We start from the raw sequence: 288,358 nt of genomic DNA, 5'->3' as shown, positions 1-288,358 counted from the left end.
CCTTGCTCATTGCTATCTCCTTCTTATGTGTTTTCCTTCAATTTCTACTCTGGAGAGGGGACACTACAGTCTTAGGAGAAAAAATATGCAAAACTGAGTCAGTAAAGGAGTTTGAATCATCAGTACTTTTACTGGGTTTTTGAGTTTTAGCTGGTTTTTTTTCCCCTCTGTTGTTAATTCCTCCTAGTTCTGGCTTTTCCTCTGCTTGTCAGCTAAATTGCCATCCAAGCAACCTCTTCTGGCTGTATTTCATCCTTGGGTTTTGCTAATGTCTGCGTGATGCTTCTACCCAAATTCTCCATCCACACTTAGTTCCCATCCTGTCTGCTTCCTGTTTTCTTTCCCCAGGACTTCTAATGCTTCTGTTTATCCCACTTGGGCTGTCTGTCCTTTTTCTGCCCAAACATTTTGCTTGTCTGTTTCTTGCAGGTTTCCAGCTCTCTTGAGATATGTACACCAACTGCTTCCCTGAGCTAAGCCAGGAGCCTTCATTTCCCCACAAATGTCCCCCACAAATCACTTTTTTTTCTGTTTGGAAAAACAACAAGTGAACGAAAAGATCAAACAACACACTGATGACAAAGCTTTCACTTTAGTCAGTCGAGATGAAAGGAGACTCAAAGCAACTTCTTGTAGAATCAGACAGGTAAATGGCAACAAAAGAAAGTCTGCTATTATTTTCTTTATAAAACTCATTGCAGGAAGGCACTTCAAGTATTTGTACTTTTGTGTATTGCTGTAAAGGTTTCCACATTATCTCTGTCAGATAGGAGAGATAACAACGTATCATGGCAGGGAGAGTTCAGAAAGGACTTTTTGACCTTGCAGACATGAAAGGCATGGAATGAAGGCATGTTCTGAAACATTTCTTGGACATACATGCTGAAAAGTTGACATGTGTGTTTAAAAAAAATGACCCAGAAATTGTCCCAGGGATGTCTCGGTTTGTTTTCTTTGAAGAAGGCTGTAAAACTGCTTTCATTTCATAATGTGTGGAGCGTGAAGTAGCTCTCTGAACTTCATAAACTCTATTAGAGAAGCCAAGTGGGCTAACATTTTATAGAAGGCACCTTCTCCACCTATTTGTTGGCCAGGAGTGAGCCTTCATCAGCGTTTTCTCACCAGTCACGGCTGGGGCAGAGGTGATGGCCAGGATGAGCAGGGAGAGGGCACTGAGTCCTCTGAACATCCAGACCTGGCAGGTGTGGAGGGCTGGTCCAGCTCCATCGTGGCAGTGGCAGACAAGAGCCCTCAGCCAAGACATCAAGTGGCAAGTGACAGCACAAGGGGACAACGTGCAATGGTGATATCTTTTTCTCCAGCAGAGTGGCTCATTCAGCCACGGCTGGCAGCTGGGGCTCGTTTGCTGCTTTACCTATTGAGGAGGCAGGGGGATCTGCGACTTGCTGAGGAAATATTAATTGCATGAAAAGATAATCAGGGAAAGGCAATTCACTTCATGAAATTACTGTTTTGAGAAGGTGGCGGCTCTAGTGCTGGGGCAAGTGGATAATGCAGGAAGCAGCAGGTGTTACAGTACATTGAGCAATTAAACACACGCTCCTGGCTGAGCTGCACTCATCAGCTGAGCAGCCTGGCAGTGGCTCGCCCCAAGCTCGGGATGTCATCTCCATGACAGATTCACTGCCACATAAACACAGCCTCCCACACTGGCCTGCATCCACGGATAATCTGAATTTCCAGCAGAGTCAGGGCTCTCCAGGGCAGCTCTGGGGACCTGCTGCTTGGAGATGGGCTTGGCACCAGCCTGGGCATCCCTCAGCTGCAGAGACACAGCCAGTATTTGGTGCTGAGTGGGGACACGTCCCCTCTCCTGCACAGGCAGGTGTCCCCTCTCCTGCACAGGCAGTCTGTGGCCATGGCTGTTTGCAGGCAAGCCCCAGGGCTGGGATGGGCACTGCCAGGTGCCCAGGTGGGATGTGTCAGCCCAGAAGGTTGGGGTGGTCTCCTGGTGGAGTGGGGCTCAGTGTCTGCAGGTGGGCTCCACCCTGGCAGGAGGGTTTTGGGCTGATGAGATGCTCTGGTGACCACGGGGAGAGGGTAGCTCACACTGACTGCAGTGCAGCCAGGGCTTCTGCCTGCTTTGGCATTTGAGCCTTATGCACAATCTCCAGAGAAAGAAACAAAGCAATTTCACCCACTGAGACCTCGCAGAGAGCAGCAGTGCTCTCCTGTGCAGTGACACTGGTCATGGCAGTAACAACCCTGCCCCAGAGGCCTTTGTACCAGGGACTCAGAAGTGACAAAGGGACAGAATTACAGGGAACTGAAGTGAATTCAGGGTGGCACAGCTGTTGGCTGGCTGCAAAATCCCAAATCCTATTGTATGGCTTCAGCCTTTGTGTCACATGTGATCCACTTGGGTTTCATTAGTAAAAATATTCTCCTTGTACATGGAAGACAGGCTGTGAAGCTGCAGAGGAGCTGATTCAGATGAGAATGTCCCAGCAGAACAATTGGTGCTATTTATAAAAAATGCACTCTTTGCAGCGTATAATTAGAAGCTTTGCCTTCCACACACAAATTTGAGATAATGGCTCTGAAAGAAAGTGAAGGAAATCCAAACAGAACAATTTCTGCCCTGAAACTCACTTGTTAAAAACTCCTTCAGCTTTTCCCCACACTCTCATCTGGATATCTCATCTCTCCACGTCCCAGCTAAATGATTAGTGGTCTGGGGATGTGGAAGCACGACAGAATGTTTTGCAGCCAGGAAGGTAGCTCAGGCAGGTAGAAGTAAAACCTGTGGGTTTGTTAAACCCTCCTACTCAAAGGCCACTTTTGAAAGCCCCACCTGTTGATGACAGAGCTGCCTGGAACAGAGGAAGCTGCCATGGCTACATTTCCAAGTTGGAACAAAATGTATTTTCAAAATTTATTGTGGAAAGGCAAAGCCCAACTGTTCCATTTTCTGACTTTAACACAGAAATAACTTAAATTGATAATTACATTTTAAAATTTAAAAATACTGTGTCTCCATAATGTTAACTCATGTCACACTATGGATTAAAAACATGACATTCATTCTTAAACTTTCAGAGGTTCGCTAGAAGTGCACATAATTAAAGAGTACTACTAGGTAAAACCTTTTAAAAAGGAAGTAAGGTAGTTCACAAAAATCAAAGCATAGTGAAATCAGGAAGTTGCTCAAGAAACCCTTCTCCATCCACGTTTTTCCTAAAAGATGTGCAGCTTTCCTGGGGCAGCACCTTCTGGTGCTGTGCTGTCAGCACTGCTTGTCCCTGCACAGCTCAGCAGCCAGCCCAGCCAGCACTGCCAGCCCTGCTGCAGGTGAAGAACCTCCTCAGCAGCTCTCTGGCACTTTGGGACATCTCTTGGCCCTGCACCAAGGGAGGAAGGGAAGCCAAGGACCTGCTCTCCCACCAGCACCGTGGCCTGGGCTGATGCTGGCAGGGTGGGGACAGCCACCCTGATGGGTAGAAGCGTTTTAATTAAATCCTGTCATATGGCAAAACTCTTGGAGTCCAAACACCAGCTACTTCTCCTTCTAGGCAGAGAGCAGCCCAGCAAAGTATGTGAGATCTCAAGTGCAGGTGTGGGGGCTGCTGAGTGCATTTGCTTGCCATATGAGCTCTTGTTTTACAAATTTTAAGTTGATGATAATTAAATTATTTTCATATATATATATATGTATATATAGTTGTTTAAAAGTGATATAAAAATTTGCTTTAAAAGTAGTAAAGGGAATACTCAGAGCCCCCCTGCAGAGCAGCTCTTTTTTACTCCTGTTTTGCAGAGAGATAAAATGAGGTGCTGTGATCAGCATAAGTATCTGGTTTGGAGATCAGACAAATAGCTAGACACAGAGCTAGAAATAGAAACCAGGAAACTTATTTTTCACTCTGTGCACAACAGTATCATCCATTCTCCTCCTATGGGAAAGGGAAACAATGAAATTATCATGGGAGTGCTGTGAGTCTTTGGAAGGTTGGAAGGAAAACATTTCCTTCCCCACACGTAGCTCCATGTTGGCTTCCCCTCTCTGCTGACCACAGTGAGCAGCAGCAGACCCTCAAGTCTTATGTCCTAAGGAAATGTCATTTGCATTTCTGACACTTACTGAGCCTTCCAAGCATCCCTTGGGTGGGAGATGGAAGATCTGGTTGCTCACTAGCTGGGGATGCTGTATTGAGCCAAGCAGTGCCACTCCCTGTCACAACAGCTTTCTCTGAAATCAGAGCACACACCACTATTTGGAGACATGTTCACTCCTGACCCCTCGGCTACAGCCTCACAGCAAATATGGTTACCACAAGATTCTTGAAAACTCTCCTAATTATTACCATCTTTTTCTTTTTTTTAACCAGTCTTACCTAGTTACTTGACAAATGGGTCAGAATGTATGATTTTCTGTGCTCTGCACTTTGTTGCTAGCAATTGTTCCTCAAAGTTCATTCCTTCCACCTCTGTTTGCTGAGCTCACAAGAACTTGTTTAGGATTGAGTGATAAATGTTTAAAAAAATGCTTCCAGCAGAGTGGACTGAAATTTGGCAGGCTGAATCCTGTTCAGGATAGATGCAGGCTGAAATGGCAGGGCAGTTTGGATATGGATCAGTTTTATCCAAGCAGAAGGCACTACCAGTGCAGCCTTCTCCTGCCTAGGACATAGCTAGAAACCTTGCTAGCAGGATGATGATGGCAAAGCAGCCTCTGTATCTGCAGGTGGGCTGCTCCTGCAGCCTGGGACCTTTTTCATCAGCATGCTCATTTGACCAGAAGGAAGAAGCTGTGGATAGGACTGGGGAGTCACCTATAACCTCCAGTATGACTTGTTTGATTTAGCATGGATAATTCCTTAGGCATCTGGTGATCAATGGGACCTGCTTGCAGCTGGGCCCCTTTAGTGCTGTTCACTTTCCAAAGAAATGCAGTAATGGAGTAGAACAAGCAATAATGAAACTCTGAAGGACCCCAAAGTAGAGCTTCTTTTTCTCTTCCTTTAATTGCAAAGCTAATGTTCCACATAAATATCTAGCAGCTGGTTATTTGTGTATGTCACTTTGAAAGCCTGGCTAAAGAACAAGAGAGAGTACAGCTGGGAGTCAAAAAAGCTTTCAGAGGAGATAAGGCACTTTGCCACCAGCATTTCATGGGAGGGGCATTCAGACAGCAACATGATTTTAAAAGATTAAGTGCAGAGAGTATTAAGTTCATACAGAATTTAAATATTTGTTAAATGTATGTACCAGAGGCGGCCACAAAGCACCAGGTTTAAGAGAGGACTCCTGAGATAAAAGGTAAATACAGGTGGTACATAATGCTCTCTGGTTCCATAAGGAGAAATCAGTCAGACATTGCTAAATGAAAAAAAAAAGGCATAAACCTCTGAAACGAGCTGAGCAGTAATTGCCTAATGTCAAAAAGATGAAGCACAGAGTTCTTTCCTCTATTCTCTTTATTATTTATAATTAACTTTTTGCTCAAACCTGCAGCAGTAGCTGCTCTGGGTACAGAGTCACCGTCTGGGAAGCTACCGGAGGCTGACATTTTAAAGGCAGAAGGGATCTGAGCTAGCCCCTGAAAAGCAGGGCCTCGGCCTCTGTAGACAGTTCCTCTGATTTCTCATGCAAATATATGGATAAATATCCAATTATCTGTATCTGACAGACAGGCATGTCTGTATGAATAGAAACATGCAGCTGTGTGCTCATCTCAGACTCGGTGCTTAAACACTGTCTCCTGCCTCGAGGAAGCTGGGATTCAAGAGGAGAGATGTGTTAACTCCCAGACATCAGCTGAAAAGCCACAAAGTTGACGTGATCCACGTCCAGCAGAAGTGGCTTTTGTGGACCCAGGCGAGCAGAAGACCAGCTGGTGGCCCAGCAGCACAGCACGCCGAGGGCACCTGGGACAGGGCAGGCTCCTGTGCTGGGCTGCTGGGAACCCTGCAGATGGAGGCTGGGTGGCTCAGCAGGGAAAATAACAAGGAAAAGTGGAAACAGTCACAAGGAAAGACATGAAAGTGAATACCTGCAAAAGAAGAATGCCTTGGTTAAACTCAGAGAGGTGGTTTTAGAAAGAGATCAGACACTGCAGATGAGAAACTCTGCAGAGACATCAGTCAGAGGAACTCAGCCTTAATGTGAGATCCTTTTTTTTATGCTCTTAAGAAGTAACACTAAATTTTGAATTGATCTAATTAAGTATGTTCCCATCATCTTACCTTAATCTAAGTGATATGAAGCATATGTCTGTTGGTACTTGCCAGCAAGCTGTATCTTTTGACATTTTTCTCACGGAAAATCTTGACTCATCTCTTTCTCTCACCTCTGATATTTGTCCATTACCTAAATTCCACTTAGCTTAACTGAAGCAAGGATGGCATAAGATGCCTGTTATAGTTACTCATTTCTGGTAAACCACTACTCATATTCATACTATGTCCTATTTCTAGTGATTATAAACAATTTCCTCTATAATACAGGACTGCTTGACTATTCATAGACCGACTGAAAGAGATAAAATTATCAAAGGGCCAACACTTGAGGGACAGGACATGATGAATTGCCAGTGCTAGGGCAAAGAAAAATCTGTGAGAAGATGGTTTGAAGAGGTGATAATAGATGGAGGGAGTTTGCCACCAGCCATTTCCAAACAGAGGTTTGGCTATCCAGACAGGAGCCCCTGGCACAGCTGTTCCTTGGTGCCACAGGACTTCCCTTCTCACTCCTCAGAAAGCTGGCTCTGAGGCTTGCTCTGCAGTGCAAATGCTGCTGCCCTTGTTCGTTGTGCAGGACTTCACTTTCAGAATGACTGTGTTCATCCCTTTCCTGTCAAATCCATGTTCTTTAAGTTATCCCCAGAATGGAGAAATCCTTAGGCATTTCCTAACCCCCCCTGGTGTCATAGACTCAGAAAGCTGAACGGACTTAGAGCAGCCCAAGCTAATTTACAAGATCCATTTACTGGCAGGATTTAATTTTAAAGGGTTTATTTTTTCCCCCCTTGTTTTTAAATGCTTGCCAAATGGTCCTGCAAACACATTGACATGGACGATCTCACCATGGACAGTCTCTAACTGTGCAATTAATGACTCTCAAATATTTGCACTGTGGGAATGTGGGAGTGCTATTGTTTTTCTTCCCAGGCAAGCATGATGTCCACATCACTCAACACCCCCTTCCAAGGTTTTTTGGAATAGCTATGAGAATATGCCCTGCACAAATAGCTGCATGACATTTTTATCTAGACCAGATTTACTTTATGTGCTTTCTTCAAATATTTGTGGGAAATAGATAAATGCATCAGGAATGTATGGTAGGGAATGAACTCTTTTTAGAGGAAGACAGTGATGCAGAGATGCTGCAGCTCTTTCTGTTTCAATCAGCCCCTCTCACCTCTGCAGCTCATCTCTGGGGTTTAAATGGGTCTTGGATAAGGCCCCAGCATTCAGGTACTTTTTTCAATGAAAAATGAGGTGGACACCACTCACACATCTCACAGAAGAGCTGTGTTCCTTCAGTCTTAGATTTTTCTGTGATTCTGTGTGCCCTGCCAAACATTTTCATTTTGCTTCCTCACCAGACCAAATGCAGGCCAGTCTGACAGTCATGACCAGGGCTAACAATGCTGGCACCTCTCACCTGGCCATGTTCTTCCCTATGAAGGTAAATGGAAAAGTGGAAATCTCCACAAGATCACCACGAGGAAATGGGCATAGCATTGCCCCACTCCCATTTCCAGTGACAGGGAAGGACATGCAGGTTGCTTGAGCAGAGATCTTTCATGCATGGTGAGAAGTTCAAGGGGAAAATGGATTTATTTGTTCAACATTTTAAGGTATAAAGTCAAAAAGCCTGAAAATCAGAACTCATTTTGTCTGGTGAGCATGAATGTACCCAAGAAGTAGCAATACCTGCATCTCTACCATGTTTTTGCCCAGGTTGGTATGAATTCCACTTTTCTGGAAAAAGAGGTGAAAGATAGACCTGCCTAAAGGCCTTTTAATCTCTGATCTTTATTTTGAATGACCTTCTGGGGTAGTTTTGACTCGAGGCATGTTATAAACTGGAAAGTCCTCCTCCTGATGGAGGTAATGAAAGAACAGTTTGTGCCAAACAATACCGAACTGACTCACTGAGCAACCCAGAGACTTCTCTGGGAAATCAGAAAGCTTGACTTTTTATTTTTTTATCATAGTTAGCTTTCCAAATGTCAGTGCCACTCAGTATGCCAGCAGTAGTTAGAAACTAAACTGGGATACTGATTTATACAGCAAAAGCTCAGTGTGAAAAACAAAAACCCTTCAAACTGCATTATGATTTTATCCAACCTCGGGAACAACCAGGAAGTTTTCACAGTCAGAGTTCATCTGAGACCTTTTTTTGATGCATCCAAAGTCCAACTTGAATTTGAGTTTTGCTTTCCAAAGGGCTGTGTTCAACAACGTGCCTGTTTGAGTAACCTCTGCAGACAGGATGTGAGAAGCTCACAGGTAAATGTTACAGAAAGCCCAAAGCCCTCTTTGCACAGCTATTCTTAGCAGAGACTTTATTGACCCAACAGCACTTGTATTGCTTAAGATGCCAGTTCTGGTAAAAAGTGCAAGGCTGACAACTGTGGGGACTTGAGGTTTGTTTACTCACTGGACCAAGAGAAAGGAAAAGAGCAGCAGAGAATAATTCCTTCCCAGCACTCCCTGCCAACTTCATTCTTTTTACCTAACTTTTGTGCCAATGCAGTTTTTCAGAGCTTCAACCAGCAGCTCTGGCTGCTGAGCACTGAAAAAATAAATAACCTCTTCCATTCTAGCAAGCAGGACCAGCATAGTAAAGCACTTTTCACTCCCATGACATTTCCAGTGAAATGACAGCTACATTCTGAGGATTTTCAGTGTCCTGCCTGTTGGAATTCAAAATGCAAGGAATTCTCAGAACATCGGGTCTGTAAGCCAAAGCTTAGTATTAAATACAGTTAAGTAGAGATAAGTTTAGCTTTAGAGTTTAAGATACAGAAAAAACAAAGGTAGTTACAGAGGTAACAAGAAGTTTTAGAGTGCAGCAATGTAAGTTTGTGTGTCGTGATATGATTGGCCAATAAAGTTCACACTGTAGTATGAGTCAATAAGATGAAATATCTTAATATTGGATTAGAAACATAAATATCTCTGTTGGCGGTGTTTTATTGGTAAATAAATCCTTAACAGACCTTGTAATCACAAGTCTTGTGACTTCTATCCATGCTTTCAACACCTTTAACAAGAACTCATGCTTTTTGTAGAGGATAAGAAAAATAAACCATGCTTTCTAAAGCAACTAGAAATGTCATCTCTCTGCCTCATTGGGAAAAAGAAAGAATCCCCATGGAATGTTGTATGGTGGGAGCAATGAGCCCACACCCGGCCAAGACCTGCAAACTCATTTTGTGCAGGGAACAGTGTGAATGCCTGGCATCACCTAATCACTCACCATCTGCTCAGGCTGCCATCAAAATCCTGGTTCAGGAGGACCCTGACCTAAAGCTGTGATACAGTACATATGCTTTAGGCAAAAGAAGAGGAACAGCAGAAGGAAAATGAAGACAAGGGGCTAGTCAGTAGAAACAGTGCATTAATGAGACATCTATTTGCTACAGGGGCAGCAGAACAAGACAAATCTCTGAAAATTGCCTTCCATGGTCAGAGCTGAAGCTGAAGAACCTGACAATATCTCGATTTGGGGGGAAACTCCATTTCCCCCAAAGGAGATGGCATCCCTATTTGGAGTCCATTAGTTCAACACCCAGAGACAAGTGCAGCCCTCCAGCACAGATCACTCTAATTGCATCCTATTTACAGTGTAATTGCCCTATAAACAGACACACACATACAGCATAAGATAATTTGGATCTGTAATTATGTGCAGTTAGCAACATTCATTGCTCCCTGCTCTACTTATCCCTAATGAATGGCCTGTGCAAACAGCAGGCTTGGTACTGGGACAAATTTAAGTGTGACATGGGCAAGGGTAGTGCCAGAGATCAGCAGCATTTGTCACAGAGAGAGGAAATGGAGGAGTATCAATGTCTAGAATGAGCAATGAGAAGATCCCCAAAGCCTGGGGGGTAGGGGTGAGAGGAACAGTGCATGACCAAAGGATTCAGAGGACTGCTCTTGACTCTGGCAGTGTAGTTTCAGGAAGATAATCCGAGTGTCGTTATGCATCAATTTCAGCACCTACAAGACAGGGCTGGTCTCTTCATTTCTTTGAAACTGAGGTGGGACACAGAAGAAAGTTGTTATGAAAGAGCTCAGATATTCTGTTATTTTAACAATCCACAAGGGATCCTCATATATTAGAGTAATGCTTTAAAATCTTAGTGGATGCAAAAACATCAGAGGTACATGACTTAGAGCTGTTAGCACCCAATGAGAGAGGCACTGGCTGAAGAGGCTCAGGAACATCTCCAAAGTCAGAAATTTTAGGACCAGACAAATCCAGATGTGTCTGAGGTGTTGGCAGCAGACCACAGGGAAACAGGGACATCTTCGTCACCTCAAGCTTGTGAAACAAAACAATTTAATGTTGGGAAACTATATTCTTTGTATCAAAGCCCTTCTGGGCCTGACAGATGGAGAAAATGGAGTTTTCTGTCCCTAGAAGCTACAGTTCTGGGAAACAGAGCTGGGCCCTGGGTGAATCAAAACTGTGAGGCTCTCCAGCAGATCTGTCATTTGCTAAACAGTGATGATAATGGTGAAAAAATATCCATGTTCTAAAAAAAATCTACTGCAAAGGGAAATCACCCAGCTGGGCTTCCACTCTCTGCATGAATTCAGGCTGTGGCATTATCTGAGAGGATGCCTTCTTGCTGGCAAATGTTAGCCAGTACCTGCTGGAAGAGAAAAAAAGCAAAACATTTTTTCTGGCCCAGCTCTCCTGTGGAGGTGTATCCTCCCAGGAGTGACTCAGCAGCTTAGCTTGGAATTGCTCTTTTGCTGCCCTCCTTTTTTTTTTTTTTTTTTTTTTTTTTTTTTAATCATTCCAAGGAATGCAGTCCCAAGGCTGATCCTCGTTGTGTTCGTTCTCTTCCCCTCCCAGAGGACCGTGTTCCCCTCTGGATTGCCCCATGCCATCAGGGGCTGCTTCCCGAGGGAACCAGGAGAGGGAATCACCCAGCCTGGGACTCCTGCACCAAGGGGGTGCCTTGTGCAGGAGGCACAAAAAACTCGTACGTGCCATTACTTTTTGGGGAATTAAATATCTGGGAATTGAACGTGAATCTCTGTTCTCTCTTGTAGCATCCTTTCCCACGTTCAGCAGCTAAGGCTTCTCCTCTTTTGTACTTGAGAGGAATGTCGAATTTGTCTTTACAAATGAGCTGTGGATCTGCTGGTGGATAAGGCTAGCACTGAGAGATAAAAGAAACAATGGGATGGATTCCACTGATTGATGAATGGAAAGAGATATTTGCCTTTACAAACAAACTGTAGGACTGCTGATAAATGAAATTGGATATCGAAAGATGAAAGAAGCAACGTGGGGAAAACTATGAATTCTATAAGAATTAAAAATTAAAAAGGAGGGTTATACATTAGAGGGGAATCTCAGGTATCAGGCGTTCCGGGAAGTCTGTGCCTCTCAAGTACCTCAGGCAATGGGGAAAGAGAGAGGGAAATGCGGCCGGGAAATCAGGATAAAAAGAAGGCTGTGTCCTCCAAAAATTTGAGAGATCCCAGGGGATTGTCCTATGGCCTCTCCCTTTATTCGAATAAAGCAAAAAGGACTCTTCTGTCTCCTTTTTGGACATAAACCTCTAGCGTTTGTGGAATAGTTTTCCTGACATACTCAGTAGCTTAGTGCCCATCCCACTGGAGATCCGAGAGAACTTGTTTAATGAAATCTCCTGTCTAATGGCAAAGTTCTCTGACACAGGGATTTGTTAGGCCCCAGGAAATTTAAGAAAAAGCAGAGGAATTTTTCCACCCACGCAGAGCAGACAGAGTGTGAGCCATGGCTGGGTGGGCAGCAGACTTGGCTTTGGTGGCTTTGGAAGGCAGTAATGCATTTCCCTGGTGAAAGGCAGTTCCAACCTACCCTGGGGCATCCATCCTCCCACCCTCTTTGAGGAAACACCAACAGAGGCTGCTTGTGGTTCATCTCCTTTCTGGCATGTGCTTGTCCTTTTGGACCCCCATTCCCATGAGATTGCCTGCATTTTTCTCTGCTGTACAGAGAAGGTTTCATTCAGCTACCACCCTCACCCTCCCATCACATTTTTGTTCCTCATGTTTGTGCTCTCCTAGAGCAGGAGAGCCCCATGGCCTCTGCTGCAGCCCTGGAGCAGCCCAGCCCCATGGAGCACAGCTGCTGCCAGCCCTCCCTGTGCCCCTGCACACGGAGGTGTGAGCCGAGCCTGCCGACCTGGAGAGCTCAGCAGAGCCTGCCTCTGGATAATCACAGCAGCCTGGGCACAGCCCTCAGGCTCAGCAAATGCCCTATTTAATGTGAATAAAATAATTGCAGGAATGGCACGCACTGTAGTTAGAAAGAAAAAAGACTGCCTGCACCTTCGGTGTGTGTTACCACTAAGGAGCACTGTTTTCTTTAGTTTCTTAATTTAAATTTTCTTTAAATTCTGCTTCCTGCCCTGGAGCATTTGAGAGCTTTTGAGAACTAGCAATGGGAGGAGAGAAGAGGGGAAAACTTGAAACAAATTCTGTGCTGGGCTCCAGGAGCACTCTGGGGCCAGATCCTTCTCCTCACCCCATCAGCACCCAAATTTCTGCTTGGACACAGAGAGAACATGAAGAGGGGGCAGGATCCTTTTGGCAGCATGAGGAAGAGAAGCAGCCCGTTCTCATCTTTGGCACTAGAGCAACAGAAGGGCCCTACCCTTAGAGCCAGAGAGAGAGACCTTAGATGACATTTTTAAGCTCCCTGTCAAAGACAGCAGTTGCAGTAAGCAAGACTCTTCTTTAAATTGCCAGTAGATACTGAACTGCCTTATGATGAACAGTTTTTGGCAGCCTGTGAACATGGAGGATGGATCATCTGGACACATCTGTGGGTTGCAGATGAGGCAAGTGTTTTGCTGAACTTCAGGAGACCTTAGGATCTTGGATGCTTGCACAGAGGGAGCAACAATTTCAGGGCCTTTTGCAAAACAACACCCACCATAACAAGCATTTTTTCTTGTTCTTTCCAGAGCTGCACAACTCTTCCAGTGTATTAAGAACAAGGCTACCCTGTAAGTCCTAAAAACATCCATCAGGAAGGATGATACAATAGAACATGGAATAAGTCTATGTGGGAGGAAAGGAGGGGCATGAAGAGATCATCTAGATAATTTTTAAATCCAGGCAGATCAGATGTGCTGAAGCAGCTCCTTATATCCAGGGAGATGCAGAGGCTGAGCAGGTGATTATTGAGGCCTCAGCTTGGCTGTGCTGAACATTCTGCCAAGGTGTGAGAAGGGACACAAATGAGTGAGTTGGGGTGGAGTTGCAAGGAGGCAACTTTAAAAATTGGTTCCATTTGTCAGCTTGCTGCTCGTTCAGCCTGGGCAATTCCTCCCTGTCTGGGTTGCTCCAAGCATGGACAAGGGGATTGCAACCATTAATGTCATTAATTTTGGAAGGGGCTTTGATAAAAATATTTGATTTTTAAAATTATTTCTTGATTTAAAAAAGATAATAAATTTCACAGTAACTCATAATAGCACCATCAGCAAATACATTAAGCCTCGTGTTCCTTGGAGAGGAGCAATGGCAAAGATCAGTGAGCCAGGTAAGTTGAAAGAAAGATGAAAGAAATTGACATAATGTAACATTGACCTCGAGGAAAGTGGAGGGAGAAATGTGCCATGGCAAGTGATAGTGCATGAGGAAGGAGGAGATAGAGTGTGCTGACTGAAGCAGCACAACAGGCCTTGGGAGAGCCATAGCAACAGAGACTGAGGTGACAAAGCAAGGAGTGCTTCCCAGGGAGAGGCTTCTCAAGGCAGAGAGATGACTGAACAGGGCTGAACCAAGACCAGCCAAAGAAAATCTCTCTGGTACTTACTGGCACTTGCTCCAGAAGACAGACCAGTGGAGGTCAAAGCACTCTCTTACCTCAGTTCAGAACATGTCTGGTTTCCTTGGAGCTGAGCAGAAATTAAGGCAGCATTGGCAATCAGTGCTTGGCTCCAGCCCTAATGCCCATGGAGTGCATATTGTGTGCAGTAAGATGTGGGGTCCTGCATGCCTGTGCCATTCTACTGGGCAGTTTCTTAGGCAAAGTAATCTTACTAGACTCTGGCAGAAAAGATACCAAAAGGATAATTAATTTTATCACGATTTTGAAACTGACTGTTGTTGGTTTTGAAACAGACACTGTTTTCTCCTCTATATTTATAGAGTCTGAGCTTTTAAACACAGAAGGCACAGGACAATTCAGCCTGACCACCTATTTTAGCAAGCTGGTCGGACTGTCTTACCAGAAATTTCAGTTTCATATGGATAACATCTGTTTAAGATCCACCACCTCTGATTGCTTTCTTTTTCCCAGTCCTCAGTTCGTTGCAAGAACCGTTCCAAAATTCAGGTGCAGATTGGAGCCTGTCCAAGCTGTCAGGTGACAGTAAACCTTTTCTAAATATGCTCAGGATTGCAGTAACAAAGTGCTTAGCAAACAATACTGTCAATCCGAGGTGTTTTTCTGCAAAGATTGCTCCAGCTTACCTGCTGGTGACAGCACAGGTGCCTTCCACTTTCTGCTCTGAAGCTTTCTACAGACATTCTGTTCCCACCTCCATGCCCCAAGAGGATAAGTCATTTTGGTCTTGCAGGAGGACTGTAAGAACTGTACCACTGAATTTTCTGAAAGGCTGATCCATGGTGGGGATAAGACCATCTATCCATTCATCCACCAGGAATTCAGAGAGACAGGGTGAAATTTTGTTCCCCTCTGAAAAGGGAGGCAAAAGTGCTCGCTGATTTCAGTGGCACTTGCAAGGTGCACAGCCCTTAGTTTCAGTCAATGGTAAATCTGCCTCTCCCACGAGGACTAATGGGATCAATATAACCAGTGTAGGTATTGAGGACCAAAATATGTGCTGTTGGTAAATTGTAAAGGATAGGGTGAGAGTGGGCTTTAATTGTATTTATTAGCAGACTTCACCACGTGTTGTGTGAAATAAGATATTACTAATGCTGTTAATCTGCAGTGACAGCAATCTTTTTTCACTCTGTGCGCTGACTGCTCACAATCACTAATCACTGGTGCTTGCTTTTCTTCAGTACTTTCCTTTAATGAGCAATTAGCCTGTACAATGTTGGAACCATGGTGGATATAATTTTCAGGTGGATACCTATGCCATACCGTTCAATTATTACAGAAGCTGCATTAACTGAGTTAAATTATTAAGAAATATTTCCTGGTGTATGAAGTAACAGCTGTTCTGGGATGAGGGGAATTCTCCTGGCTCATAAAAAGCATATGAAAATGCAGTATAGGTCCTCATTGGAGAAATATCTTTGGCTGTCTACTCTGCCTCTTAGATAGCTCTCGAGCATGAAGCATAATCTTAAGCCTACATGTGCAGAATGGGGTAAATAAAAAGCCTCAAAACTTGATTTCAGGGCTTGGAACCTGAGCTTTGGGAAGTGGTGGCACAGTAGTGGCCCAAGTGCTGGCTGCCCATGTGATGGCACCTCAATATAAAAGGAGTCAGGTTTGTGTCCTGATCTTGCTTTGTCCAAATTAAAGACATCTAGATAAATAACCACAGCCATTTTGCCTTTCACAGAGTCAAACTAGATAGGATGGACCTTTTCTTCCTCTTGCTGCCCCAGTGTTTTGCACATGCAACCAATAAATCTAGTGAATGAAACTGCTTGCAAGTATGGCAGTTACAGGCTCAGAACTAATTCTGCAGAAATGTTGTAGAATAATTTTGTGGAACGTTTTTCTTCTGCGTGCTTCTAGCTTCATGCTTATATGCATTTATTTGATCTCTTTTACTCTTAAAATATATCAGAAAGACTAGGAGACATTAATGATGAGATAGATGGCAGGTCTAAATTGCATTATCAACACTGCCTTGTCATCCACCATCTGGGTAAAATAACATGTAATAGAAATGGAAGTTTAAGTCAAAAAATCTGTTCAAAGGATTCGAGATTTGTCTCTCTGGTTATACAGACAAAGCTGTATGACAACGACTACACTGAACAGTTTATTTTCTCTCTTCAGAAACAGAGTTCAGTGGGATGCTCTGCAGGCAGCACGCCTGAATTTAGAATTCTGTGGAAATTCAGAGCAGGGAAAATGACCCTCAAAGGTCCCTTTCTGTTCCCAAATCAATTGCTCAGCTCAAATGCTGAGACAGGCTACTGGATGCAATGTGAATACATTGCATATATTGTGCCCAATTTCAGATCTCGAAGGTCTCAGAAGTTTCAGTTAGTGAGGAAGACACTGTCCTGTGCTAGAGGCACAGAGCATCATCTCCTCCTCTTGCTCTGCCCAAATGTTTGCAGACACAGTTCCAGAACCCCCCTGGTCCTGGTTTGTTCATCAGCTGCCTTTGCCTGTGACAGCCCTAAAATGAGGCACGAGGGCTGCCACTGCTAAACCCATTGCAGTGAGTGCTGATCTCTTGGGAATTTCCTCCCTCAGACCTTGTATCTGGCTATAAATAGAGAATAATGCAAAATGCAATTTGCAGGGCATTTTCTTGGCTGCTTAGCTGGATGCCTTCTGTCTGAACAGATGAAGACCACCCAGAGCATGGTATTTTAAGCAACTTTTGTTTACCCCTCCCTTGTGCTGGAGGCCTGAATTGTGCTAGACATGCTGAAGTGGTGGGCACTGAGTGTATCCTGCAGCTAAATTCTTCCATAAATTCTTGGGAGATGGGCTGGGCTGGTTATAGGTGTAACCAAGACAAGTGGGGGTGCTGCCAAGGGTTCAGGGCAAACCTTTCTTTGCTTAGTTTGTGATAGTGTCCATTTGCTGCTTTCCATTGTCTGCTGAGAGAGGAGGCTGATCTGAATGCAGGAAGGGTCGCAGGGAATTTTAAACAACCAGAAACCTGCTGGTGGAACTGGCTGTAGGCAAAGATGTTTCTGTGTCTGCCAGACACAGAGCCCCTCTGCCAGGGGGACACACGCAGTCCCTGCTCTGGATCAGCTCCATCTGGGACATCCTCTCCCGTACCCACCTGAGATATTTGCTTGCTGGTGGTATTTCAATGCCAGCCTCCTGGAATGTGATCCTCCTGAGCCCTACAGGAGGAAGCAGCAGGCTGGATCCTCAGCACAGGGCTTCCATACAGGACACAGGAACTGAAGTTTTGAGATGAATGCACAACTTTTGTTGTGGTCATTTCAGGAGTAGTCCAGCACTGGAGCAGATTGGCTTGTTGAAATAGTTGTGAAATCTCCATCCCTGGAAATACTCACAACTTGTCAGAACAAAGGGTAAGTAACCCCAAATGAGTTTGCCCTGCTTTGGATGAGATGATCCTCAGAAGCACATTTCCTCCCAAATTATCCTCTGGCACTCTGATGTCATGTCAGGGTGACATGGCTTTTGAAACAGCTATGAATGTTCCCAACACAGGCTGGGCAAAATGTTAGAACATAGGCATCTAAATTTACATTTCTAAACCTTAGTCTAATAAGTGACCAAAAGTTCCAAATCCACTGATGTTGATGGACTCTTTAAACAAAAAACCATTGCTATTTTTCACAGCTCACCTTAACCTTTCCTTTGTTTTGTTGTTTTGTGTTTTTCTTGTAACTTAATAGTGGAGAAATCTGATTTATTCACTAGAGCTGACCAGAAAGAAAGGATTTGTACAAAGGATCAAATGCAGAGCTGTTTAAAGATTCAAAACAAATTCAAAAACAAAACAAAAACAAACAAACAAACAAACAAAAAAACCCCCCAAAATCATAACACCACTTGATCCCCAAAACACACCACCAACAGCCAGTAATTGTAAATTCTACAGAAGCATTCAGACAGCCCAGTTTTTAAAGCATTTATCTTAGGTATGGGCAAGCCAGAGTTAAGATCTTTACTCTTTCTGGTTCATTATGTGGTCAATGTTTTTAATTATATTTGTTTTGGCTTAGGATAGAGTGAGTGCAGCCTGAGATCTGCTAGGGGATCAGGGTCTGAAGGACAGCTAGAGGAAAAAGCTGGCTTTGTTCTCTAGCTTTCATCCAAAATCATGCTGGCTTGAATTCTGTACCAGGCATAGTTGGAATGAAATGACAGATCTGAGCCCATAAAACTGAGAACTGAAGAGAACTCAGTTATGCTGGTAATTCATTAGTCTCCCCGAGACAGGAGCACAGGCTGACCAGCAGAATTCCATTAACTGTGTAAGAGGCGGAGTCAAATCAACACAAAAGTGCAAGCCTTCAGCGGAGATGAAAAAGCATTTTTCAGTATTTTCTGTAAAACATCCCACATTTTCCTCTGGGTGGGATTTTTTCGCCTGCAGGTTGCTCAGATGCTCAGTCCTGCTTCCCTGTCTGCTGGGGAGGTGCAGCAGAGGCTGGGCTGCCACTCTAATGTTAGACAGGTGACACACACACGGCTGGTCCTGCTGCAATCCATCAGTGGATTAAAGCACGGATTGGGTGACCTGCCTTACCAAGAGTGTCTCTTGGGAACCTGTTAGAGCTGCTGTAAATGGAGCAGAAAAAACACCACTCCTTCTTCAAGGCTTAAGGAACTCATTTCGGTACAGCCTGGAACAAAACTCTGTGAGAGCATCACTTGAGAGCTTGCACAAGTACCTGTCCTGTCACAGTGCTGAATGCCTCAAAAATGATGCAGTCGTGAATAGAAACATACCAACCATTAAGTGTTTAGTGAAACCAAAGGAGAAAATTGGCAGGGAAAGAAATGTTCTTTTTAAACTTCTGAAAGAGCACTACAGGCAAGAGGGAGTGAACAGCAATATCACAGCCTAATAATAATGCTGCTTGAGGACTCCTTTAAAGTAATAAATATGTTTTTAATAAGCATATTTCTCCATTTTGGCATCTCTGGGTTCACATACAGATGTAATTTCATACGCAGAGCGTGGCTGTGAGGATGAATCTGAAATGCCTGGGGACTCTCCAGGTGGGGAGATGTGGGTATGTAGAGGAATAGTCTCTGTTAGAAGGGATTTAATCTGAACTGTCTCTCAAAGATGAGAAAAAAACCAGAAGAGCTGGCAATCTCCCAGCCCCCTCCGTGTTGTCTGCCTCCCCCAAAGATGACTGCACAGCCAAGAGTGTGCAAGAGCCAGCCTGCTGAGCAGGGCAGAGCATCAGTGTCCCGGCTGTGCCTCCTGGGTCACCCACAGGGTATGGGGCTTTTCCTGTGCCAACCCCTGGGTGAGGGCCACCAGCCCCTGGGACAGCCACAGGGAATCTGCTGGCAATGCCACAGTGGCACAGCATGCCAGTCCATCTGCCAAGGGCCTCTGACACCTCTCTCGTGGATCTGTAATAAAATTCATCTTTTCTCTGCACTGTCGGGTGAGGGAGACAGTGGGGAGGGGTAGGCAGACTTCAGGTATGATTATCTTGTCTTCCCATGCTTTTTGCCTTTTAGTAAATAAACCTAATAAGATGCTGGGCAGCAATTCAATCTGTCATGCTTCACACATCAGAATAATTCAGCCAGAAATAGAAAGCGTTCAACCCCCATTAGAGGCAGTGCCCTAAAGAACAGGCTGATTTCTCTGGTTTTTGGCTTGTAATTTATTTCACATCAATTATGCACTGCCAACAAAAGTAGCTTCGTGCCAAGCTGTGATCTGCTCTTCTTTTAAAGACATCCTAACCATTTTACTTCTTTTCAGACTGCTTGTTGGCAGATCCTTATTCACAGCAAAATCTCAACTCTGCGAAGAAGTCACACGTGGCACTTGGTTCTCAGTGCTACAAGGTAATTCCCTCTGTGGCAGGAGGTTCTGAGCCAGCTCTCTCCAAAGTCTTTTCCTCTCATTAAGAGGAATGCAAATTTTGCCTGGCCTTGTTCTGCTTGTCTCTGAGCAGGAACAGCATGCTTGAAGGAAAATGTGACCATCCTGATGGCCACGAGATTGACCACACATACCCTGACTGTCATCCCTTGGCAGATCCAATCCCTGCAGCTCAGGCTCATCAAAAAGAGGTGGCAGAGAGAGGAGCAGGGGTGCTGGCACCGTGCTCCAAGCCACCCTGCAGGGAGCCAGGTGTCCTGTTCTCTGCCCATCTGCAGGCTCCATGGCTGGCTGGGAAGCTCCTCCGGGAGAGAGAGCCTCTCTGCATTGTAGGGCTGTGCTACCCCTCTGCCTCTCTCACTGCATTGTCATGGTAATGAGTCTGCTTCAAACGAGAGGTGATACTCCTTTTTTTTCCTTTTTTTTCTAATTGCTAAATTAATTATTTGGACCAAATTCCACATTGCTTTGCTTCTCATATCTCCACTAGCACAGGAAATGGAAACATTTTATACCTGAACTGCGCCTTGTGGAAAAGTTACAGTTCAGATCTGCCGTAGAAAAGCAGGTTAGCCACCACTCACATTCAAGCAGCATTTCTGAGCTGATGTTTCTGTAAAGCAGAGGTGAAGCACCCAAATGAACCAGCCCTGCTGCTCAGCTCACTGCCCAGTGTGATGCTCTCTTGCCTTCCCTAGCTCTCATTGCACAGTGTTATCCAAGTTTGCATGAATCAGACCTGGAATTCACAGCCTGTGCCAGGAATTGCTCATTCCATGCCATTCAAAGTTTTGCTGAATTGGGCATTCTTTTGAGTCTGTTTTTTCAATCATTTGCAAACACACAAGGGGAACTAAAAAGGTTTTTGTTTCTTTGGTCCCATGTCCCCATCATCTGTGCTGCTTTGAGAGCTTGTTGCAGGCACATGTGGAGATCTTTGTTCCAGGGAGCCATTGCTAGCTGCTATCTTGGGAATCAAGAGAGAGGCAGCCTTCTCCTCTGCCAGGGAGAAGCTTGAAGGTTTTGATAATCTTCCTGCAGGATGGTGGAGCCTGCAGGGAAAGGCATATCACCAGGAGTGCAGGTAAAAGCCATGCCTGCACAAAACATCCAGGACTCTGATCCTAAAGGGGATCAAAGTGGGAATGCTAATTAATTCAGCCATTGAGCTGGCTATCATTTCCATCATTAGCAAGGACAGGCAAGAGATCAGTCATTCTCAGTGGCTGGCTCTGCTCCAGGGATGGGCATTGCAAACTCAGTCCCTGGTGGCACTGCAGAAGTGCCAGAAGTCTGATTGCATTTGCCAAAGTGGATCCAGAGGGCCTGGCTTGCTGCATTCCAGTGTCTCTGCCCTCTGAAACAGGACAGCCAGGCTGGGGAGAGGGAGCCTTGCCTCTCCTGGTTGCCCTCTGGAGGGAACATGAAAGCTCCCAAGTGCCTGGCATTTCCCAAGGGAAAGCAGAGCCTGCAGCTCTGGAGGAGGTGGTGGCTGGGAGCAGGAGCCTGCATGCCAGGAGGCACTGAGGCTGCTCTGCTTTTGAAGGGTGTTATTTAATTACTGTGCTGCATAATGGCATTACCTGTGTGCTCCCTTTGCTAATACATTTTTGCTGGCTGTAGGAGACAAAGTGATTCTTAATCACGCTGCTGTGACAGTTCAGGTATCAATATCTCACTGTGTTGGTTATGAACTATGGCAGTATTGCCTTTACTTGTATTTTTATGCCATTTCACCTGCAGGAGGTTGTAAGTATTTCTCCTTTCTAACTTCCTAGCTAATACCGTTTCTGCAGAGCTTTTCTGTGGAAAGTTTTGCAAAAAAGTTCTGCCGAAAGGGATCTTTGCAAACAAGGCCAGCTCGTACAAACCATTATGAGCTCTTTTAACAGCCAGGGTGAGCTGTGACTGAGCCCTCTGTGTGGTGAAACCAGGCAGTGAGGTGCAGGACTGGGATGCAGAGCCAGAGAAGGTGGCTGTGAGTCACCCAGGGCTTCTCACAGCCATGTACAAGTGCCAGTGTGGAGGGCTGTACCTGCATGCACTCTAGCTCTCCAATCTCCCCATGACAGGGACATAAATACACATATATAAACACTCCTTTGCTTCCAAGCAATTATTTTCAGAAAAATCTCCAAATCTTCTAGGTTTACAGGAAACCAGCTAGATCAAAACAATTTCCTCTGGTCTATTAAAGCAGTTACTACACTTTGGCTGAGACACTATGAGGTTTGCTTGTTTTCTTTAGAGCCCTGTCCTAAAAGCCCTGCCAGGAGCTCAGTGTGCAAACAAGGTAAGAATGCTGAAGTGCTCTTCCCAGCAGGTTCAGTAATGTTTCCATGTCCACTTCTCACAGAGAAACTCTTGGCACTTCTAAATGTACTCACAGCCAGGGTTATGTTCTTCTTACCCTTTCTTTTTTTGTTCTGCTTGCTGGAAGAAAAAAAAAAAAAAAAGAGGAAACTTGAGTGTTCTGCAATAAAAGAAATTTTATGTTGTACAACACCTCCTGAAAGTTTTTATGATGGGATAGAGAAAAAACTTCTATTGAAAATGTCTTCTATTGAAAGGCACTCGTGCCTGACTCAATGACCGGGGCAAAAGCACCACCTAAACCATCAGAGTGTGTTTCCAAGAGTGGGAAGGCAGGGATTCCTGATGCAGATGGAAATCAGCCTCGCCTTGAAGCACAATGATGGCCTTATCTCATAATTATTTCCTAGTGAGTATCATTTCACATGCAAATCCCATCAGTGCAAAAAATTTAATCCTTTTAAAAATTCTGAATAAGTGACAGGGTCTATAATTTCCTGCTGTGGTGGCACTGCACAGAGTCATCAGGCAGTGTGGTGGTTTCAGCACCTGCTCACTGCAGGAAGCATTGCCAGGAGCTTTGGGCTCTGCTGCAGGTACAGCCAAAGCTGCCAGGCCACTGGGCTAGCTGCTCTCTGCAGGCATTTGCAATCCATGGGGCGTTTATAAAACAAGATTTTTGTCCAAACAAGCCCATTCAGGAGGCAAAATGCAGCTGTGTAAATATAGCCCAGGTGCTTGGGGAGCTGAAAAGAGTCCCTGATCTGTATCAGGGAAAGGCTGAGAGGTGCCAGCTGCTAGCCCATGCTAACCTTGGCTTAGCACAGGGCTAGCACAGAACCCTCTGCAGACATTCTGTACACCATCCTTGTCCAGGCTGGGCCTTCCCAGAGGAAAGCTATTTATATCCTTCACTAATTGTTGTCCCCATCCCTATCTGGGATGTTCTTGAAGAATTATTTGGGGTGTTTTGAGGAGACCTACTTTTTCTCATTCATTGCTTATATCATCACCTTCTTCCTTGTGTCACTGTGAAGCAGAAAAGGAGAAAAAATTTGAGCAGGAATATTACTGGTCTCCAGAAGCCTCTAGGTGAGAGGCCCAAGTTGACAGCAGCCTGTGGGCCAAAGCCCATGTTCCTGCTGGGGAAGTCCTGGTGGTCTGCTGAGGATATTGTGGAGACAGAAGCAAAGAAAGGCACTCTTCAATGAGCTGTTTGCAGCTTTCTGTCCACTATCAAGGAGATAAATTCAAAAGTTGTAAAAAACTTTAAATAAGTTTCATATTTAGACAACCCAGTGACCCAAACCTCTCTTCCACAAATCAGAATTTTAATGTGTTGAGCACCACCTGTCTCTAGATATTGATGTTCCTTTGGTTGATGACTCTTATGTGGGTTCACTGTCAAATATACATATGACTCTGTCATATACATGTGTTTAATATATACAGCTCACAACTGCACTCTGAGCTCACTGAGAAAGGTGAGAACAGGCAAATAGCTGAGGAGAGCTGCTTTCTCTGCCTGGAATGGGAGCTGCCCTGAGCTGGCAGCCTTCAACTTCAACCCATCAGCATCGAATTCTTCACCAGCTTGCTCTCCCATAATTAAAGCACAAATGGTGCTAGTTTTGATATTGAAAGCAAAAAAAAAAAAAATCTCATCTCTGTGTCTCAGGAGACTCCTCTAAATGAAGCAACCCGTCCTGCAAAGGCTTCCCCAGTGACAAACAGAGCGTGCCTAATGCTGAATTGGAACCAAAACATACAGATTGACAAGGAAGAGTATCTTGGAGTGGGGACAGGAATACAAAAAACACAGAAAGCAAAGCACAGAGACCAGGCAAGGAAGGAGCAGAGCCAAGAGGCAAGTTAATTTAAGAGACATGAGTGCTGTGTTCTTGCACAGCACCGTGACTGCTGGAGTTAATGCTGGATTATAAAGCAAGCTCTTGTGCTGGCTGCTGCTGAGAAAACCTTCACTTACAACAGGAGCTGGGAGAAGGGAACAGTTTGCTGGAGCCAGAACCCAAATCTCTGAGATATCTGTAGCCAGGGAAAAAGCTAAAAGGTTTTCCAAATGGCAGGAAATGGCAAAGTAGACCCACACACTGGGAAACCTTGGGTCTGCTGCCAGCCCTGGCCCTTGTAGATTTGTTGATTTATGCAAAGTTAAAGCATGACTGAACTCTACTCACTGCAGTGTTATTGCCTGGCTTTATGCTAAAGAGCAGCAGTTGAGAGGACAAAGTACAAAGCTGTGATTTTATGTAAAGACGGTCCATTCAAATTTAGCTCAGAATAAATAACAGCAACAAATGATTGTCTCAGAGCCCCATCTGTTAACCCAGGCAGAGACAGTTTGGTGGCCAGCAATCCAACTCTTAGTGGCCCTGCTTGCAAAGCAAGGACACATCCTGCCTTGTCAAACCAGACCAGGCATTTCTGTCTGGCTTTGTGAGAGAAGGCAGCACATATCCTCTGCTTTGAGGTGTTTCTTTCAAGGCAGGAGCTGAGCAGATTTAAGAACTGCAGAAAAAGTTCTCTTCCCCACTGGTGTTACACTAATGATACGAATAAATCTACTCCTTCTGAAGGCCAGTACTGGGCTGTCTTTTCTCTCACTGCCCTTATCTCTGCCTGTCCCTGCTGCCTGTATCTGAACAGGATCCACACCCCATGAACCTCAGCGTGTGGTCTAAGGACAGCCCTTCCTGGCTGTGAAGGGAGCAGAGAAAAAGCTGAGAATTAGAGATAAAATTGATTATTCTCCCATTTCCTGGCCATATTGGTATAAATTCTGTATTCTCCTCTATTCATCCCAAAAGAACTAACATGACTCAGAGGACCCACATTAAGGAGATTCACAACTGCACAGCAGGCACTGGTGGAAATTATATTATGCTGGGGTTAAAAATGTGAAGAAAACTTAAATTTGCCATTTTCTTCCTTGTTGCAGTTCTTCAGAAAGATAGATAATTTTACATAGACAAAAGAGAGGAAGAAAGCCTGGGAGAAGCAGCTGTTATCTTTGTACATATGTATGAAGCATGCATTCAAACCCCAGAGATATTCTACAGGAGCAGCCAGCCCAGAGAGTACCCTGAGGTCCTATGAGGCCGACCATGAATGCAAAATTGATCATCCTCAGTACTGGAGACTGGCTGCTTTACAATCTAGAGATGCTTTATGATGACCTTGCCACGGGATTTATGCCTCAGAAAATGGTCTTGCTGATTAGTGGGAGAGCAGCCTGCAGGGCCCTGGGGATCTCTGCTCTTGCATCAGAGCACTGAGCACTGGGAGAGGAGCATTAGCCCCCTTTCAGCCTATTGCTCCCAGCAGAAAGGAAATATGATAACTTGTCAGTCCCCCGAGTCACCCTTTGCAATAGCCAAACATTAAACTAAAAAAAAGAAAAAAAAAAAGAAATTACATTGCCCTTTCTGCAAGGCCTAATGAAGCAGTTACTATATTTAGACTCCTATGACTGTGGTCTCACTGCAAGGCACTTCTGCTCCTCAGTTTTGTAGCTAGTTACTCCAACTCAAAAAGCTTCAGAGGAAAACATTTTATTCCAGTAGCTTCCCAAAACTCAGTGCTATTCCTGTGCCAAGCTTTTCCTGCTTACTTGCCCCCTCCTAAAATGCTGGTTGTGCAGCGTGAAATATCTCCTAAACATATTCCATCAGGCTTTCTGCTGAATATATTCCCAGCCTTGGGATTTCCTGCAACCTCTGGTCCTGATAAATGAACTGCTTAATCCTCTGCTCTGCTCATGGTACTCTGCCTGTCACAGTTCTGCAATTTTCAGGTAAAAATAATGCCTGTCCCAGGTCCCAGCAAATCTTATCCCCTCATGGGCTGCAAATAACCCAAGAAACCTGTTTCTTCTGATCAAACAGATGGGTAGCATCAAATTTAGTATCTCTAAATGGATGGGAGCTTCTGTTCCCTACTTCTTAGAATTTATCAGTTTACTTTGGAAACAAACATATGTGAGGAGACAATGGATATCCCAATGCCTGATAGAGACAAAGTGACATCGGTCTGGGGCTGTTAGGTACAGAAAATTCCTAAAAAGAACTTGCCAGAGTTATCTGGCATAACTCTAAAATATGTGGTCAAGGTGTGGAGATGGTACACATTGATACACCTACTCCAATTTGAAGTTATAATTTAACTGAAATTATATAATTGAGACTAAATAACAGCAGCACTGTGTTTGCTCTAAGTTCTTACCAGCCAGCAAAACACAACTAAGAAGGTGGATAAATCTCTTCATGATTATCTTGTGTTGATCTTTGTGCTGGACAGACCCTGAAAATGTCAATTTATGGGATCTGAGTTGGATGTAAGATGATGTCTGATGCAAGCTGTGTGAGGCAGGAATCCAACACCTCAAACAACTCTGGAAAAGACATGCTCAGTAGATGATGAGGTATATGCACCTCTACACAGCTCTTAGTCATTTAGGCCTGATTGTTTTATTTAATGATGTGATTTGATTGTTTGCAGTTTATATAATTATAGCACTCATTGTATCTCCATTGTTCAAAGAGATTATTCATGTGAACGACACAATTTGTTCTTCTGTCACAGATCTTTAAAAAAAGCTAAATATAGGGTGGTTGGTGGATCCTAAGCAACTTCTCAGTGTTGCTTGCTGTAGTGGAAGAAGTCACAAGTGGGACACTCAGACTCACCATTGCAGTGCACTCAACACTGCAGAATAGGATGCATTAAACAGGAGCAGGCTGCACTGGTGTAGAGGGGAAGAAACTCAGGTAATGAATGACTGCATTGGCAACCTGCTTGTGAAAGAGCTGAGAAAGGGCAAAAATACATGCAGCTAGCTCTAGGTAGCACAATTTAGCTGCAAATGCCTGGTATGTAGCATCTCTGCCTAGTTGTATAATACTGTCAGTGGCAAATTGTGTCTCTAAACCATCTCAGAAGGGAGCATCTCTCCACAAGAGCAAGGTATTTATTCATATGGTTACATGTCCTAGCTATTGCCAGACTGGATAAGGACATCAGTTCATCAAAACCACTCTAGCCTGCTCTAATGCACCAATTTTATGTCCTACCACATTAAATTGTCAACTATGTTTCCCACATCTAATATCTTTGAAGACAATTGGTTTCACTTGCCATAAAATGTCATGTTAATTACAAACAGAATGAAATGTAATATGCATTTACTTCATCCACTTTGCACATCAGGCAGTGGGTTGCACTGGGCACAGCTCAGAAGTTTGCTTTAGAAAAGCATCTCTGATGCTGCAGAAGTGTGAAAATTAGAAAAGCTTGTTGGAACATGGTTGGACTTTGATCCTCAACGGGGCAGACAGCAGATCTTATCATCCTTATTTCACTTTTTCTGAGTCTAAAACTGACTCTGGGAAGTGAGAAGTTCTTGCCAGCTTTCTGACAGTCTGTGCTTCAAACTAAGCTGGCAGTACCAAAACAGCAGACTCCAGAATGGCAGTCAGTACACTTTGTCCTTCCTGCCTGCGAGGTCACCTTCAACTTTTTCCAGGGCTTCAGGGACTGACTCATTCATATTCATAGCCTCACCTGGGAAATTGAGCCCACAGGAACCCTGCAGCCACAATTCATGACCTGTAAACCTGGTGCATCACACATCCTGCTCTGACACACATTCATTCACTCCCAGATCACATCAAAAGATCAGAGTTTGGACATGTCCAACTTGCCACGCTAGAAACAAATTTGCCAACATTTCCCTTTCTGGGGGAACTTTCATTTAGAGAAAACCCTCACATTTTTGTCCCTGACTTCATACACATGATGGGAGGCAATGTGCTGTTGTTCCACAAATCTCCACCCCCCCAGGCTGGCACACAGGCAGTGTTGTCAGTCTGTGGTGAAAGATGAGGAAATGGATAATTTACTTGCCTGGCACCCTATGTCCACAGAAGAGACTTGTCACTTGTCTAGGTGAAATCTGAAGATCCAGAAGCACAAAATGTAAGGAGGAGAAGGACAGATCAAGCTGTCTGATTCAGGCTGTCTTTGAGAGTCACAGAGTACCCCTGGTTCCCAATTATCAAAATGACACCAAGCCATAATGCAGGAGAGCCCCTTGTTTTAGTAACAGGTGACATCTTGAAACTAAACTACTAACCAGGCTGGTGAAGACACGTTCTGTCATGGTGTAGTCACTGCATGTGACCTGCACAGAATGTGCACAAGGTCCTTGAATTCTCATGATAAGTTTTATCTGGTTTTGGTTCCTCCCCTGAGGCTCCAGAGCAATTCCTCAGTGGGCAGCATGTCACCTCTACAATTTTCTTGGGAATGTCCTACTGTGCATAGTTGCCTATTTGCTCCTGTGGTTATCAGGCCTCTTCCAGTAAGCCATAGAGTGTGTGGATCAAACAATCCACAGCAGGTGTTTAACAGTACAGGAGAAAAATACTCTGCAGTAATGCTGTGCTGATGTGTCAGACCCAGGCTGAGAGGGCAGGACGACAGAGACATCCTTAAGTGCACTCTGCTTTTCCTGTCTTTGTGTCCAAGGCTCCGTGTGCCTGCTGACTCACCTGGTCATTTTCTTCCTTCAGCTGCTTTTGCACTCTCACCTGCTGTAAGACACAGGCAGGAGACAGAGCTGCCCGGGAAGTCTCTGTTACACTGACAGAGCCTGCCACGTTTCCTCTCCTCCACCTTTTCCTGCCCGGGCTGCCCTTTTTGTGGAGCATGCCAGCCTGTGGCACATATGGCCCCTCACCAAAAAGAAGCACAGAAGTATTTTGAACTTAAACTGAGGTGACAGCATCAGTGCTTAGACCAGAAAGATGCAGGTGGGGGGGATGAGGAGGCCAAATTGTGCTTCCCAGAGACTTCTGTGCTGCCATGGTGAATCACAGCCTCGTCCCTTTCCATTGCTCTGGGCACAAACATTTATTCACTGTGCTGACTGCTGAACCGTGAGCATCAAAGGGATTTCATATTTCAGGTCTCAATCCATGTCCAGGATTGCTGCTGCTATTGCCATGGCATCATTTGGGTCTGATTAGACAAGCAATTTTTTGAAATGCTGCTGCCTACCTGCACAGGGTTTTCTACCAGTAATAGGGTCTATCAATGAGGAAACCAGTTAGGACAGTCCTAAGGTCAAAAGGATGATGAGCCAGCTCAGTTTACTGGTGGATATAACCAAGTCCTGTGCACAAATGTCCCCTGATAACTCATGGCCAAATCACCAGCCACTTGTCACAGTGTTCTTGGAGGAAGAGTTAGGTCAAAGAAATATATTTATCCCTTCAGTTCTTCAGGGCTTTGCTTAAATCAGAGGCAAGAGATGCTGCCTGTGCAATAGGCACATCTATTTCTCCCCAGCTGCAAGCCTACTTTACATATATCTAAATAAATAAGAGCTTAATCAGCTTCCCTCAGAGCTCCCTGCACTGCTGACTCCTTGGTTAGGCTGTCAGGCACCACTGGAGTAGTACAGCCATCCTCAGCATCCTGGAGCAGGCTCTGCTCTTTGGAGAGGTGCCGGCCAAACCTGGGAAAGCAGCACATGGGCTCCAGGCAGGCTCTCCTGGGCATGGAAAGATTGGCTCAGCTGGAAAAGATGGAAAGTGTCCAGCCCAGCCTGCAGGGGAATGCTCCCTGCTTGCTTTCCTTTCAGAGCAGCCCCCAGTGATCCCCTGGTGACCCCTGTTCACTTGGGGGTGAAGCTGAGAATATCCAGGATGGACTGAAATTGTGCTCTCTGGAGAAGCTGCTCCAAGGGGCAGCAACTGAGAAAACACAGCCATGGAGGCTCAGTATTTGGGAAAACCCCATCCCACAGGCTGTTTAGGCTGGCTCTGAGAGGCAGGCACTGCACAGGAGTGGAGCCTGGGTTTGGGAGGGATTGGCAGGCAATGCAAAGGGCCAGGGCTTGGGGCTGCACAGCTGCAGAGAGGGGCAGGGCTCCTTAGGGAAGTGGCAGCAGACCCCAAGGGTGCTAGACAGCTGTGCCCTTACCCCTTCTGTATTTCTCCTTCAAATATTTACATTTCTTCATTGCTGCAACCTATAGGCACAGGGCTGGTAAAGCAGATTACGACAGGATAAGGCTTTTGCTTACACATTATAGAATCACTTTCTGTTTCTAAGTGAAGTTGGGAGGCAATTTCCTCTACCTCATAATGGATTATTTCATAATGCTGAAGTTTAAACAAAATATTTTTCCCTAGAATAGGGAAGAAATTGGGATCTGCCAAGTACACAAGAAATACAAACCTACTGGAAAAAAACATATGTCATTTTTCTTCACATGGCTGAGATGTGGTATCAGCAATTGGAAGTGGCATCGTTCAGCATAAAGGCAAAGGCAGGAGAATGTGACAAGTCACATACAAGGAATTGTTAGCTAATGTAGCCTGTTTACACTGGAAAAATGTGTAGAGCACAACCTCCTTAAATTTGTGCGGTTTCGATTTCTAAAAAAAAACCAAAACCAAAACAGCCCACCCTGTGGGGCATGTTGTTTCCTTTCAGTCTGGTTTGCGGTTTGGGGTTTTCTTTCTCTGTTTTAAATATTTTCCATGTAGGTTGGCAGTGGAAAAACCCACTTTGCTCACCACCCTTCCTCACCTGCCACCCCCCTCACAAGGCAGCACAGCCCCCAGCTCTCCCAGCTTGTACCAGGCTGGTTTTGCAGCAGTGACTGCCAGCAAGGGAAGCAGGAAGCCTTTGGGTGCAGCATCCTTAGAGGTGCAGACCGTGTCATGCAGGTGCAGGTTTGCAGATCTCCAGCAGTGCCTTTGATGACATGCACGAAGTGGTTGGCACTTGACTCAGGCTGGAAAAGCTCAGCTCCAGCTCTGTGGTGACAAATAAACTGCTCTCAGTCAGGCAGAACGCTGTGGTGGTGGCTTCCAGTCTGTCCCTCAGTTTGCCCATTGCAAAGCAGGCTTGTGAGACAGATGTGTGTGGGTGATAAAGACCTGGAGGATGTCTGTAGCTGCCTCAAAGGGGCCCACACTGCAAACTTAGGAGAATGGCAGTGCATAAGCTCTCACTGACATAAATTAATTAACAGGACAGAGCAGACTCATCCCTTGTGTGATGCTCTGGGAGCTGTACAGAGACCATCAGCTTGCTTCTGTGGGATCAGCAGAGCACAGCTAGATGCCAGCCCCCAGAGGGTGTGTGTGTATGAACAAGGAAGGAAGTAGCTAAACATCATCCTTTAGCCCTTCAGTGAGGGATAAAGTACATGGGAGCAGTGACAGGGATGGCAAGGGCAGCCAAGGCTGGGCTGCTCCCCTGCAGAAGCTGCTGGGGATTGATTCCTTGGCCATTCCAAGTGACTCCGTGCTCCAGAGCAGGGTGAAGTGCCTGGAGGTGCCTGCCTGAGTCATGCTGCCTGTATCCCTGAGAAATGCCTTCCCAAGGCAGCCCCAAGACACCAGATGCCTGCAGTTTAGCAGCTTCTTGGAGCACAGCTCAAAAGCACCACAGGCTCCCTCCTCTTGGCAGGGACAAAGAAAGCAAAAATAAACCAGCTGGAAGAGACACGGGCAGTCCTGGTGACGGGAGCAAGTGCCCAGGTTTGTTTGGAACACCCACAGCAAACAGGAGGCAGGGCTGGAGCAGGAATGGCAGTGGGGAGCAAATAAAGGCTCTCTTGGGGACAAGGGGGTCCTTGTGCTCAGGGTGGCCCTGCCCATTTTTTGGGGGATCCCAAAGAGGCAGAGCATGGAGCAGCTCTTCCCAGGCAGGCTGCTGCTGCTGCCCACTCTCTAATGCCAGATAATGCAGAAAAATCTCCTGGGTTTATCATCAAAAACACCTGTTCATTGTCAACACAAACGGGAGCACTGAGAGAAGGGATGATAGGCAGGGGATTTGGAAAAGGCTTCAGTAGCCTTGTTATCTGATAATCTCAGTGATGACCACATCCCTCATTTTTCCTCAGCATGCTTCTTCATTCACACGGCCACGGCTCTCCCAGTGACATGGCTGTGAAGCTACTTGGAAGGGAGTGAGCAGAGAAACCTTCCCTGCCTCTTTTATCCCAAAAATGGGGAAAATTGGGCTTTGTGCTCTTTAACCTCATGTTAAAGAGGCTTAGTTGGGTGTCTGTTGTCGACTTTTTGCAGGATATACACATCTGGTACGCTTAGAAAGGCAGTGCTATGTTTGCAGGAAATACTCTTTTCCTCTCCCTCCACCCCTTTTTTAATGATCTCATTCCCAGAGCAAGAAATGGCAGGTGGCTTCACACCACATATGGCCAACTCATAATGTGCATATCCACAGAGCTAATATCCTGCCACCAGCAATGTGCTTTCTTTGGATCAGATCTGGAAGGTGATATAACCCTGGATGAATTGTTGGAGGGAGACACACAACAGTTTATCAGCCACTCTCCTCCTCTGGTGTCACAGTGGTTACCCTCAGCACCGGGTTCCTGTTTGTGTGGGCTTTGTGCTCAGTGTCACTGCGTGCTGAGATTCCTCCCATTTACTGTCAGCTGGCCAGCACCTGTCCTGTGTGAGAGCCCAGGTGAGGAGAGCTGTGCAGTGCTCCCCAAGGGGGAAAAAATGGTAAAAAAGCCCATATTAGAACTCACCCCTCCACAAGCTGGTGGTAGAAGCAATGGTTAACATTTCTCCAAGTTCCAGTAAAACAGGAGTGCAGTGTAAACACGTGATTGCTAATACAAGAATTGTTAAAATAAACGTATATGTGGGAGATGCTTTAAATAAAGAATATTTGTGGGAGAGAAGGAAAGGGGTAGACAGCTGTGTCATCCTCACAGCCCTCTCAGCACAGCAGTAGGGGAAGGTGACTCTCAGCAAAGCACAACATGCATGTTGCAATAGTCTCCACTGATGTAATACCCACCAGTGCACCCTGTGCCTGTTTGGAAGACACTGGCATGCACTGGAAGGGGTTTTTGTGGCATCAGGCCACTTCCTAAATCACAGGGAGACAACCAAGTGCATCTGGTGCCACCAGAAGTGCCTCACAGCATGGATGGAGCTCTGCTTCTTTCCCCTCTGCAGCACCAGGGTTTGGTGCTGCTCTCCCAAGGCATGGTGCTCTGGTTTGGGTGGTGGTTTGTTGGTACAGTGGAGTTTGTCCAGTCTGCATGGTGATTTCTGTTTGACATGAATAGTCTTGCTGGGAGATAAATTTCTTGCTAGCAGGGCTGTCTGTATCTCTGAAACTTATGAGCTTTCTCAGCACCTCCCAAGGCAGTTCCCAGGGAAGAAGCAGAGAAACAGAGCTAACTTAATTATCTATCAACTAGCAGTGAATAAACACATCTCACAATGAGCAAACAGCATCTCCAGGCCCTTCTGTCTCCTTTGCCTGCAAATTGTAGAGGAAAGTGAGCAGACAAATGGGTCATCACTCAGTTTCCTGGTCTGGGAAAGATCAAATCTATTCTTATTTGATGTTGTCATAACATTTCTATGTAGGTGAAGTAATATTTGTGGAGGCATTTTTGGATTTGCAGAAAATGTTTGGAAATTGCAGGGGTTTGTTTCAACGAAAAATTTTAAAATATTTGAGGGTGTGTCAGTGGATCAGAGGCCTCTTTTTTTTTTATTTACTTATGGAGAACAAAGAGGTAGGATGTGTGTATGGGCTAAGTGGAGAGCTACTGTAACTCAGCATGGGAAAGGGAATCTGACACACATCCATAAAGCCAAACAGATGGAAATGCAGTTTATATAAAACCTGTGTGCAGAAGGCAGGGAACAATCTGGGGAAGGGAGGGGAAGATCCAGAAGCAGCATAACCGATGATGTGTGTTTAGTGCCATGTCCCTTTCCAGTACTTTATGAGCCCTAAGGAAGGCTCACAAAGGCTCTCCCAAATGCCAGCTACAAATGCTGTCCTGCAGAGGAGATGTCTTGTTTTGCCTGAAATAACCCTATGCCATAAAAACTGCACATTTATACAGAACAAACAAAACAGGGAAATGCAACCCCAGCCAGCAGGAAATCCTCAGATGCATGAAGGGAAATAGGCTGTGCTAGTGAGATGATTCCTTCATTATGTCACCTAATCCAAGGCAAAATATAACCCCAAGGTTATTATATTACAGGGAAAGGCAAGTAACCTTCTTCTGACAAGCACTGTTGGTGAGTGTGAAGAGACACGGGATGGCACAAACAGAAATATGTGCTTGGTTTTCCTTTTGACTGTTTTCATAAACCATAGAGAAACTTTCATTCATTTCTCCTTTTGAAGGCCAGGCTGCATGGGGCTCTGGGCAGTCTGGTCTGTTGAAGGTCTCCCAGCCCATGGCAGGGGGCTGGAATTAGATGATCTTCAAGGTCCCCTCCCCACCCAGACCATTTCATGCTTCTATGATGATGATTCTATGATGCTTTTCCCTATGACAGTTTTGGGCAGGGTCCACCTTGCCTAGCATGGCTGTCAAGTACAATGGGTCACCAGTGGGTTGGAAAAGCCCTTGGGGGATTTCCCTCTCCTCCTTTGACCTGTTTTTGGCAGCAGGGGCTCTGCCTGCCCTCTGGGAGCATTGCTGTCAGCCGGGGCAGGCAGAGCCCTCCTTCCCTCTGCTCCACTCGCCTCACTCCTGCCCCTACCTACCTGGGGAGGGTGGCTGAAGCCCCAACACACACAGTCTGGACCTTCTCAAACCACTTGGTTATGACAGGGAAGGCAGAGGCCCCTTGCTCCTTCTGGCCGTGCAGGTGTGTGCTTTCTCTCCAAGCCATCCTGCTCTGGTGCTTCTGCTTCAGCTCTTGGTTCACAGGCAGGTTAGCCTTTCCTCCTGGTTTGTCTTCTCCAGCTAGTTTCCATTTCAGTGAGTCGTCACTCTCCTCTGTTTAGTCCCTTTTGCATGTGGAAAACCATTTTTCAGTGGATCTCACCATCTGTCAGGCATTGCTGCCATTGCCTGGATGGCTGTCCATCACTGACAGCACGTGGGGGAAGCATTTCCTGCACAGTAATCCAAGCACTGAAGAATAGATTTTCAGGCAAAAATGTCCAGGAGCACAAAGATCACAGAAAAGTATTGCAAGTTTATTCTCACACATTTTCTCTGCAGATTTTACTCATATCCAGCTGTTGTCCATCTTCTGGCACTGTCACAGGTAGAGTAGCCCAGTGTCATCCCTGAAACACGGTCAGCTTGTTATTCTCCTGACACCACACTTCCAGGGGGAGATAATATCTGGTTTTCCTCTTAATAACTGAGGATAAACACAGCTCCTTGAACAAATCTCAGGATGCTCCAGGCAACAATTCTCAAATCCTGGCACAGATATTCACGGGTCACAGGTACTCTCTTACAATTGCAAGTTAGGAAAACAGACCCAGAGAGAAAGATTTGCATCCTTCTCCAGCTGAGCTTCCAGATCAAGTGATGTGTGAACAGCTATTCCCAAATCAGGGAAGACACTGTGCTTGAGCTAAAGCAGATCCATCTGAGGGGACACTGGCAGGCTGCATGCATGATGTGCAAGAAAAGATTGAGGAAGTTGAGCTGCTGTAGCCTCAGGACATTTCTCACTGCTGACTGTAGCTAACTCATGCAGCAAGACAGAGCCAGCCTCCTCTCAGGGTAGGAAGAAGGTAAGAAACAAGGAAGACAAATTGCAAAAAGGGAAATTTTGGTTGCACATAAGGAAAAATATCCCTCCCTGTATCGTAGTACCATAGAATCATGCAATAGTTTGGGTAGGAAGGGACCTTTAAAGGTCATCTAGTCCAACCCCCCTGCAATGAGCAGGGACATCTTCAACTAGACCAGGCTGCTCAGAGCCCCATCCAACCTGGCCTTGAGTGTTTCCAAGGCACCTCTCTGGGCAGTCTGTGACAGCGTTTCACCACCCTCATTGTTAAAGATGTTTTCCTTGTATCTAACCTAGTCTCTTCTAGTTTAAAACCATTACCTCTTGTCCTATCAGTACACACCCTGCAAAAAGTCTGTCCCCATCTTTCTTAAGAGTCCCCTTTAGGTACTGAAAGGCTGCAATAAAATCTCCCTGGAGCCTTCTCTTCCCCAGGATGAGCAGCCCTAGCTCTCTCAGCCTGTCTTTACAGGAGAGGTGCTCCAGTCCTTGCTCTGTCCACCCTCCAACCATCCTACGTATTTCCTGTCTCAACAGCACTCCAGGTGGGGTCCCAGGAGGTTTCACGAGCTCTTTGGCAGCAACACCAGCCACAGAAACATGTATTAATAGACTGGCTCCATCTGCTTTTTCCAGTGTCACTGCCCACAGCTGGAAAGAGAGAGGAAAAAATAACCTGTGCTCCAGATTCCCTTACCAACCATCCCAAAGTGTCCTTTGGTTTTTGATTGCCCTGTAAAAGTGTTCACACACTGGAAAGGGTGCTCCAGGAGCCTGCAGTATTTCCACCCTGTGAGACACTCCCAGCTGAGCTGACACAGCCCTGATGTAACTGTGAATACAGCTGTGCTTCAGGTCAGCTCAGATGAGCTGTCAAGGTCCCCACCAACAAAAAGCCTCCTGTGACATCCACTAGGGCAAAGAAACACAATGGACAGCTGGACTGGAGTGACTATGAAGGCAAGAACTTCGTCTCCTAATCCTATTCTACCTACTCATTCAGGAATATATTATCAATATTATGGTCTCAGTTCACCAGTAAAATAATCTCAAAAGCAAACAAGTTTAAAAAGACCCCTTGGGATGCATTAACACCAGACATTAAGACACTCTGTTTGGATCTTCACATGCACACAGTGCCAGTGACAATGAAGAAACCTGAAAATGTCCTAAAGAGACAGCTCTAATTCTCTCCCTTCACTAGGCAGCAATGTGCTTTTTATAGAAAACCTTAAAATGAAATTGATCTGAAGGTATAAAATGTGGAGGAGACGAGAATTTGTCAAACGTGGTGCTGACCCATGGTGCTAGACATGTGCTGTGTGAAATTATCCTTTCTCAAATTCTTGTTGTGAATCAGTCACTAGGTAAGAGAAAAGTGAAATAGTTTCCTTTTGGATGAATCAGTTGCAGCACCTAACCCTCTAAGGGGACAGACAGGGGAGGAGAAAAGGATCTTGTCCAGGACCTTTCTGCAGGAAGCCAAAAGCTCAGTATTGCTTATGAAACAAATTCTTGACTTTCTGAGGAAACATTTCCCAGCCAAATGCTTTCCATTTTTTCAGCACAATTAAAGGAAAAGGAAGAGGCAGCCTTGGTTTGATCAAAATAGACAGCAGATGCTGGAGAAGAAGAATGGGAAAGGTTGTCAACTGGAGCAAAGAGGACAGAACAGCCTGTTGTGCATGGGCACAGCTGGAAAGGGCCATGGCTCCACAGCCTTTCTGTCTGAGTCTGGAGCTACTTCACCTCTTCATGTGGAAGAGGACAGGTTACAATAACTCTTGAAAAAGGAAAAAATAATTCCTAAGCCCTAGGGATGAAAGAGATCAAGTGAAGACAGTTTTTCCCTACAACAGAATTAACTGTTTCCAGGATCTCATTTCACAACTACACCATCCAACTTCTGTGTGACAGGGGAGGCATTTTATCTCTAGTTTAGTATATATTCTTGATACTAATTTTCTCTGCAGGTATTCAAGATATTCTGTGCAAGCATAGGAAACAGGAATAACTTCCTGTCTAACTGCAGAAAGTAGAAGAAGGGAGATTAAATAATTTGGTGGACATGATCTAGCTAGGCAGTACTGCATCTAGGCACAGAAGACAGGTGTATGGAGTGGTAGCAGAAATCCATGCACCCCAAAATAGGTGACCCTTCTTCAGGCTTCCTGAAGTGCAGCTCCTGTGACAGAGAATGTGCTCTTGTGCCCAGAAACACACCAGGTTACACAAGGTTGTTAAAAACTCCTGCACTAGCCACAACAAACTCCCCACTTCATTGGAAAAAACACCTTTGATCAGAAAGCATCTGCCCCAGGGTGGTGGGAGAAACCCAGCAGAAATGTATAAATGTTAAAATTTTTCTTTGTTGTTCTTTCTTAGCAGAAGTGGCATAACTCAGTGTAGGTCTACTTGTCTTATGCAACTAAGGTAACTGAAAATCCTTCCAACTTGCACTAACAGGCAGCAAATTCCTATTTCTGAGTTCTTATTCATTGTTCCCCTAGCCAGTAGGTCTCAAAGGGGCTGGCAGCCTCCAAGCAAGCATGTGGCAACCTGGGTTCAGTGTGACAAGGAACACATAAAATAAATATCCTCATGTTCTTAGTATAGCCCTGTTAATGAGTGACCCAACATAAACCTGCTTTGTGCTATTTGTTTAGATCCCCTCTATATAGCATGTACACACACACAGAGCTACTGCAGCTTCTTCTGCAAAGGGCCCCATCAGCTAAAAAGTGCTGCTACTGCCTGTGATGGTCCCCCAGACACTTTCTCACCAGAGCAAATGTTATAATCTTTTGCTCTGAGAGGAAATATACCTCAGCTTTTCCAAGAAAGTACAAACCAAAGCATCCCAGCACAAAGAAACCATTCTGGCAAAGGGCAGATGTGAGGAGTTCTCTTTATTCAATATCATTATATGAAATTATTTCTAAATGAAAGCCTTTCACTCTAAGTCGAAGAATAAACACAAATATTAGCTGAGTTGGTCTTGATGAGTTTCTTAGTACCTCGGGGTTTGTCATTATCGTGGCTGAAAACAGGGAGAGGGAGAGAAAGGGAAAATTTGCCATTTTTCCTCCTGTTGTTCAGAGAAATAAAAACTAAATAAATCAATGGATAGTTCCCCTGCAAGCAGTATGTATCAAAAGCAACAAAGACTGGCTATTAAAGAATGCCGTTTGTTACAACTTGAGCAGAAACGTCACATCAAAGAAAATACTTCAACAATTTCATACAGGAGTGAGGAGAGATTTTCTATTGAGCAAAGGAAAAAAGAGGCAAGGACATCAACATGTTCTTTTCTGACTTACCAGACTGACATAATTTTAATGGATATTAGTATAAACCACAGATACTCCCAGCATCTCCTCGCTCCTGCTCTGACATCTCATAAATTCCACATTTTCACACCAGCATCTGCCCAAGGCAGGTTTTATTTCCAGTTCTTCACTTCCAACAAAGCCAGTGAAAAATGTTTTTTGTAATGGTTTGAGTAGCAGGAGGCTAAAAAGCCTCCTGAAGTCTTCAACGACAGGCTGGCACCCCGATGGCTGTGCCAGCACAGCACCTCCCACTCACCATGATGGCAATGGGACACGGACACAGCTCCCAAAATTACCTGTGCCCCTGCCTTTCCTAACAGCTGCTGCCAGCACTTCATGGCACAGGTAACATCTCACTGCAGCCCTGTGCCACGCTGAGGTGAGCACTGGCAGGCAGACCCCTGCCAAGGCAGGGCTGATCTGTGCATTTTTAAAAACCAAGTTCCTCCAGTGCCGCTTCACTGCCTTACGTGGCTGCTGCTCAACACAGCCCTGCCCAAAACCCCTGCTGTGAGGAAGGCTGAGGGTGGGAGCACATCTCCTCCTGCTCCAGACCACGTCCCAGCACACCCTGAGGAGGAGAGGCAGGGCTGTGGTGGGCAGCTCTGCAGGCAGCTGGTGGGCACGGACACATTGCTGGTGTCTGCTGCTCTCTGCTCTCCCCCAGCAGAAACCTGCCTGTGCCACCTCAATGCCTGGTCTTCTCTCTGAAGCCACTGGAGGATGGAGAAGCCAGCTCCAGGAAAGCTCTGCTCTTCCTCCTGCACATCCCAGCAGTGCCCTTTGCCTCGCAGCAGCCACCACCCTCTGTCAGCCTTGGAAACACCGGGTGCATCCTTCCAGGAACGCCTCCAGGGGAAGATGACCTACCATATATTTTGAATTGCTGGCATTTTTTGAGGAAAAGAGATAAGGGTCTTATCTCTCTCTCTCTCTTTTTTTTTTTTTTTTTTTTTTTTTTTAGGAAATCAGAACACTTTTTTTGCTAGATCTCATGACCCCTACCTCTAATGACTGTACAGTTGGACTTCCAGCACTGTCCTGTGTCTCTGTGATTTGCATCAAATCTGTGGGGCTGCATTCATAAACATGTATTTCTGAGCCCTTGAAAAATTCAGCTAGAGATTAGAGGAGCACTTTCAGCCTTAATTAGGATAAGGCTGCTTTCTGCTGTGATGTAGAGTAATAGAAGAGCATGAAAATATAGAAGAGGATGAAAAGTGGTTAGAGGCATGGGAAACTTTCATAGGAAGAGAGTTTGAAAAGAGAGAACCTGTCTAGTTTGCAGGGGAAATGAGTAGGAAGGACATGCTACATAAAATATGAACAGGCTAGAAACACTAAATCCTTAATGCTTTCTTCTAGAAGAAAAATAAATGTTCAGTGAAGTTGATACTCAGTAAATGCAAAACCCAGAAAAAAATGTAATTTTCACACAGCACACAGTCAGCTTGTGAGACTCAGGATTTGATCCAGGAGCTCAGCAGAACCCAAGGAGGGAATGTGTGTTGTACAGAGGAGGATACTCCCAAGTGCTATGGCAAAGGTTGAATTTGCAGTTGGAAAACTACAAGAATTTGGGAGGGGCATAAATTGTCTTGTTCCAGGACATAAGATACTCATTAATAGAGAATAAAGGCAGAAGATTCACCTGGGGCCATGGATGTTACAATAGCTTGCAGCAGGCTGCATGTGCTGTCCCCTAAAGCATTGCTGAGAGCCAGAGGCAGCCAGAGCTGCACCAGCAGGAGCTGTGTTCTCTCAGGGCCATGGTCCCTGTGGACTCCATGCATTCATTTCTGGGAATGGTAGCACAGCTGTGGAGCATCACCCCATACACACAGCATGGATTTCAGCAGTTCCCACCATAAACCCATCCCACAAGGCAGGTGAGAGATGAGTGGGACATGCAAAACCAAGAGAGACTTCAATAACACAGGTGTGACCTCTGATCCAGCAGTATTAAAATGAAGCATGTTTTAGAATCTCTGAATTTATGCCATTGCCCAGTTTGACTTCCATAAGAAGGTCACAGACTTTTATTCATTTATGACTGTAGTGAGGGTAATAATTTCTGCTTAAGTAAAAGATAAGTTTCAGAAAAGCAACCAGACTTCTTCTGAATAATTGAATTAAAGCCCCTTTTCTCCTGTGTGTTCATGGTTAATTTTCCATGTTGCTCCTGTTTCATCTATATGTATTTCTGTGAGTCAGAATACTCTTTGCTGTAAGTGAACAAAACTCTCATTATCGTATCTCGGTGGCAGCAATAAATCTTTCACCTCAGTGAAAACATACACTGCAGTACAGACTCAGTCACAAGATGATGTTATTCTTGGTACTAATATAGGACTTTATCTATTAGAAGAACTGTGGCTAATATTAGCTAATGATAAGGTAATTAAGCCAAATTTAGATGCCAATATAATTTCACTTTTGTTTCTGAAAGGTTTTAAGCTTTATACAGGCTATGCTGCTCAATTAGCTGAACTCTCATTAAATACTGCAGTCTGCTACTCATCGTCTCAGACAGAAAAAAACAACATTATTAACCACTGATGATACAAATAATAGCTTTAGTGGTTGTCTGTCTTTGTCAGTGATGACAACCAGCAATTCCTTCTCCACATTAATTTTAATGATGACTTCTGATATGAAGCCCAGGCATAGTGAAGAAAGTTCTCACTTGCACAGAACCAGGGGAACCAGGATGGCCTTGTGGGCTCTTTTTCTTGTCTCTTAGAGGCTAGGTAGGAGTATTTTGTAAAGCCATTTGATGATCATATCTTGGCTTTTATCAGTTGTGCAAGAGGCTCCAGTGAGACAGTGGAAATTTGGCATTTTGGGGGCTGAACTTTCTGAGACAGTCCTCTCCCTCTACAAGAGCTGTCACACTTAATAAATACTGATAATCTAACATCAGACTTTCACAGGTCAGATGGCCCTGCTGTCCTCAAACACTGCTCTACCTTGCAGCATACTTGTCTGCACAGGGTTTGGTCGCTCACCCCACAAAAATCAACGTAAACTACTTTGTCTTTAGTCTTGTCAGCTTTATACCCCACTGGGACACCCACCGATTTTACACTTAGCAGCTGTGGTCATCGGGTTAACAGCCCCCAGAGCAGGGAGATGTCCCACTGAAGCTCTTGGGTGGTAGGTTCTTTCCAAAGCAGGTATTCCTCAATCACAGCCAGCTGTGAGGGCACCACGAGAGCAGCAGCACTGGGATGCACTGGGGGTCACTCTCACCTGGAACCTCCTGAATGAGACACACCTTGCTGTACAGTTTGATTCCTCCCACTTATGTGAGGTTCACGTCACCTCTGGGAAAAATGAAACAGGCTTTTTTATGGGAGAGTTTCCCTGTCCTTTCTCATTCTGGAATTCTCAGTCACTGGGAGGGCCGTCAGATTTCTCTGCACTCCAGCTCAGGAGAAAATAGCTCTGGGCCCTGAGCCACATTGGCTCAGTTTTGTAGCCACAGCTTTCAGAGCATCCACACCTGCCTCTGTGTTACCAGCTTGTCACTTCTGGACTGCACTTGCAAGTGCTGGTGACGTGGAGGAGGGGGAAGGCAGAGCAGGCGTTGTGAGAGTTGGAGGCAGCGAGCTGGAGGTGGCCATCAGCTGTGACAGGTTGCCTTGCCTGTTCTTGCCCAGAGCAATGATCTCCCCTGTCCATCTAGCTCAGCCACTCCACCTTTGGAGACAGGGAAATGGATATTTCTGCTGGTTTTGTCTGCCCTACCAAAGTGCATTTCACACATGAAAATGTGAGACAGGTTTCTGTCCAGCACTTATGGACAGTTGTCCAAAACATGTCCCTAGAGAGCCCTTACAATAAATATAACCTTATAATAAATAAAGCCATTCAAGGATTACTATCTTCTGAAAGTACTGCATCCAGGTAGCAGAAGCACTTTGGTAATGCCATTCCAGAACAGCACAATTAATTTCTTCTGGTGTTCAGGTCAGTTACAGGACACCCCAAACGGGTCCTCCTGTACCCTTACAGTGTCACTGCTCATGAGGAAATAATCCAAACTCTAAAACATAAAAACCTGCTATGTCACCCTGCACTGGTGAATAGCATGGAGCAGATCCAACACCCTGGCCATGTAACACCCATCAGGATTACAGAAGCCAGGTTTCATGCCCTACACTAATTATTTTTGCACAGTTGGACATGTCATCCCTAGGACAATATATTCCTTGTATCTAGTTGGTCTTTTATGTACACACAAGCTCAGTAAATTCCTTTCAAAAAATTTGGAATTCATTATTAATAACAAAAACAGTTATCATCTATGGAACAGGGTGCATGCTTGCATTCCTGCCCAAAATCCAGGAAGAGTATTATTAGTCTTATCTAAATAGAGCTCCTCTTTTTTCTCTGTACTCTTTCTGAAATGCAATCTGCCTCACAAAAAAGGCAGCAATTATCCCCATTTTTTGATTCTTTTTGATTCAGTTCTCTGGTGCTCATGTGCATTCCTATAACACATCTGATGTTGATGGAGGTCTTCGGGTGCAATCACATGGAATTCACTGCTCAGAAACCTGGCAGTGCCTCTGTTAATTTGTTATTCTACAGGTGTACACACTGCTCTACCCAGTGTAACCTAATGATAATGAGTTTGCCACATAGGTATGATTTAATACTGCGATAAACACCTTGATTATGGTGTGACAGAGGTCTAGATCTGCTTTTCAAAACTCTTTATTTCATAAATTGTCTATTTACTTTCTTGTCACTATGTGAAAAAAGGCTGTTTATTTTCCTGCCGTTTACTGAAGAATTATTGCTTTGATGACAAAAGAACTGAGCGTGGGAACCAGGGCACCATTTGCAAAACCAGAACTGAAGGAGTGATCTGACAACCACAAACCAGCATTTCTGTTGTTCATCCTGTCAGATAGAAATGGTACAAAAAGAAGGAACAACCACGGTTTTTGCAGAGGAAAGGCTCACCTTGGGAACTGCTAAAATCCATCCTCACCCCTGGAGCTGTCCAAAGCTTGTCTGGACCCAGGCAGTCCAAGTATCCTGGTCCAAACTGGCTCTGCTTCCAGTGGGGAATTGGATAGACACTCTTCACACATCCCTTCTGACCTAAATAATTATCTGATTCTATATTCTCTCAGTGATGAGAAAAATGCATGAATACCATATGATAACTAAACTTCAAAATTCATTGCCACTGGACATCATTCTGATCAAAAGCAGAAATTATTTTAAAGATAAAAGCCTCAATTGTGGGAATACCAGTAGCCATTAAATACCAATGGCAATTAAATGTAATAATTTGTGTTCAACCTCTAGCACTGGAAAGCCCTGAATTTTAAATTACATGAAGCTAAAAGCTGCTATCTCAGACAGCTTGGTCTTGTGAGCTTGGCCTTCTGCACACAGTTCCCCTGAATTCCTGCTGAAGTTGCTGGAAGGGTGGCAGCATTAAGTGGGCTTTTATCCTGACTAGTGTAGCTGCTTTTATGTAAAAAAGTGATGAAAGTGAATGGTGCACAAAGTGGTGCAGGGGTGGTAAACAAGGCAGCAGCAATACCAGTGTGAGGCAAGGCTTTTTGAAGCTAATCGTCTTCAATTAGCCTTTCACCTTTGAATAAAGACAGACTGTTACTGCCAAAAAATGCCTCTTGAATATTCATTTAAATTAACTTCTCTTGGCCTGGTTTTGTCCTGATGGGATTTGCTTTCTCTGAGCACTCACACAGGTTGGTTGCTCTGGCATGCAGGGCTGTGAACGGGACTGTCAGAGCTGTGTGCCCCGTTGTTTGTGAACGAGAAGCTTTCGATTTATTCACAAAACGTCCATGGCAGAAGCAACACGCTGGAGCAGTGTGGGCTTTTTTTGAGCAGCCTCAGTAAAACAACTTCATTTCCAGGGAGATGTTATTGGGCCAAGGGGATTTTAAAAGAGAAAGCCGGGAATACTGTTTGGCTACAAAACCAAATAAAATTTAAAAATACATGAAACTACACAGACAATGGAGAGAAGACTAAACAACACAAGTAAGTCTTACTCATTAGAAATCGTTTGCACATATTTTCCTCACTGGGTTGAACTGTACCTTTCTCATAATCCACCATGAATTTTGGAAAGCAAGAGGTTGTGTAGTGACCAAAACCTGCAATCTCACAGTTTCCCAGTTCATATATTCACTGGAACATCCCTGCAGAGAGCCCATGAGCTGGCCCGTGTGGGTCAGAAGTGCTGACTGACATGGAGAGATATGTCCCCAGAACTGAGATGTGCAAAGCAACCAGAGTAGCATTGGAACTCCTGTGTTTTAAATGGAGCCTTGATATTTTTGCTTCCTTACACCGTTCTGCCTCTGGTGTCAGGCTGCTTTGTTCCAAATAAACCAGAATTATAAAGACAAAGCTCAAAGAGCCTTGTGTGGTGGGTTGACCCCAGCCGGATGCCAGGTTCTCACCACAACTGCTCTATCAGCTGGGCAGGGAAGAGAAAATACAACAAAAGGCTTGTGAGATGTGATAAGGACAGGGAGAGATCACTCACCAGTTACCATCACAGGCAAAACTGGCTCAGCTGGGGAAAATTAATTTAATTTATTACCAGTGAAATCAGAGTGGGGTAATGAGAAATTAAAAATAAATCTTAAAACATCATTGCCCCACCCCTCCCTTCTTCCCGAGATTAACTTTATTCCTGATTGTCTCTCTCCCTTCCCCACAACCCCTTCCTTTCCTGCACCCCTCACCAGCAGCACAGGAGGACAGGGAATGGGGGCTGTGGTCAGTTCATCACACATTGTCTCTGCAGCTCCTTGCTCCTCAGAGCAGGACTCCTCACACTCTTCCCCTGCTCCAGTGTGGAGTCTCTCCCACGGGAGGCAATCCAGTTCTTCACTGACTGCTCCACCATGGGTCTCTTTCCATGGGGTGCAATCCTTCAGGAACAGTTCTGTCAACAAACATGCTTCAGCATGGACACCTCTCTTCATGGATGCACAGATCCTGCCAGGAGTTTGCTCCAGCACAGGATTCCCAGCCTGCTGTGGTCACATCTGCTGCTCTGGTGTGGATCCCTCCATGGGCTGCAGGTGGATCCCTCCATGGGCTGCAGGTGGATCTCCCCATGGGCTGCAGGTGGATCCCTCCATGGGCTGCAGGTGGATCTCTCCATGGGCTGCAGGTGGATCCCTCCATGGGCTGCAGGAGGATCTCCCCAGGGGCTTCAGGTGGATCTCTCCATGGGCTGCAGGTGGATCTCCCCATGGGCTGCAGGTGGATCCCTCCATGGGCTGCAGGTGGATCTCTCCATGGGCTGCAGGTGGATCCCTCCATGGGCTGCAGGTGGATCTCTCCATGGGCTGCAGGGGCACAGCTGCTTCACCATGGTCTGCACCAGGGGCTGCAGGGGAATCTCTGCCCCAGTGCCTGCAGCACCTCCTGCCCCTCCTTCTGCACTGACCTTGGTGTTTGCAGGGCTGCTCCTCTCGTAGTCTCGCTCCTCTCCCCAGCTGCAATTTCAATTGCACAAGTTTTTGTTTTCTTCTTAACTCTGTTATCCAGAGGCACCACCACCACTGCTGATAGTTCAGCCTTGGCCAGCTGGTGTTGTATCTTTTGGACACAGGGGAAGACAGCCTGAAGCCCTGCCACTACCCAGACCTTGCCACACGAGCCCAGCACACCTCGGCAGTGTACCAAGCCCTCCTAGCCCCTACCTACATGGCAATAGTTACACCTGACTGCCCTACAGAACGTCACATGCAGCATGTATCAGACTTCTTGACAGCTCCCCAGTCACTGGAAACCCACATAACTATTCAAGGCACATTTTGTTCCTCCACAAATTATCCACACATTTCCTTTCCTCCATAAATGCTGTGATAACAGCTGAAAAGTGAAAGCAAAATAAAGCTGTGTGATACATGTGAAATGCAAAATGGTTGCTCTGTGCTGGTACCATTTGTACAGTCCTTTTCCCCTGTCACCCACAAAAAGAGGGTCATCAGTAGAACAAGGCAAGAACTGTAAGGGAGGGTGATGCCTTGTCTTAGATGCACTGGTACAGTCCATCTGATACCTCTGGTACAGTTTACCCTGCCAGCAGATTATTTCAGCCATATTTGCACTGAGGTTCCAGGCTTGGAACATACAGATCACAAGTTCAGAGATAATAAAAAAAGGGAGCAACACAGAACTACAAGGGCTGCCACTAGGGTCTCCTGCATGGGAAACAACTCCTCTGTTTCCTGAACAAGATGTGAACAGAAACCAACATCAGCTCAGGGACAAGCAGAAAGCATCAGCTGGAGAAAGCTCTTAGTTCAGAGCCTGGTCCTGTCAGATGCCACTGTACAGTGAGGGAAGGGCTAGGAGCCTCATGAATCCATTAAAGAAAACAAAAAAAACAGTGAAGTCACTATTACTAAAGAGGATCAGCACTCTGCGTGTTTGGAAAGATCAGCAGTGTGGTTTCTGCTCAGAATAACCATCAAAAAGTGCTGCACGAGATGGAAAGAGGTAGAACCTCTCCTTTAGGATGAAAGAGCTCCTGGACATGAGGGGCAGCCCCAATTTTTTTCTGTTCTGAAAAGCCCTACAAGCTTGCTGCCTTCCTGGAACTGGTGGTCATGAAAGCTGGTGAGAGAGGGTCTCTTTTGGCACATCAGTGCACTTGCCTCTGATGTAGAGCAGCAAGGGAACAGTAATTGCCAGATGATTCATTGGAAGATAAATGCTTTGGTATTAGAGGCCTTGTGTGACTCCCCATCATTTATCACAGGCCTTTAAAGGCTCTGGAAGCTCAGGGAGAGGATGTGGTTTAGGCATGAAGGGGCTGGTCTGGAGATGAACAGAGCTGAAACTGTCTCTGTGTACACACAGATGTGTAAACACAGATGTGGACACACATGAATGCACACAGAGGCATGTAAATATATTTTTACATGAATTTCATTTCATACTAAACATCTGTGGAGAAGGATCAGGCTGAATCTCTATTTAAAGCAACAACATGGGACTGTAAGCTTACTTTTCTTATCTGCCTTAAATTTATGTAAAAGTCCTTGTCCCACTCCCTATCTGTAGGAGTGGATAATCTTCTTCTGTCCCCCTGAAGACTCCTCTTAATTGCAATGGCACCTGTCCTGAGAATGCTCCTTTTGTTTGAGCCAATTCTAAATCTCTCAGGGGTTAAAATTCATTCATATCAAACAGGAAAGAAATCTGTTCTTTGAGCAAGTGGTTCAGACTAGATAACATCAGATCTGGCTGTCAGATCGCTAACACATGACTGAGAATAATAACAATAATCATGAGAGAACACATTGCACTTCATCTTTGGTCCAACCAAAACAATCCCCAGGCTCTTTCTCGATGCCCTGTGGCCCCAGCCAGAGCTGAGGTGGTTAGATCAGGGTGAGGGTGATCACGGCCCCTGTGGTGGAGCACAGCAGGGCTGGGCTCATCAGCATGCCAACAGAGGCCAATCCCAAAATGGAAAGCACCACAGAAGGCTCATTTTAGTGCTCTAGAGATGAATAAGACCAAAAAATATATCATTATCTAGGCACATCTTGTAATTCTTACTCAAACATTTGGAGTAATTTGCTGCTACTTTCAACATCTCTGTCCCCCATGTGACAGTTTTTGACAAAGGGGAAACAGTAAATGATCTATTCTTGGAATATTTTCCATTGCTTATTCAGACCAGACTCTGATTGAAAGGATAAAAACCCCATACAATCAGGGGTATGAATAGAACTGTCTGGTGGGAATCAGTCCACTGTTTAGTAGCAGACTGGTTATGGTTTGTTGCCTCTCACCCCTAGAGCTTTGGGGACAGGAAAGGAACCTTCCAGGGAAGCAAGATGTGTTAAAGATCAGTCTCATTAAATACAGCCTGGGCACACATCTGTCACTGGCCACTTAGAAATGATGAAGAAAAAGCAAGGAAAGGCACAAAACCCCCCATCTTTTTCCTACCTGCCTGCTTGTCTGGTAATAGGATGTATCTGATGCAGCAACATCTCAAAACTGCCACGAAAGATCACTTGGGATTTCTTACATGATATAAACCTTGCTCTGAAGTTTCAGGAATTTTTGTTACCGTCAAGAGCAGCTCTGCACTGCCATTAATAGATAAGCTGAAAAAGGAAGGGCCATGGTCTTGCTTGCAGTCCTGTCTTTGCTCTCCTGTGAGCAGCTGTGGGGCTGAGCTGTTCCCCTGCCAGCTGAAGGGAAAGACTTCTGCATTTTCCAGGGACAAAATTCCCCAGCCAGTGGATGCAGATGTGGGCAATGTTTGACACAGAGGATTTGGTATACATTTTTTAAATGTCAAAGGTGTAGAGAGAGGAGATCCACTTTCAGAGGAAATTAGTGATTTTGGTGTTCATGGGAATTATAGAATCATGGGAATAATTTGGGTTGGTAGGGACCTTTAAAGGTCACCTAGTCCAACTTCTGTGCAATGAGCAGAGTCATAACTAAAACCATGTGGCTCAGAGACCCATCCAACCTGGCCTTGAATGTTTCCAGGGAGAGGTCACTCACCACCCCTATGACCAACTTGTTCCAGTGTTTCACGGCCCTAATTGTAAAAAACTTCATCCTTAAAGCTAATCTAAATTGATTATCTTTCAATTTAAAACCATTGCCCCTTGTCCTACCACAACAATATAACGTTTGTCCTCTTCTTTCTTGTAGTCCTCACATGGTACTGGAAAGCTTGGATAAGGTCTAACTGGAGCCCTCTCCTCTCCAGGCTGAACAATCCCAGCTCTCTCAACCTGTCCTCAGAGCAAAGTTGTTCCATCCCTCTGATCATCTTCATAGCCCTCCTCTGGATTCAGTGCAGCAGATCCAAGTTGTTCCTGTACTGAGGACCCTAGAGCTAGATGTAGCACTCCAGGTAGAAAACAAATGGTGACGTTTTTTATCCCCTCAAAACAAAATCAAACCCAAAGCACTAATATTCATGTATAAAACTAAAACATTTGTTGCCTACAAGTAACTATCTGACTAATTCCAATCATAGACACATCCTTATCAACACCATCCTTTTTTCTCTGATGAATTCAATTGCATTCTTCTATGTATGCAATAAATGTTAATAAAACCATGCCAGGGGGGATTGAGAGCAGTTTGCATCATGTATTGACACTTTCTAATTCGCAGAAGATGCTAAGAGATTATTGAAGCACTTTATCATTGTCTTGGGCTGGCACAGGGTGCTTTCAGCCATGCTGTGCCTTAGAGGTATCCCCTTGTTCCAAGGATCAGCTGGGATCTCTCCAATGGAGCAGTGAATGTGGCTCAGAGGGCTGCACCCCTCGCCTTCCCTCTGTTCCCCATGGCAATGCCAGCTGCTGCTCTGTGCTCTGCCTTTATTGCACCCAAGCTCCATGCACACTGAGGGGCCGTCCCAGCAGGTCAGCAGGGGACACACCATGGTCAGTCACCCATGCTCCCACCATCCAGGACACATCCCTGACTGAAAGCAAGGGTTTAATAGAATTGTCAAGCTGATTTACAAATAAGGCTGCTCCCTGGTGCAGATGATGGTGCTGATACAATCTTTGTGGCTTAGAGTTTACTTGCAGCATGGATGTTGGAACGTATTTATTTGACAAAGGGAGAGAAAACAATTACTTGGGTTACTGCTGGATTTGTTTGAGCTTATGCACCAAGTCAGGCCAAGGCAAAATTCCCATGTGGTGTTGCAGATAAATGATGGATGGATTGGTCTTCTCTGGGCAGAGTGCCAGGGCATGTCCTAGGGAGCCCCACTACTCTGTTTTAGAGGGTGTAGTAGTAAATAAAACGAGGATAAACTGACCTGTTGAGTATATATAAGGAGCCCATTTACTCTGTATTCCCTAAACTGGCGGCAGATAATCTCCTTTATCTTTGTTTACACTGAGCTGCACACAGGTTTATTGGGAGGAAAGCAGCTTTCCCTGCGGCTCAGAATGCAATTATTGCGAGATTGTCCCTGTGCCTCCAGTGGCTCCCAGTCAGCAACTGAGCCACAGGCACTGCCAGCAAGCAGAGTTGCCAGGAGCTTCTCAGGGCTGTGCTGGCCCTTTGCACTTCACACCATGACAGGCTGGTGAGACTTGTCCTGCTGTCCTGCTGTCCTGCTCCTGGGAAGTGTGGCAGTGGAGAGATGCATAATCAATCTCTCTAGCATCACTTCTTCAGTTTTGTTTTACTGTCTTCGGTAGGTGTGACTAATTCCCTCCTTCACTGCTGCTGTTGTGAAGTGTTTATACTCTCCCATGTCTCCCATCAAGTCTCTCTCCTCACCCTGAGCAATCATTCTACAGTGCATAATTCAGGTTTTGCATGTGTAGCTTTTTCTTCCCCTCATGTTTCTCTTTATTCCTTGCTGCCTGGGTAGTTTTCTCTTTGTCTCTCTTAGCACTTTTAAACTAATTTTTCACGCAGTTTTGTAAAGAGAGAGAAAAGGAAGAGCAGGATTGTGGAGCACCCTTGTCTCCAAGAGCCCCACCCTGTTCCTCACCCTCTTCCTTGGATAGCTCCAGAAGTCTCCATATCCCTGTGTAACACAACAGCACGGGCCCTACAGAGCATGCAGAGGACTGGCTAGTGTCCCTGCCTAGAACCCCTTGAATTGGAGTCAAGAATGTGTATTTTTAACCCTTTGCATTGTAGGGCAACCAGACAAAGTCAATCTGACTTTTGTCAGACACACCTGTTAGTTACTCTGGTTGCTTAACTTTCAAATTCCAACCACCAGAGGATTTGCATGAGCTCTTGGGTTTGGTGTGGGGCTTTTTATTTCTAATTTTTTTTTTCCTTTGGAATCAGGCCAACACAATTAAAGTGACTTCAAATAAGTATTTCAAGTTTCATTAGAGATTTCAAGTCTGGTTTAAGATAAGTTGTGATGATTGTGGAAAAGGACTGAAGATAGACAGACTCACAAAAAACCAGAGATGAACACACTATCAGGAAGCCATGACAGGTGAATAAATTGTGGAGTAATACAAATAATCAAAATAAGGGAGGATGGTAATCATAGCTGTCAGTGCTGACAGCAATTTTATACTAAAGAAGCACTGTTCAGTGGAGAGATAGGATCAGCCACAAACTAATAAAAGAACAGTATGAAGGAATTGTACTCTGAGCCAGGGGAAGCAGCTGATAGGCTCAATGTCTGCTCAGACTCCTCTGCAATAAAGCTCAGCAATGTTTCAAGGGTGGCAGTGATGGGCAAGAGATCCCCATGTGCTTCTTTAAATGGGCTGTCTGACATTGAGACCACAAAGCATAGAGGCAGTGAAATGATAGATAATATTCATCTTTGCTTTCTCCCCTCCTGGCACTGAGTGGGATTTGCTGTCCTGAACCCAGGAAAACCAGCGGGCAGCTCTTGGCTTTGGGGTGGGATGAAGACTCATTCAAATGGCTTTTTACATTCCTCAAGGCAGGGAAGGGACAAAACATTGCTGTGCTGAAGGATTCATGTTTGATAGCCACGGGATTTGGACGTGCCAGTTACTTGTCTACAAGCCATTAAATATGCTGTTTGCCTGCACAACCAACATAATCAGAATCGATGCTTCTGACCCACTCAGCTTTAAGGTTTATATCTGATAGCAGACTTTGGCTTTATACCATTAAGAACCAGAAAATTAATAGAAAATTATCCCATTTCTTGAACAAATTAGAGGACTGTCACCAGTGTCTGGATGAGAGAAAAATGCCTCGAATCATCTTTATCTAATCTAATTTGAATTTGTGTGCAGTTGTTAAAGAATAATCTATGCACCGTTAGCTGTAATCATTCAAAAGGGCAAAGGCATGGCAAGCATTTTATATGCAGGCCTACACAAATAACACCAATTAACTTGCCCTGATCAGTTCTCTAGAGAAAAAGGTATTATTGAGGAGTTCTCACAATAGTAACAAATTCCAAGAGAAAATTTTTCCCTGAAAAAAAAAAAAACATAACCAGAGATTGCCATAAGTAGAAAAGGGTAATGAAGAATCAGGAAAAAGAACCAGCCAAGTAGCAACAGTATTTAAAAGTTTTGATTGCAATTTTCAGTAGGAAGCCAAGAAAATGAGATTAATTTGCCAAGGATGCTCTCACTACTGTGAACTCAGGGCCTCCGGTCTGCCAGTTTCCAGACACTGGGACTTCCTTCCTGCAGGCATGAATAAAAGGAGGTGGATAGTCATTAACTGGTCTGAAGACAAGAGTGGGATCCAGCTTTAGTTCTCACTGGATTATTATCTCCTCTTAATTAAAATGCCCTATAACATTAGTTCTGCTTTAGAAGAAAGAGCCTTTGAAAGTTGTTAAATCTCAAGACTAGGTAGGAGAACTTTCATCCTCAGAAGTTTGAGGAAAGGGAAGGGTCATTTCTCCAAATTAGAGAAGCAAATCCAGGAGTATTTGCTGATTGGTTCCAGAAAGGAAATCTTTATCCTCGAGACACAGCCAATTAGAGAGGCTCATGACTAAATGCTCCACAAAGAGTATTTTGTGGGAGGAGAAAAAAAAGAAAAGCCAGTGTTAGATTTTGAAAAGGTGATGGATTTCTTGTCCTTTCCATACAGTAGGCACAAACAGCTGCAGGGCAAAGCCTTCAAGATGTCACATTGAGCCCACTGCTCTTTGGACCAACATGCAGGTTCCCCAGGTGTTCTTCTTGACCAGCCACATCCCCAGCACAGGGCCCACCAAAGCTTGCTCAACCCTAAGTCACAGTCCTGAGATTAAGTGGCTTGTTCTCAGTGACTTGAATGCTGGAACTGACTCATATTCCCTATTTTGTTTATATACTCATCATATTTGCTTCCCACTTATGCATCACTCTATGTCATAAAATTAGAAAATGAGACAGACTTGTTAGAGACCAAATATGATCTCTGGTTTGACTCAGCAGTGTTTATGTGCAGCTACTCAGACATAATGTGGTTTGGCACATTGATGATGACAGAAAGGACAGGTTATAATAATTTTCCAGTCTCTACCTCCCCCCCGAAAAAGCCCGACCCAGCGAAATTAATTGTCATCCTGTGACATCTTCATTAATAGTACAAATAGATACTAATGAACATGCCTTTTAGATCTGAGTTCAAATTTTAAGACTCCCTGCAAAAGATTGCTGTTTTCTCCCATCTGTAGGAGTGATGCCCGTGACAGGTACTACCTCTCCCTCCACAAACGCTCTTGCTCATTGCTTCACATATGGGAAAAGATCATCCCAATTTCACACTTCAGATGTCTGCAAAAGGCTGAGTCATCTTTATCTCTGGCTCTCTGGCTGGCTGTTTCCAGCTCTTGTGCAGGTGCTGATGGATGAAGGCACTGGCAGTGGGGTTTCCCACTGTGCATGGTGGGTGCCACGCCTGGGCAGAGGCTGCACCCACTGCCAGGTGTGGCTGCGTCTCCAAGGGGTGGCAGGTGAGCCCACAGGGACAGCAGCTGCCCTGAGTTCTTCCCTAGCATTTGTGTGGGGACCAAAACGGGATCTGGCAGCCAACAGAGCAGATTTGTGTAGCCAACAGAAACTGGCAATGAAGGCAGCGGCTCCAGGAAAACAAACACAAATATAAGAGGCACAGCAACAACGTGATTCTATGGCAAGGATGGGACATGAGCTATCAAACTGACTCAAGCAGTCAAGCACAGGCCAGCTGCACAGGGCATCCCTCAGCTTGGGAGGGAAGATGGGCAAAATACCCTTTCTTGGCCCTGGAATAATGATATGCTGTGAGGGCAGCAAATTGCCAGCATGGGCATGGTTCTGGTGAGGGCTTTTTGCCAAGATGGGAAATAGCAAGGACATTGTTTGAACCTCCTGCCTACCAGTATGCAATTGACAACGTGTTGCATGGCAAATTTTTGGCTAGGGTGATACTGAAACCCAAATCTACAGGGTCTGTATCCTCTGCCCTTATTCAAGTATTTGATCACATTCTCTCTATTCCTTTCCCTAACAAAAGCACTGGTTTCAGACTGGCCTGGTTAACAGAGTGGAAGCAGCCATGAGAAAGGTCCTGATGTTCCTTCTCCTCAGATACAGCGGGGCTGCATCCCCAGGACTGAACTCTCTGCAGGGATTGCAGCAGCAGCGTTGGGGCTGGCTGGTGGAGCCACATTCTTGGCCTGAAACAGTCTCTGCATGCTTCGTTCAGGGTGCAAAAGAGCCTCAGAATGGCTGAGCCAGGTGGCCTGGATTGTATCTCTGTGGAAACAAAAACAGATCATGTCCTTCCCTCTAAACACCCTGCCAAGGCAGAGACCATGCCGGACTACTCACCAGCAGTCTGGGAGATGTAGCCAAATTCAAGACAAACATTGACATCAGCTTTTGAATCCTAACCAGCCTGTGCAAAGATACCCTCACTTACACTTTGTTTTCCTTCCAAGCCCATGCTCTCCAGAGGCCTGGGAACAAGCTGCTTTCTCATACTGCGTGAGAGCGGAGTTAGGATGATCCAGAGTCCGGGAAGAAGGGAACAACACATCTTAATGGGGTCACACAGTCTTGTCTAACCTTTGATTTTTCTATGGGCCTTCTGTTCTGTGGTCTCTATCAGGATTTCTGGATGACCCAAAAAGCATAAGTGAGAGCAGTACAGCAATTTGTGGAAAGCACATCACCCCAGTCCAGCTCACAATGTTGTCCTTTTGTAGGGCAGTGTGGATCCCAAAACAAACTGGACCCACATTTCTACAGCATTCAGCTCCTCTTTCACTTTCTCTCCACCTCGGTATTGCACTTCTCTATCTTGTGACAAAACAGCCATCCCTATGGCTTCCAGCTGGATGTTACAAACACAGGATTAGGAGCATGGCCACTGCTCTGTGTAAATTCCCTTAGGGTTAAAACAGAGCAATGAGATGACGTGCAATGAGAATAATGACATCGTTCTGTCAAATGTTTCTTGGGAAGGGAGCCATGCCATCAGATTTGCAGGATTTTAAGCTTTTTAACAGAGAGCTTGGAAGCACTCATTGGCCTTGAGGGGCTGCAGCCAACAAGGTGTTCTGTACCATGGGGAGCTTATTACTATGAGCAAGACCAGGCAGCTCAGCATTACCCAGTAATCATCTTGGTGGATACAGCAAGGACAGTTGTCACCTGGCCTGGCACCATGGCCTGGACTCAGGTGAAAATGTTCAATAGCCTGTGACTAAATGAGCTGAAAATGTGGTTCTCCTGTCACTTTAAGAAAACTCACATAATTCTCCTGTCAGATAATCAATCTCATCTTCTTGTGCTGGAGAGCTACTGTGCCTCTCTCACCTGTCATGGTCAGAATAATCTGGACCTCTTAAAACAAAAATATGTCCTTCAGTGCAGGCTGAGGGGAAATTAAGAGGAGCCTTGCCTGAACACTTCTTTCCTCACCCTAGTTTTGTGGGGAAGTATTGATATAAGGGACTGGATGGATAGAAACGAGAGGTATTGATGCTCTAGATGTACTTCTTTTGGTGTTTCTAGAACACTCTTGCCTGCCTGTGATGTTAGTGTTATTTTGGGGACATGGACCCTGTTTGGCAGCCTGGTGGGCAATTGCTGTAAGGTGCTGCTTGTTATGGAGCTGGTGCAGCTGAATTTCCCCAGTCCTTGCTGGGCTGTTGGATCTGTAACCACAACAGCCAGGAGCAAATTCTGATTTTCATCTGATCCTTCATTTGCAAGTCCTTAGAAGGTTTAGGCCACAGATAGACATTAAGATTGTGTTTGATTCACTGTTTCACAAAGTGCTTAAACTGGTGGTAATCAGAAGGAGCAAGAAATCTCCTCTGGTGTGCTATAATGGTCTACTAGTGATAAGGGGCTCCTCTTTTGGGTTCTCTACATGCTTCCTTACCAATAAAACAATCTGTCACACACAAGGAAGTTGGTCCTGTGCAATGAAAACCCTAATCTGTCACAGGGTGTTTTGAGGCTTGTGATGCACTGGGAGGTTTCTTCTGGATCCCAGCTGGCCCGGGGTGATGACAGAGGCCCTCCTTCAGGGATCATAACCTTGCCTTGCACTGTCCCTGCCTGATGCCAGTCCTTGAGCCAGAGGTTATGATACTAAAGAAACAAATGACAAAACCTTTCTGCCCTTGGGATCAATAATAACAAGAGAGGTGGATGTGCCACAGCCTTTTCAAGGCAAGCATTATTCATACACCCCCTCAGACATGACTGGTGCATATAAATCATAGCAAAGACTATCTCAATGTGTCTCACTCCATTCTTGTAAGAAAAGGTGAAACTGGATTTTGTTTCTTTTTCAATTCTATTTAAAGATGGAAAATAATCTTCAATATAATGGAAAGGCTTTTTAATCCCTCATAGACAGTACAGAATAGAAGGCTCAGGGTCCCTGAAGTGAGTGGCAGATGAAAAATGTTATTCTTCCTTTCATAAATCAAAACTCAGAGCAGTTTTCTTGAATCCAGTCCTGTTATTGTGGTTTTCTCTGTTTCAAATATGAGCATTAATCCTCCTCATTTTACGCAGCTACATAATTGCATTCCCCAATCCAAGAGGACAAGTTTGCTTGTTTCAGTAATTCCTATGGTTTGCCATTCCACTTGCAGCTTGGAGACTGCACAGACAAATAGGAAGAGCTCTGAACCACTCACAGCTCAGGAGAAGCTCTTGGGACACAACCAGCTGGGAGGCAGGCCGGGGAGAAGGAGGGAGCAGCACAGCATCTCAGCCACTGGAGGACTGTGGATGCCTCCTTTGGACTTGCAATCCATTACCCTTACACTGGTTTGTGTAACTGCTCTCCAAGGAGAATAGAATGGAGAACAAAAGTGTTCGAGTCTGACACACAAGTTGGACTTATCTTATTAATTCAAGTAACATTTAAGTTCAAGTCCAAATGCGTTTGAGCCTTCATCTCATTTGGCTGCTTTCATTTCCTCTTTCTTGCATGTTTTCAAGTCATTGATTGTCTCATTCTGCAGCTAAAGCTGCTTAGTTGGTTGGCAGGGGGTGGCAGGAGATTGCTCTGCCTGAAATGCTCTTATTTTATTGGGGCTGAATTCCTTCCTGCCCTTACAGTCAGTAAATGTTAAACATTGCTTGCTCACAGTATTTACCTATTTTTAACCCTGACTCAATTTGTTTATTTCCATAATGTGTTCCTCTCTGTGCTTTACTTCTCAATATCCTCATTCATTTTTTTAAGCTGCAGAATATCCTCACTTATTTTCATTTGTAAGCACTTCTGTTGTTTCTATTTTTAGTTCACTTTTTAACTCTTTTTCTTTTCTCTTTGTCCAGTTCTTGGAGTTTTTGGCTTTTTTTTGAGATATGGGAGGTTGTCTAGCCCAGGAACTCACATCTCTCTGTATCCTTAGCTTGGAGCTGCTATCTACCTGTCACAAACATTCACCTTGCTTACATTTTCCCCTGCAGAAATACCAGGGTCCACCAACTCATCCAAAAAAACCCTTAAGCATCTCATATCCCACTGTATAGCAATGGCAGAGCTGAAAGTGTCAGGAGACAAATTATCTCCGTAGCTCAGCTTACCGCTTAGAAAAAGAAAAATCAAAAAGACGATTTTAAAGGCGGATCCTATGGGAAGCCAGCATGCCTAGCAATGGAAAGAAAGCCCTTCCCTCCCCACTGCTAGTAATGAATCTTCTTTCCCTCTCAGCTGGTCCCAGCCCTCCCCTTGGAAAGCTAATTACCAGCGCAGGGGAGCTGGCCATACAGCGGTACCTCTCAGACCCTAATGAGGCAGAGTGGCAGATGCTGAGGTTATTCAGAGGTTATGGGTGACCCTCCAGCCCAGGAGGGGAAGCTCTCCTGGAGGTGGGGTCACTACAGGCTCATACAGGGAGCCTGCTTGGGCATATCTTCAAGCCAACCAACAAAGCAGCAGACAGAAGGGTTAATGCTGCTCAATAAATGAATCGGCATCAAACAAGAGAGGCTTGAATCTTTCTTCTCCTGTAATATAATTTGTTGGCTGCTGGGAGCCTCCCCTCATTTAACTGGGGCTTTTCGCTCAGGCAAAACGGGGTGGGTGCTGCTTGCACAGCTGCAACATTGATTTCCAGTTTGGAATAGAAAAGGAGTTATTTTCTCCTCCTTTGTGTCATCCCAGAATGAAAAGGAGACAAATAAATAAAAATCCCCTCTGTGCAGAATATGACACTGAGAGACCCTTGTGCATGGCACAGCCCCCTCCTCCACCCACCCCTCGCCCTCTGGATACAATGCTCCCTCATTAACTGGACTTTTCATTCAGAGGCTGTTGCCCAACTTAATTTGGAATAATTTATTGGATCGGGTTCATATCAACTTAATAAGGCTTTAGTTGAGTGCAGAAAATTCATTTTTCACCAGCAGTAATTGCAAGTGATGTTAGAGGGTGACTCCCTCCAGCAGACACTGATGGGGCTGCAATGCCACAGGGTGAGGCTTTCATGGGCATCGCTGGAAGCTAGATGGGATAACACAAAGGTATCCCAAAGGCTTAATTCCAAACAACACAATGTTTGTCCCTCCACCATCCTGCTGACCTCTGTTGCCCACTTCTTAGAGGGTTTCTCCTCCAGCTCCTGCTTCTCGGCCCCATATTGACCCCCCCAAGCTTTGCACCTTGTCAGACCTTCCCCTGAGCCCATCCTGCCTCTCCAAACTCAGTCTTCCTTTCCCACTTCACTGCCGGCACAGCCCTTTCTCGTTCTGTTCCCAGCCCTCCCAAATGACCCGTTTCACACATACCAGCCTGGGGGGAGACACACTCTTGCTGCCCAGAGAAGAGTGGATAACAAGCTCTGCCATGAAAAAGAAATGCCCACCATTCACTACAATCCCCTGCCTGCCGCTCTCCTTGCTGCCCCCAGGAATTTGGAGAAGCGAGTGGAACTCTGCTACAAAGTCGTTTCGGACAATATAATTCCCTCTCTTACCCACTTGCAAATGATTTATGCCTAGCCAGAGAGGAGAAGAGGGGGAGAAGGGCCCGTCTCTACGGGCAGGAATCTGTCATTAAAAGGTTTTGGATGGACACAGGCACAGAGCAGGCTCACCTCTCCACTATGCACATCTGCCTGTTACTTCTTCCCAGTGTTCCCAGCACCGAATGAACTCAGCTTCCACTGCCAATTAAAATGCAGTGGGGAGTGGGAGGTCGAGGGAGAACACAGAGATTTCCTTTCATAACTGCCTGAAGCCCTCTGACCCTTTATTTGAAGAATTAGCATCATAATACCTGGCACTATCGCTGTGCTGTTAATTCTTCTCCCATTGTCCTCCTGAAAGATGCAAATGGCATCACCCATTACTAATTCTCAGCATCGGAGTTCTCTGTAGAAGAAGCTAGGTGAGAAGAAAGTAATTCTAAAATCATCCTAATGGGCTTCCGAGGAAGCCGGGCACAGCTGGTGAGCCTGCCGATGTGCTCACACGTTCCGAGCACAGCGGTGAGTGAATAAGTGGGCTTGCTACGCCTGCAGCAGAGCAACTCTACTCCTGCTAGAGCAATGGGCTTTACCTGGTGCTCAGAGAGAAGGGGTAAAGTCCTCCCCTATCCCAAAAATGAGTAGCAATAATGAAAGCCAGTGCAGGAACAACATCTCGCCTGGTTTTTATAGTCTTTTGTGCAGATGGAGAAGAGATTTTTCAAAAGCTCAAAGCAAACATTGACCTAAGGCTACTCTCTGAAGATAATGGCCACCGTGGAGAGCTTTTGCAAATCCTGCTCCCAGGCAGAGAAAAAGAGTTTAATTTGAATAAAAGGAGGGAGTGAGTGAAGTCAGAAAATTATAAAGCCATGAGCTGAACTATTTCTGGAAAAAATCCTAAAACAAATAATTGAAGAAATTTTTTGAAGCACCTAGATAATAAGGCTGAGAAAATTTTAAGTTAATAGGAATATGTCAAGAATAGGTTGTGTCAACACGATCCAATTTCTTTCCTGACAGGTTAATAGGGTTTGTGGATGAGGCAGGAGCAGTCAATGACATGTGTCTTCAGTAAGGTTTATGACATTGGGCTTATATGACACACTCAAACAATTTAGGGTAGCATGGCCCAAAGGCAGCTTCTGTAGACTGAGTAACTTAAGGGTAACTTAAAACTGCTGACATTTAATTGTCCAGTCCGAATGATTCATCAGCTGAGATTTTGCAGTGATCATTCCTGCAGCAGATGTTATTCAATGTTTTCATTAATGGCTCAGATGATGGAATGAGAACAGGCTTATTAAATTTGCAGGTGGCATTAATTTGGGAGGGACTGCAGGCACATTCGATAAGATTAGAGTTCAAAATGCTCTTGATAAGTTTAAGAAATAGTCTGAAAATAACAGGAGACACTTTAATAAAGACAAGTACAAAGTAGTATCCTTAGGAAGGAATAATCAGATTGCTAAATCCAAGATGGAGATGGTGGGATGGGTAATGGGTCTGCTGGAGGAAAAGGGCTCATAAAGCATCACGTGTGTAGAGTTTTGACCATAGTTACATCTTAGTGGGAAAAGACAAAATCATATTGGGATGTATGAATACACTTCTTAAGACAAAGAAAGTGAGTCTACTTCTCTGGAGCAAGGCATTAATGCTTAGAGGTGGCCCATGAGCCACATGGCTGTCCCTGCCACCACAGGGCTGGTCTGCAGAGGAGTGGAGGGGGAAATGCCTAGGGAAGCCATCCTCTCACTCAGAGCACTTTAACCAACGGCTAAATGCCTGAAAATACCCCGAAAGAAAACCTCCCCAGCAGCCTGAACTGTGTAAAATTCAGGCTGCCCTCCTCCATCCTTCTCACTTCCACACAGTGGTGCAGCCCCTGGGATGGAATCACTTGGTGATGGCGTAGCCCAAGTGGCTGAAGCACCAGCCCTGCAAACATAAATGTTTCCTTTGTGCTCTTTTGCCAGCAAACTGAACTGCCTGGAAGTGAGGCCATCATTTTTTTAACTTTATGGGGGTAGGATTCTGCCCAGCTCAGTCCTCTGAACCCCCTATACCCAGTGACCCACCAGGCTATGGCAGCAGTCCCACTGGCCACAAGGTAACCAGTTTTCAATAAATACTTGCAAACCACGTAGCTGTTGGCATCACTAGGCGAAATGGCACGTTTTTTCAACCAAGCCAAATTTCACAATTCTCCTACACTTGAGCAGGGATCTTTGCCAGCTGCTGATTACAGTATAAGTCCAATTAGAGGCTTGCCTGCTTTCCTCGGGGAGCCTGTGACCAGTGATATAATGACAAAGTCTCCCTAAAACAAGCTTGTTTGTTTACCTTCTCTGCTCAGTTCCATTTGCTAATAAACTGCCCACACACATATTTAGTCCCATGTAATCTTATGCCTCACTACAAGTGGAATGAAATTGGTTTTCTCTCTTGTATTATGTGAGAAAACCTGATGCAACCTACGTTTATTTCTAAAAGTCAAGGACCTATTGGAATTCAAGCTGTTTTATATTCGTTTTCCTGTCTCCCACTCTCTGTTCCCTCAGAAAAAAAACCAGTCTTCTTTTCCCCCAAAGCAAACACCCTGGAGCATAGGCAAGCCCAGTAACACCACCTGGGTTTTACCACAAGCCCTGGTTTCTCCAGGGGACAGTTTTAGGTGCAGCAGAGAAAATCCAGCTGTTCCCCACCGTGAGAAGAAAGTCCTTCCTCGCTCCCCTGCCATGTCCAAGGCTTTTTTTGGTGGTTTGTCCCAGGGGACAGCCCTACAGCCTGCTCTACCAGGGTGGCAGCAGTGAGGGTCTGTAGTGCTGGGATACCAGACCACAGAAAAGCAACACGTGTGAGCTTAGATCTCATCAAACTCCTCCCAGATTCCTTTTATAGGATTAAAGTAGGTAAGCTTTAGCTAATTCATTGTCATTCTCCGGGCTGTCTCCTTGGGGAGCCTGGCAGTCACTTGCACCAGCAGGCTTAGATCAGCCCTAATGAGCTCACGTCTGCAAAATAGGAGCCCACCGATTATGCTGGGCACATTGTGCAGAAGAATGTGAGACTTAGCAAATGTTCACAAATGCTCACAAAGCCAGTTCAAACACTCATTTTTTACCTTAAGATACACATTTCCTTAGATAGCTTAAAATGCCATGGTGACTGCTGTTTGTTAAAACACAGACAAAGGCTTTCTTTAGACAGCCTAGAGGCTTTTTGGCCAATTAAGCAAAGACCTTTTGTAACCAGAGGGGTCATTTCACTGGTACAAGTCCACCTCAAGGTGTATGTACAGGTATTATTAAAACCCACTAGAGGACAAGGGGAAAACAAAACTGCAAAATTGAATGTCGAGCTTTGGGAGGGGCACGTGTCCTTCTGTGCCCTCTGTATGCACTTGTACACTCCTTAAATCATCCTTCAGCGAGAGCAGGAATGTCTCTCAGGAGCTGCCCTGAGCAGCAGCCTCAATGTTAGTGCTGTTGCCGGGCTCCAGTCTCCAAAACTCTGCTCACTCTAGTGGATGAAGGGTTGGCACAGTTATCCCAAAGCCTGTCCTGTTTAGATGTGGGAATGTCTCAGGCTGAGATTGAGGCTTTTGCTGTGGGAATTTGTATTTTTTACGACTGCCTCGCTGCCCTGCATACCCTGGAACATCCTTTCTGTGGGGAGAGGATGCTCTGCTGCCGGAGATGGAGGTGTGTGGCCGTGGGTCAGACCACCCACCATACCTGGCTGAATGTCTGCTGACATGCTGCTACCCAAAAAGGGTGAAGGAAATCTCTGTTGATAAGTGAGAGCTACGCAGATGGGGAGTTTTGCCAAGTGAAGGTGTTTGTGCTGCTTGCAAGAGCTGTTTCTGCTGAATAAGGAAGTGCAAGGCTGCTTTGCTGTAATAAAGCACGCTGAGGAAATTATTTGTATAATCAGAAAGTACCTGCATGAATGAACAAAGTAGGTAAAGAAGCAGTCCAAAAATTACCTTAGACAGTAAAAGGGTTAAAAAGATAAGGGGGAGCCTTGCAGGAGGTTTTAGTTCCTCGACACCAAGCAAATGTGCTTCCACTAGTCTGTGCTGAAGTTACCAGAGCAAAGAACTTTGGGCTTCGGGAATAAAGTGTGAATATTGTGGACTTTTTTATTTCCCCAGAAAGACTTTCCTTAATAAAATTAGTGAGATTTGTCAGACGTGACTCTAGAAAATCTACTAAGCATTAACTGGCTTCTACTTTTTTAAAATGCTGTTTGGGAGTGCACAGCCTTTGTAGATTCACGCCCAAACACAACCTGGAATTCACACCTGTAATAAGCAAAGTTGAATTGAAATTATGAACATTTTTTTTCCCTATATGTCCTTCCCACAAAGGTAAAACTCTAAACTTCTCACTACACTCAAAGTAGCTCCCAGAATTTCCTATAAAGTAGGCTCTCACCTCTCTGATAGTTCTGGGGTTTTTTTTTAAATTTCATGCCATTTTTCTCCTTGGCTACCTGGCTCTATTCACCTCCCACAATATTTTACACTTCTTTGGAAAAACATAATTGTAATTTTATTAGGAAAATAAAGTTTGTATCTCATTCTGAAGGTGAGCACTGGAGAAGAGTCAGAGGCAGCTCTGATGACAAGGATAACTGGAGCAGTGTGTGAAGCTGGAGCCCTGCCCTGCCTGGACCCCTGCAGATCTGGCCACCCCGTGATTGTGTCCAAGCTCTGCCTGCCCTGGGGGCTGACCCAGATCTGAAAGGAAAAGCTGTTTGCTGCGGGCCTGCTGCCAGCTGATAACTTCTTTATTTAACTTCTCTGGCTCTTTGTGTGGGGAATAAAAATATGATGTTTAGAACTCAGGCCAAGTCTGCCCGAGGTCAAGGCTAGGACTGAGAGCTGGACCTCATCCTGAACAACAGACATTGTCAGAGACTTGGCCTCTTGTGGTGAATTACCTCCAGTGATAAAACTGACCCTTTCTGGCTATGGGTAGAAATTTCAGGAAGAGGGTGATGGAAACATGGTCACATCTAAACCTTTTTTCAAGCCTGCCTATTGTTGTTACTATTGATTTGCATTTAAAGCTTAATTTTGGTTATTAGAAAGCAAGGTGACTTGTCGCCCTTTGTGCTGCTTGTTTACTTCCTATAACACTTCAGGTTAAAACTTACTAGGCAGAAGCACTCGCTAGAGACAGCATCCTACTGCATCCTTGGCAGAGGGAAATTGCAGTTTTGGTCCAGAGCTAGCATGGGCAGTTTCACTTACTGTTAACAGCTGCTGCTTCAGAGGTGTCTGCACATCCCTGATGCAGGGACAAGCAGGGATGGGACAAAGTCTGTGTCACTTATAGATGAAAAATCTGGATTAATTCTTGTTCCTTCCTTCAAAGTTTCTTCTCCCCAGATCTCGCCATGACTCTGAATTGCACTTTCAAGGGGTGCATTTCCCTTCGGCCATGCTTCTGTGAAATGCTGCTATTTATCCTTGCTCCCTGAGAGGAGAACAGGCTCCAGGAGCAGCTGCATTGGGAACTGGCCTCACTTTTGGCATGAGGGGAGCTGTCAGAGCGCCCAGAGACGTGAAGAGGCCAGATGCAGGAAGCTTTCTATTTACCCTAATGGGACTGAAAACATGTTCAGTAAATTGGCAAAATATACTGAGAACAGAACTCAGAACACTGGAAAATGTGGGAGTTGGCAAAGGCATTCGTGGCATTAAAAGTATATATGCAAAGATGCCAAGCATTATATTTATCTAACTAGCAGGCAGAGAACATTCCCATCCCTAGATGGTCACCAAGGCCCTGCTCTCCAAGGGAAAGGTGTCCTCAGGGCCCCACCATGGGCTACCAAATGCTCTCAGCTACACACATCAAGTGCCCAACATCAGGCAGGATGCCCCATGGCCAGGGCAGAGGGCAGGCCAGCAGCCTGGTGACACAAAAACCCAAGTGGCCCTCCAGGCTGACAGTAAGAGAGGTAGAAGTGACCGAAGAAGAACCAAGTGCTCTGTCCCTTTGGTGTGAAGATCAGATCCTGCCTCTCATCCAATGCCAACCCCATCAACCAAGGGTTGAGGAATTTAATTTTGTCCCCGCTCTGTCACCAGGGCAAATCTACATAAATGTTTTGTCTCTTTTAAGCTTGTTCACCCTGTCTGAGCTCATACCACTCACCCTTATTTTGGTGACCACCATGTGCTGAACTAGAACGTTCTCTGCTGTAGTGCTGAACACTCCCAGTCAGCAGGGAAAGAGGGAGCTGGCAGGCATCAGCCAGCACTGCCTGACCTCAGCCTGATGCAAAGCAGGGGCGTGGGACCCTGCAGACCCTGACACCTGGCTGTGGGCAGCAGGGCACAGCTCTTCTTCACAAGGGACTGTTTGGATGCTGTGTCCCATCACGTACCTCACACACAGCAGACTCTCAGGGTGGTGCTGCACAAGGCTGGCCCTGGATCCTGCTGGCCCTGAGCAGCTCCCACTAACTCCCACTTTTCTTATAATGTGCTCTTCCCTTCTTTTGGCTCCTCCTGCAGCAGACTCCTTGTGAGCAGCATTCTGCAGGTGCCTGTGGCTCCTCACTGGCCAGCTCACATTGACTCAGTAGGGTACAGCAGGGTGCAGGGACAGGTCATTTCTTAGGAACTCATCATGTTTTCCCTAAGAGAGTCTTTCCTGCCAATACTACAGTCAGGTGCAGGTAGCCAGCTGCAGCCTACCCCTAACAAGGACCATGTTGCTTGCACTGTAGACACCAGGGAACACTGAAGAGTAATTTACTTTTTAATGTAAATCTTGGCTTCCAACAAGCAAAGGTGCTTCCTTTCCCACTGTGAAGTTACTGAAGAAGCCTTGGGTTTAGTTCACTGTTTATGATTTTTTTCTATGTTTTTGTCAAATAAACCATTACTATCAGGAGGAAATTTGCCACTGGTGTATGAACACATCCTGGTTTCTTCTGGGAGAGTGACTGGTTCCTTGTGAGTTTGGTGTCAGGGAGAACCTGGGAGAGAGGAGCTACACAGACCAGAGCAAATGGCCACAGGCCAGGGAGGTGCCACCAGCAGTGATGGCTGAGGAGGGGACACCCACCTTGGCAGAGATTGCTCTTCTGAGGGGCTGCTGCAGTGGCAGTGGTACAGTAGTGACTGAAAACTTTAGTGTCACCAGCAGGAAGCCCTGAATTTGAGCTTTCAAGATGAGGAGACAAGGTGGGCATGCTTTGGGTGAGGGTCTGCAAATCCTGCTTTGGCTGCACTGGTATCCAGGCTGGGGGCAACTAGAGGCAGACAGCAATGGTCTGCTGTGTGTGACCAGCCAAAAACTCAGCAGAGTGCAGGAGCTTGTTTGGCAGCAGCACTGCTGTGGCACAGATCACAATCAGTGATCACATGAATGCCTCTGAGAAGGGCACAGCTGTTGACCAGGGAAGCCAAACCTTCAGCAAACCACCAGCTCCAGCTCTAGTGAGGGTCCTGCTTTGAATATTCACCTTCATGGTCGTGCAGGGTGTTGTCCTGCGTGGCTGTGGCTCTGATAGTGCCACGTAGGCAAAGAGGTCTCTGGTGCTCTGCCCATTCTGCTGGAGCCTTCCAGCTGTTGGCAGCTGCCTGGCTTTGTCCAGGGGCTGAAACAGTTAACTACAGAAACAGCTGAAATGTTAAACTAGGTGGCCTATATATGCCAAGAAACATTCCCAGCTGCTCTTTGATGTTAAATTTAATCTGTAGTACGCTGTGCAATGGCTGTGCATCTCGTATAAATTAATTACAAAGACCTCGTCGTGCATGCAGAGAGCAGCGGGCAGCACCATCAACACCGTGCAGTCATTTCAGGTCGCAGGGGGAAATCCTGTAGTAGGCTCTACCAAGGGGCTTTGCCTCCTTCCTCTTTGGGAGGACACCCTGGGCATCACAGCTTCTCTGGCTGGTGAGCTGTGGTTAGAGCACACGGGTGTTTCCCTCCATCCTTGTCAACCCCAGTGGGAGGCACAGGGCCCCCTCCTCAGTCATCAGCACCCTGGGATTCACAGAGGAGACATGCACTCGGTCTGGATCCCGGGGATACACCTACTCTTTAACAAAGAGATGAAAAGAAAACTAGTGGATTTGGGAGCTGCTCCAGAAAGGGGCCATGTAGAATTACAGAGAGGCTGTAATGGGGTCACTCGTTGGAGAGCTGGCCATCAGGACCTGGGCTGGTGTCCTGCATGCGTTTTGGAAAAAGTATTCTGGGGAAATGAGAGACACTTCTTAAAATGCCTCTGCTTGGCAGTGGCACTTGGTTCCGTCTTCTCACAACCTTTTGTTCTCAGCCTTGTACCAACAAGCTCTGAAGTCTTTACTTTGCATCTTAAAAAGTAAATTGCTGCTTAGCTGTTGCTGGGATGTGGGGAACACACATTCCATCTGCACTATGTGTACATACCAGGGCCGTGCCAGCCCCCAGACCTGGCTCATGAGGGGCCCCAGCAACACCTTGCTTCCCTGCTTTACAAAAAGAGACAGGCAATGTCCTTCTCAGAAGGGGGAGGGCATCTTCTTCATCTTCTTTATTTCTCCCACCCTTCCAACCTAGAACTTTGGCAGTGGAAATCAATTAACACAAAGGAGAAGCGTCTCACATTCTGTCAGAGATTAAGCCAAGGAAATCTCAGCCTACAAGGTGAGAAAATGAAAACAGAAAAGCAACAAACAAACAGAAACAAGAAGTCAGAAGGAAAAAGCTCATGCAGCCTCGTATTTGTTGGTGGAAAACTGCTGCAGTGCCTACCCCAGCATCTGGTGTTGATTACCTACCCATCCTTCTCACAGCATTTTGTAATCATTAGCTAAATCAGCTTACTTTAATGTGGAAAAGGGACTGGGAGTACCCAGGACGAAGGGCACAGGCTGCTGCTGGTGCAGGGCGCTGGTGTGGAGAGCACTGGGGCTGTCCTGGGGTGCAGCTTGGGTATGTGTCTGCTGGCAGCCCAGCTGCCCCTTCCCTACCTCTGCAGTTTGAAAACACCACCACTGAGCTGGCACCTGAGCTTTCCCTCCCTGCTAGAACACTCAGCTGGGAGATGGCTGGGGGTGTCCAGGCAGGAAGAGAAGCTCCTTACTCCTGGCATGGTAGCACAGCCACTCTGCAGTGAGGGAATGCAATGGCTGCAACTGGCAGCACAGCTGGCCTTAGAAGAAAGGGCTCCAAACAAGGCTTAGTCACTAATTTTCCAGCTCAAATCAAAGAGGACAGGGCTGGGAGGGAGCTCTGTTCTTGTTTCTACATGTTTCTTCTATAGCTTCTATTGTTGCAACCCCTCAGAACCATTCACAGCCTTCCAGGTGGGGGCAAGAGCATTACCAGACCCCACTGTGGTGCCTAGATTTAGGGGAAATCCCACTTTGCCCCATTTTGCATTTTTTGCAACGCTGGTCTCCACGGCCCTCTTCCCATTTCCCACTGCTCCATCCCTCCTGTTTTTGGGCAGGAGATCCACTCTTTAGGGTGTAAGACAGGCTCCTCTCAGGTATCAGAGGACAGGCAGCTTGCCTGTGTCGTCTAACTCACCTTTGCCTCTACCTGCAAAACAAAGCACGGGCAGCTCTTCTCCTGTGGCCAGCTCTCCATCAGCTTTGTTTTCTCCAAGGAAATGCCACAGCAGGTGCCAAAGATGTCCCAGGGGCTGCAGTGGCCTCCCCTGAGTGCAGCTCACATCCCTCCCTGCTGCCATTCATTCCCTGCCAGGGAGAGAGGACAGCAGATGCCTTTTCCTGCCTTGCAGCAGCCACGATCCCAGTGATAAAGCCATGGTGGTTCTCAGCTCTGGGTGAGGAGCCAGCAGTGGCTGCAGGGCTCTGGACACGAGGGAAATGGCAGGGGCAGGAGCTGCAGCCCCCACAGCACAGCCCACTGCCCACACTGCTCACTATCACAAGGGAGCAGAGTCACAGCACAAGGTATAATCATGGACCATTTACAACTGGCAGTCATGTGGAAATGCAATCCCAGGTATAATCACTGCACTGCTGTCACTGGCACAGCACCTGGGATTGCCAGCAGGCAACTAAGCCTGCTGGGGTGATATCTGCTGACTCTTAACATTGCCACACTTTGACAGTCAGCTCTCAAAAACCAACTCTCTCCATTCAAGATTCACACTTCTCTCATATCCGCACATGGCTTGTTCATTTTTCTTGCAGCAAATCAGGCTGCTTTGCATTTGCTGAGCACCGAGGAGGGTTTGGGAGGTAAAATGCCCAGGGTGGGAGGCTTGAGACAAATGAAGAATGTTAATCCAGGAGATGACCCTGTGGTGTCTCATCTATTAACAGGTGATTTAAAATACACATGCTTTCTGTGAAAGCTGAATGTAAGACCTTTAGATACAGAAGCCATAAAGCTGCTACTCCTGGGGTTAAGGAAGATGCTTGCTGTCAAAAAAAAAAAAAAATGTCCATGAGGAAGAAAATACATGGAGAAACTTTGAGGTGCAACATCTTCAAATTATACATTGTCCAACACAACTGCTCCACATATTTGCTTCACCACCACAAGCCCAGCACTGCTGAGGAGAGCATGTCACCCTTTGCTTCCAGATGTGCCATGTCCTTTAAGCCATTAGCACAGGATACAGAAACCTCTGGTCACTAGAGATGGATGCTAAGCAAACTCCCATGCAAAATTAGGCATGTTTTTTCCCACAAGGCTGATCAAACATCACAACATGTTTCTGGAAGGGGAAAGGCACTTGACTGCCTGCTGGTTTTTGTGCCCAGAGGGAGGCTGTGCCCACCCTGTTGACTTGCTGTTGGTTTCAAGATGCTGCCTGTAGGACGTGCACAACAGGATGGTTTTGTCCCTGCCAGCCATGTGCCTTCTGGAAGGAAAGCAAGGTGACCTGTGGGTTGAGACACAAACAGTGTGTTGTCTGTAATCCTTCAGCATTCAGGAAGGTAACTTGTGCAAAGCAGCTTTAGGGTAGAAGCTAGTCCTGACTGCCCTTCTGGAAACTATGCTATGGCTATGAAACTCAAGAAGAGCTTGGACTACAGTCTAACCATCCTCCCTGATCTTATAGCTTATAAATCTACCACTCAGCACATTTTCTGTGGCATCTTTCAAAGGAAACTGTAGGAAGTACTTTGGAGTGTGAGAAAATGACAACTTAAAGGGTGAAAATTGAAGTCAGCAACTAGCTCAATATAGTGTAGGGACAACAAGACAATCTCAGATGCAGAATAAAAGGACTGAAAAGAGGACTCATGAATGCTCAGAGGACTCCATTTGCTGAGGTGAGCAGCTGGGGGTAAAAGCAGCTATAGGGTAACAGCAAAAGAGCATTGTAGAATTCTGAAAAATGAGAGTGGCAAGCCAAAGGGGTGTGGGAGGCCACTGAGGGGCACGAAAAAGAGGGAAAAAATATTGCTCTGTTCCAATGTGGCCTTCTTTTACAGGGGATAGAGTCTGTGCCCAGCCTGCTGAGATAGCAAAGCTTCTGCAGGAGCCTTGTGCAAGTACTGGAGCCCTTTCAGTGACACTGGGTACACACAAGACTCCCTCTGGCTCCTTCAGACAACACTCTGGGAGTAGCTTTTTCACTTTAATTTTTGTGTTCTAGTTTGTTTTGGGGTTTTGGTGGTTTTTTTTCCCCTTCTAAAAATGCTATTTCATGTCTTATTTTGCTTCAGATAAAATCTGCAGAGATTGTTTTTAAAGTTTGTATTCCAATGACAATTTTTCTGCTTAGTTGTGTATACACAAAATAATTTATTCAAATGCACCCCTTTGCGGGCCCCAAATCAAAATGCCCTGACCAGAAACAAGTTTTTGAGATTTCCATGAAAGAAGAGCAAAAACTTTGTGCCAATACAGAACCTACTTTCTCCTCTTTCTAGGTCTTGCTACTTTTCACAGATCAGAAAACACAATTTTCACAACAGCTTTTTTTCCCTTGAAAGCTTGTCCATCTGACTATGCAGCACCCTCAAAGAGCAGCCTGGGGACACAGACCCTGCACCAGATCTCTGAGCTACCTTTCCAAGACAAAAAGCCTGCCTTGCCCTTAAAGCAGCTTGTGTGCTGTTCCTGGTAAAGAAAGTCCCATCATCATCTTCATGCCCCAGCCCAACCTCAGGGGCAGAATCAGTTCCTCTCACGGGAAGTGGTCCTAGCCCAAATGGGACATGTATCTGCAGGACATGCAGAGCTGGGGTCACACCTGGCAGACAGCAGGGGACAGGTGGTCAGAGCAGCAAGAGGTCCCAGTAATGAAACAGAGACATCCACAGGGTATTGATTATTTTGGCTGTTTCAAAGTGGCAGGCAGCTGTGTGCTCTAAGCCAGCCTGCTGCCTCCCTTCCCCAGGCTCAGAGGGACACACTGTCCTCCCCAGGACCTTTCCACCCAACACCTTGCAACACAACTAAATAAAGTGGGTCTGCACCCATCAGATGCTGTGTAGGCAGAGGGCTTGCTTGAAGATGGCTCCAGCCTCCAGCCCCTTGGACAGGGACCACCTTCCCTTGCTGGGGCCCAGGAGGGGGTATCTGAGGAAGCAGCACACCCCACTGCCAGCTCTGACCCCTCACAGCAGCCTGCTCTCTTGCCTCAGAAACAGGACACACACATCGTACCCCTCATGGGTATTCCCAAACTTGGCTCTCAGAGAGAAGATGACAGAAGGGGCCAGGCCCCCAGGGAAGAGCAGGGGGAAGTGTCACCCACCGGCTTTATCTGCCCTCTCCAACGTTCCAGCTGACCTGGGAGAAAAAATAAGATTTAGCATTGGCTGAAGAAAAACCAAATCCTGCCCATCAGCTTTGCGGGGGCTTGCTCCACACACAGTCTAACAGAACCGAGTCTCTGTGCTTAGCCTACCTTGCATCCTCTTAGAATGTATTTTAATGTGTTCAGCACTGCATATAACAAATCCTACTGATGTAGCTGTCTTAGCACATTTCAGAGGCATCATGTTTAACAAACTGTCCTATTTGGAGACGCAGAAAGCAGGCTGGTGTTTCTCCAGCCCAGGACTATGAAAAACAGGGCTCTGCTGTGCCTTTGATCTACACAAAAGGCTTTCTCCCCCGCAGCGGGGGAGGCTGCTAGACCCTTCTCCTTTACACATGCTCCTCCACCAGATATTCACGAGCACGGCTTGGGAGGGACTCTGGACCAACCTCTCCCTTCCCATTGCTGCCTGGGGCCTCTGAGCCCCCATCTCTCTATGTCCCACTCTCAGTGAGTCACTGTCTCTGTCCGTGGGCTCTTATCAAGTGCAGGACATTACTTAGGGATAGTTGACGAATTTTTCCTTTACTTTTCCCCTTTCATTCAAACACCAGGCTCTGGCTGGATTGTGTGGGATCCAGGGGCAGGTGCATCCCTCTCCCTGCTCCCCTCTCCACTCTGGTTTGCAATGCTTCTTCCCCCGGGTCCAGCTTGGAGTTTGTTTTCCATCCTTCTCTCTCTCCCGCCCGATGAAGTGTCCCAGCCGAAGCCTCTGGGGCACAGCGAGCTGGTGACTCTGAGCCACTCGATTTCCTCGGTCCTGCAGAACAAGGCTGCACGCACGTCAGTGTCAGCCCCAGGCCACTGGTGACTGCTAGAGACGCTTCAGCGAGGGTTTGATTGCGCACTTACTAAAGCTGCTGCGAAGGAAACTAAAGCCTCTTTGGGCCCGTGTAATGGAGCAGCGTGGCGCAGGTGAAAGCCTCCCGCAGACCAGCTGCTGCCTTTTGTACATCCTCTCTCTCACAAGTGCCTCCTGCTGCCGAGAGCTGCTGATCCCCCTTGTGACCTGTGTCACACCCCAGCCTGCCTGCAAGGAGTCGGGAGAGATCTGCCTGCTCCCACCCATCTGCCTGCTGCTGGGGAGATGGGGGAAAAAATGTGCCTGAGAGCCTGAGGTTACTTATCAAATGTGGTCACACAGAGCAGTATTAATGCTGTGACGGTCTGCTCTGACCAAACAGCATCAAAGAGAGAGGGGAGAGGGGCAGAGCTGAAAGCACATCCTGTGGCCGTTGTCTTGCCATTGAAACACTCAGCAGGGAGGACAAAGGCTTGACCCAGGCGTCTGAATTAATAAAAGGTGGGTGGGTGGGTGATCTAGGCAGTCTCAAACAATGCAGTTGATGCAGGCCTCTGGGTCTTGTTTATGAATTCAAATCTTGGCTGAGGGTAATATTTTCAAAAGCACGTTTATACGTGCCAGAAATAACCCCATAGCTCCTTGTGACATCAGATGACACAATTGTTTGAATGACGAACATTGAAAAGAAATGTTTACCACTTCTGAAACTTTCACCCTGATGCAGCAGCCTGACCTATCCTCAGAAAACTGCTCATTACTTCTTTGAAACAACTTTGAGAGATCTCCTTGAATGCAAATTTCTCTTTAGAAAAAGCCAGCATGACATATTTTGACTTTCCTTGTTTGACAATATCATAGTTATTTCATGTCAATAATATAAAATGTGATTGTTTCGGCTGTGTCTTCCCATTTTGCTCTGTATGCTTTTGTATTTCATTATCATATTTCAATGCCACAAAGCCCAGATGGAGTATGTATAATATTTCATCTCTTGTACATGCTCTGGCACAATCACACTGAAAAATTTTGAACTTTATCACGGTAAAATATTTGACTAGCTCCAAGGCAGGATTGAATTTGTTTTAGAACTTGGATTAAAAAAATTAAAAAATAAAAAAAACCACCGGCATTTCCCCCCTCTGTTATGCAGCAAAACCAGCTACTGAAATGTCAGATATTCCCTCTGAAGAAATGTTCTGTTTCCCAAAGATTCATTACGTGGCCTCTGTGAAATGATACATCTCAGCCCAGTTCCCAGTGGATAAGCCTTCAGTTGCTCAAAGGACACCCTTGTGTTTGCAATGACCTCATCACATTGCATGTTTGAGGATGTGGTTCTCCATTAGGGTTTATCCATGGGGTTAGAGTTGAAAGGTTCCCACCCGATCCCTCTCTCTGTACTTCCCTCTCCCTTTTCGCCACGCAGGCATCGTCCTCTTCTATACCTTCAAACTGGACCCGTGAAACGAGCTGGATCAAATGAACACACCAGAAACCTCCCTTGGAAAAAGAAGTTGCATCAGAATAGGGGACAGAGCTGCCACCAGCTCCTGTGGCTCTGTGTCTAATAGCTGCTGATGTTTGCCCTTTACCACGCTGTCATTCTCTTTCGTTACAATCTTATCTGCTCTGAGACAACCGCGACATTAAAATGCCGGCACGCCCGGCTTGGTCTCCGAGCATCTTTCCAGAGGAACCCGGCGATGTGAGCCTCGCTCCAGGGCCAGCTGGCGGTGGCCCTGCAGCTCTCTGTGCAGCCAGGCTTTTCCCTGGCACCACTTCACCTGGAAAAACTATGCGTGTTCCCCCTGCGCGCACGTTTATTCCCTTGTGCCTTTTTCAGGGAATCGTAAAGCGGTCCTGGAAACCACGCGGCCGCGACCAGCACGATCGAGACGCCGTTTGTGTGGCAGAGAGGGACTGGGACAGCCTGGCTGCCGTCCCTCGGTAGCTCCAAGCCGTCGGACATGAAGCCATGAGACCCCCTCCTGCAGCTCCCCGACGGGCTGGGTGGGACCGGCGCCTTTTGTTTCTCCCGGGGGTTTATTTCCATGGATGCCCCCGCCCCTCCTTCCCTCGCAGGAACCCGGCCCCGGGACGCCGCTCTTTGTTCCCACGCCACGACGCGGTCACAGGTGGCCCACGCGTAACCCGCACAGGAGCCACACGGGGCACAGGTAAACCCGGCGCTCCTGGCGGCGGGGCCGGCCCGTCGGGGGGGTGGCGGTGGCGGTGCTGCCGGTGGCAGTGAAGGCGGTGGCGGGGAAGGCGGTGGCGGTGCTGTCGGTGGCGGTCCCGCCCGCCGTGGGCCGGCGCGGGCGGGGCGGGCGGGCGCGGTAAAGGCGGCGCCGTGCGGGGGCCGGGCTCAGTCTGGCTGCCTGCGGGCTGCGCGGCGCCGCGGGCGGCCCCCGACCGCTCTGCCCATGGGGCAGCCCAGCCGAGCCCTCGGGAGTGTCCCCCGCCGCCGGGACCTGCGCTAGGGTGAGTGCTGTGCGCGTCCCCCCGCGCCGCGGACTTTGCCCGCCGCCCCTCGGGGTGCCGGGGATCGCGGCCGTGCGCCCCGCGGGAGCCCGGTGCTGGCAGCCGGACACCCCGCTGTCCCCTCCAGTCAGCGCGGACTGGGGAGGGATGGATGGACCGACGGACGGATGGGCAGAGGCTTTAAGGAGAGGGATCAGCCCTTGTGCTGGCTGCGCATGGCTGCGACGGGACCGTCTCCGTCCTGGCCGTGCCCGGTCCGGTGGGATGGCTGGAGGAGGAGGTGGTGGAGCGTTGTGTCCCGGTGGGAGGGTGCCAGGTGACTCCGAGCGTTGGAGGGACAGCAGCCGTGCCGCCTTGCGAGGGGATGCGCAGGCGGTCCCTTGGCTTTGTGGCGAGGGCTTTCTCCTGGCTGTTACTCGACTTAAAGGTAGGGGTCCGATGTCGCTTCTTTCCTGGAAGTGCTCCGTCCTTTCCCGCGTGCTCGGGAAGCGTCACAGGAGAACCACTGTCCCCAGATGAGTACTTCAGGTGCCTGAAAGGGGAGGCTGAGTCCTGACCACTGCTCAGGCTGGGGGGTCAGCCGCGGTGGCTGAGCGTTGCGTCGGGTTGGGATGAGGGAAGCTAGCACAGCTGTGCTCCTCGTGGGATGCGATCCTGTGGGTGTGCTGGGGAACCCTGGCTGCAAGGAGGGCTTGGCCGTGGTGGACGAGGAGGTGCTGGGGGGGGAATAGAGGGAGAGGGGCAGGGGGAGGCAGTCGCGATGCGGGAGGGAGCCGGGAGAGACGCCTTGCCATCAGAGAGGGGAAGGTGAGGAAAGCCAGCTCTCAGCGGGCTCTGCATCCCCGCCAGAGCTTGCACATTCCTGCGTGCTGAGCGGTCTGCTGTGCTTCTTGCAGGGTCTGGCTGTCCCATCTGAGCAGGTGCATGCTCTGTCTAGAGCAGCAGCAGCAATTAGGCTTCTCTGTTGAGTTCAGCTCTGACTGAGCAAACCAGGCTGAGCACGAAGCAGCACTTTATTCAGTACCTGCTCCTTGCCCTGCCTCAGCGCTGCTTGGAGTTGGACTTGAGTGAGCCTTTTTCTTACCTGAGCAAGGAACCTGACAATCAGGGCTGCAAGTGATTAAATGGGTACCATTTAATCTCCTCTGTCTGCAAAGGTTGGGAGTTACAAATGCCAGCAGCAACCAAAGCTTTGTTGACATTAGGGTACTACTAGCACAGCTGAGCCATGAGAAACTACAGAGTATGCAAGAGCACTGGCTATTCTGGACTTGGCATAAATAACTTGTTCAGTAATTCTTTCTGCAGTAGAGCAGCCTGCTGAATAATGGCATTCAGGGCCTGTAGATGAGGAAAGTGATTTTTAAACAAATAAATAGTAGTTACAGTTCAAGCAGGGGAGTCTGCCCAGGGAAGAAGTTTTCTTAGAAAGGTTTTGGCAAAACCTCAAAATAAACAAGGTCTTAAGACTCAGCATGAAAGCACCTCAACTAGCCCTAGCCTTAGCCCTAGGCCTAGGTTGCATAAATACACACCTGATGCTTGCACAGCAGCATGAGGGACACCATGAACCTGTACTGTCCTGGTGCCCTCAGCAGTGAGGGGCTGGATACTGACAGCAGCTGGGAAAAGGGGCATTTGGGTGCTTTAGTATGTGTCTGTTCTTGTTCTTTGACTGCAGTGCAGAGCAAGGTGAAGGGAGCTCTTCCCTGTGTAGGTGGTTGTCCCAGCCAGGAGGCTGAGAAGGTGAGGTCTGCTCCATAGTCTCAGGAGAAGTTGGTCCTTTCTGCTTGTGGGCCTGTAGTGAGGTTTTATTGTAGAGATATGAACACAAGAGCATCTCCAGAGATGCGCAGCAAGGCTTGGGGTAGATGGCCATTGATCTCTTGGAGAATAAACCACAGACATGCCCTCCCCTGAGGTTTTCAGTCCATTTGGAGCTGCTTGAAGGCTGGGGTGTGATCCAAAGGGAAATGTTTTCTTATTGTTCTCATTGAGCATCGAGTGCTGAAGTGTGCAAAATGCCAGGAGCACATCTGCAGCTGGCGTTCACTTGTCCTGCAGCTCTCTGAAGGTCAACATGTTGAATAGTAGGGGCTGGGAGGGACGGTACCACATGCTGGTCACAAACCTCACTTTGAGCTGTTTGGATCATGAAAAGTTCTGTGCCATGTGTGTGCTTGGTCCTCACGCAGTAAAGCCCCCAAATTTCTAACGAAAACTGCTAAATGCCATTGGAGCACAAAGAGTATCCCCTCTGACGCAGGCAGGATTGGCTGCCTTCCCACCGGGCTGCCCAGGAGGCTGCATGTTGACCTGGGAGGGGCTGTGCATGAGGTGGGGGTGTCTGTCTTCTCAGTGCCACGTTTTTGGCTACAAGCTTTCCCTTGGCACAGGATAAAAGCACACGTGAACCAGAAAGATGTTGAGATTGTTTGTGTTTGACTTCTGGCCGGGTGCCAGAGGGAACGCTTGGTGACCTTGGCACTATTGGGACATTATTTATAGAACGTAGATCTTCTGGGTTTTGTATTTTTGATGTAGGAATGTGAAAATAAGTCTTGGGAGGAAAAGACCCAATGCTGGCCACAAAATACACTTGGATTTTTTCCAGAGCAGGAAAAACAACACTTAAGAGGTGACCAGGTGTTCCCTGTTCACATTGCTTTCTGCCTTCCCTTGGAAAATATGGGTTTGGTGCTGTCCTGGAGATTGCGGGCTAGCATGAGTTCACTCCATGTTCAAAAAGTTATTGTTCAAGATGCTAAAAGATGTTGAAAAAGAAATCCAGCTATAACCAAAGACACTGTCAGTAGTTTACAAGTGATAAATGACTCTCTGGCCTTCTTGGGCTTCTTCTGTTTGCAAAGCTTTGTGTCATCTTCAAGGCTTAATGCATCTCTGTGTGTTTCAGTGTTTCAGCCCATCTGTGGTGCTGATTAGCGTGGCTGACCCCGGATGACAGATGGAGAACAAGAGGCTTGGAGATGCACAGGGTTTTACTGGAAGGCCTACCATAGCTCTGCCTCTCAGGGCTCTGGTGAAACCCCAGTAGCAAACTTTCCTTCCGGGTTTCACAATGTGTGTAAGTCTCTTATCCTCATTCTGTGCAGTGGATATATGTTCCAATTACCTAAATCTGTAAATGTCTTTCTATCCCTCTGTATGCAAAGAACTTATTGAGCATATTTGTGCATTGGTTTTGATGGGGAAGCCCTTGCCTAGGCTGTACCTGACTCATTTATACCACACTTTGGTTGGACCCTTACGCAGCTCATCTTACAGGGCAAAAACCAAGGACCAGTGTCTGTAAGAAAGCTCTATTCCAGATTTATACTGATTGCTGCTGTCATTATGGGGAGGAGAGATCCATTACCAAAACGGAAATTATCAAAACCAGTGTAATTGTGTATAGTGCTAAATGTTGAGCAGCTTCTGATGATGTTGGTGGTTGGGAACTGTGTGCTCACTTTCTGAACCTAAGGGGCCGAAATCAGAAGCCTAAGCACAGGGACTGGTAGCTGGCTCCATTGATGTAGAGTTTCCTAGATATTTTTGTTGAGGATTTGGATTAACATACTTTAAGGCATAGAGGAGAGCATGGGGAGAAAAGCAGTTAGGAATAAATCCACGGTTCAGCAGTCTGGTCTCCAGAGGAGTGGTATTACAGGATAAGTTGGTGTAGTGGGAGATGTGCACAGAGGAGTGTCAGATAACACTGGCCACCTAATTATTTGTTTGAAGGGATTCTGTATTTTACAGGGAGATTAGTGTGCAGTCCCCTTTGCAGCTGCCTGCTGCTGCAAACCAGAGAGGAATCCCTCCTTTTCGTACTAAAATTAGGCGGCAGCACTTTGACTGCGTGGCCCACAGGGGCAGGTGCAGGCAGAGCAGCACACAAAGGCTTGCAACCCTCTTGTTTTTAGCTGTATCCTGCCTGGCTTGAGAAAGTAAACAGTTTGAGTCTGTGTCAGCAGCCCAAAAAGAGAAAACCCACAAGTCTTCAGGAAACTCCGTGGGTGACTCAGACAGTGTTTTTGTCTGAGTACCTGTTCATTCAGTAACCCATGATGGCAGCAGAAGCACTTTTTGTAGTGGTGCCACCTTATGAGTGAAATAAACATCTGGTGTCAGATGTTTATGGTCATATACAGACTTGAGAAGCTCTTCCAGCCAACAGATGTTGTTCCAGGAATTCCATTGCTGAGCCTTAAAATAACCCCAGCCCTTGTTGGGAGCTGCAGTTTCTTTCTGGGCTTCCAGTTAGGGCTGCTGTAGATGGAGATGGATGTGACAAAGAGCAGGCAGTTTCCCAAGGACGGCTGTGCTTCCTATCCTTCCTGACAGCCAAGAAGGTGCCTTCAGTTCAGCTTTCCTGGCTGTCTGGCCCTGCCTTGCACCCAGCCAGGCAATAGCCTCGCTCACTAGTGCCCTGTACTGTGTTGCTGCAAAGCTCTGAGAGATGTGTGGGCAATGCTGGAGCTCAGCCTGGTTGCAGACACTCTGCCATGTTGTATGGAGTCCTCAGGAAAGACTGTGTTGTGGAAATGGAAGGCTGTATTGCCAATCTTAACCAGAGCTCCAGGAAGCAAGCTATTTTCTGAAGAAACAAAGTATCTTAAACGTCCATGGTTCTAAGTCCCTCTTAGTCTTTCTGTTGGACGTTTAATTTTAGCTGCCTGGAATACCATTCATGGTAGATGTTTGGCATATTCCAAGTAGGTAAAAAATGAGCTGCCTCCTTGCAGAGGGAAGAGGGAAATTCAAAAACCACAGGTCTGAGTTCAGGGAAGCTGGGTGGCCTAGGAAGAAAAGTTTCTGGAGAAGCTGCTTAATAGCAATAAAGAGCACACAAATATTACTCTACAGAAAGCAGAAATCTACCAGCAGTCAAAGTTTGCGCTGAACAGGACCAAAGAATTTAGACCTTCTGTCTGTGTTTTCCCAGGTTGTTTTCATGATCAAGTGAGAGTAAAATTTAGCTGACTTTAATATCAGCATTGCTGGTGGAGTCTCTGTAAGTGCTGACCAGAGATCTGGTGTGCTTCTGAACAGCAGGTACCTATGGTGCATCCTTCCACACTCCTGCCCTACTGCTCTGCCCAGCGCAGCCGTTTTCTCCTTGGTGTGTATGAATGTGCTCTTGCCTTGTCTGCTGGCAAAAACCCATCAGGAATTCTTCCAATCCCTTCCATGAACTGTGACAACGTCCACTGTTTAAATCTCTGGACAAGTAGGATTGAGGGTTGATGGATGGAGGAATAATAAAGCAATTGAGATTATCCCCTCCAGCCAATTTATTCCCTGAATCACATCCCCATGCAAACTGAGTGCCTGTCATTAGTCAAAGAGCACTGGGGAGAAGAGGCCAAACTGAAATCCCCAGAGCCCTGGCTGCATGGAAATGACATTACAGTGAAAGGTAATGGGGAAGGTGTTGACTAAAACCCGACACTTTTGCCATGAGCTCTCTAAGCAGGAGGCTGTGCTGTATGTTTGCAGACAATGTACATTTACGCAGGCACAGTAGCACAGCACTGTGTGTGTATACACACACAGAGTCCTGATGGATGATCCTGATATTACTGGAACTTGTTGTACACAAGTGTCTGAGACTTAAAGCTGAAAACGAAGGGAAGGTCCTTAAACAACCCTTGATAGTAGAGATGGGACATCTGGCAATGCTGCGTTTTCCATGGTTACTTGAGACCTTGATTTGTCAGCGCTGCTGCTGCTATCATTTGGCTGCCTGAATCTCTCTGTTGCCTCCTTGTCCCTGGGTAGAGGAATCAAGAAAAAGTAGGGAGAAGAACTACTCAGTACTGCTTTTATCATTTTTTTTTCCCTAAGACTTCTCTTGCATGTGCCAGGCGAGATGGACAGAGAGCTCCTGCAGGACCTCTCAGTTCTCAGATACCCCTTGTCACCAAGGCTTTTGGTGCCACATACCAGTGTCCACCCCTTTGCCTCCTCTCTGCTATGAAAAGACAAATCTTGCTTTAGTTCCTCAGGCTGATGTGGGTCCTTTGAGGCTGTGACTATGGAACATGGCCTATGCCCTCCATACCGTTTCCTTGCATGTTGTCTGTTTTTTTCATAATCCTGAACTGTGGCTCCATACTGTGAGATGGACAGAACTGACACAGGGTTTGCCTAGGATCAGGTAGTGAAAAGTTCACTGCAAAGATCTTGATCTTGTCCATCCATATAAAAGCAATCAAAAGTCTAGTCTTGTTCATCATCTAGGCTCCTCCTGGGGTATATGGAAAGAGGTGAAACACTGCAGGGGATGATGCATCTTGTCCTAAAATGGACACCTCTGGGGGTTGGCTCACCCTGCCTGTTTCTGAGGGAGCCTAAAAGAGGGAGGTGAGGAGATGTACAGATTCAAATTGTAGTTGATGTTTCCCAACTCCACTCTCTCCACCCATGAAGTGCTTTGACTCTGGGCTGGGGGCAGACTGGCTATGTGTGCTCCTCACAGTACACATACACTGGTCTTTTGTGGAAGCTGGAGAAACCTGTCATGCATCAGAGACATTGTCTCTTTCAATCTCCTTTATATGAGTTCCTTTTTCAGACTAAAGCTTTCTAAAGGGTACTTGTGTGCTGAATAGCCATTGTTGATAATGCATGATATGAAATCCAAAAGGAAGGCTCTGATTAAATGCCACGCACTTCACAGTCGGGGAATTCAAAGAGCCTTGTTGATCTGTGCATAATTCGGGGCTTGACAGCTCATGCATAAACAAACATGTGCACATCCACATACATGGGTGTGTGCAGAGTTTTCCCCTGACTCAGCAGCACATAAAGGCAAAGTCAGATGGGTGAGCTCCAGAGGGGTGGGTGCTGTGCTCGTGGGGAAAGCCTGGGAGTTCTTCAAGACTCTGACTTGAGAACCACACTGGCAAATGCAGTCACTTGTTTTTATTGTGGTGGGCTTCCTTCTGCCTTCCTCCCCTGTGCAGCTCGCTGCTGAGCTGTGGCTGCTCTGATTTTCTGCATCTGGGTTGAGTCTGGCCACGAGAATCTTCAGAGAGTTTCTGGTGTCTGTGAAGGCAGTATCCATGTGAGGTTAACCCCAAGGTTTCCACAGTGCTTTCTCTCACCAGCAGTGAATGAAGACAGACAGAAAAAAAATCTATGTCCTACTAAGCTGGTTGTTAGTCAGGCCAGGAAGGGCATTTGTGCCTCTGACACGCTGTGTGTAATGACCCAAGTGCTGCACTGGAGTCCACAGAGCAGGCTGAGGTGTCATGACCTGGCACTGGTGGGATACAGTGGCTGGGCTTTGCTTATGGGATGTCTCACCTGCTGCACGTGAGCTATATGAACTTCTGTGGTAGATTTACTTTTCATGTACATTTGGGAAAACTAAGGTCTCAGAGGTTTAATGACCTAGTCTTGATTTTATGCAAGGAGCAGCAGTACTGCCAAACCTATAATCTCATAGTTTGGCTTTCAGGCTTCCTACTCTGCATGCTGTGCTGTAGTTCTGTTCCTGAAAACAGCTGGTTTCACTTTCAAGTGCCTCGTTGCAGGAGAGGGGAATACTTGTAGCTCCTCCTTATTCTGAGGGATGCTGTGGAACAGTGCTCCACAGTCATGTCCCTGTGTACCATGTGTTTCCCCTCTAGTGGGTTGCTAGAAGTTTCTTTTAAGGTGTTTCACCACCGACTTGTGAATTAGCAGAGCCTGTGCTAGCTCTGGCATCAGCTATTTAGAAGTTTTCCTCTTCTAAATCTGTCCTCTTAGCTCCTGTTTGCCCAACATGGGGAATTTTGCATCTGACATTTTTAGCAGTAACCTGTTGCTATAGAAACTGCTAAGGTGTCAGAAGGAGATTTTTGCCACGTTGGGATAGGCTACCAAGTAGTTGAAGTATGTGTTTTGTTGGGAGGCCTTCTCCATCATGTTTTTGCTAAGCAACTCCCTGAGCCTCTCTGCATGGCTTATTTCGTGTCTAAGGAGCCATGAGGGAGCAATGAACCCAGAGTTCTAATTGTATGTGACTGAACAGGAAGTATTGGCATAATGTTTAGGGAAGATGTGAGGTGGTGTTCCCAAGCTGCAGTGATGGGTCCAAGTGGTGTGTACCACTCCAAGGGCTGAGAGACCACAGGTGGTATCAGTCCTTAGGGCAGTAAATGGTTGAGCTAGAAGCAGGAGTTGACTCTAAATGACATCTCCCAGGAAGGAGGCTGGGACAAGCTGCTTCTCTTACCCCTGGGACCAAAATATAGGTGAATGCCAGCATACTTGGGTGATCTGGCAGTCTGAATTCTCTTGACTAATCAGTCAAGACATTGTGCAGTGGGACTCAAAGTAAGTCCACAGAAATCAACCCATGTCTCTTGTGTGTATGTGTATATACATATATATGCTCTATAACAGGGTTGTTAACAGCTCAGCTGTTGGCTGATAGTTGCTTGGGCCATTTCATATCAGGCCTGATTTACAGAACTCCTGTGTCATAGAAAGAACCTTTATTGCTTGTACAATGAGAGGTGTGAGTCCTGTGAGTGCCTGTGTGCCTGGGACTCGGGAAATATTCTGGCTAGACCAAAAGGCAATCTTCCTGCTTAATGCAAATTTATTCGTCTGCCCTTTTTCCTCCCTATTGTGTTTGCCTGGACTGCACATCTGGTCATATCATGACAGACTATGGAGATGAGAAACTCTTTGTTTTCAACATAAATGGAAGAAAATAATCTGATGCTGCTGGGGTGTCCTGCAGGAGTTGTTCTCAGGGGTTGCAAATTGTCCCGTGAACCTGGCTGAGAATCTGCTTTTGTGGTTCTGGAGTGGAACAGACTCATTTCATCTTCCATTTCATGGTTGTTGGCATGTTGACAGTGTATAAATCTCAGTGGTTGCATTGTGCTGAGTAAGTTTCAGGATTGCAGATAGAGAACTAATGTTGCTGGAGGTGTAGATTATTGTCTTTGGGGAGGGAATCCATCGAGAATGTCTCTGAAATCACTATTTCAGTGACAGTATACAGATGGATGTTGTGCCTGTACGTGGCTCAGGGGACTTAATGTCCCGGATTGTAGTTTCTTAACAATTTTCTTTTGAGTTCTGGAAAAGGACAGAGGTGCAGGGAATTGAGAATAAAGAGCATTGGCTTCCTGGAGTATTTATGAAAGTCTCCTGTCAGGTGTTTGGGGGCACAGTAGCAAGAAAATTTGGGGAAAGTATTTTTTCCCAAAAAAGGAAAAGTGCCAAGAAGCCTCATGTTACTGTGAAGGTTCAGTATGCAGCGTTGTTGTACATGCGCATGGATGGACTCCTCCCTGCTCCTCCCAGGGTCTTCCCATAGAGCTCCTTTGAGCCTCTCTTATACCTCAGGTGCAAGGCAGAGGACCTGAAATGCAGTTGCATCATATTTTCTGTAAAACTGACCTTTTGGTCAGTTTTAGTTTGGTTGAAGGGCTTTCTTAGTTTTTTAAGCTGCTCTTTTTCAGTAGCAAGGGTTGATTTACTTGGTTGGGTTTTTTTTGGGGGGGCGTGTTTTGTGTGTTTCTGTGTGTGTGCATATGGGTTTTATTTTTCCTTCTAATGTTTCCCTGTAGAAATCATCTGCAGGACAGATGGCCCATTAAGCTTCTGGGGCTGTCTCTCACAAACACCTGTCTAAGGCAGCTGGGAATCAAAGAGGAATTCTCCTCTTTTAATGCCCTTAAAGAAAAACAGCACCCGATCCTAATATGTTCTACTTCCCTCTCTCTGCCCTGTCTCCATCCTCCCAGCTTCCTGGGAAACTTAACTGCTTGGTTGTGGCCATCTGTTGAGACAGCGAGGGGCTGGGTGGGGAGGTGGCAGCCAGAGCCTTTGGGGACAGCAAGGGCAGCTTTGGGGTGATGGATTGCAGTGGCTGGCTGGGCTGAGCGCCTCGGTGGCAGAGAGCAGGATGATACAGGGGGTGCACTTTTATGTAAGTAGCACAGATGAGAGCTGCTGGAGCAGCTGTGGTACATTGGTTGTGCTTGTACCTTGCACCCTTTGTATTTGCAGCCAAAACACACCTCAGCAGCCAGGGATGGGCTTCTTGAGAAGGCAGGGTAGCGTGGCCAGGCTTGCACTTGGGGTGTGAGTGCAATGTGTGTGGCAGATGAAGGGTGAAGCCTGTTTGTCCCCTGAGCCCATACAGAGGGGCAGCGGTAGGGCCAGGTGTCCTGCTGGGCACCGTAGGGAGCCCTGTGTCCCATGCCTGTCACCACAGCTGTGCAGGGCATGCTGTGCACATGCAGCATGTCACAGGCTGCCCTGCCAGCTGCTGTGACAGGCAAACAAGCATTTCTCCCCTGAGCTGCTGCCCGCGCTCCCATGGAGGGGTCAGCGAGTTGCTGCAGGTGGTGGCTGGCAGGTCAGCAGGAGTGAGGTTGCTGTGTTTAATTATAGCTCCCATTTGAGAAACCGGTAGAGAAGCAGAGCTTTTTTATCGAGTTCTGGGGAAATGGAGCACTTTACAGGTTTTGATTGCTGTATAACACATCCTGTGACACAGACAAACTTTCCTGCGGTCGTTGCAAAAGGAAATTTGAAACCTACTGGCAATAAAATTCTGGAGATGGGCCGTACCTGCCAGATGCTATGGGATGCAGCCAATAATGGTTTTTCTTGGGGCAGGATGTTTGTACAGCCACGAGGAGCTTGGGGACAGGAGCTGCTGTACCCAGGGGCTGCAGAGGAGCAGTGGGGAGGAGGGTGCAGGGGCTGAGCCTGCTTGGGCTAAAGCAACCCTGAAGCAGAAGAAGAAGAGGAGAGGTTGCATGGAAAAGGCTGAGCAGGCTTTGGATGTCCTTTTTTTTTTCGTGGTGACTGAGTAAGCAACACAAGTTAACTCTTTCCTCCCCAGCAGGCTGCAGAGGACTCATTGTCTCCTGATGAAGGGTGATGCTGGCCCTATCTATTGTATTTGAGGTTGCCAGAGGTGCTGTAGGCACTGGGTGCCACTGCCTTGTGAGTGGAGCCTTTGTGGTCATGGGCAGCTCTGCACCTCTCACAAACAGCATTGGAGGGCATGCAATGGTGTCTGGCCATGAGATGTGCTCAGCCTGAAGGGTGAGCTCGAGATGTGCCTGAGGCTCTTGGTGCGTTGCAGATGATTTGGGACGCGATCTGGAGGCACCCAGTGAAGATGTTCTTTGACCTAAGGATCTTGCTTTGCGTTTTCATCATGTGTAGGGGCAGGAAATCTACTGCCTAGGTTTGTAGGTATTCCCTAGAAATGACAGAGTCTCCCTGTGCCTTTTAGAGTTGCTTAAGGGGCGGTGGCAGGACTGGGGATGAGCCTCTGTCAAGACATGCTTCCTGCTGGTATTGCAAAGAGCCTTCTGTGCTGAGAGGGCTGGTGTTTATGTGGAAACAGAGTCCTGTGTACCTGGCTTGTAACGGGTGAGAAATCTGAAGTCTCCCTGTTGCTTAGGGGTACAGACTGTGCCAGACGGAGCGGGAGCAGCCGCCGCATTCTGCTGCTGTGGTGGCTGAGTGCTAATTGGTTTTACTGCCTGATCATCAGGTTATTTTTGGCTTGATCAAGTTTCATTGCCAGCTGGCTGGTGGTAGAGGGGTCCTAACAGTCTAAATCTCCATGCTTGATAGAAATCTGGGCAGGGAGCTGGTTTGGTCACTGTGGGTTTGGGATGTGCAGTTGCAGAAATACAAGATGAAAATAGCTATGTTTTGGTAGTTACATGGGACGAGGGTAGTTCTGGCTCAGGGTATGCTGCACCATGGGCTTCCAGGGGAAACTCTTGATAGACCATTTAGATAGGATGCACAAAGTTTTGTGACTCTCAGGTGTGTTTTTGGGTTAGACACAGGGAATTTACCTCATCCCTCAGGATTTCGGAGCCCTGAAGTGTCTGAGGCTGTTTATGAACAGACTTTAAGCATATAAAAGTGAGCAGACTGAACCTTCATGTATGGTAGGAAAAAAGGAGTCTTGGGTCCCATGTGATTAGGCAACAGTGTAATGTTTGCAAGGACCAAGGTACTTGGTTGGTTGTGGATCCTGTCCTTAATCCACCTGTGTTTCCACTGCCTCCCATCTTTACTGTGTGCATGTGTTTGAGCCCAGGTTTTCTCAACAGCTCTGTGGCTGATGAGGTACAGGGTCCAGAGCAGCTGCTATAGACACAGTACTGTCCTCAGCAGCAAAGAGAAAGAACTGCAGCAGCCGGGAGGAGCATCATAAGAGCTGGACAAATCCATTACAGCTGCCAGGCCCTTGCAAGACAAACTGCAGTGGGCATCAGCCCATCTGTGAGGGCTAGGTATAGCACAGCTGTTATGGTGGATGCCCCTCTCAGGTGCACACTACCTTGTGCTGCTGCAGTGCTGGAGAACTCCCCTGGGCTCTGCCAGATTGCTCCCAGAGAACTCCAGAACTGGAAAGGGACACTGCCTCTGCTTCATCTGCTTCATACTTCACATCGGTTCTCAACCTGTGCTTTGTAAAAGATGCTTAGGCATGGCAAGTGCCCTGTTAGGCTGTTACAAAGGACACTCATCCACTGCACCTTCTTGGATAATTCTTAGGTGTAACAAATCAAAGCAAGCTGAAGATGTTGTCTTGGGCATGCTGACTTGGGAAATCTAAAACAGAAGAGCAAGAATCCTCTTACCGGTCTGAACATGACAGAGCTGAACAAACTTGCGTCCAACTTAAATGTATAAACATTTCATTGTCCCAGCTTGACTCCAGTTTCATACTCTCTTCCCCTGCTTGCAGATGGGAAGTGCCATCAAACCCTTGGAGTGAGAGGTTCTGTAGTGCCACCTCTTTAATTCAAGCACCACTGCTTTGTCAGGTAGAGCAGGCTGCGCTGTGGATGACAGTGCCATCCAGCTTAGCAGTAGGCAGCATCCCTGTCCCCAGGGCTCTGGGGAGCCATGTCCTCCAGGCAGGCAGCTTGCCCCCACGGGCAGTTATGCCCTGGCTGTCGGGAGCTGCAGGCCGTCTCAGCTGCAGGCAGTCGGCTCCAGGCGCTGCCGGAGCAGGGTCTGGTTCTGCGCCTCCCGTGGGCGCGCAGCTCCGGCTGCTGCAGCGCCGTGGCGTGTGCGGTGGAGGCTCCTCTCTCCCACGCTGCGGAGCTCTCCTCTCCAGACGCTGGCAGGGAAGCAGAGACGTTGGGGGAAGAGCTGTGGAGGTGGGAGAGATTGAGCTATCATTGGCGTGGCACCACTGGGGTTTCTTTGCACCACTAAGCAGTAGCTATCAAAATTGAATGCGGTATGCTGAACAGCTGAGCAAGGGAGCAGACACTGAAAAGAGCCTGTGAAGAAAAGGGATCTATAAGGAAAAAACCCTCTTTCAGCTGCACATAAGCACTGCCCGTCACAGAGAGCTGTGGCAGGGAGTAGGAATTGCCTGTTTATGGTGGTTGACCTGCACAGTCCCTGGGATGCTTGGAAAAAGGATTAAGGAGGAGAGAATCGCAGGAGAAAGAGGAGGTGGAGGTTTCCCTTTGCAAACTCACAGGCTAATAGAAACCATCCTCTAAATTGTCAGTGTGTCAGGATACGTTAATGTAAGTATAATGTTTTCAAATCCTCAGCATCTTCTATCTGAATGTCACTGAATTAGCGCTAATTGCATTCATTAGCTCGTTAGCCATTAATATTCAGCGTTCGTGAGGCTGGCTCTGTCTCTGGACGATGGGGATAATGAGATGTGCGACCGGCTGCGGGGCCATGCCATAGCTCTAGGAGCGTGGGTTTATGCATCAGATTGTTTTATTGGCATTTGTGTCTGGCCTGTGTTGTCCCGGCTCTTGGCCAGTGGCTTACCGCAAATTAGTGGAAACTCTTAATGGGAGAGCAGTGTTAATGATGATGTGGATAAATTTCCACCAACTCCTGCTCTGAAAGCAACTGCCCAGACAAATGATGAAGGCAAATTTTGATCTTTTGGCCTTAAGCCAGTTGCTAAACTGTCTCTGTAATCACAAAGCTATTCAGTGCAGTCTTCACTGGTGAGTCATGGAGTTCCACCTTTCTTTGCTTCTTGCTCTCAGGAGAAATTCTCTATTACTTTTTTCTCCCTCCTTCCTTTCTCTTTTTTCTCCCTCCTTCCTTTCTCTTTTTTCTCCCTCCTTCCTTTCTCTTTTTTCTCCCTCCTTCCTTTCTCTTTTTTCCCCCCCATCCCATCTTCCCTTCCTCTGGCATTTCTGACCATGAGGTCAGAGCAGGAGGTGTGGGCATCAGGCTTTGCCTAGTAAGAAACCAGGAAAGATCCAGAAGTGCCAGGATGGCATGGCCAGCCCACTCAGCACCCCGAGTCCTGTCAAGACCAGCAAGCCTCAGGTTTCTTATCCCTGAGGAGAGTCAGTAGGATGCTCCTGCTCAGGTCCTCTGCCAGGCTTTCCTCCTTACTTTAGAGATGTGGGATGGCCTCAGAGTGAGAGAGAGGAGCATTCACCTGACTGTTGCTTCACAATTGGAATGGATGGCTTTGGTCAGAAAATGCTGGGCCAGAAGTAGCACGGCAACAACATGTTTTGGCAGTTCTAGTGGGAAACCACTCAACATCCAACCTTGTGAGTCTGGGTCAGCCAGGAGCAGAATAAATTGCACAAAGTGCAGCTAGTTAAAGAGGTTGAGCTTTTTTTTTTAGACACATCACTCTGGCTTTAGGGTGGATTTTGTGTGCAGATTATCTAGATTTGAATACACACAATTTATTGTGACAGTTTAGGTTGGCAAACCCCAGACATGATAAATCTTTCAAACTTTTCTACTGTCAGCTACCATTTGAGCTTCCTGCCTTGTGCTGAAAGGCAGGCCTGAGTATACAGCTTCTACCTTCCTCCTGTGTGATTGTTTTCCACTGTCCCAGTTCTGAAATATTTCTAGACCCTGACTTTTGCATCTGGCTTTGTGCTGCCTTTCCAGGAACCTGGGTGGAATAAGAGCAAAAAACCCACAACCAAACAAGCCCTGCTACAATCCAAAAGAAGTACCTCCAAAGCACTGAGTAGCTCAGCTGGCTCACTGAAAAGCATTTTGCCTGGTCTGCTGAAAGGGTTTTATCAAACCCTTATCATGGGATTCACCTTTTGCACCATCCCAGCAAGACCTCTTAACTTTGCCTTAAAGAAAGAGTTACACTGGGCACTTGCAGACAGGACTGGCTGTTCTTGTCTGAACCACCACAGGGAAGGGTTTTCCTTTGAGAGGGAAGTCCCTGGAAGGCATTGGAACAACACTTGCACGCACAATGCCAAAATAATGGTATCTCATTTTATTACTCTCCAAAGACCTGTGAAATATTTCGACATCAGCATAAATTGTCTCCTCCTGGGGCAGCTCTGGGAAGACTTGGCTGGGGCATGAGGCTGCTAGTGCTTGGGCTGGATTAGCTGTGCTTGGTGCCTGGGGAGAATTTCTGTGGGTCTCTGGAAGGGTGAAGTGGCAAATGGAAAAAAGTGTTTGTGTTCAGCTGAGCCAAGATGAAATGAAGAAAAGGCTTTCTGAACTGAGGATTCAAACTGAGAGTTTCCAGGGTTTTATGACTGCAGGATGAGACAGAGTCATTTCATGGGACTTAATACCTGTACCTTTATATGCATGCCAGGGGAGAAGTTACCTTTTTCAATTCTCATTGCCTGTGTTTACTTATCCCAGATAGTATTTGTAGTTTCTAATTGCCATCATTTCCCAGAAAGCAAAGTGAGTGTCTTCAGGGAAAAATCATGCCTCTAGCTTCTTGTTGTTCGGCTGATAAGTTCTGGCACAGCCTGGGGGCTGCAGCATCTGAGGGGGGGGACACACAAATAAATAATTGATACTTGTGTGGGGTTTGACCTGAAATGGCAGCTGAAGAATGTGATGTATTGCATGGGAAAAGAAAAAAGGCCAAGCATTACTTAATGATTTTAATTCCCCTAGTCTGAGACGCACTTAATTCCCCTAATCTCAAAAACAGCAAAGAGGTATTGAGCGTTGCCTCATGCTGAGATAGACAAGATTATGGTTTGTAGGTCAAAAGCATTTATAACTAAATGTCCATGCTAAAGCCACTCTACTCTGAGTCTTTTCTTTCCCCCTCCATGGCAGATCCCGGAGAGGGCAGGATCATTCTGAGATGAGCCACCTGTAACTGGGGCCGGCCTGGTTGCCAGGGCTCCCTGCCCCGCGAGGATGAGGAGCCGTCTGCCGATCTAACAGAAAGGTTTGGTGGCGGTGGTTGTTGTATTTTTTTCCCAAACGTCGTGAAGTTTCATGTGAGAGCGGAGCCGCTTCCTGCACCCTCCTTGTGCCACCTCGCAGCCAAGGGCTCGGCGGGGCTGGGCCACCACCATGGCGGCGAAGCAGCCCCCGCCGCTGATGAAGAAGCACAGCCAGACCGACCTGGTGAGCAGGCTGAAGACACGCAAGATCCTGGGCGTCGGCGGGGAGGATGATGATGGCGAGGTCCATCGCTCCAAGGTGAGGGCAGCAGAGTGGGAAGTAATGATGGAAAAGGGGCCTTGTACTGGGCAAACCAGGGTTTTGCCCATCCATGTGGTTTGGGGTAGTCACAGCCAGGCATTGTGAAGAGGAGCGTGTTCACATGAACAGCTCTGGGAAGTGTGCACACGACAGTAGGACAGGTACTGTGACACCCTGAGGGCTCTGCAGGAGCCTGTGCTCCATCAGGATGTGACATGCAGGTGATGTGTGTGAGGAGTCAGTTCCCTTCTTCCATAGGTAAGAGGAAACAGGAGTTAGTGTTGACCCTTCCCCAGCAGCATGCTGCAGGTGGCTGATCCCAGTAAGGAAGCAGTAGGGGCTGCATCCCCTGATGGAAATCAAGGCAGGTGTTGGGACCAAAGAGTCACAGCTGAATCCTTTGTCCTCCTCCTTCCAACCATCTCGGAGATAAACTCCCACATGGGATTAGATACGTGGTTTTGGGCTAGTGAGTACTGCCTAAAGACTGTGGAAGGATCTGCTTACCTTGTGCCTTTCATTTGAATTTCAGATTAGCCAAGTACTGGGAAATGAAATCAAGTTTGCAGTCCGGGAACCACTGGGACTCAGGTAAGGTACCAGATCACCTTGGAGCTAGGTTATCTGAGGCCCCTTGGCCACAGCATCCTGGCCAGCTCTGGTTTCTGATACCAACTCTGTTGCTGTGCCAGCATCACTGCTCCCTGCAGGGGCTTCTTGCAGGCTATGGAACCAGACAGGCTCTGCATTCTTCCCCCATAAATGAGCCTGAGGCCCTCAAGTTCTTGTCTCATTGCATGTGCAGAGAACTTCAAGGGCTATGAGGGGCTGGAGGAGCTCCTGTTCTACTCTATGACAGGGTGGTGTGTCCTGTGGGGACCCTGCACTGCAGCATCCTCTTGGCAGGGTCACTTCCCCCCTTTGCTTGGGTGAGGGGGAGTCTGGCTCTGTCTCCCCAGCAAGGCTGGTCTGCATGTTGAGGCCGGAGCCAGCAGGATGTGGAAAGCTGAGTCCTTCCATGGGAGCTTTCTGGCTGTCTCGCTTGTGCATGGGGGAAGGATGAAGGCTGATGGCCAAGCAGGCAGCCAGAAATGCTCTGTGAAGTATGAGTGATGGGGTCACCTCTGAGCTCATGCTGGGTCCTCTGTCTTTCTCCCCTCTCATGCAGGGTCTGGCAGCTGGTTTCCGCCATCATGTTCTCCGGGGTTGCCGTCATGGTGAGTGAGGGATGTGGTCCTGGCAAGAACCAGCTCCTGACTGCCAAAGGGGAGCCCCAGCATGGCCCTTCGTTCCCTGGCATTTCTCTTCCTCCCCTGTCCCCAGCAGCTCCTGCCACTTTCTCCTGCGAGGCCTCTGTCCTCACTGTGTCTCAGGAATGGGCTTTGCCAAACAGGCAGTTCGTTCCTGTCACCAGAGTCTGTTTTCATTAGCAGGGCCCCTAAACCAAGGAGTAGCAGCCAGAAACCAGCCATGCAGCCGATAGCTGACATGGTGATGCTTCTCACCTCCTTAATGTCCCGTTTCCTGGCCAGCAGCTCCAATCCCACAAAGGCATGGGTGCTGGAGCCCTGCTGCCCAAGAGGACATGGCTTGGTGTCCCTGGCCAGTTCAGGTTGCTGAGTTTCTCTCTCGCCCCTGCCAGGCCCTCGCTTTCCCTGACCAGCTCTTTGATGCCATCTTTGAGGAGGAGTCGGTGAGCAGCAAGACTCCCATCCGGCTCTATGGAGGAGCCCTCCTCAGTGAGTGCCGTACCATGTTCTGGGGCACGCTGCTGCCCCGCACAGTAAGGGGACAGGTGGCTGAAACAGCAGCAGGGACAAAGTCCGACACCTGCAGCTGGAGGGCAGAACATCTGCGGTTAGCAAAGAAATTGCTAAGGGGTGTTTTGAAAAGCTTGGTTACTGCTACTCTTTCCTAGCGGGGATTCAGGCGCGCTGCAGGTAGGGTCAGAAGGGCTGTGCGTGCTCTGAATCTCTGGGGGCTCACCCCATGTACCCCAGCAAAGGCAGCCTGCAAAGGGGGCCCGGGGAGAGGCGCTGGGCCGCGGCGGGGGAGATGGGGCAGGCGGCGGCATCCCGGCAGGAGGGGGGCGAAGGACAAGGAGGTGCGGGGAGCTGGCAGAAGCGGTGTGGGAAGGGAAAGGGGCCCGAGCCGCGTCCTGCAGCGGCACCGCGCGGGGCGGGCGGGAAGCGCGGCCTCGGCGTGCCCTGGTGTCCCGGCCCCCTCGGGGGTGCCCTGGTGTCCCGGCCTTCGGTCAGCGCGCCCCTTTGTCCCCCGCAGGCATCGCGCTCATCATGTGGAACGCGCTGTACACGGCCGAGAAGGCCATCATCCGCTGGAGCCTGCTGGCCGAGGCCTGCTACTTCGCCGTGCAGTTCCTGGGTGAGTGCCCGCGGCCCGGCCGGGACGAGGGAGGAGGGTGCGTGCTGGGAAGCGAGGATCCATGGTAGGCATCTTCCCAGCCAGCTGCTTGCCTTTTCTCTCCCCCGTGGAATAGCCTCTGTCCTGAGCTGCTCCTTGAACATCACCCTCTGACAATTCATTAATTTTTCTCCCTGAACGTGTCCTGAGCTTCATAGCCAGCACAGGTCATTGTTGGAGCAGACTGCCTAGATGCAGGGTCTAATAAGAAAAGATTTTAGCAACCTGCACTAAAAAGGGTGATGTTCAGTGTTACCAAAACAGAGCATAACAGTTTAGCTTGTTTCTAGGGAGCTTATCTATATTTAACAATGAAGGGGGTTCTTATATGTGTGTGTGTGTCTTTGTAGCTCAGTGTGTAGCTGGTTTAGGTAGGAGCTGTGTGTTGGTGGCCAGAAAAGAGAGGTGTATGATAGAGGCGATGTGTGTGCACTGTGCATGTTTTGTAGATGTTCTTAAAGTTGAGAAAGTTTATCAGCCCTGAAGTGTTCAAGCCACAAAGCAGGCTCAGGAGGATGAGACTCCCAGACTCACTCTATAAGAGAGAGCTCTGGGGTCCATAGCAAGCTTCAGGGCTGTGAACAGAAGCTAGTGTGGAGCCTCTGCCATGATCACTGAGTGTGTGAACGAGCTGCTGCGCTCGCAAGGCTCAGCAGTTCCTGCCGAAGCTCTGCATTAGAGGGCAGCAGAAAACAGCGTTATGCTATGTGTCTCCTTTTGGTTTTGCATCACCAACCTCTGCCTTGTTTCCCTCCTTCTCCTCCAGTTACCACTGTCTCCCTGGTTGAGAGTAGCCGGATAGCCACAGGTGCTGTGCTCCTCCTGGTCAGCCGAGCCCTCTTCATCCTCATCAGCATTTATTATTATTACCAAGTTGGACGTCGTCCCAAGAAAGTCTAATTCCTGGGCTTTTTTTGTTATGGGAAAGGTGGGAGGGGGGAGTTTGTGTCGGTAATTTTGCGTTTTAATTATAATTTTTTAATTTTTTTTTTTTTAGTCCCTTTTGGTTCTAAAGTAGTTTCCTTCTTTACCGGCATGAATTAGTGTGTAACCCAGTGCCAGGTGAAATGGGGGGAGCAACATCAGCAGGACCCCCCAGCCCCTCTGCAGGAGGTGAGGAGCAGCAGGAGGAAGGCTCAGGGAAGTGTGTGGGCCTGGCAGGCTCAGGGAAAAAAGCCAGTTTTCTATGAGGAACTGGCTGATGGGATCACAGGCTCTGAACCCACTGGAACAAAGCACAAAATAAGGCCAGCATATTGAAACCAAATCCCTGAGGAGACAGGGCAGTAAGACAACCAACAAAGCACTTGGCTACTCTACTTGGTAAGCCTTTCACCTCTCCTGGTTTTCAGCCCAATCCCCTTTTACCAAGTACTGACTGTCTAGGTAGGCAGGAGCTGGATGGGGGCAAGTTCAGTGCTTTGCAAACAGCTCTTCTTTCCTCACTGCCAGAGGTGCATTTTTATGTAGTTCATAGTTTTGCACCAGATGCTGTGCAGAGCTTGGCAGGAGATACAGCAAAAGAAGAGGGAGAACCCTTGTTTGTTCCCTCTGCAGGGACAGCACTGGGAACGTGGAGCAACTTGAATTACAAGATGTGAGAAGTGAAGGAAGCTATTGGAAATAGCCCATTGAGCACAAAGACATACCCTTGTTTGGGGTGTTTCGTGAAGTTTCTAGGCTGGGGTCCTGTCCCCTTCACCCCAGAACACTTCCTACAGTTGAAGCTTTACTAATGTTAGTAGCAGTGGTGGGTGTGCAGTAGCTTTATCTGATGCTTTAGTTGAGCAGGGAGTGCTGTTGTGGTTAGCACTGGTAAGAGCAGAGGACTGTAACAGTAGGAGCCTCTGCACAGATGCTTGGGTCAGTGAGCAGCCTCTAGACGTGGGCTCTGGCTGTGGGAGATGGTGTTCCAACTCTGCTAATATCTGCATCACATCTCTTCTGATGTTGAGAAGAGAGCACCAAAGTTTGTAGCATTAAAATATTTAATCTTTAACTGGGATGAAGAACAGCAAGGAGCAGAGCATACGATGGCAAGGATAGACCAAATGTGCTTTAGTACTCACTAGCCAGTTTCTCCAACACCTCCTGGGCTTAACAGCATTGACTGCCCTGCATCCTAGTGCTTTCCATGTGGATTATCCCTGTCCACAGCTTGAGGCAGCATTTTTTATTCTCCATGGGACTAAAGCCAGAAGGTCTGTGTACAGGATATGGACTTGTTACTCATGCACTACTGTTGACTGGATCAAAGCATGCCCTGGAATATAGCTGACGTTCCAAAATCCCAGTAGAAAGATTCCTACACAAACAGAACTGCTTGTGTGAACAACAGTCCTCAAGCCACTGGTAAGACTGGGATCTACAGCTATTCCTATTTAATATCTTAGTAGAGTTAGAAGAAGGTAGTGGGTAGTTATTGTATGTTGTGTTAGTGCTTTTGGCATTTAGAAGCAGCTGCATAAGCTTGGGACACTGTGTGCATTGTACTTACTGGCCATGCAAAATGTGTGTCACATCAGAATATTGGAAATTGTTGAATCAGGAAACATCACAACTGTAACGTAGTTTTTTGCCTAATAAGTCAATCAAATGGAGAGGCAACATCCAACAGCAGGCTAAGTTTTGGAGCCTCATGACAACACACGCTTGTCAAGCTGCTTTCAGCATGTCCAAAAATGATGCTGAGCAACTAAAAATTTTAATTAAGAAGAGTGTTCCTGTTCAGATGGAAGAATTGGGGTCTAAGAGGGAAACCTTTCCCTGTGAGGCATGTAATGATCAGATATAGGCTGGAGAGGATCAGAAATTAGACCAAGTGGTGCAGCATGCAGGAGCTGGAGCATGGCATGCCGTGGCTGTTGCTCTCCCCTGTGCATCACCTGCATGGGCAGCTGCAATGGCCTCAGTGTGGCACTTTGGCTGTAGTTTTGGGTAGAGGTACGTGAAGTTTGATTCTTTGTGTTTTGGGGCGTCACATGAATGTATACACAGATTGATGGTTGATATTTGGGGGGGTGGGAAATTATGTTCCTAGGACAGACAAGTAAAACCTACCACAGCAAAAGCAGCCTTACAGAAGAAGGAAATGGAGGGTCTTCTTTATGCTGCCTCCCATCTGTGTTGGCCACAGGTCCCATGAACTTAGTTATGACTTGGGTCTGATTAGTGTACCTTAAAATGTCATCCCACAGGTGAGAGAAATGAGTTACTGCATTGTGTGATAGCAGTACTCACAAGACTTCTTGATGGTTAGATCAGATGGGAGGGTGCAGTAAGCAGTTACAGCTCTCCAGGGTAGCTCTAAATAAAGTGAGATCAGATTTCTCTGGTCCCCTGATTAGCAGCTGCCTCTGCAAAACTTAGCCACTTCCAGGTTTGCCAGTCAATGGTTTTTTCTGCTCCAACAGAGCAGAGCCTGTGGGAGTGGCCACTTAAAAGATTTACTGAAAGTGGAGAAATGAAGTTATTTTCTTTTGATGCTTCTTGCTGTATCTTGCTATAGGCAGACCATGTGGAAACTAGAGAGTTCTACACCTCCTCTACAACTAACCTGTGGTTCCTGGCATGTCCCTTCTCAGCAGTAAGGTGCTGCAGGAGGAACATTGCTGGGCCCACGGGAGGTGGTGAATGCGTAGCAGGTGAGGAGTAGGAGGGAGTTACTCAGGGTGGTTTGAGGATGGAGCCCGGGCAGAGCAGCTGCAGCACTGCCAGAAACCAACTCTGCACCTGGTTGTCTTCACTCTGTTGTGAGTGGGAAGAAAGGGAGGAGGATGCCAAACCTTTGTACAGAACTGTGTCCCCAAGAATGGAAGTGCTGACATCACAGCTGCAGGTGGCATTTGAGAACATAATTTAGGGTCAAAAGCCTGAGGTGTCACTTCATGCTTGGCTACTGATCTGCTGACAAAAGAACTCCATCTCCACAGGCCTCAGCTTCCTTATCTGTTACATTGTGAGAGAGGCCTTGGGCCGCTGTCACCTCCCAAGGGAGACTGCAGTGAACTTCCTGCATTTGCATAATGCTGTGCAGGACTGGGGCTCTGTTCCCCAGAGAATTGTGCTCCAAGCAGGCACGGGCCAGGACTTAGAGCTGACCCCCTTTCTCTGCCAGGGATGAACCCAAACCCTTGCATTTACAGAGCCCTCACTTTGGAGGGTGAAGAAAACTCATCATTCACATAACTCCCTACATCATCTTACTTGCATCTAACAAATATCTGGCAAACTGGAGCTGGTGACACAGGAGAGGCTCTGTCTGTCCTAAGCTGGCCTCTTTTCTGGTCAAGGGTTTTTACTTGGGAGGGTGTGGGTGGGGGGTGGTGGTGCAGGGGAGAATGGGACACTTCAATTTATACCTCATTTTAGCTGCTGTACCTGAGTTTATTTCTCCTCTGGTAAGAAAGTGACTGTACTTAACACCAAGCAAATAGTGAAAATTAAAGCTGTTTCACTTCACTGTCACAATATCTTTCTTTTATTTTTTGGGTTTTTTTTTAAGAAATGCACAAAAAAAAAACAAACGTGCAGAGAGTGCTTCAGGCTTGTGTTCTGATTTATATTACCAAAAAAAATTTCCTTTCAATATAAAAAAGCATTACAGTAGGGAATACAGGATAAATTAGCTCCACTATCTAATAAAAAGAACATTTACATTTTTTTTAAAATAGATTTCAAACATTATTTCACACGCAGCCCTTTTCCCAGGCATTTGTGACAGTCATTGGAGCATTAAATAGCAACCAGGAGGCAGGGATGCTGAGAGGGGCTGGGGGCTTGCCCAGGCTGGTCTCTACTACTTCCTCCAAGGTGCTTGGGCTGTGGTCACAGTGCTACAGTGAAGGAGATGGGAGCTCCTTCTGCTCTCCAGCCTGCCCAGAGGTCTCCAGCCAGCAGTGACTTCAGCTTGAGCCCCCGACCTCAAAATACTCACCAGAGCTGTTAAAAACAAATACAAAAGTACAATTGCTTCTCCTGCCTACAGTTCTGAAAACTACTGTACCACAGAGGGGGCAGCCACAAAACCAAGGGACAAAACCAACAAATTTACATGCTTTGCCATACAGTGGGAGTCTGCTTTCTGGGCTTGCTTGTTCATTAAATTCCCCCAAAGAAAATTCCTTCTGCCTGTTACCAACTACTACAGATCCTCTCAAACTTGCACATATCTTTACAGCTATCTCCAGTTTTTCTTTGGAATTGCTGCCTGGCCTTTTGAGCTGTGTTCCCAGTGGCACATGAGCCAGCCTGCAGAGAGGATTTGAAATCTTCACACAGCAAAGAGCAGTGGGGGATCAGGAAAGGTAGAAGAGGAGAAACAGCTGTGCACAGCCCAGAAAAACAGATGAAGAAGAGATCCTTTTGAAGATACAGGGACTACCATTAGGGAGAGAGGGAAAGCAAGAAAGCTAAGAACAAAGACAAAGCAATGAGTACAGAATTAGGAAAGCCAAAGAGAAACAAGCTAGCAGAGATCATACTTCAGGCATGTATATTTAGCACTTTGTGCTCTGGCTGCTTTGGTCCCGTTCCCCCAGCTCTAACAGGTTTTTTCCCCATGCCACTTGTGGCAGAAAAAGGCTTTAAGGCTTTTTTCTCCCTTCAGCCACCCACCATGAACAAATGAGGATATTTTACCAGCCAGGCTCTGACCTGAGAACTCTGCATAATAAACTGAGAGGAAAGGAAGAAACTGGAGACAGGAGGAATCACCTCCAGCCAAATTACCCACTCTGCTGACAGTTTTGTTCCTTCCCTGGGAATTGCTCTCCCAGAACAGTCACTGACACCAGCTCCTGAGGCAGAAGAAGAACAGATAAGCTCGCTTTCTGCTCAGCCCATTCCCTAAAAGACTGGTAGATGGAACAGATTTTTCTTATCTTAAATGCAGCACCTGCTGTCCAGTACAAATACTGCTGGGTTTTGGCTAACAAAACTGTTTTTCTTTATTAAACAACAGACCAGAGTTTAATACTAAAATGCCTCATTACAGGGAGGTCCGGAGGGAAATAGTTCAGAACAGCTTTCCACAAGGTTTAATGCAACATCTGATGCTTCTCAGCAGCCCTGGCCACATAATTTGTTGTTGGAATATGCTGACTGCAGCATGGAGGGGCTGCAGCTCTACCTGCCCAGCCCTCTCCTGCCAATGAATAAATTGTTGTTCTCAAATGAAGCTTGGAAAAGCTCCTAATGCCTCCTTCCTGTTCCCTAGTATCCTGATTCTCCAACCCAGATACTCAGCCATGGTCTCTGTCTATTGTGGCCCAGGCTTTCTGCTGTTTTACTTCCTTGCCTGTAGCCTGTGCAGTGCCACTGGCAGAGCTCAAGGGACACAGCCCCAGGGATCTAAGGGAACAGCCAGAGGATGAACGTGCTGCTGATGTAAAACCTGGACACGAAGTTTAATGCTCTGCTCCTTCCTTGCCAGAGATTACAGCTTTCAGAGGAGCTGGCTTGAGCCTATATAAAAGTGCTCCCATAATCTGAGCCTATAAAACCTGTAAAAAGACCTAATCTAAACAAGAAACTGCAGCCCCTTCTGTTGTTCCCCAGGTAAAATGAATTTAGGATCAGGGAATAAGTGACCAGATGAACAATTAAGGCAACAGCGATTGATGATTCCAGGTGAGAGAAACCAGGCACCTGTCCAAGTCAGTATCCATGACCATAGGAGCCACAGCTGGAGCAGTTTGGCTGCACACAGGGTGTTCTTGGATCCTGCCTGGGGTCTCAGTAGCTCCAGCTTAATCTCTGACCAAGGTCCAGTCCCAGGCATCTTTCTCAAGTTCACTTCCAAATGACTGAGCAGATGACATGTTAGTTAAATACCAAACTGCCTCAAGGGAGGAAACACTATCAACTAAAATAATTCTGACTTGATGATTACTTTCATCATGAGCCCATGGGAGAATCTCAGCGGAAATTCTCTGACCAGAAATGATTCCACCAGACTGGTCTAGGAAAACAGCATGGGAGTGGTTGACAAACTTCAGCCTCTTCAATCCAGCACCGTGTCTGGACCTCCCCTTAGGGCTGGAAAATCATGCAGGAACCACTGCAAATATTTATGCTAACAGAGCACCACAAACCGTTTTTTTGCAAGTATCAGAGGAAAGGCAAAGTTTGACAAGATTTAAACATTATATCCTCCCCTTCTCAGGAAGGCAGCAGTATCAATGATGCTTGACCAGAGCCATTATTTTTCCCAGGAGATGGGAACACAGCAGAGAACCATTTGGTCTCTTTCACAACAATGAACAATAAATCTTAGTAAAAACAGAAAGGTAGGCACCAAACTCTTGACCCTCAGCCAGCCTTAGCTGAGTCCCATTGCTAAGTTAGATCACGCTGCCCCTGCTTGGAGTTCCAGAGAAAAGCCAGCCTCACCGAAGTGCTTGACATCTCTGACAAGTTCCACGTGACAGGGGCAAAGCTTCCACTGAAGAATGAGTGTTTTCATCCTGTGGCTGGAAATTAAAGCCAGAATCACACAAACGTTGACTGCACCTGCTTAGACAAGCCACCACCGCTTGTTTCAAACCCACCTGGACAGTCAAGGCCAACCTGTTGCCTTATGCAGCCCCTGCCTGTCTGTTCTCGAGTCCTTTGCTGTCTAAAGCACAATGAAGTGGTGAATGGTAGGCTCAGGCTGGTGTGAGAGGCAGCTGTGCTCATTCTCCTGTGCCCCAGCAGCTCCATCCATCTCTAGTGCAATCGGCTGTGCTGGGCTCCTGCTCCACGGTTGCTGTGGGTGGCTCTGGGCAAGGGTCTGGTGTACAGTGTAGTGCACATCACCTCAAAGTTCCAGCCCCTGAAGTACAATCCTTTTGGTCGTTCATATATTACAACCCTCTTTTTTTTTTTTTTTTTAATTTTTATTTTTTCTCCCTGTCCCGTTTTGTTAAAAAAAATAAAGTTTTTTTGGATGTTTTCAGGTTTTGTTTCTTCAGATTTTCCTTCTTTCTTCTGAGCATGTGGGGAACATGATGGTTCATGGGCCACTTCTTTACTGGATCCCTCGAAAGAGACACATAGCAAAGATCATGGCAAACAGCTGGGAAGAGGAGGGAGGAAGAAGAGGGCAAAAACAAAACAGAGAACCATAAATGTCAGCTGCGTCTTTCAGAAGATCAGCAAAGCCCTCCCTGGCCCTGGGACCACCCCCATTGCTTCCTCCTGCCCAGTAGTCAGTGATGCAGAGAGGGAGATCCTTACCACCCACGGGAGGCTGTGGTAAAACTCTTTCCTCTGCCCCTCCCTTCCTCCCAAACTGTTAGTGGCCGCAGCAGCAGCCTGACCTCATTCCCAAACTGTCCTTGGTGACACAGGGACGCAGGATCCACAGTCCCTGCTCTGCACATCACTGCTACTGCCTGGCATGGGCACAGCACAGCCACTGTGGGAGGCTGCTGGGCCTCTCTGCCCAGATCTCTCTCCTTTGCACAAGATGGGGGGCTTTTGAAGTACTCAGCCCTTCCCCTGCAATGCCATAGAGACGTAATTTCTGGGCTAAAACCACGTCTGGAGCATGTCTGTTCCTCAGAGACATCACCAAAGAAGCGGTTACAAATGCAGGACGATGAAAATGCCCTGGAGCCCGTAGTTTCAGTCTCTAAACAGAAGGTTTTAAAGCACAGGCAGGGTTTGAGCACATTAAGCAAGTGACAGATTAATCATCTGGCCGAGGCACGGTGGCAGTGGGAGCGGTGACTGTGCAGGGCCCATGGAGAGCAATGGGTCCCCAAAGCCCCTGTGGCCAGCGTGGCACAGCTCTGTGCAGGTCCAGCACGAGGTGGCACTGCAGGCGTGTGGCATCGCTTATTGCCCTGCCCTTTGTGTTACGGGATCAAGGAGCCTCTTTCCAGGCAATTAAAAGCACAAGTTGATGGTCTGCTCACTTTGCCAGAGCACCTTTCCCTGGCCAGGGGGAGCACCTGCCTGTTTGCCCTGCTGCTGGCAGGTTACTGCCACTGCTTTTGTCCCACTCAGACCACAGTAAGTACCTCAATAGCCAGCACTCCGATGGCAAGAGCTCCTGCCAGGTACACGTATGTCTCAAAGGAGTTCAGGATCACGGTGTAGCAGCCCTAGGAAAGACAAAGCATGGTGAGGCACACCTGAGCAGCACATCGTGTTGTTCTCACAGCAGAGCCCTCGCTAGGACACGAGGTGCTCTCAGAGCCAGGCACCACAAGCACGGCTCCCTCTCAGCACCTCAGCCAGCCCCAGGCACAGGAGGCGGAGAGAGGTGCACGGGACAGTGCTGGGGAGGAAGAGCTATTGCTGCAGTGTGGTGGGAGGGGTTCACACCCCTCACTGACCATGAGGAACCGTGAGTTCCTGTGGGGCAGAGAGGAGCAGCACAGAGAGGAACTCCATCTGCAAAGATTAAGCACAGAGGGAAGGAAGGACATTCACTGCAGGTGACAGACATCCCACACTGGCTAGAGAAAAGGATTATTTATTTAAAGCCAAGGCAGGAGATTTTTGATTCATCTCTCACAGCCAGCATCTCTTTAGCAGCCCAGGACCTTTTCTCTGTGCTTTCCCCCAAAAGAGGCTGGCTGAACACCTACTGATCTCGCTATAGAAGAAGAATTAAGAACTCAGGGCCCTGCACAATTGCAATTATTCCACTTATGAAGCATAGCCACCATCACCCTTAATTAAATTTATTATTGCCAATACAATTAACAGCAGGTAGATCTTCCTGCAAAGGTTTCAGGATATTTCTGGAAATCACCAGCTTATCCTGGCCTCAGTTTTCCCAGCCTAAAATTTCAACCCACTGGGAAATTTCTGCAATCAGCTGACACACAAAGAGAAAAGTAGATTGGAGTTTGTCCAGTATGAAAAGTAGCTTCCTCTCCACTGAGAATATATTTCACACATATATTTTAATCCTATCCATACTGCTAGGATGTTTCGATTACCTGTTTTTTTTTCCTTCCACCCATAATGAAAGTGTTGGAACTGCAAAGACAGCACAATAGTTATGTACCTGTATCCATGCCAGACCCTGCCCACTGTGAGTGAGGCACAACTGGTGGAGAGTGAGGGAGGGCATGGAGAAGATTCACTCATGAGGCCACCCCAGGGGACCCAGACTGCTGGGGCAGTAACTGAGCTGTTAAAACCATGCTTTTGTCAGCATGAGACCTCTCAGCATCAGCTCTCTTCCAGCCACGTTTCAGCCAAATTTTCAGAAGAAAGCATCCAGCCCAGCAACAAATATTTGTGTGCTTGCCAGACTTCCAACCTTAACCCAGCCTCCAGCATGCTCTGCTCAGCTGGCTACAGACAGGAGTGAGCACAAGTGTGCTCAGCACTGTCCTAACAGCATGGTGGCCCAAGAGCTTGGCTTTGCTCCAGCAATGCCTCAATTCAGCTCTCAGTTGCTTGGGATTGCCTCTCCTATTTTACAGAAGTGCACCACTCTGTGCTTGATGACACTCACTGTAAACACAGCAACTTCCACCAACATTCTGGTGACATGGACTTGCAGGAAACCTTCCCTTTCCCTGGGAGTGGTAAGCTTCAGCATTACCACTCAGGGAAAACTTTAGCCCTCTTTCTCACAATGCATTTCTCTTTGCCTCCCTGCTGGCTGTCATCTCTCTCCTCCCCATCTATTCCCAGCAATCAGACCTGGCAGAAGCAGCATGGTGCTGTCTGCTATGATCTCTCACCCAGAGTGCCTTTGCCAACCACTTCCAGCTGCCAGTCAGGGAACAGTTCACATGCTGCTTCCAAAATCCTTTCCTCTCTTTCTCAATCTGCTCTGAAGTGCTGAAAAGGGCACCACTGCCTAGTCTGGAGGGAGAAGGAGGCTTGTACATAGGTCAGTACAGAGCTCATTTGATTTAACTAATGCTGAGGTAAACACAGTCAGGAACTTTGCTGGAAAGTTTCTTAAATATCATGTCTTGGTGACATTGGAAGGAAACTTGGCCCAGCATCAATGGGATGAACTGTCTTGTCATAGTCCAGTATTGCAAAAAATTTCCAAGTCGAGAGGCCTGGCAAAAGAATCATAGAATAGAACTACAGAATGGTTTGGGTTGGGCAGGACCTTAAAGACCACCTAGTTCCAGCCCCTCTGCTACAGTCAAACACCTGCCACTAGACCAGGATGCTCAAAGCCCCTTCCAACCTGGCTGTGAACATTTCCAATGATGAGGCATCCACAGCTTCTCTAGACAAGCTTTTTCAGCATCTCACCACCCTCAGTCAATCATTTCTTCTGTAATATCTAGGCTAAAACTACTCTCTTTCAGTTTAAGGCCATTCCTCCTTGTCCTATCATTACATGCCCTTGTAAAAAGACCCACTCCAGCTTTCTTGAAGGCTCCCTCCTGTAGGTACTGGAAGACAGCTGTAATAAATGCCCCTTTTCTACAGTAAAGAAGTAAAGAAGCAGAGAAATGCAGCTTTCCAGTACTTCTCTTCCTTAGAAAACAGACATGGTTTTCTGTGGCTGTTTAACCCTTGATATTTTGATTGTATATATTGATTAGGAGTCTTTGTGAATTAGATTGGAACCATTCCTGCAGCCAGTAAGAGTCAACTCCATTCCATCCTACCTGACCTGTGTTGGCTTGCTAATTAACTTCTCACAGGTGCTTCTAACCTTCATAAACACAACAGAACTTGATCTAAATTTCCATCTTACCTCTCAATCCCTTAGGAAAATCTTATTTCTGATGATACAGCACAACATGAACTTAGCAGTGTATGCAATGAAAGAAGATTTTCAAAATCACCCATATACCATCACTTCAAAAGCTGTCAGCAGGAGTGTAATTAGGATGTGAGGTACAGTCAGGACCTGGCAGATTCACTAGCTACCCATAACCACTGCAGCCATCTCTCTGCCCACTGTGAAGCTCCTTTTCCTAGCGTTTGGCCTCCCTTACCTGCCGGTTCTGAAACCTCTCATTGCCTGACAGACAAGCTTCCTTGTTGACAAACATCCCTTCCCGGCTCTGGAGCTCTCGCTGGCAACAAGCCTCTGGTGTCGCTGTCACCTTGTCCAAAGAGGAGTATGGAAGATGAGGAATAGCTTCAAAATCTTCTGGTCCGTTCACTCCACAGCAGGCAAACTGGGGAGGGGCACAGAGAAGAAAACAGAATTGACACCTTTCCCTGAAAACAGACATGAGAAATCTAACTTATTCTCATAGGGATGAAAGCTTTAGCCAGAACAGAGACAAAATAACCATTGTTTCCAAAGAAGTGGCCTGTGCTTGTACCTTGGAGCTTCTGTTTCATTGAAGTCCTTCTGAAGTCCCACTGTTTCTGTGTCATACTGTAGATTCTAAGGTACTACTGGGAATATTGCTGCAAACTACATGGGCCTTTCAGGCATATCCAGAATGACTTGCTTGAGACCACCCAGCAGTACAGTCCAGGCTCCCAATCACCCTTTCTCCCCATAGGTACTGGCCAGGATTGTTGCTACTCAAAGGCACTGCTAGGTGATTTGAGTAAGGTCCCTCTTTAGGATTCCAGTCAGATGCTTTTTAAGGATTCAAGTCATACTCTGACTCCGTCTCCTTTCAGTCAGCAAAAGGAAATGTCTTTATTAAAGTCCTGAATCAGCATGAAGGGCAGCAATCATCCTTTCCTTTTAAGATTAAAATTGACTTTTCATCTGCAGAAGCTGACGTCCTGCTTTTCACTCCTGAAGGGATACACCGTGGGGTGTACAGAGCACTAACACATGTACAAACACACAGACTGAACTTCTTGTGGTAGGTAATAACAACTGCAGTTCCAATGACTGAAGTCATTGTCAGCCTGTAACCTGCCCAATTAGGGGTGCAATAACAAAGTTAATTTTGATGGCTAGTATTTCTATAGTGAAAATATATCATTAGGCACACTCCTGCCTAAGCTGCTGTTAACAATAAAACATTAGTTAATGCCAGCTTTTGAGTGCTGTTGGCCAGGAATAATTCTGAAGCAGCCTGCAAGGTGGAAGGCCCAGAGCCTTTGCAGTGATACCCAGTTGCAGACACCTCCACTGCTTTCTGTGCCCAATATTTGAAAACTGAGGGTACTCCAGTGCCTCAGGCTTTGGCAAACGAGGTGACCCTGATGCAGCCACTGGGAGTGTCTCTCTCAGGACTGGTGGCAGCTCCATTTGAGAAAGACTGACTGCCAGCCAAAGTCTCACCTCCCTTCAACCACAAGCCGTGGTGCTAGGCTGGACACGACAGGATGGCTGAAGCAGGCTGACCCTGGCAGAGCAACGTGTTGGTGGCCACTGACCACGGGCAGAATGTGACTGGCATGGTCTGACTTACTGTGATCATCACAGAGTTCCAGGTGGCAGAGAAGACATCCGTGTCATTGTTCCTCTGGTAATGCTTCTTCAGCTCCTTGGTGAAAAACTCTCTGGTCAGCTGAAACACACAGACAGGTGGAAATGTAAAGGCTGTTGCCAACACCTTTCCCAATCATTTCCCAGAGCTCCCTTCTGTGAATGCTGGGGGTTCTTTGGTTTTTTTGGCTTTGTTCTTTTTTTTTTTGCAAACCTCAGAGGAGAAATGTGAAAAGCCATTGGCTGAGCCCTGTCAATGTAGAGGGTGAAGGGTACCTGTTGAATAAAACTGTCACTCATTAAAATCAGGGACTAAACTATCTAGTTAATAAATAAATCTCTATATCTACACTTCTAAAATAATGTTTACACTTACATGTTGGTTAGTTTTAGTTTTTGTTGTTTTGTTGGTTTTTTAAAAATTTTCAGCACTATTTGAAAGTATTTAATAAATTGAAATGGATCTAAACCAGATTTTAGAGAGACTGTAAAATCCACACCCAAAATCTCTATTTTTACTTGCTGATTCATGAGGTCTGAAAGCAAAGCATGGTTTTTCCCTCCACTTTTCAGTCAAACCAGTTAACTTCCTACTAACAACAGGGGAACTGCTCTGAATCTACTTCATGTGAGAAAGCAGAATGAAGCCTCAAGATGAAACTTTCTGGAAATGAAAAATAAGTAAAAAAATTTAATGAATAGGAACTAGCCAAGTCAGCTTATGAATCAGAAAAAAACCATCATTTTCTTGACAATGCTTTTGATTATCTAAGCTAACCTGCATACATAAAGAAAAAAATGCTCTTGATATTTGTGTTTAGATAATGTAAACTTTTTTTCTGAAGGTCAACAATATGAATTATTGGAATTTCATTTATCCCTGTTTATATTTACAGTAAAAACAGAATAAATACACAGACAATTTGTTTCAGAGTCTTCTCGAGTAGCTAGACACCTTGAAATTACGTTTACTTAGGATGACTCTCTGGAGGAATAGTAAATATACAATCCTAATAATTTTGTTAAACTGAACATCCCAGTTCAATCTTGCTGCCTGCCTTTCTGTCACTTCAGAACAAAAGCTTCAAGAAATCCTCTTTCATGTTCCCAATAGATCTGGACTTGTGTGGTCCCTTCTCCAAAATATCTTGTTCTTTGTGATCCACACAGGCAAAATCTTCTGCCACTGCAAAAGCCACAGTGAAGGGGGCTGGACTTGGCTGGCTAGAGCACTGATGTGATGTTGCAAACTTGTAGGATCAGGAATTAAGCAGCCTGAAAAATACCCTTTTAATTTCCCCCGTTGTTCATACAGCACTGCTGACGCAGTGACAGAGGCTGCTACAAGCTGGCTTCAGGTTCTTGATATGCAACGTGAAATATCTCACATACACATGCATATGTATGAGCTCTATGGGTGGGCACAAAAGCACAAGCACAAAACTGTTTGTTTCATTTGTTTCATCACAATTTAAGGACAAAAAAAAAAGCTGTAGTGACTTAAAAAGACCCTGGATACCACCTAATATTGGCTTCTCTTTACAAATACAAACAAAGGCCAAATGTAATTACTACATCAGCACTGGGCAAAACTTTGTCACAAATACTTGAACCATGCAGTTAGCTCAATCGCACTACCTTTAATTAGTTATGCTGTCAAATTCCTAAATTACTTTCTTGGGACAGATATTAACTCATTTTTTTGAATATTAAAAATCCCAGAGGACATGTCATTTTTCCTTTGGGAATTTGGTGCACTGAGGGAAGGTGAGGTTAGAAGATGCTGAAATATGTCCTCAGTGTTCTCCTTTGCTTCCCTTTCTCTGAGCACTTTATCCACACAGCACCCACCCCTGCAGACAGCAGCACATTGTTTTGATGCTTGTCTGTTCCTGAAGCACAGACTTTGAAATTGATATTACCACTGGTAATAATCCCAGCCGGCTGCCTTTGTTGGGGTCTAAAACAAAAGAGTAATTTAAATATAAAGTGAAACCTTTATTTTGACAGCAGCGATCCCAGAGGAAATTGTTCAGTTTGTGTGTGATTTTTATGACACTTGGCCTAAAACAAAGCCTAGTGCTGGAAGAGTACATTTGCCAGGAAAATAACTGATTCCATTTTGTTGGTCTTAAACTGCTTATCCTGAGCATCTCAAGTTCAGAAAAATGGGGCCAAAAAAACCCCCAAAAATTCTTCTTTTAAAAAATTGCTGACAAAGCAATTTCCATGCCCATGGCCCTCCTCTAGCTGAAACAAGTACCAGCCCTGATGAGGTTGGTGCACATTGGATTTTTATGGCTAGAACCATTCAGAAGGGAGCAAAAGACCTAGTGATAAAACTAGAGCTTCACACACACTTTAACAGCACAGATGTGGCAGGCACAGCCATGAACAATAAGGAGCTGCTCAGCTGTGTTTTGGGTGGGGCACCTCCAAAGCAGCACACGCATGCATACATTTACATGGCAGCCAATGAAGTGCGACTGTTTTGTCACACTGGTTCAAAAAATAGCTTTGCTGGGATTAGTGCAGCCAGATAAAAGGGGTTTAGAAAGAGGAGGGCATTTCTGCACATCACAGGCATGCTGGCACTGCCCAGGAAAGTCACAGCTTTCTCATGCAGTGCTGTGTTCGAGGATACTGAATGCTGTGCAAGAAGCTGCCTCCGTGGTGAAGGCACTGGGAGACAGGACACACTCCTACCCATCGACATCAGCCTGGGGCATTCTGATGTGTCTGGCACAGTGCAGGGCATGGAGATGCAGCCACCAGTGCTGCACTTCCCACTCCTGCAGTGCCTTCCATCTGAGACACCTCTGCCTGCTCAGCTGAGGTGAGGAAGGTTCGTGTTCTTTAGCTTTTGCCTTATGTCTGAGGAAATAGTGAGGAAATAGCTTATTGAGTGTTAGAACTGGGGCTAAAAATCCAAACATCCAGACTCCATCCAAAGCCCTGCCACTGGGCTCTTCTGTTCCTACCATCCTGCTTTCCTGCTTGCTAAGACAGCACACTAAGAATCAAATATCCCTCCAGGGTTTTTCCCATCCCGACCTCTGAAGCAATTCCTATTGCTCTTTCACAGTGTCTCTTAGTGTTCATGAAAGTAATTCTTTTATGGGGGATCTTCTAGATGATAAAGGGTTCTCCACTCCCAAAACTTCCTTTTCTAAGGAAGAGAAACTCTGGTTATCCTACAGCTAATTAACAGCAGCCTTCCTCTTCAGAGACTACTTTTAAATAGCTCTTTAGAAGTGCAGCTGGACTTGCAGGTCACCTTTGTGAACACCACCTTCACTTACCCCACCACCTTGCTCTGCTTCACTGACTCTTCCTCTCTTGTCAAATCTCAGCAGAAAACATCTCTTTTCTCCCTTGTTTTTGTCTCTTGATTTCTCTCACTCTCTTAGCTGTTAATAATTTAACCCCGCTGAGTGTTTGGGAGCTGGTTTGAATGTAAAACTATAAAAGAGAAACCTGCACTGAACATTATCTGTAAAGTGAACAGATAAAGTGTATCTTTTGTCTCATTTTACACACCCAGAGAGGCCACAGCCATAAGGACTGGTGCAGTGATCACCACAGAATCCTGCTTGGTAAGCTTCAGAGAAATTTAGATTGGCTAAGTGTGCATTTGCTCACCACATGCCCTGAAAGTAATTTATTTCTTAAGGAATAGAAAAGCACATCTGATCTCGACCTTACATTGCTACTGTGAAAAATTCTTCCCACCATGGGATCAATGATCCTCTGTCCATCCATGCCACTCACCCTAACCCAAAGGTGACAGCAAAATTGGCCACAAGTAGCTTCCAAGTCAGACAAGTTACCACCACAATATACAGCAACACCAAAACAAGGGCTATTTTTTCCAGAAGAAACCTGAGAAGAAAACAAACTACAACTACAAACTACTTGCAGATCAAGTTTGACTTCTGCATAGAGCTATCCCCAGCTATGCTAGGATCTGACGTCCTTCATTCCTTCCCATTTAAGCCCTTCCTGTCAATCATTCTGACAGAGTGGGAAGCTGGTGATACAAACAAGGAGACAAGCTCAAGAAAGATAGAAGTTTGTTCCCCTTCATGTTTTATCTCCCAAAACACTGCCAGATGCCACAGAAATCTAGAATAATCACTGTGACCTTATCTTGTGAGATAACATGACCTTACATGTCCCGTGGCTCCCAAGGGAGGGGAAGGTACAGATGCCTTGCCCAGAAACAAGTTGTAAATGAGGAGGACACACACATAAGTGCAGTCACCCTGCACCCAGGACTTGCAGCAAGCCTGGGCAGCTTCTGGTACCTTTTACCAATTTGCTACAGAGAAGGGGAGAGGTAGGAGACATCAGCTGACAGCTGCTTGCCCAGCCCTGCTCCCTGGGACCATGTTCTGTCTCTGTCACAAAGCACATACCTGGGTCTGCAGGGCAGTTTCTACCTGTGCAGTCTGCTCCTTGTGCTGAACCAAAGGAATTCTCTAAAAACTCCTAACAGCAGAGGTGGAATGATCAGAAGACCCCAGACCCCCCCATACTGCAATATGTTTATAGGTGTTTCCATAGGGGCATGGTCTCAAAGCCTAAACTGGAATGGGACACCCATTCTGTGTGCAGAGAGCCATCCTTTCCCCACTGCCTTCAGATCTGAGACAAGGACAAAATAATCATCCTTTCCCCACTGCCTTCAGATCTGAAGCAAAGACAAAAGACCACCAGCTCTTTTCTCTTGAAAAAAGTCCTGTCACTAACTCCCCCCAAGCCCATCTTACTATACAAATACCAAACTCTCTTGCTGTCAGCTTCCTAAGTTTTGATTCTTTTCCATCAAAAGCTTTTTAAAATGAATAAAATTAAAAGTATATATGTGGGCCTTCTTTGCTCATGCCACATTTCTCTCACATTCAGTACAGCAAACGTGCTGTATGTTCTCCTGCTACTGGAAGAGGCAAAATATGCAAAATAAATACTAACAGTCACTAGTGACCACCTCTACCAGCCAATGTTTTTTCACAGCCATCACTCAGAGATGGATGGACCTGCTTCAGTCAGGCTCTCCTTTGCACATGTGTGAACATGAACAAAATTGCACAGACCATTGCTGTTTAGAGAAAGAAATGAGACTGTGGTTACTACTACTGTAGTAAAATTTACCACTAGCACAGGGGAGGGATGAGGGTCATTTAATAATATTCATTGCAGAAGAATAGAGGAAGGCTACATCATATGAAGCTTTGGAGAGATGGGTGAAACTAAGCAGGACAGTAAGTAGGAGGAGATTTGCTTAGGGGAGGACAGGGGGGATATCTTACAAGCAGCATAGGTAGGAGTCTGGTGAGCAGCAGAACATGAAAGATCAAGAATGAATATGATTAGAAGATTCATAAGAGATTTTTTTGCACTGCAGAGCAAGCACTGACTCTGGAAAACAAGAGTTTCCAACTATTAATATTAAACACATGTTATATTGAAAAAGGAAAATAGTTGTTTTTAATCATAGTGTGACTTCATAATAAAACTTCTCTCTGATGGAATGTGCAGCTGGTTTGGCTGCAAGAGAGTCAGGAAGACTTTAAAGGACTCTAGAAATTTCAGGAATAAGTGTGTTCCCATAAACTCTCCACCCTGCACTAGCCAGGTTAGTTAGCATTCCCTGGTGTGCTGGCGGTTCTGCAGACAGGGTAGCAGTGAACAAGGTTTGCTGATATTTGAAACAGCCACTGTACAGACAAATCAGCCACCATCTAACACCCTGCTCCAGCTGTGTATAACCCCACTGGGGTCCAGAGATTGCCCACCATTGGATACTTACATTTTCTCTGAATATAAAAGCCAGGATTGCAGCTGAAAGCTCCGCCAGGAAGATTAACAAAATAAACATGAAGAACTGGAAGAGATAAGACAAAAATCACAAACATAGCATTAAATGTATGCAATAGGTAGTAGGAATACAGGGGTTTTCTAATCACCAAAGAGATGGAAAAAATAACTAAGGAAACTTTTTTCCCCTGGCTATTAAGAAACCACATGAGACAGTCACTTGAAGCACACACATTCCCTCTCTGACCTCATCACAGGACATGGGAGCTCATCACACTTTTGCCTGGTTCTAATGAGTAAAAGCACATAAGGTTACAGAACCCATAGTATCCCCTGATAAATCTGCACCAGGTCAAAACAGTAAAGCCAATTTTGATGGAAAAGTTAAAATTAATAGTTATAACAATTGTGGACATGCTCATACAGATTAAACTGTCCAGACACAAGTATAGGTATCACATGTAAATGCACACACACCCCTGATTGCAATACAAACAACACCATTTTACTGTAATATAATCACAGCTAATTTTGTGTGGAAGGAGGAAGTGGGATATGCCCTCAACTATTTATACCTATGGCCTAAAATGGACTGTTTTAATTTCAGGACAAAATTAGCCTTGGTTAATATTCCCTCCACACAATGGTGTTGCACTGAGTTAAGTACTAACCACACAGGACCTCTACAGAAAGTTGATAACAGACCATAATAATATAATTTGATTATGCAAGTACCATCCCTGTCTTGTATGGTATCCAAAGTGTGCATATTCACATCCTTAAGATAAGGGCATGCTGCAGACTTGACAGAAAGCACAGCCTGCACATTAAGTGATAGTAAAAGGGAAACAGGCCTCCAGGTTGAAGTAAAACTCTTAACACTTATGTCATAATAATTTTAGGAAAAGAGAAGGAAAGCAAAACAGAGAGGCACATGGCTGCTCAATCTAAGCTGGAGCTATATTTCATCCTGTTGCCTTTGCAACCTTCTGCCACTTCAGTCTCAAAGTTTGGTTTTCAGTCTTACCAAAGGCACTTTGTTTCAGTGAGGTTACCAAGCCCAAGTGACCCACTGTGCCTTCACCCCCTCCACCCCACAGAAGTAAATCAGATGCACTTTAGAGGTGTCATCCCTAGAGACTGACATCCTGCTGTGAGGGTGCTGTTCCTGGGACCTTGTCTACACTCTGGTACTCAGGAGGGTTCCCAGCCCAGGATGACTGATGCTTCCACTTCGGATTCTGACTGTTCTTGTGACCAGTTCTCAGTGACACTGATGCCTCATGCTAATTTGATGCTGCTTCGGTCATTATGAAACAGTAAAAAGAACAGACAGGGATGTGCCCTTTAACATCCTTAAAACAACAAATGTTGATGCTGAGGAATAGCTATAGAAACAGAGCAGGAAGTGGCTAGATTCACACTTTCTCCCAAAATGGTATTTATTTCCATTCTTGCAGACAAAATCATGGATTTGAGTAACCATAAGTTTGAACTAGGTGGACATTTTGTATGTTCTTATTGCCATGAAGAGAAATTACCATTTGAATCAGCCTGTCTAAAATTCAAACAGCCCAAGAATTTGCCCACAGACTTTGAGATTATTTTACAGAACTGAGTAAACCTTAAGACATTTGCTTAGATTTTGGCATTGTGTGAGAAAGGCAAAAGTGAACAGAGAACCCTGTAAGACCACATCATGTGGAGGGTAACAAACTTGGTACGTGTTACCAATGAAGATAAATGAAGCAACAAGTAAAAATAAACACGAGAGAAGTCTGGAAATTTCTTCTGTGTACGTGTGAGAAGTTTATAGAAGGTCTCTCTGAAACAGAAAACAGGCAGACAGGGCCAGAAGTGGTATTGTGATTCCCCAAGCAATGATTTATAAACAGTGTCTGGAAGGCTGTGCACTGTACACTTCGGTAATGGAGAGAGAATTCAAACTATCTGCTTAAGATGGGCAAAATGTTGTTTTGTTGTCAATTATCAGAGCTTTAAGTGATTTTTCCCGACTGGAAAAGCACATGCACCATCCTATCACACTTGTCTTCCTGCTTCTGCAGTGGAAACAAAAGAAAAGGAGCCTGGGCTCAAATGACAAAGCAAGAAAAGTCAGATGAGCAGGGATTTTGGTTTTTAACAGCTTGCTGTTGCTTGATTTTGCTGAACTAGTTAACTCTCTAATTTATTCTTACTGCTGGAGTTTTCTGTGTGGCTTCTTTTTTTTTCCTGCTCAGAGACTGTTTTAATTTCACCACAGGAGGGCAAAGAACAAGTGATGAGAATGAACGACGCTTTGCAAATTCACATCATCATCCATCAAGGGATCTCAGCATAGTCACTAAGGTCTAAGGTGGTGATCAAGTGATTAATCCCATCACCCTGCTAATTGCATTTCATTTACTGATTACTGGGGGGCACATGTTCACCCAAGCTCCAGCATAGGTCTGTGCAGAAGTGGAAGCAGTCATTCCCAGATTATCTGTGATAAGCTTCATTATCATTCCCAAACTGATTTACACTTACATTGTGCACTCTGCATTACAGATTTGTAAGTTACAGTAGAAAAAAACCCACAAGCAGCCATTAGGGTTGATGAGAAAAAGATGGATCATCAGTGTTTCAGAACTTGCTCCTATTCTGCATTTGAAGGAGAGTCAAAATCTGCTTAACGTGTTTTCATTCCAAAAATTAAATTGATTACTGCTATGTGAGAGCACAAAGGAGCCAGCTGATTAATGCATGGGACACAGTAACCTCACATTCAAATTCAAGTTTGGTACTTGACATTTGAACACAGATACTCCCCACATCCAAGGTGAACACCCTGAGAAATGGGATCTCTCATACAGGTCAAAAATCTTGCTCCAGGTGATGGTTACAGGAGGTGTCACAGAAGTGGTCTATCAGAAGTTTCCACAAATTAATGCTTCATATTTATTTTTCATAACTTATCCAATGTTCCAGTTTCAGAACTGCTATTCCAAAAAGAGCATCAGCTGTCTTTAACTCAAAGGACCTGCATTTTCATGCTGGGAAGTTTGAGGGGATACTTACATCCATTTTACAGGAGTGCAAAACAGGATGTCTGCATTTGAAATTAAGCCAAACGAAGCCAACGTGGGTTTTTCTTTTAACAAAGCTGAATTCAGTCCCTTGGTGCAATGTTGTATGTTCAACAGTACTTTGGATTCTGATTTTTACAGTGTTGTTTTGCAGTCAGAGGACCTTCAGGACAAGTTATTCAGTGTCTGATTTGCAGGCCACTGTTTGTTCCCTTTTTTTGTGAGCCAGGTCCAAATGCCAGGAAATCTAGAAACACTTCACAGCCTTGTACTTAATGCAACATTGATTCCATAGTGATTAGATTAGATTCCATAGTGATGGGCTTTTTTTTTTTTACCAAAAGATGAGCAGCTTAATGAAAAATAAAAGTCCTTGCAAACACTGAAACCAGAACCTGGAGAACATGAATCTGTCTTGTCCCTTCTGTCTTCTGTTTACATTTGGACTAAAAGCTTCAGGCATACATTATGCATCACTGTGAAATCTCACTCAAGCAGCTCTCTGGCTCATCAATTCTTTAACAACTTTGTAAGTGGACTTGATTTGATCTAGCAACTTCTCCCCAGGTACCACCCCCACAAAGACTTACACTCTCCGTTTGCAAGTGTTCCCAGCCTCTCTGGCATACAGCCATGAATCTTTTGCCTATTCGACGTCTAAAACTCACTCCTATCAGACTTCGGGTTTCACAGATGTTTTAAGATCAGCCGATTTTAACATCAGCTGGTGTGGCTCCAAAAAAGAAGTTAGAAACACAGGTCCTCATCCAAGTGCTTCACACTGCTGAACATGAGAAGGCTGGCTGTTTAGCTGAGTTGGTGTTGATACAAAAAGCCCTCAAAGATCTGGCTGATGAAAATGGAACAATGATTCCTTATCCAGTAATTACTTTTAGAGTTTCTCCTAGTCTAGGGCATTACTTCCAGCTCATATTTTTCTCACATTTCCTTCAAAATAAAATAATAATAAAGGTAAATAAATAAAACAGCAGGGCTCAGAACTATCTCAAGAAGTAAGAAAAGTAATAACCACAAAATTTAGTGTATTGGAGTATAATTAAAACACATGGAGAGATATTCAAACCTGTAAATGATGTTAAATCAGGAAAGAACATGGCCCAGAGCCCCCTTTCCCCAGCCAGGTCACCAGTCTGTATGCAGCAGACTGAAAATATTACTCTCCCACTCACTCACAACAACATTTCTCATCAAACTTCACGTTTAGTTTCTTAATCTGGCAAGGACAGGCTTTGAAGTTACTTCAGGCTCATTGGGCCTCATGCATTCTATTTTCTTAGATTCCTCTGGGCAGATCTCCACAGACTGCACAGGTGATACCTTTGTTTTTTTGGATTTACTTCTGAGATGAATCACTAGAAATCAAACCCAGAGCAGCTTCCCCAAAAGGATTCTCATTTGCAGGCTATGAACTCAAGGCATAGGGGAGCCCAGGGCCAGAGAGAATTTATCTCAGTAAAGTCACACTCATCTCTAGGAAAAGATGGGCTTGCATTCAAGAAAGAGGACTTTCCTGTCCTGTTTAGAGACAAGCCTTTTTTGAACCATGAAGCAGCTGTGCAAGATACAATCCTAACAAAATACAGTAAATTGAGATTAAAAAAAAAAAAGAAAAAAAAAAGCAAACCAAAACCCACAATAAACCCAGACCCACTGGGAGAAACAAAAGATCACATTTCACAAAAAAAAAAAAAAAAAAAAAAAAAAAAAAAAAAAAAAAAAAAAAAAAGAAAAAAGAGAGCGAGAAAAAGAAAAATATAATGGGCAATGCCTTCCAGTAGTAGATAATAGCTGGAAATCCTTCAGGATCAGAACTTGGGAGGAGTGGGGGGCAAGGGCAAAAGTGACTTATTTTAGCTCTTTGTAATTACTGATGACCACCATGGGCTGAAATTTAATCCTGTCATTCAGGGGAAAATTTGTCCAAATGTGGTTAATTTTAGGAGCAGAATAGGCTGTATCAGGGAGTGCCCAGCTGTTGAGAGCATCAATGACAGCAATGGCTGCTGTGATGCATTTCTGCTGGCATGGGGGGCCTCCCTTGCACAGGGGCTGTGCTCCAGTGTTCCCTCCTTTGTTGTGAACCCCCAAAGGGATGAATCTACAAGTGGAACAGTTGGTTTTGACTAAGAAAGGACTATTTTTGGTCACTTTATAAATGTAGAAAAAGACCAAACAACCGAATGGTGTCAATTAGAATGAAAGATTAAAAAGCTCAAAATACACTCCCAGGCTGGACTCAAACCTATATAGGTGAAAAAGCAAATTATCTGTATTTCTAGCAGTGTGTAAAAGTATCCTAAGCCTACTTATCATCAGAAGGAATAATGGCTACAACCACAAACACCCATTCCTGTGCTTATCCCAGCATCATCCATCCAGTCAGCCCTACGGGAAGCACCAAGAGGCCAAGAGAAATTGCAAGGGCACTTACAAACAGCAGGAGGCATTTGTTCTCACGGATGGCACCACAGCAGCCCAGGAAGCCCAGCAGGAAGAGCATTGCTCCCATGGCCAGCATGATGTAGGCTCCCGTGAAGAGCAGAGGGTTGGCAGCCACTATCTCCCGAAAACCTGTGGGATCCACAATGACCCAGATCCCGAGTCCCAGCAGGCATGCTCCTCCCAGCTGTCACAGCACAAGGACAGGGGAGAGAGGGAGACAGGTCAGCATAAAACAACTGCTGCAGAAAAACTGGATTCATTGCTATCTTTTCATCAAAGATGTTAATTTGAAGAATTTGTGTTTCTCCAAGGCACACTGTGCCTCCTGACGTGCTTCTCTTAGTATCTCTTCCTCAATAAATGAATCATTTGCAGCAAAAGCACCTTTCTTTCTTTCTTGACACATCATTCTACCAACTGTTTACTCCCTCTGTACAGCTGAAACACATCTTGATCTGCTGTAGAGGACAGCCCAGTAAAGGGGCTCACGTGAACCACACCTGCCATAGAGGTCTGGGTGGCTGGGCACTCCCACCCTTCCTTTCAAAAACACAAACAGCTAAGCATGGCTCCACATGTGGTAGGAAAAGGACTGCTTCTGAGTGAAAACCCCAGCAGGGCACCCAGGAGCAGAAAACAATTTCTCCTGCCGTTCAAGGATGAATCATGTGCACCATTAGTTCCAGCTTTCCCTGTGGTTTACTCCCTGTCAAGGACAGCAATAACTCAGACAACAGTGACTGCTGTGCTGCCTTGCTGAATGTCTGAGCATCTTTGGATGCTGCAAAATGCTCTGTGATTGCTAGTGCAAAGCAGAGAGGATATTCTGTATTGTGGCAACTTTACCACACTATAGCCTGTCCTGCTGGGCAACAGCAGGCTGCTGGAAACAGAAGGATCCAGAAAAGAAAGTGAATTCCAAATACTTACAAATATAAAGAAATTGAAAAGAAACATCAGGTATTTCATGCAGCTCAGACAGTCTCCCTCCATGGTCTTCAGGGTCCTTTGTCCAATTCCTCCTGCAAAACAGCAACACTTTCTTAGCAGGCTCATTTTTATTGGAATGAGGCAATCCTATCTCCAATCTGTTTGTATTTCCTCCAAGACCCTGTGGAGTTCATTATACAGAAGAGCTCTTTTCTTACCTGAACAGGGAACACAGGCTAGTAAGAGATAATGATTGCTGCTTGGTCCCTTTGCGTTCTTTAAGGTCTGGAGGCCAGCACAGAAGTGAAGGGGAAGGTTGCAGGAGAGGAAAGGTTTAGCTTCACTTGTAGAGTGAGATACTAGGGAAAAAATATCCCTCTGCACACGAAGAAATTTTTTTTTCCCACTCCTTAAAGCTTGTCAAGTCTAAGAATCACTCTATTTCTCGCTGAGAAAAGGTTATATAGGAACAGGAGCCAGAACAAGCTGTGCCCAGTTAGAAGACACACAAAAAGCATTTGGGACAGCTCTCTTCATACAGGCTTCCCCTACAGAATGAATGCCACACAAACATGGACAGCAGCTTCAGGGAAACTTGTAGACATTTGGGCTTGGAATGACAGCAATGCCCAATGGCAGGGCCCAAGGAGGATGTCCTCACATGGTTACTCAGCCTGGGGCACAACACCTGCTTGCCATGCAGTGTGAAATGCTCCTGTGCCAGTGAAATCCTGCTGCTCTACACCCCACCCTGCACATGTCTTCTGCATGAGCCCATGGATCAATGTGGGAAAGCTTTTGAGGAAGGAAAAAGTTAGACAACAAACTGCTTGGCCAGGGCTCCTATTGGAAGAGCAGCAATAAATCCTAACCAGGTGAGGCTATGCTGGAGGAAAGTTCCTGCTTCCTGTTTAATGAAGTGACTATGTGTCCAAATATGCTAGTATATCACCAAGTCCCCTAGAGGGGCAGACAAATAAATACATGAAATCGTAAAACTTCCACTGAAACGACGCAGTCGTGGCACTGTGCACAGATGGAGCTGTACATTTGCAAACACACAGGCACAGGTTTGCCTTCCCAAAGCCCACATGCTTCTTAATGCATCTCATTCCCTCTCTCCACTGCAAATGCCATTCCCTAACAGACGTGTATCTAATGTTATGTTAGCAAAGACCATTTAATTCACTTAAAAGAAAAAACTGAAATTACCCAAGATTTTCACCAGGCCAGAAACAAAACTGCCTTTCACTCCATTGTTTTTGTTAAACCACAAGATCTGTGAGTGCTGTAGAGCCTCATGAAGTGCTTTCCTCTGTGACCATAGGAACTGCCCTGCTTTAGCCAGAGAGCTGAGAAAACCCATGGCAGGCAGAGCTCCCAGCACGGGGCTGCCTGAGGTAAGAGCCAGATTTTTGTTACACAATGTGTGTTTGGTATACTGCTTTTGCTTGATTTAAAGTCAAATCAATTCCTTCTTTGTGACAAAACAGGCTGAGACACAACTGGTGTGACACAGAAGCTCCCGTGGACAATCACTGCTTTCCCTCTGCAGCTGCCTGTACCTGGGGCAGGACAGCAGCGTGCCTCTGCTGGCTGGGTGCTGCCCAAGGAACCCTCTTTGCCTGAGGAATCCTGAGAAGATCCAGCTTGCTTCTGGAGAAACACAAACCTGATTCTAAACCCGAGAACCGGGGCAATATGTTTTCTTTACAAAGTTTATTTTCTTATAACCCTGACACATAATTGTTGTGCCCAGAAAAATTCCAAGACAAGACAGTGGCTGCAGGAGATGGTGTAGGGCACAGAGCTCTGATGTGGGCCTGCAGGAAATGTTTAATCCATGTCTGCAAATTTGACAGAGAAAATGGATCTTTAAGTCCAGAAGGCTAAGGAGCTGGGCAGGGAATTCTTCAGTTTCATAGGAAAGGTGAGCATTCAGCTCCACTAACACGTGGCTTGGACACTAGAGAGGGATATGAAAATACAGACAAATCAATAGGGTACTGGGATTTCAAGACAGACACAGTTAGTGTCACCTAGATGTTCCCATGACCACACTAAAAATTCGTGCTCCAATGAAACAATGAATGGCTAAATCTTAGTATATTAGCCAAAGTCTTAAAGGTATCTCAGAAATTTCAAAGTCCTGCTGCCTTGAGCACTCACCTGTGTGATCCATATTATAGTAGACATCGTAAAAAAAAAAAAAAGTAACAAAACCCAAAACACTTTAGCCTTGTTGTGACACTATACATAATACACACACCCCACTACAGTTACCCACATGGAAAACGATGCCTGTGGTCCAAGAAGCAGCAGCTCCTAAGCCTAACACTGCCTTGCTGCTTTGTAGTGTTGATAAATCACATTTTTGCCTTACTTTCCTTTCCATGTCTGGGACTGCTTCCTCTGTAAGGTGAGCGAGCTGAATACAGGTCTACTTTTATTTTCAAAGACAAACATAGGCTATGATTCTAGGCATCTCTCCTGCCTGCCCATCCACTCAGTATGCTAAAATCTTTTCCAGGCATAAATAGGGAAGGGACATTGTAAATCCATAGAGCAATCAAATCCTGGAAACTTCAGTCTGGAAGAACCAGTCAGTCACAATAACCTGGGAGAACACAAACACATGCACACTGAGCTTTGACAAACAAGGGCTCCCTTCTTCTTTGCTTGGGCAAGAAATTGTCCTCAGCAGTGGTACTGGGCTCAAATTTGTATTTCTTAAACCCAGGACACTTCACACAGCAAAGCAATAACTGAGTGCAGCCGTACTCATCGTGCTGTGCTTCAGGTCATGACCACACCCACTGGGGCTTTCAGATTCCAAACTTCTTCCACTCAGGATGTGCAAATGGAACTCAGGGCCAATAATGTGAGGTCTGGGATGGTAAAGCCAAGAACAAACCATATCAGAGTTTCCACATCAGAAGAACTCAATGCAAGCTTCCAAAAAATGCCAACTCACTGAACTGATCTGAGAAACAGCAGCTCTGAGCAACTGCTGCACTGGTGGTGTGTACAATTTGGAGAGACCACACATATCAGCACAACACACACTTTACAGGTCCTGCTGGGTACCCAGATTTCCAAACAGCTCATGCAGGGCCACCGTTTGGATCCTGCTATTGCACTGATTCAAACAGGGCAAATCAACCAAAAGCAAGATCTGATCTCTTGTGAGGCACTGAAAACTATTTGGTGTCACAGCTTGGGCACTCTAGCATATAACACCATCTAGTTCATATTTGCAGTGGTGTAAGTGGACTTTGAAGAGTATGTAAGTAAAGCTGTTTACAAACAATGTGAGCAAAATGCAAACAATATGACTTACAAATAATGTAATTATGAATGCATTTGTGCCAACTACTGTCTTGCTAATTAGCTGGAGGTACCTGGAGTCCCTGATGACAGGCTTCATGGCTAAAATAACTGACATTAAAGGACAGCCCTGACCCACACAGATGGGCCTTCCTTCTACTTTTCTTTTTAAGCCATATGCACAAAGAGCAAATTATCTCAGTTACTCCTACTACACACTGATACAAATGTGATAAAAACTGAATGCATATGTCTTAATCTACCTTTTAAAAATACCTTCACTCCCCTCCTCCAGGCCCCAAATCTGTGAGAGATTAAGTTCTTCTCTGCAGGAGACATTTAATGCTAAGCAAACATTGACAGTCAGAACTGCAGAAGACAGAGGCTGACAGATGCTCTCCCTGGCTTGTCCCATCTCAGACCTGTGAGACATATGAAATGCATTTGTTTTTGTCTGAAGTGTAGCTATAAATGTTCAGCTTTTTCTTAGGCACATTATTCTACATTTCTCTCTCCCCTATATCCCCTATGAATTTTATCTTGCAAAGGGATGAGGAGGCTAAAAGTCTCCTGCAGTGTAGCCAGGAAACACAGCCCAGCTGCTGTAATCAGTTAGGAATAGAGTCTAGTTTTTTAAGGCAATGCATTTTTTTGTTCTCCAGCCACTTCCTTCTGTCATTTGCTTTGCATGCCTTGCAGCTGCCTTGACCTTCACATTTCTAAAGGCAGCTGCCCAACCACACCCCTCCAAAAGGCCTCCAATTTTCTCTTTGCTGCCACTAACATTTCCCTCAACCCCCATATCCCTTTAACACTTCATTGAAATCCATGGATTCACTTAGATTGCTTCTTCACATTTGCTTTGATGAAGGAATAATTGAAAAACTTAGGTTGGACAGGACCTCTGGATGTCACTAAGTACAAGCACCTACTGCCTCCAACCTGGGCCAATTCCAAATCTGATCCAACTTCAAAGTCAGAGCATGCTGCCTAGGGTCACATTAATAAAGTTTTGAATATCTCCAAGGACCAAGATTCCCCAGTCTCCCTGGACACCTCTTCCAGTGTTTGATGACTCTCCTTGGTAAAAAGACTTTTCAAAACAGCTGCCCAAGGTGTGTCTGTTACCTGGTGGCAAATGACAAGAGCATCTCATGGATGTGCCAGTCTGTCAGAACTGCCAGGAGCACCTTATCTTCACCAGTCTCAATCCTCACATCTTCTGTATTTTATCACTCCTACCCTCTACTGACAATAAATGTGTGAACCATTTTCCTTGCCCATCCCTAACAGGGCACTGCAGACAATTTGTGTTTCAGTGTAGAAATTCAAATAGATTGAATGATTGCTCATCACAGTCTACCCATCACAAATACTTGATAGAAAACACAGAATAACTGAGATTGGGAGAGATGGCTGCAGGTCCTCTTGCCCTCATGCAAATCACTTTTTCAGCCACTGCTCTTCTATCACATGATCCACATATATCTTCTTTCAACATATACATATCTCTGCTGCAAGATGCACAAAGAACTTGTCCACTGAACTGATGCTGAACTGTTGCTTCCTCTAAAACATAAGAGCCAGTTCTGCAGTACTTCCTACAAAATATTAGCCTGTGGCTTCAGCAGGGTGAGATGCAAACTCACACCTATTTTCATAGCCATACACAATGTACCAAGTAAAAGCAGAAGATGTGTTTGAAGTTCACCAGAACAGTGCCAGGTAGCCTTTAAAGGCATTGGAAAAGGTGGACTAGATTCTCTTTCAAGTAAGAGTATTGATTTCTAGAGGCTGTCCCAGATAAGATGTCACTGGAAACATGCCTGAAGCCCTAAGCTTCACCAGTGGCAAAGGATCACCACCACTTGGCATTGCTCCATTGTGTCCTCTCCCCAGAAATGCATCCTCTGGGCTGCAGACTCAGCTCAGCATGCCTTCCTTCCCAAGTACACCTTCCCATAAGAGGATTTGTGTTCCCACTACCTGCAAGCGGTATTAAAGTTTACACCAAAGTGTAAAGGGATTTCCTAAGAGAACACATCTAACAGGAAGGGCCTTCCAGAAAATCCTCTCAAGAGCATTATTTTTGCACAGTCTGCTCCTCTAGATACAACAGAGATTAGGGGCAGTTTCATAAGGAGTTCCATAAGGAAGGATGACTTTCTGCAGTACTTTTCTGGTGACACAGTGGCAGATGAGTTGTGTATTTCTTACCACCTCCAGCACACCATAGCTACCCTTAAGCTGCCCCAACAGAGACACACAGAAAATACCTGGTGTATAGAAAGAGCAAGCCATTAACAGCACTCACCTTTACTAATCTTGGGACTTGAAGCACAGTGTCTCTTCCAGTGTTTAATTGTCTGTGTGTCCCATGTATCTCCTTCTATCCAAGCTTATCCTGCAAGAGAAAAAATACGTAATTACTGCAGAAGTCAATAAAATGCAATCATGTTAAATACACAACTTATTAAAACATGCCATCCTGATGTACGTGCTCAGTCTAATTGCCACCTTAATTTAGTGTACATTAGCACTAATGAAGAGCTTTTAATACCTGGTGAGGGATTCAATGCCTCAGAATCGCTTTAACAATCTTTGGGGTGTTTTAAATGCCCACAGACCACACGTAAATCTATAGTCCCATTACACATGCACTTCATACCACAAGAGGACTAGATTAATACCAGCTGCACCTTCAATATTTTATGGAGGTTTAGACAAACTTTAATCTGCTGTGACTTTACAGCCCATTTACTGGGAAAATGGAAAAGGCAGGAAGGGAGATGGAATGAATCTTTGGGAAGCCCAGCCATTAGGAGTAGCAGCGTGAAATGCTGGGTGCTATCCCTCGTTCTTCCAGCCAGCTGTCACAACAAGCTGAGCAAACTATTTCCTCTCCCTCTGCCTGGTTGTCACTGCCTGGGAAGCAGCAACAGAGAGGGACGGCAAAGCCACAGCCCTGTCCATCCAGAAGCATTGGATAAATGCATGCAGGCAAAGGGATTTAGGTGCAGACTGCCACTGTCCTCAAGGTAACCATCACAATTTCTCAGTAAGTTTTAATTTCTGCCCACACAATGCTAATGACAGCCTTTGACTAGGCGAAGGTGAAGTGATACTACAGACTAATGTGCAAGGCACACATGTTTGACTCTTGCTTTCTCAGGGCACCCACTCCTAGATTGCTTTTTCTGGCACAGCCCCAACCCCATATTGCAGGGCCTGTGGAGAAGGGGCAGGCTTTAACCCTTCAAGGAGCACCCCATGCCATAAGAGTCCAATACTCACATATGCAGGGCTCAGCACTGCAGCTCGCTCACTCATCCTTCAGAAATGGTTTTGGCATACTCACAGCTTTGCTGGAGCTGCTGCTTCCCTGAGAGGCACCAGATAAGTCACCTGGGTCTCTCCCTGCCTTCTCACTGCCAGCATTTCATCATGATTTCTGGAGTAGGGGCAATTAACATCTGTTTCCCACAAACATTTGTAAACGTGCCTTTGAAAATTGCCTGCCATTAAGACTTCTGTGAGTAAAAGTCTATCATTTGTTGTTGGCAGGAAGTGTACAAGGAGTTTCAAGGTGGCTGAAACTATTACAATATAAAACATACAATGAATATTCATAGGCCTTGTGTTTTGCATTAATCCCTCACATTTAACGTCCTTCCTCTGTCACTGTAAACCTACATCTCTGGAAGAAGAACAGGGATGGTTTCCCCTTTGAAATCTGGAGGGTACAAACATCTCTTGCCAATTCACCTGTCTGTGCTGTGACATGCAGAAGAGCAGTGGCTGAACTGCCCTGCTTTACAATGCTGGACACAAGGGCTGCTCCAGATGAGCACAGCTTTCCCACCAGTGTCAGAGTTCAGAGTGCTGTGTGACTGCCTGGGAGACGGCTGCAGCAGTTCAGTGTGAAGAGAGTGCACATCTGGGACAAGGGAGCCCCTGTTTGGCACTCAGAGCCAGTGCCCACCTTTAGATCTGTTTCTGTAGTGTGGAGGGACACTTCATCCTGTGTTTTGCAAGTGTGATTGAGAGACAATTTCTCCAGTTGTCCTGTGCTGTGATGCCACTGTCTTGGGATGGATGCTGGCAAGAGAAGATGGTTCTAACTTTAAAGCAGAGATGACACTGTGCTATATAAACCTATCATTAAGAAAATAACCAGAATGATAGGATTCCTGCTCCTACTGTGTGTGCATATAATTACATTCCTACAAGCCCTCAGAGGTCTGCGTGGGAGAGGAATTTTATTTTTTTTATCCATCATAAGTCACAATATTTTAAAGAAATTACAGCACCCCAGAGAAGAAGAGTTTAAATGCTTCAGTAGGTACCAGCAGGTACTGTGTCAGAAGAGATGAAAGACTGCATTTAGTGCCAAACAGCAGCAGTGTTCCACCTGACTCTGTCGCCTTAAAGGGGAAGAAGTCCTTGCCAAACAGATTCTCTTTGGTTAATAGCTACGATTTTGTCATCAGGGAGAACTGCACAAAGTGCAAACCCACCATGCCTAATTGTGACTCCAGCAAGCTGCTGCCTTTAATTACAGTCTCTGGGGAAACACAGTGGGAGCTGGAGCCACAGCTGAGGCTAAGCCTCATCCTTGGGCTGGCCAGCTGTGGCTGGTGCATTGTCCACAGCCACCACATCAACTCTACGAGCATTGGCTTCTCGTCACATTCACACTGCAGCCCGTTGAGGGGCCGGCTTTGATGGAGGAAAAGCAGCTAAACCTGTGCCTCCTGCTGGTATCACACTGCAAGGAAGACAGCTGGAGCTCCAGAGCAAAGAGGGATGGGACAGAGAGGGGTTGAAGCAGACAAAGTGAAACAAGGACTGTCTTTGTGACAAGTCCAGCCTGTTGGCTAGAACAGGAAGGGCCACCAGATGAACCCCTTAAAACTGTTGTGTTTCAAAAGGGCTTCCAGCTACTGCCAGTCCCCTGCACTCATCACATTTGCAGGGTCAAGAGACACTTAAACCCATGCCAGCCCATATGCTCCAAGAAAGGAGAAGCTGAAGACAGAAGTCAGGTCCTGCTGGGTCTCCACGTCAAGCCAGTGCTTTCACCGTGAAGGGTGAGGAGAAACATCTCTATGGAAGCCGGATCAGAATAATTTCAGTGGCTTCAGAAAAAAAGGTGAAACACTTCTTGATTTAGAATTGGACCTTGGCACAAGCTGTCAGCCCCATGTGTTATCCTGTAAGTATTGCTCTTGCATAAATAACTAATTGTTCTGGAATTTCATAGCACTTGTGCAGCAGAATCGTTGCTATGACACAACTACATTAGTGCATGTAAATCCAATTAGATCCCAAAGCGCACTGTGTAGCTGTAATCGGCCCCTGTGGAGCAGCAATGAGGGGACCTGCACAAGGCCATGCAACTGGATACTAAATTACAGTCAATCTACCTCCTCTTTAGTTGCATTAAAATGCTAATGTCACTGTAACATGGGCCCATTTACCAGCGATGACTGCCTCGAAACACCGGAGTGAACGAGGCTGTTGCACTGCCTCAGAGCATTTAATTCCTCAGTACAGTTGAGTGAGCAAAGCCCTTAGGGGCATCTTATACCTTCAAACACTAGCCTGATTGGCTTCTATAACACTAAAAGCATATGAGGCTTGTGACAGTGTTTAAATGAATCAGAGCTGCCTCCAAAACCACCCTAAGTTTCCTACACAAGCAGAGCAACTGGGTCCCATCTCATCCTGATTGCTTTTAACAAGAACACATTTCTGCCACCAAAATGAGAGAGCACATCATTTTCACACAGGAGGAAAAAGAGGGCTGGACTGAACCCCCTAAATTTTCAAATAAATGACACCAGCTTTGTTACAAAACTACCAATACAACTCTTACCCTCTGTTTTATATTTGCAACTTTGCACAATGTATTCATAGAATACATGAGATCATATGGAGGTAAAATCTCCCACACGTGCACAGACATTCAGAATGGAAATTCAGAAGTCCCAGAGCAAAACCAATTCTAAATGCTGTAATGTTTTGAAAAGTGCTAGATTATGTGTCTGAAGTGCCAGCATGGCTCCAGGCCACAGACCACTCTGTTTCAGCTCGTGCAAATGTGCACACTGCACTGCTGGAAACATGAACTGCTCGCTCACTTTGGCCCCTTCCCAAGGAAAGTTCCATAGGTAATCACATCTGGCTCCTTCGTACAGCTTCTCACACACAGGCACCAGCTGTTCGCAGAAAAGAAGATCCTGCACACAGAACCTAAACATCTGATAGCCTGCAATTCTTTTTAAGTTCTGTTCCTTTAAAAAGCAGCCCTCAGATAGCTCACAGGTGTATTTTCCCTTGTATTAACTGCAGTACAATGGAACCATATGGTACCGACTGTCTGCCTTCCTAAACAGATGACCCAGAGATTATATGCTCTGATAATATAACATTAGTTTTGTTTATTAGATGGGAAAACCAGGGCTAAAAGGAGAATGGAGGTGCTAAGCCTCCTGACCCCCAACACAGCTCTCTGCTCACTAGTCCATACTGAGACCAGTCCCAAACCCATGAAAAAGCTGATCACTTCTGGCTGACAAGTAGCACTTTGTCAGGCATCTCCTGTCCCAGAAAACTGTTGTTTAGCAAGCCAAAAGGGAGGCAGCAGCTAACTTTGGCCTCCTATATCTGAAAGTATTTCCCTTCTGGACGGAATAAATGTCACCCTCCCGAGTGGATCACGGAGTTGCAGCAGAAGCCAAGTGACATTATCCACTGTCATGTCAGGCACTGTCTCGTGTTCAAACACTCCATACGCCTGCACGGCATTCCAGACGCTGAGGGGATTTAACACGAAGTCTAAATGCCTGCCACTTTTTCCCTGAGCCTGACACTTCTCACCTTTACAACAACTGGCTGCTCAGTGCTCTTTTCTGTTCTCTTTTCCTCTAGCCCTGCTTTGTTTGCAGCAAGTGCCTCAGCAGTTTGTGGCATTCGTGATGGTTTTGAGAGATGCAGGAATAAATCTCAGGAACACTGGTCAGTTGCTGTGGCAACCTTGTCCTCCTCAAACCATGATTTTCAATATTTTAAGAATTTTCCTGATACTTTGCAGGCTTCAGGGAAACAAAGCAGAGGAGAAAAATTATTTGAAAATAAGGATGCTACTCAAAAGGGATTACTATAAGCCACAGGGCTTCTTTTTCCTACCAAAAAGATGATGATGTTGATGTCCTTAGCAAGAAAAAGCAAAACATGACTGTCTGAGCAGAGGCAGAGGCAAGGGGCCATGGGCAAGGGGATTTGAAATCTCTGCTTGTATCATCTGTTCTAACACAGAATGGAGTTGCAGATCAATAGGTTAACTTCTTTGTGGTGTGTTTATTCTCGGTGTTTCCTCATAAGGCAGAGGTGTGGAAAAGCTAATCCACTATTTAGGATCATTTAATTGGGGAAGTAATAACTTCAATTCCTTTTTAAAAAGAAATCCCAAACAGAACTTTGAATACATTAACTGTTGTTTAAAAAAAACCAAACGAAACAACAACAACCAAAAAGACATAAACAAACAAACAACCCCCCCAAACCAAACCCAGACAGAACCCCCTCAAACCCCAGACAACTATCAAATTCTCTGCTCAAGGTAACAGCCTGCACAGATATAAAAACATAACAGTCACTTTAGTCAGTCTAGAAAAGCAAAAATTAGGAAAAGGAGCCTGTAAGAAAAGCAGATCTTAAATGAGGGATCTCAGTAATACTAAATAACCCAGAAAATAGTATTCCTGGAAATCTGAGAAGTGGCATTATTTTACTTATTTCTGGTCATCTGTTAAATGTTTTTAACGAGAAGAATAATAATATAGCCCAAAGTGTTATGGATTCTAAACACATGAGGATTTTATAGGAAATACATACATTTCACAAGCTATAGGTGTGATATGTGCAGGAAAAAATGAATGCAGCAAAAGACATGAGAAGTGGCCTAGGGAAGAGAGGCAGACCTGAAGTCTAAGTTACCCTGCTTATAGTCAAACTGATACACATCTCATAAATATTTCATGTGCAAATCTAAACTGAGTTTCACTGTAATCAGCACCTTTAACTTACTCTAACACATAAAATCACAGCTAATGTGGTTTGAAAGGTAAATGTGACTGATCTAAACCACACCTGTCCCAATTAAGGTATGAACACCCAACCATTCAACATCTTTTGCTACACATATTTTTGATTTCAGATTAAGAGAGAGAACCGTGGCCACAGCCCACAAGAGGGCTTCAGATGTTCTACGGGAAAATAAATGAGAGTTAATAAATCCCATAATCTTGGCACACGTGTTCCTAAATGTTCTCTCTTCCTCTGTAAGACATATAATCTAAGTGCTCCAGCAACCATCAGGTTCCAGGCAGACAAAAGACCCCAAGCACAATTCATACCTAGATGACAGGAGTAGAGGGACTGAGTGAGATATGAGCCAAGACTCCACGGCTGGCTCCCAGCTGCTTTTGCTTTCCCAATGGATAACAGATACTGCATCAATACACACAATGTCATGCTAGTGAGTTTGCCGTTCTCTTAACACCTCATTTTTCTCTCCATCTGAACTTATTTTGAAAGCACGCAGTTCACTGTCCCCTTCTCCTGTCTCTTTTGTCCTTACTCATGGCATGGGAAACATGAAAGATAGCATAGCTGGTTATTGTTAATGCATTTGAAAGTGCAGACCTTTAAAAGGAGGTTATTCTGGAACATGCCACGGTTTTCCTTGTTATTTGTACAGGCAGCTAATGATCATCCTAATAGCTTCTCTCTCTGAAGTCGTAATAAGCTTACAAATGAACCCATTCAGCACATATTAAAAAGCAAGGGATGCTCCTTTGATTACAGCCTTTATGGAAATCTCCGAATATTTGTTTTGTTGCTGCACAGCCGCAATTAGGACATGCTGCTGGGAGCCGGCTCAGCTGCCAGAGCAGTGGGGTTTGGAGACACCTCCAGTGCCATAGCAACACAGACACCTCTCCCAGCATCACACACAGGGAGCCTGGCAGCCCTTCAGCCCAGGCAGGCAGCTTCAGCTCTGGCAGAAATTAAGAAATAAATTTTAAAAAAAAAGCCTAATTAAACTTCCTCGGCTGCGTTTGGGAGGCGGCACGGACAGCCCTGTGTGCAGCTCTGGGGAAGGAGCCATCCTGCTGCCACCAGCACAGCGTGGGGCACACAGCCCCTGACACACGGCTGCACACCCCACTCTGGGTCTGGAGCTTGCACGCTGCAGGAAAACCGGGCAAGAAGGGGAACAGATGTTGGGGAGACCTGAGGAGGCAGGAGCTTCACGTTGCTGAGGTGCCAGTATGGGGAATCTCGCTTCCATCACCACCTATGACACTCCCCCCTCCACAAACTCATCCTTCCACATGTGGGAGGGGAACCAAACACCCTTATGGAAATCTTCTTAGCACTTAACTGCTCAGAGGTTGATGTAAATCCCACTTATATTGCTGACAGACTTAAACTTCTCCAAGGAGGGGCAGGGGAGGGGGAATTAAAGGATGTAAAAACCTGCAAAATTTGGATTCTAGTTTTCAATGAGATTTGATCAAGCATTCCACAACAGCTAAAAGTTAAAAGACCGTGCCCTTTTTCCCCTAAAGGAAACACTATGAACAGTATACCCTCTTTCCCAAAATATCCCTATTCCCTGAGCACAGTGCATCTGTAGAAGTCTTAAGTGGAGAGACTCGGGGAGTAATTTATTTTTGCAAACAAAATCACCAGCTTACGTGCTGATGACATGGATCCAGAGGCTTTCAGACAGCCTCAGTGGGGTGACTTTCACCCACAAAAAGTATAACATCTCCTCTCACAAAGCTGGGACTCTAAACAAACCACTTCTACTTTGCCTGAAAGCCAAGACCTTTGTATGGAACAGATATTTTCTAAATCTCCAGGAGACTGGCTAAGGTTAAAGTAGGTCAAACCATGTAATACAGATATCTTTGTGTTGATACTACCCACGGTGCCTATTAGGAAGGCCACAATTGTAAGAAACCTTTTCTCTTCAAGGATATTTAATACAGTGCCAGAGAGTCTCCCCAGGCAGTCTTTGTTTTAAGGTCTGTGAGCTTTGGGGGGAAAGGATTGTGTCTCTGATTGTGAAGTAGGTTTTTAGCTCTATTGTAATCTAAATAGCACATTAGAGCAGCACTGGAAACTTCACTGCCAGCATCCCTTGCAAGAGGCCTGGGTATAGCCTGGGGCAAAACCTGGAGCACCATCAATCATACATACACATAAAAACTAGCATGCACTCACGGGATCTCTCAAAACTGAAGCAGCAAATTTAACTATGGAAATACTCTGGTTGCTTTACTCAACCTTCACTTCTAGTTTACCCACTGGAAGTCAGGACTTAGAAACTAAAGACATGAAACCTTTTCTAATTCCAGGCAGAAGGGCTGGAATAATTACAAATGCATCAACGAATGATGAAGGCACAAGGTGATACCATGGCCTTATATCAGCACAAGAAACAATTTGTAGGTGAGCACCTTCCTCTTCCCACCCAAAAAAAGCACAAAGTCTGTCCTAACCTAGCAATTCTGATTTGTAAAGTCTAGGCAACTTTCTCTTAGGGAGGACAACAAAGCCAGATCTCTTATGAGGAACAGGACTCCATAGGATAACTTTCACATCAGTCAGGACTAGGCTGAATTCTGAATGCAAAAACAGATCAGTTTTCAGTGGCTGGAGCTCACTATACCCACACTTTGCTATGTCTCTTTTCTATGCCTATTTTCTTGATCAGCATGCAATTTGAAAGAAATGCTGCATTTCAGCTAAAACCCCCATATTTTAAAAGTACCAAAATGAGATTTACAGAGCAAAGAGCCAAAGCAGTCCAGATTAAGGCTGAGAAAACATAGGAAACAACAGGATGTTCAAGCAATCCTGAGCACAGAGAGGCAACCCTTTGGGGATAATCTCCCAGTTAGGCTGCAGAGTTGCTCTGCATTAAGGACAAGAAAAGCTGTCTCAAGAAACACAGCATTTAACAGCTTCTTCTCTCATCCCTGCTGTCAGCATGGGGAGAAGAATCTTTCTGAAGACATTGTGGAGTCTTGCCATGAAAATACACTTGACAATACATTTTACAATACATTTTATGACAAATTTCATTACAAGATTTGTTGTTACCATTCCTCATGTCTGATGCACAAACCACCTTGCATCAGAACATTAATACCATTTAAGCCTTAGATTGCTTTCCACATTAGTCTGAAAGCCCTTTATGAAGCTGTGTCTTTTATAAAGCTCGTGTGGCTTTGCTCCAGGATACTCAGCAAATGTCCTGGGCAGCTTCTGTGGTCTCCTGTCTAGTGCTCAAACCACTTTTATAGTTCCAGTTCTGCTAACATCTCTCACAGAAACTTAGACATTAGCAAGTTGTTTTAAGCTGGTGTTCATCATCCTCCCCCATCCCCTGTATTTAATATAATTAGCAGAAGAACTTCTCTGGCACCCATGGAGTTTCAGAGATTTAGTTCAGCACCCTGTGAGAGTGCCAGGCTGCCTGTACTGAAAACAGAAAAAAATGCACCCAGAAGACAGTATTCAAAATATTGTCGTTTTTAGATGAAAACAAGGATTTTGTGTGACTGCCAGCATTTTTAAAAACTGTTCACGTACAAAAACCCCAGGTGGGGTCCTTCATATGGACCAAAAAACGTCAGATGGTTCGTACTCCATGTTCCTCTCAACTCAAAACTGTAGAAATAACCATTTAGAGCTGATGTCTCCGAAAATGCTCTCCTGCAGCCCTCAAACAGACAACCCCTGTAGGTTTCCTCTACAGGTTCACACCAGGAAATTTCTCACTAGGAGAATCCCGAGCCAATGATCTTCTGATGAAGACACAGCAAGCTTTGTAATCTTAAAAGTGGGCACTGTCCACAACACAGCTGAGGTCCCACATCCAGCAGCAGCAGCAGCAGCAGGACCCCCAGATCCCCAGTGAGAGGCTGGCTCACAGGGGCTGTGCATTGGAGGGGAAGAGCATCCTGGTTCCAACCTACAGGGCCTCTGCCAACTCAATGCACTTTGAAACTCCACGTTCAGCAGCACAGCCCACACACCACCCTCCCTGCTGTTCCCCAGCAGAACCTGCAGAGACTTCAGGGCATTTGGGAGCAAGGATCAGTATCCTGGAGGCCCCAGGGGCTAATAAGGCATGGGGACATTTTTGGAAAATGTAGTTCCTTCAGAAGTACTTCAGGAACTAAAGTTTTCCAGTCAGCACAGTGTCAATCAGGAATTTGAAGCAGGTACTTCCAATAATCTCATAGTCATTAGCAGAAAAGCAGCAGTGCAAAACTTTCCCCGGTAAGGGATCACCTACTTGCATGGCTTGGAAAAACAGGTTTGTTCTTATGCCTTTTGGATGAAGCACATTAATCTGGACACAGGATACATTCATGTAAATCTTCCAGTATTTATATTTCTGTTTATTTGCATCAGCCTCCTCCAGCTTAGAGCCCATCCTTAACCCCCATCCTTTCAAGCTGTGCACCCAGGTGCTCTAGAGGTGAGTGCAGCATGACTCTGATGAGATGGAAGATGAATGCACAGAGAAATGAGAGAGGCAGGAGATGTGCTCAGGGATCTATCATTTCGATAGGCTGTGCTCCTTTTCTGAGCCTGCACACTCCCTATGGGCAAGGGGAAAGCAGGTGATGATGCTGGCCCACTGTGGAAAACCCTGTAGAATAGCTGTGGCTCCGTTTGTCCTTCACCAGTTTTGCTGTTTAAATGCTGTGACTCACTGGAGCTGAGCACACCTCATCAGCAGAGCCAAGTTCTCCCCTTGCAGCCCCTTGAACCCCAGAAAAGGGAGCACACAGAGATGTGCAGCCTTTCCCCAGAGTTTTGCAGTTGTTGAAACAAGCACGGCCTCACCTTGCCCTGACTGAACCATCTCCTCTCCTCCAAGTAGGGGCTTGTCTGTATTTCTCTTCCTCAACCATTCCACTGCTTCAAATTTTGAGAGGCTCTATTTTACCTCTTATTTCCTAAGTTTCCCTCTCTTCTGCAATGCATGGTGTTGACACTGTTAGCTGAGCCATATATCTCATATCATATTAATCTTTTTTGTCCTCTGATTTTTGCATAGGAGTTGTCATTTGGAAAATCTGATTTTGCTCAGAAGCCTCCAAACAAATCTGTGAGTCAAAACGAATGAGAGAACAAAAGTGAGTGCCAAGTAAGCTCCCATTTAAGCACTTTACATATCCTGTATGAAATACCAGCTCCTAAAATTCATTTTTTGGTGAGATGACATCTCACATAATATGCTATCTTTCCGTTATCCCAGGGTCACACTCCTCAGGTATCTCAGCTAACACTTATCTGCTGCTTTCCCCTGCTATCCTGGGAAGATTACAAATGAATTAGGTGACTCCAAAGTGTTTTAGAGTGAAAGCCAGGATATCCTTCTGATAAAAAAATCATAGTCAGAGGTGACCAGATAACTACAGTCTATCATACCAACCCAGGGAATTTATTTCTGTAAATCAATGAAATACTGCTAAGTCTATATCAAACACCCAGAATAATGATTTTCTCACTACTTAAACTTTGCCATTGGCTCAGTGAATCTGAAATTAGCCCTTTCAACTGGACCATTATTTGATTCAGGGATTTAAAAAAAATAAAAAATTCTAGGATGGGATATTCCTGTAATGTCAGATCTCATTCAGCCATTTAATAAAAAAAAAAATGATCACACTGGTGGGCATGGTATAAGCCATTAACCTACAAAATAAACTGATTTTAATTAAGGCACAGATGTGCGAGGTTTTGGCTGAAGACTTTAAATATCTGCTTCGAGAACCACGATACATTTATATGAGTCATAGGCAAGATAGGGAGGAATTTACTTTACACATTCATTTTTTTAAAGGACTGAAAATGGAGGATTTAGTTCGTGAAGGCAGCTTTAAGTTACCACCTGTGGTTATTACCCCAGCTTTGCTTGGAGACCTGCATTTTACAGCCTGGCTGTAGTGACTCATATAAACAAGGGAATTCGCCTGGGGCAGAGGGTGCTTAACCTCGATGGGTTTGACAATATCTCCAGTCAGACCCTGTTTCATTCTCCCAACCACACAAGCAGATCACGGCCTCATCAGGGAAGTAGCTTCTGCTCCAAGCAAGAACACATTTTTCTAGCTGAAATAAAATGATATGTCATGACTCTGTTCCCTTTACAGCATCTGTTTCTTTCCTACTGTACCTGAAGGCTTAGTGAGCAATTTAATAGAAACTCTATAATGTGGGTGCTTTTCTCCTTTTTAAAGATGATATATCTACCCTTTTTGCAAAAAGATCTAAATGGAGCTACACCAGAAAAAAATTTTTCTTTCCCCAAAGCTGGAGTAAGCCATATTGTGGTAGGGGATATTGCTACTTCAACTGTGCAGCTAAGAGTTCAATTAGCAACTCTGCATAACACAGGACAAGGTTTCTTAGCATCTGTCCACTTCATACAATACACAAGAGCTCCTAAATCAATAAGCTTACCCCAAATCCTGAAGAAAAATACCATCAGATTTTTACTAAAGCCTTTTTGCTCCACTGTTTTAAATACAGGCACTTTAGCCTTTACATGGCCACTAAAAAAGATCCATGTAGGTCTGACCTGTGAACACATTCGTTTACATATTAAAGAAAGAAAGTAGTATTAACTACAAAGGTGAACAGATTCTGTGACCATCACAAATGAAAGAGGTTCTTGTAACTACACAGTTGGAAAAACAGATAAAAACATTAAGAAAACACACCAAACAATAGCTAAAATCAAAGTTTACCAACTTTTCCCCAGCTCATCCTCCAGGTAAATGTGAGTGGAGATGGACATCCCACTCTGCCCCAGAAGTCAGGTGCCTTGTCCCACCCCCAGATGAGCCCCAGGTGTGAGTGGTGGGATCCTCAGCCAGCATTCACAATGGGCACTTTCTGCAAAAGGGCAAATGTGACACCTGGGCCAAACACAGATGTGCTTATGCTTGGAACTGCCTCAGGAAAAATGAGGAAGACACCAAGCTGGAAAGCTGGGGTAACACTGCTTTATGACTTTTCTCTTAGAACACCCTGCACCCATTAACACCTGTGACGTGTTTCTTTAGAACATGAAGCTCTACTGAAACCCAAGTGACCCAAGGTGAAGAGGGAACAAAGAAACTTCCAAAGCATGTTCAGGATGCCTTACACTGGCATCTCTCCAATGTACCTTTCACAGGGCACCATCCTGAAGGAAAGCAGCCACTGGTATTTTTATTGGTTAACTGAGAAATGTAGTGTCTATAGTTGAGAAGGAGAGAGGTATGTAGACACTTTTGTGTTTATTTTTAGTATTATGCAATACACCAGGGAAGAATGGGATTTTTTTTTTTCCCAAAGACACACCACAACTTATCCTTTCTCTTCTCAAAGCTTAATGTTATTTTCCAAACCAGTTGATAGCATATTCAGTCAATCTAGTGATAGGAACTTCTTCCTAGATAGCTCCAGCCAACAAGCACCTGGGAGCTACAGGTTGTAGGTAATAAGATTGCAACTATGCAATATTCAAAGGGGCACTGCAGTAGCAGCCCCAGAACTATGTAATAGATTTTCTGAAATAAAAAATGCACTTTTTGCCCAGTACATACCTGAGATCAGCACATTTGTCCATTGCAAAGGAAATGGACTGCAGAGCAGCACCCACTACCCTAACTAGCGTGACACACCCAAGGCTCAGGGCTCTCAGGGAGGGTTTCAGGTTTCCAAGGCCGTCCTGAAAAGACAAGTTTCCATGAAGACACTGACCTTCTGGGCAGAGGTTAGTGGCAGCCAAGTGCCATCATTCACAACAGCAGGGTAATATGACAACCTCTACATTTTGCAGCCTCAATTCTTCAGCAACATTAGTTTTCAAAATACCAAAGATACCGGGTGCAAGGGGAAGGTCTTTTTTGTGTTTACAGCTTCAAACAATAGCACAGTGATAGGAGCTTTACAGACCTTGGATATTACATGACCTACTCAAGCACTCAGGCCCTGAGCTCTTTGTCACAAGGTCTCTGTTCAGAACAAAGCTAAGTCCTTTCAGCCCCACTTAAGTGACTCTACTAGCGTTCATTAAAAGGACAGTAAAAAGGACAGCAAATGGTTTGCTAATAAAGGCTGATTCTGAAATGCACTATGAATAGAGGAGAGGTAGCATAATTACATTAGTAAAGGTAACTGAGGTCACTGCCACATTGTTGTTCACTCTTTAATTTAAGCAAAAATAGTGTAAGGTGGCCATAATTGGAGAGAGAGGGAAAAAAAAGACAGGAGAAACTGTTCTGCTTTTGGATGAGTCTGACTGCATGATTATAGGATGTTGGTTATGTCTAAGAGGGAGCTACTGAATATTTAACCTTAGAAATGGAAGCTTGGTTGTCTCTTGTCCTGTTAACATCCACACATATCTTCCATTAGCTCTAATTAGGGCTAACAGGGTGTTCACTAAGTATCTCCATAATTAATGTTAATAATAGTTACAGGCAAACCTTGATAGAAGATGGAATGCCAAGGTTCTTCTCCAGGGTTAAATACTCAGCAGCCTGTCTGTCTCTCATCCCCATTTCCTCCTGTAACGGCTCTTTCATCAATCCCACGGATCCCAGACAGCCTCACACACCCAGTCTCGCAATGACAGACACGTGCAGCCAAAAGTAACAGCACATGCTGTTATTTATATAAAATATAAACACAGACACACAATACCTGACACTTATTAGGCTGGTTCATGTCTGCATGCTCACTGCTGTACAGATATTCCAGCAATATAATAACAGTGCAGACTGACACATCCCCTTTTCCTTCAAGATGCTCAGGCTTCACAGGGAAGCAATATTATTTCCATCATATATTAAGATAAGTAATTTTTAATTAACAAACCAAAGAGCAAACAGATCATAGAAACGCCTCAATTACCCTTATTAATGCCATTATGCCACCTTTAGTTGATAGACTATACTATATTCCCAAATCAGACTTTATTAATAAACCATTACATTTGTAAATGAGAGCAGAACAATTATCAGCCATAATCAGAACATCTATAATAATGCACCTTCTATTGTGCTTCTGGGTCAAGCCCTGAGCAGTAGTTCATGGAAAAAGCGTTAGCAGACTGCTTCCAGCCAGGGGTCATTTGCTAGCACAAAGTCTCACTCTCTGCTCTCCTATCCCATCATAAGTGGAGAATATTCCTCAAACATGTGAAATTCAGTGGCTGAGTAGATTTATAAACTGCCTTTAGTTGGGAATGTATTTATAAAGCTTCAGGGAACCAGAGGAGTACTCTGCTGTTTCCCTCAGGAGCTGCCGATGCCATGTGTAGAAACCTTAGGACATTGAAGCCTTGGCTGGGGATGTCTCAAAGAGGCAAAAAGCATCAGAAGAGGAGTGATGGGACAGCCTGTGCAGACAGCCAGGAAGGGGGGAAGGACCAGGACAACATCCCACTGGAGCCAGACAAGGAGCTGTGCTTGTGGAAAATGTGACTCAGGCATCTGAGCCCTCCCTGTGCCCCAGTGCTGGCAGCCACTGGTTCTCCTGCACTTCGGGGCAGCTCCAGGAACAAAGCACGTGCAGACACGAGTCCCACAGAAAGGAACAGGGTGAGGAAAAAAAATCAATTTGTATATTTATCAACTCACCTATACTGTCCCCATGTTACATTAAAGAGGAGACAGCTCTCACACTCGTCTTAAATCAGAACTGGAGATGTTTTGGCTTTGCTATGTGAAAACAAACTTTTTCTTGCCTGCTTTGTTTTCTGCCCTAGGGAATTAGTGACTCAAGCAGGATGCTGAGGACTCAGGGGGATTTATTTTTCATCATGTTTAAGGAGGGTTTTCCTCTACTAGGCATGCAGGCTTATTAATGCAGCTTCACTCAGTACTAGACTTTAAAGAAATAATTTTGCCCCTCCATTTTTCTTCATAAGTTTGTGGCGGGAGCATGGGGAATTGACTGTCCAGGAAAGCAAGGGATATGAAGCACAGAAGGCACTATCTGAGGCATGCTGGCTCTCTGCAACAGGGTCAGAACCAGCTACCCTTCTGATGCACCCCCTTTGCCATTCCTTCCTCAGCCCTCCTAACAAGGGGAGGATGTCACACGGGGCAGGTCCCACTCTGGGCACCCTCACATTGCTCTTTTGGTGGCACTCAGTCCCTGAGTGGCACATCCCTCCTCTTCTGGTTCCACATTTCACCCAGTCTCCTCTGACAATGCATCCATGACTTGCATTGAAGCACTCACGTCACTGCTGGATGCTCAGACTAAGAAACTTTGTGAAAGAGGAAAGTGCCTGTAGGGTAAAAACATTCCCATTTTCTTGGCTGGGTCTGATTTACCAGAGGTACTTTGCTGTATCCACACAATTTTTCTCAGAAAAGGAACATAGAGTATTTTTTTCCAGAGCTATAGGACTAGCAAATATTTTAGCTATAGGCAATCTGAGCAAACTCAGAATGTTTCTTCCCAAATTATGAGTTGCTTTCAATCTATTTTGAATATTCATGATATGCTCTTTCTCACAATCACTCAAAACAGAGGAAATATATTTAACAGTAGCAGAACCAAGAATGGCCAGAGCTCTGTATTACCTGTTACAACACTGGTCCCTTTTCCAGCCTGCTCATACTCTTGGCATTTAGAAATGCACAGTGAAAAAGAAAATGTAGTCAGTAAAAGTAACACTTGTAAAATTGCATTTTAAAATCGGAATGTTGTAAAGCAGCAGCTACAAAATGAGCTGAAATCCTAAGCAATGACTTGTCTAGACATTTTTATAAGAGTTGCAACGAATGTTGAGTAAATGTTCAAGGAAATCTGAGTTGATTGAAACATCTGACTACTCTGTATTTTAACTGGATGGCTGGTGCTGCTTCAGCATCTTGCCAGCAGGATGAGAAGGATATTAAAATAGGGAGCAGGAGGGGATCAGCCAAGAACAGTGATGGGGTAGTTCATCTCCTCTACATTATTACTTCACTTAGTGAGAATGTTCTGTGATTGTGTTGGACATCCAGTTAATTTTATCCAGGTCTCCACAAAGCACAAACCCACGTTGGCAATACAGGTAGCACAAAGAGGTGAATCATGTCTGAATGAATTTGCTCTCACTGGATTTTTCTTCTTCTTTCTCAGCTCAAATAGAAACAATAGAATAAGGTTTGAACTGAATATTTTCTGTAAGCTTAGCCAGAAGCTGAAAACATGAGCTCTGAGATGTATTTTCTAACTTGAAGTATTTGTCTTTTTGCATTCTGATGCCAACTCGCTTTCACCTATCATTCTGCATGATGGAATGTCATGGAATTCCTGAGAGCATGTTGCACCTTCCAGATGAAGCCTAAGTCTGAGCTGAGAATGTCTTTCAGTTTGGGAAGAGACATTTACTGCTTGAATTGGTTTTAAAACTCAAACCCAGGTATTTTGTGATACTTTTGTGAATCTAGGATGGAACTTTTCATCAAAACGAGATAGACTGAACTAGCCAGGGGTGTGGCCAATGGGGCACTAATGTGGGACACAGAAGATTCAGGCTGACATTCCTGATCTTCCCAGTTCTCACCAGGGAACACAAGAAACCTACTAGCCAGGCTATTGGCCTAAAATTAGATGAAATAGAACACACCTTTTCTGCACAACCCTAACTTAAAGATATTGCAATGTACTACACAGATTAAAGTTCCTTGTCTTTTGAGTCTGTCATTGCCCTTGCTCAAAAGACCACTTGGAATTCCATTGTGTACAAGTTAGGAAGCATTTGGGGAGTTTAGGATGAACAATAGTAATACAGTGAGTAGTATATATAAGAACTAACTAGTTAGATCTTAGCACCTTCCAGAGATGCTCTGACCAGACATTGAGAGTTATTCTCCAACTCCAGTGCACTGACAAATCCATGCTATAAGAGGCAGAAAAAAAAATAAAATAAGAAAAACAGCAGCAGATCTACTGATATACCAGAGAAAGCAGAAAAATTCTCCAGGGGCATGGAGCCCAACTATCAGAACTCTACCAGGGTAACAGTGTAATTTTTTGCCCTACCAGATCTACCTGAGTCTGGCAAAGCCCCATGTCTGTCCCACTGCAATGGGGTGAGTGCTGGGGCTCTCCTCCCACTGCCCAGCCTCAGTTCCCTTTGCAGGGAAAGGGCACGAGGCTGCCAGCAGCCCTGGCTGGCTTATGAACCAAAAGCAACCACTGAAGTCATCTACATCCAGGAGCCACAAAAATCTATTTATTTTCTTCCTCTCTCTCTAAAATAAAATAAACCCCAATTATAATCATCCTAACCATAACACTTCAGTTTGCAAACACTCTCAAAGCTGCAGTGGGCAATAAATCAGACATGTCACTTCCAGCAATTCATCTCTGGAGTTGGTTGCTACATGGCTGTAATATATGAAGAGGCTTTTTCCCGGTGATCCTCAGAGCCAAGATTCTTTTTGTTGGCTCTTCTTTAAACAAACACTCCTGTAAATTGCAGTTGAATCTAAATTTATCATTCAATCCTAATTATTTTCCTCTAATCAGTGGTTTGAGGGTGACTTTGGTTCTGATAGGCTGATACATTGCCATACTCATTTAAAAAAATTAATTCAGTTAAACCAACTCTAAATGTATGCACATGATATCTCTGCTGCAAACTCATCATCATCACATAAGTCACACTGAAGGCAACCAAGATCTTTTGTTTTCAGGCAAATTGTCTCAAAAGAACAACAATAAAAATCAGTAAGGGACAAAAGAAACTTCTGCAATGTCATGAAAGACCAGCAAAACGTGCTGAGGCTCTGTCGAAACACAGCTGTAACATCCCATCCTTTCCACATCGCTCAGAAGGACACGAGAGAATTCTCAATAAAGCAACAGAACATGAAGGTTTATACAGCTTTGATGTCCCACAGCTGGAGGGAAAGACAGCAGTTTACTAATCCTGTACCATTTCCCTTTCATTAGTTTAAGTTTTCAATTTGCGATGGTGCTAAATTTAGAAGGAGGGGTTAATTGTTTAACCTTACAAAAATAATTATGCTTCTTTTGGCGCTGCCTTAAAAAAAAAAAAATCATATTTTTAGTTGCCCAAAGGATTTAAAGTTCAATGCAATGGTAAACTCTTTAGTGGAGAATGTACCTGTGGATTCATTAAACAAAAATCTGAGACTAGGCTACAAGTTCTTACAGATTTTGGACCTGCCTGCCTGTGTTGTGGGAAAAAACTTCCCAACATTTATTTAAAACAAAACTTGAAATCAGGTTTGTTTTTTTTAATTTCTATTTTGTTTTGGCTTTGGGTCTTTTTCTTTTTAATCTGGTGTACCAATACTGCACATGTTCAATTTAATTTCTATTCCAGTTACTACTGTCACTTGGCTGATAAAAGACTTGGTGTGGCATCTAAACCATAAGTCTGGTTTAGAACTTTCAAACAATTTTTCAATCAGAATTTCTTGCAGTTCTGTAACTATTTGTCCTCCTATATGTTGTGAGCTATGGGTCTTTTTTCCCCAGTAGAGGTAGTTGAGTAGTGATAATTCTTTACATTCTCAACAAAAGTGATGTTCAGCCCAGCCTTGTCATTCACAAAGATCTGTGTGCAGAGGTAAGAATTTCAATCTCCATTCTGGTCACTGTCTTTTCAAGTTCATTGATACTAATATGGTTCCCAAAAATGTTACTCCACTCTCCATTTTAGCAGGAGCCAGAGTGAACATTCATTCCTCTCATTTCAATTTTCTAGAAATTACACAAGCCTTCACCTATTTTCTCCACTAGTAAAAAAAAATTAATCAAGGAAGAGAAAGGGGTGTGGTTTCTGTTTTAAACAGGAAAATTTATATGGAGTAAAATGCTTAATCCAACAGGTTGTTGGGATATTAATACTAAAATTTGATTAGGAGATGAAATTTTATTGATACCCCTGGTTAGCATATACTTGGTTTACCTAAGTAAATAATCTGGTAAAACACCTAACAAATTTATTTATGAAGACAGGAGGAAGAGCGCAATAAACAATTTATATGACAAAACCCCTGTACCAAAGTATAGCAATTTAATGTCTAACTTCACCTTCAGCAGAGAGAAAAAGGTTTCTCATTTCTACTCACAATAGATACTAGACATCTGTGAATAGTTATTTACTGACAATCAGTGGCTTTGTGTGCATATTTTCATACATATATATGTATGTATATATGTCTATTTATACACACACACACACAGAGCCAAGACAAAGCAGATTCACCTTCAGCCCAGCTTTTCAACAGTCATCTCACAAGGAGTCTCAGCGAGCCCCATCTCTCATCCTCTGACACTCTTCATACATTGTAAATAGAAACACAAAGTGTGGACTGCGACACCAGAGCACTTGTGGTGTCACTCATTTGCATTCCTTTTGCAGAAATGCAAATACCTTCACAAACAAGATTTTCTAAAGCCCTAGGAAAAGTTGCTCCACATTTCTTGACCTTCTACTGTTTGTCTTGAAACCCTTCAGGTTTTCAGACTTCTAACAGTTTTGTTTCTAATATTAGCTCAAAGTTTGGTGCTGTCCCCGTTCAGCAATGAAGACGAGTCAATCTTCGACCTGACTTTGCTCAGGTGTTCATCCCCCTGCCACACACACTTCATTATACTAATTTGTTTTCACATATTAAAGTTGAATGTACATATTCTTAGATCAGGTAGTATTTCTGTCATGGAAATTGACTGTGCTTTGAGCAAGAGGACCCTGATCTGTTGAGATCTTTCATGCTCTCTCAGTCTAAAGGTTAATTACCACTACTGACACAGTTCCTAAGTGCTGTTTCAAGTAGCACCATACTCTACAGATGTATACAGCAAAACCCATAGCACTGCAATATGAAATAGCCCAAATTTAAACTAGCTGAGCTCAAAAATTATTCTTGACGACTCTCAGTCAAGTTTATAGACATTTACTCCTGTGCCGTACAACAGGGCATCCTCCTAACAATGAGCTTTCACGTGCTCAGCAAAGGAGAGAGGAGAAGGTTTTTGCCCTGCAGTCAGCATAGTCCCCTCTGAACACAAGATTAATGCATGGCTTGGCCAGTCACTATCACCAAGCAGTGATGTGTATGAACTGCAAAGAGCATTTTCATGTTTAAGATGAAATAATTTATTTTTAAATATTCAGCAGTCAGTGCCTCCTTCGTATTGTACTCACGGGGTCTCCAGTCACAGGCTGTGATTCCATGTTGCCAGGAAGGCTACTTGTCAGCAGCTGCAGTGTGAGCAGCAGCAGGAGGCTCAGAACAAGCATGTGAAATAAAGTGCACACGCCACAGACAGCACAATGGCTGGTTTGCTAAGTGGCACCAAGCGCTTCACCCTGCAGGAGCCCTCAGATGTCTGTGCTGAGCAGCTGGGGTGCACTTTTCTCCTATCAATAATAATGATAAATAATATTAACTGTAACAAAGTAAAAGGAAGCTCTGAGCTTACAAACTGCATCAGGTGGACTTTGTGCTCCTGCTCCAAGTGCACAGGGATTACTTCACCCACCTCTCCCCCCACAGCCTCTGCTTTGGCAGGGCTGGCTGGGGGGCTGAGATGCAGGACTACCCCGTATCCAGGCAACAGGCATCCCTGAGGCTCTGCAAACCTCTGCAATGCACAAGAGGAGAGGCTGGGACAGGTACCTCCCCAGACTTCACGGAGTGTGGGATAGAAGTTTTCCAGGTTCAAAGGATAAAGGCAGAGAGTAAAACAAGCTGCCAAACTACTTTCTGTCAATGAAAGCACATTCCAAGGTCTCCCTGGACTCCCTGGAGCTGCCTGCTTTCCCAGCACACTGCACACTGGAAAGGTGCAAAATTTACTGTGACCTTCTCTTTTCTTTCTCAGTGCCCTGTATGTTCTCACCTAGGCCTACCACAGGAATTTTCCACTAGCCACCTACAGGCAGTAGTCTCAATTCTTGGAGCTGTGTTTTGGCCAGGCAAATTGACCTACCAGCGTCGTGATTAGTGGACATGCACCCACATCACCAGGTTTCAGAGGTGGTTTGTGGGAGGAAAATATCAGTAGAGAACAGGTGATTCATCAATCCTTATATTCACAAGAAGTTCTTCATGGGTAAAAGGATAAACTTCTCTGGCCAGGGAGATAGGTGGGAGTGTGTACACTGACTCCAGTGGCGTTCAGATTTCACACACAGTGCCTTGGGCAGGTTAACTCATGATGCACTGCTCCACTCAGTTTCCAGCTTCAGCTGATGTTGACAAAGACTGGGACAGTCTGATGGAGATTTCATATTTGAGGAAAGACCAAAGAACACCTTGAGCTAAGTAAGTCATAGACACAAACCTGGTCCCCAAGCATCTTCAATTCTCAGGTAATCCACAGGCCACTGATATTCAAAACATGAACTGCAGAGGATGAAGTTATTTGACAAAGAACTGGAAACATGCTCATAGAGCTTCTGTAGTTTTCAGCTGCCTTCCAAACAATTCTTCAAGCTGCCATATGGACATTATGTAATTGCAAGATATACAGGGAAGAACAGTGATGAATAGAAAAAAAGTATGACAAATTGCTGCATGAAGATGCTCTGATCCAAAGCAGACTTAATTCAAAGAAACCTTGTGTCTAGGATAAAAAAGGGGTCACAATGGCCCTTTCCTGCCTTACTTGATGCTGTGTCAGCATTTTAGGTTCTTAGCCATAAACATAATTTGTGACACAACAACACTGCACAGCAAACACAACAGGTAGCCTAACCCTGCTCATCATCACAGTACTAATACACTATCCAGTCAGCATTTTTACTTTCATTCACTGTGACTAGAAACATTAAACAAACAGTACCCCCAGAGCTGTATGAAAAGATAAAATCAGGAGCACTCTTCAGAGCTTGGGAATTCTCAATCTCAAGCTGCAATCTCAGCTTTCTGCCCATACCTTCTCTTTTACTAACTTCTACAGCCTCGCTGTCTTGGCAAATAGCTTATTTTCCTTCTAGCACTGACAGCTCTTATTGTAGGAGACAGCACAGTATAAAGTTACTCATTAAGGGAGGTAAAGAACTACCTCCCTTCAACTCCAGTTGAACTCTGGGGAAAAATAAGTACAACCCTTCTTTCCTCCTTTGTGAGCAATGACATGGAACATCAGAAAATACTGGCCTAAGTGCATGTTGTACAGATGTCCTCAAGGAGATTAACTCAGGGCATGCAAGTCCCATCCTTTGCAGTACAGGGTGTGTCTTCCCAGCCAGATACACCGATTTTACAACAATTTCCTTAAGTAGGAAGGGTGATGTCAGACCTGAATATCAGGTGTCCTGGATTTCAATTTGAGTTCACCCACTGATAGAGGAAGGGCAAAGCTTTCTATCTTTTAAATCACACCAGCTTTTCCCCAAAAATTCTTACATAAAGACTGTCTTGAATCACATAAATCTTTTTTTACAGCTGTTCCCTTCCCAACATGTCCATTTTGCAACACTGCCTCAGCAAAAGCAAGAAGAGTTGCAGCAAAGAATCTGGAGGTATGGTAGGTGGAAGGACAGAAGGATAGATAAGGGGCAGGACAGTGATATGGCACCACTGTAAATCTGAAGCACAGGGGTTCTTTCTGAGATAAGGCGTGCTCCAGATCAGAGGTGACAGCAAAGATCCGAGGGGACAATTTAATGCTGCATTAGGAAACCACTGAGGTCTTCAGAGCACACTTCAGCAAAGCACTACCACCACTGTCTTCTTCAGAACCTACAACTTAAAATACTCATTTAATTGCTTTGGAGAAAATAGGCCAGATGCTTTCACCCATTGCAAAACCAACTCTTCTGCCTGGTGCTATTTTGTACAAATCGATCCCTCATTCAGAAATTAAAAACAAAATGAGCAGCACTGAAAGACATATCAGAGGAGCTCTGATTGAGAAGAAAGCCAGAGTGATGCTGATTGATTACTCCCAGAATGCCTTTCCCCAAAGCAATAATGAAGAACGTGCCTGGGACAGAAGCCCTGAGCTCTACATGAAACATTTGAACAGCTCACTGCACCCACAGAGCTCCCTGCCTGGGGACTGTATTTAAAACAGCTCTGCAAAGCACTGCAGCCAGGGTCTCTCCTGGAAAAAACAAACATTCCCTTCCATTCTCCTCCCCTTTAAATCAAGCTCCAACCCCGAATCTGGGAGCACCTCTACTCTGTGTATAATGGTGTCTGTCCAACATTCCTCAGTAACAGAGTCACTGGGGATGGGGAGGAGAGTGCTGCTCATCCTGGGCAAGCATTGTACAAGGGATACAGGGAACATAAACAATGCCCTTTGGAGGTTTCAAACAAATCCTGCTGCTGGTGCTGAAGGCAGTTATTTTAATCCTCAGCTGCAAGTCACTGGGGCACAATAAAGGAGAATTAGCAAAGAAAACATTTAATGATAACAATGAGCACTGATGCCTTATTCTTGGACCTGAAGCTGAGAGTATTCAGTAATTCAGAGGTGGATGAAGAAATAGGAACAGGAAAACCTAGAGCAGTCTCCCTGCCACTAAGAGTGGCAAAAGCAACTCATCAGCAGAAGGAAGAGTAATGCCCTATTTTCCTGCCAGGCAAGCTCCAAACTCTTTCAGAAATGGGGCACAAAAATAAATTTTATATTAACAAACAAAAATTACTCCGTATAATATAGCCATAAAGAACATAGCAAGATGATCAAAAGATTCTGTTGTTTGGATGACAAAAAGAAAAAAATAAAAAAACAAACCAGATGGGCAGAATTTTTTCAGTTTGAACTGGTAGAGATTTCTTCTAAAACAAAAAAATACAAAGGTATTTCTTCACATTAATTCCCCAAAGTTTTGTTTAATCTAAGATGAAGTTTTGTATTTTTTACATTTTCTAACTTAAAAACCACCAACTACCCCAAACAAAACACCACACAAAGCAACACAAAACCTCTTTTTATAAAACGTTTGGATCTAATTTTAATAGGAAAATGTAGGTTTCATTTTTAGATGCTAAAAAGATCAGCCTTGGCATTTCTAAACAAAAAAAAAAAGGCATTAAAAAATCTGGAAGTAAATATTTTCAAGTCTATAAATATAGATATATATATTTATGTAGCCATACTGTTGATTGAAACTACTGAATTTTAACCTGATTTTATGAAGATGTACAGTGTCTGTGAAGATTCTTGGATATAAAAGTTTAATTTTTGTCTTTCATAAAATTCGTTTACTACAGAGATGTGATTCACAGACTTGATATGCACAGCTAATTTTCTATTCACAGGAAAAGGACCATCAGAACAGTAGACTTTTCATCAATTACTACTGATCAATAGAAAAAAACTCATAGCAAAAGACCAAGACCCCAGGCAGCTCAGGCAGCAGCTTGGGATTAGTTTTGTACACCTAACACTCAGGACTGTTGAGTATCCCTGGGGGTTTATATTGCTAGTCCTAAACATCTGGATTTACATTCAGCTAGTTTGGAGTTTTCCAAAAGAATTCTGTCTAACTACATCTTGAAAAAACAAAATAAAACAAAACAAAACAACCAGAAACCATTTCATCACTGCTTTTTAGAAGCCATCATCACTTATCCCTGCTTCGTGAGATGACTTGTGGAATATACACAACTTTATCCACTGTGTGGTCATACTAATTCTCCAGGAGAATCAGAGCTTTGCTGTACTGATCTTCAGGTATTTTAAACAGCCATAAACTGTGCTCATGTGAGTAGTCTGTACTTAAAATCTTCACTTTGAACACTGGCTTTTGGCAGAAGGACCCAGAATAGCAGAACGCCAACTCCTGGTTCCAATCAGTTCAGAGAGACTTTGGCCTTCAGTGCTGCTACCAGATAACATACAGAACTGGGACATGGAAAGGGAAATGGAAAAGCAAAGGCAGCCCTGGCAAATAATTACACTTTCCAGTAATGTGATCCATACATGAATCCAACTCACAGGCCAATAATTTGTGATAAACTTATAGCTCCATTCTGAGAGCTGAGCACTTTAGCATGGGGGGAAGAAGGAACAAACTCTTTCCTTCTTGTTAACTGAATCCTTGTGGGAGAAATAAGTTAAAGTTGAGGATATTATTTTTAGCTTTCCTGGAATGTACTCTTGGATATACTTTGCAGCCAGAAATAAATGGTTATAAATGGTCCAGGTCAGTTCGAGGAGTCAGTGACAAATTCTGCCTCGCCAAACATGTCCTCTGTACTGCACTGGGTGTCCTCCTTTCTCTCTCTCAGCAAGGACTACCCAGACAGCAACAAGAATGCCCAAGCCTGATAACCCTGCTGCTGAACACGGGGAAACCAGTGGGCTGGATAGCCACAAACTCTAATATCCTGTCGTTAATAGTCACCAGGGGAAAAGTGCCAGAAACAGTTCAAGGTGGCAACTGCACAAAGCCAGTTCACAGGAAAAGCTTCCTCCTGCCCTGCTGGGCTCAGGGGCTGGCTCAGCCATGCTGCAAGGAGGGACTAAGCTTGTGAAACCTCCGAGATGCTTTAAAATGTCAAGACAGTGCTACAAGTCCGTCTGAAAAATCGCACCTCGTTAGCGATTGGGCATTTGAAAACAAACCTTTCACAGATGATTAAAAAAAGGACTTTTATGTTGCTTAAACATACTTCTGTGAAGCATGTTTATATTTGCACATGCTGCTGGGGGCGTTGGTCCACTCATACGTGTGCTGTACTCCAGGTTTTTGGGAAAGGAACAGCTGCAGACAGTCACATGCTCAGCTCAAGACCTCCATGTGCTGGGCACTGGAAACAAACTAAAGCTAAGACACAGGCAGAGCACTGCCACTATAACCCCCTCCATCTCATCCATGCCCGAATGTCCTCTCTCCCTCAGCTCTCCTGACGATTCCTTCTGAGGAGAGCAGCCCTGAATGTCCAACACAAGCATGTCCAAGGCTGCTCCCACTTTCTTATCTGCCAGCAATCCTCATCAAATGTAACGTCTGCCAAGGATGCAGCTCCCATCCATTAGAAGGTAACTGGAGCATGAGTCATCTTACAAAGGACAAACCAGGCATTAGATTATCATTATCTTTACTGTGCACAAGCCTGGCCAGCAGCTGACCTATGTGTAGGTTCCTCTCTCAAAAGAGCTTTCAAGATTTTGCACTAAATAGATGCATCAATGCAAGCAAGAAAGAAATCTCAGCTTTAAAACAGGTCAGGGCACTCGATAGTAATAATAACCCTTTTCATGCTCTGAAAGTTTATAAATCAACTAGTTTTCAATTTATTTTCTTTTCAATGTAAAATGCATGGAATTTTTTTGATATGCAGTTTTACAAGTGAGGAAAAAGAACCTCTTGATCACTTCTTTCATGTTTTCTTCCCTTCCCCGTTCCTGTTTAGTCACAGAAAGGAGGAACAATGGGGAAAAATATGAAGATAAACCCCCCAGAACTAAAACTTTTTCATCATCAGATTTGTCTGAAAAGGAATGCAAAGTTCCACAAAGCTAGTTTCTACACAAAATAAAATACATTTCCTACAAGAAAAGGCTTATCAGCTGTTTAAGCATCTTTATATAGATGAGGAAGGAGGGCAGAGAGGAATCAGGCTACTTCTCACTGTCAGTATGCAGTCTAGGCACAGAGCTAATAATTGAATGCAAAACTCCCCAAACCCACTTCACTACTTAGAGGGTAATACTATCGTTATTAGTGATTTTAGCAGCTATCACCTTTCACTGATCCCAGCTCTTACTCATAAGCCCAAGAATAAAACTTCAAATACATGCACATATACCCCTCTTATGTATCTGTTTCCTGAGAAATCTCTACAGTGAGAGAATGGTTGTAGCAGCTTTTAAACTAAGACCCAGCTTCATTCAGTAGTCTTCAAAATGCATGAATCAAAAGCCAATGTACTTTTGTAGTACAAAATAAGCAATGCAAAGCCTTCACTGCCATTCTCAGTGACACCCTATCTCAGCTACTCCACTCAGGACGTGGCACAGCAGTGAAAGGCAGCTCTGCTTTCCTGTCCTGTCACATTGGGTAAACCTGATTTTCCCTTGACAAAGCACTTTACCCGTGATAGAATTAGTCAAAAAAGCTTTAAATTACTCTGTAGCATTAGATCTAAGTGACAGGAACCGTTAGAGATATATTTCTAATGACAATTTCTTTCCTCCTCCACCATGATCCTTTCCATGTTACACAAGCACCCAACTTCAGAGGGAACCAGGCACAGCCCCAACCAGTCCCCACATGCACCACAGTTAGCATCAGAAGGATCAGCTCCAAGTCCCTGGGGCAATACCTCAGAAAAGGCCAATCCACTGCTGGCAGAATCAGCTCTAGCGACATTTGAGTCCTCTGGAGCCATTAGAGACAGAGGTGGCAAACACGTGCCACATTGTCAGCAGCCACTTACACACCTCCTGCAGCAGAAGAGCTGCAACCTCCCGCTGTCCCAGCTGAGATGGCAGGCACTGCTCCTCAGAGAAGGAGTTCAGGACTCAGTGCTGAGCTGGCACTTGCCCTTGACGCTCCCTTGTTAGCGCACACAGCGAACGTCGCCCGCCGCAGCTCCCAGGACAGCCACAGCGTGAGCAGGCTGTGACCAAAAAACACAGCCTGGGAGCCTGGCACGAGGGCTGCTGGGCCAGGAGCATCCCATTTATCTGTGCAGTGCTAACTCAGACATCCCGTGCCAGCCATGTCCCTGTCAAAAGTCATTTTCCGCCTCGCTGGGAATGTGAGAACCGAGCGCGCGGGGCATCGCATCGTTCCACACCACTCGCCGTGATCCCTCCCCTTGATACCACAGTGGACAGCATTTAGCAGCACCAAATTACTGTTCAGGAAGAAAAAGCTATGTGAGCCCATTCCCCTGCTATGCTGGTGCCAGCTCAAGCCCAGAGTAAAGCCCAGAAGGCTTCCCCAGTTTTATCTCTAGTAGAAGTACAATTTATCAGAGAGGAAGATTCTCTCGGAGACTAATTTTGTAGATATTTGAGAGCAGCACAGCTTCTCCAAACAATTTAATTCACAGTCCAAAGAAAAATTAAAGAAAATTAGAACTTTCTTAATACAATATCAGATTCTTTTGGTCAATGCAACCTCCACTTACAGGCTTACATAAAAAAACACCGAGCCTTTAAAAAGTCCTTACTCCAGTCTCACAAAATTGCAGTTTCTTTGAAAGCTGTCAAACTGTTCAGCATTTTAATAAGGAAAAAAGTGTATATTGTCAATGCACACACACATAATCATCATCATAATATCGAACTATTAATATTCTGCCCAAAAATGTGTTTACAGAAAGTACTTTCCCTTTTTCCACTTCTGTAATCGCACCTCAGCATAACACAGATTGAGTATTGTGACATGATTGTGGTAAATGGACCTCAAAATTTGTTGCTTTTTCTTTCTAAGAAGGAATTGAGTTTTTTCTACTTTAATTTTTAACAAGTTTGCGACATTATCAGTTGTTGAACAGATTTTTATGGGCACAATCAGCAGAGCATCACAAGGAACCAGAAGTGATGGCAAGCATAGAAATCACAACTAAAACCTGCATCCCAATTCAAGAGGCTACAAGAGGATACAAAAGGAAGAGTGCCCAAATCTTATGCTCACATACACGAGCATACACTCCTTCCTCTCCAAGAGTTATCCTTTTCCCAGCTCCCAGACCTATGCTTTTCCCTCTCCAGGCTCTGCCTCTGCTTTCTGGAGTCAGGGGATTCAGCCTTTTTTGTGCTCATGTTGCTCCAGCTGTTCCCTTGTAGAAGTTTCTAAGTGGATGTGCTTGAAGTCCAGACATATTTCAAAAACCTGGGCAGTTTCTGTTCATCAACAAGTGACAGTTGCACCAGGAAAAAATCCCAGACTTTGGGAATCTTTTTCCTGAGCTGGTGCATGTTTAGACTGACCCCTGCTACCCACAGAACTTCAGTCTCTGAAATACTGCTGCTCACAGCCTCACACACTTCATCCACCTGCTGGGATAACTGGGCTGTGGTCACCCCCAAGCCATGGGCTGGGTCTCCAACAGAGCAGAGGAAGCTGCTGGCCCAAACTGGTGCATGCCATGCACTCAGCACTTCAGCTGCAAACAAATATGAATAAAAAGTAGATTGTGAAAAGAAACAGACATAGAGATGTGTTCTCTGCCTCTGTTCCATGGCCTGAGCATTCTATCCAGCAAGAAAAAAGAGGTGAGAAAACAAACATCATTATTAATCATTATTACTGAATTCAAGACGCAGGAAAATGCAACATCCTCTCCTCCTGTCATAGTAGCTGGACCTCATCATTTGCTATTTTGCTGCTTTGCCTCATCATCTGAACTGAGATAAAAAAGACAAAGTCTTTTGCACAGCCCAAGATGCTATACCACGTTTACCATGGGCTACCACTCTCCTTTTGCCTAGAGCTTGCACCAAAACAGAACAACTTTCAGCAAAGGGGGAAGAAAAAGCAACTGTAAGAAATCAATTTCTAGAAAGAATGCAACATTATGCCATTTTCCTTATATGGCCACTGGTATCCCATGTGGAGGCACAAACAATAGCCAGCTTGGCAGGGGGTGGAGTAAGAAGGAGACTTGGGGGAAAAAAATTATATATATATATATTCCCTGCTGGCCCTCACCCTCCATTTCCTCCTGGATTTCTTTGTGACTGCACTGAAAGGGGTCAATAGCTCCCAGCTTGAGAAATGCATCTTTTGAAAGGACTATCACCAGCATCTGTGTTTAAAGCATGCCTTTTACTCCACGGCCCCCCAGCTAATGCAAAGCCTTTAAAAAGCGAGCAGCAAGATAAACTTTCAGGGTAAAGAAAAAGCAAAAGGGAGAGGAGAAACAGTGCCTATCTGCCTTGGGCTTACTGACACTTTCACTGGAATAAAGCTTCCTGGCAAAGCAGAGACAGGGAACATAAGCTGCAGATGATCCAGAGTGCTACGGATCATTACCCCTGGCTTTAGTCTCCACCTCCCCATCCTTTAAAGGCCATTACAAAACCACACGAAGCAGCCAAGCACCAAACTGGAGAAGAGTTTCAACTGATTAAAAACAATGAGAAAATTAGCACAGGTTCTCGTTGAGCATATCAGAGCTTTGCCATCTTCAGTGTTTAAGAATTTTGTATCTGACAAATACAGGCAACTGAGTAAAATTTAAGTAAGCTTAATTAACATATCTTGATAATGAAAGACTGGACCAGTTGCTAAGATTATATTTAGGCTTTCTGTTTGAAGAAACATTCCATAAAAGCTATGGCATGTTAGAGCCAGGATTTATTGAGAGGAGGGAGGAGCAGGATTGTAACTTCTTCCTTTAGTGCCAGAGGACAGAACCCATGTGCAAGGCTGGCACATGCCCAGTTTTTCAGGACCCCCAGGCTCCATTTCACATTGAAACCTCATTCAAACATCCAATGGCAATTATATTGCAGTTGCTTTCTGTATTAGGATGTTGCTTTTAATTCACTTTGGAAATGGATGAATCCATATGTCCACACAAGGAAGCTGTACAGCCCAGCTGCTCCAGGTGTAACCCGGTCATCTGCATTCCGGAATTCATTTGCTTTAGAAACTAACTGTTCTCCCTAATAAAACTTTTCCAAATTTGAGAAAAAAAAAAACCCAAACAAACAGATGAAATGCCACAGAAAGATGCTCGACTTTGTATTAACTAAATAAAATCAGCTATGATTTTCCAGCTCAAATTTATTTGATTTTATCTGATTATTTAACTGGAGTCTTTCGGTAAACATTAGAGGAAGCCCACACCATTTATAAAAGACAAGCCTGCAATTCACAGATGGAAAGGTGCTCCAGCAGCACCACACACAGCAAAAAAGTATTTCATCCTACCAAATTGTCTGGGAGAAAAGCCAAAGAGACCAGAGAATGCTCCAGAAACACAAAAGTAAATTGCCTCTTTGAGTCTCTAGCACTGGCAGCATATGACTTTGCATTTCACTTCAGTTCCCAATCATACTATCTTTCTCACAGGCATTCAAATACATTAGTCTGTGCCTTATCAGATCCTGAATTACGATTGCAGAAAAGCTCCTAAGTCTGAGAAATGCAGTTCAGAGCCGTTTATGGGGCTGTAATGAGTACTGACAGATAAGCCACACTCATGCAAACATGCTTGCAGCTGATGTCTGGTTTAACACAATACAGCCCTAAGCCTTCATAATACAGCATAGGACACAGAATCCTCCCATCACCTATTACTAATTGCATCTGCAGCGGTCAGGGGTTGAAAGAGAAATAAGCAGATTAATTCTATTAGTCTGTGCAATAGTATCCCAGGGGGACAAGGGAAAATCCCACCATTTAAATCAGGACTGGTAGACGCTGCTGGGAACCATGTTACATACTAGTAGGGGATTAAGAGTTTGGACTAAAGGGCCTCGTTTTTTCTAGATCTGGTTTCCATGAGTCATAGCAATTAGAACTGCAAGGCTTTTGTGTTTGGTTTTTTTCACTTATGGATGACCTGATACATCTTTCTGAGTTGAAAACAACATTATTAAATTAATTTCCTACTAAACCCCTTTTCCTCAACATACATTCTTTTTTTTTTTTCCTTTTTCTTAAAAGGTTCTCTCTTTAAATTAAGGTATTTCCAATAAAAAATTATTTTAGAACACAAGATCTAAGTATTGCTTTATCAATACCTTGTATGTAATATTTTTCTTTTTTCAGCATACTCCTCCCACACTTTTAAGCTATATTTATCTCAACCATATGGGCAGTCTTGATCCTCTAAAAGTACATTTTTGCTGAGAAACATTCCCCATGCTGCAAATACATTGTAAGGTTTCATCCCTATAGACATGTTAGGCAGTGGTGACAAAGCCCCTCTTGAGCCAAATGAATGGGAAAAATAATTTTCTCAATCCAATGCAGGTGAGCCTGAGAATCAGAAGCACTGCCTGCCTTACCTGTGTGCTGCTTTGAGGGAACAGACTTTCAGGGAAATACTTGTTCTCCTCAAGAAGTCAGGCTGTACTGAATATGCATCGGTCAGGATCCTTGCTTCAGGTCTCTAGCACTGTGATCGAGGCTGGTCAACCTGTCAGAAAACAGCAAGCAAAATATATAAGACACATACTGGATCTGAGAAGACTGAAACCTTGTTTTACTTCCTCCTGCTTGGGTGAAGACCAGCTCCTTCTGTACACCTGAAGGAAATGAGGGGAAGCATCTCTCAGTGACCCTGAAGATTCTGTCAAGGTCAGGTCTAAAGGCAAAATCTTCCTCCTTATTTTCCATTTCATTAGGCTGGCCAGAAAAGGGCTTTGATAGGAAGGCAGGAGGAGGACAGGACTATCTCCAGCAGAATAAGAAAGAAGCAATAGAGTTGGTCTGCATCTTCCCCTCTTGCTCCTCTGCACAGCAGAGAAGGGTCATGCCCAGGAAGAGGTTCTGTGAGTCCCCAGAAGACAAGTTCCAGAACAGAGGATGCAGTAGTGTGTGACAAAACACAGGTAATTAAGTGTTTAACACACACATACCCTTTCTGTGCTGTAGGCAACAAACATGCACACCTCTGTTCACCTACTGGATAAATGTTAAAGTGACACTTATTCCAAAGGGAGGGAGCCAGAAATGATTGAGGATGGAAAAGGCAAGGTGATGGAGCTAAGGGGCAGGTAAGGGTGGGAGCAAGACACCAACAGGTGCTCAAGGGATGAAAGCAATAAGGCAAGCAGAAGAAGGTAATGCAGAGCCTGCAGAAAGGCACAAAAGGCCAGTGGGAGAGGAGAAGGGATCATGCCAGATTGTGTCTGTTTTCTACAGAAATCAGCCAGACACAGGGCTCAGAGGTGGAGCCATCACTTTAACTGGGCAATCATTCCATAACAGCTCCTCTCTGGAGAACAGCAGCGAGTCTGGATCTCATTCCCCCTGACAGCTCCAGTTCAGATACGAAGATGGCGCCATGCAAATCCATTTCATGATATTAATTCTCTCCTCTCTAGTCTACTTTGCTGCTTTACTTTCTTTTGAAGCCCAAATCCTCTGCCCTGCCCAGCCACTCCAGATCTCAGGGCCAATACCAACTGTCCATATGAAACATCAGGTAGCATCTCTGCATCTCACAATGCTTTCCTTCAGGATCGAAATGAAAAGCTGGGAGAGAGGGTCTCGTCAGAGTAACATCCAACCCAGCAGCCCCATAAGACACTGAGACAGGGCTGCAGCAGGGCATGTCAAGCTCCCCTTCTGTGTCATGCTGTCTGAAGATGACAGCCATACTGAGCTGAACTGCCATTTGTCAATCCAGGGATTACAAAGCCACCTACGAGCCAGCTGGAAAGTGCCAATGTCACACCAGACCACATGAGAGGAAATTCCTCCCACGCACAGGGTATCAGCCCTCTGTCAGCAGCTCCCTGCTCCCCAGTGCAGAGGTGTTATTCCACACTTCCCCGGGATGAGAGAGAGAGGGATTAGTGGGAACACAGGGGCATTGGTGAGGAGTGCTCTGTGCCCTGGACGTTCATCTTACACGCAATAGAGGAGCAGCATGGTCTAGTGAGCAGAGCAAGGGCCCACCAAATGGTACTTGGGCAGATGTTCTCCATGCCTGTTGGACTCTTTCAGCACTTTCAGGTGTGGTTCATCCTCCCATGGGTGCTTGTTTACAAGACTCTTCTCTGCTCTGTACAACCTGGCATTTCAAATACACACATACCAGCCACATCCTGGTTTCTTTGAAGGGGAAGGGCAAATATTTGAGAGGTGCAAGTGCTTGTATGTAGAAAATGCACATCCATACACTTCTGCACAGGACAAAGTGCCTGCTGCCTAACAAAAACATATCCTATTGAAGACAGTCCTAGTCCTTTCAGATGTAAGGTATTGGATATTAACTCCCAGCCTTTCAAAATAGTGAGGGGAAAAAAAGTTTATTCCAGTTTGTAAAGTGATCTGAAACAACAAGAAGGAAAGTGTCACAGGCAGGCATACAGTCATCAAAAATTTGATTCAGTGGCATTTTTAGTAGCAATTTTCCCTTTCCATTATGGAAGAACAGTCCATGTCCATGTAGGCATACCCCATTCATCTCCTATTACTATTCCAGCTGATGCACCATTGTGATCAGAAGCAGGGCTCTAATATATTTAGGGTCACTAATAATATATTTTGTCTTCTGTGTGTGCTTGCTCAGGTGAGAGATTTCAATCATGTCTATTCAAGGAACATTAAGAAACACAAGATATATCAAGTCATATAAATCCTCCTCTCCAGTGGAGGATCATGCCTCTCCTCTTCCCCCTGCTTTGTTTATATGTAATCTAATTCAAAGTGTCTCAGGCAGCAGGAATATTCTCCTTTCTTTCAGCAGACTGCAGAAAAGTCTGATAGAGAGCTGTCTTAAAGACTTGTTGCATGCATAAGGAGTCTGTCTTGTTTGTTTTTTTAAAAAAATGTAATTCCTTAGTATCTCACCAGAGCAAAAGCAGGAGCATGTGAGAAATGTGAATAAAGAAAATAAAAAGCAGGCTTCTTCTGCAATGTTGATGCAGAGGGATGGAGATGGACAGCAGCACTAGAGGATCCAACACTCCTCTAGCCTGCAGGTGAATCTTCAATAGAGGAGCAGGCCCAGTGGACTATAAATCATCTGGGCTCAATACATTTTTAATATGAAAACAAAAATAAACAAAAGCTTACCGTGGAATTTCTCCTGGTTGTTGCCCTGGTCTTGCATTGTCTCTAATCAGTGCTGGCTGCTATCAGAGACAAGACCCTGGATTAGGCATGACCTGACCTGGACTAGCAGCTCATGGGTGCTGCTCCCACAGCCCTGCACTGAGCCCCACACCCTTGGGGCTGTAGACTCTGTGGCTCCTGAGCTTGATTTAAGGGGCACAACTGACCCTACTGGAATTTAGGTTCTAAAAAAATTTTATTTTAAATCCAACCCTCGTCATAGCTTTTTCCCTCCCTCAATGTTTCTATGCTTTGGGCCCCCAGTGGTGGTATATTTTGCAAATGACATTTTTTTCCTCCTTGTATACTTGTACAACCACACACACGGTTGTATAAAGCCACTTAATCAAGCATAAGCAACAAGAGTTTGCAGTACATACTGACATGAGGAAGAACACAAAGCATTCCTGTTTAACATTCTTTGCATCAGAAATAACACCAAAACAGATGTAAAGCAAGCCAATTCCTCATTACTTAACACAACACAAATCTTTGTGCATTAAATACAAGTGAAAGGGAGCTGTGAAGCTGGCATTAGCTTGACAGATGTTGAGATGAGCTGCACCAGAACTGAGTATCTCAGCCTGAAATAGTGCACGTTAAAAAGGCGTCTGCTTATTGTTTGATATGGGTATTTATTTACATAGGCAGCTTGCTGACATGCTGAAAGGTTGGGGAGGGTGGTGTAGGCTGGCATTTCAAACTCTCAGCAGGCATTCAGCAAGTGGTTTGTTATCCTTTGGTCGTGTCACTAGCTTCCATTTTATTGCTGAGTGGTAGCAAACGGGGAGAGCAGGGAAGGAACCAGGATCCCCCCTCCACTCTGCAGACTCAACTCCCTCCAGGAGCTTGCCCTCAGCACACAGGGCAGGGTTTCCAAGCTCAGACTCCACAAGCATGTTGCCCCTAGGGCTCACCCTCCAGTTTCTGGGGCCTCTGTGCCTTTGATACAGACACGAGAAGAGTCTCTGAAAAGCAAGTCAAGCACAGCTCCTTGTGCACAAAGAGATCTTTTTTAACAAGAAAGAAAATTAATTAAGTGGATAAAATCCCACAGGTTGGAACAGCAGCTGAGGAATTATCTTTCTATCAGGTTGGTAATGAGGACTAAAAAACCTCACACAAACATTAACAGCTTCATATGGGTTCATTGGCATTTCAGATCAGATGTGAGATTTGGCATTCCCAGGAGCACCAGATGAAACTCCAGTTACAGACCAGACTATGGGCAAAATGCATTTTGCCCTGCTGAAAACAGTCTTGTCACAATGTCTGAAAATTAAAGATACATATCTATCTACACAATAAATTTTTTCCCACAGAAATTACACCCAGGGAGAATGTAGGTCACAACATCCAATGCCTCAGGTTGATCTGACTCACCTCTGAAACCTGAGTTTAGATATATGTGTGTGAGAGTTCTCCAACATGCTGTGAGAAACAGCCAGCACACATCTGGATGCATGTCAAATGACATGATCAGACACTGGCCAAAACCACCACCTCTACCCTACTGAATTCATAGAATCAGAGAATATGCTGAGCTGGCAAGGACCCATCAAGATCATGGAGTTCAACTTTTGGCCCCATGCAGGACATCTCAAGAGTCAAATTGTGTGCCTGAGAGTGTTGTTGTTGCTTCTCAAACTCTGTCAGGTTTGTGCTATGACCACTTCCCTGGGGAGCCTGTTCCAGTGCCCAGCCACCCTCTGGGTGAAGAACCCTTTTCCTAATATCCAATCTAAACCTCCCCTGACTCAGCTGCACATCTGTCTCATGTCTTCCTCGAGTCTTGTCCCTGAGAGATCAGTGCCTGGCCCTTTACTTCCCCTTGTGAGGATGTTGGAGACCACAATGAGGTTTCCCCTCAGTCTTCTCCAGGCTGAACAGAGCAAGTGACCTCAGCCACTCCTCATACAGCTTCCCCTCCAGACCTTTCACCATCTTCATTGGCCTCCTTTGGACAATCTAGAATAGTTTCATGCCTTTCTTATATTGTGGCACCCAGAGCTGCCCCAGCACTGCAGGTGAGGCTGCCCAGCTCAGAGCAGAGCAGGACAATCCCTCCCTTGCCTGGCTGGCCATGCTGGGCCTGATGCACCCCAGGACACACTTGGCTCTCCTGGCTGCCAGGGCACTGCTGACTGTAATCCACTTTGTGTCAACCAGCACCCCTGTGTCCCTTTCCTGTGGCACTGCTCTCCAGGCTCTCATTATTTCCTAATCAATACACACAACCAGGGCTGCCCCACCCCGGGTCCAGAATCTGGCACTTGTCCTTGTTCAACTTCACCTGGCTGGTGAGTGCCCATCTCTGTAACCTGTCAGGTCTCTACAGGGCCTCTCTGTCCGAGGGAGAGTAGACAGCTCCTCTTGATTTAATGTTGTCAGCAAAATTACAGAGTGTTCCTTTGAGTCCCCAATCCAAGTCTTAATGAAGATGTCGAGGAGAATGAGGCCAGGGATGGAGCCCTGTGGAACCCCACCAGTGACCAAATGCCAGTCTGATGGCATCCCATTCCCTGCCAGTCTTTGTGCCTGACCTGTGAGCCCCAGTTGTTCCCCCAGTATAGGATGTGTTTATCCAGCTGTGTGCTGAAGGATAATGTGAGAGTACCAAAAGCTTTGCTAAAGTCCAAAAAGATTACATCTACTGGCTTTCCTAGGTCAGCTGGGTTGGTTACTGTGTCATAAAAGGTTTAGCAAGCACCACTTTCCCCTCATGAAGCCATGCTGGCTGTGACCAGTGACTGTGCTGTCCTCCAGGAGCTTCTCCACCAACACTGCTGGCTGCTTAACTGTTAACACTCACAGTTACTATTTAATGCCAACAAAATAATATAGATTTTTTTTTTCCATACCTTAAAATGGAAAAACTACCTGATCTGGGACCAATGACAAGAATGGCAATCATATTCATGGTAACCACTGCAATAGGGGGATCCTACCACAAAGAAGCCTACTGAGCACCATGCTGAACTGTGACAAACTACTCAAAGCTTCATTTCAGAAATACTTTAACTTCCCTGGCAACTAAGGCAAAGGAATTTTCCCCTCCTCCCAAGAAAGAAAGAAAGAAAAAAAGTGAACTACTGGTCATCTTTCCCAAACATACATTTGCACATATTCCTGCCCCTTTGTTACTGTTCATATCACAAGGGTCCATTGAGGTCCCAGAGAACCAAGCTTCTTACAGAGTGCAGCATAAAAGAGTTCCCTGCCCAAAGAGCCAGCTGACTAAACAAATAAAATACAGGGAAAAAAATAGTATTTTCCTTGTTACAGATGGGAAGCAGAAATCCAGAGATATTGGTAAAGATCAGGCAAGAAGCCAGTGAATGAACTGGGAAGAGAACATCTTCAGTCTCAAGCTTATTCTGCCAGTGTGGAGATCACTTTTCTTCCTTTCTTTTTCTTCTGTTTTTCCCTGAAATTTGTTCCTTTTAGAGCTTGTAAAGCTCATCCTTAAAAGCAAAGTTGACAGGCTTCTCATTTTCATGGGGAGGAGATTTAGGGATTCTGATGCAAATAAGCACAAGGAATTCTTAGCTGGCACCCAAATATTGCCCCAAAGAGTCCAAATGCTCCCCCCCACTTTAAATGAACAAGTGCTGGCTGGCACTGTCTTGTGAAGTTTTTTAATAAATCTAATCATGGGGCCTTCAACTCACCAACCACTCTAGTGCAGGTATTGCCAAGGTAGATATTTCATGTTACCCATGTGTTATCAGTCAATACACATGAAAACCCTACCAGGTGAAAAAATTATTTTGAAAATTGCATGGAAATGAAAGATATCTCCTTCAAATGTTTCACTAATTAGCCAGAATTACCAAAGGCAAAGGATAATGGAGTATTTCCCCCCTATGTCTGCCTCTTGTTAATTCAAATGCCCTCTGTGCCCTAAACCTATTGGAAGAAGAAGCCAACAGCACTTCTGAGCAATAGGATTAAATTACCTGCCCCAAGGAAGCAGGTTACCTATCAGAAGCATTTGCAATATTAATAGCTACTTCAAATAATTTTAAATCATCATTTAACAATCATCACTATTTCCTCAGTTTTTCTTGAGTTTGAAATATCTGTAGTGCATAAACAACAGTCAATCTAACTGTTTCTCAAGTTATTTTTTTCTTGTTTGACTCAGAAATGATGCTTTCTGTCAGCCTGAATTGTTAATTTAGGTTTGCTGTTGCTGCTCTCTCCTTTTTCCTTGAATAAAGGGCTGGCTGATCCCTGGGATACTGCAGCACAGCACTTGGGTTTTCACACTCAAGCTGTCACTCTAATAGCTCTGACAATCTGGCAGTTTTCTACTCTACATTTTAAAGGCTCTCATCTATCTCTTGTAGCTTTTTCCTCAGATTCACCTGAGAAGGCACGTTGACAATTTTGGGCAGGATGTTCCCAGGATTACAGGAGCATCTAAGGGGAGGAATAAAAAGCAGACATTCAAGGCAGCACACACTGTATGTGCAGAAGGTGTGTGTCTATTATAGCAATTCAAACATCTGCTGGTAATGAGGTTAGTTTGGAGAGGCTTTAATTCCTTCCTAGGGAATTTAGTGTGGTTTGCTTGCTCCATGAGAATGCCATGGGCTTCCTCATGCAGTGTTAGATCCAAACATACTTTCATGTATTACAGAGTTTTATGTATAATACATGTGTGTGTGTGGTTCTGGTCCTTCAAAAGATTTCCCAGTGTAAAAGCTAATACAGAATGGAGCACTTCATGGAGTTGTATAGCTCTTCAACTCTCCTCTGGAATGCATCATTAGTTCTGCATAACTGATATCTCTGTTTTATCTTCTTCAGATCCCCCTTCTTTAAACAAACTCCAGATTCCCCCACTCCCAAAAAATGTCTCTTAAGTCCTGATTGTTTTTCTTGAAACACACCATAATTTTAAAGGGCTTAGCAGAGTTTTTCAAGAGGCAAAAGCACACAAAACCCAATAATCAAGTGATAAAGGCCAAAGAAAAAGCCACAGTCAGTTATGCAAAAGGACACGCAATGTTGTTTCATTATCCCCTTGAAATGAAGAGTTAAATCTTACAAAATTCCATTCCAGTGCCTGCTACTCCACCTAAATCCTCCTGACCACAGCAACAAAGCCATTATATAGCACACATCTTGGCATTTTCATTATGTTCCAAACATCTAGCATATGGTTCAAAGGTTTTGGTCCTTCAAAGTAATGAAACTTGTGATGAGCACATGAAATCAAATTGCTAAGTGCAAAGAGAAAATTGATTTTCCAAAACATGGAGGAAACCACCCTCTCCCCTCAAATCCTTCTCTGAATTCCCCACTGAGTGGCTCAGGTCTCCTTGCCCACATGTTACATCATTTCTGCACCACCTCAGCCTTGTGCTGTTCTCAGCTGCTTCTTCCTGGAGTCTGAGGTAGCTCTGGCTGTGCACAGGTACAGGGAAGCCACAACACAGTTTTGATTTCTGCAAACATAACCTCTGAATAAAGGCTACCATGGAAGAGTACAGGGCAAATACACCACCTGTCTAAGTCAAATTAGAGCAACTTTAATGATTATCAGTGAGTAAACTTCCTTGGAACGTGCAAGCCAGCAAAGTCACACACCACACGTGGAAGAACAGTTTAACTGGCTTGGATGGAAATCATGCTGTCATTGAGCAATAAGGCTGTTCATGGCAGAAAACTGAGTAAAGGCAGAGCTGAGCACTACAGAAATAGCTACTAGATTTTCAAGTACCAAGAATCAGTCGCCAGAATGTAAATACTATTAACAACTTAAATCTCAAAGGCGTCCAAAGGGTTTGCTCTGTCTGCACAACAGAAAGGCACCTATTAATGACAGAAAGCCTGTAACTGGAAGGAATTAAGAGCATACAGAATCAGCCAAACAAAGAGCAGTGCAAGATAAAGAACTCTTAGTTAACACCAGGCAAAGACATCCATCCATCCTATTCTTCTCCCAGAAAACAAAAATTTAAAAATTGTCATAAGAGTTGTGTTTTTCTTTTTACCTTCTACTGTTTGTACATTAAAAAGACAAACCCAGAAAACCCTAACAAACAAACTCTCTGACCATCAATATTTCAGAAAAAACCCAAAGCTGACAGAATTTTTTCCCTGGAATTCAGTGTTAAAAATGGTCAAAACTTCAAAACATTTTAACGGTCCAAAAGAAACATGACTATCAGTAAATGCATTAGCCAATCCAGCCCATGTTAGAAACATAGGGATGAGGTAATGGTTTCTTTAGCTAAGGCTCAATTGTATGAGCACCTCACAGCCATTTTGTGTTGCATGGCATTCAGCAGAATTACAGCCCATCAGAATGGACTGACTAGGGAGAATGCAGGTATTCATTTCCTGCTGGTATTTTCTGGTGATGGTGCTTTTAAGGACTCATACCAGCTTCCATTATAGGGCATCTTCCCTATTTGCAAATGTTTTCAGCAGCAGCTTTCCCCCCAGTCCATCCCACTCTTTTTCTCTTCTGTCCTCTCATTCAGCTGTTTAAAGAGTTAGTAATCAAAAACAGTGAAGCATAATGGCATTTGCAAGTATGGAGCTGTTTGTGTAGTTTAGATCAAGGACAATTGTTGTTATTACATGGCACAATACTCTGGAGATTCTGCAACAACACTGGATGAATCCCAAAGGATCTCCCAGAACTGGAGAAATGGGATGCCACCCCTCTGAAAGCAGCAGAAATCAAGCTCCTTGGCTCACTGTCACAGTGTGTCAGCAAAGAAACATCTCTCCCTGGCTTTCCCAGTTATTAATACAGCTATTAAAATATGAGACAATGTTTTCTGCTGTAAAAACATTGTATTGTCAGAGAATACCCTTTTGGAGGACTCAGACAATTAGAGGGCAATTCTGAGCCTTGAATACAAGAGGAGGAGGGATGCCAAGGGAAACTATAATTCCATTGAAATTGAGGGCAGAACTCTGTGTTGCAGTAGGACCATAAGACCAGCTTGACAAAGTTTTAGAAGTGGTCAGTGGTTTGGGAATGCATCAGTACAAATGTGTCAGTCTGGGTGTTCAAGCCTCCTGAGGCAAGAAATACTTAGCTGTTTCTCAAAAACCTGGCCCTCTGGAAGTGTTTCAAATGAAACCAAAACAATCTGTTCCATTCTCGAGACTTTAGATGTCACTGACATAAATGGTGGGACTTCTGCCTTGCTCATTAGCCCACAATTTTAGAAGAGTTCCCAAAATGCTGTATGTGCTGATATGCCTGTCTTTCCAAGCCTGGTCATGTAACAGTCTGTGGAAGCCAAAATGGAACTTTTTACCAGCCTGAACAATAACGAGGGGTTCTGACTCTCAGGTTTCCTCCTGACAAGTGGGAGCCAAGGTTATTCCTTCCAACCAAGACTCTGCATTCTGATTTTCTATTACAGAGCTGCTTGCAAAAATATGTCTTGAAAATAACCATGGCCTTATCTTTTGCCTGACCTTCCCCCATGTTTTTTTCTATAATTTCAGCTTCAATTTTTTTTTCAGTTTTCAATAAAGGGCACATCTGCAATTCAGCGTTTTGCACTCTTTCCAGCCTAGAAACAATGAAACTGAGAGACAGGAAAAAAGAAAAGACCAACACTACTTTTAAAACAGTTTGGCAAAGACAGTGTGAACTAATATAAGCCTATTGGCCTTATAATTGGCAACAAGAGTTTTTACTAGTACTTAGCTTTTAACTGCAGCATTCCACAAGAATCTAGATGAGGCAACATCCCAACTAATTAGGTAGGCATTGCCATCAGGAAAACACGACATGCACAAAAACTCTCTGCTGCATTATTTGTCTTGGTCTCTTGGGCCACACAAACACACAAAAGGGCTTCCAGATGAGCTGTGGCATAGCCCTAAGACAGCTGCATTTCATTTTGGGTGGAGTTAGGTGTTTAAAGGCCCTCAGAAAGCAGATCTCAGCTGCAAGATGCCAAAGAGAGCTCCTGCAAGGGGAATTTTTTTTTTCCTTTGACTCACCTGGGGAAAGATGCTGCTTGTAATCGATGATTACTTAAGTCAGCTCTAATATCTGGCTACCAGCTGGCAAGATACAGCAGTCTGCACAGAGCTCAAGCTAGAACCGTGGAGGAGCTTTCTGTCAGAGAAATGCTTTTTGGCACATGGAAAGTGAGCCCAGCAACTGGGAGAAAGGACAAAGCCTTGGGAGGCTGTGGAACCTTGCTCTTTCACACCGATGGTGCAACCAAGATTTCGAGCCTTTGAAAGGTCTCTCAACACTTGCACAGCTCCAGCCCATCCTGGCACATTGTCAGGCAGCTCTTCCAAGGCACAAGCACATCAATCTCAAGACAGAAAGGAGAGATGCAGTGTGCATATCCCTCACCTAAGTACACCTCAGAGCGAGCTTGCCAGAGCTTTTACATGCTGCTAAAGCATTCAGAACACTCCATCCCCTCCTAGCTACAGCAGAAACCAGCTGCAATTAAATTAAAGGCAGGTGGGAAGGAAAACTAAGGTTCAGGCACCAGCTGCCATCCCAGGTAAAGGCAGTCAGAGCAATGCTATGGCACAAGTGTGTACAGATGAAGCTGCTTTTCCTCTGGGGCCTCACATCAGGAACAAGACAGGTGGAGGAAGCATTTGGATCACTTTGGGCTTTGCTTTCTCAGTGTCCCCTCTGAACAGCTGCCCCAGTGTCCTGCTGGAACCCAGGGAAGCTGAGCCAGCGATCTGCACTGACTGTCCTGTCTCCACAGCTCACTCTCAGTCCAGTGGACTCCAGGGGTTAACTGGAAACAAAGAAGGTCAAACAAAATAATCAGTGTCAGATCTGCCAAATGAGCTGCCAACCAGTAAGACAAGAAAACCCTCACTAAAAGCAATTACAAGATGCAGGAACTACTCTCAGGGCCCAGATAATGCTCCACAGGGCCCTTCTCCACATGCAGGTCTTTCCAGAGCACTGCAAGCAGGAATTCCAAGCCAGACAAGAAGCTTTTCAAGGCAGACATTAAACATTCAATTGTAATAAACACCCTCCTGAGCCCCAGGGACCAGTCAGAGGTGTAGGGAAACACAGCAAACAGAATCCAGAGAGGCCAGATGCCTTGCACTGTGTTTGTTTGAATATGTGAAGAAAAATAATAGGAGTGTTTTTGAAATGGTCCATGTACTAAGAATCAGCAATTATATTTTTTATTTTGGATACCTTAGTTCTTCAAGGGCAGTTTTCTCTTATCTCTGAAGAGCAAGAGAGCATGGTTCTCACTGTTATTTTAGAAACGTTTACAAGAATTTCAAACATGCTCTCTGCTTTCCAGTGCAATCCTTGGACTGAAATGTCCCCACACTTGCAATCATTTTATCTCTACAGAGCAAGGGGCAGTGGAGACAGTGAGGGGAAAAAGGGATCTGTGAGACCACAGACCAAAGACTGAGACTCATAAGAGCAGCTGGTTATTGCTCATTTAGTGGCTCTGGCTTGTTCAGTTAGTGTTGGATTTTGTCTATTGAATTATATTCATGGTACTGTGGCTTTAAACAGATCTGTGGAGTCCTAGCAACATATAACAGGAAAAGTTTTGCAAAATCAGATGGAAGGACACATATAAGGCACTCTACAACCATCACTGAGAGGGGAGGTCACTATATGCAGTTTCCACAGAAAATGCTTAAAACTCAACAATATGTATGTATAAATTTTTCATAAAATTACTAAATTTCACATATATCAAGAAAAAAATATTTAAATCATTAATATTTTGAGACCACAGAAATAAGACGGGCAAACACACTGAAACTAATAAAAATGCAGCTGAGTACATAGCTGAAGCTTTACAGCAAATTTGTTCATTTATGGTAATGTCCACTGTGCATTAGCATTTCCATAAATACTCTGTAAATAAGATTAAAAAGGATTGTTTCAGTTTCTGCTGATAATCAAGTGCTAAAGAATGGCTGCAGAATAAGAATTTTGTAATTCAATGCAAATATTCGTGCAAGAAGCTAGATCCTATGAATTACACGCATTTAGTCAGGGAGCAGAAATACTATTTTGTGACCTATATGTCAAAATACGAACTGAATCGTGCAGCTGGAAGCTGAACACTTGAATACGAGCCACTGAATACTAAAAAGGAATTGCTTGTAAACAATCAGCAAACCAAAAAGCAATCTATGAACAATTTCAAATAACTCATGCAGTTGAAAAGTCAGTAAGTTATTTGCAGACAATTTGTCAATAGAAGAACTCACATAAAAATGTATCTTAAATTTTCTACAAATTATCGTGTAGATATCAAAAGAGCATTTATGGTTCATCATGAAAGACATAAATAATTATACCAGGTGTTGAAAAGGCATTTTCTTTCTTGTAGTAGATTCTGTAACCAATCAGATGCATTAGAATAATACCTTTAGTTATAATTCTGCTGATCCCCAAGGCATAAGCCATTAGTGTGTGATGGAGGCATGATGATGAAACTTGATGGCTGAGTAATCTGATTCACTCTCGCCAAATTTGAGCAAAATCTGACGTCAATGAATCTGTACTTGGATGTACTAATGCCATTATTCAATCTCATTCCTGCAGGTGACCATACCAGATAACAATTTCATTCTCTGGATTTGGAAAAGAGCAGTGACCTGCGATTCAATACACAGCACAGCCCTCTTTAATCCTTTAAAAATTTAAAGCACCTGAGTTGCCACCATTGTGCAGTTGGGGGGGAAAAAAAAGACCACAAGCCCTTCTAGCAATGTATTTTCCAAGAGCTAAGAGCTGCAGGACAGGGATCTCAAGCTGTACATGACAGCTATATAAAGAAGATTGGTGACCTTCCTGCACTGCTAAATCAATTATTTGTTGAATTTACCACAATACTGCATGGAGAGGCAGCAAGCAGTCACCAACAAGCCTCAGTCCCCCAGGTTCATGGCAGCAGTTCTGGATGGAAAATTCATGAGCCTTCCAGTTCATGAGGAAAACAGCAGGTTATGGAATACATGGAAAACTGGCACTGTTCAACTTAATGAGATCTACTCCAGGAGCAAGAGGAAATACATTTTTAGAAGGGTCTTATTCTGAAGGAAAATTCCTGGAGCCACAGATCTTGTAAAAACACTAGGTTTCCTTAACCTCAGTAATAAAATGGCAGGAGCCAATGTTGCTGGAGAGATTTTGCAGCATTTAAAAATTATTTTATCATTCTGCTTCTCTCATCGATTTTGCATTTCATTTGATCTTCATTTGGTTATTACACCAGTTCCTCTACTGCTGCAACAATGGAGATCAGTACGTGACATCCTTTGTTTCACACAAAAACCTTTGCTTCCTTCCTCTTGACCTGAAATTAGGAGTACTGCAGTGATGGTCTGAGAGGAATGAATCACATTGACTAAATAACCCAGATTGCTAAATCACAGAAACCAGAGTAGCAGGAGGACGGAAGCAACCTCCCTCCCACACGATTTTGAGGGTTTTGTGATTCTACATTGTGTCACCTATCTTCATTCATCTGGGGTTTTACCACCTGCCCCTTCTAAAAAGTTTAGATCCCTACTTGTTACACTTGAGCAGTGCAACATATCTCCACAGCCTTCCATGAATTACACATCTGGGGAAACGTCAACAACCGTGGGACTTGTTATATTTTTCTGTTTGTTTTACAAGTGGTCTCAAACACTCGTACTGTTTCCTTCAAGTCAGGTACTAGACCAGATGAAGAACTTGCTCTCAGGTATCTCCCAAAAAGCAGGAGAGAAACCTAAGGAAATAGTTACTTTTTGCTAAGTACTGCTTTTCCCTGAAATTGTACCTTTCCTTGCCCACATGAGCTTTACTGGCAATAAATGTTGTAACAAGGACAGATTACAACTTGCATTAGCACATCAGTGGGGTACAACGAAGCCTTCAAACAAGACTATACAATATACAATATACATCTTCAAATACAAGATGTATTTGGAATTGAGAGTGAGACAAAGTAATTGAAAAGGACAGTAGAGTTGTCACAAGTATACTACATGTTTGGTTTGGAGTCCAGCACTTTGGAAGTGGCTCTGGCACGGTTGTCTAGTCAAGATTAATCACACTTCTGCCAGCACTCAGCCAGCTTCTGTGATGTCCCGTCCCTGGACATTCTCTCCTGTTTGGGTCAGCAGTTAGAGGAAATCCTAGGAAAACAAGCACCTCCTTTGGGGCTGTATTTAAACAAATAGACAGCTCCTCCTGAACAAATGCCACTGTCATAAAGACATCCAAATCATTTTTCAACATTTCACAATGTGTTTAAGGAGGAGAAGTGCTGTCACGCTGAAAAGCTCAGGCAGCAGGCCATTAGGAACCAGCCACGCTTCTTGGGGTGACTGACCTTAACTCTTTTCAGCACAGGTCTTGCCCTCCTACCTCTCAGGATAAAGCAGCAGTGTAGCTGTTTCACATCCCCCAGCTGCAGAGGCTGGGCAGAATTTGCCCAGGAGCCCTTGGAGCTCTCCTGGCCCAGGCAGAGCTATAGGAAAGGAAGATCCTAACCTCATCCTCCTGCTAAACTGAGGAACTTTGCTGTCATGAGAGCACCAAGCCGCTACACCACAGTTTTGGAGCCTCACAGAAAATGAGCCTTTTAAAAATGAATGAAACAACTTTCTTACTTCTAAAAAGGAACTGTAACACCCCCAGTAAAAGCAAGTAATTCTCAAAAACTCTACTCTGTCCTAGAGAAACAAACAATTTTATTATCTCTTCTCTCACTAATGTGCCCCTAACCTATCCCAGCTTCACAACTACATTTTCTCCAACAGATGGTCTAAGTGATTAACATAACTTTGCTAAACTTGGGGAAAGTGTTCTCAACATGTATTTATTTAGTTTCAAAGGCTGATGCTTCTATTTCAGATATGAGAAACCACATTCACATGTTTAAAAGACTGCCTCCCCCAACAGTATCAATAGACTTAATAAATGATCCAGCCTACTTACCCTATCAGCCTTACCCAAGAAACTGACACTGATAGCTGTGTTGCAGTACAGTTCTTCCCCTGAATCTGCTTACATGTCCCTGCTGGCCTGTGTTCATTGTTCAGTCAATAAAGGATGGAACACCAAAAGCAACAGCTTCCCCCTTGAAGCACACCAAGGCATTTTCTTGCTGTAGCATTCGTGTCTGCTGCCAGTACAGGTGGGATTGTGTCTTCCTCCTCTCAGGCCAAGTGCTCAGGGAGGAAGGGATCAGCAGGAGCTGAGCTTGCACTCACAAGAAGAGTGCCTTGCTTCCGTGTCCTTTGTACAGTATTTATAAAGTATCGATGGAAACTGAAGGTGGCAGCTGGTTCACATCCTCCAACACCACTACAGAACGGTTTTATCCAGAAGTTAGAGAGAGCCTCATAATTAATTGAGGCTGCACAAGGAATGCAGGCAGACTGACTAATTACCTCCAATACTCTGGCTAAGATGCTCACTGTTGGAGCACGTGTTAGGGGATCTCTAGTGCTCACAAGCAGTCAGGATCTCTGTTTTGTGTCTCCACTAAAGATGCATTTCTAAATAGCTAACACAGCTCCCTCAGCCAGAGCTTTCACTCTGGGTTGTGTTGCTACAGCCATCACTTTCCTTTGCCTTGCTCAGAGCTGCCATCCACTCCCAGCAAGTCTAAGGCTTTCCTGTTCTGTGCTGACCAGCAGGAGAAATCAACTGTGAATACTGAGGGCGGCATAAAATAATGTCACAATTGCCACTGCCAGCCCTCCGAGCTGGACATTTACTCGGAAACAATCAGAAAATCATTCTTGCACTGAGAACCTTGTAAGGTTCAGCAAAGCGAGCACAAGGCAAGTGGAGCAGGAATATAAAAAAAGCAAATCACATTTTTCAGTGGAAGGGGAAAAAAACAGCATAATTTAAAGCAAACTTTAATACAGCACTGGCCAAAATGCCTGATAAGGGTACTTATGCAATAAATCAGCTTCTGATTTCTGCTTAACCTTGTGACCTTTTAAATCTGTACGTGGAAAACTCTCTGGTTAGAAAAAAAAGTAAAAGCAGAGATCAAATTAAATAGTTCACCTGGCAAATATGCAAGAGGCTTAAAAACTAAAAAGCCTCATTTCCCCAGATTAATCTGCAGTGCAAACGTGAAGATGCTAATGATTTATTTCTCACCCCTTGGCACCAACTCCCTCTCGGTCTCTTTAAGACAGAAAAATGAATAATAATAATAATGATAATAATAACAAATTTATGTGTTCTTTTCATCAACAACTCTGAGCTCTCATTCCTGACTTGGGATCAAAAACAAGCTCCCCAGCCCCCCACCCCACAGGGTGATCAATGATTCTTTTTCACTTATAAAAGATCTAAAGAGGCACTTATTGCATTTATTATGTTACAGTCACCAGCAAAAATTCTTTTCAAAATGTAGTAATCCTGTCCATGTGACACTTAACTCCCTAGTAGGTCCATTTGCAGTCAGGTTAATAACCTTCATATTATGTAGGTAAAGGAAGATTAACTCTGAATATGTTGAAACCAAATTTATAGTATGATACCTCCTCCTTTTGTTCAGTTCTAGACCCTGCTGGCCTCTACCTAGGACTTGACAAATCTCATTTGACATTGCTGGCAAATGCTTCTTGATTGAGCATTTGGGATCAAAGAGGGTCTTCTCATTTCCTCCCACTACAGCTCTGCTGGTCTTGTCTCACTTTAATTTGTCTTCCTAGTCCAGCAGAAACAGCTAGCAAGCAAGCGGAAATAGTTCCTTTCCCACTAGAAATTCAGCTCTTGAAAATTTATTTCCAAGTTCTGTGTTTTATCCACACTGACTTTAGAGAAAATACCATATTTTCAGAACGTAATACCCTATTTCCAAACTTCAACAGGAGCTAGAACTCCTATAAGCTAATAAAATTCTCAATATATGATGGAAGAGGAAACTCTAAGTATTACTTTGCATTCTTAACAAAAGGTAAGCATTTTCTCTCTCCTGTTTCTCCATCCTGCAAGCACAGTTTATTCTGCCCAAGTCAGGAAACCCTCAGAGCAGTGGCCTCCCCTTTGAACCAAAGCAGCAAAAATTCTCGTCAGCAAGGTAAGGGAATAGAAGCAGCCACCTCACTCCCCCAAGCAAGGATAAGCCAAGCAACCCAGCTGGGCTGTCCAGAAAAACATTCCCAACACATCTTTGCTCCATCTTGCTCTCCTTGGGGCTGTTCTGTCGAGAGACTTTTGTGCTGATAACATGTGTGACATCCAGGTGCAGGCAAGAGCAGCAGGGCTCATTCAGCACAGCACAGAGACACCAGGAGGTGGGTAGGGAGGAAAAGAAACGAGGGATAAGAGAAGAAGGCAGCAGGTCCTGAAACTCTGAAGTGCTTTAACCTAATTTTACAAACAGTAGCTGTGAACCTTCTCAAAATCACAAGCATCTGAATGGGAAACCTGCTGCCAAAACCCACCTGCCACCACATGTAGAGCTGCTCACTCCTCCCCAAAGGAAACAGGAGCCTTGTATTCCAGGGAGTCAATCCTGTTTCCAAAATGAAACACCAATAATAAACAGCTGATAATGAACAAAACCCCAAATAACCACGAAACACAGAGCCACTCGGAGATATGGGGTCAGACTTCCAGCTCTCTACTTGCCAAGAACAAATCCTTGCTTTGAGTAGGGAATAAACTACAAAAGCAGTAGGGGTATCATTTTTATCGGGTGCTGTCAGGAATTTTGAGCTGGATTAGGCAGAATCCCTAATCCTTTTCCTCCATCCACTCCAGTCAGATCCTGCACTGCCAGAGATCCACTTTCAAGGATGTCTAAAATGAGATCTGAGAGGTGAAATTAGAACTTCCTTACCCATGTCACCTCCTTAGATGACAGGATGCAAATTCACTGGCACCCTGGAGATGGACCAGATGAGCACTGTTGTCTGACAACAGCAGGACTTGTGTGGGCTAGAAAAACAGAGGTCTAGGTAGACAGGAAAGAAGGCTTTGCAAGAAACCATCACTTTCTGATTTTCAGATGTTGGACAGACTCAAAATCCTGTCACACTCCACCCCCTTCAAAACAAAGCAAGCTGGAAGGAGGAGAGGTTATTTGTTTGTTTTAGTGATTGCCTTTTTTTTGCAATCACAAGCCTAACTGATATTTTCTAGCCAAGAGTTCTTCTCAGATTAAAAGAAACAAACACGCTAAAAACATTAAAACTCTAATCTTACACATTTTAGATTTTAACATTTTTACTTCATAGAAATTCCACAGAAAAGGGTGTATCCTCCTAGACCTCAAAATAATTGGAAAGACTCAGGCATTTAGGCAAAATGTGTATTACTGTCTCAAACTGAACTGAATAATCAGCAGAACTCCTAACCCCAGGCTGGCTGGAGGCCTGGCTTGCCCTAGCTTAGACACTAACTATAGTCACTCATTATTATTCAGCACTGGCTCAGCACAGACAATACACACACTTAGCATTGTAAAAAAGCAAAGGAAGGTACTCAGTGGATTTATTTTCTAAGGCCATCAGTCTCATCCTGACATTTGGTACACGTGGCAATCAGCAGATAGATAACTGTCAAAGCACTGCATCCTTTTTACCTTTCTTGTACTAAAGAGAACACAGCTACATTTGGTGACTCTTTCATGAAAACAAAGCTGGTCAAAACATTTTGAATTCAAACTTCGTCTCAAAATGAGAGAGGAAAAAATACACCCTGTGGTAATCTCTCCTGGTTTTCAAGTCACTCTACCTGAAAAGCAGCTTTGAAGAAGATAGAGTTCAAAGAATATTCGGAGCTAAGAGAGCACAGCTTATGAGGAGCCAGCAAAGCTCGGAGCATTCCGATTCTCACTTGGTAAGGAGAAGCTGGTTTTAAGCTGGAGTTGGAGGAAGCAGAGCTCCATCCATGTATGCAGCCACAGCAGCTGACTACATTGCTACAATTTTCTCCAATGCCTCCTTGGCTCTAACAATCAGATCTATCCTTTATGGATATAATTTTTGGATGCCCAGACCACAGCTACGAACATCCATCAGTATGGTGCTGTCAGAATGCAAACAACCTCCTGTTGCCCCTCAACACAAAGTCTCTTTTCACCAGCAATTTTTCCCATCCTGTGGGAATCATTCAGGTGTAGCTAACAGCTATGCTGAATCAACATGGCTGTAAACACCACATATTTAAATTCCTGAGTTTCTGAGGCAAAACATCTAATGACTTTATTTCATGGAGAGCAGAAAGGGATAGCAGAGTAACTAAAAAGAAAGTATCCTGCAATGCAAGGAGATTTCTATCCCCCTTTGGTCTTTGTTCGAATATGTAGTGTAAAGGAGAGCCCAGATCAAAAAAAAAAGAGAGAGATGTAGGTCTGGATGAAAAAAGGTAGGTAGGAAAGCCTAAGTCTGACGTAGGTCTGGAAAGCCTGAAGTTTTTACTCTCTCACAAGACACTGGATTTACTCCATGGGCAATTCCTTCTTTCTAGTTGCCTCTGAATTTGAGAGACTGCCCAGCCCCTCCTGTATCTTATGCCACTTCACCCTAGCCAGTTTAGGCAGAACTGAGTTGAGTTTGATGCCTGCTCTCTTAGCACAAGCACCATGGGTGCTTCCAGGCATTTAGAGAAGCTAGGGAGAGTGTTTTTTATCCCCATCACCATCTTCTGGAAGAGGAGTATGCCCTTTGGAGCCTGTGGGCAGCCACATCAATGTGACATCGCACCAGTGTGATATTGTCAATTTAAAAGTTAAAAAGAGACATAGCCCAGGCCTGGCAAGCTCCACAGGTGCAGTCAAAGGGGAGATAAGCAGTAGCCGAGCAGGTAGACACTGTATTCCCTATTTCTACCCTCCTTTAGGCAGCAAATAAGAGCCTTCTGGGCTTCTGCAGAGGAAATACCAGTGGGTGCTGCCTGAGCCCAGCCACCAGTGAGTCACCAGCCCAGGACAGAGCTGAAATTCAAATCGTGACTTCAGGTTTACCTTTGGGCACACACACTCTGGACAGCCAAGACAGAGGCGAGTCTCTGGATGCCAAGCCATGCAGGGAGGCAGGGGAGGGAAGGGCTGAGTGCTGCTGGCCAGGCTCCATCCCTGGGGCCTCCAGCCCCAGCTCTGACGCAGAGCTCCATTGTGAACGAGCGATCTCGGGGGAGCGCTCGCATCCGGGCAAACATCCCTTCTGAAAACCCAAACTGATTATTAAACCCTCGCCTTGCTGAGCAGCCTGCAGCACACACAGAGTTAGGGTCCCAGCTGGCAGCGTAGCAAATCGAGCACTTATTGATCATCACGCCCAATGCAAGGACAGCTACCCTCTAAAGCTGCCTTGAACACAGTGCGTGCAGAAGATGAGACTCCCCTCCATCTGAGGGGAACAACATCCTCCAAAACTCACTGAGCTGAGCCAAACACACCAGAAGCCAGGGTGGCAAATGACAGCATTATGCATCAGAACACGAATTATGTAAAATTATGCACACAAACACACAGGAGAGGAGGACGTCCAACTTCTTCTCCCAGTTGTGGCAGACATTAGCTCTTCAGCATTGCTTGCAAACTCCTTAAAATCCTCAAAGAATATCTTTCTGGTATTGCCTATTCCTATCTCCTCCCTGCCCTCCTTTTCATGAAAATTTCTCATAGCAAAAATAGCCAGCAATGAGAATTGGTGGCTACAGAATACAGGCTGGATTTCTGCTTGCTGACTTCAGTTTCACAGCCCTGTGGCTCCGTTTGCTTTGGTGGTGTCACTTCTGCTTTATGAGGGAGGGAAATCTCAGGTCCCCAGTGTGCAGCTCAGGCACAACACTGTAAGTGTTTTCCTGTAAAGTGGTTCAGTCATACTCTCAGAAAATAACTAGAGCCAAGAGCGGTTTTATAAGCTTGGAGGAAAGTGTCTCAAGCAAGATACAATGGTGTGGGTTGTGAAAGGCACAAAGCACCATCTATACCCTTCGCCCTAGGCTCGATGTTGCAATCTCTGACTGCTGACATCTGTTAACTTTAGCAGACTTTCTGTTTTTAAAACAGATAAAAATGAGTAAATGAGTAAACCGTCTTGACAAGAAACTCTACTTTCCATGCCCATTAAACCTTAAACACTTCCAAATCTTCTCCAGCAGCTGCAAGCATCTTCCCAATAGTTTCTGGGATGCCTGTTGGCAAGCTGCACAGCAAGCCACAGAAGTCTCCAAGGATTCCTGTCTCTCTCCTTGCAGGAGCAAAGACAGCGATTAGATTTGTCAAATGGGGATAAGGAGTTAACGGGGCCGATAAGGTTAGACATGCCAAGCGATTCAGCAAACAATTCTGGAAAGAACGATTAGATCTGGGCTAACTAAGTATGATAAATGCTGACTTTAACCCAATTACTTACAATGATTTTAGACGTCTGGGAAGAGCTGAGCACTACAGCGTTGTAATCAATGAATGTGCGTGAAACTGGGCAGGCTCCCTTCCTCACTCCACCTCCCAAAGATATAGAAATTCAAGTTGGACCGTTTTTGAGGAAAAAAAAAGGTCTTCGAATTTTTCTAAATCTAAAAACTCTGCCCTGGTCATAGACAGGCTTTAGCAGCAGGGAAATCAAGATCAGTCCCTAGTTCTATTTAATTATTTTTAATTGCAGAAAATAAGCTTGTCTCAAAGACTTCCACGGTCTGATGTTAGTAAGAAGCCAATAGAGACAAACACTTGGTCTCCACTTTGTCTGAAGAAAGCCTCTTCCTCCTACAAATGTCATCAACTGGAATAGTCAGAAAATATTTATCTTAGAGAAATGCTCTATTTCTTTTTCTCTAACCTACAATCCAAAGACCCTGAGGTCATTTTCTCCTCTCCCACTTTCTGTGGCTCTGCGCCATCCCCCTGTAAGAGTGAAAGTCACCCCAGACAGAGGCCAGCCTGAGGTCTGGGGTTCACTTCAGTCATACAGGCTTAATGCAAAGATCAAGGGGGTTTTGGAAACATGACCGTTTACATCAGGTATAAAAAACTCTAGATGGGAAAAATATCCTGGTCTCCTAGCTGCTCACCAATGCATGACATTTAATAATAGCAAAGACAACAACCATAGGTTAGGCCAAGAAGTTTCTCAGTCAAGTTGGCTTTGATGTACATGTCTTCAATAATAAACTCATTTGCTGTTGATGTTTTCATGCTGAGGCCTTATCCAGAAGGAATACTGCCTCTCTGTTTTTCCCAAAGCATCTTTCATTTATGTCATGAAACATATCAACCCAGTTTTTTTCATCTAATTTAATTTGTGGTCCTGGCTTGTCCTAGCACCAAAATATTTCTTCAGAGCGTTGTTAAAGAGCATAGATACATTCACATGAGTTTCAACAAACTATTGTGGACACGGAAATTTTGAGAAATTGCTTGGAGAGGTTTAAAAGAAATTAGTGCTCTATTATAATTAGGACTCATAGAACATAAATACAGCTTCCACACGTTTTTCCTTTTTCAAAAAAGTTCTGTACTCTAGGAAAAGCCTTGAAGCTACCACAAACTGGCAAACTGCAGACTCAAGGATTATTTAGTAGAAAAGAGTATGAAAATATTTTTATTGCATGGATTCAGAGCTACAGGGTTCTTAGATTATGCTGGATGTCTAAAACAGACCTGAATGTAAATAGGATGCACCAGTATGGCATGTGTTGAAATTAAACACAAAATATATGAAAGAAAAGTTGCTTGAAGACTGTGCACTCCCTCACTGCACCAGGATGACAATATCTTGTGTGTATTCTCTCTTTGCAATGCTTTCATGAGCCAGGCAAACTGAAGATAGCACAGAGAGCATCTGAACAGAGCTCAGAGGTCTCTGGCTGCCCAGAAATCCCTGCACTTCCACTCTGCTTGGTCTCCGTGTACCCAGGGTAGTGCCTGCCAGCAGCCCCACTAACGAGCCTCTTGGAGACAGTTCTTTATTAGTAGAAGCAGAACTCTGTGTTTCCAAGTCTAAATTACTTCCAGGCCAAGATAGTATGCAAAGAGTAGTAAGCAAAATTCCTCCAAGCAGCTGTGATAGACCCTAAAACACCTCTATTCTCCTTAGTGTGTGCAGGTACACAGATCTAATTCAGGACCAGCAGCAGAAGGCAAGAAGGGCTTAAGGACCTAAAGACCTGCATCTTTCCTAAAGAGTTTGCTTGAGGAATTTTGGCTGGCGAGCAGGTGAGGGAAGAAAAGCTTTGGATGAATAACATTAGTTGATTTAAAAGATTTTGTATTTCAATTATGGTCAGAAATCTATCTACTACAGAATCATAGAATATACTGAGTTGGAAGGGATACATCTGGATCATCAAAAGTCCAATTTCTGGGTACCTCTGGGGTGCTGGGCAAAACTGAGAGAAGAAATGAGCATGAAACAGAACGAGCTAGAAGAATTATCCAAGAATGCACTACTAAGATGCACAAGTAATGCATTATCTCCAGGAAGAGGGATGTGGTGTTAAAAATGGCATGGGAAAGAAACCAGGAGAAGTGATGAGTCAGCAAATAATCGGTGAAAACATGTAGCTTTAGCTGTGAGGCACTGGCCTGCTCAAAATCATACTTGGAGCAGAGCCTAATACTCTCCAGCTGCTCCCTTCCACCATAAACTCAGGGGCACTAATTTTGACCAAAAAGGCTGGGGCAGACCCAGGAGAGTTCTATGAAAGCCCTAGAAATATTCCCATGAGAAACAAGCTGAAGGAGGCGTGCAGCTACTCCTTCATTCCCCAGTTCACAGGGTGACATGGACACCACCAGCTCTGCTGTGAACCACTGCAGCACCACAATTATTCCTGTTCTCTAAACAAAACTCTGCTGGGCTTGGGTGATTAGATGCTTAGAGCCAAGAAGCAGGTGGAGTAATTTTGTTTGGCAGCGATTCAGACCTGGCAGTGCCTCAAGGGACAACAAACCCAAGAAATGTTCAAGGGTTTAACAAGGCTCAGTCCAAGGAAAATGATGAAGACCACAGAGTGGTGTGAGTTGAGGAGCCCCCGTTAGGCAGCAGGTGTGTGAGGGGCTCTCCTGGTAGGGCACAGGCAGGCACAGCAGGTCCTGAGAGGAGGGGTGAGGGACAGAGAAAGCTGTGCTGGCCAACTCTGCCCCGGCCACCAGGACCACAAACCCAGCCTGCCACATGTCCACTTGGTGCTGGCTGGCACTGAAGTCGTTTCTTTGTTAGTACAACCAAAAAGTCAGCTCTGGGCAGCTTAGCTCAAAACGTCAGATACAGCTGGTATCAACAGCAAAGTGCTGAATTTGTCTATGCAGTCAGGAAAAAAAGGACTAAAGAGAGAAGTCTGCAAAGAAACTAAGCTGCCTGTAACCCTGCTTATTGTCAATTAGAGCATTTGATGGCTCATTCAACAAAGGTCCAAGTATCATTCTGCCCTAGCCCTAAATTCTCACACAAGATATCACATTTCCTTGGCACACAACTTCAAACTTTGCTAACAACTGTTTCTGCTACATGGATTGTATCCATAGGAGAAAATTATTTTGGGTAGGAGGTACTCAAATCCAGAACAATGGTTGTGAGTCTGTTTGGCCTCCTTCATTCTGCACCTTGTTTTGTTGAACTCTTCAAGGACATTAAATAAGACATTGACAGGAAAATAGGGAGAACTACATTAACAAGAACTTCTCGTGAGCACCAGCCCCTGAAAAAAACAGACTGGGATACTGACACTTATAAGAAAGTAGAAATGAATGGTTTTGGTATATTGCTTTCTCAAAGCATTGGAATAACTTTGTTTTCATTCCACATGAAGATTTATAGTGGGCTGTAATTGCCTGCAAAGGAGCAGGGAGTACTCCATAAAGGATGGACATGGAAACTATGCAGACAAGACTGCTGTTGGGTTAACATTTACTTTAACTCTAATTTTCTGGTGACACACACAAGTGTTTGAAAATAATAAAGGTTGTCAAAATATTTTCCATAATAAACTCCCACGCACAGCACATGTACAAGACCAGCACAGTTTCCTACCCAGCTGGTGCACTAGCTGCTACCAAGATATTATCTGATTACTAAGATGCCATAGCAGCTTGTGTGGGAGCTTGCCTTCTCACAATGGACTGAAGCATTGCCCCTCCTTGTCCTTACATCTCTTAGCATGATGCATTCTCACAAGTGGAGGCATTGGGGAAGTGGAGGATTTCTCCTATAAAGGTAACTAGTGATCCCAAAGTTATCAACTACCCCAAAACCAAGGCAGGGGAAGGCAGTATAGGTCTGTAATAATGGCTGATGTATAATGCCTCTGGGTAGACTGTGGAAGACAAGTCACAACTCCCCTGCTTTACTCCACACTCACATGGTTACTCATGCAGGATGCAAGGGCATGGGGGATTTCCAATTTTGCTAAACACAGCAGCAAGACAGAAAAGAAATTAATTTAAGATGTACTCTCAACTTGAGAATGGCAGATTCATTCCCACTACCTCCTATATCTGGCTTGGGATACAAGCTCTGGAACAGGGATCCTGAGGCTCTTTATTTCAGACCTTCATTTTATGCCTTAGTAAAGCTCCTTTCCTCCTCCTTCCCCCCAGCCACCCCCCCACCACCTTTTATTAATTGGAGATATAAAAAGAGAAACAAACAAAAAAGTCCTCCAAAACCCATAACAGGGTGAGGTGCCCATGCTTTCTGCCATAATAACATTCTCTAATTAAAACACAAAGCAGCCAGGGCTACAGGATTAATGGACATGGTTTCCTCTTTTCAAGTCTTGCCTGCTGACAGATCGCCTCATTCCTTCCTTGCTCTTGAACCTCTCAGGAAAAAAAATAATCCAGTTTGCTTATCTTACAGTGTGGGGTTGCCATGGAAACCGCATCCCCCTGTGAGATGCTCTGTCATAACATTTCAGCACTGTATGGAAGGCTTAAAGACACAGCATCCTCTGCTCTGAGGGCTCCTGAGCTAGCCAGAGTCCTCGCAGATGAGCAGCTGTCAAACCTAGTGGAAGTCTAAAGTTGGGAGGGAGAGATAGAGAAGTAACAGTACAAATACTCAATTGCCTGGTTCTTTGCAAAAATCCTCTTCTTGCATTGGCAGTTAATATTGACCAAGATGTCCTTCAGATTGGTGTAAGACATATTTTGCCCTTTGGAGAACCTGTCCCCTGACAGCCCATTGAAAAAAAAAGACTGCTGGCACCAAAACATAACCCATCATTCTACCATGGGGTAGGACAAAGCACCTCTTTAGTCAGGGTTTTATGTCAGATTAGTCTTTGAGCCCTATTTTCTCAGTCCTTTTGTAAGAAAGGAGGCGAAAAGTAGCAAGCACAATAATTGCCCATAATGGGAACAGGCCTCCTATAGCCTGCTCCTTAATTACAGGGATGGCTTCCAGGCTGTAATCACTAGGGGTCCAGATGGAAGTTCTCCAAGCTCTTTGAGGGACAGAATGTGTCAGTTATTAATTAAACATATGAGGCAATTAGCCTCAAAACTTCGTAGTAAATCACTACAGCTGTGTTACTTTCACTTTTTCCTTTGGTGAGTGCAAGTCAAATGCACAGTGCATTTCCCAGGGGGGTCGCAAAGACTGCAGCCAAGAAGCATTCCCAAACAAGACCTTTTTTGTTGGGTGGAAAAAAGTATCTGCAGAAAGCTTGTTTTCAGAAGTCAGCTACTTCACAGTCACATCCCTCACGAGAGAGACGGTGGATTCTGTGTACAAAAGCTATTCACCACTCAAGCAGTCTGCTGTGGAAGGCAGCTGAACTCTCCCTGCCACCCCAAACAGCAGCCTGGAGTTGTTCTGGTACAGCAGCAGGAGGAAACCATTCCTGTGATTGACATGGCCCATATTCCAGCATCAGCTATCAACTGTAATTAATTGTTTTGGATCTCGTCAAGATTTGTGTCTTGGTAGACTCCAGCACATACAGGAGGACCCTGTAGCTGGTTGGTCAAAACAGCTTGAAAATGAGATGCTGTGTTGCAATTCTTTGTCTATCTCCAAGTTCAGAAACCAAGCCAAAACCACCACAGTTGTTAAAACCCAGTTAGTGATTTATTCCAGTATTTGTCTTCGCAGACAAAAACTCTCTCAGTCACATCAAGGCAGCCTGACGTCAGTGCATTGTTAGTTGGCTTTTTACTCCATGGTTCAGTGCCACAGTTGGAGATTCTATCAACTACAAAAACCTCAGTTAGTTTCCCTACACTTTTCTCACATGTAGCTGACAAAAGATGCAGTAAGTCATAATTGACAACAGCAAGAATTGGGTGGTGACCTCAGCCCTGTTTTACTCTCACAGAAAAAGAACCTCAACCCAATTTTACTCTAATATATAAAGAACTTTGACCCTTTCCTTAGACATTTGAGCACGCTTGGAGAAAACACTTTGGGAAAACTCATAGGAAAAAATGGGGAAGAACAACACTTGCAGGCTGTAATCACATGCTGCAGGCTCCCCCTGGTACTTGACAAAACACAGCAAGTGGAGTCAAGGAGGCTGCTTTGCAGTGAGCAGCCTGGATTCTCAAGAAGGATCAGTGACGATTGCTTGCCCAGTTCAGAGAACACAGCAGCCTGAAGGAGACTTGAGCCCACTGGAGGTTATGTAAGTTAGAGGAGGACACACACATCCTCTGGCCACGGAAGAGGATGGAGCAGAGCCAAGAGCACGCCAAGTAGATCTTTAGTACGCTTGAATTTAACAAGATGATGGATGGCTGATGTGCAGAATAGTAAGTACTTCGTGAGCAAGCTGTTCTCATTTATAAATTTATTTCCCACCTTTGCTCAACAGGCTAGATATGAACAAACTAAAGGGGCTTTCTCTTGCAAACCAGATGTGTTGAGCTTTTTATGGCAAAAACTGGATGCAGCTTCTCATGTCTACCTCATCCTTGTCCTGGCATTGTAACTCTTGTTTGATTGCCATGAAAGAAGAGAGACATTTTTGCGGATTTTCTGAAATTAATTCAAATTCAAAGTGAAATCTTAAATATTGCTCAAAGTAAAAGTTTTCAGAATGTTTGCACTGAACAGAAACTAAAGCAAAATATTAGCATAGTCTTTGATTTTAAAAGTCTGAGTAAAGTTAAGTTGAACGATTTTATAGTGGATTTGCAATGTCTCTGAAGCTTCACACTTAGAAAAGGGTAGATAATACTCAATAAATGTAACCACACACATATGGGACTTTTAATAGGGCACTCTCTCTACTGTACATTGGAACAAACTTCTCACTTCTCTGCATAGCCAGTGCCATTACCAATGTAAACTTGACAGCATTTGCTCAGCACTCCAAAGAAAACAATCATGAATAAAAGAGCTTGCATTCCCTAAATGCACCTTAATTTAATATATTTAAAGACTATTCCAGAAGGGAAAACAAAGCAAAACAAACAAAATAAAAAATAGCCGAACAACAAGAAAAAAAAACTACCAAACAACACAAAAACCAAACAAACAAATGAACAAAAAAATAGAAAAAGACAAGCAAAAAAACTCCCAAAACCAAACCAAACCAAGGAAAAAACCCAAAACCAAAAAAAAAAAAAAAATTTAAAAAAAAATAAAAAAAAATAAAAAAATAAAAACAAAACCCCAAAAACACCTCACCCCCAGGAACTAAGGCACTTGTCATCATCTCCTTATAAAAAGGGGGAAGAAGAATTTTTCAGCAGACACAGATGATTTTAAGCTGCATTTCTAAACTGGATGTAAGAAGTCCATCATTGTACAGCCCTGCCCAGAGTAGCCAGAATGTTACAGTAAAGGGATATTTTCATTTTCCCTAACAAAAAAGAATTTCACATGAAACTTAAAAAATGAAAGGGATTTAACCACACCAGTATGTTTAAACCTTGAAGGTCTTTGACATTGCTGAAAGCAGGGAATTTGTTCTGTATACAGAGGGTTACCCAAGAGTAACCTGATAAAAAACAAACCTCAAAATCAACCCAAACATCAAAAGAATAATCTCTAATTAAATATGCTGGGGATTTTTCCAGCCTATTACTAAGGTCTTGATGATCTTTTGTGAATTCCCAGGACTCAGGCAGGAATAATGACATTAAACATTCTCTGTGTTATTGGAAGAAAGGAAATAAGGGAGAACTGACACAAATTGCTTCAAATTCCTTTTAAGATCCTACACCTTGTACTTAAAAAAAGGTGGAACACAGTTCTGGTCAACTCAGAACATATTTTTGCTGCCAAACAAGCCCCAAAAATACTGTGGCCAAAGAGCATCTGTTTTCTGGAGGTCACTCCAAGGCAAGGTGTTACATCATTTTGTGATGCACAGGGAGACTGTTTTTGTCCTTCAGAGCTTTTTCCCTTTGGTAATGATTCTGGACCTCTCTGCCTAATTGCACTCACTTCATCTGTGAAGAGAGATTTATAATGGAACATAATTTTGAGGGATTAACTTTGATGCTGGTACATGGCCCATGCAGAAGTGACAGCAAACAATTTATATTAGCTGTTGCTCCTGCCAAAGAATAACAGAGAAGCTTATTACACAGGCAATCTAACTCCCAAATTAGTGCTGATTTTCACCCCATGGCACTTTACTGCTGTTGATGATGGGAAGCAGGAGCAAATATGAAGCAAAAAGCTGTCAGGTACCTAGCTGCCAATTTTTATTATTGAACGGGATGACCAAAGTCTTTGTTCAGGCACAAATCTCAATGGCAGTGAGAGCTGAATACAGAGCACAAAAATTACTGGAGGAATCAGGGTCCTTACTGTAAGGTTCTTGGAGAACTTCTAGTCCAGCATTTCTAATTCAGAAGTGTGGCAAAGCATCAGTCTTCTCCCTTCCTCCCTGCTACTGAAGAATTCTCCTACAAGTTGTGTCCAAGGCAAAGTTGAGTGCTTTTGGGACTCACAGCCACAATTTACTGGCACTCCTATCTCCGGGAAGCCAGAGCTTCACTTGAAACTTCTAGATATGTTGTTTAACCTATGGAAACCTCAGTACTACTTATGATGGCAGCAATCATGATCCCACCCTCAAAAAGATCCAGTAGGAAGGCAGGCCTCCATCTAGACTCTGCCACAATTCTCTTGGAACGGAGCTCAAATGGACAAAACATTCACTAGGAACAAATTGTGAACTGTGGGGCTTCAAATATTGCCAGCGCTGTGATTCACCACTGGTGTGATACTACCAACAGACCTAAACTGCTCCAAGCAATGGAAGAGAAATAAATCTGGAAAAACAAGATAAACTGGGCCCCTTTCTAGTATTCAACAGAATAAAGGAGGGTTCTTTAGCATCTGTCATCTGAGAAACACCCAAAGGCACAAGCCGGCCTTAAATATTCACAACATGATGTGCTTAATAGGAAGCAAGGCTGGAAACTGTGCCCTGGAAAGACCATGACACGTTGTAACCACAAAGTTTACATTTGGCTTCACTTCAAAAGGAATCCTGACTCCCCACATCACCTGAACCATTTTCTGCTCAGTGTTTTCCCATGTGCTGCTGCTGCCTCGCTGTAATTAGTTAAAAACTTATTTCCTCTCTCCTGACCTTTTAAGGGGAAAAGGCAACTTCAGTGGTGGAAGTGTCCTGTAGGACTCAAGTGGCCATCTACACAAAATAATTTCTGAAGTTCTCTTTCAAAGGCAGGCTAGTGCCTTCTGCATCTCTCACTGAAATCAGATGTAGTTCTTCTACCAAGTTTCAAGCTGGAGCCAATTCAGCTGGAGCTGAAATGTGTGTTTGTATGTAAAGTTTGTCCATAGTTTGCACAGATCCCCTTCAGGATTAATCCAACCAAATAAAGGTTGTTATCATAGATAATTGAAGATCCATTAAAAATGAGACAAATCTCCCTGCAACACATCTAAGAGGTTACAAGTAAAATATTTCTTATTATTCTTTTATTTTCTCCTCTTTGCTACTGTGCTTCCCATATGGATTTGTTTCTGGCTTCAACAATAAATCTCTCTATGTAATCTCTCTTAAAACGACTGCTTAGCAAGACTTGTTACCCCTGTTCACACTGTGCATGGCTATTCTTATAGCTGAGTAGAACTACTTTATGGTGAGTTCTCAACTACCTCAACATCTCCAAATGCTTACTGCAAGGCAGCATAGCACTTGGAGGCGTCGAGGGACAGATTTGTCCTCAGATCAACTCTGACAGAGGAACTCCTCAGTCACACCGTGTACTCCTGAGCATGGCAAGACCAGGCTGACAGTCTGGGCCTGACAGCTCGGTGACATCTCTTGTGCTCACTAGTTAATAAAGTCTAGAAAAGCTTTTTATGGTAGCTGACAGAAGCCGTAGTAGTAACTTAAGATTGGTTCGTGCTACACTTATTGTGCTAGTGTTTGGTTTAATGAAGTACTTCCATAAATTTTCAAGGTAGACCCTACTCACCAGAGACTGACCAGATTAAACAAGGACAGGTGCCTTAAAGGATTCAAAGACCAGCCTTGCAATTGTGCTAAAGAGTGACACACCACTCTGAAAACTGGTGGGTCAGCCCAAGGTCCAGCATGAAGGGGCTGTAGACACATATTTAGAGTTATGGCTTCAAGAAATCATTGCTATGGACTGAAAAAGCAGAACTGTGGGTGCCAGATGGGAGGGTAGCTTTAAACAGTGCAGATGGAGCCATGAGCTGAGGGAGGTGATGGAGCAGACACAGGGTTATACCCTGTGCTGTGGGTGCCACACAGGGCTAACAATGGAGAAAGGGAGCAGGCACAGGCTACAGTTCACCAGCCCCTCCAGAGAAATCTGCTCCCAGCCTCCAAAAGCGTGCTTTTCATAAATCAGCCAACAGCTCCTTAATGTGCAACTTCACCCTCAACACCACAACATGGGGAGTGATGTATCCAATCAGGGATGGCTCTGGGGTGCTATGCCAGCAGAAGTAGCAGAGTAAATTACAACACTCTCCTCAGGATCATTACAGAAAAAGAACAGCTGGAGACAAGGTCCTGGAATGTGAATGGCTCGAAAAGAAATCCAGATAACAAAGCACTGTTAGTGTATGTAGAGCTGTGGTGTCTGATAACACGAGAGCCCCATTAAAGGGCCAAGGGGTGCCAAAAATATGCTTCAAGTGAAAAAACAGAACATAATCTCACACACACACAAAAAAAAAGAACACCAGAAAAACAGAAACAACACATGTAATGGAACAGAGTAAAAAAAAGTAATTCCTTAGCATGAGGCCACAAACCATACAAAAGGGCTTTCAAGACCACAAGCTCTACTGCTGGACACTAATATCTGTGGCATGTGCATCAGGGCCAAATCAAACACACCACGGCTAGGGCCAAGTAAGGCAATATTGCAGCTTTGTGTGGAGATCCTGAGTTCTGGAGGCAGTAGGATGGCCACACCATCCTACATATCTAAAGCTCTGTTTACTGGTTCTCCCGATGTTGTATTACTTCCAGTTCCCGAAGCACTTTCTAAATGCTGTATCTGGCCTCTCTTCAGTGCAATATAGCAAAGGTAAAAACACTTTTTCCATCTCTTTCTATTTCTCTACCTCTCTTTCTGCAAGTCTGTTTCTCTCTTTGTACAAAGGAGAGCAACATCAGTTAAGTCATCCAGCAAATGGAAAGTAATTACAGTTTCTGCTGAAAGGGACACTGTAGCCATGAAACTACCACTACAATTAGTGATTTGAAGTCTAATGGAGCAGGAAGCAGCAAAGTATGCAATAAAACTTTTAGAGAATATCCACACTAAGCACACCAAGCACACATTAGGCTAGAAGCAGCTGTGGCCATACCAAATTCAAGGTCCCCAAAATGACATTTGCCTGTGCCTGAAAGAACCTGCTTCATTCAACATCCTTTAAGCCTGATGGAATCAGACGGTCTCAGTGGCTCTCACACACAAGCCGTGCAAGTTCAGCAGCTCTGAGCACTCTCTTCAGTGGCATGCCCTTGCCCTTTGAGCTTGCTTTGTGTACCACACTCGAAAGCTCTAGAGCTCCTCAGACAATCCAGGGATACAGGTCTGATCGAGCCAGGCATCATCTCTACAGCAGCAACACCACTAAGGGCAGGACCACATCTTGCTTTTGCTGCAGTGCTGGTGACTGGAGATGGCAATCCAGAGCAGAAATCAGGAACACTCACTAGCAACGCTGGCTCTGGCACTGACCTTACCCACACAGCTCTGCTTTGGCAGCCCCCACAGCAGCCCATGGTACATCTGTGTCTCAGTTTTCTCACCCGTATAACATGGGCAGCATTTCTGTATCTCGCTGCATTACCTGTGGTTTGCTCACTTTTACAGAGACCAAGCAGCACATTTCCTCAGGTAAGCACATCAAGAGACAAGTTCTAGTCCCAACTTGAAGGATATACGAAAAGTTAATCTTTGACTCTCCTTTATACCCACCAGCAAAATCCACCCACTCCTGCAATTTGCTTTGAAATAAAGCAAAAAGCACTAATTGTTCAGATTTATTTGCTGGCTGGAGCACCTAAGAGTATGCATTCTCTGCAGACATGAACTTGCTCTGTCCCAGGGCTTGAGAAAATACCAGTTTTGCTGGTGCATAGCATTATCTTTTGAAAAACTCACCACAGTATGCACTACATGCACTTGCCTGACTAAACTTAGACTTTAAATGAGAGCAAATATATTGCTGTGAAAAGCCCAAGACACGTCTGAGCAAGTTATTTCCACATGATTTTCCCGTGAACATCTAACAAAACTGAAGTTTACATTAAATATACACTGAGGATTTTCTCTTTCTTTTGAGGGCAATCAAGATCCAAGTTCCTCTGCCCCAGGAGGTACTGGCACAATCCACTCTGATTAGACTCAGAAGGGGGAGCAAACAGACAATTACTCTGATAACAATCTTATCTGAGGACATAAATGAGATTAGCAGCCTAACTGCAGTGATTCTTACCCAGATACACCATTAAATTCTGACTAACCCAGCATGGGACGGAGAAGGGATTTCCCTATGGAACCTGTTGGCAAGTAAAGTGAGGTGTAATTCTTCCCCTACTAGTCCTTTTCCAGCAAAGAGAATCATCTGTTAGGACCCAGTGGCCATAAACAGCACAGGTTCCAGGCTAGACATGTTCCTGCAGCTGAGCAGTTTCTTCCTTCTAGTATCCAACTGCTACATAGAATCTTGTAATCAGAAAACAGTAAAATTGGCAGGGACCTTTCCCTGCCGATAGGGAACAATTCCATCCTGCTGGCTCTCCTGTTTTTTAATTTTTTGCAAGTCTTCTCTCAAAATTCTCAGAAAGTACAAATTAGCTTCTCATGAACCTAATGACCAATGCTCTTGTGAAGTCCTCCATAAACAGTTTTGATTGTACTTCTGTAACTTGATCTCATTGTTTTTAGCTATTCCATTTAAAGCAGCCAAATTAACTCTGGTCCCCTGGGTGCTTATAGCCTTCACATCTCTGGAACAGTGAACAGTAATAGACAGGGCAACATGAGGGGATATTAACAGAACTTCTCCAAGATAAGGATCCCAAACAAGTCTGCACTTTAATCCACAAAGACAGATAATTAACACAGTAACAGGAGCAGCCTAGCTGCTCAGAAGGTTACTTGCACCATGCCTATACCAACAGGTTTACACAGGAGCCTTGTAAGTCAGTATTGCCTGCAGTGGACACTGCACACCAGTCCTGGGATGTCAGCTTTGCTGCTGATAAATCTGATAATGCTGATGCTGTGGGCTCTGCTCTGCCTGCAGCTGGGGGAATGAGCCTGTGGAGGGGATGGGGATGCCTTCAGCAACGGAGCTACAAATTTTGTATCTCTGATACTGTTTAATCAACTCTTTACACTGCACAATTGCAGGAAGAGGTCAAAGACAAAAAAAAAAAAAAGTCACGGATTCACCAGAAATGCCATACCCAAAAGGAATAACAATTTCAGCAGTCTGAGTAAATCAAGCTGATGGTGATTTGAAAACTGATAAAAGGCAGAGGGTTAAACTTTCTTCATGCAGTATATGACACCATCGTGCTTCAGTATTTGCAGTTTTCTTTACACATCTATTTAGACTAAGATGGATAACCTCATAAAAATACATAAGCAGCAGAAGAAATGGGCCAACTGCTTTACTTCTCCTTTGCTGATCTGAATTCACGGCATTTAGTTATAATCCCTCATATAGGAAGTGTATTTATACAGATAGGGATTTTGGGAATTCTGCAGGATTAGTCAATCTACAGCATTCTCAGGGCATGAATTTTAGCATCAGAATTACACTGCCTGGATATTTAATGCCTAGAGTAAATATTTGGGTTGATGAAGGTTAAACAGATTAGACAAGACGAAGCCAGAGTTCTCTGCTTATTTACACAGAAGCTTAAATATTGCTGCTCTTCATTTAAGAAGTCTAATTTAAAAGAAAACCCCACAAAAGCAACAAACAAAACATACTTACCCAACCTGAAGTGAGATAGCACCAAGATTTCTGTCATCTTCAGCCTGGGTAGGCATGTGACAAAGCCACACACTGAATCACAAATCTCACACTCCTTGGCCTCCTTATGGGAAACATGCAGGGGAAACAACAGCTCCAGCACAAGCTTGCTGCTCTGAGTTTCAGCTGCACCAGGGAGATGGGATAAACAACCCCCCTCTCGGCTCTCTCTTCAAAAACAAGAGGGAAATAATTGGTGTGAAAACCATTTACAGTTCAGTTACACTTTTGTGATGTGAAGAGGCAGTTATGCACAAGGCTGTCTGGGACCTGATCGTGTCCATAAGTCCTACTGTGGAGAGGATTTCCAAACATTCCCAGCAATGCCACACATCAGCTTTCATCAAAATCAGCAATAAATTCCCATCCATTACAGACAAAGCAGTGTTAAACTAAGTCCAATTCCTACGCCCACCTGCTGTATCCTCCAAGCTCACAGTGACATTTTTCTGTGTCATATCAAGTGCCTGATCCAAAGCCCCTCCACTACCAGTAAGTTTTGGATCGGCTGGTAAAGGATCAGTAGGTAAGCGCTAGACACAAAAAGCAAAATTTTGATTTCACTTTTTGATAGACACAGAATAAGACTGAAAGCAGAATGACAAGGCAGGTATGCCAGCAGGTACACAGCTAGCACAAGCTAGAAGTTTGAGGAGCAGCGGCCAAGCATTAGTTCACATTTCAGTCCATTTGTTCAGTTTCAATTTCTGAAACAATTTTATTAAAAGGAACAGACATTAAACTGTTTTCTATTAAGGCACCAAAGAAAAAAATCCCCACTTGTGTCTAAATTAAATGCCTCTACAGAACATTACTTTCACTTGCTGGATTTCCACCCTTCACTGCTGTTAACCACTCAGCCCTGACCCCACTGAGGTTGTGCTTTGTTTACAGTAGTCTCAAGAAAATTTGTGTACAAATTTCAGACACTTTGGAGGAAGAATTTCCACCAATCCGCGTTTACTCTGAACAGATGTAACATTCCTAAGAAGCTCTCAGCTGACTGCCTTTGAAGTCTGAAGAATAAGGGAGGGGTTGGGGGAGCATATTTAAAAAAAAAAAAAAAAAAAAAAAAAAAAAAAAAAAAAAAAAAAAAAAAGCTCGACCTTGAAAGCTGTATTTCTTCCCTTAAAAGAAGAAGTCTCCAGGGACTCTTGAGCAAAATAAAAAGCAAATTCTCCAGATCCTTATCTCATGTTATTTTTGAGAGCGTTTTCTTTTGTTCCTTTTCTCTTGTCATATTTTGGATTAAAGGACATTCACAGATGCAGCTCATGTGCAAGCAGATCATTCACCATTCAGGATCTGTGCCCCCTGTGCCAGGCCAGGGCAATTCCTCCCCTTCAGCTTTTCCTTTTCAGCAAAAGCACAGCCCAGCCTCAGACCCGAGCACGACAAGAAACATTTCATGACAGGCAGCTTGCTCAGATGAGTTCTGCAAAGGTAAAGCACTGACCCAAAGTGAATTGCCAGCCACAAAAGCACTCTCACAGCCAGTCACACCAGTGATGGGTCAGGGTCTGGACAGCATTTCCACAGCACTCAGACCTGCACACCACAGCCCTCGGAGCTGCACTGTGACCTCTCACACAGCCATGGCTGAAAATAGTATTTCATCAGACACAGCTTGCACTTACCCCAGAAATGTCAGTGGGGACTAAGTTAACTTTAACATGGCAAAAAGGGGCTGCTTTTCTTGTTTTATTTCTCTGTCTGCTGCCATGTCTTCGGCGTTCCTCCCCTCCTCTCTCAAACTCAGCTCCTCCTCTGTTAGCCTGCCCTATTAACCTTCTCCATATCCCACCCACCCAAATTTGCACATTATTAAGCATCCAGAGCCTTTTGTTCAGGTCCTTGAACAAAAGCATGGCTACTGCATTTCCCGGCAAGAGGTGTCTCATACCCGGCAATCACTTAGGGCAGCTCTAATAGACCCATTACTCCCAAACACAAAATCTGGGCGCGCCAGACAGGCGAATTCAAGGACACGTCCTTTCCCGAATTCCACAGAGCAAGATAAGCCTGTGAGCCTTGCGCTTACTTTATCTTAACTAAGAGGCTTCCCCCGGTTTTCTCACTCAGTAAGAAATTAATTATTCGCCACCGAGGCATGGAATAGGTTAAAGTTTCCTGTGTCTTGTCTCAGTTCCCTTTGCAGATTAGGGGAAAACAATGAAGTCTCCGCACTTTGTGATATTGCTAATGCTTCCTGTGGGGATAGCAGCGCCGGCTGCAAAGAGGATTATGATTACACTTTAAAAGGAGTGTGCACTGTACTGCCGCAAGAGGCACAGGCTTATCAGGAAAGAAACCGAGCTGCCCCCAAACTATGCACTTGGGACTCTGCCGGCCTTGGGCTCTGGCTCATGGCTCTGCCTCAGATCACACACCGGCTTATCAGCAGTGATAAAGCACAAGCTGGTCTTGGAGGGGCTGGGGGGGATAAATGAGCAAGGCTGTGCAAACAGCTTGCAAACATTCACCATCAGAACACACAGAAATGTTTACACATCATCCCGCCACATTCATCCGCAGCAAAACACCGGGCACAGCAGAGCGCAGGGGCCGTGCATTCCTGGCCACGGCTGGGCAATCTGAAACGAAACGTGGTGCAGCAGTAGCAGCCGTGGTGATGTTGGCTGGCCTTCTACAGGCAAGGCTGCAGATGCTTTGAAAAGCACAGCATCATCAGGGAGATGTGCTCTGAGCAGAATTAGCTTTGAGGTGCAGGTAAAGGGGGTCTGTCACAGAGTGGACTCGTTGAAGGAGCAATAAGAAATTGCTGCTGTGGAGTCACAAGACACATTTCTACCACTGGGCCCTCTAAGGTATCAGGAGCCAGACACAAGTTTATTCACACCCATTCATCTCTATCAGCACAATTGCTTTTTTATAATGCCAAGGCTTTGGCCAAAACAGCAATCAAAAATTCCTTGACTTCAAATAGTGCTTAACCTGCATGGCAGGATGCAACTACAGGTCAGCATGGCACTTTTTTGCCCCCCTTGCATGGTTCAGCCAGCATGAAAACCTGAATCCCCTTAGTAGATACATCCTGACATGTGTCAAGAGGGTTTTGTTGTTCCTGTTGGCTTGATTTCTTTGGTTTGGTTTGAGTTTTGTTTGTTTCTTTTTTTAAACACTCTGCCTGAGCTCGCTCTCCTCCAACTAATTTGTACAACTGATACAAGCTGAAGTTATCAGATATTCCCCCTCACCCCTATTTCTATTCAGAGGGGTTTAATAGCTCCCTATCTGCTTGCTAGAGGCTACAACAAGCAATAGCATTAATGCGTGTTCTCCTGAATTTTTACAGGCTTACAAATCCCTGAGCTTCACCCAGCATGGCACTGTCTCATTACACACTGCTGCTCTAAGCAGTCTTTGCCACCTCCCACCACACACCAGAAAAACCACAGACCAGGCCTTCCAGTCAGTCATAATACTGAACAAAACAACAGTTTTAAGATGCTCACAAGGCACTTCCATGAATTGTTGCATGCTTTAAACCAAGCTGTTTGACTTTTGCAGAGGGATAAGGTCTCTGACAGTCAGAGAATAAAAATAAACCTTCGACTTGCCTAGGTTCCCTCTCTAGCCATTGTTCCTTACCATTAATTTCTGTTGAAGAGTAAAGGGAATGGAGCTGAAAGACCAAAGACTTTCCTGGCCTATGGCTGCTATAAAACAGAACAGAAATTTTCTCATCAACATGACCTCAAACAGCTTGTTCTTTAAGGGACTTGAGAGCCCACATAGAGACCTGAAATCCAGTTGGTTTGAGATGTTAAAGGGAACTGAGAACAGTGGGGGCAGAGACATGCATTACTAAATTAAATAAAGTCACTGTCTTTCAAATTTTAAATCAGGTCATCGTGTGGGCCCCTGAGCCTTGGAAAGGACAACCTTCAGTGCACATCTCAATTTCACATGCTGACAGCCAGGTGGCTTAAGGTATACAAGGAAAATTCATACCTCAGAAAAAATGTCCTGCTTGATGGTAAATGTTTTAGAGATTACTAAAAAGATTAACGGGATTATTTGATAACAGGTTCTACACAAGGCAACAGGGAGAGGAAAGGCAACCTAAGCAAGGAGGACCAACACAGAAGGAAAGAGAAGCAATCCAAAAAAATCTATCTAGATGGAGTTTTAGGCTTGAGAAAAAAAAAAACAGATTGATAAGACTGCATTCAGGTCTAGTTAAAAGCACTTCACCACCACCTCTGCAGAAATGTCATACTTGTAAAGCAACGTGGATATTGAATTGTATCAGCAGCGTTCCACAAGCTTTCCACTCGAATCCAGTCAATGTCTCTGCTCCTTCCATCCTCAGTGGCTCAGAGCCCTTTTGACTGACAGCAGCATCCATGATCACTCTGTAGAGATCTTTGATGCTCCCAATAAAGGGGACCCATCCACAGGATGGACTATTGATTTAAAACAAAGGAAAAGCAGACACACTTTGCCAGGCTATCACTAGCAGTGATACAGATAGAAAAGCATTTTTCAAAGGACATCTCTCAGCAGCTGGGCAGAGCAAATCAAAACTGCAATCAAAGAGAAAGCTGGAAACAAGGAATCAGAAATAGCTATACAAACAAATTTTACACACCTCTGTCCTGTTTGGCAATGCAAGATGAAGCCTACATGAACTCCACCTAAAGATTTAACTGAAAACCAAGTTATTTAGATAACTAAATGTCCGACTTTCCAAAAAGACTAGGTACACAGAAAAAATGCAGCCACAATAAACAAGAGAAGCATCAACATTTCATGTTAAAACATGTTATTTTCCAACACGGGCCTTAATGTTAGATGCAGTGATTCATTTTAGGACCTGCACAGACTCAGCAATGCATTTCTCACCAGTCTTCTCTACCACAGCAAAAAGCAAACCAGGCTGGACTGAACTGACCACATCACACCCAGGAGCTCCACATTTCTATGGCCTCCTGAGCCTGCTTACCTGGATGACATTTAGCACTCTCAACACTTTAAACTGCTCTACTTGGATTTATCTCACTCTGCCTATGCAGAGACTTTAGTATATCAACTTTGAGAATGCAATTCATACATTTCTGAAATCAATCAGAATCCCTAAGCTTTTACAAAAGGAAATGAAAAATATTACTGTCAAATGTCCATCAGACCTAGAAGCCGAGGTGACTCTCATAGAGTAAAGAAATTAAAAGGCTGCATTTGAGATAGTATATGCTCTTCCCATCCCTATCTTGAAAGGCTACGATTAAACTGCTCTAAGAATCAAAATTGAATTTCTTTCAGGTCTTGCAAACAACATTGGCCTTGAGCTGAATGCTGCCAGCCTGCCTGCAGCCTTTGAGGAGATTAGGCTTTTACCAGCCAACTATGAGAATCTTAAATCCAGTATTAATCCTAATTCCCATTTAACCACATCTTCATTGTGCAGTGAAAGCAGGCTGTACATGAACTTGCACATTCATCCTTCCATGTGCAATGATCTGTGTCACCAACAACAAATGCTAAACTTCATGTATGTTTCAGAAACACATTCCAACCCTGGTTTACAGAAAATCACGGCCAAAGAGAGACTAGCGCTGGAAAGGGGGTTTGTCACACTGTGATGATTTCTGAGACATTATATGAATGGGAAATTTTCAGCACAAAAGCTTTTATCAGTCAATAACAGGAGATTTCAGCCCTGGCTTGGAAGAAAACAGGATGAACCACCAGGTCACAAGGACACGGAAGCACCTGTGACCCTGACTCCATAATGACGGCGCAGTGGTGCTGCCAGCATCACCCCACCAGTACCAAACCATCGAGATGACAGCCACTGGGACTGCAGAAAGCTCTGCAGAAAGCACTGCCCATCCTTACCACGGTCATGGTCACTGCCAGGAAGGCTTTTTGGGGACAAGAGACTCAGCATTTCCTCTGAGCAAGCCCCTGTTCTCCTCTCCTCTTAGAGGTTCTGAAGCTGGCATGGCCCACCTTGGCACCCTCACACTAGGAGGGGATCAGCTCAGACCAAGGTGAGACCTTCCCACTGCCCACCAGAACAAAGCATCACCTGCAGTTCTGTCTCCCGAGGCTAAGCTGACACACACTGGCTACAGAGGCTTTTGCTAAAGTTGTCTCTTCCTAGTCTAAAGGCCAAGGAGCCAAAGCGGATATTTCCACGTCCTTTCTATCATCACTTTACACCAATTCTCTTTCAAATCCCATTATGGCAGTCAAACTGGACACATCTCCAGGCTGCCAAGCTTGCTGGATCATCCCTGGCAAGGTAAGATCATTCAGTGCCTCTCAGTATTCCTAGACAAGGAATACTGATCTCAGAAACAAAGCAAGTGAAAGTGAGGACAGACTGCTGCTTGGTCTGCTATCAAATGGGACAATTTTGATTCATTTGTAAAGAAGTTCTCACAGATTTTTTGAAAAAAAATATATTTCCTGTGTTTAAAGCACAAGAATTCATTGCAGATGAAATGAATCTTTCAGGAAAAACATTCCCAAGAGAACAAAAATGTATTTGGCACCACTGCCTGTTATAAGCAAAAGGACCTCCCTACAGGCAAGGGAGCCAACATCTGCTGGAAATGGCAATTTTTTTTTATTTTTTTAGTAAGTCCAGTAATTGTTGAAAACCTCTATTTCCATCAACCTCAAAATCAGCCCCCTGAACTTTCCTAACTAAAAATGTGATGAGATTTAGGGATTTCATTCTCTAAATGGAGGCACAGCTGTATCTCCTGCTCCTTGCAACTGGCTACTACTTGTTGCTTGCTCCCTGGGACTCTCCAGTGGAGATCCCAGCAGAGTTGTGGTGCATGGCAGTAACAGGAGGCTGAGCATCAGCTGAGCTGTGGTGACTCTCCCTGTGCATTCTCATCCCCTGCAGATGATGTGAGGTAATTTAATTTAGCAGTGATAGAGCTTAGTTAGATTGCATTACCTTTCATTTGCCATGGGCTAAGACCACACACATGGACAACAACCACAGCTCATCCAACAAGTAATTTGAGTAAATGCCTGGCTTCTGGAATACTGCAGACTGGTTCATACAGACTTTTTGCCTTAAGTTCAAGCCAATATTTGAACTGAGAACTTTCTCTTTCCCAGAAGGTGTTTTACCCATCATGCTGCTACATGTCCTGGGGTAAGGTATCTTCAGTCTTGGGAATCTGGAAACACAAAGACTCTTGGTGGAGATAATTACTGCTACACTGAAGATTGAAATCTTTCAGAGCACAGCTCCAGTGTTTTAAACCTCAGTTTCTCCTCTGAGAGGAGAGCTCAGATATGTCCAGTATGAGCGGATAGAGAATTTTGCCTGTTTACTGTCAGGGCTGCTTCTCCTACAGCTTTTCTCACCTCAGAAACATAGACTAGTACATGCAGAGAATCCACAGCCAACTTCTGAAAGATGGCAACTTGCAAAATTTAGACTGTGGTTGCTTTTAACCAGCACTTCCACACCCCTTCTTTCCTCATGCAGTCAAAAGAAAGGAGAATTATAGCCTTAAAACGATGCAGGCATGCAAAAGAAAAAAGAAAAGGCAGAAATCATCTATCAAAGAGGGTGATGCATTCCCTTCCAATACTTTCCAATAAATACCCTTTACAGACCATGCCTGCATATCCCACTGCCCTTTTGGCTAGTCCTGCAACCTGCTTTACAAGCTTATCCAAAAGCCTGACTCTGCATGCACGGCACATTTCTTCAGATATAGTAAAGGATTTTGTTTTGCATTTGTGCTTAGCATTTAGTCTGTAGAGATTACCTGCATACTTAATCAGAGAAGTGACGTTGACATGTCACGTACTCACACTCCACTGTAAATCCTACTTTTCCCACTGCCAACACCTTCATCTTCTAACATGGAAGGAGGGATTGTGGTGGAAAAATGCAGCTCTAACTCCCTTCTCTTTGCACACACAAAAACTCAAATGGAAAATGCAAAGAAATTGCACAGTTTAAAATTCATGTCTGCAAAACAACTACAGACACGTTAAGAGCCACCTGTTTATTCATGCAACCTTAAATTTTCAAGATTAAGGAAAAAGCAGTTTTTGTGAAATAGGACTTAGAAAAAGGTAGAGATTTTTTTCCCAGTGATCACAACAATTCTAGGGAGAATCATTTCTCATAAAAAAAATATTGCTTGCAATTCCTAAAGGCACCCATTGAGAAATGCAAGAATTAGAGAGAAAAGAGTCCACTGAAAACAGCCTTTAAATATACATGAGATTGGCAAGTGAATTGTAACTGCCTATGATGGGAAAAAATTCAAGGGGATGGGGTAAATAGCTATTTCTTCTCACACACACACACTGACTTAAAGTAATAAATTTGCTGAAAGCCAAACAGGAAACCACGGTGAACACAATGCTTAATGAACTATGCACCAGCCATATTTTCATATTATTTAGAACATTCCACATTAAAACAGCTTTCCCTAAAGTTGACTTCCCCAAAGTCCTACCCAATCTGCCTTAGGATGCCCCAAGCTATACAACACCTCATGTCAAACAAGAAAGGAAAAGCCTATTCCACACTGTCTCACTGCTGTCCAGTCTCTCCACCTTGCTCCATCCAGTGTCTCCTTAGTCCCAACCCCAAAAAAATCCCTGCAGCAATCCTTTCCCTACTGCCTGCCCTTGCTCCTGCCCCCAGGTGATACATGCTGGCCCCAAACACTTCAGCTGCAAAATGGAAGAGATTGAGGCTTTGGAGATTCGAAATAAGCTGGCAGCTCATATTTAACAGTAAATATGCCCTAAAAATAATAAATAAACAACATTACAGGTTCACAGAAACCTGAAAGCCACGAGCTTAATGGCCTAGATAGCCCTGCAGCTCAGTGATTTGGGCTCTCCTGAGGGCTAAAATTGCCTGGCTAGTCCTGATTAAAAAGATAAGCACAGACAGACCCATTGCTCTAACATATTTCAGAGACAGCTAAAGGAATGACTGAGTCTCATGGGCCTAATAACACAGTATTTCAGTTATTTATATCATTGCCTAGCCAAGTATTTACCTGGTTCCAAAGCACAACATTAACAGAATCTCTGTAGAGTTGAGTGAGATATTCCTAACACGTCAAAAACTTGAGCCAAAAACCTAAATAAAGGCAACAGCAGTTCCTCACAGCTACGGATAGTATCCCCAGAGGAATATGCCTGGCTGCCTCCTGCACAGATTTAAGCAGCCCAGCCACTTTGGGCAGCAGCAGCAGAGCAGCCACAGCACTGCAGAGCCCCTGCCCAGGATCTCAGACAAGCCTTGCTGCCCAGCCCACAGCAGCACGGAGAAAACATTCCCAACCTGTGTGTCCCCCTGGAGCCCACGTCCTCCCTGGCTTAGGAGGGTGAGGCAAGGCAGCCAGGAGAATCAGAGTCTCCTTGGAGAAACACTGGTGTTCTGTGCTGCTGTAGGATTGCTCTGGCAGGGACAGACCCCTCATATTGTGTTTTATCTTTTTTTTTTTTTTTTTTTTTTTTTTTCCCTAGAGTTGGGATTAAAAGTTTGGGAGACAGTACTTTTTGTTTGGACTTAGATGTTTATTAATTCTTATTTATGTTATAGTGAGTTTTACAGCATTTTTAGCTAACAAGTCAAAAAATTGAGATATACTTTGTTTTCTACGAGGCCTTTTAAGGGCCAATTTGTGTAATTAGGAACAGACAAAAATTATTTTTACTTTTAACTTAATAACTGTGACTTGCAATATGGATTTTTTTTATTTAATTACAAAAAATTATCTAAACCTATAAAGAAGAAGGTGAAGAAGACAAAACCTTCACTTTAAAACTTTTATCTTGTTTTCTATATATTGTTATGTTTTAAAACTTTCAATTCCAGGTTTTTCACTATGTGATATTACACAGTTATGTAAACTACACTCTCGTTATTTTAGTTTTATCATTTAATTTTGGAAGCCGTCCCCACGGCCTTAAGTCAAAAGCAGTGTTTTCTTGGGGGTCAGTGCCTATTAGCACAGAAAGCCTAAAATTCCCCACCACAGAGGCACAAAGTGGGTGGGAGTAGGAGGGGCACCGATGTGAGCCCTTCAGCCCTGTGCCAGCCTTTCCTGCAGGGAGTACCTGGCCTACACCACACCTGCAGATGGCCCCAACTGCTCATACAGAACTGGTCTATCCAAATAATGGGTGCATCAGTCCTTATCACTGGGAGAAGTGGCTAACAGATTAAAAGCTGCTTAAAACTTAATTTCTGACCGAACTATCCTTTTACAGTTGAATAGCATCATTCTCACTTCCCCTCCATCAGCTCCGTGTGTTGAAAGGGTTAAAAAAGACAGCAGAACCATTAGCATTTTGATAGCTTTCCACACATGTATAGCAAAATGTCTTTAAAATTCATTGCGCTGAGATAATCCTTCAAGTCTAGCATTTCCTCCTCAGCTTGAGGCAACCAACTGGTTTTCCTCCCCTTAATACTTTAATAGAAAGCTCCAAGGAGTTGCCAGGGTAGAAGACTCAAATATGCTGGAGAAAAGCAGAGTCCTGAAGTTCAAGAGAAGCCATGTAAGGTGTCTGGGGCTTAATTAAGAAACAACTACAGGGGCATCTTATTAGATACTGCAAGCCCCTAGAGATCCTGGCTTCTGTACATCACAGCTCACAACACATGCACACGCTGTTTTCCTTCCAAAATGCTGAGCACACACGGCTCCCACTAATTTCGGCTGCCACAGAAGGTGTTCAGCGTCTCTGAAGAACAAACAAATTAAAAACCTTGACCCTGATTCCACTCAAGCTCAGGGACTTGAGCTCTCATCAAGATCAAGGCTGAATTTTTTAACATTATTACAATCTCGAGAACAAAGCGGTGATTTTGAACTGCACAACTGGCATTAATACTCAGCAGCTCCACACCTGTGCCTGGGAAGTGGGGGTTTTTTTTTGTTTTTTGTTTTTTTACAGCATGTGCTGTTTTAATAACTCCAAAGCAAATTGCTTTCTCAAGGAAGCACCCGGGAGTGCCTCAGGGCAGAGAAAGAGGCCATCTCACTTTGTGCCTTTGATTAGGTTTGTTGCAGTGAGAACAGGCAGATGCTGCAGGACCACATCACTCCTCAGACACCACTAAAGGGTAGGACTCGAGGAGTCACTAACTTGTTAAGGGCTATTAGATTTGATTACCTGCACTTCCCAAACACTATTTTTGGGGGGGAAAACAGAGTGAAAAAACCCGTCTGTTCAAAGGAAAATGCTTGTTATGAACCTCTGCACACTTCTAAGGAAATTTAACTGGCAAGAACTTGATGTTCCAACAAAAGAAAAAGCAGCAGTGAATGCACTGCAGTACTATGTGGAAAAGAAGGTTCAGATCGCAGGGCCACCACCTGTAGTGTCCCACACTCTAATGCATATCCCAAACCATGAAATATTGACTGTTTTGGCTGAGGTAAAAATTTCCCCAACCCCATTCCTTCCAAAACTTCAGAAGATCTTTATTTTCTATGAGAAAAAACTGATCAACCAAGCCTTGCCCCTGACCTCCCCCTGTAAAAAAACTCCAAACAGCTCACAAATAGAGCTTCATGCACAGAGAAAAAGTTGTCCTGTCCAAATTTAGTAAATGCACAAATAACACAGCCAAAATACGAAAAGGCCTTAGCACCATATCATCGAGTTACTTGGGACATTTGGCTCCCAGAGCACGGCAAAGCAAGTCATTTATTTAGCTGGAAAAATCTTCTTATGATACAGGAAATACTCCCTCTCCATTTTTAAAACCCGAGCTATCTTTCCAAGGATCCAAATTTGGATAGGTGCTGTTGTCTTATTTTTTAGTGTGTTTCCAGTTATATCCTCAGCAAGTAATTTAGATTTCACTTACATCAGTAAAATGACAATTCTCTGCCTCAAAAAGGTGCTACAAAGATACAATACATTTGCAGCCGTGAAGTTTTCAGATAATGTGGACCACACAGACACTCAATAATCAAGTGGTAGATAATTACCGTGACATGAAACAGAGAGGCTGCATCTGCCAGAAAAATTCTGATCAACTGACTCATTGTGGTGGGCCGGTCCAGGGATAGTTCAGATGCCTGCCCAATCTGCTCCTCCAGGCACAGTGCACTGTTTCATTATCCACCAGTCAATCCCTGATTTCTGTCTCTGGGTGTACACACAATAGAAAATGCTACCAGCACTGAGAATCTTCTTTCAAACGCATTTTCGGTTATTGGAAGGGTGAGAAAATTACCTTATCATCAGTTCCAACAACTGCATCTGTTTCACCACCTCCTTGCTATACAACAGTGTATCTAGACAAATCCCTGCTTTACTTAGGCAGAATTCATTACCAGGAATAAAGCTCAGGGACAGTAGAACGGAAAGGGGAAAGGAAGAAACAAATCTTGTCTATGAAGCTACAAAACAGCCAGACTCAGGCAGTCTTGCATTTAATCATATTCCTTTCACAAAAGTGAGTGTTTGGTCCTACTCCACACTGTTGACCTCCATAAAGAATCAAGGATTACAGCTGAAGATTGTTGCTTCTTGTTAAAGCACAGTCTACAGATGTAATCTTGTAGGATGGTAAGGGAAACACATCCACTAAGGGAAACACATCCACTAAGGGAAACACATCCACCACACGGCTTCTCTTGAGCTCCTTCAGCTTAGAATGACAAGTCCAAGACAGTGACATTGAAGTCCACAAGAATACAGCTCCAGCCACAAAAAGGATTGTGCAAGCCAGTCTCAGGGAACAGCTGGAGCATGCAGCCCTGCTCTGTGTTATGGCAAACCCTTTGCAACACCATCCTAGTGCAGCCTGACTTTATTTCAACAGGGAAAACAGAGTCCAGCTCAATCATACATCTAAGATCTCAGCTTAGCTGGAACTATTTTCAGAGTAACCTATTTTTTTTTTCAATTCACCATCCCAGATTCAGAAGACAGGAGTGATGTCTTACATCAATAGCTTGCTTTTCCCAATAATTTAGGTATACTTAAAAAATTGGCAGAATTTAGACATGAAATGGATGCAAAGCAGTTATGGCATCCTGTGATTAGAAGATGCAAACTGACTTTTTAGTGCAAAAGGTACAGTTCTTAAAAAGGCCTCATAACTCCCAAATCACAGCTATCATTGACAGCACAGCTGAAGGCTCTGAAGAAAGGTAGCAGCTTAGCTTTGTCTTCCTGGGGATCTATGGAACCTTAGCAATCAGCCTCCTAGAGGTTCCTTTAAAGGTTCCTTCCATGAGTATAACCATAAGCAAGAACTAGAAATCTGTCATTTCAGTCCTAGAGGTCTTAGACTTGATTAATTTAAGAGAAATATTTTCTTAGGTCAATTGTTTTGTGAAAACATACTAAGATGTTATTTCCATCTTATGTTTTAAGATAAGTATTGCCTGTTTATTATAAAAAAAAAAAAAGGCTTTTGGTGTTTTAGTTTGTTCTTTCAAACACTCTGTATCTGGGGTCTGCATCTCTGCATACAGACAGACACAGTGCTTGTCTCACACCCAGGACTGCTTTGACATTGTATGATTTGCAGACCAGACTGTTGTGGATCCAAATGCTATGCTGCATCCAAAAAAGCTGTTTGGTAATCCTGGTTCTGATTTCCACTTAGGTCAAGCCTTCCACTGCTGCTTCTGTGTGTAAATACACCTTATGCCTCCCAATTTAACTTGAAGGAAAAGGAGGAGTGTAACCAAAAGGGCAAGCTCAGACTCCTCATCTACCACAAGATGAGTACAAGTCTTCTTAAAACACATTAGTGGAGGCCATCTGAGGATGAATTTGGCTTCCCTGAAACAGGAAACTCCCATTATTTAACCTCAAATAGACAGCAAGGGCTTGGAATTTTTTGCCTGTAAGAGGAGTGTTTTGTCTTTGTTCGTGCAATGATGAAGCTTCAGCCTTTCCTCCCCCGCTCCTTTTCTAAAAACGGCAAGAACAAAATACAAAGTAAAGGCCGAGTGGCATTCCCATATAATCAGAACTGGAGTGTGCACCTCAGTTTTGCAATCCCACCTTTTGCAACAGAGGGATTCCCTGAAAGGACCCCTTGGCGGCCAAGCAGCACAGAGCACAGGGAGCTGAGCTGCACTGCAATGAGCAGTTCTGGGTCCTTGGTGGTGCAGAGCACAACCACAGAGAGCAAACAGCCTCTCTGAACACACCCAGCTCAGCTGAGGTCCCCTCTTGACTTTCTTGTTCTCTCATTACTCTCTAGGAGAATTAAGAAAGGATCAAGACGGGACTACTTTCTCCTCCTCTCTGTAAAACACAAGGAAAGAAGAAATTGGAAGAGGTCTATTACTGAAACCATGTGCTAGCCTTGCCTTTGCTGAGCTCGCTGCAATCAAACCAGCACAAGAATGTTTCATGCTGTTCCAAGCAGCTCCTCTCTTGCCCTGAGCATTATTTTTCCTATCCTGCCCAACAACAATATGCACAAACATATCAGCAGTGTTCAGCTATATTTTCCTTGGCTGCTTAAGGTGATTTCCTAATAATATTCCTCAGAGGAAGCAGTGGTTTAGGAATCATATATCCTTGCACAGCCTTGACCCTGACAAAATACACCAGCAGTGCTTCAGGGTCAGTCTTTCCCCTCCTGTCACTGACAAGTTGATTGCTTTTGCCAAGGTCTTCAGAGATTCTTTACTCCACTCCATAACAGCACATCCAGGGGAAACACAAACCTGCAGAACCAGTGAGGAAAGACAGTAAAACTACTGAAGAAGACACAAAGACACCTGAATGGGAGCTCAGTTTTTAGAGAGAACCACATTTTTTGATACTTGAAATATTTTTTTATTTCACATAGGGATGAAAATTTGGAATATCCCTTGGAATCCTTCATACATAAACACGTGCTCTAGAACAGCAGTTCTGTGGTTAGGACAGACATTTCTGGCATGTAGGAAACCTTCTTTCAGGATCCTGTTTTGGATTTGTGACAGCATAGGTGAAAAACCCAAACCACTTGGCTCCTATCTGTTTTGACTAAGAAATTCTATCCTATATGCAAGAAATTCACCCAAGGAGAACTGAGTAGAGACCAATCCTTTCCCACAAAGCAGTAATGGTTTCAATAAATCAGCATCTTCTGCAGGCAAATTGTTTCCTTGAAGACTCCTAGCCAGTCCTAGCCTCAAGCAGCAACCAGTGTGGTTTCTGCTGAAGACATAAGCCTGGAAACAACCCACCCAAAAATAAGTTCTGCTTAGGAACAGCTTGTCTCCCCTAAGTAGGGCCACTGCAACTCAGCATAGAAGAAACAAATAAAGTTTCATAAAACTTGCCCTGCCAACTCCGGATTCTGTATTTTTCTCCTATTCTGGTAGCTTGCATTGTTAAGCAGAGGAATGGAGGTATGATGGGAAAACCTCACACTCTCCATTCATGTTTATTTTATTCATTCCTTAGTCTGGGACAGTAAAAATGTTGCTGATATCCAAAAGAGCATGTGCATATGTGTGTGTGTGTGGCAAAAGCTTTGGAGCCTGGGCTGTGCATTATGTGGTCAATTTTACACACAGGGACAGACAGCATCTTTTTCGTCTGTAGCTCTAAGGAGAAGTAAACCTGTCTCTACAGGGAATTCAAAGCAAACACAGTAATAGCAAGTCGTAGTTTGTCTTGCTGATTTAAGACACTTCCTATGAAATGGCTTGAAAGAATCTCCAAAAGTACAGTCTTCTTAAACTATGTTCTCCAGAAAGAATGTTTTTTCTACTTCTAAGCACAGCGATTTTTATGTGCAGTACAGGATTACCCTATATAGGTCACTGACACTCCATGGAAACCTAGATAAATAGCTCTATTCCCACACTAAATTTTGTTGGCTTCTCTTCCTTTATTGCTAAGAATATTTCAACTGGAACAACATATTTGTGCCTTTGAGGTTCTCTGTTCCTGCTGCCACTTCCCCACCTGGAGCTATAATCCTACGCTTGTCACAAACCCAGCCACTGCTTCAGAACTTATTACAGCTACAATCTGCAGATTATAGCAACTTCTAATAGGGGATAAGCAGCAGGAAAAGGTGAGTTTAAGCTGCAAAGAACCTGCTGGTTCAAAGAGCCCTATTATTAATATTTATTATTTTTAAGCATTCATTGAGTGCTGTAGAAGATAAAAGAATGAATTGAAAGCAAGAACCAAGGAACCAAGTTTGTATAAGACAGACAACGTGAAATCTTAAAGAATAAGTACAGTGTCTGGGAAGGAAGGGAGCCAAAGAAAATGTAATAACAGCAATGGGGGAAAAAAGCCACACCTTTTATCAGCACAATGTTCCTAACATTAATAAGTATGAAGAGAATTAAAGATTTCTTCAGTGTCTAATCAGAACTGTTGTCCATAGGGGATCTTCTGAGCATTATTACAAGGCATTGGGAATGGAGCTTTGATCATAAAAAGCAAGTGTGTGGAGGAGGAGGAGGGCTGGAAAAACAGCAAAAGGAAATGCAACTGGTGTTAGGGAAAAATCCAGCCCTGGACAGGTGCTTTACAAAGCTCCAAATAAATCCATATAGATTTTGTGCAGAGGGGTAGAATGGGGCATAATTCTCACTCAAGTTCCTTCATTACAGGCAAATTTCTCCTCTTTCCCACAAACCCTTTGTGCCTGTTGCCAAAGGTGTCCCAGTGGATACTTCTCTTCCCTAACAGAGATAGAAGCTCATGGCTTACACCATTTTAAACCTTCACACTTTGAAATAACAACTCACAACACTTCACAGCTCCAATGCACTTCAGCAAGATTAGCTAACAAGAACGTTCATCATACACACATGCTGAGGGTACCGTCTTCATTTTCACAGCTGGTGAAACAGATGCTCAGAAAAGCAACACAACTTTCCCAGAGCTAAGGAGTGTCTACAGCAGGCTGATGTTAGAAATGCTGGCGTTCACCCACCTCAGTTCTGAGCAGTAAAATCAGTGATAACACTTGGGAGTGAGAGTCCAGCCCCCCTCCCAAAGCCCTCTGCTCCCCAAGGCTAGTGCCGAGCTTCAAAGCACTTCCCAAAGAGCATCAAGTTACAGCAATACTGAAAGAAATCCACTACAAACTGAAACTTGGAACTATCTGCAGCAGCATTAACAAAGAAAATTAATGTTTTTCAACCAACTCTGACTCTTCTCCTGCCAAACCTTCCCCACTGCAGTATCAAAATATGAACACACAAAACGCAAAGCCTGAAACCTTTGCTCCCTTCAGCACAGTGAGGAGATAGAATAAGACTTCCAAGAGACTAGAAGGATTAAGTAGATTTTTTTCTTTTGTTTTGTGTCTTCTCTGTTTTTTCTTTCTTAATCACATCAGAATGCTGTTCCAAAGTGATGTTTCCCTTAACATCTAAAAGGAGAAAATCAGTTCTTAATTAACAAAGCATCACTGTAAGCTGAAATCCTTATCAGTTTTGCAGGTTTTTTCAATCCTATGAACTCGCAGTGATCTGTCACAGCAGCAAGGTATTACATTGTCAATTCTCAGGCTGCCAAACCAAAGAGATCTTTTGGTGCTTCCAGCATTGTGCCTCGAGCACTTCCAGAATTATCTTTCAGATTTTCCAGTATCTTATTCTGAAAAGCAGCTTGGTGAAACTCTAGAAGATCCCTGTTACCTGCCATATTCCCATCAGAAGGAAAAGTTTTGTTGATCAACACAAAAAAAGCACCTCGTCCTATGCAGTTTTGAGAATTCCCTCTGACATTAACAGGAAAAAAGGGCAGTCAGCAATTCAAAAATACATAATATCCAAAGTTCACCCCCTCAATGACATTCTGAGACATTCAATCCTTTATTTGCCATTATTTCTCATACGTGTCCACATTGTAACCACCACATCATTTTCACCATTAAGCTCCATCAATTTTTATCATCAAGACTGACATTAAAACACATTCTGGTTTCAAATGACTACAGAAATAAGCACATCAACAACAGAGACAGTGATTTCCATTCCAATAATCCACTGAATTTCCATTCAGTGGAAATCCCATTGTCTCCTTTATGCTGGCAACAAGTTTTGAGGACTTCACCTGAAAGGTGCCCACAGGTCCCAAAGACTTCCATGGGAAGCAGGTTCCCAGCAGTCCAGCTCAGGCACAAGCTCCCTCCATACAAGAAGATCTCGTTTATTTTCACTCCCCAAGAAAACAAGATGTGCCATCAAGTGAGCCAAGAACAAACTCTATCACTGCTTTCCCAGCACAGTGTTCCAGTTCAGTGCCCTGTGAGGTCCATGTCTCAGGAACAGGCAAGCTGCCAGTCAGTTCATTTAGACCATTTCTCCTCAAGAAGTGTAGACACCATAATTTAGTGCAATATTTATTACTCTAGAACTCTCTCCTCATAGACTGTCTTACACTGAGCTTTCTGTAAGGAGTAAATATAGTAACTGTTTCCATAATAATGTTAAAAATACCCCAACAGATTAAATACAACAGATGAAACAGGGCCATAAATACGTATGTCTAGCAACATGACCAAAATCACCCTTCTTCAAACTGGGCATTGGGCCATGAAAAGAAAGCTGCTAGCATTACAATTTCAGTGCTAAGCCTTAGGAGCAGCACAGAGCTGCAGGAACAGTCAGTGCAGTAATCATGCACAATATACCTAACCTGAGCTGCAGCCAGGGCCTCTAAGCTCCTGAGCCCCTGCCAAGCTGTGCCACTGACCCACAGCCAACAAGTCACCATACAGTGTCACACCCCATTCCACTCATCTGTCTTGTGGGCTTTCCAGATATTTGAGGCAGCATAAGATAGATTTAAATCTGTTTACAACTCAAGTGAGAAGTCTGAGAAAATGTAAGAATTATATTTTATTATCTGTTATTATCTCTGCTGTATTACATGACTTTTCACATTAACAGCTTGGTTTAGTTCCACTTCCTTGGAATCAACAACCACTGTAAGGTTTTTTCCTGACAGTAACACCACAGCAACAGCAGTAAAGAGGGTACTGGTTATAGCACTTCCAGAAGACTAACCAGGGCAAACTCCAGATCACACTGGGCACCACTGATGACCCCACAAAGTCCTTCTTTAACATGGCCATGAACCAAGTAAATGAGGGCAAGAAAGGCAGGAATAAGAAATCGATTAACTAAATACAGTCAATCAGAAGCTGAGCTACTAAGCAAACTCAGACCTAAACCCTAATTCACATAATAATGCAGCCCTTTGATAATCAGGTAATATCAAGCACACGGATGAGATTCAGTTTCAGCACTGTTTATTTCATCAAAAGCATCTTCTCTTTCTGCCTGAAGTGAATGACTGGTCTAAAAAATCTGAACTCCATTTGAGTAGAAAAACTGACTCTTCTACACTGATTTTTAGTTCATTTCTCAAGAAACGGGAAACTTCCATTTTAGACCAGGTTTATTTAGTAAATACATAGCAAAGGGAAGATCCTGATAGCAATAAATAAATAAATAAATAAAGCCCAAAACACAAGAACCCCCAGAGACTTATCAGTCATTGGAGTCCTTGTTGGAAGGGCTACACAGTCAGGAAGATTCCTGTGCAAAGAAAAGATCCTTACTAAAAACCCGTGACAGTCAAAACTCCTCTTCCAACACCTCTGAGGACAATGACAAGATCCTGGTTATGGTTTTCTTTGAAATTAATTTGGTGGGGATAAGCTGACACCACATGACTACTCTCAATTGTCATGCAATATTTGCTGCCATCAGTCCTCTAGAAAAGAAGCATTCAGATTAGGCACTTGGTCATCCAGAGCTTCCCGTATCAAGATACCTGCAGAGGCAATTCAAATCCAAAAGGCCCCACACATATATAACACACCGGCATAGTGAGACTCTCTGCCTCTAGCTCCAATGAGAATCAATGAAGGACAGCCCATTGGTAAAGAAGAGAAAGTGGCAGAGGTGCAGAAGCAAATCCCATTGTAAGAGCAAAACATCTTTATCGTAGCTTGTGTCTTTAAATTTTATCTGTGCAAAAATAAATAATAACATGCTGACAAACTGGTTTAGCAGATGGTGTGGTTAACAGAAAAAGACCAACGCACTGCCTTCCTATAGCCACTTCTTTCAGGCTCAGAAAATTTACACTAAATTAGCCCATGAAGGATCTTTAGTAATGCAGAAATGATAAACAGCAAAGCAGCTGTTAAATGCTCCAAGACAAGAGGTTGGGTGGGGGACCTATGGGATGGATTAACTCATTCACCAGCTTGGAAGCTCAAGACTGAAAGAAAGTGAGAAGAAAGTAAGAAATGTATGTGTAGGGGAAGGAATGGGGACAAGAGGAATGCTGAACTATGCAGTCATGAGTTAAAGTAGGACCAAATACAACCTGGCTGCCATATCAGTTACCAGTGAGGCAGCAGTGACCACCAGAAAGCTAAGCTCTGGCCATCTGGAATATATCTTCATATGAAATACAATTAATGTCCAATCATCTTCCCAGTGCTGAGAAGTGGATAGTGGGAAGGGAAGGGACAACACAAAACATTAAAGTTTTAGAAGGAATCAGCAGCATGAGAAAGAATGGAGTTGTCTGTACTGATTTTTCTGTGCAACTATTTTCTTCCTTCATTTGCCACTTCCAATTAAAATTAATAATTATTTCCAGGGGAAAAAAAAAAAGAAGAAAAGAACACATAAGAAACAGCTTAAAAGGGAATAAGCACTGTCAGATCTGAAACCTCTCATTTCTATGCATCTTTAGGGAGAAACACACAGGCTTTACCCTCTCATGCAATTTCACTGCTTGGTTGTGAATCATTATTTTTAAGTGACAACTAAAGACACCCCCTTCCCAAAACAAGTTACTTTTCAACTCTCACTGTGGGGTTTTCTCCCCCCATAAAAACCAAGAAAAATGGATCTGTTTTACTAATGTCAGTTTAAATTAAACAAACAATCAAATCATATTGAAATTAGTCAAAAATTCTTGAGGAAGTGAAAGCAAGGATTGTCTTGCAACAGTATTCCCAGACAAGGATTGCTTCAGCAGCCTCACAGGGTTAGCAAGAAATACAGATATCCATCTGTTTTAATTATAACTCCCAAACAGACCTCGGACCTTCTACCACCTCATGCAATGACTCATCTCCAACACGTCAAAAACTATGCACTACCTCAGGAAACTCTCTAAATACAACTTGGGACCACCATCTGCTTTTTTAGATACCTTGGGCCCCTTAGGCCTCAATTTTGTAGCATCTGAACTTTTCTTTTCAAGTCCTTCCCCTCCTCTAAGACCTACAGGCCCATAAATCCAGTAGCTTCTGTCCCCAGAGCAGTTGTGCCTGTTTTCCTGCAGCCTGGTGAGAACAGACAGGACTCAAGATAATTAAATAAAAACACAGGAACTTCATTATTTATTTTAAAGGAAAATGTGTTTTCTAGGAAGAAAGTCCTTTAGTTGGGCAAATCTGTAAGCTGTTTATCAGCTTAAACTCATTATCTGTCCATATGGTCTTAGCACTGTGGTTTAAAAAAAATGGGCATGCACTAGCTGATGAAATGTCATCTGCCCTTATGCCAGAAACTACTATTTTTTTCACTGACGTCAAATTAGGATCCTTGCCACAAGTGAAGGGCTACCATAAGCATAGTCATAATATTTTAATTATGAAAAGATCTTACAGAAGGCAGCAAGGAAGGCAGGGGCAATGCAAGAAAACCCATTCACAAAAATACAAACTCACTTCATTCACATTTTGCTCTAATTCTTTCTGTTTGGGGAGGTGGGGTGGAAAGAGAGCAACTCAGCATTTGAAAAAAAAAAAAAAAAAAAAAAAAAAAAAAAAGCAAGGGAATGAGATGCTAAAGCCAATAAACACACATCAAAGCATGAGATGGCTCTGCTTCAACTGCCTACAGTATTCGACCTGGGATAGATTAAGGCAAGACAAAAGGTGCTATGAGGGGAAATACTGCCCCTACAGCAGGGCAGACCATCTCCCCATCTCCCTCACTTACTCAGCCCTAATAGCGAGACCCCAGCCAGCTCAGCTGCACTGTAAGAGGAAGGGGAACACGATAGGCCTAGCTTTGTAGAAACCCGAATTTGTCCCCCATCGTCTGCTGTTGTGATTTGAAGCCCTTCCCACTCCCCTGCTGAGCTGCTGCAGAGAAGCAGGAGCTGGGTTTATTGATTCTGTGAGTCACAATTAGCCGTGGGACACACGACCAAAGGTTTAGCACAGGACATTAAACCTGACTGAGCTGTCAACTCCGTTATTCCAAGGAGAAACAAATTGAAGTCACAGGAACAGATGTTTCTCATGTTTTATGAACTGCAATATTATTACTAGTTACAGACACAGTATCTGCCTTTTAAAACAGACCTGCAACGCTGTGCGTGTGAAATTATTTCAACTAACACACAGACAACTTGGCAAAGGACTTACAGATAGCATTTTCGTACTCACACAATGATTCCCGTTTCCCTTTTGCCCAGCCCCACCCTGAGAAGTATAATACATGTTAAAGCAGCCAAAAATGAGATCACGCCACGATAGAGTACTTTGTTGCCATCATCTGCAGCGAGGATGCAAACACTCTAACCCCTCTCCTCTTCTGTGAAAAACACACTCAGCCTCTTCTCGGTTTCCACTGTGGGGAAATTAAGTTGTTGGGATCGTTCTGAGTTTTAAGGGAGCCTGGAAACTGAAGACTGGTGTTCTTCCCAGGATGCCTTATCCTTACACCTCAGGGGCAGTAAAGGGATTTCCCCATAATTTACAAAGGAAATGTGAAACACCCTGCGAGCGCACACCACCCCCAAGCCCGCTCTGCTCCTCCGTACCGAGGAGCGAGCGGAGGGGCGGCACAGCACGGAGAAAGCCCTCTCGTGGAAAACACCCGCATCACCCACCCGAGCCCTGCCCTCGGAACCATCCCGGCCCCATCCCGACGAGCCTGGGCTGCCCAGGGCGCCGCTGGTCCCCGGCTCCCACCGCATTCCCGCGGGATGCGGGCGGACATCGTCCCTTTGCCAAGGAGCGACTCCGCGCTCACCTGCAAACCTCACACGGGTAAACTCACAACGCGAGCGACGTGTGGCACGGGTCCGCCTTGCAGAAAGGGTGGGAATTTTGTGTGGATTTTGCTGGCAGTCTGCAACATCTCAGAGAAGTTAAAGCTCTTCCTTTCTCCTCACCCCGCTACGCTTGAATTCGTGGCAACTGTATCACATGGTATTTTAGACTGAGCCAACAAAAGCTGTACCTCGGCCACAACAAATACAGAAACATTAACTGCCTTCCAAGGAGGGTCAAACATTCGAATCATTTTAACATACTATAAAAATACTTCTGTGAAAGCAGATGATAAAGAAGCGCATCTGTACATCATGCTACACAGTCGAATTTGAAAGATTCCCCCCAAATTACGAAAAAAGTAAAGAATGTACTCATTTCTCCAAATGACATCCCTATCGTTTGCTCTCGGTTTCTATACTTTCGTGACGGAACAACTACTGCTCCTTACAAAAACCACTGAGTATCAAAATAAGTATTTTACTGGTAGAATCCATCAAACGCTTGCATACATCCTGTTGAATTAAGACAACTCTTTAACAATTCCAACTTTTTACCCTCAAGCAAAAGTCCAAGGCAAGCCCATGGTCACAATGAGCATGTACCCTGCCAGGCACACAACCATCTCCAGCACGCTTCTGCCCAACCAGCTTTGGTAGCCACTGGCTATTCAGTGAATTATGTGCCTAGAGTCTATTAACTGCGTCCGAATTTGCTCTTATTATAGAAATACAGGCAGTAATCAGGCCGATCTTACTAACTGCTGAGAGAAGTGCTAGAGAAAAAAAAAAACCAACTGATTATCATACTTTACAGAAAACCACCCAAGTACAACACACATGAAAACGCTATTTACTCACTCACTATAACCTTTAAATACAAAAGTTACGATAAAACTTGAAGTGCCCAGTTCAGCTTACAAAACCCCCGTGTGGTACCTCGCTAACATGTTGCTGCAGCTATAAATCTCTATTAAAGAGCGGGCACTGACCCAGGGTAGCGGGATGGAAGATCAGCAAAGTGTGAAAGAGAAAATCCTTCCCAGCCCGGGCTGAAGCAAAAAACACGGGTAACTGTCCCACCTTCCTCATCCGAATTTTAGGGGTGGTGGCACACCCCAACACGCGACAGACGCAGCGCAGGGCACAGCCTCCGGGCTCCGCGGCTCCTCCGCTCGTCCTTACGGTAACAGGGATCCCGGAGGGAGGGAGGGGTGTCGGGCGGAGGCAACAGAATACACAAATACCGAGGACAGGCTCAGAGGCTCGCTCCCGGTGCCCGACCCCGGAGGGGTGTTACCAGCGGGGCGAGTTCAGCTGGCTCGGGCAAGCCGGGGCGCCCTCCCCCAGCTCCCGTGCCGGCGGTACTGGCGGGCGGGCTGGCTTCTCAGCCCCCAAAACTTGCACGCCCAGCACCCCGGGGAGTCACGGCTCTCCCGCACATCCTCCCCTCCCCGGAGGGAAGAGCGCAGCACCGGGCTAGGCGAGCCGCACCCCCGAGCGTCCCGGGGCAGCGGCAGGGCGGTGGGTGCCGAGCCCCGGCTGCCGAAAGGCTGCGCTCCCAGCCGGGCAGCGAGAGGGGAACCCCGCCCGTTACCTGGCGGCTCCTGCGGCAGCTCCCGCGGCGGCGGCTCCCGGGCACGGACCGGGCACGGACCGGGCGGACCGAGCGGCGGCGGCTCCCGGGCACGGACCGAGCGGAGGCGGCGGCTCCCGGACACGGACCGGGCACGGACGGAGCGGCGGCGGCTCCCGGCAGCGCTGGGCTCCCACTGCCGTGCTCGCCCCCGTGCCCGGCAGCCGCGGAGCGCCGGAGCCGCCAGCGCAGCCGGCTCCACCTCCCGGCCGTGCCCCCTCCTCCGCCCCCGCCCGGCCCGGCCCGGCTCGGCCCGGCCCCGGCCCCTCCGCCCGCTCTCCGCCTCGCCGCCCGTGCCTCTCGCCTGCCTTCGCCGCACAACTTCGCGGGTGCCCTCGGCTGGAGCCGCCAAGGGCAGCCCGGGGTGACTCGTCCCTCTCGTACCGTGCCTCGGCCGGGCGGGGTGCGGGGATCGCAGCCCGGCAAGGGCGGCACAGGGATAGCTGAACCTGGGACCTGAGAGCAGCCCTGAGCCCGCCGAGATCGCAGCAGGCACCCGGAGTAGGAGAGCTGCCTGCTCCCCGTCTGCACGGTGCCCCCGGTAACATCCCACGGGTTCTGATGCACCGGGGGGATCCTTGGGACACCAAAGGAGGAGAGCAGGGAGGTGGGAGAGAGGTCTGTCTCAGTGAGAGCTGCTGAAATGCCTTCGAAGATCTGCCGGAGAAACTTCAAAGGATGACACTGCGGGACTGGGAAGCCTTTCCAAAATGCATACCAAACCGAAAGAAGAGCCCATGTTTTCCACATGGGAAAAGCCTAAGGAAATAAGGCTTGTGCCGTTGTGCTGTGTGTGCATACCAATAACTTCTGAGCCAGTTAAAAATTTGACAGCTATAAATTCCATAAAAATAGATAACTGTGTAGAAGAGGTCATCTTTTTTACTGCTCTTGCACATAGAGCAACTGTATTTCAAGTTCAACAGCATCTGACAAGGGAATCCACAAGGGGGTTCATTTCAATTATCCCCTAGGAAAACTACTCTTCACTGTTCCTAATACTAACAAAGTCCTTACTGGGTCGGAGTGAAAGAAACTGAGACAGTAAAAAGAGTGCAGAAGTAAGGCTGTTACTCTCAGTATCAAGCAAAAGCTCAGGATTAGTAGATTGGACTTAATGTCCTTATATAACAACAGAGAGAACAATCCTGCAAGGGCCAGATCATGCAAGTGATATGCAGATGTGTCCTGGTGCTGATAAGAAGTCCTCCTTATTTCATGATGAGGTTTGTAAGATGAGGGATGAAGATTTGGACCCTCAAAGCTTAGTAGAAGAACAAGAGACAACAGGAACGTCTAACAGTGCAACGCAAAGGAAAAATAGATGTGCCAGCATCTCTGCATAATCTCTGCTAATGTGTCATGTATCTGGTAATGAACACTTACAAGGCTCCCCAGGTGCAGATATTTGTTGGCATTGGCTTTCTTTTATTTCCTAATATGAAATAAAAATAGGGAGATACACACAGAATTTAACAGTTATGGTCCCAAATCTATTTCTGTGTAATAGCAAAACTAGATTACACAACCAGACTGCATTTGAAGCATATGTTTTGTTATACTCTATTGCTTAAGACAGGCAATCATTTCAGGGTCTGATATTTTCTTGTAATATTTGGGCCCATGTTTTTCCATTTCTGTTTTGCTATTCATTTATTTGTGTCACACAGCATGATCCTAGCTCTGCTTGGTCTTTGTGGCAGAGTAGGGGATTTCCATTTCTTTATTAAGCACAGTTTGACACGAGGTAATAGCCTTGTTCCTTATTTGATTCCTTTGCAAAGGACTCAGAGTGCTATTTTCCAGGAGGCTGGCTTGTCATACCCCTTAAGCAGCAGATCATAGCTCTTTCAGGCAAAGATTACATTTTTGCTCTGCAGACCTGCCAAACTGAGTCCATTGGTGCTCCCCCTGCACTGTCCATAGCAATCTCACACACGTACCCCTGCCCCTGCACTGTCCAGGACTGCTGCAGGACCCCACATGCCCAGCAATTTTGTCTTACAAGTAAGTGAATCATGAAAGTGTGTGTGAATCTGCCTGGCTGCCCAACACTTACCCTTGTTTTAGGGCCTAATGCACAGGTCTCAGGTGGAGGGTTTCCAGTAAACTGACTGGGCTTAGTCCTGATGGAAACAACACCATTTTAAACAGCCTCAGATTCTACAGACTAGATCCTCTCCTCATCAGGGACACTCTTGGCATTTTTTCCAGCAGCCGCCACCCCCTTCCCCTCCAGTGACATCATTATTCTGATATTTTGGGGAAAAAAAAGTGCAGGGTGATGTATCTAAAGACTTGTATGTGTTTTCTGTTTTCCATCCTGATTCTATGAAACTGTTTTGTAAATGAACAAAAGTCAACTATATGTGACCCCAGCTTTCAAATCTTCCACATGCTAGCATAGACACAATAGTTCTCTTACATGCTCAACTGTGCAATTTAAGGGGCCAGTATGGAAAATTAGCTTCCCGAGTTCATAGTGCTTTCACCATCATGAAGGAATTGCTTTGTGAATCCCAGCCAGCACTGAATTGAGTTTTGCATTTAAAGCTGGGGTTTACAATCTTTGCTATGTGTAAAGAATATAGTATATCCTCTGTGAACTTAAAGCATAACAACCTCAAATAAAGCCAATTTTATGACAAATCAACATGTGAGAGGGCCGTTTTACTTGTTTTCTGATAAATAGGTTATTGAATTGAAATCAGAACAAGAAAAGAGTTCCATGGTTTAGCCCAGAACACTAAAGGCACTTTCTCCCATTCCAGAAGTGCCTGGAGCTGCAGCTCTCTCACTGTCTGAAGGACCTGTCCCTTGAATATTACATCATATGTATCACACTCCAAATCTCCTCTCTGTTACACTTCTGATAGGCTCGAGTTTTCAGAAGCAGAAACTGCAATACTGGGAAACCATGAACAAATCGTGGCAGATTTTGAGATAAATTTCACTCCACAGAACTCACCCATTACTTACAAATGCTTTCTTCTCTGTGCTTCACATCTTAGTTCTCACCTTCACAGTTTCCCTGTTCCTTCCTTCCCTGGCCTCCCTAGGTTTCCTCCCGTTTCCTTTGCCTTCAGACTGCTCTCTTTCTTCTCCTATTATTCTCTCTCAGTATTTCTACTAATGCCTTCCTCAATTTGCCGTGAAGGCAGATAAGGCAGGAATACAACCCTGATCCAGCTTGGCTGTGATTCCTAGAGCTGGACTGACACACAGCCCAGCTCATTGCCTAGACAGATGGGCAGAAGGAAACTCTCTGGCATCTGCATGCTGGAACCTGAATACCAGTCTATTTCCAGATAACCATAGCACATTCCAGGAGCAATCTGTGCTCAGTAGAAATCACACGGTGTTATTAACTCTGCCATGAAACTGAATGGCACTTCTGAGAGCACAAAACAAACAAGGTCTCGGCCACAAAGAGCTTAGGATGACAAACTGACTGTCTGAACCTGATCACCTGCTCCCAGATAAGGACAGCAAAGTAAGAGATCTTGTTTTTCTGAAATGTCAAGCACTTCCAGTGCTGACTGAAGTTACACTGATCAGTATGTTCTCTCATCTGCTATCAGACTGCTTTTCCAGGGCCCCTCCATCAGGCTTGGGAAAACAGCATGAGGGGGCAGTTGATGTACTGGTAGTGAGAGGTTTGTTCAAATTTCATTATTAAAATCATAATTAAAACCTTGCCAGTGTATTTTTCAACCCAGTTTTGCTTTCCCAGGCTCAGCTGGGAAAACTGAAGCTAAATTGTTTATGAGTTGGTTTCTTTGTAAATATCAGCATTTCCCAATCATTTTCATCCAAGCAAGAGCTAACATTTTGGAGAAAAAAAATATCACAGGCCCTCCCTTTGCCATGTTGTTTTTGTTTTTGTTTTTGTTTCTTAAATCAAGAACTAAGCTGCATTTTGAATATTCATTTACAGATTTATTTCCCCCAGCTTTGTTTTCATATTCACTAGATCACATGGTAACATACATGCCTGTTTTTCTGAAGTGAAAAAACATGTTTTGTCATTATTTCACACATCACCTCCTCATGTCTTTCTGACCCACAGACCACAAGATTGGAAGCAGGCTTCCAGGGCAAGAGACATATTTTTCTTAAGATTATCCAACCCGTGAACAACATTTTATACTCACTGAGATACTCAAATAGGTAGACATAATTTTCTTAAAAGCTTTCATGCTCACCTCCCTCTTTCCTTGTCTTTGAAGTTGTAAGATTACACAAAGGAACTGGCAGCAGTGCCTAAACCCAAAACTGTAGCAGCCATGACTGAGCAAACCCTTGGACTCTGCCCAGAAAAATCTAAATTAAGAGAATTCTTTGTAATAATTTTAATATGTAGCATTGAAGGGATACTTTAAAGGCAAAATGAACATGTTTAATATGACAGCTACTTCCACAGCTTACAGCAGGTAAAGCTGTGTATTACTGGAAAAAAAGAAACAAACCAGAAAATGTCCTGTCTCCATTTATTTTTTTTTTCCCAGAAGTTTTCTAAAATGGAGATTAAACCAAAGCATCAAGATTTCCTACTACGTATATTTTGAGAAAATTCTCGGCATTCGTATTTCCTCTGAAATGGGTGGCTGAGATTTTCCTGTACTCCTTGAAACCTTTATGGAAACTAACTCTGTTTCTCACAGTCCTTTTAGTAATTTTCACTAAGGAAGAAAAAGCAAAATGGAGATCCCCATTGTACCAGGAACCTTGCAGTTCCTTGCATGTTTAAATATGACAAGTGAGACAAACACAGAGGAACAGTTATCCCCATTTACAAACAGGAAATTGAAGCAGGAAGAATGAATGCTGGAGCAGTACTAGAGGTCTGTGTCAGCTCCAGGACATGAGCTAGGAGAGCCTGGATCACAGACAAATGTCTTACTCATCCAAATATCTATCCTCAAATGTTTTGACTCTTCTTGGCATTTGCATCTCTCTTATAACACAAAAGGAAGAGGTTCAAATGCATTTTTAAAACTCCAGATGAAAATCATGAAGCTATTTTTATCCTCATAAGATTTTATGAAGCACCTTTCTACTTTAAAAAAGAAAAAAAAAGCAAAGGAAAACTAACAAACATAGCTTCAGGGTTTATAGTTCCTTGAGATGTTCCAATTAAATAACACCTTATTGGACAGCTGAAGGTCTTAACAATTTCTCTGTCAAAAATGTGGTATGTAGTTCACAGGTATCTACAGAAAACAGCAGTTACAGCCAGGGGGGAGATGGAAGTGTTGAAAACTTCACTCCTGACAACGGTTAGATGGTCACCCTGCAATTTGTTTCAACACAGCCAGTTGTGTTGCCATAACATGTTAAACATCTGCTAAAAACATATGGAATCCTCCTGGGGGATGTAAGTCGATGCCATTCATCAAACCATTTCACTGCTTCCCTTCTCCCCAAATGACTCCCTCCAGAGAGCCAGCTGAAGAAAAGCATTCCAGTGTCTATATGTAGAAAGGGATCCCCAGCCAGAAAAGTGGTGATAGCTCCCCTTGGAACTGGGAGAATGTCCTATCCGAGTATATTGTGCTGAAAGCACATGTAACATGGCTAAGGAGGGAAATAAAGACAGCACATCATCAGAACTCCAATCAGGCATCCCCCTCCTTAGGTGAAGGGAGGTAGCTTGGGGTTCTGCAGTAAAACTAATCCCCATTCTGCAGAATTCAGCTTAAATGGGCACTACCAGGTTAGCTGGGAGACTGCTGAAATAATGAAGGGCACGGAAGGACCTCATGTTTTTCCCACTATCACACAAAATAGAATGTTATTACATGCAGAAAATTGAACTGCCTGATGCCTAAACACTGGGATGAACATTCATGGCTGTGTAAAATGATTTCAGGAAGGCTGTAAAATGCAACAAGAGCGTCAGTGACTTTAAGTGGTGACAGCCAATTTTCACGGTGTGAAGGTTGCTGGACATCACACATGATCCCAGAACTTTTCATTATCAAATTCAGTGCTTTAAGTGGGATGTAGCTTTCCAGATCTGATCTCTAGTGACAAATGGAGATTACATATCCTAACAAGTCCACAGAGCAATGATTGGATGGTGATGCTGCTATAACCTCATTGGGATAGCTGTTGAAAACTACACAGCTTTCTTTTGTTTCCTGAGGCTTCTGTTGTTTTTCTCAGATATGCTACTTTCTATAATAAAAGATAGTACTTCTCTGCAGACCTCTTTTCACTTGTCATTCACACCCCTTCCAAGCATGCACACAGTGAGGGTAGGAACAAAACTGCACAAGTTTTGCTTCTTTTTTCCTCGATCTCAAGAGTCCTTTTGTGCATTTGTGCTAAGGCAGCCCTGCTCTTCTGTCAACAAAAGGGAGCTGGTAAGTGAACAGAGCAGCCATGCAGGGCATGGGAGCTGTGAAATTCCTGAATGCTGTACAGTGGGATTGAGGCTGACTTGATACCAGGGAAAGATTAGTTATTTTTAAAAACGTAGTCATAAAATTAATGGTCCTTGTGAACCCTTCACCAGGCACTAATTAATCAGCCTTCCGTTTTTACAAGTGAGAGCAAATGAGTGCCAGGAATATGCAATGATTCCGCCAAGTGGGCAGTAGGATTAGATTTATTAGAATTTAGATCTCCTAACCTGTGATCAAAAGATGATTGCACCTCTGTCGGTTACTTCAAGTGTGAGTTTTCTTTATCTGAAGATGAAAATCCTTTCATTGGCTAGACACTCATTAGTCAGAACAACTGCTATACAAATAATGTTATTTTGCAGCTTAAAAATATAGATTTTTGTAGACCACCATGGAACAATTTATACCACCACAGGTTGGAACTGTGTGAGTCACTTATCTGACTGATTCCTGCTATGAATGTTTTAAACAACATTGTGAGTTATTAGCTGCTGTTTCCTATCAGGAAGAGATAAACTGTGGATTTGTTAAATGTTGGAGCCAATTTCACCCCTGGTTTTACTGGACTAATTTCAATGAAACAATGCCAAGGACACTTTCTCTTAGCTAAGTAGCCCTTAGCCACCTACTGCATTTAACTTATTGTACATACATCACAAAAGCTTACAAAGCAAGAAGAAAGAAGCATCTTCTTGATCCCTGTGTTCTGAGCTACCCTCAGTGAATCCAGATTCTGTTTGAAAGACCTCCAAGACTAGTCCTGTAGACTTTCAGTCCACTGAAAGGTTGAATCCACTGCAACCTGAGAATTGTGGAAAGCCTGGCAAAGGCTCTAGAGCTTCCTTCGCTTCCTTCTTGTTGCAACAAGCCTCTCTTGCAACCTTTCATGCCATGTTTTGGCACTTGCTGATCCTCCTGGCTCTGATACCAAATTGCAGATGTGGCTGCAGCTCCAGCTTTCATCTCCACTTCTCTAGGCCCATTTTCTCTCACTATCTCCAGCCTTGTTGTGATCTCTGAAGCACTTTAATTCTTTACTTTCCCCTGTGCATCCCCGTGATAATCAGTCCCTTCCTCCCTCCCATCAGGTCTCTATGTTGTCTTCCAGGCAATCTCCTTTTGGTTCTACAGATAAAGACACAAAGCAGAGAGAGAGAGAGTAGAGGAATGGGGGCCACAAAAAGTCAGAAGAGGTTTTTCGTCTTTAAACTGACAAATGGGGGCAAATCCTTCTGTTGCAAGCAAAAATAATGACATGTTAGAAAGGATGAGAATGGAAACTCTGCCTTTCTTGGAAACAGCCACTGAAATGAAGCAATAGTTTTGGGAAGCACAGGGTATTGGTAGAGCAGCTGGTCTCCTTCCAACTGGGATTTGCTGTGTTCCAGGACTATAATCAAGCAAATAGAGAATTTGCCAACTAAGGCTTTATTCAATGTGCCAGGAAGCAGCCATCCCTTCACCTGAGCTAGAAATGTCTTCACTAATGTGCAGCATGTGCACAAGTCACTAAAGAGCCTTCACCCCTCATCAGCCAGACAAGTGCAGTTGTGTGTGCAGCAGAGGCAAGGGGATGGCAAGCTATTAAGAATGAAGCCTAATGGCCCTTTGAGAGCCCTGGGAGGGGGAAAATAAAATAAAATTAAAAAAACCTTTCACCTGAATTTTAATCATACCCAAGGGAAGACATGAGATTTAATACAAAACATTACACAGCTGCTTTGCTACACGAGATTAACTTCATGTAACAGGATGAATAAAAATATTCCCACTCCAACTTTCTGAAACATTCTGCCCTGAGGCAGTGAGAGAAATGGCACAGAATGCAGAATGAGGCAGGGGGATGAGCTGGAGATGCTTTTAAGCTCTGTGCAAGTCACCCATCCAAAGCTGGGCTCTGACACAAATCTCCTTCAGCATCTCAAATTAATAATTCATCCTTAGCTGGACGATCATTACAAGATCTCTTTCTGTAGACAGACAGTCAGAGAGAACAAATGTAAGAGTTAATGCTGGCTGGCAATACTGAGAACCTCTGAGAGCAACAGGCTATGACAACACTGCTTAAGTTCTCCTAGGGCTGTGCTGAGTGCCTGGGCATCTGCTAAAGACTGTAAATGTGCACGGATGAGGGCTGACCCACTTCTGCAATTGAAAGCTGGAAAGTCTCCCAGATGCACACATGACGTTTTGGCAACACAGAGAGAGAGAAGTTCAAGGAAACTAGGAAAAGAGTTCGGAAGAAGAGCGTGAACAAAAATACACTAATAGAAAAACATCAAGTTCTAAACGCTTTGTTATCAGTCATCCAAGATCAGTTTCTGTCAAGTGTCAGTAGAGATTTTTGTGGTAGAAATGAGGCAACTTTCCTCAGCCACCAATAGAAGCTGTAGGTTCACATCACAGCCTGTCAAAGTCAACAGGGACTTGGTCACAAATTGATTTACAAGAACATCAGCTGGAGAGATAACCTTTTTACTTTCCAAGCTGTAGAGTAAATGCAAATACTTGTCCCTTGACAAGTAACTTTTCCTGGCAACCCCATCAACCATTTATGAAGCAAAAGTGGTATTTGCTTAGTGCTCAGCATAACAGGCAGTGTGCATTTCACAAAATACACCTCCTTCCATAATTGACAACTTAGAAAATTAACCATTTGTTATTCTTGCTAAAAATTATCAGAAGCATCCAACTGATCATTGTGCACATTTTGTACTTGTCCTTTGGGGACAGCATTCCCATTAGATCCTGGAAATCAAGGAGCTTCTAGCACTGACTAGGCCTTGGAAAAGAAATCCAGATCTCAACAACTGCTATGAGTCAGACGTGATTTTCTTCTTTCATGCCAGATGAGAATTCACCACTTGAGCATGATGCCCGTCACAGAAATACAAAATCCCAGAGTTGCCTGGGACAGCAATGTGCTCAGGGACACTGTGGTGCCTGCTTAGTCTCAGTGGGAGCTCAGCAAAGGCAGGCTGGTGTGGCTGTGGCTGCCCAGACAGAAGTCAGGGTTATTCAGAGCAGAGGCAGCAGTCACCTACCTGATCTCTCTCAGGTGTCTGGCAGTAGTGGTTGTAGCAATCCCAATTCCCTTGACTTGCCTCTTCAGCCTGCAATTATGGTTGCATTCCTTCCTGCTACTCTTCTCTTGCCTGTGGAAAGAGCAGACTCGCAGCAGTCCCTCATCTTGGAAGCTGAAAAATTCGACTTTCTGTATGCTGTGGAGAAACGTGGAGTCACCCCCAGGCACTGGTGATGCTCTGCAGCTGGAGGTGTTCCGAGTGAGATGTAAATCAAGATACTTGGTCATTAAGCAACAAGTGACAAGTCTTGGAGGGGAAAAAAAGGTGTTATCTTTAGTAACCAGGCCAAATGCTAGCTCCAGCTAAGATAACAGACATTCTACTGACTTCCTGCAATTTTCCTTCAGTGAAATATTATCCCTTTTACTTCCTGCCAGAGTGTCATTTAACACTGTTTTGCCCGCCTACTGTGATTTGCTCAAAGAAAGCCGCATTTCAGTGAAGACTAAAGTAACCCCACTACATTAGAGGTGTGCCCAAACTGTGTTATTCTGAATGAGATTTATATATGTATTCAAGAAGCTACATGGATTCAGTAGTTCAGTTTAATTTTGGTCAGTGAATATAGCAATAATCCTTTATTACAGGAAAAAAAGGCAACTAACCAGTTACATACATGGATGACATGAGCATTCTTGTTTGTATCTGGAGAGTACATGTCACTAAAATAATTTTCTCAGAACAACAGCAAGACCCTCTTCCTGTAGCACTCTGATCTCACATTCCAGCACCCACTAATCCTTTCACCTGGAAACAGCTGCTGCTCCTAAGGACAGCTCTGAAGTGCCCTCCAAAAAGGAGGTACCAGCCTGATTCCCCTGCCTTGCTTGGACTTGATGACCTTACAAGTATTTTCCATCTTAAACAGTTCTCTGATTCTGTGATAGATACTGGGCTATTACATACAGCTACGTTTGCTGCACATATTGTGTTCAACACCAGGTGGGTTGGGGCTTTGAGCAACCTGGTCTAGTGGGTGGCATCCCTGCCCCTGGCAGTGGGGTTGGAACGAGATGATCTTTAATGTCCCTTCCAACCCAAACCATTCTATGATTCTATAACACTGCAGTTTTGCCTTGCAGACACTGTTAGGTGATACAAATGCTTTGTGATAACATATTACTTAGGATAAAACCATAGCGAAGCAATTTATTGCTACCTGTATATTTGCACTGGAATAGGTCAGTGTACCTGAGGAAGATGTAACAGCTCCCAAAGTAGGCAGGAGGAAGTGCTGGTTTTCTGTTCACAATGGGTTTCCTCATCAATCAGGCATGTTCATTAAAGCTCGCTTCCTTTAGCAGGATGACCATAAAGGGCAGCTGTGGAGGAGGAAAAAGAGTACAGACTTATGCCATTTTCCAGGATTTGTCCTGAAGATTAATTTTATCCACCACTTTAATGAGGCTGAGTCCTCACGAAGTGACCAACATCTTCATGTTCTAGTGTGACAGCACAATAACAAGACATCCTCTCAACATGTGTGAGGCCATGCCTTTCATAGGAGCATTAGGGGCTGAGCACAAATCACAGGCCGAGTAGGAAAGGCACAGCTATTCACTGCAATTCAGGTAGTGTCAGAGCCTCAGGATCCATAAGGTCAGATCTGCTATAGCTAATAGGCAATTTCTCCATCAAGTGTCACGCTGTTCACATGTTCCTGCTTTGCCCTTTCCTCCTGGGGTGTTGATGGTGCTGCTGATGAAGGTGGGACTACAGCCAGCTGTTCTCTGACACGAGGTGTGCCAGGCAGTGGGATACTGCCCTCAGCTCCAGAAGCTGTCAAAACCATCATGGATTTATATTCTGTGGAAGTAATTAGGGACTCCCCGTTGCTTCTCCACTCGCCTCCCATTTGTAGGGCAATCACATCAGACAAGAGCCGTGCTCAGTGAACACTGCCAGCCTCCCCTGAAGCCAGTGGGGACTATTAAGAGAGGTTACTGGGGCAGATGGAATATTCCCCACTAGAATGCACACGCAGAGCTATAGATTTTGCCTTTGAACATAGCCTGTGGCAATTTCCAGCAGATAAATGAAAGATGCTATTCTCATTTGTTTGGGTTTTTAAAATAATGATTTGCATCACTTGTTGCTTTTAGTCATACTAATCCCATCTCCAGTCTGTGGTAGAGACACAAATTATTTTTTCCTTCCCTGTTTGCCTGATTTTTTCCATTCACTTCCTCACTCTCTTCACAACTAGCACAGAGGCATACAGAGCCTTTGTGCTGAGGGAGTCTGGAAGGGGAGCTGCTGCTGCTCACCAGACTCCTTTTGTTAAGGTTTGCAAGGGGAAGGGACTGGCCCTGCAATGCTTAAGGAGATTTCTTCAGCCACCTTTGGTCCTTCCTCGTGACCAAAACTGGACTAGTGGTTCAGAGGCACAACCTGAGCTCATTTTATCCTCCTGCATCAGGAAAAGGCTTTTATAATGCAGTGAGTTTCTGATGCCTTGGGCTTCCCACTGTTACGTGAGGCTCACTGGGGGATAAGACACAAGAGTTTTGCCAGGATGAAAAGCCAATCTCTTGCAGTTTCCTGTCTAATAGCAGATCCCTCCAGCAGAATCCTTGCCCTCCCCCTCGGGTGAACTGCCATTGACCCAGCGAATTCAATTAGTATGGTTCTTCCTTTATCAAACAAACCCCACATGGCCCAAACCAAACATGGTGCATTTGAAAACAAATGGATTGAAACGGCCCTAATCTAGTCAGACACTGTCCTCTGCTTATGTTCCCTCCAGTTCAGCCTACCCACAAACACAATCAGGGCATCATCAGGATCCCATCTGGTCTGCAAGGGGAGTGGAGAGCCTGACACCCTGCAGAACACAGAGTATCTCTGATTTGGGCCTGTGTCAAACAGACCATTACAGTGCTTTTTGGCCCAGTTTTGTCACTGTCTCCAGTGCTGAGCCCGAAAGGAAAGGGGAAGAATGCCTTGGTTGAAGAAAGGAAGAAACGTGGTGTAGCCTTGACTCATTCCATTTTTGCCATGCACAGTGGTGATGCAGTGTACTGTCATATGCAGTCTGGACAAACCCCACTACCTAAAGCACTAATGTAAGTCACCAGAGAAGAAAGCACAGCACCTTGACTGGAAGGCTCTGCATCACTTCAGCCACTCTATGTGAGAAGATTTTTCCTTTATACTGCAGGGAAGTTGTTAGTGCTCCCATTTCTGAGGCCTGCTGATCAGCTATATCTGTCTTAGGATGCATGCCAGCAAAAAGAAATCCCACATCAAAGTGGGATCCCCCACCTGACTTGTCCAGAAGAAGAACCCAGCTATGACATGAGGAGTAGGGAGCTTTCTTTGCTGGCAGATTGGCACAGGCACAGATGCTGCCCCTATTGCTGCCATCACGAACAGCACAGAATTGTTTGGAACCCTCCTCTAACACAGTGCACCAAGCATTGAGTCAAGGTTGTCAGAAATTCCTGGGCATCCCCAACACCTATTCAGACACATCTCCCATGCCCTACCTTCTCTTAGTCAGAAAAGACCAGGCATGATCCCTGCCAGCTCACAGGACATGGACACAGAAGGAAGCTGGGGCTGTCCCTACCCAGCAGTACCCTGCAGAGATGTCCTTTTTCTTTGGAACACAGACAGAGAACAGCTTAAGTCAGGCAGCACATCTGAGGCAGACTTCCTTGGGTGGCTCCCAGGGAAAGCCTGGTAGAAGAGGATCAGAGACAGTGCAAGTGTGAGAGGGCTCAAACAGCACTGCCATCAGATCTGGAGGAATGGTGACTTGCCTGAAGACAGCTCTTGTGTACCACACTGAGGACATGTTCCAGAGATGTGCTGTAGGACACCAAATCAGGGCTGTGCAACTGGGTAACCACCAGGGCTGCAAAGACACTAAGAAAAAAAAATCAATATTTCTTAGCACAGCCCATCCCAAAAGACTTCCTCCATGGGGTCATTCAAAGAGCAGGACACCTGAGCCATCTCCTGTGGCAGTGCCCACTGAGGGCATCTCCTGAGCCACTGGGCAGTCCTCATTCAGCCTTATCCCTCTTGGAGGCAATCTAACATCAGGAAGGAGGCAAGCCAGGGGCAGGTATTAATTCCAGGAAGAGTCAAAGGCAGTGAACATATTCCCTTCATACAGCCTTTATACATCTGTTTTCAGTGTATAACACATGCCTTAGGTGAGTTTAACAAAACCGTGAAAAGAGAAATCCTGTGAAGCTAGACCAGAAATCTTAGCAGAATGTATTTGAAGAAACTGCTGAAAAACATAAATTAGAAGTTATCACGTTTTCTATTCCAGGCTGCCTGAAAGGCATGACATACATATCCATGTGTGGGAGATGTGAATTGTCCCACTGGAACCAGTAGCCAGCTCTCCAAACTTTTGAGATGAGCTGTTCTTTTGAACCACTTCCTCTGCCCCAAAAGCCCTTGACAGGTTTTCTATATTCTCTAAAATACATGTTCACATTTTTTTCTTTTTTTTTTTTTTTTTGTCAGGCTTCCCAAAGATGAAAAAGGGCAAAAACCAAAGAGGAATTCCTGTTGCACTACCCAATCCCATTATAAGTAAGGAACAACTGGAAATTATTGCAAAGCTAGATTCTTCCCCAGGGGCACTGATGGGCAGAATTCCACCCACTGCTGCTTCTTTTTCCCTGCAAACACAACATTCCCTACAGAGCACTCACACAACAGTGCAGCTGCCTCACTGAAAACAAACTAAAATGCAGCTGAGGAGATGTCTCTGAAAGGCCTTTCAGAAAACTGAAGAAATCAGTACTATCAGTAGTACAAGTGCAACAGAATTCACTGGAAAAACATATTGATCGGGCTCTTCTGATTCTGAAATTTGGAAAACTCACAAGAATGCTTGAAGTTGCTCATTTGCATTTTGTTTCCCAGAATGCAGTTCCAACTCATGTATTTCCCACAGGCACCAACATCAAAGCTGCAGAAACAAGCTATCTTTGCATGAAAGTGTTCTTTTTAATTAAACATTATAAACTAAGGCCAGAAATTCCTTCTTCTTTCACAGCTGGAGAAAGCATAAAGGAGAAGTGAGGCTAGAGAAACAGAATCCATCAGTCACTGTACAGAGAGGGATTGCTTGGCCATGGATGCTTACAATTGCCTTCTAACTGCTTGGCTCATTTATGCAACATATGGCAAGGTATGGAGAGAGCACCTATAGCCCAAAGGTCACTGTGCCACCTGCAGACCCCAGACAACATGCAGCCTTGCACAAATACACATGGAAGTAATTAGGCAGGCAAGGGAGCTGTGGAACCCCCTCAAGGCTGCTGCATTAATCCTTCCAGCTGAGTTGGAGAAGAAGTCTGAATTCCCAGGGGTCTGATTGCTGCAGCTTGTAGCTCAGGGTGGAAAAAAAGTAATTTACTGTTTCCTTGCCACAAACATGCTATTACATTTTTGGGGTTTGGATGGAGAGAAGAGCATAAGGGAACTCCAAAGGGGCCAGGTTTGCTTCCCTCATTGCCTGCACAGTCACAGCTTAGCAGGCTGCTTTCTTAATGTTGCTCTTCCATAGGCAATTTCAGTTTAGAAATTACATTTGGATTTTATGAATTTTCAGTTGAAGGTGACAAGTTTTTTGGGACTAGAGTGGTAGATCCCAGTGAGTGGATATGGGGATGCAGAATGACAGGAAGCTTGGATTCAGTCTCGTCTTAATAATGTGTATCCTCTGGAAGTTTTAAGTTGTGGATTTTGCCACCCTTCCCTGCATTACACTGATAAAAACAATGTCTTCTTACTCCAGAGATCTTATCTGACAGCTGAAGCACCAGCCAAGAGATAAGAGCAACAAGGATACAGCATGACAGGGAAATTGTGGTGATTACAGGAAAGCGATGGGTTTGGAGGGGTGGATTGAAAACAGGCTAAAAGGAAGTGGGATTGAAGAAGGATAAGAGGATATCTGTACCCACCAGGGATCCAGGGTTCAGATGTCAGTAAATCTTCAGTCTTCTGCCTCAGTTGATCCAAACACCTGTATCCATCCTACACGTTTACTAACAGGCAATTTGGGAAATGTTTGCCAGCCATCATTCCCTTCATGCTACTGGCATATTCCTCGTCTCCACCTACTTCCCTGGATTTATCATCACTTGCACACAGCTTCCTGTGCTTTTTCTCTCAAAGGTTCACTGCTCAGGCCACTTCTCACACAAAATTATAACTCCACATAATGAAAATATCACCTAGCAACCAGTGAGGGTGGCTCTGGTATGGTTAGCGGATGGAGAAAAAAACCCCACAAAAACCTCATGACCAAGACTTCACTTCAGTCCCAGGACCAGCTTCTCAGTTCTGGAGTTGTCCTTTTCCATGCAGTTCTATGGGACAAGACTAAGAGGCAAAGTATCAGACAAAAAATAAAAAGGGAGAAACCAATACACACTGATCATAACCATAATCCCCTTTGTGCTGCCTGGGGAGAGTAGAGTCTGGACTGAAAGACTGAAGTTGAGCCCGAGCAAGAGCAGACCAAGGTGTTGTTTTAATATTTGGTATTTTTTGTTTCCCATTACCCAAATTAATAATGAAATTTAATTTTTAATTGTCAATAAATTAATTTCCAAAAATTATAGAATCATACGACCATTTAAGTGGGACTGAACCTTAAAGAAGATCATCTGCTCCCAGCCTCCACTCTATTGGGCAGGGACACTGGAGGGTGCAGTCCCTGCAGACTGCTGGCAAGTGGCACATCATGCTTATGTCACTTCATCAAGTCGTTCACTAACACTTAGTGAGTGATAAACAAGCCACTGCATTCATCCCTGTGCCTCTTTTACTCAGTGAGCATACATCGTAAGTGCAGCCATCTACTATGTTTCTATTTCATCATTCCCCTGGAGGTTTTCTATCTAATTTTAAACTAACTGTTTACATTTTCTGGATTGTCTCAAATAAACAGACACCACTATATAGAAGCTAAGGATACAGGAAGAGGCAGGGGCGGGGAGCACTGCTAAGCACTCTCTCTTCTTATCTATTCCTGGAACATAAATATTGGGCCTGCAGTTCCTAGTACAATTGTCTCTGTCCTTGTGGAATTGTAAGGGTAAATTCTCAAGCATCACACAGAGCTGTCTCTGCTTTTTGAAAAAGCCAGTTGAACACATGGGGAGCAGTTCTGAGTGAATAGCAGGAATGATTCTATGCTACCTTTCTGCTGCTGCTTGGCCAAGGATTTCCAGGCACTTTTCGTGATGCAGCCACTCTTCTCCAGGGTCAAGATTATTTCCTTTTCATGGTGCTTATCAGAGAGGAAAAGGTTTGGTGCCTGCTGTTCCTGCTGAATCTTCCAACTCTGCATTTTCTACCCACCCCTCAATGGAGATAAAAAACCAAACTCCATTTGACAAAATGTTCTGCCTCCTGGTGAGAGAAAAGAAAGCAAAATATGCTGGGACAGCATCAAAGTCAGAACTATGGGAGCTGCTAGGAGACAATCAAGGTACAAGGGTAAAGTTACCCAGCAAATCCCCTTACAGAATAAGAACTGAGAAACCGATCCTAAGTTTTAATCTTGGACCACAATCTTCAGCTGCTTTTGGCTTTTTTTGTTTTGTACGTTTGAAAATGAAGAGAAAACCCTAAAACTGCTCTGGAAAAGTTTTGCTTTGCACAAAGTTGGCAGAGTCACATGTTGCACAAAGTAAAAAAAAAGTAATTGTGTGGGGACAATGGACCTAAACCTTTCTCTTGCTGATTCAAGCATCAGAGCACAGCACACTCAGTTCCATAACCCAGACTAAGCCTTTTGCTGAATGTCCCCAGACTGCCATTTCAGGGAATGTTTGCAGAAGGTTAATGCCATGTCAGCATCCCCATGTGGGAAATAGCAAATATTTAGGCACTGGGAATACAGAAATTCATGCATCCAGAGGCTGCCTTAACAGATTTCCATTTTCACTGAACGCAGTGCTTTCCAAAACCAAATGTAATTCACTACTGGAAAGCTAAAGAACTGCAGTTCAGGGCTGCTTAATTTCTGTGTGAGCTGCATGGATGTATCTTAGTTCTGTCTTAACACAAAGGTCTGACATTTGATGAACCAGTTTTCCCCAGAAAGATTTTCCATTCTACCTGGAAAGATTCCATCTCCCTGGTGAAAAGCAGAATTCTCTAACTAAGGGTCAAGCACACAAGTCTATGTAAGAGAATGGTGTTTTTCCTGTATTATCAGTCCAATATAACAAATATTCGATAATCATGGAATAGCAGAGTGGATGCACAGCTCTCAAAGAAAGGCACCTCATATTTGAGTCTCTGACTGCCATAGTTAAGACAGGTATATCTGACCATCTTGTCTAGGGATTTCAAGCACCTTAGCAGTGTGATTTAAAGCCAAATCCTCATTCTTGGTGGGACATTTTTCACAGGCAGTTCGGTTTTTGTGGTGTCATCAGGAAATAAAAAACAAGGTGGTGCCTGTTTTCTCACACACTTTCTCTGCTCCACTCAAAGGAGACAAATGCAGTTCTGAATCACTTCCCATTGGGGCGAAGAAAGAACTATAAGTGGTTAATCATACCCAGCCAGGCTGGTGCCTCAGTGACAGCAGAATGGCTGAGATGGGGTCTGAACAAGCCACTCCACCTGCTCTTCAGTCACTTCTCAGCCCTTTGTGTTACAATCATTATCAAAGTAGCCGGAGTCATTACTGCAACGCTGATTTGTACTCCAGGGTCTGGGCATATGCCTGGCTCTTGCCCACTCTGGGGTGCTGCAGAACAAGATAAGCTGTCTGGTCTTTATCAAGATGCCTGGTCCCACTTCTAAGTAAAGAGTAAAGATTTTCACTGTTAAAAAGCCTACCTTACAACAAATGTACTTTCAGCCTGGGCACAAAAATCTGCATAGGATTCCTTCTGGAGGAAGCCTCCATTAGAGCAAAATAGATACGGGGTCATTGTCCAGTGATTCATCACCAAGGATTATGTACAACACAGAGAGAAAAACATGGAAAATACATTTTGGCCCCATGACCAAAATTTTGTATGACCTCAGTTCCTGTTTGGGTCGAGAAAAAGCTGAAATGCCTAGTTGTCATTTAAGGTGTACTTTTTAACCCAGGTTTTAGCTAAGGCTGCTTTTCCTGTCTCTGATAAATTGGTGTCTTAGCCCTTCCTTCTATGCCAGGGAAAGGAAGGTGTGGTATTAGTACAATTTGCAAACCTCTTATTTAGGGCTTGGAGAAACAATTAGTAAATTAGTCACTGCAGCTTAATGAGTGTCTATCAGCTGAACTGAAGTAAGTGTGCACACTCTGCTCACAGTGAGTGCCTTTATTTAATACACAGATATAATAGCTAACCTGCTGAGTCTTTTTATGGTTGATAGAAATAAAGACCTGCCCTTAAACTCCTTTCTTCTGGTGACCAAAGTTATCTGTGCCATATTTTCCCCCTTCTGAATAAATCTCTTTCAAAAAGCAAACATTCATGAAGAGGAATTCAGCCAAGCAAAGCAGCAGCCCGTGGCTCTGGAAACGTCCAACCATCGAGCACAGCACCACGGTGGCTGCTACCATCTGCTGTACCAGAGAGCTGAGGTGTGCAGCTCTATCCTCTCCCAGGCTGTAGGTGCCCCTGGGCTGGCTTCCACACCTGCAGGGCTCTGAGCAGCACTGTGCCTTGCATCTCTGTGCAAGTGACGGGGCTGCTGTGCTCCCCAAAAGTCCTGGATATTGGATGTTTGCCAGCAGAAGGGTGCAAGGAGGCATGGTATGATGGGGGGGTTGTCAGAGATGAGATCCCAGACTATTTAGGCCAACTCATCTGGGTTTTGCAGCTTCTTGAACATGTTCACCAAGAACAAGAACCCTAACTCAGTATAGCACAACAGTTTTAGGAGGAACAAAAGGCACAAAGTTTAGGAGAGTAAGTAGCAGGAGGTAGCACTGCAGAATTTCTCAGCCCTTCTCACGTCTGCCTAGATTCTACACTCTCAAAGAGCTCAAACCTTAAGTAGGATAATTATTTGAAAATATTGCAGCAAAAGATGAATCACTCAACTTTATTAAACTTTAATGACTCTTTTGATTGCTCTGAGATGACAGGACTAATTCCACTATATTTACAAGACTACTTTAAAATCATATCAATAATTTCAACATTAGAACTGCTGATTTTCTCCTTGTTCAACACTTGGCCAGCAATCCAGAGCCTTTGTGTTTGCAGCCTTATGGAAAATGAGATGGCATAATGCCACAGTCCAGGGAAGCATCATCACCCAGATGAGAATGATTTATTAAAGAAATGAAAGTCAGCACTGCTAGTTAGTAGACCAGCAGCTGGAGAGGGAGCCCTTTACAGCCCTCTCCCATGTAAAACAGTCTGGGAACACTGTGGAGTTTGGTGTATGGGCATTTTCTTTGCACAAAGGAGAAAATCCCACTCATTTTAATTTTGCCAGATGGCTTTACACGTTCTGCTACTGGACCAGTAGCAGCAATTTCATCATATTGAAGGGATTTACAGATGGGATAAGAGGAGATGATTATCACTGAGTCTCTACAGTAAGGCTTGCCCCAGTTCTCTGTTGTGAAGAACTGAGATTGCCCGTGTTGTATGTCACACTCCTTCCTCTGGCAACAGTGGAAGCTCTTGTCATGGAGTATTACATTACACAAGATCAAACCTCATGGGCTACTTCGAGTGGTTACTGACTCTTTTTTGTTCCATTTCAAACCTTGAGTTACTGAGGTCAAATACAGTGACCCTAGCCTTCATTTGGCATCAAAGAAAGGGATACAGCCTTTATACACTGTGGGAACTGCAGCTTCAAAGGACACAGCATCAATACATACAGGAAAGTGCCTCCAGCACTTACTCATTACTAGCAGGGGAAGGCAGGATTTTCCTAGAGGTTCCCTGTGGGCCCAGGCACAGAGCACACCCCCCAGCAGAACAGTTGCTCTGGCTGAGGTCTGCAGATGCTCTATGGGAAGGGCTCTTTTGTAAACCTTTCAGACAGCCAATTCCTTTAGGACGTGAGGGATTCCTAGGAGGCACATGAGAGGACACACATGAGATTTCTGATATCCCAGATCTTTACAGGTGCACTCTAAACACTCTAAAATAATCTTAAGTATCACCATAGAGGAATTCCTGAGATATCTGCTACCCACCCACTACACTGAGTCGAGGGCAGCACTCAGACATAGTTGTCTTCCTTTGAAAATCTTTCACATTGGCTACAGCTGAAGGCACATGGCAAAAAAAAAAAAAAAAAAAAAAAAATCGTCTTACCAGATGATTCTAACTTTGTAGGTCTGGCTTTAGTTTTCACATTGCATGGACTTCACCTTTCACACTATACCAAACCACAGGTACAAGCCTGGTCACCAGAGAACAGGTGTACTTCATATAACATGTTTGTCCTTATAAACATGTTCCTGCCTCCATTCTCAAACGGAGACAGCTGGGTCAGCCCTTGGATTTCTGATCTTTTCAAAGCTAAAGAGAAGCTGCTGCAGGAGACCTCAATGTGGCACTAATTTACATAGTTGCTAGGGCTATGAGCATATTGTAGGGTTTTTCCTCTAGTTCACTCTGGGGAAAATACACTATTTTAGAGAATTTTCTTAATATTCTCTCCTTCCTTCCTCTCTCATTCTGCAGTTGTTTTGTGCCATTTCTGTTCTTTGTTAAATTATCAGTATATTTCTCTAAAAGTTGCTGAGATGGCCTAGCTTTAAACATAGCTATGTTAATGCAAAGAGAAACTCCTGTGACTGTGGGACCTCTCCTGGAAGCTGCATGCCTGAATTAATGCAGCTTCCTATTTAATTTAATACAGAAAGTGCCTCAATAAAATATAAAGCAAAGATTAAAAAAAAAAATAAATCCAAACCCTGCAGAAAAGCTTTCCTATCCTAACAGCACCAAAGTAAATGTCTTTTGCATCTCATTCAACTGTGTTCAAAGTTCTTCAGCAACAGCTTGAAGATTGCAGTCCTCTTACCAAACTCAGATGCTCATTTCAAGTACAGCTGTGCACCTCTGCATCCCCTGAGTCACTTCCTGGGAAGGGTTAAAACTCCTTTTGCTCTGGCATGAAAGGATCAGTCTGACAGCAGCAGATATAAAAGGTACTCACAGACTCCTCAGGAGCTGTGATCTGGAGACACCCTGTTACTTGCTTAGAACATCCCTGTGTTGTATCACTGACATTTTTTTTTTGCATGTAGAATAATCACTGGTAGAATATACCAGAATAGTAGAATATACCACAGTTCTGAGAAGGGCAAAGAGCAGAAAAAAAGAAATAAAGGGATAGCAGGGTAGTTTATCACAGATACCTAGCTTTGAGAGGGCAAAAGAGGGCCCAAACTCATTATTTTACAATATATCCCACTAAACAGTATCCATCACTATCTAAAAGCAGCTCTTTCCAGCTCCACTGTACTGCCAAAAATTCCTGGTGAATGTTCTTTTTTAACTCTCCAAGCCTTTGTCCAGGGCTCCTTCAAACAATGGCAGTTCACAAGGATGTGGAACAAACAACCACAATTCCTTTCTGAATGCTTGCTATGGTGGGAACAAATAGGGAGGGCTTAAAGGAAACACTGGTTGCAAATAGCACAGGTGAGGGAAGAACAGGCACGGAAAGGCTTTTGCAATTACATGCCAACATTCTTTGCAGAAAGGAGGGAATCTTCTCAGCTGTGACTGTGGCTAAAAAAGGGAGGGTCTTTTAGGTCTGAGTATGAGGCAAAGTGAGGATTTCCATGCCTATGTACAGGACACCAAAGGCTGTGGGGGAAAGGGAGGATAAAATCAGTATCTTCTTCCAAAGAAGTGTTCTCTAAAAATTCTCTGCTTGGAGTAAAGTAAACACTGAGGTGGGTAAATCCTAAGCAAAAAGAAAAGAAACTTGCAGCCTACAGAAATTCCTCTGACAATGCCTTGGGATCACATAAACAAGGTTATTAATAGAATCCTGCCTCTCCAGCAGCCCTCAAAGGCTGCTTCCTCCCATTCTTCTATCTGCACCAATTCAAGGCAGAAAAGCCCTGGCTTGAGAAAACCTCACTTGCTCTCTTGTTGTTTTTATCTTTCCCTCCACTGCATTTCCTGCCAAGACTGCAGGTCAGAAAAGCCGGAAATCTCTTTGTACCTCTGTGATTGCCATGGTGTGAGCCAGGAATGTGCCTCACATGGAGCACAACTGCCCCTGCACCCTGGTGCAAGGCTGTGTGGGGAGGAGAGGGCTGGACAAGTGGAGAGTGAAGACAAGAGTGGCTGGGCATTCATGGCTGCTGGCCACCACAAGTCCAGGCTAACACAAGTGAGGGTGGCACAGACTGCTTTTCCAATTACTTCAGGAAAGCCAACATTCCTGCTTCACAGCCACAGGGCACATGGAGGACTTGACCTTGCCTTTCCTGAGCTTTCCAGTCAATGTCCCAGCAGACACCCCCAAAACATTGGTTTTTTATTCGGGCTCCACAAATCCCAGACATCTCTTCAGTGATTTTGCTAGCAAAAGGCAGAATTTTATGCACCCCTGGGGTTTTCTGAGGAACTGACAACCTCTGAGAAAATGAAGCATTTTATACTTTTCAACTATTTTTTCTGTTCTGTTGTTACAGAGGTTGCAGCCATACTTTCTCTAAAAGTTAATTTTCTCAGCTTCTAGAGTTACAAGAGGGCTGGGGAATAAAGAGAAAAAAAAATTGTAGAAACTCTAGGATTAACACACATCACCAGCAAATGTACCTACCACAGAGAACACAGAGGCAGTCAGACTCACACTTGCACACGCAGCAAAGAAGAGACCATTATTAATACTGCAAAACCACAAAAGGTCAGGTCAAATTTATCTACACCTACAGACAAAATATTCAATAAGACTCGCTCTTCCTGGGTGCTGATTTAGTCAGAAGGTTTTAACAAACAGAGAACAAGCTGAAATACTGCACTCATTTGACCTGATAGCTTCTCCAAATTCAAACCAAGCAAGGTGTCAAAATAAATGATTCCCCTGGGATTAGACTTCAGATAAAACACAGAGAAGTAGGCATATGCTCCCTGCCACTCTCCCTTTCCATACACAATCTCGACTATTTGGGGTCTCAAGCTCTGGGTGATGCACAGGTTGTTTTAAACTCACAGGAAAACTCATAGCACAAATAAAGACTCTTTCAGTACACATACAGAAGCAAGAGCTGCTGTTTCCTTGCAGTTAGTACCTCAGCAGAATAAATTTAAGGACTCTGTTCTCAAATCTGTATCACTTTCAATAATGAAACAGATTTTGCATAGATTCTACATGGTCCTCAAGGACTCAATCTTCCTTTTTTCAGCCTCAGCAAGCCCTTCTGAGTTGAGACAATCAGTATGGGCCTTTAGCTTTCTTTTGGAGGCCCTGACATATTTCAAATGAAGGCAGGGGAATAGAGAGATCCTTTCTCAGTCTAAAGTTTTGTGTCCTTTGTTACATTCCAAAATCCATCTGCGTTGTTCAGTGGCAATGTAGTGCACAAGAATGCAGGGTGAGCAGGGTGTCTGCTGTGGCTGTGTGTGAAATAACACAGCCCTACTATCTGCAGGACAGAAGAAGTGACATTACTTCTGTTGCTAAAGAATATTCAGCTGGAGGAGCTGGTGCCGTTTGGCTGTCTGTCACGACCAGCAGGATCTCAGTGCACCACGGGCATGGTGACACCCAGGACATGCCTTTTGTCATGTCCTTGGAGCTGAAAAGATGAGAGCACAGCGTGCTGAGGCATCAAAGCTGTGAATTAGCTTGGGTTCAGGAGGAACACAGCCACAGCACTCAGGGCTACTGGTAAGTGAAGAAACAGGGAAAGCATCACAGTGCTCTGCTGCAGAGACCTGTGGGTTCAGAACTCAGGACTGGCTCTTTGCCTCTTTCCCCACAGATGCTACAGACATGCTGAAAGCTGAGCAATGTGTAAGCACAGAAGGAAATGTTACAAATTGAGAAATAGGAAGCCAGAAGCAGTACATTTATGATCAGAAAATATTTTGACCATCATATTATTAGCTGTTGGGATTGACTTCCAGAATTATCACAGAAGTCAACAGATTGAGAGTACTCAGAAGACTACAGGATGCTTGCATGGATAGTGGGACATGCAATGTTATTGTAAACTGCATAAAATGGATAAAGAAGTTATAATTCTATAACCAACCTATAACTGCTTAGAGGAAAATGGAAACTGTCCTGCCCTAGTCATGATTGGTGACCCTACATTTTTTGCATTCTTCTTTGAATGAGTACTTTTGGGTACTCTCTGAGACAGGCTTATTTTCACATATGTATATCTTATTTTCATATCTCAATCTGAGTGGTTATTGCATGGTCCTCTGTAATCTCTGGTTTCTGTCTGCGTGGAATGGCAAAAAGACAGGAAGGTTTGATTTTAGGGAAAGCAGGGAGGAGACCCTGCAAGGGACTGAACTTTTAAAGGAGGAATATTCCTGGAATTTTGTTTTTCCTGGTTTTTTTTCAACTCTTGTGCTGCCAACAGAAGCTGGGAGAGAACAGGGAGCAAGTATATTTGAACAGGGAATAGTAGACCAGTTGTGATGCCAATCTGCAGCTGGGCTTAATCCTGTCAAACTGCAATCAAGAAGATACATGCTAAACAAACAGGCCAGAACCTCTCTCCTGCTAAGCATTCAAAACTCAAAGGACTGCTCTCTAGGCACCACTAATGATAAAACCATGGGAGAGCTCGGGGTGTGCAAGAGCAGCTCACAGATTTGCAATGACTGTTCTCTACAGACAGCGTTACTTACGGCAACCAATACCAAGAACAGTCATGCTGATGGCACACTTCCAGCAAAATGTTATCAACACTCTACTTCTGTACACAGCTAATTATACCATGCTTAAATGCCACAGGGAGATGGCTGCTCTATCAGGAAATGCACAGAAACATATGCTGCCATATGGAGGAGATAGTCTTCACTGGGACCAATCTCTGTGTGTATAAGGCCCTATTATATTATTGTTTATAAAGCAAGGCCCCTAGAAGGTAAGCAGGAAAAGGGAACAGCAAAAAAAAAAAGTAGTAAAACGTTTCTGTTCAGCTTTTGGTACAAGAACAGCAGCAAGTAGGAAGGAAGGTTATCCCTTCTCTCTAAAAGGAATAATAAAGCTTTATGAACATGTTGCCGAGTCCTGTTCCCTAAACAGGAACTTTGCTTTGTTGCTAAAAAGCATTGAGATGATATATCCTATGCAGGAAATTTAACCTAACTCAGAATGTATTCACCTCTCAAAGACCACTTAAAATGCATCAAGGCAAAAATTTAAATGCAATTGTACCAAACTAAATGCCTTGATTCCTAGTAGTGTGTTTGTAACTACCCAATAAATCTTAATTAGAAACAATCAACCTCATTCTCACCAGAACCCATTTTGATTTTTGTCCTCGAGGAGCAATACCAAATGTTCAGTAAGGCTGATTTTATTTGCAGATCAAGTGTCTCTGTCCATCTTCTATTCTTCTCCAGACAAGAAAAAACAAAGGGAATCTTTTGTTACTCGCCTACACACTCTTACTAACCTCATACTTGGATGGTTGGTGTGACCATCAGTTGTCAGCAGTCATTTACATCAGGTGCAAAGTGACTCTAAGATGAGACTAAGTAAGAATGGTAGCAGCTTGCATCAATGTAAAAACCACAAGGTGTTAAATCATGAAGCTGTCCCACTCTTCATCTCTGCTTGCAGTCCCTGAGAAGAGTTTGTCTTTTACCTTTGAGCCTCTTAAATTACATCTTTGATGCTGCTGGGTCTTGATGCTTTTAACACTAAAGTCTCTCGGTTCTCTGCACCAGTGAGGAATCAATATGTCACTGTTAACTGGTGCAGCACAAAATCTGAGTAGTAGAATAAAGGCAGTTTCATTACACAAATGCAATTTAGTTTGAGGCCCTTCTCATAAGCCCATGTCTATGAACATTGCATCCACTTCACATGCAATGTTCCATCAATCAGGATGAAATGGATTAAGAAATCTCTCTAAGTTGAAATCTGTAAAGCAGTAGTTACCAACAAGAAACACTGAAATCATCCAGTGATAGAAGTGCTGAGTGGGATGTCAACAGGAGCTACGTGCTCAGTCTTTCCTGTTTCCTATTCAAATGCTTGTCCTGGGCCTATCACTAAAAAGTGTGTGATCTAGTTCCACTGGAGGGTGTAAAGACAGCAAACAATGACAGAGGCAGCTGAGAGAATCAGTCGGGAGTCACTACGGAAATGTGATTCACATGGAGAGTGTGTGGTAAACTATTTCAGTGCTGAGTAAATGAGATGAGGCAAGACTCTTTCAAAGAAAACCCCGAAAATCTTAGTGCCCTGACAAGTCTTCCTGAAGAACCTTTAAAGGAAAGGGACTGTTTTTCTAAAAACACTCAGTCAGGACTGGATGCTTCTGTGGAGTTTCCACTGACTCTCTATAAAAACCAAGTTATTCTGCACCCTATCTCAGTCCTGTCTCTGCTAATGGGAACAGTAATCCCTACCTAACAGGGGTCTTGTAAGATTTAATATCTGCAGAAAAAAATCAAACTGGTAAAATGCAACCAGACACTGAAATGCTACTCTGTTTTGCTCTTGATGGAAGGGATTTAAAGCATTTCAATTATTGGTCTCCAGCACAACCCACCTTTTGTTCATGGATGGATGCACTAATGAGCAAAGCTGGACATGAGCTTTCAGATAGAACAGTTTTCTGCCAGTTTAACAGAATCAAACTATTTCATAGGAATGCACTTGTTTAATTGAATTTTCTGGCAGAAATCTGCCTGTTTCCTCACAGGTTCTCATGTCTACCTGATCAGTGGGCAGAATTGAGAGCCTGGCAAACCTAGCTCCAGCTGGGATACTAAAGATTTTCCTGGCAGGAAGCCTGGAAGCCAAGGAACCCTGATTGAGCTAGAGCAACCAGAACTGCTAGGATCCCAGCTGTGTAGCAGCAGGCCTGATAGGAAACTCATGGCAACTTTGAGCCACTTGGACAAGTCCACTTCATAAAACAAAACAACAAAACAACAAAAAAAAAAACAAACAAAAAAGCCCAGCCGAAACGAAAAAAACTCAAAGAAAGGCATTTGGAGGGCATTTTTCAAGTTGAGCCACTGGAAATTACAGCTTTTAATCAAATGGAAGACAAACAGTTTTGCTGTTTGACATTTTCCCAGGGTGGGATTCTGGGCTGCAGGCAGACCCACAGTCAAGCCTCTGTCTTTCCTTGTTGGTTCATGTTTACACCTTAATGGAAGAAAGAAGACCAATTCAGCAGGAGGAATGAAAATGCCTCAGAACATGTTTGTGCTGATATCAGCCCATCTGGGCTTTTTTCCAGCACAGGTGGTAAGGGAGGGCCACATTGATCTTCTTAGAGATTTTTCACTGCTCAGTCCACTGGTGTTGATACATTATGTGAAGAGCCAAAGCAGAAGGTCAAAAGCCACCAATAACCTTAAAAAAAAAGCCCAAAGTGATAAGCAGCCAACTGGCCAGCTAAGCAGAATACAACATCAGACAGCCAATATGATAGAGACAGAGCCACACTCCCTAGTGATCTCCTGGGGGAGTCAGGAGACCAGCAGAGAGGGTTTTTGCAGATGCAGATGTATGTCTTGATAGACCTGGTGTGCTCTGTGCTTAATCGAGGCTCCTATGTCCCTACTTCCATTCCTTCTTCTTTTCCATGCCTTCTAGTGGAGTTTGCATCAGGCTCTCAGCTGCTGGAGCCATCGAATGCACATGTTTCCTTCTCTCTGCAAGTTTCTAGAGCTGTTAATCCAGCTGCTCCCACAAGTATTCAAGCTGTGTAAAGGACAGATGAAGAAGAGACAGTGGGAGGAGAGGAAGAAGTTCATAAAGAGCGGCTATCAAGCACTACAAATGAAAAATGCAAATCAATAAATAACTGAAAAGGCCATGCTTCCTGGTGTGTGTCTGATCTCAGTTCTTAAGCTCTGAAGCCTGTACTTTCATTCTATTTATAAAGAAAAAGTAATTTTAAAAGCATCAACACTTTTTCTAAGTTTCTTCTTTTAGAGGACAAATTGTCTGCTGACAATTTCAATCTGTGACCCCTTAGAAATGCACATCTTCCTGCCAAGATACCCAAAGCTCTGCGTAGACTTGGAAGATTCAGTGCCAAAAGAACCTCCCTCCTTTTCCTACAAATGCACAGTTAGAATTAAAATATTACTAAAAACATTGGCAGTAGCTCTGACTACACATGTGGAGTGGAGTGGAGACAGATGAATGCAGAATCAGAACATCATATTGATTCTCCACTTCTGACTTCAAGTTTTGTTGTAAAAACAATTGCTAATGACTTGCTAGTACAGATAATTACAAAGAGGTCAAAAGGGTGAGAATTTTGCAAAGAATGTTCTTGTCTTTAGAAGATTAAAACTTAATATTTTCTACAGTCTGTCGAGAAGAGGGTAAATAACCCAGAACATCCTCACAAAGGCAAGCAAAGCTTTTTTTGGAAAGTTTTCATTTTTCCACAGATTCTTGCTTTAATTTCCAAATTGAAGCAGCTCTTGTTGCTAATATACTTTCATACACTTCAATAAAGTACATCCATTTGAGGAGCTCCTGCCAGCGCTGTCTTGAAGAAGAGGACACTAGAATGAATAATAACAGAAAATGCAGGGGAATGGGCACACTTACGGAGTTCTGGAGAGGGGGGAAGACACAGTGAAGGCAAATTTTGCCTCTAGTGGTTTTTTTTAACTCTCTCCCTTTAACACTCTCCGATTCTTTAGCAAGTGCTGCCTGTGTGTGTGTTTTTGAACTTCCCGCAAAGGGAAGCTTGGGCTTTGTTTCAGAGAGGGGAGCTGCCAAAGAGAGCAGCGCTGTCCAGGCATGGATGACATCAGGCCCTGGGGAGAAAGAATGACAGCAAGAGGAACAGGAAGCTGAAGATCCAGAAGCAGATGGTGCCTTCCTTCTTCCACCTCTTCTTTTTCCCCTCCTCCCACTTGGACACTTGGATAGTGTGGGACTGTAGTTTAGTCCGGATAGCTAAGGTAAGTACCCTTTCACCCTTAACTTACTGTCATAGCAAAAAAAACATTGCTCTCTCCACCCTTTTCTTGCTGAAAGAACAGTGGTAGTCTATGTTTGAGACAGCAAAAGCTTCTGGAAGATGCAGACTAGGAAATAAATGCAGAAATGTAGGAGTGAGGAGAGAAACTCAGGTGTGCAGTAACAGGAGAGTGCGCTCAGAGCAGCCTGACATGCTGCTGTGCATCAGGCATACCTCAAAGCAGCTGTTAGCTCTTTTCACCCCTTCTTTTCGGTATTCTTTTCAGTATTTTCATAAAAATTACAATGCAAAGCAAGAAAATCTAAAGAGCGCCTACAAAATTCTTAGAATACCATGACAGAACAGAGATGTGCTACCTTCCAAAGAGAGTTCAAAAGCTGCCACAGACTTAGAGGCAGTGTCTGAGGAATAGCTTGGTCAAACTCAGTCTCAAATCTCACCTTCAATAGAGCCTAGCTCAAGCCAGACCCACACTTTTTGCTGAGCAAAAAGCATAATGTCGTGTTAATAATGAATAGCCCTGTGTCTCCTGTACTTAACACTGGAGCTCTGAGCAGATCCACAGCACTTTATAAATTATCTATTGCAGCTGATTCAAGGCCCGCTGGGAGTGTTCTTGCAGCAAGCATCTTGCTCAGCTGTAATGGAATCATACCATTAATGCAATTTCAATTAGACATACATTATAGAGCAGAGGTGTCTAAGCAAACAGTCTGCAGGAAGCCTCCCCCAGGGACTCGTATCCTAGGGAAAAGGTGTGTAAGTGGGACACTTTCCAAGGGATCCTACAATTGCACTGTAAAGGCACTAAAGAAATAAGAAAGCCACCCAGATAAAGCAGATGGAGGAATGTGTCTGTAAGGAAAAAAGGATTCTCTTCACTTGCTGGTAGCTAATTCCAAACTTCCAACTTTTCAGTTATAAGGTGAAGGACTCTCCCACGCTTTATCGAGTAATCCCCAAGAACCAGAACCTGGCAACATTCTTACCAGCCTCTGAGTCTGTACTCATGTGCCCTGATAGGATATCCTCATCTCCTTTGGAAATCATGTAATTGTCATTCATGGAAGAAATATTCAGTGGTTCTTTGGTCTGGCTGAGACTTTGAGCCAGCTGGGTTCCTGGAAAAGGAGGAGATGCTCACCATCCACATACCTGCTCTTGGATTAAGAGCTCAGACTCCCAGAGAGCTGGCACCAGTAGTAGGTGGCTGCACCTCTTGCCAGCTCTCTAGCCAAACAAGCAATGCTGGTATCCCTGCAGCACAGGAGATCTAAATCTCATTTAAGTCTGCATCAGGATGAGCTCTTCCAGGCTCCTGCTCAGGTCACCATTCTACACCCAGCCTGACCTGCAAGGACCCTGTGCCTGAAGGTGTTGATGACTCAAGAGAAAATGAGAGCACGGTCTCTATCAGTTTTTGCTCTCCCTGAAAGACTGCCAATGAGGCATCTAATTAGTGTCACTTTTTTTCTGAGAGGCAGCTGAATGAAGGATTTGCTAATTTATTTCATGCAGGGCCCACCAAGAAATATAAGACACTAATAACCACCAGTCACTGCTAAGCTGAACTGGATTTAAAATGGTAAGTTACAGATAAAAATTTCCCAATCTTCTCTGCTATCCTGCCTCCTGCTGATCACTAACATGAACAAATCCTTATATTAATGGCAAAAATATGAACTAGACTGCATTCACATAATTATAATGCTGGCCTGAAAGGAGCAGTGTCATCAATTATGGCAAGATCTCTTTCAATAATTCAGTAAAACCCTCTCTGCTGCCATTTTTTGTGGGCCCAGATTCACCAGCCGGTGTCTTTCATCTCTGGTGTCTGTGGCCACCAACACCTTGGGAACTTCCAGTTGCAAATAAACAATTGGTGCTTGAACTCAAAGGCAGGCTCCTAATCATAAGGTCATTAACAACTCATACTCTCATAAGCTGTTTCAGATTCTCGTGAGGGGCATTCAGCAGTAGTGTGTTGCAGCTCCACATGATCATGGCTGGCACCACTGATAAACCCTCCTTCTTCTGTTTTATGAGCACAAATACTTACCCCAGATTCTCGAAAAACGGAGTGAGAGGGATGACATGACAGACGTTCTCCCCTTAATGTTTGTTGAGGAACAAACCAGAAAGCCAAAGAAAAGGAAATTTTAATTTGCAGCCTGCTATCTAATTTCCCTACATAGCAAGTGTCAGTCAGGTGGTTTGTTTTCTCAGTTACATTTCACTGACCATTTAAAAGTAACAATCCAATGACAGGCCACAAGAAAACCACTGTCACATCATTCACTGCTCTCATAAAGGACATTTGATGCTGCCACCTGTTGAGCCTTTTTCTGACCAGTAAGTAACCAGAGTAGTCTTCCCTCACATAATCCCTTAGTCATGGAGAAAGCAGGCTACTCTGAGCTTATCTGATGTGGCTGCAGGCAGATTCTTCACAGCACTCATCATGTGGAGGCTGGCTCCCAAAAGAAGAACAGCCAGGACAGATGGGGTGGCTGCTGCTCAGGGCATCAGGGATAATAAAATGCTGCCACAGTATCTGCCCCATGACAGCAGTGGTCATGGCCTTGAAAGGGGGCAGAGCATTAGGTCATACAAAACACCTTTCAGACCTCACACCACTCCAGAACTGACATTGCACGTTGAAGAGCTGAAGGGTATCACCTGATGGATGGTGCTGTCCATTATACTTCTAGAAGATGAAATAAATTTCTGACAGCTGTCAGAAACTACAAAGCACACAACAAGGCACCTTCTTCCTCCACTTTTGGTGACATCTTAGATATATAAAAGGTGTCTTCCAAAACTTATTTCACCCTCCTCATGATTTTCTTTGAATGGTGAAAATCACTACCTCTTAGCATACAAAAGAGGAGTCTAAGCAAAAGGCCCAATGCCTTAATATGGGCTGTTGACTGCTCTTTGTCTTTTCTAAGTGTAGATCAGATGCACATTATTTCCACTTGGGACATACACAGGGAAAGAAATTTCTTTTAACTTGCATATCCTATCCAGCAAGTAACCCTGCAGATCCTTCCCTTAGTACTGCTACTCTAAGAGAAATCCAGAGACCTTACACTTGAGTAGGATCATCTCCCACTAATGCCTTCCCCCCAGAATGTGCTGCCCCCTTGACAGTGCATCCTGCTGGCCCTTAAAGGATAATTCAGGTGCAAGGCCCCAGTTTTAATTAAAGCTTCCCCTTTTAACCCTACCAAAGGAATAAAATAATTGGAAAAAAGTAGGCAAGCTGTGCTCCCTTGAGGCTTGAAAAGCAGCTCAGGAGGAAAGGACACAGCCCAGGTGAGATGGAAAATTTCACTGGTTCTCAACCTCTCTGCCCTTAACCTCAAATATTTTGCAGACTGTTAATTTAACCTGCAACCCTCCCCCAGCTAACCTCCAGGCTCAAGAAGGGCTGGGGTTATCACCTCACTTCCCAAAGTGCTCACAGAGGGAAACAGCTGGAGTTGTCCAGCTGTTCCCCCAAATAAAGGAAATTATAGAAAAGGAAGTCCTGTGAGTGTGAGGATATTTTGAAAGTGCTGAGGACAACTGCAGAGAAGGCTCCTCTGAAGGAAGTGTTTTTAAAGGAATATTTATTGTAATGGAGCAAAATAGGTTGGGAGCAATGAGATTGCCTGTGGTATCCACCACAGGATTGCTGAGGGAGGCTTGGAGGAAGCAGCAGGGAACTGAACCAAGGCAAGATGGCAGTGGCTGCACAAGTTGTGGCCATAGTTTAAAGACTGTGAGCCTTGCAGGCAACCACACATGAAACCTTCAGATGACCAAGACATCAGATTAACATCCAAACAGCAAACCAGTTATGTTTCTTGGCCCAGAATACTGTAAATCACATGTACACATTGAGCCACTGTCTGCTGTAAGTCCATCCAGGAGCTGGGGCACCCTGCACTCCCATTTAAAACCTTGCAATCATTGCAGATGAATGAAAGGAAAGGGTGGTTTCAATCTGATGCCCAGCTGAATGAGAGACTGGTTCTGTTCTGCAGCTCAGCTTAGGTCCTTACAACTTTCACTGCTCCAGTTGAGAGCCCCCAGCACGCTGTGTCTCAGCTCAGCCAGTGCACACACACTGACTCTGTCCCTGGACTGGGCTTCCTGCTACCCCAGTCCTGTCTCATCTTCTTTGAGATTCAGTCCTGAGCTCTTTTGTTTCTGTTCCACTCCAAAGTCACAGTGGACTAAAAGTTACTGACTGCAGTGAAACTCTGAATAAGTCTGTGGGGGAAGATATTTTGAGAGGATCAGATAAACAAACTCTCCTGCCATGAACTTGTCAAAGCCTAATCCCAGAGCTGTAGAGGTGAAATGCTATTTCACACTTCCACTGCCTCCTGTCTGCTAAATTTGGTTTGGAAACAGGAGGCTTAAAGCTTCAGTTCCTGATGGAACTGAATTCAGATTCTAGTGAATTCAGACTCTGCTTCAGTCCATATGCAGAGTCTCTAAAACAGAGAACGACACAGTCTCCTTTGCTTTGAACAATGTATAAGGCAGCTTATAACCAAACTACTGTATTTCTCCTGGACTGACAGATTAAAATTGCATCTGAAAGGCTTGAAATGCTTTCAGGAATGCTTTGGAAATTCAGAGAAAAATAATATTTATCTCTGTTCAAAGTGTTTAATTCTCCCTGATTGTATTTAACCTGCATTTCTTTTTGAAGCAAACTTATAATACTGGAACCCCACACAAAAAAATTCCCAAATCATTATTCAGAGCAATTGCATATACACTGAATTCCACTGTAAGTGCATTTCTTCCAAAAAAGGAAGCAATAAAATAGTTAGCCTTTCCTCCTAAGATAATTGAAGTCTTAGTCCTACTGGATGGAATAGGCAGGTAAGAGTCCCTTAAACAAAAAATGTGGATGGATCTCCCAATTCTATAAAAAAACTTTAACGCTTAAAAAACTACCAAGAAAACGTACCGAAAAATCTCCCGAATTCTGAGTGACCCAGAGCAGTTGATTCAACTTTCAACACCTGACAGGAGTCACACAAAATCCAGTGCAGCATGTAGTGGTGAAGGCTGTGTTGTGTGTGAGAAACCTGCCTTGCATCTGCTGGCAGATTGTATTTATTTTGTATAGCAAAGTATGCTGTACAGATCTATATCTTATAATGGTGATCTCTAAATTCACTGAAAAATTCACTATCCTTGAAAATTCCAGCACCCACAACAGACAAATGACTTAGTGAGGAACAACTGAAATGTTTCCTTCATGAATCAAAGCTCAGCCACAGAATCATCTAAGTATAAAGCTTTTTTTGCTCTTCTTAAGTAGGAATATGTTGTAGCATCTTTCCAAGCATGCCTACCACCTGCAAACAGTAACTATGAGTGAATGAAATTGATTCTCACCATGCCAGCAATCTTCCATCCCTGTTAGAGCCCCTGTTTGCCTGCAGCCTGCCTGGCTGGTGCTGCTCAGAGGCACTGGGCACATACTCTCCTGAACAGCCACCTCCTCCCGAGGGCCCCTCCTGGCCAAATCAGTGTTTAGTCAGGGTGTCTAGTCTTGGCATAGTGCCAGACTGTCCCTTAAAGGCCACTGAGTCTGCCTTCACTTCCAAGAAGACATACAAAAAATTTTGGTGAATAACAAAACGATCCCACTTTTGCATCAAGTGGTTCCTGGACAAGGATTGGGATACCATGAGGCTTAGCTCACTCATCTCACCACAAACTAATGATGTACAAGTAGTTCTTTCCTACTAAAGCTTGGACCTGCAAGCAAATGTCTCATCTCCGAAATTCTCCTTTACCAAGCAAATGTTCATGGGGAGATGTCATGTCATGTGTGAGACACACACAAGGCTTTCCTGCTGGAATTTGGGGTTTCTGCAGAATCACAGGCTGAGTCCATGACAAACCATCACCACATCCTCCCCACAAGCTGTGGTTAGTTATGAGTTTCATTCCTCACCTTGCTGCAAATGTCAAAACTTCTAGTCTACCTTTACTGACTTGCTAACAAATTGCAGGTGTTTTTCTATGTATCCAGGAATATTAAAAACCATAAAATTGCACCCTTCATCCCCTCCCACCTTCACCCCAGCACACTAATAAAGACTCAGAAATTTTCCCAGATAAAAATTTTTATCAGGTATTGTCTTTTTATTCTACTGTTGGTGACCCTGAAAAATATGAATCTGAGACAATACAGTCTATACAATATTAATGGCTTCAAATGTATTCTCTAAGTTTCATGAAGCCATGAAGCCCTGTTTCTCTACAGCAGAACAACTTTTGATGATATGCCAAGTAGTGACTGGAGCTGGTTGGAATTTTTCATTCAAAGTTGTTTTTAGCCTGGTTTACTAAGGAAACAAGGATTAAGAAACACACTTCTCCTTTTGTCCATTTACCATCCCAGCAAAACTTTGATTCTGCTGGCCAGTTTAAGCCAAACTGAACAGGAGCTTTTGTCCCCATACTATGCAGCTTATAGAAGTTCAGAAAAAAAAAAATCAGTGGCTGGATACAGGAGAGAAACCCTGCCAAGTGCATCCTTCCTGTGCTGAAGTAATACTGCAGTGTGAGCCTGGGACTTGGGAGATACCAGAGACTTCGTGGGAGAGAACATTGTTATAAATGCTCCCACCACGAGAACACCTTTGAGAGCTACTTACCTGTTATCACACATCAGAGAACCTTGTCAATTTTGAGAGAATTGCAGAAAGCCAGGCATCACTAGCCCAGTGTGGCTATTAGTTTTTTTATTAGATTGTTTTGCAGAGCTGTAATGTTAACTAAAACCAGATTTTCACTGAACAACGTATTTTTAGCAATATTTTTTTGGTATGACTGGTGTTCTTGGATTATTAGAGAAGCATGTAGGCATCTTTATTTGAAAAAAACCCAGAGAAATAATACAATCAGATCTGAGACTGGGACCTAGACATCCTGGCTTCTGTCCCTCCAGTACCCTGTACTGTCCTTTCTGCATTTTGGACACCCACCTGCATTCCTTCACAGCTGAAGTTCTTTACAGCTGATTGTTTTTGACACACACAGTCATTTTCACAGAACTTAAAAGGACATGTGGGTGCTATTGCACTGCGGATCATAGCTCTGCTGAAAATGTTCAGAACATGAAATCAGTCCAGTTGGAAACCACCACCATGAACAGGCTGAAAACGCTGACAGTTTGTTTCAGCTTCCAGCTGGCTTTGACACCTACAGGTACAATCTAGTCCCAGTGATGCACCCACTTGTGACCCCACCATTAGTGGTACCCTGGCACACAACTATTTCATGGATACAAGCACTGATGTGCCAAGTCCCAGATGGACTCCAGACCCACAGCATCAATTTGCTCAGGGCTTGCTGCCATTTTTGTGAATAGCTTCTCTGTTAATCTTTGTACAAAGAACACTGCATCACTCTAGCCCTAGAGTGTGAGGACTTCCATAGCTGTTCCAAAGGAAATATCAGGATATTCCTGCCACCCCAAGGTGAAGTTCATGATATAAAGTAGTCAATATATAGGCTACTGCTGGAGCAGTATCTGCCTCATGATTAATTTCTAATGTACAGCTACTATAAATTGAACTTTTCTGCCTTACACTCCTAGATTTTTGTTCCCTCTTCTTCCTGGCCTGTGCAGAGACAGGCCAGTTTATGAATAGCTGCACTGTAACCATTGCACAAGAAGGCTGGAGGGAGACAATGCCTCCTCTTTAGGAGCAACCCCTCTGTGTTACAGAGGCTTGCAACATACACAGAGACTGGACCACTTCTTCAGGTGTCTCTGTGAAAGGGAAAAGCTCCCACTGGATCTGCTTTTCCCTCCTTGTTGCCATCTTTACTCTGGGCAACTTTTTCTTTCCTGCAAGTTGCTGAATCTCTCCCAGAAAGAAACTTATCTACGTAACAGAAATAAAACTGCTTCATCATATAATGTTGCCCTTTCATCCATCAAAGTAAAGACTAAACATGAGAAGGATGGGGAGTTTGTCTAGGCAAACCCAGCCAGGATCTGCTAGGCTGTAACCATCTCCCTTTCAAGCTTTTGTGTTCTTAACATCTGTCAATATCAAGCTGCTCTACCTCTCTGACCTATATCCAGTACCCTTTCTAATCTGAACTCTGCTTAGCAAAAGAGTATTCAAAATACCTGGAGAGGCACATGGCTGGGAGCCACATGTGAGAAGAGCATCATCAGATTCCATCCTAAGAGAGGACTATCCTCCCACCTCCAGCAAGTGCAGCATCTCCAGCAAAAAGGCAGGAAAAAAAAATCTGCAGGCCCACAGAGCCAGCTGTCAATTTACTTTGCCAGTGACCCACACCACTGGGGTTAAAGGCAAGGAATACTCACCCATGGAAAGAAGGGGAAAGAAAACCTACTTGAGCTACCTGAAAGTGGTTTTACATGAGAAGGCTTGAAAGACCTTGTCAATATTATGCAAAAGATGGGGCCGAGTGACAAGTGAGATCCTCTGAAAGGTTCCCCGATTAGCAGAAAAGCCATATCTCAGGAAGAAATGGGGAGACAGGGAGATCAGAGCTGCTCGGGATGAGCTCATGCCAGTTCTGCTGGCAGTCTCAATTCCTCCCACCTGGAAATTGTAGCCTGACTTAATGGATTATTTGTTCAGATTGTCGTGTTCCTTTCAGCTGGATGGAGGATCTAGTTCTCATGCACTTTAGCGTCATCGTTGTGCAGCTTGCAGTAAGAAAGAGAGATGGTCAGGGCTTTTCGAAAAGATGGAAGAGGGAGACTCCTGCCCTTCAATCAGTGCAGTTAACAACACCCAAACACTGCCTGTAGCTCCGTGCAGCCTCTGTAGCACAGAGCACTCCGAGCTTCGGAATGATACGTGAGAGTAAATACTGCAGTAATTCACATGCCTCCCTTCCCCCACACCCTGACCTTAATGGAAACCACATGAGGAACACAGGACACGGGGAGGATCGCTGGGAAAGGCAAAGTTATGCAAACAATTAGCCACTGAGCTGATGGCATGAAAGTCTGGCAGCTACTTCGCACCTCTCTCCTGCCAGGGAGCCCCTCTGGCCCCAGCTTTCCTAAGCACAAATTCGTCCTGAGCACCTTCTGTCACTGCTCTGAGGTGGCAAGTCAGTGAGGACACACAAGACCAGGAAGAGAGGCAGAAGGGGCAATTTGGCTCTTCTAATCTCAAACCTTCCTCTGCTGGAGGGAATCTGCTACCTGCACATCCCCAGTGGAATACTGTTATTACTATTACTAGACTCTCAAGCAGACATTCATTTTCTTCTGACCTAAAAAAAAAAACCCAAAACCAAAAACAACAACAAAAAAGACCAGAAGAAAAGAATTTCTTCAAACTTTCCAAAACAATTAAGCTTCAAACAGACACCAAGCCTGAAGCGTTTCAGTCAAAAAGCTGATGTTAAAAAAGCTCTGCACATACATCAAAATGGGGCTTAGAAAGTCCTGAAGGAAGCGTGTAACTACCTTTACAAAGGTATCACACTCAAAAGGGAATTAACATCCGTAAGAAAAGATAATTCACAGGGTGAAGCTGACCTACAATGATGAATATGATTCTTTAGAGACTGTGTATGAAATGACCAAAGCAGTGATTGCCTCTCACAGAATTAAGTAGGTTAGCACAGTCCACTAAAGAAAGGCAGCCACCATCCTAAACAGTCTCTAATATACTCTCTTCTTATATCATTTCCCATTCATATAGTTTTCAAGGGAAGGTGATGCAAGGAATTGCTGTGGCTGAGTCACAGGAAGCTGGGGGAAAGCACATCAGTGGGTGTTTGGGGTGTGTGTATATGTCTGCATGTGAGCACAATGCCATATGGCCGCTCTTCCTGTGACTTTGTCATTGCATTTATTGACCTCAAATGGCATTCTTGCTGTGTTCTCTCACTCAATAACGTGAAGAAGCTCACACACCTTCTCTGGAACCTCTAATGAATTATGTGGGAAAGATGTTTTGTTATTACTGCTGTACTCTTAAGTCCTGGGGTTTCAGAGCTCAGTTTACAGCTTAACCACTGCCCTTGTTTGTGTCACACGGGGAAACTCCTAACCTCACTTTCCCTTAATCTTTCTTTAACATACACACGATATCATTCAATATCAGAGACTTAAAAAGAATCTTGTCTGCAGATCCTCAGAGCTTTGAAATTCTCACAAATGAAGCACATGAGAAAGAGGAAATTCTTTCAGTTACTTTGAAGGGTCAGCTGATAAAGATGATGCCAAAAGAAAGGAATAGAAGCCAGTTTGTAAAAAAATATTGTAATATGAAGGAAATATGAATTTTATGAACTGAAACTCATCTATTCAAGTAACCTTGGAACTGAAACCACACTGGAAACAAGAAAGATGATTCTGTATCGATCATGGGATTCATTATAATTTTTCAGTGTATGCATTTGAAAGATGCAATGTCTACAGAAGTGCTCCCTAATGTATAAAATCCACTAGCTGCCACTCTCAATTAAATGTAGTTAATGAGATCTCTGTTCACCCTATAGAGAAGAGGGTTGTGTCTCCATAGTTTATTGAAAATGGAGTTAAAACCTGGCTGGGATTTTAATTGGTTATTGTGGATATCACCACGACATGTCTCCTATGTCTGTCTGGTGTATCTGAGGTTCATAAAATCCAATAAAGCATTTAACCAAAATCCAATAAATGCCTGAGGCTCTGGGCTTTAATACCAGAACACGAAGCAGACGTACACAGAGATGACAATTGACAGGATATCCCTTGCCGATCTATACATAACAAAGGAGGAGCAGCTCTCAGAGTTGTATCCCCCTCCCCAGATGTAACAGGGCACGGCTTTATCCCGTGTCAAGCAGGTGCAAGAAGAACAATTTAGAGCTGTGGTGCGCTGATGTGCACCAGAAGGAAGAAATATCACCTGGGAGCTGCCAAAGGACACCAATTCCTTTTTTCTTTGAGGGACTCATAGGAGACAAATGGCCTGGAGGAAGGGCACAGCTATTGTGATTCTAGCAACTGGAGGCTGACAAGGATGGGTGCTGGTGCTGACAATTAGGACTCTGTTGTCTCCTGCAGTTTTCTGGCCAGCGATTCTTATGGTCTAATTTTAAATGGACAAGTGAAGTTCACTTCACTTCTCTGTGGAAGATTTTTTTTTCCCATAAGATGACAGAATGGAAGGTGGTCTTTGCTGAAATTCCTCTTCATTTTATGTGTTGGCCGCCCAGTTCATCCCAAAAAACATACTGAACCCTTCCACTGACCTCTTTCCACATCTTCCTGAAAGTTCCTTTCTTTTCTGGAAAGGGAGCAGGAAGAAAGCTCAACTGGGCAACTCCTGCCTGACTTTCCTTGGAAAATTATTTCTCTTCTGGTCACCAGTTAAGAGGAAACAAAAAACAAAGCAAAACAAACAAGCCAACATTGCAAATTCAGCACATTTTTTTTCATCTCAAAGGGTCTAAAAATACTCTGGAATTATTGAGCTGAAAATCACAGTTATAATAAAGTGGAAATGATCCCATCAGGCAAGACAGGCCAGCTGTATCATTACTGTTGCTGGGCTGAGTCCTCAGAGAGACCATTACAGCATCAGCTGAGCAATTACAAAGTCTGTGACTGCACTCCCTGCAACAACTACCCTTAAATGGGCACTGAACAGACCGAGCAGCAGCCAGGCAAAGAGCTGAGCCCACAGCTGTGGAGGGGACAGGGTGAGGCTTGGATGCCTTGTAGCAATAGCCTGAGTGCTGCTGCATATTGAGTGTTGGCAATTTTCACTCACCTGTTCTAGTGCAGGTTTGCTATGGACCCTCATATTTGGGGATGTCCTCAAAAGAGTGCTTTGATCCACATGTGACAGCAGCCTCTGGGCTCTCTCCATAACACACGTGGTTCTTACAAGGTTCCAAACTTTTGGTCTGTGGCCTGAATATGGTTCTAAGTTCCCAGAGAGCTGTACTGACTCGGGACAAAGAAGCTGCGACGCTGGTTAGCAGTAATTTTGTTAGCTGCTGGTAGCCTGCTATGGCAGGGACCAGGAGTTCCAGGTGGCAGCAGCAGCACATCTCACCCTGCCACAGCTGAAAGGAACTTCCATTGTGATTAGCCCAGCTGGCTCTGCTTACAGCAAAGCTAAGTCTGGTCCTTTCCTTTTCAGTGTTTTCCTCTCCGTTTTTCCTCCTTTACTCCTGGAACAAGTCTGTGCAGTTCTTGTTAGGAGTCACCTGAAAACATCTCTTTTCTTACTCTCTAGTTGAAGGGCTGGTTCTGTCCTGCAGAGTGATTCGGCTGCGCTGTGGTAGATTGCACTTTTTGGGTTTACTTTGTTTTCCTTGGCATAGCAGAGGCTGCTGTGCAGCAAGGGGAGGACTGGGGAAAGAGAGCTGCTGATTCATTGCAGCTGTTTAAACAATCCAAGCACCTTATCCCCTTCTTTCCTTCCAAAAACCCTGCTTAGCATTTCAAGCCTGGTCTCCTGCTTGCTTTTGCTTTCCTGCCCATTAAGGTAGTGGTAGCAGCAGAGGCATGTTCTTGGGTCGTTTTTTCTTCAGCCAGGATCCACCTCCAGGTCCTACAGTAGCCAAACCCACAACTCAGAGTAAATAGCACTCCAGCTCCCCTTACTCAGAGTTCCATGGACATAATTCAGTGGTGAATGCAGTCTGCATTTATTGCCACATCCAGGGTGATTCTGTAAGGAAAATGGGAAGATATCTGGAGGGCATATGTTAGCAAAAAGCTCCAGTGATTAATCCCAATGTAGCAGGAATATTTTCAAATTTCCTTGAAGGAAATTTTAGCAGAATATGGTAATTTAAATTTTGGAAGGGAAGAAAAATGTACTGGCAAGACCAACAGGAGAAGTCGTTCTTCTGCAGGTAGTGGAGGAATTGGTCTGCCAAACACTAGAGGCTCTATACATTTTCAGCATCAGCTTTTCCTGAGACCAGGGGATGAATGTGATACTTATAGCATGGAGATTCATGGCACTGAATCACAACACAGGAGTCTGAGAAGGCAAACAAAAGGACCCAGAGGTAAAACTTGGTATGCACAGGACCTGGGTTCTATAAAGTGTTGGAAGAACAGGGATTAAGAGTTACTTACACAAGTCCTGTGTTCTTCTGAGGTGAACTATATGACTATGTTTGGAAGATGTTGGGAAGAGCTGAATAACTTTGAGGCACAGACATAGGATTAAAGAAATTTAAAAAGCATTCTGTCACCTGGATTAGCAACCTAGGCACATGGACAACCACCACAGTGGAATTACAAAAACTATGGCCTAGCAGGTGATCAAACATATTTTAAATCTGTGGATCCTGGTTCTGCTCCTGATTTAAATATTGTGCAAATTGCTTAATTGCTCTGATCTTGTCTTGCCATTGTCTTACTTAGCTAAAAAAACCTCTGGGTAAAGCATGCTTGGATACAAACTGCTATAGCAGCATCAGGAACTTCATCAGCAAATCCAGACGCCTTAGTAATAATAATAACTGAATGTGTTCTGTAAAGATCACACTGATTAGTACATTAGAGAAAAATGGGAGACACACTTAACGGGATGCTAGGAGGAAGGAAGGAAGGGAAACATCTCTAGTTGAGTGTGCAAAATAAGATGGGATTATCAGGTTGACACAGAGCATTTATGCTTTGCTCACTGAAACATTATCATCTTCCCATTATGCAGAGACTCAGTGGAAACAAAATGCTATCAAGTGAGGCCAAAAGCAGTCTGCCTACGTGCCACTGTGGTTTGGGACACACGTTCCCATGTTCTTGGCATCTTTCCTTCCTGTTAATAAGAAAAGGAAAGCATGTGGAAGCTGAGATCTGCATGGGAAACTCGTGTATAGCTTTGGGCACTGGAAGAATGAAGTTATGTGCTGGAACTGATCTCATACGTGGAAGACCTCTGGAGGGAAAGCAGAAGCCAGGGAACACTGGGAACAGGCTCAGCACTGCTTCTCCCCAAGGACTGGATTTTGTCATGGAAGGACCATTATTTTAGCAAATGGTATGCTTTACTCGTGGCTGAGAGGACAGTGGTGAATACTGTTTTACTTTAAGTACAGAAATATCTTTGACGTGGTCTCCATGGTATCCTCATAGTAAAACCAATGAGGTTTTGTTTGATTAGGTAGACTATGAAGAGAAAAACAGAAGGAATATCTGGGCTCAAAAGGTTGTGTCTGGTGCTTGGTTATCCCTAGGGATCAATACGAGGGACAATGTTTTTGGATGTCAAATATTGTCTGTGTTAATAAACTGGACTTTGGGACAGAGTGCACCTCAACAAGTTTGTGGATGGTACCAAATTTCAGCGTTACAAGGCAGAGTTATTATGCCAAGGGATATTGGCAAGCCAGAAAAATTAATTGAGAGGAACTTGTTGGAGTTTCGAGAAAGACAAATTCAAAGTCCTGCACCTAATACAAGATAATCCCATGCAAAAACAGCAGTTTAGGTATCTATATTTCAGTCAATGATATCTGTCCTGACCACAGCCAGGGAATTGTTTAACCCAGTCAGGCATTTCTTGACAGCAGGTGAGCCAGCCTTCTAAGAGGGACCCAGGCAGTATGGAAGGAGCTGGACTTATCCCTGCCATCAAATGACTGCTGGATTTGCCTTTTTGTTTTGAATATGTGGAACAGCAGCTAGGATCCCATTGGTCTATTTGAATTCAGTCAGCATGGACCTAGCTGGAGATATGAGAAACATTTTCCAAAAAATCCCATTTTTCCTGGCCTGTGGATTTCTTTCTTTCAGTAACAATTCTGAGAAAATAGCATGTTTCTCTAAACAGTAATGCAGCCAGAATGGACACTGAACTACAGCTGTTATCTCAGAATTGGCCATGTATATATATTACACATTAGTATAATAAACAGTTGATGTAAGCCAGAGTAGAAGCAGGCCCTTAGATATTTATCTAAATTAACAGAATCACATTACTGTTTTGATAGCAGATGAATCAAAAGGAGTTTCATGTTTTATCACAAGCCTTTCTCCCTTCTCTCCCACTTCTCAAGGAGGCTGTGGGAGAGTGTATGTATCCCACCCCTGTTTCCTACACAATTACCTCACCTGTCTTGCACCAGTTGTCTGGAAAAATATGGAGTTTTTTAAATCAGTAAAAGTTCAGCTGAGAAAGAAATTAAATTTTTCAGTTTGAATTGGTAGGATCCCACCCCACGTGGACACAGGCATCCTGAATGTAACAAACGCTTTAGAATTAAATTGCACACTTGGTTCCATATGATTGACTTCCCTGGGATTGTGCTGACAGAAATAAAACCAGAACTCCTCAGATTTCAATTAAGTAGATAAGTTATTGTCTATGCCTCCCTTCCTGTTAGTTTGAGAAAAAAAGTCCATTATTAACTTACAAGATTGTCAAGCACGGAATTCTACAGTTGTCAGGTTCTGTAATACAATATATATCCTGAAAAGATTTTGTCAATACTAAATATAGATATGATGTGAATCAGAGGGCTGAGGGAGATCAGTGCACCAGGTACGATCCCCCTTGGTGTTGCCTCGACAACACAGCTCAAGGTATTGTTTACAGCTGTATTTTGCTCCACACAATGCATTATAGAGGAGTGTGAGATGGAGGCTACTCACTCCCCTAGCCGACCACAGGAAGCCAGACCATGGTCATTTGAAAAGATGGATTGCTATGAATGTCTCAGACTGCACATCACCACAGCACTCTGTAGACTCATTTGGCTATTTCCTTCATTGCAGTGCAAGTTTAAATTTGAATGGCAACTAAAAGCCCAGGGTAATGACCTAGTCATCATTCAAGTATTTTTTCTATCGCTTTTCTCTTTCTGTATCTGCTGCTCTAAGGCAGGTCCTGCTTGACTTACTTGGTCTTTTAAGGTGACCCACTAAGAGAAGGGGGAAAAGCTGTGAATGTTGTCTGCCTGGACTTCAGTAAAGCCTTTGACACCATTTCCCACAGCATCCTCCTGGAGGAACTGGCTGCTTATGGCTTGGATGGGTGCACTGTTCACTGGGTAAAAATCTCTTTGGATGGCCAGCCCCAGAGGGAGGTGGTGATTGGAGTTACATCCATCTGGTAGCCACAGTGGTGTTCCCAGGGCTCAGTGATGAGCCTACTCCTCTTTAATGTCTTAATCATCAACCTGGATAAGGGCATCGAGTGCACCCTCAGTTCACAAATCACACCAAGTTGTGTGGGAGTGTTGATCTGCCAGAGGACAGCAAGGCTCTGCAGAGGGATCAGGGTAGGCTGGATCAATAGACTGAGGCCAGCTGTGTGCATCCCAACAAGGCCCAGTGTCAGGTCCTGCCCTTGGGTCACAACAACCCCATGTAATGCTACAGGCTGGGGGAAGTGGGGCTGGGAAGCTGCACAGCAGAAAAGGACCTGGGAAGGTTGGTTGACAGCAGCTGAACATAAGCCAGCAGTGCTCAGGTGGCCAAGAAGGCCAATGGCATCTTGGGCTGTATCAGGAATAATGTGGCCAACAGCACTGGGCAGTGACTGTCCCCCTGAACTCAGATTAGATTGGATTACAAGAAAAATTTCGTGCCTGATGGGTTTGGAACAGGCTGCCCAGTGTAGTGGCTGAGTTTCCATCCCTGGAGGCGTTTAGCAGGTGTGGCACTAAAGGACTTAGTGGTGGATTTGGCAGGGCTGGGTTGGACTTCGTTGTCTTAGAGGTCTTTTCCAACCTAAATAATGAATAGGTTTAGGGTGCTTGGTTTTATCCCCAACACCCTCAGTACATGTGAGAAGCACCAAAAAGCAGGGAAAGAGCACACTACCCTGAGAAAGGTACTCCTGTGCTCTTCACAAATAATACAGTAAATATTGAAGCAGAACAACTCCTACACTGTGTCAGAAATATACTGTATTATTAAACCTAATACTTCATCCTTCACAGGAAAAGAAAATATTTCAGTTCTCGGTTTTTAATCTGCTATAGATCCAACATAAATTTTGTAAATTTTCCATGCAAAGAAATCCTATTTGTCTGCACTCTCAGAAAGTATTAATTCCAAGATCCTGAAATGTTGTTCTGAATGTGTTTTCACAGTATTTCAGGATATGAGAGGAACTATGACAACTGCTGACATAAAGCTTAATAGAATAATGGAAATACTCTATTACATTTAATCACTAAGGGCACCTGCTACTTAGTACTGATTGAAGCAACTTATCTTAATTTCTAGATCAAGTGTCTTCTGTTAGTGCCTTAATGAAACAGTGTGACATACAAGAAAAATTACTTTGCTTTGCATATTGCCATTTAAATGATTCAGGAAGGGGGAAATCAACCCAAACAAATATTTCAGTACTTTTCCTGTTTTGTAAACATCTAATTTTCCCTAAAAACCCTTTTACGACAGAAGTGTCTCTTGGGTAACTTCACTCTGTGCACGATACGAGCACATTCTTTGGAATTTCAGTGCTGAAGTCACCTGATGATGGCTTCAGCAGGGTGTGGGCTCCCTCTACCCCAAAGTAGGAATGCTCTCACTGCCATGCTGCACCAAGTCGAAAATAGCTGGTTTAGTTAAGTGAGGTCACATCTACACACACTTAAGGCATCAAAATGAAGGATCTAGCTTGTCAGAAGCAGGGGAATATCAGCAAGGATGTTAGTAAGCATTACTTCAAAAGCAGAGGCAGGATGACAGGGGCTTGGAAGGAACCCTGTGAGGAAGGGATGCAGGCACTAGCAGCAAAGGAGAGTAAAGGGCAGAGGAGTGGTGCCAGGAAGGGAAGCAGGAGTTTGCAGGCACCTAAAGCAGGTTCTGAACCACATGGGAAGCTCTGTGTGCATAGCCCAGCTCACCAGGAGCGCCCCTGAGGGTGCAGTAGCTAAACTACTCTCAAAATCAGTGTGCATATTACACAGTTTTTCCGTTTCTCTCTTCCCGTGCTGCTTCTCTCCCTTCTAAGACAATTCCTACAAGGCATAGCTGTTCCATTTTGCCCTCAGCTGCTTTGATTCTGGTCCCATTTCCTACTCTGGTGTGTCCCCTGAGGGCCACTACTACCCTGCTCTTCCCAACCCCACCCTGTTTGTGCCCTTTCCTCTCAAGGCTTAATTTCCCTGACTTTGATCCTTTAATTGGTTATTTCCCGCTCTCAGCCATTAGCCTGCTTCCCTGTGTGCTGGCCAGCATCCCATTATTAATCTACATTTTGAGGAAAGGGTAAATCATAGGACTGAAATGGCACCCAGGAGCACACAACCGTGCTGTAAGGGGTCTGAGCAAGCCAGAAAAACCAGGAACACAAATTCCTTAATGAGGAGCATTTGCAGTCACTGTCACCTGAGGCTTTCTAATAAGCACTAATCTTCATCTTCCTTGTCTTAGTCCAGTAGTTTTCCAAGTTCTTGTAGCACTCAGACTGTGCCATTCACTGCAAAACAGAATGATGAGAACACCTACAAGAAAGATTTTGTGGATAAAGATTGTAGCCACTAGCAGTGCCACAAAACAAAACAATTCAAATACTTGTGTTCTGTAGGATAAGGAGCTAGAAACAAAATGAAACTCTTATAAACAAATCACAGATGTGCAACAGCTAGTCAGGAAACATTTTCTAGTATGTGGGAATCATTGATATTTTTTGTATTTTAGAGAGGGAGATGCATACAACTTGGAAGAAACTTCCTGAGATGTTGTAAATCCACCCTCAAGTTCCTTGTCTACCTCCCAGGTGAATGTCAGATAGTCCTGGTGTCTCTCTCACTTTTCTGATATGAGCTGCCATTTTAGTCAAACCCAGCATACTTGTAAAGTATCTCCCTAGAAAAACCCAATATGTAAAAAATTGCCAGCCACTTCTCAGAACTTCTCTTTGGACTTGGAAAAATTTCCTTCACGATTCTCATGTCTTCCATCCACGAAGATGTGTGTGGGGAGAATGAAATGAAAGAGCACCATAGTTTCTAAGGCAGCAGCAGGGAAATAAAAAGGTAAGCTGAGATGAAAGGGGAATGGGAAAAAGGAAAGAGAAAAGGAAAGAAGAAGAAAGGACCATGGGATGCAGAGAGCTAATTCTCTTCCTCTGACAGGCCAACAGCTAGATTTTTTCCTAAGAAAGACCAGCCCACCTCACAGCTGCTTAGAACATGAGCTGGGGGATGGGAGGGGAAGCAGAAAAAATAGCAATTCATTGCCAAGCAGAAATTGCACTGGAAACTGGAAACAGGCGCCTGGGAATGTGCAAGACGGGATCTGCAGGCACAGCCGTGCAAGGTGAAGAACGAATTCATATTCTGAAAGGTAGGAAAGGCCACTGAAGACACTTCAGGTGTTCAGTGTGAGCTTCTTTCTTCAGAGTTAATTCACACAATTTGGAAAAGGAAAATTGCAGTAAAAGAAAATGGCAATAAAAATATTATTTTTTTATAGGAACACCTACCCTGTTGGTGCTTACCCTCACAGTTCTGGGTCTCCCTGACCCTCAGTTCCATGCTGTCCCTTCAGTGCACTTGGGCAGTGACCCAAGTCCAAACACACAACACATTTGCTGCCAGAAAACTCTTCCCTAAGACACTTTCACCCATTGCAACAAATCTTTTGGACAGTAGATTTCATGGCTCTGCTAACTGTGTGTATTTCTATTTGGGACCATGTAAAAGCACAGACTGTTCATCATTCAAGGTTTGCTTTGCTGTCATGATATCACTGTCTGGGACTGATATTTTTGGTGATGGCCAGAAACAGCAATAACATACTTTTCCTCATGTTTTGATTATACAGGAAGAACTCACACAATAACACTGATTGAAGTTCAGAAAGATAACTTGTCAAGTTATTTTAAAAACAATTTCTAAGTGAAAACTTAGAAATTGGGTTTTCAAAATTTAAAAAGAAAATAAATACTTGTAGGAAATTGGATAATTACAAGTATTTCTAAAAAGCAGGTAAAATTCCCAACTACCCTTTTTTTCTCTTTCTAGTAAGAAAAAAATGAAAATGAGAATAAGAGAAAAAGCAGACAAACTTTAAAAAGTGAATATTCATGTTTAATTTTGAAATTGAATTCTAATCTAAAAACAAAACTATTTTAATATTTTAGACAAGTGTATAAATGTTTTGTTTATAAAACCACGTCTTAGGGGGGAAAAAAGTGTGAACAAAACTTTTAAGAAGAACTTTTTAGATAAGGTATGAATTCTCAGATAGTGTCACTATTTCCTATTTTCAGTTTAAAAGCCCAGCAGCAGAGATGAGACAATTTTCCCCAGAGAAGCCCATAACACTGAAGAGCACAGGGTGAGAATAGTTTAGAGTCACAGTGATGGACACCAGCTTTCTGATAGCACTGCAACTGGTGGCATTCTGTAAAAAGGGCTTTAAGTTGTGTTTATCTGAACTGACAGCAGTTAGAAGCATAGTTCATCCTCATCTATCAACTCTAAAGCTGATCTAACTGGACAGAAGACCATTTTCAGGGAGGGCTGCTGCCCACAGTTGTACTTAGACAAGCAAATGCAGACATTTGCACCAGTGCAAACTGCATGCAGAATGTTTTTCTATCCAGAATGGCAGCACTTTACATTTTCTTGCACATCTTCAAAAGAAAGGAGTCCACAGGGTCAGGACAACAAAGAATTAAACAGAGAGAGTGCCTGTGACAGGGAGAGTGCAATTATTATGAGTTACAGCACTGTCAGGATTAACATGTCTCTTTAACAAAACGTGCAAAGGAATGTCATGCCATTAAACTGTCTAGCTCCCAGCTATTATATTTGATCCATAAACAGTACCTTCAACAGTACAGTGCCCTCTAGCACTGTAATAAAGTATCAACCATTAGTTAATACTTACCCTCCAAATTGTTACTTAGAAGCCTCTTTAAGTCCTCCCATTCAGAAACCTATCAAAAAAGAACAGTTGTTTCTGAAAGGGCTGCAGCCCCGTTTATAATCAGTGTTTGACTGTCTTCAGACTGTTAACTCTTCCTCATCCCCAGGGGAAGCAATACTATCACTCATATTTTACTGGTTTCTAAATTAATGTTGTGATTAAGCTTCCCCTGGAGTTTTCAACAGCTCCTGATGACAATGCAGGTTACTCCCTGAAACAGGAATGGCAGTAATTGAGAAGTGGGAGCGGAGTTTAAGAAACCACGTTTTTGAAATGTGGCTAGGAACAAAGGAACTAGATAAGAAGTGTAGCAATTGATAGAATTATAGAATTAGCCATTGCTGTCAGTTGTAGCTGGATGTGTAGAGCCATAACAAACTACACTCACATTTGAGTCAGGATGAGCTGAGCTACCTCCTCAGCTCCCCATGTCCAAATGCAGCTAAACTGGATGAACTAGACTCTCCTGAGCATTGGCCAAAGGAGCTAATTTACAGGAGCAGGATCAATCTCAGCTGCTTTGATCCCAGACCCCTACACTCGAAGATGACACAGCTGGGTGTGATTGTCCTGTAGAAAGGGACCAGAACATGGCATGGAAAAATAATTTTAACAATCATAGAATCATAGAGTGTAAAGAGGCTGGAATGGACCTTTAAGATCATCCAGTGTCACCTGCCCTGCCATGGGCAGAGACACCTCCCAAATTGTGAATAGGGCTCAAGGCCTTACCCAAACAAGTTCAGCCTTGAGGCATGTAGAATAATGAACCACAGGTAGATAACTCCACTCTTAAATGGTCCCAATGGCTACAAGGGAGATTATTAGAAAACAAATTATAGCTGTGTACTGCAGTCATTGGGCAAAGTTCAGTGGGTGCCAGCTTTTCAAGAGGAATTAGGAAACACCAAGGAATAGCCAAGGCCGTTGTATGTAGCCCTATGTTGCAAGGCCACAGCAAGGAGGCACCAGGCAGGAAATATCCATGTCTACACTCTGCTGACTTCTGCTGCTGCCCAGGAGGACAGCTGAGGGTCTGTAGCAGTGTGGATGCAGTAAAACACCAGGTTTGGTGAACTGGGAGGCATCTCAAGTGCCTGATTTCACACTATGCATCTGTTTGCAGCATTCAACAAATGCAATACTCACTACATAATAAACTTCCTTCTTCAGTGATGCACTTCTAACTGCTCCTTGAGTTGTTGGTCCTGCCACATCTGTATGAAACTTCAAGCTTCTCCCAGGTTCATGTTCTTGGTATTTAGAACTTCCTTGCAGATACAGGCATGGACCTTATAATTGCAGTCACAAATAACCACTCACCCCAGATTCTTCTGCATGGCAGGGGGGCTATAGAAACAGAAGTAGTTCTATGCCTTTCCCCAAGTACTTATTTTGGCAAAATACCTTAAGCTGTGCCTTTGAGCTCCCATCAGTACTTTCCCCCAGTTCTGTTTTGATGTAGAGGACACCCCCAGTGACAAAAAAGGAATGGATGAGGTAGCACACTGAAAAAGGAGGTATTTTCCCACCTCTTATTCCAGATATCTACGATATGGATATGCCATGCACAGCAGATTATATCTATGCCTAAAAGCAGCAGGCCACTCAAGGGAAATTGCACTAATTAAGTATACAGGCTGATTGTTGTCTCACTTAGCTCCTGTCAGTTCTGCCTGAAAGAAGACACAAAGAAGAGATTGTGGAAACTTCAATAAGTGTGGATAAGTTTTACCCAGAGTTTAGGATACTTACATGTTGGAAAGTCAGGAATCAGTTCAGTTGCTGTATTCTTCCTCCCTTACCTGCTTCATCTTAGAAGTCAGCAAAGCAAATCCAAAGCAAGCAAAGTCCATTCAGTCAGTGCAGTGGGAACTCTTGGCAGTCCAGACAATCTCTGGGCAATAGGAGTCACTCATCTCCAGCTAGCAAGCTACTCCATTTGCTGATTGGAAAACACAGATTACCCCAGTGGTCCTAGCATCCGAATATGGGGGATTAGCTGGAATGCAGAATATGACAGGGGCTTTGGAAGCAATAAAGGGAATAAAGCCAGAAAATCCCTCCTCACATGGCCTCCTTCTATCTCCTCCAGTGGCCTGTAAGATGCTTTTGTTTCAGCTTCTGCTTTTAGACTCTTTGGTCAGAAAAAAAAAGGAACAGCTGGAAAATACTTTTCTAAAGGCTGTGGTAAAGTAAGTTCGGCCCAGCCCGCAGGGAAGAAAACCAGAGCAATTCCTATTTTTTGCTGGAAGGCTTCTCTCACATGAACTGCAAGATCTCTATAGTGCTGTCAGTGTTATTTGGAAATAAAAACTATAAGGAGGTCTGATTTTAAAACACTTTGTGAGTAGAGCCCTGTGAATACATGTGCAGAGCACTGTGAAATGCTGTACCTATTGTACCGTTTGCATCACTTATTAATGCATTGAGGTTGGAACTGCTGTTAACTGACTTTCCATAAACCCAATATATTTCAAGAATCCCACAAAAGGCACACGTGACCTATCAAAATACTTTATCACATGGAACTATTTTGAAATAAATCATGGGCCATTGATGCTAACTAGTGGACTTTATGAAATTACGTATGAAAAGCTAGCCTTGTCTTTCAAATGTCTCCCTCCATCTCTGATATAGGCTTTTCCTTTCCTTGGAAGCTTGAACACCACCAAAAATGTTTGGCTTAATGTAAAGGAGGTGATTAGTATTCCAAATCAAGCCTTTAACCTCTTGGATGCATTTCAAAATCAGATTGTGGTGAGGGATGTTGTAAAGGTTTTATTAGTAGAAGCTTGGGATGCCCTGCATATCTCAGCTGTAGCTTTGCCAGATGCAGAGTGCCAGAGCAGCAGGAGAGGGCTGCTCTGCAAGGGCTGAGGGTGACAGCAGGGCAGTGCTCCCACCCCCAGGAGCAAGGAAGCAGAGCATGTCCAGTGACTCTAATCAGGGCTGGGCTCAGGCCAGCAGTTGCCAGACAAGCCCACAAAGGCAAGGCAGCCCTCGAGTCAGGCTGTGAATTCCAGTCCCTGGGTCAGGGACCAGGGGGGTAGAAACACGGTCAGGCTTATGCACAACACAGCTGCAGTAAGGACAAAGGGCCTGAGTTTAACAGGGTCTCTCACCACTCTCCCAGGTCTCTCCAGAGGGGACCCTGCCAGATCTCACACAGCTTGTTTCACTGTGTCTCACCCCAGGTTACAGCTGCACATAGCACACCTGCTGCTGGGCACAGGCAGACAAAACCCTTGCTGGGGCAGGGAATGTTGCAGAGCCTGTTGGTGCACAGGAAAAGCAGCTCTTCTTCATATTAAGAGTGGGAAATGTGAAATCAGTGGATGCTATATCTCCACCAAGTAGTGCCCAGTGCCCGAGGGTGAGCTATTTTTTTAACAGTCTGGAAAACAATACAAAGCTGAACAGAACAAAATGTCCAGAACAAGCAAGCTAACAGAAAAACATCTGTAGCATGTTATAGAGACACTCACAGAGTCACCCACATCCACACCCATTCACACAACACATCTGAGGTCATTACAGAATCCTACGTGTTTCTGCAAAAGAGAAAGAGAAAAATGTTTGAAGTTTCCTTCTTGATGCATGCTTAGAACCTCAGACTCAACTTCCTCCCACTCTCCATTTGGTTTGACTCCACTCAGGACACCTTTCTCCTGCATCAACCATTTCAGTAGTGTTACAGCTTCTGCCACTTCAGCCCACTTATCCAGAACACCTAACAGCTACAAAGCAAGCTCCTGTAGCACACCTGAAATCAAGGACAGCCTCCTGATACCAACACCACAAAATACAAGAGATTGTAGACACTAACCCTGGGAAAAATGATAACTAAATGCAACGTGGATGCTGAAGAGTATCTTCTTTGCTGCAGCAAGAAAATAAAACACAGCCCTTACAGAGTATATCCAGTCATTCTCAAGCAAAACCATCTGGCTGAGTCCTTGTCATTGCCCAGACAGCACTTCAGGAGTGTGCATCAGCACAGGTATCCAGATGCAGAATATTTGCCACTGTGACACCATGCAAGCAATATTTCTCAGGCGATGGCACAGAGACACTGAGAAGGTGAGGTAGCTAATTAGTGACCAGCATTAACACTCTGTTTTGTCACAGTCCCTTTGCAGACTTAGATTCAAATACCAAACAAACTCAAAGTCAAGTGAGGTTTGGAGATTAGCATCTGTCTGTTATTGATGTGTTTCACATTCAAACCAATAAAAACTGAAACACAGCAATCCAGACAGATAGCAGATTTCTAGGCTGAGAAAAAAAAATCCTGAAGAGAGTCACAAAAAAACCCCTCTGGTCAGAAATGAGAAATGTTATCAATTTTGTCAGTGGACAAACCTGATCAAACAGTATTTGACTCTAGCTTGTTTCTTCTGAAATTTTGAGATAATCTTGAAACTGTGCAAAAGAAAAGGCATCAAGAAAGAGGAGTGGGAAGCAGAACAGTGCTACAAATTTAATCTTTTGGTGAATAATATCTCTGTGCAAACTCTGATTCACGGCTGGTGAAGTAGCACATTATGGCAAGAGGAAAAGAGACTAGAAAAACAAGAGAAGGAAAACAAATAGTCCTATCTCACTCAACACCACTAGAGACTATAAAAAAAGGGAAGAGGGTTCTCTTGAGCTTGGTACATCCCTCGGTGGTGGGAAGGTCACAGGACAGCTTTTGAAAGTTCCTGACCTGGAGGCCTTCCTGCTCTTTGAGGGCCTCTCTTTCCACATTGTGCTATTCCAGAAAACAGAGACCACGTCTCATCGTGGCTTTAAACACTAAGTCAAGATCAAGGTATTAGAAAAGCTGTTAAATGTTAACAGGAAAAAATGTTTAGTATTTTGGGAGTTTCCTCGGCTTGGGAGGGGAAAGGTTAAATTAGTAGGTTCACTGATGAAGAAAAACCACTGTCAAACATAGCCTAAAGGATTATTTTACTGCTAATCAGTGGATTTTATTGTAATCTGAATTAAAAACACGCTGCTGGATATCAAAGCACTCAGGCTTTATCACTGAGCAGGGCTATCTGTAGTAGGGACCACAAGAACTGAAAAACAAGACTTCAAATGTAAGGCTTATTCTATTAAATTAATTCAGCCTACAGAAGAGAAGTTTTAGAGGTGACACAATTGCTGAATATAGGGATTTACACACAGAAAAGCATTTAATAAGCGGAGGAGGCAAGCAGACAGGCATTTCAGTCTTTCTGTCAGAGACATAATGTGAACCAACAGTTGTAAGTTCAAAAAGAAAAGTTCTTTCTTATTTAAATAAATTGTAATTGCTGGGAAGTCAGAACTGCTACAGCATAACAGTGGAGGTCACCGTCTTTTGGAGTCTTCATGACAAGGCTATATATCTTTTAAGAACACATACTTGCTATCTAGCTTCAGGGGGAAAACTGAAAAGGGTATGTCCAAGTTGGCTCCTTCCCTCACAGAGTCAAGACACCTCTGTGGTGCATTCACCCTTCAGGACAGACAGTGAAGTTTGGCACGGGGGTGGTGGCAGAGCAGCCTGCAGGAGCACCTTTTGTGTGACTGCCAGCAAATGGCCCAGGCATGGTGTGCAAATGGCCCAGTGCCCCCAGCTGCCCTTGCACACGTGAGACAGCACAGCAGCAGCTTCATGCCATGAAGGATCTTAAGATCAGTTAAGAATAACTCACCCAATGCAGGGATCGTGTGTCTCCCTCTGAAGCATTCGGCAGTGGCCAGAGACAGCATACCAAAGGAGACAGCCTCCTGGGCAGGCACAGTCTGGCAGTCGCTGCATCCTTGGCACAGGCTGAGCAGCACACAGGGTGTCCTTGGAGGTCTCCCATGCATGCAGCGACCAGAGCTGACCCTACTTAATTTATGAGCTCGTCTGAGATCACAGCCTCATGTATTATGGCTCCAGGCTCCATTGAAATGAACTTTATTAAAATAAATTCCAGCTGCTTGGAAGGAGTTAGAGAAATGACAAAAAGAAGGCAAACTCCTTCATTCCCATACTCACTGACAGCAGAGAAAGAAATAGTTACTGGAGACCAAGCAAAATTCAGCTGGCTCAAATTGAAGGGGCATGAGAAAAAGATCTACTCAAAGAACAAGCAATTTTGATAAAATGAGATGGTTACAAATGCCAAGGCAGAACTCTCAGCTAGGCAACAGGCTTAAAACACAGAGACAGAAGGACAAAGGGTCAGGAGGGCACCTGATAAAGCTTCTGACTGAAGGTGGGATACATTTTAATAAATCAGGTTCATTTGCAAGGGGTCTTGAATGCTTGTACCTTTCCTGTTTTGTCTGTTCCCTGGCCTTTGGTCTGCTGTATTTCCTTCCCCAGGATGCCTGTGGGCTGTTAATGGAGAATATTAGGGAGCAGCACCAGGATGTACCTCACTCTGCATGTTGTTGCCAGCAGCCTACACGTTCATTATTGTCCCTGTCCAGTGGATGCTCCTTTTGTCCTTGCTTGGCTTCTGGGGAATTTTAAAAGGATGAAATTTCTGATGAAGCCTGGCATTCTTGCCCAGACACAACTAATCAGAATTTCAGTCTGGTAAGGATCTCAGAAGAAAAACTCTGGCCTTTTCATGGGTCAGCATTAAGGAAATTAGATCTAGACCCTGCCAGAATTGCTCTCCTTGGCCATAGGGTTGCCCATTCCCACCTCGTGTATTGGCACTGACACTGCCCCTTGGAATTCCAATAGGAGCACCTAAGCTTTCAGGAGCCAGGGGCATGAGACATTAGCAGTGCTTATGTGACCTTGTCCCCATCCCTACCTTTCTGCTTCTCAGCAATGAATTCTCATGACCTCCTAGCAGATTTCCCCAGTTTTAACCAGCATTGCCAACAGCCTGCTTTCCTCAAGAAATTCTGAAGTCTCCTTACAATCATTTTTGATAGTACTGGAAATAGCCTTTTTCACCTCATGTCAGGCATCACAGACAATATGAGTGATACTTTACCTGAGCTTCCTAAATCCAAGCCACCTACAGTGCAAAAAAAAAAAGAACCCAACAAAAAAACCCCAAACCCACCCCAAACTAGAAGCCTGGGATCTAGTTAGTTCAGTGAAGTGGAAAGAGCACATCTCTAGTATATTGAGAAAAGCAAGAACATTTTCCAGATAATCCCATAAATCAGGAAGATCTGCAGATCAACAGTTTAATGGCATGCACTGCCACTGGGGGAAAGCTGTCACACCTCAGTAAGAACAGGTTCCACTGAATGAGAACGTTCTAGTTCAGCAGCAATTCCACTAAGTGTCAGCTCTGTAGCAGGGGTTTCATGTGAATAGTGTAGCTGAAAGCCATTAGACTTCTCCTCTCATGCTATCATCAACCACTTTTGGCAAGGCCTGTTAAACAGAATAACTTGCACAATGAGCCAGAAATAGGGCCTGTGGAACAGATTCTTCAGATCTCAAATACTAAACCATGGAAATGGATTGGTGACAAAGAGGGTGGAGGGGAGAAAGAGAAATTTCCACATACTATTTTCTTCCCCCATCACCACCACACATGTGGTCTACACCCCAACATATGTTTGCCATGAGTGTAGCCCAACAGACATTCCAGATCTTACTCAAGAGCTGAAACTTGAAAGAACCAGCCAAGTTAGAAATTAATCAAAGGGTAAGGGTGGTGTGTTGAGTGTAATGGAGTCACCCATGCTTAGATGGCACAGAGAGGTACCAATGGCCCTGCAGTAATGACTCTGATCTATAGTCTGAGGCTCCCCTCCTAGCTCAGATTAAGCTTTCAGCTGTGACTAGGCTGTCAATTTAGGCACCCCAGCTGTGCTCCCAAAGTTAGAGAGATGAGGTGTGCCTTGGGGAGCACTTGGCTTTCAAGGAAGGTTCTTTGAATTTTATGGCTCCTTCCTTTTTTGCCTCTGCTTCTGCCTCTCTCCCAACTACCACTGGATTGGTTTACCGATTTTCACAGAAATGGTCTGAGTGTGAAAGAAAACATCTCTTCACTTAGCTAAACCCAAAGGGTGCCAAGATGGTTGCTGAAGGGTGAATTACATGTCAGGTCATGTCAGATCAGAAATAAGGAAGCTAAATGTTTTTAGCAAAAAAATAAATTAAATACAGCAAGAGTTACCATGGGACACAATTTTCATGCTCATACAATTATTCTAAAAATTAAAGTTATACATCTATGTTTCGTAGAGAGATTTAGGAAAAATAAGTTCGTAAGTTTGACAAACTTGGAGACTTATATCTTTAAAATTCCTGAGAAGATATTATAGAAAAACAGGAATACAGATGTATGTACTAACATATTACTGGTGCCATAAGTTAATTTAGGGAGACCTATTAGGGGAATGAGATAGTTTATACAAATGTGTTATTTTATTTATCACAAATGTTTGTGTACTTGGTTTAAAAGACAGCTAAAGATTTAGTGGAACTTGGGATATAGGCTGGCAATTTTTATAAAGCTATAAATGAAAAGGGAGCAGAAAGGAGAAACATATTTCAATTTTATATACCCAGTACTGAGACTAGAACTAAATACAGAGCAACAGAACAGTGCTCCCAAATAGCCACAACTCTGTCACAAAGGGGCTTGGCAGGTAACATATGGAATTGCTAGATGGAAAATGACCCACCAATTTTTGGCTTCAGTAGAACTTTTTGTCCCAAGGGAGTAAAAGCAGTAACTAAATAAAAATTCATGGTATAGGCTGAATGATGCAGGTCCATATCTTATCAGAGCTGGTGCCTATGTTCAAATGATGGATTCGTTTTGGCAACTGAATTTGGAAATTTATGGCTGTTTTTATTTTTCTTCAGTGGAGGAAAGACTAGCAGTTGGGAAGGAAGCCTATAAATCTTAACATTAGAGAAGGGAAAGGGCAAGGTGTTTTACATACACACAGCGGCTAGACAAGAAATTGTTTTTTCTAGACAAAGAGCAATGTGCAACAGATTTCTTTTGAAGATTTTTCATTTACTGAAAAATAGAAAAAATATTCAGTGCACATCCCCTTTGTTCCTTTAATTCCAGGTTTTATTAATATTCACTGAAATATCTGTAGGCATTTCAACACGAATAAAAACCTATAGCTTCTTTTACACAAAAAAGCGATCACAGATTTTTGCCAGAAAGAGGAAATCACAAAAGAAAGCAAGCCTCTCTATCTCTTTAGAAGATGATATAACAAGAGTTTTTCTGGGATGAGAAGTGTTTGGGAATCACCTCACCCTTAGATGAAGTATCTGACCCAAACAGTGGTTTGCTACTCTCTACTATGGATCACAGATGGGGAATGCACAGTCCCAATGGGGAAATAGCCAAGTAGAACAAGGCTGCTGAAAGGGTGATGGGAGCAGCTCTTGTAAATGATAAAAAATCCTGACATCAGTTGAAAGCAGTCTGAGGGGCTCCAGCCTACATGGGAAAGAACAAGAAGATGCAGTAGATATTTCACTGTTCTCATAAAACTTTCCATTGACTATTTGCAGTGATTCCTCCTATCCCTGGGCAAGATGAACAAAATTGCCTAATTAAGTCCACATCTTTGAATGTCCCAATTAAACCAGCTCCTCATCTTCTCTTGCTGAGAGACACCCTGCATTCCCTGATTGAAGCTGGTGGCAGTATTTAATGTGATATGCTGGGAGCTTATGACTAAAAGTTAGAAGCTCTGAGAATCTCTCCCATGCCTGTGAATTTGGGATGGAGCTGGTAAGCAGCAGGCTCTAGAAGGAACATGGACACTTGATTTTGAAATGAGCCATTGAGGAAGCTCATAAACTCTCTGGTAACAGCAGGTGATGACAAGAAGCCCTCAAGGGTAACAGGGGCTGGCAGCAGCTCCAGAAGAGGTTTGCCTCTTACCTTGGCAAGCACAGGAGAAACTCCCTTCTCTGCCTCCTCTTTCCCTTACACAAAACAACCCCCCTCAGAGCATTTTGGAAAGGAGCATTAGTGCACTAAGATGACAAGGCATTCTGCAACGTGGGCCTGAGGAACTGCTTCCAAGAAAGAAATCCTCATACACACACAGATCATGGGAACTCGAGCCCTTTTCATATCAAAGCAACTTGCTCAAGGGCCTTCAAAGTACATTCTCCATTCCAAGGCCTAATGGAGCTGGAAACCTTCAAGGAATGACAAAAGATAAATTTCTGCCAAAGAGCCCCACTCCCTGGATTTTTAAGACATCAAAATGTTTCAAGCTGCTAGGCCTGCAACTAAATATGGGATAAAATGGGATATTTTATCCTATTAACAACAGTGCCTTCATACTCCTTTTTCTTCAAGTTCCTTGTTTAAGAAGGAGTAGAGCAGTGGGAGGTGAGGGAGGGAGGAAAAGCACTGAAAGGAGAAAAACTGCTAAAAGACAATGAAATGACATTTTAGACAATGGAAAACTGAAATTAAATATAATTGTATAATTGGAGTAAGGCAGGATCAAATATTTCTGATTTATTACATAGCCTGACTCTCAATTTCCAAGGAGTAGAATCAGCACTCTGATATGTTGTGTGACTCATAGAAAAACAGTTTCAACTTGAAACTGTAGGATAATGGTGACAAGATCAACAGCTGATGACTCTGCAGCACCCCATAAAAGCTTTTGGGGTGTGATTTCCACATCAAGATCAGATCAGCTTGTAACAGAGGTGAAGCCTTAGATTATGCCAAATTTTTTTTTCTCAGATCTTAGTTTTAAATCCAGTCCAGCAACCACTTGCCACATCAAGCCTCATGTATTTACCAAAACCTTCACCAACATCTCTCTTGAAACTACAAATCCTGAATAAACCCCCAAAACTCCTCTTAGTCCCCAAGTTCTCCTGAATGCTTCTCAAGCCTAGCCTCACCTAAGGCTACCCTGACTGGTACCTAAATATCCATGGATATTCCTTCTTGGAACCAGCCTTCACTCTTGCCCCATAGGCAAGGAAAAGGCAGAACAGAATGATAAATCTTAATCTCAGCCCAAATCCTGGCTGCCTCTCTGGCAGAAAGACACCAAGTGGTTCTGTCACCTGTGCCAAAATTCAAAGCAGCCTTACAACTCGGTGCTCTCTCTAAATGCTGGAGTTAGGAATAAACTTGCTCCACACTGACTTCTATTCACAGACCCATTTCAATGGGCAGCCATCAGGAACATCCTAGAAACTGCCCCTACTCTGAGACCTCTGGACTTTAGCAGACTGCAGATAAGACCAGCATTAGGAGGCTGCAATAAATAGTTTTCACTGCAGTGCCAGAGGGCTTGCAAAAATAACGAGCCTGTTGTGACCCAGTGGTTCCAGCTGAACTTGCACAGAGGCCTATTGCAGAGCTAAGTGAACTCCAGGGTTCAGGTTGGATTTATGAGTCTTGTTCCAAAATACAGGCATCAAAGAGTTTCAGCCAGACTCCTACATGTAGGTCTCCAAAAGTAAGTGTAAGCATGCCAGAAAGCTCCTCCAAGCCATGATTACTTTCAGGGATGCAGTGCCTCAACAGCCTTCAGCTAAAATTAGGATTATGAATAGGAAGTAACTGGAGCTCCTTTTGTTCATTAATCCCAGAAATTTGTACCAGCAGGACGATAGGGCCCCCCAACTTGTGCTTTATTTGAGCCTGAAACATTAAACTATTTTGAACACTGGATGTGTAACTGGTGTTAGACTTTACTTTTGGAAAAGAAGTCCAGGCCATGACCAGTTCTTATCATGCCCTCAAAGCTTGCAGCAAAACAAGAAAACAGCAACGTTCAAGGGCATTATTTAGATGACAGAAGGTCTCTGCATTTATGGTGTAGCATCAGGGTGTGCAAGCAAAATGAGGAGAATGTGAGTTGTTTTTATGTAATGAAATATTTCCATGGATCGTGGACAGAAGTATGTTCAGTAGGATCCTATTTCTCACACTGGAACAGGTTGGCCAGGAGGGTGGTAGATACACTTTTACTAGAAACATTCAAAGCCAGGTTGGATGGGGCTCTGAGCAACCTGATCTGGTTGAAGATGTCCCTACTCATTGAAGGGGAGTGGAGGTAGTAGACCACCAATCTAAACTACTCTATGATAATTTATGAAATGTACTCCTCCTAATCCCCTAACCAGACTATCAAGGCATTCTCTGCTTCTGTTACCAACCAGTCTGCTATAAACAGGTGAGCTTTACAGCTTTAATAAGCTTTAATTTGTCCTTACATGGATCCCAACCAAAACCTTCCACTGTCAGTGAGGCAAGCCTTCCTTTACTGATGGAATCTGACAACAGCAGCTGTAAGCACTACAAGCTTTCCAGTATTCTGAAACATGCCATCCTCTCAACCTTCTGGTCCTCACCTTTTATCCTTACAGGAAACACCTCTGCATATTATAAACCAATTATATGGGCTACTGTAGCCCTCTTCCTGAAAACAACAGTAAGCAAAGCTCTTATAAGGCCCTGCTGGCAGTAACAGGAGGAAGTGACAGAAGTTCTTTCAGTCTGGGAGAATAAAGGGTTGAGTATGAAACAGTTACTCAGGAGATTCCATCATTAAGCCAGAAGATAGCAGACCACCCTTTCCCACCAAGCTGATTCCAGAACAGAGACTGCTTTCTCCAATACTTCTGCTTTACCCTGCCCTTTGCTACTGGAGCATAGGAGTCCTCAGCATGGCTTGTGAGGAATACAAGAGGAGAGGAGAAGATCTCATTACCATTTTGCTGCCTATTAAAGAGTGAGACAATCAAGCTGTGGTAAAAAATAAATAGCTGTATGCAATTATGAGAATCGCCAGACATCTCATTTCATGTCAGGCAAGACTATTGCTTAATAGGAAGACAATATAATCCTGCTGTTGCATTGCTCAGATGAGAGAGACTTGAGCTGATTAGCTTCCACTATAGCCAGGCATGAAATTGCCAACTTTATTTTATGATAGCCATCTGAACTGTGATGTGATCTCTGCATCTTCTCATCACATAAAAGCTGGTGGAACCAGCTTCACTACGCCAACAAAGTTCAAGCTCCTCACTAATGACCACAAGGATACTGAGGGAAATCGAAGAGAAAACAAGAGAGGATTCCCAAATCCCAGACATACCTCTGCTCTGGAGCCTTGCTCTCTGGTAGGACATCTTCCCACTTCTGCTCATGGCTCACCAGTGTGGGGAGATTTCCTGTAGTCAAGAGGCTGAACCCTACAGCATTCTGCAGCCAAACTTTCTCATCAAGTTTTGGTATTCATTAGCCAAAGCAGGAATTGCTGGGGACTCCAGGAAGAGCCAGCAAGCGTGAGAAAGAACATTCAATCTCAGTGTTACAGGAGGCAGGAGATTGTTTTCATAACATCTGTGGTGAGAGTGTATAAAGCAATGGACAGACTGCCAATACTTGGAACTACTCAAAAGGCAACTCTGGCAACCTCACAGATTGTTTTATAAACAATTGGTTTCAAACTGATCCTGAAGTTAATGGGAAAGGCAAAGGAGTCGCTTAAGGATAAAGGTGCTGTGGTTTCTGCATTCCCTGCTGACTACTTCCACAACAGCAGCCCTACACTGGAGTGCTCACACTCAGGCACAGGAGTTCTGCTCATCCATCTCACACTGCTGGCAAGAACTGATGTGGCAAACCTCAGCAGATGAGATACAGCCACCTGCTGCCCTACCTGTCTTGTTGGTCCCAGTCTCCTGAGAACAACTCTTACAGATAAATTTTCATCCTACATCCCCCCATGGATGGCTGCAACTCCTCCTGCTGCCCTTCATGGCCAGACCACAGCCTGGCATTTGCTCAGCAAACCAACCTACCTGGCCATGCTGGCTGGCCCCTCAGGGCAGGGCACTGCTCTCTGGGGGCCCATTCCTGTCACTGCCTTGCCATGCCAAACCCCACACCACCACTCTGCCCCAGACACCTCCCTCCCCTCCAGACCATGTGCCAAGGCCTCCCCCTGCTCCTTTGGCAGTTCCTTCCTACCAGTACACCTCACCTTCCAGAGGCTCCCACGCTGCCCCAGCCCACCTTCCACAGGTTCATACAGACCTGGTGCTCGTGCATTTCCACTTAAAAACCAAACAAGACAAAAAAAAAACACCAAACAAAACCCTTCAAAAGACTCCACCAGACCAGACACATTGGCTTCCACCAAGCACCAGCATGGTACCAGTGACACACCTGCTGCCACGCAGGCACTGAAGTCAAATCCTGAGCAAAACTGTACTCCATTCCCAGGAGACTGGGAATGCACTGGTTCTGAGGAAAGGCATCCACTGATTTCTCCAGGCAGCTCCTCTCACACATCACATGGAGCCCACCTCACTTCTGCTCTGCCCTACTTTGTTCTGCAGCTCTGAACAATTGCCCACAGGAGTCCAGAGAAGCCTCTCCAAAATACAAAGTGCCCAGGTGTCAGTCTCTCTGCCCAAGTAAAAAGTGACAGGATGAGAGGAAACAGCCTCAAATAGCACTGGGGAGTGGGGAAGAAAAGGGATTAGATTGAATACTAGAAAAAAATGCTTCACTGAAAGAGCTGACAAACATTCCTCAGTCTATCCCACCTCAGGAGATCAATACAGCATGGTTTTAGGTCACAAGTTTAGAATATAGCTTTATAATCCTATTTTCTTCAATTCCAAGTCTTTTACATAATGTTTACTATGAGGTAACCACTGAGAAAGCAGAAGAAATCCCTCAATTAGAAATTATTCAAGTATTTTCAGTCTCTTTATGCAGAAGGAAAAAAAAAACAGTAAAACCCCATTTTGTTTTATAGGAACTTAACACCCTCTAGGGAAAAACAATTTTTGCCAAAAGAATTCCCAATCAGTACTTACCAAAGTTAATTACAACATCATATTAAAAGAACAACTTATTTTTGAATACTTAAGAGTATCAAGGAAAAAAAACTCTGCCAAAATTAAAGGTCTGCACTGTGCTGGGTTATTGTTCCAGGCTGTCTGCAGACATCACTGCATGAGTTATACTATTCTGACATCATTTTGCAAGTTCAGTGCACAAAGCACATGCCTATATACTATAACATGACAGGACCTCACATTTCCACCCTAGTAAACTCTAAATAGTTTCCAGAAGTGCTACGTAGAAAATACCCAGGAAGCACGCTGGGCAAGCCATTCAGATGATCACATGCTCTGGGATTCTTGCTGTCTCTGAAGAACTTCCATATGTCCAGTCTGTAACTCTAAGGAGGGCAAAAAGAATGGAAAAGTTAGTCTGGTGCACAGACCTCTGGTCTCCTGCACTGTCACAGCTGTTGCTTTGGAGCCAGTTACCTGATGGTGGCAGGTTCCAGAAGAACTGCAGGCTGACAACCTCCAGGAAGATTGTTTTGACAAGAAGAGACAACATGGAAAAGATTCAAGGTTATGAACAGCAGCTAATGCTGGCCAGGGACACGCCATGGAAAAGGTCTGGCATTCTGCTGACACAGTGAGGATCTGGGGTCCTGCAGGAGGCCTAGGTCTGATGTCAGTAAAGCTCCTAACCTGGGGAACACTCACAGAACAAAGAGCAACATCAGGATAATCCCTGAGCTGCAGCCATTGCTCAAAGAAACATTGTGAAGGAATGGGAGTTACTAACATCTGAACCCTATAGGTGGGAAGGAAAATGCTCTCTTGTTTCCTAAAGATAAGGCCTGTTGTAGTTACAGAAGTAGGTTTCCATACTTTCTGCTGAACTCTGGATTGCTGAAGGCAGAGTTACTCCATGATGCCATTCATCAGTGAGAGAGTTGTAAGAAAGAAGATACCAGAGAGAAATTTAATTGAAGTTCATGAAAATACCATCCTTGGGGCCTAAGGCAGCATTTTCCCTGTCAGATTCCATACCTCATAGAACATCTATGTGCTACTTGGAGCATCATCCTTCTTTTAAACCCCTATTTGAAAATGGAGGTAATATTTGTGCCCGGAGAGCTGAGAATAACTTTCCTCCAGGTACACAGCATCCAATATTCCCCTAATCCCTCCCCACAAAAGCCAAACAGCACACAAACCCTGTCAATTGTATTATTAGGAGCTTAGAGGAAAGAAACCAGACAATTTATACCTGTGAGAAGAAGGAATTCATGGCCAGGGTTACAGAGTTTACTTAGGAGAAGGTAATTTACCGTGTTTGGCAGAGAAGATTCCTGCCACAAGGCAAAAAAATTTGCATGAACTCTGCCAGCACACACCTGCTAGAAATTGTTTATAATGGCTAAAGCACACTTCGTAACTTTGCTAGCAACATTTTACTAATAGCTTTGGTTCACTAACTGCATATTTTTTGCTAAGGGCCTTTTGCCAGTTTACAAGTGTTTGAAGACTTCCATGCTAGTAGATTTTTACACTGACAAGCTTTTAGTATCAACCTGGTTTAAGATGTCCTTCAGAAACCCTGGCTGCTAACTGAGGTTTATATGTAATAAAAGGCCAGGGCTAGAGCAGAGTCTCAGAAGCTAATGGGATAGAGCCAGCCCATGAATAATTTAGGGTATGCTCTCCATTTATGGCATTGAGTGGTAGCATTTTTGGGAATCCCAGGGTCCTTTGGCTTTCCAGCAGCAAGCCCCTGTGGCTCCCTGTCCCTCACTTTCTTCAACAATGTCAGAGTCTGACACCACCACTCGCAATCTGTCCTTTGGCAGCCAGAAACCAAGGCTTTTCTGAAGTCTGCCACATTCAGCCTAAATCCTGAACAAAGCTGGCAGGGACCAGCCACACCACCACACATGGGAGAGCTACAGGGAAAAGAACAGCTGCCACATGTCAAATTTGAGTATGTGCCATATAGAAAACAAGATGCACTGCGACCTATAGACTTACCCATAGCCACTCTAATGCAATTCCTCTTCCTCTCCAGAAGAAAAAAAAAAACACCTCATGGAAAGAATTATAGCAGCTCGTGAGTGCTTCATGATCACACAGAACAAGAGCCATCACCAGTTCATTACTGGGGGCCTTGCTTCAGGCCACAGGGCAGTCACAACTCTGCTCTTGCAGTATTAATTATTGGCCTGGGACAGCTACAGAGCAGCTTATTGGCTATGCACAAAATGCTTCCATGTGCTGAGCTTCTGCAGAGGCTGGAGCTGTGGGCTTGGCTAGACAAACACTGCAGCTCCTAAGAAGTCTGAGTGCTAGGCTGATTTCTAGCTCCAGCAGCAAAGCTTCACCTCTGGGGAGAAGCTGGGAGCCTGGCCCAAGGAGCAGCAGCAGATTTCTCTGAAGGTCTGAGGACTTTCTCCCTGGAATCTTTGTAAGATCAGATTTAGAAGTATTCAATGCCCTCTCCTTCCCTGCAGACTGACAACTCAAAGGAACTGAGGATGGAGAGAAACAGGAAAAAACATAGGGACAAGAAGCATCATGGGAATTTCCTTATGCTGAACTTCTAGAGCTGGTTAGAGCAGAAACACAAGGAAACACAGCTCTCACAGTAGTGGAAGACATCCAACAAAATACCCAACTGTGTGCTTCTCCAAGAAATGGAAGGGAAAATTATCCCTAAAAATGCCAAGCATATAGCACAAATCATTTGCGAGGAGAATACATGTGTAATTACAAGTCAATTTAGCTACCCTGCTGCCAGGAGTAACTGGTAGCAGAAGGAAGAGATCAGTGTCATCTTCTCATTCCCCCGGGACCAGCCCGGGCTGGGTTTTCTTGGTGGAACACCTCCCTCCAGTGGCCAAAGGCAAGTGGTTTCCACGGAGCTCGGGCAGCTGGGGACAAGCAATTGTCCTCAGCTCCCCGACCTTCTCCTTCCAGCTCCACAACAGGCTGAATGGAAACCAGCAGCTCCCTTCCCCAGCTAGCAGCCATCTGGTCAGGGTTGGCAGTTTTTGCCAGGAAGCACAGCCCTCTAAATCGTGGGGCTCTGGGAAAGCATCATCCCCTGAGTAAAGCAGGGTGCTCTGAGACACCAGCCAGAAATGACCAAGAACCAAGCTCTCCTCAAGCACGGCCCGGGACAGCCTAAAGGAACGAGCAGAACTCACAGGTAAGACAGACCACTGCACACTACTGTGGCTCCAGGATCCATTTAAGCCCCTTTTGCTCTGCACTCACCTGGCCAGGGTTCCTGAAATCCTGACTTAGACCAGTTGCCACCAGTGTTTGCTGGTAGCACCCCAGTAGCTT

The 288,358-nt window shown here is 44.4% G+C and overlaps 2 protein-coding genes across 10 annotated transcripts; one reads left to right on the top strand and one right to left on the bottom strand.

The window, feature by feature from the left end:
- Positions 1–76,022: 76,022 nt before the first annotated feature.
- TP53I11 (tumor protein p53 inducible protein 11) lies at positions 76,023–99,478 on the top strand. Of its 2 annotated transcripts, none has more exons than XM_014881872.2 (7): positions 76,023–76,144; positions 92,213–92,584; positions 93,120–93,178; positions 93,756–93,804; positions 94,230–94,326; positions 94,868–94,969; positions 95,775–99,478. In XM_014881872.2, the coding sequence occupies exons 2-7, from the start codon at positions 92,456–92,458 to the stop codon at positions 95,906–95,908; spliced, it is 570 nt and encodes a 189-aa protein (XP_014737358.1). In that variant the 5' UTR covers positions 76,023–76,144; positions 92,213–92,455; the 3' UTR covers positions 95,909–99,478. The 2 variants fall into 2 exon arrangements, with proteins under 2 accessions (XP_014737358.1, XP_088022951.1); XM_088166825.1 differs by lacking the exon at positions 76,023–76,144 and adding an exon at positions 89,252–89,685.
- TSPAN18 (tetraspanin 18) lies at positions 98,004–230,608 on the bottom strand. 8 transcript variants are annotated; one of them, XM_088166820.1, is made up of 11 exons: positions 230,483–230,608; positions 229,250–229,360; positions 158,960–159,090; positions 126,261–126,350; positions 120,620–120,711; positions 119,679–119,873; positions 114,151–114,225; positions 108,322–108,420; positions 106,930–107,115; positions 104,017–104,100; positions 99,466–103,067 (listed from the first exon to the last, which is right to left on the bottom strand). In XM_088166820.1, the coding sequence occupies exons 5-11, from the start codon at positions 120,680–120,682 to the stop codon at positions 103,020–103,022; spliced, it is 750 nt and encodes a 249-aa protein (XP_088022946.1). In that variant the 5' UTR covers positions 120,683–120,711; positions 126,261–126,350; positions 158,960–159,090; positions 229,250–229,360; positions 230,483–230,608; the 3' UTR covers positions 99,466–103,019. The 8 variants fall into 8 exon arrangements, with proteins under 8 accessions (XP_014737356.2, XP_088022946.1, XP_088022945.1 ...); XM_088166819.1 differs by lacking the exons at positions 229,250–229,360; positions 230,483–230,608 and adding an exon at positions 219,757–219,994; XM_014881869.2 differs by lacking the exons at positions 229,250–229,360; positions 230,483–230,608 and adding an exon at positions 219,243–219,398.
- Between the last annotated feature and the right edge of the window lie 57,750 nt (positions 230,609–288,358).

Source organism: Sturnus vulgaris, chromosome 6 (genome assembly GCF_052056855.1).
Source record: "Sturnus vulgaris isolate bStuVul1 chromosome 6, bStuVul1.hap1, whole genome shotgun sequence".
In the NCBI taxonomy this organism is placed as follows: domain Eukaryota; kingdom Metazoa; phylum Chordata; class Aves; order Passeriformes; family Sturnidae; genus Sturnus; species Sturnus vulgaris.
Note: the sequence above shows the minus strand (reverse complement) of the source record. Positions and strands in the feature narration are given on the sequence as shown.

What these genes read in the sequence shown, in the direction of transcription:
- TP53I11 (XM_014881872.2), top strand. Translation starts at nt 92,456, where the DNA reads ATGGCGGCGAAGCAGCCCCCGCCGCTGATGAAGAAGCACAGCCAGACC. An exon ending in CTATGGAGGAGCCCTCCTCA is followed by an intron (nt 94,327 to 94,867) that starts GTGAGTGCCGTA and finishes TGTCCCCCGCAG; the next exon opens with GCATCGCGCTCATCATGTGG. An exon ending in CTTCGCCGTGCAGTTCCTGG is followed by an intron (nt 94,970 to 95,774) that starts GTGAGTGCCCGC and finishes CTTCTCCTCCAG; the next exon opens with TTACCACTGTCTCCCTGGTT.
- TSPAN18 (XM_088166820.1), bottom strand. Translation starts at nt 120,682, where the DNA reads ATGGAGGGAGACTGTCTGAGCTGCATGAAATACCTGATGTTTCTTTTC. An exon ending in TTTTCAATTTCTTTATATTT is followed by an intron (nt 119,874 to 120,619) that starts GTAAGTATTTGG and finishes GTGCTGTGACAG; the next exon opens with CTGGGAGGAGCATGCCTGCT. An exon ending in GGAACTCTGTGATGATCACA is followed by an intron (nt 107,116 to 108,321) that starts GTAAGTCAGACC and finishes GCCCCTCCCCAG; the next exon opens with TTTGCCTGCTGTGGAGTGAA.